Raw genomic sequence first — 288,358 nt, forward strand, 5'->3', positions numbered from 1 at the left:
GCTTATCTCTTAGGTCTTCCTGTATCAGTTTTGGTCGTCCCACTCTCTTCCCAAGGTCAGCTGTAAAATATCAGGTAAAATGGCTCATCTCTCCCTGGGGCTTCAGCTGTTTGAAGGCCCTTCTCCCTTCTGTCACGTAGTAGGATCAAAACTGACAGAACTCTCTCTTCCTGTCTGTCTGTCTGTGTCTGTTTATATCAGATCCAGCAAGTGGGTGGGGACTCAACCTGAGTCATACCCATTGACATAATCAAATCAAAATCTAAACAGGTAATCTAATCAAAGACACCTCAGCTGAATTTAATGCAATCAAAGGGTATCATACGCAGAAGAAGAGATTAGTTTATAAACATTATATTTCTCTTTTTGGGATTCATAAAATAACGTCAAACTGCCATACCCTCCCCATTCTAAAATAGAGGTTCAGTTACTAAGGAAAGAGGAAGAAATGTATACTGGATTGTAAAGAGCAGTCTGTAACATACATCCTGGCATTAGTACCTAGCCCTTAAGTAAGAAGCATCTATACTTTCTGAGGTTGTACCTTCCCTTAGAGAGGGCCAAGAGTCATTATAGGTAGACATACCCTTGGCTATTGTGATGGTTTGAAGCTGAATGGACCCCAGAAAATCATGTTCTTAAAGCTAGTCCATCATTGTGGGTATAAACTTATTGTAAGCGGGGCCTTTTGATTAGGTTACTTCAGTAAGGCATGGCTCAGGGTGGGCCTCTTACTGGAGTCCTTAAAAAGAGAATGAATTTCAGATGGAAAGAGAGAAAGCCAGGGAAGCAGGAAGCTGAAAGCAATGAAACCCAGAGGAGAAGGGAAAGCTGAGCAGATGCTGCCAAGTGCCTTGCTACATGACAGAGGAATCCAGAAGACTGGCAGCCGATCTTTAGGGAGAAAGCATTGCCCGATGATACCTTGATTTGGACATTTTTTCAGTCCTTGGAACTGTAGACTTGTAAGGCAATAAATACTCATTGTAAAGGCCAACCCATTTCTGGTATATTGTTTTTTGGCAGCCTAGCAAACTAAACCAGCTATGTGACTGTGTTACTGCTATATTACACAGGATTCCTTTTATGAAGACCATGGGGATTTTCCTTGCCTCATTACTGGTTAAAATGATGTAGCTGGTTTGTTTGGGCACTGTGTGCACTGATTCTGTCAGAACCAAGAGGTCAGAGGCTGCTCCAGTGCACTGTTCAGCACAGTATTTGTATCCTTGTTGCCTTGGTAACCAACAGACTGCTAGTCCAGGACACTCCATTATTTTCAGCAAGCAAATAAAATAGATGAAGAGATTTCTTGGAATACATGCATACATTCATGAATGGTGATCAGAGATTTTTCAAACATTCATTAGGATAATCACCATCAGGAAGCTGCACAGGTTGGTCGTTTTCCATAGACATTTTGGGCATGAATATGCAGGTCACTCTGTGAGGACTGATTTCTCCATGTAGAAACAGTGTGGCTATTTCTTGGAACTGTGAACTGGTTATACCTATTATTTTGATTGGTTAAAATCCTCACTTTGCATTTACTGTCAAAATGCCTTACTTACAATTCCTGGAAGACTTTGAGAGTTGAGTCAACACAAAAATTAAAAACAAAAATAAAAACCAATAAATGTCATAGGTGTCTGATTAACATATATGGAGGCAATGCAAATAATTTGTGAAACATAAAACTGCTAATTTAAACCAGTGTTATTCTGGTGTCTTGTTCATCCTATACTCTGTTCTGTTGAATTTGAAAATGTATGTATAGGTCAGCCTTTAGCTGGCAAAAGTTATCTGCAATCCCAGCTAGTACTCCTGACTCTGTGATCTCCAGAGTACAACAAAAGAGCTGATATAAGTGTGGCAGAAAGAATTTTAAGATGGTTCCCAAGATTCCTGTCCCCTGGTGCACACACACCCTGTTTATGCCCTTGTCGTGTGTTGGTGGGACCTGTGAATACCATGGATGCCACTCCTGTGACTAGGTTCCATTAGTTAGCAAAGGTGAAGAGATTTTGCAGATATAAATAAGGTCCCTAATCAGAATGACTTTGAGTTAATCAAAAGGAAGTAATCTTGGATGGGCCTGACCTAATCAGGCAATCTCTTAACTGAGGATTTAGGCTTTCCCTGAAATCAGAGCAATCCTGTTGGCCTTGAAGAAGCAAGCTACTGTGAGTTCCACAGCTGCAAGGAAATGAATTCTACCAAAATACAGGTGAGCTTGGGAGAAGAAACCTGAGGCTCAGATGAGACCCCAGTCCTAGCTGACTGACACCCTGATTGCAGCCTTGTGAGGCTCTGAGTATAGGACCCAGCTAAAGCTCAGCCACGCATGGCCTCATGACCCATGGAGACTCTGAGGTAATAAATGTGTGTTCTTTGAAGCTGCTACATTTGTGGTAATTTACTTTGCACAGTAGAAAAACAAAAAACAAGGAGTATCTCCAACTGCAAGTAAAGCAATTAAATCTCTCTGCCCCACAATATCTACATCCCAGAAGCAGTCAGAGCCGACATGCTCCCAAACCCCTCAAGAGTGAGAAATGAACAGAAATGGGTTGGGGGTGAGGGAATGTGACCACTGACCAAAGCATATCTATTGTTATTGTAGTTGTGAATTGAGTAACTTGCAGCATTGATACAAATAAGAAATTTTTTAAACAAAAAAACTAAGAAATGAAACTGATAAAAAATACTCATAGACAACATTCAAACATAAAAAATAAGACTTGCTTTCATGCATTAGATTGCCATCTCTTCACATGAGGAAAGTTGTATGCAGGATTCAGTCATAAAATACATCCGGGACTTCTCAGCTGTGGGCTAGCTAGCAAGAGTGCGTGGGCCATGCACGAGTCCTTCGTAGTGGCAAGCAGGCTGAGAGTCAGCTGCTGTGCACAGGTGGTGTACTGGTCATTTGCAACTGTGTCATTTCCTATTAGTTTATCATGTCTATTGAGTAGCATCCCTCACTATAGGATGATCTCTTTCTTCTTAATTTTGAGAGATTATTCAGAAGTGCCCAAACAAACCAGTTACTTAGGAGAAGTTATTATACTACTTAGATTTGAGATTTAAAATATCTCCTTATGAGTCCGTGGTTCAAACCCTGGGCCTCCTTGACCCATGTGGAGCTGGCCCATGCGCAGTGCTGATGCGCGCAAGGAGTGCCATGCCACGCAGGGGTGTCCCCCGCATAGGGGAGCCCCACGTGCAAGGAGTGTGCCCCGTAAGGAGAGTCGCCAAGCACAAAAGAAAGTGCAGCCTGCCCAGGAATGGCGCTGCGCACACGGAGAGCTGACACAACAAGATGATGCAACAAAAAGAAACACAGATTCCCGTGCCGCTGACAACAACAGAAGCAGACAAAGAAGATGCAGCAAATAGACACAGAGAACAGACGACTGGGGTGGGGGGGGTGGGAAGGGGAGAGAAATAAATAAAATAAATCTTCAAAAGAAAATAGATAAAATATCTCCTTATGGGAGCTCATATGGAAAGCACTGTTGATGTAGTAAGGAGGATAGAGTAGTTGGGCATGATTTAAACTACCATAGCATTTTATAGTATTATCAAAGCTTCACTCTCACCCATAATGATGCAAGGCCTTTCAGTTCCAACACACTACTCATGATATTAGTAATACAAACGGCGCTGGGTTTTCTTGGTGCCTGTCAGAAAGAAAGGAGAATAATGGGGAGCCCATCCCATAGAATTAAATTCTTAAAAGACTTAGAGATCACTGTGTAAGGAGGGGTTAAACCCTCTTCTTTGGATTTTTTTTTTTGTGGCCAAAGTGTGACTGTGTGTGTGTGTGTGTGTGTGTATGTTGTGTAGGTGGGGGAGGAACAACTTGTGGGAAGAAAAGGCAGGTGTGCACCATTTTAACTTCACTTTTTTTGGCTCTTTAGATTTATTTTTTTGTACCATGTCCTCCACAAAGACATTTTGAAAGCCAATTTTTACTGGAATTATAAGGGGGAGAATATTACTGGGCAGAATCTGAATGTGATGAGAAAGGGAGTTTATATTCAGAAGCTGAATTCTCCAGCTTTTGCTTCCTTGTCAATATGGATCATGCTCCCTTGCTGCTGTTCCCCAACACTCACTTTTCTACTCATTGCAGCTGAGGCCTCTGTGTTGTTGCATTTCCTTTTTCTCTTACTTTTGTGTTTTTGTTTTAATTAGTGAATGCTTCACTGCATGTGCTGCATATCATTAATTCATTCCCAAATAACTCTTACTGAAAATGTACTAGTGTCAGGCATGTGCAAGGGTGCTCAGTGGTGAACAAAAAGAATGATGGTCCCTTCCTTCATGAATCTTACAGTCTAATGAATAAAATGGATATAGGGAAAATCAATGCACATAAACATATGCTTACAAATGAAAATAACTTATATTAGTTAGGATTGTGTTAAATGCAAATAATAGAAACTCCTAAGGACAGTGGCTTAAACAGATGAGGCCTTTTTCCCATGTAGCATTGGGCAGGTAACCTCAGGTTAATGCAGAGGCTCAGCCACGTCACTGTGCACAGGCCTTTGTTTTCTTTCTGCTCTGCCATCATCAGCCAGTGTCTCTTGCTCTCACAATCCAAAGGGGGCTATTGCACTTCCAAGCATCTCTAAGCGTCGAATCTGCATTCCAGAAAAAGGAGAAGCAACCAGAAAGAAGTGGTAGCAATTATATAAAGAAAGCTACCATTTCCTGGGAAGCCTCAGCAGTCTTCTGCCTATGCCATGTGGGCCCGGACTGCCACGCAACTGCTGCCGGCTCCGTGGAAGGGTGACAAATGGAGCGTTTGGGCAGGGCTCATTGATGCCCTGATCAAAAACTGGGGCCAGTTATTAAGTAGATAGCAGTATCTTCTCCAGCAATGGGGAAAAGGACAGGGTCCCCTGAGAGAATAATAGAGGCATCCTCTGTCAGAAAAGGTGGCCACGCCTGTCTGAGCAAGTGTTAAGGTGAGACCTTCAGCAAGACACGAAGTGAGGAGAGAGGACAATCTAGCAGAGGGTAATAAATATGTTGATTTGCAATTTTAAATGTTTATTGTCACCTTGTGTGTGTTTTGTTATAGCGGAAATTGATTATCTATTATAACGTTAGATCCAAATCACATTCCAGCTAATTTAATCCCTAGGAAAGGGGAATGCTGTTCTGACATTTTGACACGAGGCTCATTGTAAACAAAGTTTTTTCTTAAAGTGGCAGATATCATTGCCCACCCAATCTTAACGTGCGCATAATTTAAACAAGAAGGTGTTCTCAGGTCTGGATGTCAAATTCTACTTTCACTTGTTTCAAGTCAGCATGTTTACAAGTATTTACTTTAGACACAGTTATCTTCTGAATTACTCTATCACTTGACTCGTCTACATATGTATGTAAAGCACAGAGTTGAACACATAAACCTATGTTATCTCCCAGCTTGCTCATCAAAAATTGTCCCAGATGCAATCTGGTATCTTAGACTGGATCCTGGAACAACAACAATAAAAGAATAATCTATACTGTGTCTTCTTGGGGGCTTGCTCCACTTCTGATTTTTTTTTTCCCATGTGCTCAATTGCCTACAGGATATCTCCACTTAGATGTCTAATAGGTGCCAGAGAAGATGTTTTCTATTTGGCCCGATAATAATAACATAACAATAGAATTTATTAAATGCACATTTTAAAATCTGGTGTCAGCCCTGTCACCAGGTATGTATGGATTACCTTTCTATGGATTACCTCATTTAATTTTCACAGCTCTTTGAGGTAGATAGTATTATTATATATTATTATTCTTATTTTATGTAGGACAAAATTGAGGTTTGAAACAGTTAAATAGTTGTTCCCCAGATCTGGAGGTAATATTGCGAGGAGTCTAACCTAAGTCTGTTTGAGGCAAAAACCCAGTTTAAATGCTACACACCACAATTAACTAAGATATGTGATACACAGACACTCAAAGACTCATCCTACTTCTGTTCTGAAGTTTAAAACTTTTTTTAAGGAAATACTTTGCACCAGGGCACACATGAGCACTTGGAATGTGGATTCCAAATTAAAGGTGCTCTAAGTACGAAATAAACCCCGCATTTTGAAGTCTTAGTATTAAAAAAAAAGTCAAATAACTATTAACTTTCAATATTGATCACATTTTGAAATGCCAACATTTTGAGTGTACTGGGTACAATAAAATACATTATTAAAATTAATTTCACTTATTTCTTTTAACCTTTGTAATGTGGCAATTAGAAAGCTTAAAATTTACACATGTGGCTCATGTTATAGTTCTATTGGACATTGCTGCTTTAGAAAACATCTTTAGCCTTGTCCCATTTGCAGCAAAGTTCTGCTTCTCACATGAATTTACTCTAAGTAAGGATTCTTAAAATTTTGAAACTTGACAAGGACGAAGGCTTTCTTCTTAACTGGCTTAAACTTCCAGCATATTTTTGGACTAGAAAGAATATTTTAAAGCTGCGACAATGGGATGTCACAAAAATTAGGGTTGATAACAGTTTTCTAATTTTTCTGAAAAGAGGAAAGATAATTTTTAAAAAATTTCGTTAATGGTTTTAATAAGCTTTTTATTCTGGAATAGTTCTAGAGTGAAAGAAAAATTGCAAAGATGGCACAGATAGTTCCTGCACACCCTTCATCCAGTTGGCCCTAACGCTATTATCTTACATCATGGTACATTTGTCATAACTAAGAAACAACATTGATACATTACTGTTAATTAAACTCAGATTTTATTTAGATTTCAACAGTTTTTTTCCATTAATATCCTTTTCGTTTTCTGCTCCAGTATCCAATCCAAGATACCACACTGCATTTAAGACAGTTAATTTTTGATGACAAGCTAGGAGATGACATAGATTTATGTGTTTAAGTCTGTGCTTTAGATATATATATGCGTAGAAGTTATCAGTTAGAGGAATTGAAATATTTTTATCTACTGTATATACTTATAAACATGCTGACTTGAATCAAGTGAAACCAGGCCTGGGAGTGCCTTCTTGTTTTAATTATGCCCACATTAGGATTGGGTGAGTGTTGCTATCTGGCACTTTAAAAAACTTTCTTTTGCTCTTTTCTTTTTCCATTGTTGTTGTCGAACATCTTTAAAAAAAAATATGAGAGGGAAGCAGATGTGGCTCAAGTGATTGAGCTTCTGCCTACCACATGGGTGGTCCCAGGTTCAGTTCCCGGTGCCTCCCAGAGAAGATAAGCAAGATGGCAAGTTGATGTGATGGGCTGGTGTGGCAGGCTGATGCAACAAGATAATGCAACAAGAGACACAAGGAGGAGAACATAATGGGAGACACAACAAAGCAAGGAGCAGAGGTGGCTCTGGTGACTGGGCACCTCCCTCACACTTGGGAAGACCTGGATTCGGTTCCTGGTGCCTCCTAATATGGAAGATGAGTACATAGCAAGTGCAAACAATGGGGGCAGGAGTGAAATAAATAAAATAAACCTTTTTAAAAATATGAGAATAGAGAAGACTGCTTTACTTAAAAAATGGAAGGAGGACAAAGAGATACTGTATTTGCATCTCTCTGGTTTAAATTAATTGGGCCTAACTGATGATGTATTGAATGTTTATGTGTGTCTGCTTCCTTTAGGCAACCATTCTACCAAGACAGCATGCTAGAGTGGAAAGAGCATGAACACTGGAGCCAGAACTTGAATACAGGCTTCTCTCCTGACTAGAATTTTACTTGGAAATCTCTCATCATCTATTCTCTCCATATACCTCTACCCCCATTATTAAGACTTTGCATTAGTGTTGTACCTTTGTTACAGTTGATGAAAGAATATTATTACAATTATGCTATTAATTATAGTCCATAGTTTACACTAGGGACCACAGTTTGTGTTGTTCAATCCTATGGTTTTTAACATTTTTATTCTAGAAGCATATATGCAACTTAAAATTTTCCCTTTTAACCATATTTAAATACATAATACAAGGTTTTTGTTTTTTTTTAAGATATACCCTTTATTTTTTTTATTTTTAAATTTTTATTTATTTATTTTTAATTTCTCTACCCTTCCCTGCCCCAGTTGTCTGTTCTGTGTCCATTTGCTGTGTGTTCTTCCTTTTTTTGTTTGCTTTTGTTGTTGTCAGCGGCACAGGAATCTGTCTCTTTTTTTCTGTTGTTGCATCATCTTGCTGCATCAGCTCTCCGTGTGTGCGGCACCATTCCTGGGCAGGCTGAACTTTCTTTCACACTGGGCAGCTCTCCTTATGGGGTACACTCTTTACACATTGGGCTCCCCTACATGGGGGACACCCCTACGTGGGGGACACCCCTGTGTGGCATGGCACTCCTTGTGTGCATCAGCACTGTGCGTGGTCCAGCACCACATGGGTCAAGGAGGCCTGGGGTTTGAACTGCAGACCTCCCATGTGGTAAACAGATGCCCTATCCACTAGGCCAAGTCCGCTTCACACAAAGTTGTTAATTACATTCACAAGGTTGTGCTATCTTCACCACCAACCATTACCAAAACTTTTCCATCATTCCAAATAAGAATCCTGTACATTTTAAGCCTCAACTTCCCATTCTCTCACCCCACTGCAGCCACTGGTAATCTGTATTCTAGTTTCTAATTCTATGAATTTGCATATTTTAATTATTTCATGTCAGTGAGATTATGCAATATTTGTATAATCTTTTGTGTCTGGTTTATTTCAGCAATGCCTTCAGGGTTCATTCATGTTTTTGCATGTATCAAAATTGTGTTCCCTTTAATGGCCACATAATATTCCATTGTATGAATATACCATAATTTACTTATCCATTTGTCTGTTGATGGACACTCAGGTTGCTTCAATCTTTTAACAATTGTGAATAATGTCGCTGTGGACATTGGTGTAGCAGTTTGGCATTGTTTATATTCCAAAAATAGATATTGGATTGTATTTGTAAACTGATCTGTTTCTCTGGGCATATTAGATTGGACTGGATTCAGAGGTTTCACTTTTACTTGGTTAAATAATGATTAGGTCTATGATGGGACCTTGTCAGTAGAACAGAGAAATGACATGGCAGAAGAGAAAGTTAGAGTTTTGATGTGGATCCTGGGGAAGTAAAGACATGGAAAAGGAGGACATAAAGGTGTTTTAATGCTGAAGCCCCAGGAAGTAAATACACAGAGAAACAGATACGTGAGAAAAAACAGAAGGCTCCATTAGTCACAGCAGAGGCCCCAGGATAGTCTATAGCTGGCCTTGTGGAGAGAGCAGAGCAGCTGAGCCTAGAGAGAAATGGGCCCTGGGAGAGAGATGAAACTTATCCCAGCCTACAGCTGATATTGGAAGAAGCTGGGACTACGGAGCCTTGAGAGGAAGAGGAAGTGTGAACCCTTGCAGCCATCAGCAGCCATCTCGCTCCAACACATGGCAACAGACTTTGGTGAGGGAAGTAACTTATGCTTTACGACCTGGCAACTGTAAGTTTCTACCCCAAACAAATACACTTTATAATTTCTGGTATTTTACATCAGCACCCCTTTGGCTGACTGATACAATTGGTGTGCAAATATCTGTTCATGTCCCTGCTTTCAATTCTTTTGGGTATATATAGAGAAGTGGGGTTTGCCAGGCCACATGGTAAGTGTATTTATCAAAAAGGAGTGCTGGATTTTGTCAAATGCCCTTTCTGCAACAATTGAAGTAGTTATCTGTGTTTCCCCCCCCCCCCCCCCCCCCCACTTCATTCTGTTAAGAAGGATATTATATTAATTTATTTTCTTATGTTAAACCACCCTTGCATACCTGGGATTCTGACTATACTATATATTTTTTCTGTGATGTAGAAAAATATTGTTCCAGAAACAACAACAACAAAAACAAAACAAAAGTCAAAATCACCATTTAAATCCATAATTCCTACTTTGGACAAGTGAGAAGACCCCAGAGAGCTCTGGGTCCTCATATCCACCTTAACTCCTGCTATACTAAGGAAAATTAGCTTATTAATAGATTAGCTAGTTGAGATCTTGGAAAGGACAAAGAGTTGGTGTGATGTGGGACAGGTATATTTAGAACAGCAGTGTAACAAATTGGTAAAGGCTCGTGTAATGCAACCTGGGTGACCAGGAGGAAGTGGAGGGAGCCTGAAGAAGTCACTACTTCTCAGGCTGACTGGGTAGGATGGACTGGGGCAGGCTCCAGTGTATGGGTCTCTCTCCTAAACTAGACTATGATTTTCCAAATTCTAAGGTCTGTATCCTACTCATCTTCATATTTCTTCCTGTGACTTTCACATAGGCAACACATACTACATGCTAGTGGGTTGAGGTCCTGAAAAAGGGAATATCCTAGAGCAGGATATGATAATAGAAGAAAAATGAGAAAGGCAAGGAAGGGGAAAAGGGTCAATATTGAAAGGAAAGGATAAGGAAAGACCTTAATAAGAAGGTGAAAGAGAGAGAGAAGTGAACTGGCAGTGACAGAATTAGAGAGGAGGAGACTGAGAGGTAGAAGAACCCATTACTAATGGATGAAGAGATAGGAAGCAAGGAAGAGTGCACCATTGTGGGTTGAGTTTGACTCTTGGTTCATACTGAGTCTGTTCCCGAAGAGTGAGTAGAGGTTAGAGGATAGAGATGGAACCATATTAAATGACCACCATTTATTGTGCTTAATCTGTTCAAACCTTTTACCTCTATTATCTAATCCATAAAATACTTCATGAGGTAGGTATTATTAGTTAGAATTTAGAAAACAGACACTCAGAGAGAATAAGTAATTTGTACCAGTTGTAGAGACATTAAACGAAGGTTAATTAGATTCCAAATCCAGTACTCTTAGCCCTGGCTATTGTTGATTATATTGTACTTCTCTCCCTTTTTTTGCTGAATAGTAATAATGACAGTATTCCATTGTTTGGCTATACCACAATTTGTTATCCATTCACCAGTTGACGGGTTATATTAGTAAAAGTTCTCCAGAGAAAAAGGACTGATATATACATAAAATAAGATTCATTACAGGAATCGACTCACACAACCATGAGAGTTGGCAAGTCTAAACTCTAAGCAGTCTGCAAGTTGGGAATGCCAAAATTAGGCCTGTCATTGTGCGTGTGTTCATTATATAAAAATATATGTGCGTGTGTATAATGTGTATGTGTGTGTCTGTACATATATATGCTTGTTTTACAGAATTTAGGTGTATATGGAGAAAAGGGGATTTTTCTGCCTTATATTTCCATATATTGAATTAAATCATAAGAACTTTGCTCTTCTTCAATGTAAAACCATAACAAAAATTATTTGAATACCAAATGACACCACCAACATACTCAAAGTTTTTACTTCCCAATATTGCTGGCGAGGACACTGATCCACCTGGTTCTCTCACTGCTGCTTTGGTTTATTTCCAAAACATTTAGCTTGGATTAGCAGTTTGTGGGTTTTAGACAAGCAAAGCTAAGTGGCATACACAGTTAGGTCCATGGCCTTGGTCTCAGGAGTAACAGTCTTGAGCCAATGCAGCTTGACCCATTATCTCACATCATTGAAGATTTTTGTGTCATTTCTAATAATGCATAACAGTTTATCTTGTGGACTAATTCACTTAGCCAATCCCCTCCCATAAAAGTATTAAGATAGGTAATAATAAACCAATTGTAGCTTTGCTCTAGGTAAAATGTTGAAAAGAATAAAGGGGCAAGCTTTGGTCTGGGGCAGCCACCGAGCTATAAATAAACACATTCAGAGCAAGGAAAGACTGACTGGGGATAGGAATATGTATAACTATAAGCAGCTAGAAATATAAGAAAGCCTTTCCTTTTGGTGCCTTTTAGTCAATGCTACTTTAATTCAGCTCTTTATCGTTAGCAATAATGACAAACATAGGCCATTCACCATTTTCCAAGACATTTTGAATGGAATAACATACTCTCACTTGATTTTTTTTTTTTACCCACTTCATTCATTTGATTTGTAAAAGAACCCTTGAGCTAAGCAGACATGGAGCTAACAGCCTCGTTTCGTAGGAACAGTAACACCTAATCTTGTACTCATTATAGGTCTAAAAACCAACATCAAGATGAAAATGGTGTATTTACAATCACAGGGAAATTATGCAGCACAAGCCAGTTTCCCAAGTATTACAAAATTTGTCTTTAGTGAAGTGAGTGAACATAAGTTTCGATTTCTATTGATTTTTACTTTGCTGAGCTTGTTAGTGGAAAACTAGCAGTGAAGAGTCATTTCTTCTTTCAGAACCTTCTGCCCTGGCAGTATGGAGGAAGCCCCAAGGATATGATCCCTTTGTAGCACAATACTGCCACTTAGTGGCAACTTCATTTAAATGACGGAAACACTGAAAAATTTGTGGATGCTAAAAACTTTTTCAGGATGCAAATGAAGAGTAGTGAAATAGAAAAGGCTCTTGATTTGGATCATGACAGAGTGAATTAAGGTTTTGCCACTGAGTAGCTGAATGAAATTTTGCAAGTTACTTTTGTAAGTAGCTGTTTCCTAATCTTCTTTTATTTTGCATTTTTATTTTGAAATATTTTCAAACTTATAGGACAGTTTGAAATATTTTCAAACTTATAGGACAGTTGTATCATTTCTGAATGATACAAAACCCATAAGGAGAACGCAAACATTCCCTATCACCTCAGATACCCAGAACCACCAATATTAACATTTTGCCACATTTGCTGTATCATTCTACCTATCTATCCATCTATCAATCCATCTAATCTATCTGTCTACATGATTGTCAATTCATTATGTGAAAACTTGAGTGTAGGTTATATACATCATGCTTCTTGTACACTTAATACTGCTAGGTACATTTCTGTTTCCTAATCTTTATAACAGTACTTACCTTTTGGGATTAAATGGGGATGAACTGTAGATAGATTAGATAAATGGGTACATAGATAGATAGATACAGATGAAATCATGTGCAAGATCTCCTTTGTGGTAGTAATCCATATAATCTAATCTCTGCTCATTCCCTCTTTCCATATCTAGCTACATTAACCAAGAGGGAAACAATTAATGACCCTGTATTACTCAGTCATAGGGGTGCTGGTGCAAAATAGTAGAAATCTGTTGGCTTTTATAAAGGGTATTTATTTGGGGTGGAAGCTTACAGTTATCAGGCCATCAAGCATAAGTTACTTCCCTCACCAAAGTCTATTGCTACGTATTGGGGCAAGATGACTGCCAACGTCTGCCTAGAGTTCAGGCTTCTCTTCCTGGGGCTCCATTTCTCTCTGGGCTCAGCTGTTGGGTTCTCTCCACAAGGCCAGCTGAGACTGTCAGACAAAAGGCTCTGTCTCTCTCCCTGGGGCTTCTGTCATGTCTAAGGAGCCATTTCTATTCCTCCGTGTTCTTCTCCTGTGTGTTCACTTCCCAGGCTCCAACTCAAAATTCCCTCCTCTGTCCTTTGCTGTGTCTTTTCTCTGTGAGTTCCCACCCACCAAAGGGCAGGGACTCAGCCCTCTACTGACATGGCCTAATTAAAGTCCTAATCATAATTTAATCAATTAAAAGTGTTACACTGACAGAACAGTTTACAAACATAATCCAGTAACTATTTTTGGAATTCATAAACGATGCTGAACTGCTACAGGCACCCTTCATTAAAAATAAAGAGATGTTTGGTGTCAGCCTTCACTCAAGTTGTTATTGGGATTTCAACACACTGAGCTTTGTAACAGCTCTCCCCATAAGCGGAGATGTGAACAGTGTTGAGAGACTAATCCCTAGGCCTCTTCTCACCTTTCTCTTGGTGAATGACCTTGCTCAAACAACTCCTTGTCAGCTGTGCACATGACCCTTGTAGTTGATCTTGCCTACTTTTTGCCCATGAAAGGAGGCTTTTCTTCAGAAAGTGTAGCTTATATATCTTAAATGCTAATGATTCAGACTCATTTAAGTTCCAAAGCATAGCAGCCCTAAACATCTCTTTTCCACCTATGCTTGCCACTGGATGGGAAAACATTCCTACAAAAAATCATATGTGTTTATGTTGCTTGAGCTCAGGCTCTGTTGCCCTGCTTTAAACTGTTCCCTTTTTGCCTGATTTCAACAGTTTTCATCACATGGCTTTTTACCTCCATTCTTGTTTTACCTTTTTATATACAGCTTGGTTGGACAATCTGCCAGACATTTGGTTTTGGTTTCCCCTAGATTCAGTCTCAGACTGTGCAAGACCTACTTTGCCCTGGCAAGATCCAGGAACTCACAGCCCAGTTCTCAGTTCAGAACTCTGCATATCCTTTGGTTTAGGATGAAGGTTTTCCTCTACTAAATAATTTAGACACAATTTCTTACACACTTGGCCAGGATGCTGATCACAGGATAACGTAGTAGGTTCTAATCAAATAACCTTTCACAGAAACTAGAAACATGTATACAAGTAAAGCCTTTTGTAGCCTCTGTAGACTTTCTTGAGGTTCAGATCTATGCAGATTAGGCCCCAATCTGCCCTAATACTATTAAAATCAGTAAACTATCATCTCTCAGAGGAGTTTGCCATCTAGTAAGGATGCAAATAATACATGGAAGCATATCCAAGGGCCATGGAAAGAAGGAAGAATTAGATTCCCATTGGAATAAAAGGGTTATGGTATGAGCAGACCTACTGGACATTCCAATCTAATAACTTAAATTGATTCTGAGAATCCTATGTGAGACTGAGGGCAGTAAAATAGATCCTATGGAAGAAATGGGTTTATTGTCCCTCAACAGTATAGTCGCGATCAATGAGTGCCAACCATGTGAATCCAAGTACCCTGACTTCCAATCTAGTGACTTTCCTGCTACTCCATATAGCTGTTTCGGCAGCACAGGACACACTCACTCTCTTCTTGGTGCATATGGCAATGTACAAGAGACATTAGGGAGAATATCTGGCCATAGAACAGAATACAGGCTACTCATTACTTTCACTTGAAGTTGTTGGTTTAACTTTAACTAACTGCTTACCAGAGTAGTATAGCATTTAAGAGTGTGGACTCGGGATTTATATAGGTTTGGGTTTAAATTCTGACTCAGGCACTTATTAATAAAGTGCCCTAATGCAAAGTAATATCTATCTCATAGGTAATTTTAAGGATTCAATAAGATAATGCAGGCAAAATGCTTAGGACAGAATTTTATATGTAACTTTCTCCATGCAGTATACCTATTATTGTTATTGCTATTAATACCACCAGTGAATGTCAACCAGATGGACCAGCCCTTCTGGGGAAACCTGTCAAAGCCACATGGAGGTACTTTCCCAAGATGCCCTAGTACTTTCTCGCTCCATTTCTTTCTCCATTACTGTGATAATGAGAAACTAAAACCAATGGGCGATTGTCCTATTCTGCAAAGCATTTTGGGGGGGGGGGGGGGGGGGAAGGTTGAGGGCCACTGATAAAGACAAAAAATGGAATTCCAAAAACTGTCATATTCTGGCATCTAAAGTTTTCTGTTTCTCCCATATACCATTGTAATACATTTAGCCAATGGGGCAGTACTGTCATAAGATGACCCTATGTTCATAACTATTTCTTAAAATATGTTAAAAGTCATATTAAGCAATGAATTCTGTTATTAAAAATAAACTCTATTGGTAAACAATATCAGTAACATAGTATAACTTATAAATATTATACAAATAACCAAAGAATAATTGCAAAAAAAATTTTAATAGCATGCAAACTTTGCTAGGAGTAGTGGAATAAGTATAGAGCCCAGTAAAACAATCTTGTCTTAGTTGTCAGGGCTGCTATAACAAAATACTGCAAACTTTTTGGCTTAAACAATGGAAATTTATTGGCTCACAGACTGAAGGCTGGAAGTCCAAAATCAAGGTTTTGGCATACCATGCCTTCTCTGAACTCTGTAGCATTGTGGAGGCTTGCTGGCAATCAATCTCTGCCTCTGTCACATGGCCATCTATCTCTTTCTGTCTCCTCCTGTGCTTGTGTGTCCATGTCCAAATTTCCTTTGTTTATAGAGACTCCTGTCTTCCTGGATTAAGGCCCATCCTGTTTCAGTTTGGCCTGACTTAATGGGATCTTTGATGATCCCATATATATACTTTTTGAATGTTTGGTGAAATTCACCGGTAATGTCATCTGGTCCTGGGCTTTTCTTTGTTGGGAGATTTTGATTACTTATTCAATTTCTTGTTGTATGTCTGTAGACGCCTTCTATTCTTGAGTCGGTTTAGGGTATTTGTGTTTCTGTGAAGTTGTACATTCATCTAACTTACTTAATCTGTTGGTGTGTAATGTTTATAGTATTCTCCCTTTTTTTTTTTTTTTATTGTGCAGTCACTTTTATTTTTTTTTTTTTAATTTTTTAATTTTTTATTGACTTTGTAATAATATTACATTAAAAATATATATGTGAGGTCCCATTCAACCCCACCCCCCCACCCCCCCTCTCCCCCCCCCCAACAACACTCGTTCCCATCATCATGACATATCCATTGGATTTGGTAAGTACATCTTTGGGCACCTCTGCACCTCATATACATTGGTTCACATCATGGCCCATACTCTCCTCTATTCCATCAAGTAGGCCCTGTGAGGATTTACAATGTCCGGTGATTACCTCTGAAGCACCATCCAGGGCAGCTCCATGTCCCGAAGACGCCTCCACCTCTCATCTCTTCCTGCCTTTCCCCATACCCTTTGTCCATTATGTCCCCTTTTCCCAATCCAATGCCACCTCTTCTATGTGGACACTGGATTGGTTGTGTCCATTGCACCTTTATGTCAAGAGGAGGCTCAGATTCCACCTGGATGCTGGATGCAATCCTCCCATTTTCAGTTGTAATCACTCTAGGCTCCATGGTGTGGTGGTTGTCCTTCTTCACCTCCATCTTAGCTGAGTGTGGTAAGTCCAATAAATCAGATTGTAGGTGCTGGAGTCTGTTGAGGCTCAGGATCTGGCTATCACATTGTCAGTCCAGAGATTCAAATCCCCTAAATATATCTTAAACCCCAACATTAACTGCACCTCCAGCACATTAGCATGGAAGTCTTATGAAGGGAGATCCCATCTGAGTCCAGATTCATCACACATAAACACCATTTCCAAAGAGGGGCCATCTGCCCTGGTAGTTAACCCCATCGGCCATGACCATAACTCCCATGGGTCTCTTTAGCCCTCAAAGGAACCAATATCTGGGGGTTGTATCTGCTTTATCTGTCTCTCTGACTCTGCTCAGTTGTGCATGAGGGCAAACCTTCTGCCAGCCTCCAGACTCTTTTTTAGAAACTCATAGCCATATAAACTCATTTCTCCTTTCCATTTCCCCCTTACTTTAGGTCAAACAGCATTTTAAAGTCATGGTATTTTATGTAGACATGGATATTCTGCTGATCCGCATTGAACCTTCCGTATAAGGTCATTTTCCAGTTGCATCATCAGTTGGTAGTTGATAGTGGTCCCTCGTTGCCAGGGAGGCTCATCCCCGGGTGTCATGTCCCACGCTGGGGGGAAGGCATTGCATTTACATGCTGAGTTTGGCTTCGAGACTGGCCACATTTGAGTAACATGAAGGCTGACAGAAGGAAATTCCCAGGCACAAAGTTGCTCTAGGCCTTGTTCTTATTTTGGGTTTATCAGCTCACAAGCATAGTCATTAGTATCAGGGGCTCATTGTTGAACCCTCACTCCCTCCCGGTCCCCACCACTGTACCTGGGAGACTGTCGCTGCTCCCCTAGGGACCACGACAGAGCACCACTGGCCAGGAACCCAGTACCCCCCCTACTGTGGTTTTTAATTGTTGCCACTATGAGTATATCCAAACATTACCATGCACCCTGGACATATGATCTGTACAGCTCCCTGTCAGTCATATATCACCTGTCATTGGTATCCCATACCAGTATCCCTCCATTGCCATTGTTGAAACACTCTGTGATCCAGAACTCCCCGAAATTTGAAGCCCAATATAATGTCATGGTCCCTTACTACGGAATGGCATATAGCGATGGGTTTAAAGGATAGATAAAGAACTTGGATAAAGTTAGATAAAGAACTTAGATAAAGAATGTTGACTTGAAAAAATTCCACATCCTATCTTTTTCTTTTCCCCCCCCCCCCCTAATTATTCAGCTTTTCTTCACAGGAGTCCTAGACCACAGCAATGTATATATATAATATACAGCACTCCCACACATCCACCAGAAAACCTTTTCCCTTCCACAGTGATACTCTTACGCCCTATTCATATCATATTTACTTAAAGTGATGTACAGAGTCTGAGACATTAGCTTTCTAACAAGGTGACATCTGTGCTTACATTATGGTGCATACTTTAGGATACACAGTTCTTTACATTTTTAGTTATCCTATGTTTTACATTATGGTTTACATTATCAGTCTGTCATCTCCTATATGTTATGGTGTAATATTACATGTTTTATATCCATCCTTGTGTACTCTCAAGAAGCTCCTCTCTTACCCCCCATTTACTTTGGTTCCACACATTTAACGTCCATTTTCCCTTCCACCTTGGTGCCCTCAGTGATAGCCAACCTCCGCTTCCTGAGGAGCCACTTCCAGAGATAGATGGAATAGTGTTCAGGGCCTAACTTGCTCAACTGCCCCAATGCCCTGGGAGCCACCCTTTCTCTCGAGGGATACAGTTCCCTCTATTGGATGGCATTAGTCCTCCCCAGGATGTGGGTCCACCCCCACTCTCACTACTTGGGTTTCTACCCCATGGTGTCACCCACTCTGGCAGAATGAGCATTTAGACATTCCCCAGGAGCCCGTCCTGCATCAGACCCTCCCCTCCGAGCATTCTAAACAGGTAACCCTCTTTATTATATTTTGATATGATTTTCTCGGCATTTTACTCTCCACCAACACCTGACCCTCTCCTGGTTCGTATGCTACCCCTCCTTCCCCCCACTTTTGGGCAACGTTACCCACCCGTCCCTCCCCAGCCACCCTCAAACCCGCAAAGCCCCAAGCAAAGGCAACCCCTTGCCCCCCTTTTATCTCTTCTTTGTGTTCATACTTACCACCATCTCGTCTTAAATTCCACCCCTGCAGACATCGGCTCATATCCTTCCTCCACCCTCCGATTTCCTGCAAGCCTATCGTTCAGTCTCTTGCTATCTAGGGCAGCTTGTTTATTTCATATCATTGAGGTCATGTAGTATTTGTCCTTCAATGTCTGGGTTGCTTCACTCAACATAAGGTTCTCAAGATTCATCCATGTTATCACATGTGTTTGTAGTGTGTTTGTTCTTACAGCCGAGTAGTATTCCATTGTGTGTATATACCACATTTTATTGATCCACTCGTCTGTTGATGGGCATTTGGGTTGATTCCAACTTTTGGCAATAGTGAACAATGCTGCTATGAACATTGGTGTACATATATTGGTTTGTGTTCTTGTTTTCAGTTCTGCTGGGTATATTCCCAGCAGTGGTATTGCTGGGTCATATGGCAAATCTATGGCTAGTTTTTTGAGAAACCGCCATACTGTTCTCCAGAATGGTTGGATCCTTCTGCATTCCCACCAGCAGTGGATGAGTGTTCCCCTTCCTTCACATCCTCTCCAGCACTTGTATTCTTCTGTTTTTTTCATAGCTGCCAATCTTATGGGTGTAAGATGGTATCTCATTGTGGTTTTGATTTGCATTTCCCTGATAGCTAGAGATTTGGAACATTTTTTCATGTGCTTTCTTGCCATTTGTATTTCTTCTTCGGAGAAGTGTCTGTTTAAGTCTTTTTCCCATTTTTTAAATGGATTGTTTGTCTTTTTATTTTCAAGATGTAGGAGTTCTTTATATATGCAAGTTATAAGTTTCTTATCAGATATATGATTGCCAAATATTTTCTCCCACTGTGTGGGCTCCCTTTTTACTTTCTTGACAAACTCCTTTGAGGTGCAGAAGGCTTTAATTTTGAGGAAGTCCCATTTATCTATTAGTTCTTTTGCTGCTCGTGCTTTTGGTGAGATATTCATAAATCCATTACCTATTACAAGGTCCTGTAGATGTTTCCCTACACTGCTTTCTAAGGTTTTTATGGTCTTGGCTCTTATATTTAGGTCTTTGATCCATCTTGAGTTGATCTTTGTATAAGGTGTGAGATGGTAATCCTCTTTCATTCTTCTACATATGGCTATCCAGTTCTCCAGACACCATTTGTTGAATAGGCCACTCTCTCCCAGTTGAGAGGGTTTGGTGGCTTTATTGAATATTATGTGGTTGTATATGTGAGGTTCTATATCAGAGCTTTCAATTCGATTCCATTGGTCTATATGTCTCTCCTTATGCCAATACCATGCTGTTTTCACCACCGTAGCTTTATAGTATGTTTTGAAGTCAGGTAGTGTGATTCCTCCAATTTCGTTTTTCTTTTTCAGTATGTCTTTGGCTATTCGGGGTCTCTTTCCTTTCCAAATAAATTTCATAGTTAGTTTTTCTAGTTCCTTAAAGAAGGCTGCATTGATTTTTATTGGGATTGCATTGAATGTGTAGATCAGTTTTGGTAGGATAGACATCTTAATAATGTTCAGTCTTCCTATCCATGAACAAGGAATAGTCTTCCATTTATTTAGGTCTTCTTTGATTTCCTTGAACAATCTTGTATAGTTCTCAGTGTATAAGTTCTTTACCTCTTTAGTTAAATTTATTCCTAAGTATTTGATTTTTTTATTTACTATTGTGAATGGTATTTGTTTCTTGATTTCCTCCTGATCTTGCTCATTATTGGTGTACAGAAATGCTACTGATTTTTGCGCATTGATCTTATAACCTGCGACTTTACTAAACTCATTTATGAGTTCTAGAATCTTTGTTGTAGATCTCTCAGGGTTTTCTATGTATAGGATCATGTCATCTGCAAATAATGAAATTTTGACTTCTTCCTTTCCAATTTGAATGCCTTTTATTTCTGGTTCTTGCCTCAGTGCTCAAGCAAGTACTTCTAAGACAATGTTAAATAGGAGCGGTGACAGTGGGCATCCTTGTCTTGTTCCTGAGTTTAGAGGGAAGGAGTCTAGGATTTCTCCATTGTAAACAATATTGGCTTTAGGTTTTTCATATATACTCTTTATCATGTTCAAAAAATTTCCTTGTATTCCAATCATTTGGAGTGTTTTTACAAAGAAAGGGTGCTATATTTTGTCAAATGCTTTTTCTGCATCAATAGATATAATCATGTGATTTTTTTCCTTCAATCTGTTTATATGGTGTATTACGTTGATTGATTTTCTTATGTTGAACCATCCTTGCATACCTGGGATGAATCCCACTTGGTCGTGGTGTATAATTCGTTTAATGTGTTGTTGAATACGATTAGCAAGTATTTTGTTAAGTATTTTTGCATCTAGGTTCATTAGAGAAATTGGTCTGTAATTTTCCTTTCTTGTGATGTCTTTGTTTGGCTTTGGTACTAGGGTAATGTTGGCATCATAGAAGGAGTTGGGTAATGTTCTTTCTGTTTCAATGGTTTGGAATAGTTTCAGCAGGATTGGTGTCAGTTCTTTCCGGAATGTTTTATAGAATTCACCTGTGAAGCCATCTGGCCCTGGGCTCTTCTTAGTTGGGAGATTTTTAATAACTGATTCTATCTCTCTGCTTGTGATTGGTTTGTTAAGATCATCAATTTCTTCTTTTGTCAATATGGGCTGTTTATGTGTTTCTAGGAATTTGTCCATTTCCTCTAGATTGTCATTTTTGTTGGAATATAGTTTTTCAAAATATCCTCTTATGATAGTCTTTATTTCTGTGGGGTCAGTGGTGATATCGCCTTTCTCATTTCTTATTTTGTGTATTTGCATCTTCTCTCTTTTTTTCTTTGTTAGTGTTGCTAAAGGTTTGTCAATTTTGTTAATCTTCTCAAAAAACCAGCTCTTGGTCTTGTTTATCTGTTCAAGTGCTTTCTTAATTTCTATTTCATTTAGTTCTGCTCTTATCTTTGTTATTTCCTTCCTTCTTCTTCCTGTTGGGTTACTTTGTTGTTGTTTTTCTAATTCCTTCAAATGTGCAGTTAGTTCTTCAATTTTTGCTCTTTCTTCTTTTTTGATATATGAATTTATGGCTATAAACTTCCCTCTCAGTACTGCTTTTGCTGCATCCCATAAATTTTGGTATGTTGTGTTATCATTATCATTTGTTTCAAGGTAGTCATTGATTTCTTTTGAGATTTCCTCTTTGACCCACTGTTTTTCTAAGAGTGTGTTGTTTAATTTCCAAATCGTGGTGTGAAATCTGGGCTTCTTTCCCTTGCAAATCTCCAGCTTGACTCCACTGTGGTCAGAGATAATGTTTTGTATGATTTCAATCTTTCTGAATTCGTTCAGCCTTTCTTTGTGGCCTAGCATATGATCTATCTTGGAGAATGATCCATGTGCGCTTGAGAAAAATGTATATCCTGCTGTGTTTGGGTGTAGCGATCTATATATGTCTATTAGATCGAGGTCCTCTAATATACTATTCAGATGTTTTGTTTCTTTGGTGATTCTCTTTTGAGATGTTCTGTCCAGAGTTGATAGTGGTGTATTAAAATCCCCCACTATAATTGTAGATGTATCTATTCTTTCACTTAGTTTTTCCAGCGTTTGCCTGACGTATTTAGAGGCACCCTTGTTAGGGGCATAGATATTTATGATTGTTCGATCTTCTTGACAGATTTTCCCTTTGACTAAAATGTAGTATCCTTCTTTGTCTCTCACAATTGTTTCACATTTAAAGTCTATTTTGTCTGATATTAATATAGCTACTCCTGCCTTTTTTTGGTTATTGTTAGCTTGTATGATTGTTTTCCAGCCTTTCACTTTCAATCTCCATGCGTCTCTGGGTCTAAGATGTGTCTCTTGTAGACAGCATATGGATGGGTCATATTTCCTTATCCAATGTCCCAGTCTGAATCTTTTGATAGGTGAGTTTAATCCGTTGACATTCAGTGTTATTACTATCAAGGAATTATTTGTGTTAGCCATACTTTGATTGGATTTGTGTTTGTCATATTTTGTTTGTATATTTTTTTTTGTCTTTTTTGTTGTTGTTGTTGGTCTTATACTCTCCTCCAACTTTGCCTTTCCTGTTTTTTCCTTTCTTCCTGCAGCACTCCCTTTAGAATTTCTTGAAGGGGAGGTTTCTTGTTGGTATACTCTTTCAGTTTCTGTTTGTCTGCAAATATTTTGAACTCTCCATCATATTTGAATGCTAGTTTAGCTGGATAAAGTATTCTTGGTTGGAAATTTCTTTCCTTTAGTACCTTGACTATATCATACCACTGTTTTCTTGCCTCCATGGTTTCAGAAGAGAAATCAGCACTTAATCTAATTGAGCTTCCCTTGTATGTGATGGTTTTCTTTTCTCTTGCTGCTTTTAGGATTTTCTCTTTGTCTTGAGCATTGGATAATTTGACAAGTATATGTCTTGGGGTGGGCCTGTTGGGGTTTATGACTTGTGGAGTGCGCTGTGCTTCTTGGATATGTACATCTGTCTCTTTCAGTAGATTTGGGAAGTTTTCAGCCATTATTTCCTGCAACACTCTTTCTGACCCCTTTCCCTTCTCTTCACCTTCTGGAATGCCTATAATACGTATGTTTGAGCGTTTTGCATTGTCATTCAGGTCCCTAAATCCTAATTGGATTTTTTCTATCTTCTTATTGACCCCTTCTACTATCTGTTTGATTTCTGATGTACTGTCTTCCACATCACTAATTCTCTGCTCTGTCTCTTCTAGTCTGCTGATATTTGCTGCCAGTGTATTTTTGATTTCTTGAACTGTGGTGTTCATTCCCATCATATCTGTTATGTTTGTCTTCATGTTGTCATGTTTGTCTTCATGTTGTTAACCTCTTTCATTACTGCATCAAATTTGTTGGTGATAAATGTTCTGAGATCTTTCATTGCTTGTGCCAAGTTTTGCTCCCCTTCGTGATTATTGGTTTGTTGATTGGATTCAGCCATGTTTTCCTGATTATTGGTTTGGTTCGTAGATTTTTGTTGCTTTCTGGTCATCTCTTTATTTTGACGAATTTAATCAGTTCCTTAGCTTCTTTGTCTGCTCTTGGAGGTTAATTAGTTGTTATTTTTGCACAGGTGTTATATCTTCTCTTTGTCACTTTTTTCTTCTTATTCTAGTTACTTGTTGTTGGTTAAGTTCACTTTAGAGGAAAGTATTAGTGTTGGGGAAAGGCAATTGTGTAAGCAAGGGATAAGTGTAAAGTTGTATTGGTGATGTATGTTAAAAAAGCAGGAATATGAGATCTGGAAGGATGGAGGTTAGATTCATGTAGATTGTATAGAGTTATAGCTGTAGGTAGAGTACCTTTTATGAAGTTGATGACTGAATTTGGGAGGAATATGGTATGAACTACACAGCTATTGTTTTCATGAGAGAGGGAAAAAGAAAAGAAAGGTAATAGTTTCAAGAGTGGATAATAGACAGAAAACAGAACAAAGGTATTAGAAATTAAGAGTTAGACACTTTGTGGATCAAAGAACGGGAGGTGGGGGGTGGAATATAGGAGAGACAGTAGATGATAGTGGATATCAAGATGCAGGGGAAGGGGGATAGTGTAGGTAGCCTAAATCAGTTCACACAGAAATGAGGCAGTGGAGGATGGGAAAACCCAGCAAATGTGAGGTGTTCCCTGTAGCACCTATTGTATACTTGAATTAAAGTAAAAATAAGTGGAAGATGAGGGACAAGAGGGAAAGAGAAAACCGAAAAAAAAAAAAAAAAAAACCTAATTATAATAAAGAAAAAAGAAAGGCAAGAAGAAAGGAAGAAAGCAAAAGAGGATGGGCAAACGGTGGGGAACGGATAGGGAGAAGAGAGATACAGGTACACACGTGTCACAATTGCAACACTATCTAAAATGACAACTTCCCCCCGCTTTGCCCTAAAACCCCCCGTCTGTCTGCCCAAATGGGTCTGCAAGCACCTCCCTTCCCACAAACCCCCAATAGGCCGCCCAGGGCCCACGAACTCCCCAGTACTGCAGATGCTCAAAAAAAAAAAAAAAAAAAAAAAATTTAAGTAAAATAAATTTAAAACAAACAAACAAACAAACAAACAAAAAAAAAAACAGAAACCCCTCCGCAGGCCCGGCTCCGCCCGCTGCGGAGGCTTGGACCGGCTCTGCCCGGCTCCTCACGTCGCCTAGGCCTGGCCTGGCTCCGCCCAGCTCCGCTCGCTACAGCGGCCCAGCCGGCTCCGGCGTCCACCTCCCGCCCCCGCGACCTGGACCGGCCCTGCCCGGCTCCGTACCCGCCGCGGCCTGACCCGGGCCCGCCCGGCTCCAAACGCTACCGCGGCCCACAGCCGGGGCCTGCACCGGCCCCGCCCGGCTCCAAGCGCTACCGCGGCCCCGCAGCCGGGGCCTGCACCGGCCCCGCCCGGCTCCAAACGCTACCGCGGCCCGCAGCCCGGGCCTGCACCGGCCCCGCCCGGCTCCAAACGCTACCGCGGCCCGGCTCGGCCTGGCTCGGCCCCGCCCGGCCCCGCTCACCGCCGGCGCAGCGCGGCCCGGCTCCGGCGTCCGCCGCTGCGGCCCGGCCTGGCTCAGCCCCACCGAGCGGGGCTAGATGCCTCGTCTCCGCCTACCCAAGGAGGGAATCCTCTACAGGTAGCTGGGATCTCCGTGTATATTTCACAGACGAATCCTCTCTGTTACCTTCCCTCCAAATCGATGTCCAGACACCTCCGGACCAGCAAAAATCCCGAAACCTATAGTATTCTCTCTTAATCCTTTAGTGAAGCTCCATTTCATTTCTGTTTTTAGTTATTTTCATCTTCTATTTCTTTGTCAGTCTAGCCGAAGCTTTGTTTGACAATTTTATTAATCATTTCAAAGAACCAACTTTTGGTTTTGTTGATTCTCTCAATTGTTTTTCTGTTCTCCATTTCTTTTATCTCTGTTTTAATCTTTATCATTTCCTTCCTTTTGCTCACGTTGGGTTTAGTTTGCCCTTCTTTTTCTAGTTTTCCCCATTACCCAGTTAGTATATTTGTCTGAGACTTTTTAAAAACACAGGCATTTACAGTTATACATTTCCCTCTCAGCACTGTCTTTGCGACCTCCTATAACTTTTGGTATGTTGCGTTTTCATTTTCACTTATCTCTATGTATTTTCTAATTTTTCTTGTGATTTTGTCTTTGACCCCATTGGTTAATTTCCATATTTGTGAATTTTCCTGTTTTTCATCGGTTATTAGTTGAGAACTTTGTTCCACTGTGATCAGAGAAGATACTTTGCATTATTTCAATATTTTCAATCTTACTGAGACTTGTTTTGTGACCTAACATTGGCTTATCCTGGGAAATGATCCGTGTACACTTGAGAAGTATAATGGTCAAGTGTTCTATATATGTCTGTTAGTTCTAGTTGGTTTATAGTATTTTTCAAGTCCTCTGCTTCCTTACTGATCTTCTGTCTAGTTGTGCTATCCATTATTGAAAGTGGTATATTAAAGTCTTCATTAGTCTTGTAGAATTGTCTTTTTTCTCCCTTTAGTTCTGTCAATGTTTGCTTCATATATTTTAGGGTTCTGTTAAGTAAATATATATTTATAATTGCTATATTTTCTTTGAGTAATTGATTCTTTGTAACAGTAAATAATGTCCTTCTCTGACCCTAGTAACAGTGTTTGACTTAAAATCTGTTTTGTCTTATAGTTAGCAGTGTCACTCCAACTCTTTTTTAGTTACTATTTGAATGGAATAATTTTTGCCATCCTTTCACTTTCAGCCTATTTGTGTCTTTGAATCTAAGATGAGTCTCTTGTATAGAGCATACAGTTAGATTTTGCTTTTTTTAAAAAAAAATCTATTCTGGTACTCTCTGGCTTTTGATTGGAGAACATACATTTACATTTAAACTAATTACTGATGAGGCAGAACTTAATTTAAAGCCTTTTTGCCATTTTTTAAAATGTATATCTTATGCCTTTTTGTTCTCCTTTCCTTCATTACCACCTTCTTTTGTGTTTAGCTGATCTTTTGTATTTAACCATTTTTATTCCATTCCCATTTTCTTTTCTGTATAAAATTTTAGATATTTTCTTTGTGATTACCATGGAGTTTAAATTTAACATCCTAAATCTACAAAAATATAGTTTACATTGATAACAACTTAACTTCAATAGTATACACAATCTCTACTCTTACATACCTCCATTTCCCTTTATGTTTTCCTATTACAAATTACATCTTAATACTTTGTGTACCCAATAACATAGATTTGTCATTATTTTTTTATGTATTTGTATTTTTGATCATGTAAGAAATGAAAAGTGGAATTACAAACTGAGAATTCAGTAATATTGACTTTTATATTTATTCATGCATTTATTGTGGGTCACTATTTCTTTTGAAATGAATTCAGGGTACTGTGTAGTGTCCTTTTCTTTCATCCTGAATCCCTTAGCGGTTTTTATTCCCTTTAGCTTTTTTTTTTTTTTTTTTAATAGAGCTGTCTAGCAGTAACAAACTCCCATAACTTTGGTTTCTCTGTCAATAACTTTATTCCTGCCTCAGTTTTTAAGGACAGATTTGTCTGTATAGAATTCTTGGATAGTTTCCTCATGTGCATGTGCTGATCAGTAATCAGCTGAATTCTTCAGGGAGACTTTTAACTATCTTGACTTCCCTGAATTTAAGCTCTGTCTCTTCCACTCAGGAAAACTACTTGTTTCCACATCCTTTCCTTCATGCCCTGGAAACTTTTTTCATTCAGTAAGTAGAAGATCATAGAGTTCATCTCATTTGTTTCCCTTTTCTCAGAGATGACGTTGTCCTTTGTTGGCTCATGTTCATTATCTTGAGAACCATTGTTTCATCTATTTTTTTCAGTATTTTATTAATAGTTATTATTAATTTGGAGGGTAAAGTCAGTCCTTGTTACTCCATCTTTGGTAAAAGCTGAAGTTCTCTGTTTTTATCTTTTTAAAGTAAGTACCAGGTTTTCTGTTTGTTTGTTTGTTTTAGGAGCAACTGCTCAACTACTTGAGCTAATCTACTCCCCTCCTTTTTATCTTTTAAGAACCAGGTCTGGAATATCTTCTCTGATCTTGAGATTAGGAAACCATTGTGTTTTCTGTTCCTTCCTATACTGGCTAAGTATTTGTAATACCACTTTATTATAATTAGTGTTTTAAGTTATCTCTGTATCCTGACTAGCATATTTGCTGTTTAAAGTGACTTCTTATTCCTCTCTGTGATGATAGAGCTTAATGAATAGTTATATTATGGAATTAGTGTATAGAAACTTGAGATAGAGCTGTCATGGCTATTCTGTGTCATTACTTAGAGGACAGTTTATACATCTTCAAAGATTTGAGCATTCAACTTTGAATCATCACAAGAAATGATGGGTGATTTCACTTATTGAGTATATGTTCTGGGTTTGCTTAATCTACTCCCTCTGCCTTGAATTATCTTCCCTCATTGTTTGCCCTGATCTTTCAAGGTATTCTTAAAGAGAAGTACTTGCATTAGATACCCTCAATTGATAACTTAGATAAGGGACAATCTCTTCCATAGCTCACCATTGTATCACTGGTTCCTGGCATAAACTAGGTGCTTTGTAAATACTTGTTACTTTAATAAATGAATAAATATTATTGAAAGAGATTCTAGAGGCCACAAATGGGCAGACTAGAAAAGGTGATTCTTACTGAATATCCTTTTTTCTGTATTTGATCATTTAATCCTATAAATTAGGAATTCTCATTCCCAGTCATGGCAACTGAGATTGAGAAAGCTTCAGTGACCTACTGCAGTCCACAAAATATATGGCTCAAACCCAACTCTTTGATGAACTTAAGATGGAAGATAGTGGATTCATGCCTTTGTTAAAAGAGAGTTAACAATGGGTGGAAACCCACAAGATAACCAAAAGAAGATTGAATTCTGGTCCTGGGGTATGCTGCTACACTCTCTAATAGAGTGGCAAGAATTCCCTGAGTACATGGGCAATGCCTAGCAAAGGAGGACAGACCATTACACCACGTCCTTCATATTGATGATTGTACCCATGAAACTTTTTTTGTGAAATTGACACTTTGCCTAGTATTACATATTACCTAAGAGTTACTCCTGAAAGCCTCATTGCTGCTCAAACATGGTCTCTTTCTAAGCTAAACTCAGCATATGGACTTACTACCTTCCTCCCATCATGGGACATGACTCCCAGGCATGAGCCTTCCTGGCACTGTGGGGTTATTACCAAGTGCCAACTAGCAATGCATGTGGAAAAAGACCATGACCCAAAGGAGTAAATATTAAATACAAATGAGTTTTTATGGCTAAGAGACTTCAATATGAGTCAGTAGGTCATTCCAGAGGTTACACTTATGCACATTTCAGGAGGATCTCATTTACTATCACAGTAAACAGTGCCTCAAACAATGGGCATCCTGGAGACTTTATAGTGACATCTAGACACTATAAGCAGAGCAGACAGTCTCAGAAATTCAGCACCCCTTTAGTGGGCCTTGGAATATATGCTCCCCAATGGAGACATTTATAATTTCCCTACCCATGGATCTTCTGCCCTTTTATTTGAACCTATAGTTAGCACTATACTTATTAATTATATGTCCCAGAGACCCAAATCTTTGGTCTCTTCATATGCCAGTTGAGCCATGAATCTCAGCAGATTTCCAACACCTACTCACCAGTTCATTGGAATCCCAGGAAAACTAACATGGAGATAATGATGGACAACACCCATTCCCCAAAATAGAGTATCTACAACTGCAAACAAGACAGTTCCATCTGTCTGCCCCATAGGATCTAAGGCCCTCTCAATCAGAAACAGAGAGGGCATTACCATCCCCAAATCTTAAAGATTGAAGAATGAATAATGGGCTAAAGCAACATTTTTATTCTATTATTATTCTATTATAGAATTATTATTATAGTAATGGAAGAACTCATATCATTGATATAAAAGTGTGGCCACAGAGGTTCTGAGGAGAGGGAGATGGAAGAATAGGTGTAACATGGGGCATTTTAGGACATTGGAATTGTCCTGCATGACATTGCAATGATGGATACAGGCCATTATATATTTTGTCATGACTTATAAAACTGTGTGGGGCAAAGTGTAAACTCTAATGTAAACTATAGTTCATGGTAAGTAGCAGTGCTTCATCAATTGTTCATCAATTGTATGTGTTCATCAATTGTAACAAATGTACTACAGTAATGAAAGATACTTCTCGTGTGGGAAAGTATGGAAGGGGAAGGGGTATATGGGAATCTCCTATATTTTTGATGTAACATTTATGTAATCTAAAGCTTATTTAAAGATAAAAATTAAAAAATTAAATAAAAGAGAAAAATTAGCCTTTGATAAACATTAAAGAGGGGAGGAATAAGAAAATGAATAAAAAAAGAGAATTTGGGAGGTATATTAGTCAGCCAAAGAGGTGCTGATGCAAAATACCAGAAATCAGTTGGTTTTTATAAAGGCTATTTATTTGGGGTAGAAGCTTACAGTTACCAGGCCATAAAGCATAAGTTATTTCCTTCACCAAAATCTATTGCCATGTGTTGGAGCAAGATGTTTACCGATGTCTGCAAGGGTTCAGGCTTCCTGGGTTCCTCTCTTCCTGGGGCTTGCTTCTCTCCAGGCTTAGCTGCTCTGCTCCTCTGTGTTCTCCTCCTTGTGTGTTTACTCCCTGGACTCCAATATCAAAACTCCTACCTCCTTTCTTTGGTTTCTCTGTGAGTCCCCACCCACTTGGTGGTCCTACTGACATGGCCCAATCAAAGCCTTCATCATTATTTAATCAAGTAGAAGTAAAATCTCTGAATCTAATACACTCTAATACACGCAGAGGAAACCAGTTTACAAACATGATCCAATATTTCTTTTTGGAGTTCATCAGTAATATAAAACTGCTACAGGAGGGTATCATGAGAAGTCTGTAATTTAGATTTACCATAGTGCTTAGTATATATTGTGTCTCTCTGGGTTCCTTAGAGGATTTTTGATGAAAGACTGTGTTATTTTCTCCAGGAAACAAATTCATCCTCTATTTTTACCTTAATGTGGAAAATATGCTCCTTGTTTGCTCTCTAAAGGCAACATCTTCAATTTAAAATGTTTTCTTAATTATTGACATCATTTTCATCATATACCTTCATTTATCTCTTACAAGATTTTGTTATTTGCTTCGCTAAGATTTGGTGGCATTTCTGCAAAAATGGCTAATAAAACCACCAGATTTACTGGTAAAGGAAAACCAATTTACCAACTCTTTTTTTTTTTTTAAGATTTATTTTATTTATTTATCCCCCATCCCTCATTGTTTGTGGTCACTGTTTGCTCTCTGTCCATTTGCTGTGTGTTCTCTATGTCTGCTTGTCTTCCCTTTAGGAGGCACTGGGAACTGAACCCAGGACCTCCCATGTGGAAGAGAGGTGCTCAATCACCTAAGCCACTTCAGCTCCCTGATTTGTTGTGTCTCTCATTGTCTTTCCTCTTTGTTTTTCTTTTGTTGTTTCATCTTGTTGGGTCAACTCCCCACGCCTGTCCACTGCACCAGCTTGCCTTCTCCAGGAGGCACTGGGAACCAATCGCAAGAAACCCCCCATTTGGTAGGCAGGAGCCCAATCACTTGAGCCACATCTTCTTCCCAGTATACCAACTCTTAAACATGAGCACAATCACTGAATACACAGTGTTAAAAAAAACTGCAATTGTCAAAATGATCCTTCTGTTCCACCAGGGAAAATCTGTCTGATGGGCTGTGAATTTATTACTGGTTATGAGCATCAGTAATTACTGCAAAGGTGAGAACTTTAATGATTGTATTTTGTTATCTGTCACAGTTTTCTGAAGGCTTGTTCATAGGCCCTTTCATTTTCTGCTTACCAGAAGTAAGTCACTCTCAGCTCTGGGATTCCTATGTAGAGTTGTTCTAGGTGGTAGTTATATAAAAAACTCAAGGCAAAAAAATAGACTATATATACAAGATGGCCTTTTTTTTCCTCGCTTATATGACTTTATTCTTTTCTTCCAGTCAAGGATGAATGATTTTACAAATTTTCACAAAATGAAAAGTATGACCAAACAAATAATGTTTTGTCAGGCTTTCTTATTGCTTGGCATATTTGCAGATATATACCTTAGTTTGTATCACTTGGATTTTTATTTGTTTTCTTGCTTGTAAAAAGTAATTCATGGCACAGGAGGACTGGAAGTAAGGATAGAGGGTGGGAAATCACCTTGTTAGGATTCTTGGAGGCATCTCATATAGTACTAGCATAAAGGTAGCATATTTTCTTAACTGTATTTTTAAAGCATGATCATTTAGAGAGCTTGTTTTAGAAGGAAAACTGGAGTATGAGTTTGCTGGTCTTCTCTTTTAATAGAAGATGAATTGCCCTCAAACACTTTACTCTGAGATATTTTTAAGTAAAGAATAGAAAAGGAAGAGAAAGCAGCTGTTCCATTTGTCCTTTGTCTCCAGAGATTTCTGCTTAAAATCTTTGCTTCAACTTTTAAGAGTTCCAAATCTATTTTGACCAGGAAAAACACCATTGCTTCTTTTTTTAAAACAAGGTACCAAGGAGTGAAGCCAGGACCTCATACGTGGGAAGCAGGCTCTCAACCACTGAGGCACACCGGTTCCCCCCCAAACCATTGCATTTTTGCTATTCGCATATCTGATGCCAATAACTTTATAAGCTTCCTATAGTACAATGGTAACAGGGCATTTTGCATACTCAGTGAACTGCTAGGAATAGGCAAGCCCCCCAAAAGTAAGACTAAAGAAGCAACTTAAGGTGCTACATCTCGAATTCTTAATAGGGAATTGCTAAGGGAACAAACAGTTCACAGTCAAAAAGTTTATTTCCTGAAAACAACCTGTTGGGGATGATTTTGCAAACTAACTGTCTTTTCTTAGAACAAATGGACCTAACAAGTTGTCTTCTTTTATACAAAGGTGAATAGGTTCAGGTTAAAATGGTATTCAGCTGCTCCTTGCTCTCTCTTTTCATTATTCTTTTATGAGTCTATATTTCTTATCTCCTTCCTTTTACTTCACATGTGAATAGGAGTAGGAGGTTTGAAGGGAATGATGTTTACTAAATGGATTGCAAGACAAATATTATATCAAAATTGGTTAACCTAATATTGATTAGAAGAGTAGTAGCTAGTATGGCCCTTTGCATAGATTTCATAGGAAATTATTAGTCCTTTATTGCTGTTTTTCATTCATGGTGACCTAATAAATATTACTGAAAGCTGAATGCCCAGTGGATGGGCATAATGGAAATTTATGCTGTTTTTCTTTGGTATAGAAACTTTCTTTTTCAAAGGTGGAAAGTTACATCTACAGCTACTGCTATTCATCTGGTCTTCAACCCAAAGAAGAAAAATTTCAAATTGTTCTTCCAGCCCTTTGGAGGAATGATAGTTTTGACAATTCTAATATTAATGTACTTATTGATTTCCTACATTCCTATAGGAAACCTTCTCCTCTGTTGTGTAGAGATTGGAAGTACTTTATATAAATTTCTTCTGTTAAGTCCATTTTCAAAGGAAACTACTACTTGAAATATTTAAAAGTTTAAAAAGAATGACTGACCAGATATATCATCTCCCTTTCCCAGCTAAAGAAGGCCCACTGTATCTTCAGATACCTTTGTCTTTTGATAATTTTGGTTAAAACCAGTTGTACATTGTGCTGTCTTTGGCCTGGGTGGAGTTGGCTTTTCTGTTATCAAGGGTTGTTAAGCAGCTCGTGCTTCTAGAATCATTGGTGTTGACATCAATGGTGACAAAATTGAGAAGGCATTCCCTCTCGATGCCACTAAATGCATCAATCCCAGGGATCCTAAGAAACCACACTAAAAGTGCTAATTGAAATTCCTGGCAACAAGGTGGTATATTTCTTTGAAATCACTGGGTGTGCTGAAACCAAGTTGTGCTCTTTAGCTTACATTTTTAAGGTGGAAGTTTTTATGGATGGGAGATCCATCTTAAATAGCGGAATGTGGCTTTTAATTACCTTTCAGAGTTGTGATGGGGACTTTTAGATGATCTAGTCCAGATTCTTTGCAGAACAGGGATACTCTATTTGATCTTGCTACATTAACACTTCCAGTGAGAGGAAATGTGTACAAGACAAGATAGACAAGATAGTCCACTGCCCTTTCAGAGGAAGGGGATAGTAGTTGTCATTTCCACTGTTTAGATACCTCTGTCCTTCTCTGGGTTTCCTCAGGTATCAGCAGTCACAAATGCAAGCTCTTTTAGTATTCCAGATAATAGATTGCTGACATTCAAAACTGCTACTTGCTTTCTTAGCACCTTTTGGCCTACATCAGGGTTCAATTATTCCTTAACAATATTTAGTCTATCTTTTATTGATCTATGAGAGTTTTCTTTACTGAATAGGTACAGGAAAAAGAAACGTTGAGTAGTTCTGCTTTCTTTATTTGTTCTTGTCTTTCTTTTTTTTCTCAATCCACATATCATTAAAAGTTTCCTGGGAAGCGGGCTTGGCCCAGTGGTTAGGGTGTCTGTCTACCACATGGGAGGTCAGAAGTTCAAACCCTGGGCCTCTTTGACCCGTGTGGAGCTGGCCCACACGCAGTGCTGATGCGCGCAAGGAGTGCCATGCCACACTGGGGTGTCCCCCGTGTAGGGAACCCCACGTGCAAGGAGTGTGCCCCATAAGGAGAGCCGTCCAGAGCGAAAGAACATGCAGCCTGCCCAAGAATGGTGCTGCACACCAGAGAGCTGACACAACAAGATGACGCAACAAAAAGAAGCACAGATTCCCATGCCACTGACAGACAACAGAAGCAGACAAAGAAGAACACGGAGCCAATAGACACAGAGAACAGACAAAAGGGGTGGGGGGAAGGGGAGAGAAATAAATAAATCTTAAAAAAAAAGAAGTTTCCTTATTTGCCCTTTGCTTTTTAAATTCTAAACAAGCTTCATGTCATTATTCAGACATTTTTTTTTCTTAACTTTTTTTTAAATTGAAGAGTTGTAAGTTTGCAGAAAAATCACCAGAAAATATAGGGTCCCTTTCTACTCCCCTCACAGTTTCCATATTAACACTGCATTAGTGTGGTTCCTTTGTTACCAATTGATGAAACAGTATTATCATAAATTATGAAATTAACTTTAGTACGCACATTACGTGGGGGTTCATTGTTTGTATGTACAGGTCTATGATTTCTTAAACTTTTATTCTAGCATCATATACACAACCAAAAACTTTCCCTTTTAACCATATTCAAATATGCAGACTTTTAGTTTTGAAACACTTTTCTTATAGCTCCTTAGACTCCTTTATTATCATGGATTGCATGACTCTCCTTTCATTTATTTTGTTCTATTTTTGTTGTAAGAGCTCTCTAGTACAGCCACTGTGGAATCATTAAATATGTATCCTCATTCTTCCTCAGAGCTTATTTTTGGAATTCTAATCCTTGTTTCCCTAAACTTTAAAAAATGTGGCCTTTCTAAAGCACAGATAAAGTCTGATTGTGCTCAGTGTTACTTCTTGAGGAGTCTCTGAAGATGGCACGGTCACTTTCCACCACATTACCAAATAATTTTTCCCTTTCGGTGAGAGTTAAGGCAAAAGAAAAAGTTCCCATATTACTCTGAATATTTTGGAAGATGCATCTTTTAGTAAAGTAAAAGCAAAATGATACTTCCAACACATAGTCAGTTCTTTTTTTAATCTAATCAGTGCTTTACATAATTTCTGCTGTATCCCTACACTTTATTTTACCTTTTGATTCTTTGTTCCAGTACTTTCCTCTACTCTTGAATTTTATTAAATTTTCATGGGATTTTTTAGACTCATAAAACATGTATTTCATTTGTAAGTAACTTTCTGACAAAGAGGGATCTTTTTTAATTGGGGAGAAAGGTACTGCTAAGCAGGAGCAAATCTGACCAGATATTTAAATGCTGTCTTAAAGTGAAAGGGTCTCTCCCATGCTCCCATCCCCAAATATCGTTTTTCTTTCTTTCTCTTTCTCTGCCTTTAAACAAGTTGACTGCCCTGAAATCCTGTAACAAGGATTATGAAAATATGTGATGGTGAAAATGGTTTCTTTAGGAACACACATTTTATTTGATCCAAGACTGCTATTTTTTGGATAAAAATGAAAAGATTCTATGTTTAGAGGTAAGGGGATAAATGGGACAGTGATTTTCAGTAAAAATGCTAACCCAGTCCTTCATAAGAGCTGTGTCTCCAAAAACCAGGTTGTTTTTCTACCAAATGATAAGGTAAATAAACCAGAATACTGAAATGTGAAGGAGAGACTTTAGTGGCTGTGAATTCTATTGATCTCCATCCCAGGCTACACTCTGCATTCAAAGAACTCACTAACTCCATCCCTCATCCCCCAACGTGCCAATGCATTTGTTTAAATATCCCTCCAATAGCATAAAACCAAAAATTAAACTGAACCAAAATAACCAATCAGCAATTAAAGGGGGAACATAAAATCAAGGCTCACAACCTTTAGGATGTCTTAAAAATCAAAGAGAAAAGCAAAGGATGACACTTTTTAACACATAGTTTCTAAATCTCTTCTAGATAGAGGTACTAGAGCACTTCATTTTCTTTCAACCTGCAAAGGTTTCATAATCACTTTTCCATATGCAAGATAGATGCAGCAAGTTCCTACAAATTGGAGAGAAAAGATCCTGTAAAATAAAAGGTTTTCTTACATATAATACATACCTATGGGAAAAGATCTGGAAGACAATTCTTCAAAATGTTAAAAACTGTTCTTTTGCATATAGGAATTAAAGGTAGTTTTGATTTCTTCTTCTTCTTTACATTCTAAACTTTCCTTAGTGAGTGTAGGAGGTTTGAAAAATTTCTTTTCAAGTTGAACAGCATAACCTGGTGTATTAGTCAGCCAAAGGGGTGCTGATGCAAATACCAGAAATCTGTTGGCTTTTATAAAGGGTATTTATGTGGGGTAGAAGCTTACAGTTACCAGGCCATCAAGCATAAATTACTTCCTTCACCAAAGTCTGTTGCCACGTGTTGGAACAAGATGGCTGCCAAAGTCTTCAAGGGTTTAATCTTCCTCTTCCTCTTAGGGTTCCATAGCCCCAGCTTCTTCCAATATCAACTGTTGGCTGGGATAAGTCTCACCTCTCTCCCAGGCCTCATTTTTCTCTGGGTTCAGCTGCTCTGTTCGCTCCACAAGGCCAACTGTAAACTACCAGGTGAATGGCTCATCTCTCTTCCCAGTGCCTCTGCCATGTCTAATGGAGCCTTCTCTCTTCTTCTGTGTTCTTCTCCTGTGTATTTACTTCCCAAGTTTCCAGCATTATACTCCAAACTCCATTCTCTGCCTTGTCTTTTCTCTGTGAATATTGGGCAGGGATGCAATGTCCTACTGACATGGCCCCAGCAGAGCCTCAATCATTATTTAATCAAGTAAAAATGAAACCTCTGGATCCAATGTAATCTAATATGCCCAGAGGAACAGACCTGTTTACAAACAATTGAATATCTATTTTTGGAATTCATAAACTATGTCAAATTGACACACCTGGGTTTTGCTTTCTTTCTTTATTAGAGAAATTGTGGGCTTACAAAACAATCAGGTATAATGTACAAAATTCCTATATATCACTTCACAAACAACTTGCATTGTTGTGGAATATTTGTTACAAATTATGAAAGAACATCATCAGCATCAGTCCATCGCTTATATTTGGTGTATTTTTCCCATAAACCAACAATGTCTTGTACAATCCATCCAAAGTGTACACTCAGTGGCTCTCACATAACATGTTTTCCTTAATCTGCTTTTTAAAAACAATTACTGAAGTATACCACTTATACATAAACACACATAAACAATAAGTGTATAATAATAGTTGTGAACTTACAAAACAAACATTTATAACATCATACAGGACTTTCATACCTCACCCTACCACCAATACCATGCATTATTGTGAAATCTTTTTAATGAATAATTAAAGAGCATTCTCAAAATATTACTACTAACCAAAGTATCTTATTATACATTATTATTATTATATCATTTATACATAACATGGTTTTGATTCTACAGTTTATGATTTTTTAAATTCATCTTAATGATATAAGTTATATAAGAATACATTATTACTGTCAAAAAATTCAAGGAATGTGGATATAAAGAATATAAAAAGTATAGTGGTATACTGTCCAGTATTGTAACCACGAGCAACATGTGGCTATTGAACACTTGAAATATGGCTAGTTCAAATAAGATGTTCTGTAAATGCAATGTAAAATATCTGATTAATACTTTTTTGTATCAATGACATCTTGAAATGATAATATTCTTGGATATATTTGGTTGACTCAAATACAGTATTGAAACTAATTACACCTGTTTCTTTTTACTTTTAATGTGGCTACTAGAAAATTAAAAGTTGTATATATGGTTTGCCATTTGTGGCTCTCATATATCTGTTGAATGGTGTCAGCATAGAGAGTACTCTCCTGGCATCCACTTTTTTCTATGCATTTGACCCTTTTACACATTTACAAAAAGAAAGCTCTTTTCCTATAAATTGGGATCATATTATCCGTACTGTTATACAGTGTGCTTTTTGCACTTAATATCAGGTACGACAGATATTATGCCATATACCACAGATACTATGCAATATACCACCCTAATACTTAGTGATTTAAAAGAAGAACAAGAAATCATTTTTCATGATTCTGTGGGCTGCCTGGGTGTCTTCTACTACTCTCACTCATGCCGCTGTTTTTGGGTAGAGGCAGGCTGAGCGGGAAGGTCTAAGAGGACCTCACACTTCTTTCTGGGCCCTTGTTGCTGGCTGCGGCCTGGAGTACCATGGTTCTCTGTCACAGGGCTTCTCATCCTGCGGTAGGCTGAAACAGCTTCTTATGTGGCTGGTTGGACCAATGTTCCAAGAGAACAAAAGTGTAATCTTTCACTCAAAGGCTTAGGCTTGGACGTTATATAATGTCACTGCTACAGCATTTTATTTCTCAAAGGAAGTCACAGTGTCAGCCCAGATTCAAGGGGAGAAGACAATACCCTCACTTCTTAGTGATGAATAGCAACGTCATCTTGCAAATGGATGTGGGTGGCAGCGTTGTGTCTGTCCTTCCAAACAGGCTAGCACACCAGGTTAACACATAAAGTTCTACCTCATTCTATTTAGCTGACATCTAATGTGTTCTTCCATGGATGTACTACAAAATATTAAATGTTTTTCCTTTTTATAAATTTTTAATTTGTCCTCAGTTCCCCCCCATTCTAAGTAATGCTAAATGAACAAATTGTGAATGTATATACAAATTTTTCTTCAGAATTAGGTATCTAGATATGGAATTGTAGTGTTAAACGATATGTGAAATTAAAGTTTATTTGTTACGTAAATTGGTAATGTCTGACATGGCAGAAAATTCAAATTGTACAAAGATTATAGGGTGAAAAGTAAATTCCTCCCCTGTCCTCCTGTATTCTAGTTCTGTTACCAAGGCAATCATTGTGACAAATTTCTTGTATTTCCTTTCAAAAGGAGTCTATGTAGAATATGTCCATTTGAATTTTTAAAGAGTTCTTTTAAATAATCTCCCACAAAGATTGTACCAGTTTATCTTCCTCCAACAGTATCTGAGAGAATAATTTCTACTTTACTCACTAATGATGGAAAATGTTTTTCTTTGAGGACCAAAAAGAAACCTTCTTTTTAAAATATGGAGTTTCCTAATTATGCATGAAGAGGGCCTCTTTCCCTGTTTATATTGGTCATTTGTATTTCCTCTTCTGTCAATTGCTCAGTCATTCAGTTTGCCCATTTCTTTTCCCCTTTGGTTGTACATCTTTTTTTTTTTTTTTTTTTTAAAGATTTATTTATTTTATTTATTTAATTTCCCCCCCTCCCCTGGTTGTCTGTTCTTGGTGTCTATTTGCTGCGTCTTGTTTCTTTGTCCACTTCTGTTGTCGTCAGCGGCACGGGAAGTGTGGGCGGCGCCATTCCTGGGCAGGCTGCTCTTTCTTTTCACGCTGGGCGGCTTTCCTCACGGGCGCACTCCTTGCGCGTGGGGCTCCCCCACGCGGGGGACACCCTTGCGTGGCACGGCACTCCTTGCACGCATCAGCGCTGCGCATGGCCAGCTCCACACGGGTCAAGGAGGCCCGGGGTTTGAACCGCGGACCTCCCATATGGTAGACGGACGCCCTAACCACTGGGCCAAAGTCCGTTTCCCCATCTTTTTCTTTTTTATATGGTAGAGGTTTTTTAAAATTTATATCTTAATTAGTCATCTTTTGTTATTTATGTTTCAAATAAATTCTTCAAGTCTATTACTTGACTTTCAACATTGGTAGGGAAGTGGTTAAGTGCATAGATTCTACATCAAGAAAGGCTGGGTGTGAATCTGGACTCTTCCACTTACTTGCTCGATGATCCTGAGTAGGTTCCTTAACATTATCCTGTCCCAGTTTCTTTATCTGTAACACTTGCACAATAATAGCATGTAACTAATGGTATTGTTGTAAGGGTAAAATTGTTAATTCATGAAAAATGTTTAAAATAGTGCCCTGTATAGAGTAAACACTCAATGTAAGTCAGGTCTTACTACTTTTCTCCTACTGTTAACTTCATGTCTTTGCTATATTATTATCAAATAAAACCACAATATAATTCATTGAAAAATTTGGAGATCTTTATATATTCTTCTTTTCTTAATATTTATTTATCCCCCCTCCCCCCATTGTCTGCTCTCTGTGTCCATTCACTGTGTGTTCTTCTGTGTCTGCTTGTATTCTCACTAGGTGGCTCCAGGATCCGATACTGGGACCTTCCGGAGTGGGAGAGAGGCAATCACTCTCTTGTGCCACCTCAGCTCCCTGATCTGCTGTGTCTCTTACTGTTTCTCCTCTGTGTTTCTCTTTGTTGCGTTATCTTGCTGTGCCATCTCTCTGTGTGGGCCAGCATTCCTGCATGGGGCAACACTCCTGTGTGGGGCAGTATTCTGCATAGGCCAGCACTCTGTGCAGGCCAGCACTCCACGTGGGCCAGCTCGCCAATTGGGACAGCTTGTCTTCACCAGGAGGCCCTGGACATCAAAACTTGGATCTCCTATATAGTAGATGGGAGCGCAATTGCTTGAACCACATCTGCTTCCTTTATATATTTTTGATATAAGTACTTTTTAGGGTACATGTTTTGCAGATATTTTCTCCCAGTCTGTGGCTTGCCTTTCCAGTTTTCTAAATAGTATCATTTGAAGAGAAAAAGTTTATTTTTTCTAAAAAATGTTTATTCTTTTATATTTCTTTCTTTTTGTATCCTATTTAAGAGATTTTTGCTTAACTCTAACTCTTACAATTCAGTAATAATGAGACCAAAAACCCAATTAAAAACTGGCAAAAAATTTGACATACACCTCCCCAAAGAAGATTTACATGTAGTATATGAACACATCAAAAGATAAGTTGTTAGTAAAATGCAAATTAAAACTATGAGATATCACTAAACACCAGGTTGGCTAAAATTAAAGCTACTAACAATACCAAGTAGTGGTGAGAATGTGGAGCAAAGGAAGCTCTCTATATTGATCACATTTTCTCGCTTCAGTAAACTGATGCTTTAACATCTGAAGGCATCTCCAGGTGGCCTACCCTTATCTATACATCTATTACTCCTAATAATTCTGACTCCAGTTGTGGGGACACCACTTTCAAATATAGTCAGCCCCTCTCACATTGACATGTCATTGTCCCATTCTTGCATTATTCCCACTGAAATTACAAATAAAAACACTTTCTCAGTCCCACTTGCTCTCACTGGCTAGTAGTACACCCTGGCTATTTTCCCATGTGGCTCTGCAGGGCATGCTGCCCTCATGCCAGAAACTTTCAAACTCTTCTGGTCTCTCTCTCTTGATCTGCATCTGGCCTTACCACATCTCACATGAGGGTATATAAAAGATACACTCTTGAACATTGCTTGTTTAAATGTAAAATGGTACAGCATTTCCAAAAGCCAAACTTTTGGAAAAGTTTGGAAGTTTCTTATAAAACTAAGAGTACACATACCCCACACTAGTGTTCCTCCCCTGCCATAGTTGAACCTCTCTGTGGTCCAAAACTTCTTAAAAAAATGAAGCCTAATATATTGCCAATTTCCATTAATAGTAAAATGGAATATAGTAATGGGTGTAAAGGTTAGATATAGAATACATACTAATTTAGAAATTAAATAAAGAAAAAATAAACTGGGGTATCAAAAAATGAAAAAATGAAAAAGCTTTGTTTTTGATGTTTTGCCTTTCATCACTACAATAGGTGTTGCCCTGTATGTATAGTGGCAAGGCAATTTCTTTCATTTCTTCCTCAGTGTCTTCATCCTTTCTTTTTTTTTTCTTTCTTATTATCAAGTTTGTCTTCACAAAAGTTTTAGATCACAGTAATTCACATATACAATACATGGTACTCCCACATATCCAACATCAAACACTTTGTCCCTTGCCCAGCAATGATCTTTTTACATGTTCATATTATCTTTGTTACAGCTGATTTATAGATATTGAAACAGAACTTTCAAACATGGTTCCGTTTTGGTTTTCATTATGGTTTATATTTTAGACTACACAATTTTCTAAATTTTTAGTGATCTTGGATTTACCTTATGGTTTACTTTTTAGCCTATAGGCTTTTATACATTTTTGGTGTAATTTAACATATCCTATATCCATCATTGCATGATCTTGTGGAACACTTCCATTTTCCCACAGTTACACTGATTCCAACTATTCAACACTTTTCCCCTCCCCCCCTCAGGTCCCACAGTAACAATCAATCGCCATTACTTGAAGGACCATATTCAGAGATACTTGCAACAACGTTGAGGGCTTGATGTACTCGACTGCCCTAACCCATTGGAAGAGACCAATTCTCTCAAGAGATACAATTCCCTCTGTTTGAGAACATCAGTCCTCCCCAGGATGTGGGTATGCCTTCATTTTCATTGTATGGGTCTCCACCTAATGATATAACCCACTATGACAAAATGAGCACTCACACTCCTTAGAAGCCTGCCTTGTGTCAGATGCCCCCCCCCCTCCTTAAGCATCTTAAACAGGTAACCTTAGAAACACTGGTGTGGGGTATTGTTGATGGGGGGCACATGGTTAGGAGGGAGTTCTCCAGTGCATGTATACAAGGTACATAAAAATGTTTGGATATTTTCACAGTAACTGTTAAAAATGACAACTGAGGGAGTGCTGAGTTCCTAGTCAGAGGAGCTCTATCACATTCCCCAATGGAACAGCAACAATTCCCCAAGTGCAATGGCAAAGATCAATAAAGAAGGATGGTCCAACAATGAGCCCTTGATACTAATGACTATACTTATGAACCTGTGCACCTGAAATATGAACTAGGCCTAGAGCTGCAGGGTGCCTAAGAGTTACCTCCTGAGAGCCTCCATGTTGCTCAAATGTGGCCACTCTCTAAGTCAAACTCAGCATGTAAATGCATTACCTTCCCCCCAGGGTGGGACATGTCTCCCAGGGATGAGCCCCTCTGGCACCGAGGGGTTACAATCAAGCACTAGCTGCTGATGTAACTAGAAAAAGACCTTGAATAAAAGGGTCAACTCAGATCAGCAGAATATCTCAGCCTACATTTAGTATCAGGTGTTAAAAACTGCTTTTTGACCTTGAATGGAAAGGACAAATGAGTTTATATGGCTTTGAGTCTCCAAAAAAGAGTTGGGAGGTCATCAGAGGGGTCACGCTTAAGCACATCTCAGCAGAGTCCCAGAGAAAGCCCAAGTAGATACAACCCCAGGTATTGTTTCTCCTGAGGGCTGCAGAGACACACAGGTTCTATGGTTGTGGCAGATGGCTCTGGAGTTCTGTGTCATGTCATTTGGCCCTACTTTGGAACTTGTGTTCCTGAGTGTGACGGAGTTGGACTCGGATGTAACCTTTCTACACATGCCTCTTCCGTCACTTTTACTGGACCTGTGGTTGGCACTTGGTTTGGTATATACTCAGGAGACCTGAATCTTTGGACTGTCCGTGTGACAGCCAGGCCCTGAGCCTCAGCAGACTTGCAACTCCTACCCTCTGGTTATTGGACGTACCCCAGCCTGCTAACAGGGAGGTAAAGAAGGTCAGTCACCACACAGGGAGCCAAGAGTGCCTACAACTGCAAGTAGGAGAATTGCATCCACCATCCATGTGGAAACTAAGCCCCCTCTCAATATAGAGGTGGAGTGGACATACCCATCCCAGGGTCCACAGGATGGAGAATTAGAGTATGGATTAGCATGGACTTACTGATATTCTACTATGGAACTATTGTGATTAGTAATGGAAGAAATTGTAGCATTGATGTGGAGAAAGTGGCCATGGTACCTGCTGAGGGTAGGGAGAGAGAAGAAGAGATATGATGTGGGGGCATTTTCAGGACTTGGAGTTGTCTTGTCTGGGTGGTACTGCAGGGATAGATGCTGGACATTGTATGTCCTGCCATGGCCCACTGGGTGGACTGGGGGAGAGTGTAAACTACAATGTAAACCATTATCCATGTGATGTAGCAGTGCTCCAAAATGTATTCACCAAATGCAATAAATGTTCCACAATGATGAAAGAGGTTGTTGATGTGGGAGGAGTAGGGTGAGGGGGTGGGATCTCTTATATTTTTTGAATGTAAAAATTAAAAAAAAAAAAAGAGAAGAAATGAAGTAAAAAAAAAAATACACATACCTTATGATCCAGACATCCCACTCTTAGGTATTTTTTTTAAAAGATTTATTTATTTATTTATTTCTCTCCGCTCCCCCCGCCCACCCTGGTTGTCTGTTCTCTGTGTCTATTTGCTGCATCCGCTTCTGTTGTTGTCAACGGCACGGGAATCTGTGTTTCTTTTCGTTGCATCATCTTGTTGTGTCAGCTCTCCATGTGTGCGGTGCCATTCTTGGGCAGGCTGCACTTTCTTTCCCACTGGGTGGCTCTCCTTATGGGGTGCACTCCTTGTGGGTGCGGCTCCCCTACGCTGGGGACACCCCTGTGTGGCAGGGCACTCTGCGTGCATCAGCACTGTGCATGGGCCAGCTCCACACAGGTCAAGGAAGCCCGGGGTTTGAACCACAGACCTCCCATGTGGTAGATGAACGCCCTAACCACTGGGCCAAGTCTGCCGCCCACTCTTAGGTATTTACCCCAGGGAAATGAAGACATGTCCACACAAAGACTTGTATTAAAATATTCATAGGAATTTTATTCATAATTATTCAGTACCAAACTGTAAACATCCCAAATATCCATCAAATCAAGAAAGGCTAAGCAAATTGTATAATTTCCATATAATGAAATACAATGCCCCAATGAAAGAAAACAAACTACTGGATAGGTGTAACCTCATGGATGAATTTCAGAAAGTATTTTGCTAAATTTAAATAAAAAAGCATAAAATATTACATACTGTTTGATTAAATTTGTACGAATTTCTGGAAAATCAAACTGTGATAAAAAGCAGATCAGTTTTTCCAGGGCCTGAATGGAAAGGTTGACTGCAAAGGAAGCCATGGAATCTTTTGGGATGATGGAAATGCCCAATCTCTTTATTGTGGTTATGGTTATGTGAATGTACAGTGTGTCAAAATTCATCAAATTATATCCTTCAAATCAATGAATTTTATTGTACACAAATTATACTTCAATAAAGATAACCAAAGGAAGTTTAGAGAGAATGGTTCAATATGTTACATTACAAATAAGCTTTCACTGTTTTAATCTGCTTATTTGGTATATACTTTTAGATTCTTTGTAAACTTATATGCCTTTTTATATTGATTTATCTTGTCTAACAAACTAGATTGTAAATTTATTAAGGAAGGAGGCTTTGTAGACCAAGAAGCACTTAGTATAGTGCCTTGACATAATAGACTTTAAATTAATAGTTTGCTGATTGATCAATTTTCAAGAGTACACATTAAAGAAAAAGACGGATAGTATCAAGTATTTATGAGGATGTGGAGTAGATGTATCTCTTATAATCTGTTGGTGGGAACGCAAATCGGTATAGTCAATACCAATTTTATGATAAGATTTACCAAAGGTAAATCCATATCCCCCACATAAATGTATTCATGTATTTACCAAGAGATATGAATAAGAATATCCATAGCAGCACTATTTGTAATAGCCAAAATTGAAAATAGCCCAAATGCCCAATAAAAAGAAAAGGGATAAATAAAACACAATGGGCTGGTGCAATGAGCTGATTCAACAAGACGATGCAAAGAGATGATGCAATGAGGAAACACAATGAGAGACACAAGAAGCAGGGAGTGGATGTGGCTCAAGTGATTGGGCACCTACCTCCTACATGGAGGTCCAGGGTTTGGTTTCAGTTCCCCCTTGAAAAAAAGAAGGAAGACGAGCAGATATATAGATCACACAATGAACAGGCACAGAGAGCGGACAGTGAGTGCAAACAACTGGGGGTGCGAGTGAGAAACAAATAAAATAAATATTTTAAAAAAACACACAATGGAAATACTGTATGGCATGAGAATGAATGATCTATGACCACCCACAAATATATGATGAATCTCACAAACATAATGTTGAGAGAAAGAAGTCAGAATCGAAAGAGTATAAGCTGTATGCTTCTTCCATTTACATAATAAACAGATATAGACAAAACTAATCTAGCAGTTTCTAAATCTCATTTTGAATTAGAAATGAGAATATGAGTTATCCTTGTGGAGGGGGAATTACTGGAAAGGAGCACAAGAAGCTTCTGGATACTGGTTAAATCCTGTTTTTGAACTGGGTGCTTATTACATTTGTAGGTTCAAGTTGTGAAAATTCATTGAGCTATACACTAATGCGATGGATGGTTATATGTGTGCATATTATGCTTCAATTAGAAGTTTTAAGAATTAATGTTTCCACAGGCTTAGTGAAAATTTGGGGGACCAGAGCCAGGAATTTGCATTTTAGAAAGGATCCCTGCCTACCCTCCCAACTAGACACATACACCTACAGAGATTTTTATGCCTACTAATATTTAGGGATCTTTTAAACAAAGGCAAAAATGTGATTAAAATTATTTTTCTAACCTATAAGTATTTATAAAACTAAAAAACAAAAAATAAAATAAAGCCTTCTTTACAGCCTAATTGTATTTAATCCTCCTGAGCAACATAAAAATATAACCCAATACAAAATCCCACCTTCTGGCATATGTTCATTTTGATTTTGTTTGTTTGTTTAGGTTTGAAGAGCTAAGAAGATGCCTGCAAACTTGTTTCTGATTTTATGGCTAAAAAGATTAATCTAGATCAATTGATAACTCACATGTTGCACTTTGAACAAATTGAAGAAATAATTGACAGGTATCATTCAAGAAAGATGTGTGTGTGTGTTTAATATATTGCTGTTCATTAAAAAAAGAAAAAAGTGGAGGGGACATTTGAAGTAGAATTGAAATACCAATATATATTTATCACAGTAATCAGGCTTATTTATCACAATAATCAATCATATTTATATCTGAATGAAATCTTTTTCTATTTGCCCCAGATTTATCTATTTCTAATATAGAATGTTCAAGTTAAGTGGTTCTAAGCCTAATAAGTCTTCAGGTGAATATATTTCTATTTTTCACAGCCACCATGAAATTATATAAGCAATGAATAGATACAACCCAAATTCTTCAGTGCCTTGAGAAGGTCTCTTTATCTTTCCCTTATGATCCTAGAGAAAAACAGAAACAAGTCTGGAATGCAGGGAAGTCTTCATTTCCAGTCAAACCATCTTTAAACTTAATGGAAGAATTGAAGGTCAAAAAGGTATAAAAGTTAAGAATACAAAGTATCAAAATGGCAAATGAAAGTCCTGCATTATCAGTAGATACTTTAAATGTGAATGGATTAAACTCTTCAGTTATAAGACAGAGATCAGCAGAATGGATATGAAAAAGCATGACTTAATTATATGCTGTTTACAAGAAACTCACCTTAAATTCAGAGACACAAGTAGGATGAAAATAAAAGAATGGGGAAAAAAATAACACCATGCAAACTGGAACCAAAGAAAGGGCTGTAATATTTATACTATTGTCAGAAAAAAATAGTATTTTAGTCAAAACTGTTATGAGAGACAGAGAAGATCATTATACAATGATAAAGGGGTCAGTTAAACAAGAAAACATAATGATTATAAATAAATATGCAACTAACAACAGAATGCCAAAATATAGAACTAAATTTGACAGATCTGAAGGGAGAAATAGATAATTCTACATTAATAGTAGGAAAATTCAATAAACCACTTCCAATAATGGATAGACCATTTCAGCAAATCAATAAAGAAATGCAAGACTTGAATGATACTATAAATAAAGTAGACCTAACAGAAGACTTCACCCAACAGCAGCAGAATATACATTCTTCTCTAGTGCACGTGGACCAAATTCCAGGATAGGCCGTATGTTAGGTCACAAAACAATTCTCAATAAATTAAAAAATATTGGAATCACCCAATATATTTTCTCTGCTCTCAATGGAAGGAAGCAAAAAATCAGTAACAGAGGGAGAACTGGAAAATTCATTAATATGAGGAAAGAACCAATGGGTCAAAGAGGAAAGCACAAGGGAAATTAGGAAATACTTTGAGACAAATGAAAATAAAAACAGAAGATTCCAAAACTTATGTGATGCAGCAAAGGCAGTGCTGCAAAAGAAATTTATAGATTTAAGTGCTTACATTGAAAAAGACAGTTCTCAAATCATAGACCCAACTTCACAACTGGAGGATCTAGAAAAAGAAGAGCAAACTAAACCCAAAGCAAACAGAAGGAAACAACAAAGATTAGAGCAGAGACCAATGAAAAAGAGAATAAAAAACCAGTAGTGAGAACAAAAAAAATCAAAAGTTGGTTCTTTAAAAGAATAAACAAAATTAAAAAAAAATTTTTTTAACTAGACTGACAAAGAAAAAAAGAGGACAAAAATAATTAACATCAGAAAGGAAAGGTGATGAATTACGAACCCCACATAAATAGAAAGGATTGTAAGAAGATATTATGAACAACTTTATGCCAAAACAAGTTAGGTATGCTATATGAACATATTGCTAGAAATACACAAGCTACGTATGCCATCTCAAGGAGAAACAGAAAATCTTGACAGACTGATAACTAGTAAAGAGATTGAATCAGTCATCAAGAGCCTCCAACAACAACAAAAAAGCCCAGGACCAAATGGCTTCACAGGTGAATTAACAAGAAGAATTAACAGCAATCCTGCTCAAACTTTCCCTCAAAAATTGAAGAAGGAGTACTCCCTCATTCTGTGAAGTCAGCATCACCTAATACCAAAGCCAGATAAAAAATATGACAAGAGAAGAAAACTACAGACCAATATCTCTTATGAATACAAGTATAAATGTGTAGCTGCTTTGGAAGACAGTTTATTGTTTCCTAGAAAGCCTAATATAGAATTGCCACATGATCAGGTAATCCTAATTCTAGATACATACCCAACAGAATTGAAAGCAAGGATTCAATCAGACGTTTGCACACCAATGTTCAAAGAACACTACTCACAATTGCCAAAAGATGGAAGCAACCCAACTGTCCATTATCAGAGGAATGGATAAGCAAAGTGTGGAGATAGATACAATGAAGTATTATTGAGCCATAAAAAGGAATGAAGTTCTGATATGTGTGACTGCGTGGATGATCTTGAAGACAACATGTTGAGTGAAATAAGCCAGACATAGAAGTACAAATATTGTATGATCTCACTTATAGGAAATCAGAATAAGTTAACTCATAGAGTCAGAAGCTAGATTACAGGATGTCAGGGACCAGAGTGCGGGTACGGAATGAGGAGGTAATGCTTAAATTGTACAGAGATTCTATTTAGGATGACGAAAAAGTTTTGGTAATGGATGGTGGTGATGGTAGCACAACATTGTGAACATAATTAACAGCACTGAATTATAGACTTGAACGTGGTTGAAAGGGGTCATTTTAGGTTGTATATATGTTACTATAACAAATAATTAAAAATCCATAGGATTGTACAACACAAACAGGGAACCCTAATGTAAGCCATGGACTATAGTTAATAGTACAATTATAACAATATTCTTTCATTAATTGTAACAAATGTAGCATACTAATGATAGAGGTTAATAATATGGTAGTATATGGTATCTCTGCCTTTTCCACAAAGTTTTTCTACACAAATACAACTTCTCTAATAAAAAAAATTAAAAGATGCTCAAATTCATTAGTAACTAGTACATGCAAATTAAAACCACAAAGAGATATAATTTCATATTCCATGTGTTGGAAAAAATTAAGGAGTCTGACTATATCAAGCACTGGGGACTATGTGGATCAGAGAGAACTTAAATACACTATTGCCAGCATCATAAATAGATATAAACACTTTGAAAAATAATTTCACTTTCTAGTAAGTTTGAAACCCTGCAATTCCACACCTTAGTTCCAACTCTCATACCTGTACACAAGAACATCCATATAAGAAAATTCATACTATCAGTTCTTTTATAATATACGTATATACCTCAGCATATTCGTACAATGGAGTACCTCATAGAGTGAAGTGCAAAAATAGCAGTTACATATATATCATGAATAAATTTGGAAAACATATGTGAAAAGTATGCTGAAAATGAGTTTATAAGAATTTCAAAAAGAAACACCACTAAATAATATGGTATTTAGGGACAAATATATATCAAAGTTATAAAGAAAAGCAAATTAAACATTAATATGAAATTCAGGAAAATGATTCCTTGGAAGAAGAGAGAGAGAAGCATTGGGGGGAAAGTGGGGCACATGAGGCTTCCACAGTAATCTGAATTTATTTCTAAATAAGGAGTATGAAAAATAATTAAAAAGAACCTCAGTAATCTATAACCAGAAATACTAGTCTCATAGCTTTTGCCATTAAGTTATTTTCATAGAAGAACATAGGCATAGAAAGATTTTTGAAGTATTCACAGGAGATTTGAACCTGATGTTTTTATCCAAATCAGAAGCAGCTTGAGGAAATAAAGAGTAGGTGTGTATTAGTTTCTACTTATATTCTTTTTCTTTCAAAAGAGATTTTTACTCCTCACAGTTTAAGTCCCTTTTCACCACTAGGTGGTGGCAATGGACTACACAGAAGCTTCACTGCAGCCCACTTAGCTTGAGCTGAGAGGAGACATAAAGGAAATTTCTGGAGCAGGGAATACTGTGACCATCAGGTTCTTTAAACTAAGAAACCCCTTTGAAGATAAAAATTAATGAAGGCTTATGTATAACCCTGTAAGTAAGGTACTCCTGATAAACTGGAACATTCTGCAACAGATTGCTGAGCCTAGTAAAACTGACATCGTGGTATAGTCATTTACTACTAACCTCAATGATCTTCAGGCTTCTCTTCACTAAGGGGAGGCTATAAATGCTGTGTCCCAGGATAACCACGGTGAAAAAATAAAATAATTCCTACAAAAATGTCTCGGAACTCAAAAGTGCTAGACAAATATGGGCCACCATTGACTCTTAAGTTATTATTCCAGAATGATACTTCAGAGAATAGTTCTCAATCCTGGGTGTGCCAAATAATCATTTAGGGAATTTAAAGAATGAAGATTCCCAGGTTCATACCTTGAAATTCCTATTAAATTGGTCTAATTTGAGACTGGGTGCCTCAAAAATTTAAAAAAGCATTCTAGAAAATCCACATATGCAGCCAGAGTTGAGAAGCATTGATTTTCTTGAAGGAAGGGTCCGCAGGCAGGCAAAAATATGGCTGGCACAAGTAGCTGAAACCAGGGTCTGAGGTGGATACGCGCCTCCCCTGCAGGCATCAAGTATGAGGCAGATAATCCGCCTCCTTGAAAGCCCGCTACAAAGTACCAGCCATGTTGCCAGGTGCCGGGCCCTTGGCTTCAGGCCCTCATTTACCCTGACAGCCGCCCATTAGTACCCGCCCTCAGATTTCAAACCTCCCTAGCAACCGCCTATGGTAGCCAATCAGAGGCTTCTAGTGGCTGAGCCAATGAGCGTCTTACACGTCACCCTGTGCCCTATAAAAGTGTGTGCACTTCCGCAATAAAGCAGACCTGCGCCATCAGCCAGTCTCCGTGAGTATCCCTTGCGTCGGTCTTACCTGCTGCGAGGCCCTGCCTGCAGTGAGGCCCGCCGGCTCTCGCCTTCATTTTCTCCTTTTAAATTTTATTGTAGTACCATATATAACCTATAATTAGTCATTTTAACCATTTTTAGGTGTAGAATTTAGGGGCATTACTTAACATTTACAATACTGTGCTACTATTACCACCTTCTATTACCAAAAATTTTTCATTACACAAAACAAAAACTATGTACTCATTAAGCAACAGCTCCCCATTTCACCCTCTCCCCAGCCCTAATCTACTTTCTGTGAATTTACTTATTCTAGATGTTTCATAGAATTGGAGTTATGCCATATTTGTCCTTTGGTGTCTGCATATTTCACTTTGCATGATTTCAAGGTTCATACAGGCTGTAGCATGTATTATAATTTCATTCTTTTCTATGACTGAATAATAGTCCAGAAATAGGTGGAATTCACTCTTGTGGTAGCTCAATAACTATTTACAGATTGAATAAATTAATGCATACATGGAACAAGACTGGAGGAGGTGATAATAAAGGGCACTGCATTAAAGACAATTTTTTTTCTAGTAGAGAGAGCATAGAGAAGGTACTTGCAGTGGTATGCATTGTGCTTTCAAAACAATTTGGGTAACTGCAATAACCATGAAGCACCTGGATATTAAGACCTATAGCTAGGTGTAGCAGTTACCAGTTTGAGAGATTCCCTCAGAAAATGGTAGATATGTGAATATCTTGTGCTAGGACTTTATGCCAGCTTAACAAGCTGGTCCTATTTCTTGTCTATGGGTGGTAGCCCTGGCTGAAAGGTGAAAATTAGTATTCCAATCCTAGGATTTCCTAATTATTTGCTTTCTTTGAAGGCTGATATGATTAGTTTGTGCTTGGCTATGGTTCAGAAGAGGGCTATAGAACTATGTATGGATCTTATTGGGATTCTGATTCAAACAAATAAATTAAAAAAAGATCTATAGGCCAATCAAGGACTGATAAACACTGGATATTAGATGATAATAATTCTTTGTCTGTGGCTAAGAGTTGTTTCAGATAAGGGTAAAAATGGGGAGGTGCCCACAGCTATCCTTGGGAATGATTGCTACTAAGACAATTCCAATTTCCTGGTTTTCTTCATTTGCTTAAGATCCATTTAATTTTTTTCCTAGAGTCTATTCACTGGAAGCACTGCTTCCTTTGCCACAGTCCAAAGCTGTACTCTGAGCTACCACTTTGCCAGGTCTTTGTTCCTTTGGTTATCTAGCTCTAGGGGGGAAAAGTTCTTGTAGAAGGTAGTAAATGGAAATGGAAAAAAACAGCTGTTTAGGAAATTTTTTCAGTGTGTTTATTATTCCTTCTTTAATTATTTGCTGGGTTGGAAGAAAGTAAAGTATCTACTTTCCTTTCAAGCAAAAGTATATGCAATTGCATCTCCTAAGAGTTATAGTCCGCAGAGGATTTGGAGTCCACATATGTGATTATTAATATAATAGAAGTGAAGGCTAGATTCAATTGTTCACAAAATTTCTTTAGCCATGAATCATCTCCCACTCTCTCATTTTGCTACAGTTCCTAAGAGGACTCAATAAAGAGCACTCTAAATCTCTTATTTGAGATATTTGAAAAAGGTAAAACTCCAGACACAGTGCAAGTTTATGGGATAGTTGACTATTCTACTGGAAGAGATATTACAGAATATACTGATACTGTTGTAGAGAAATTGGGCGTGCATGGTATTGAAGGCCAGGACACGAGAACACCGAGAAGGAAGTTGGTTTATTTCGACTGGCCGGGCTCGGCGGACTCTTTACCTAATAAAAAACTGAGCCCCGAATAGCCTTTTTCGGACCCTTTTATACAGAGGAAATAGGGTGAGGGAGACAAACGGTGGTTGTATGCAAACGGCCTTTTGGTTAGTTACTTCAGTGTTTTATCTGAGTATCAGATCGGTTATTTCCTCCAGGTAAATTTGATTTAACACATATTCTCCACATTCCAAGCCAGCTTTGATTTAGCCTATCTACCACATTCTGTCTGGATGCAACCTTGAATACACATTCAGTCTTACATCCTTTCTGAACATTCAAAGACTGTAGGGCCTATATTACTTACTTGAACTTTAACGAACTAGGTACACTTGGAAACAACTTTGAATTTATGCACAGGCTATATCAATACTATAGTAGTGGGGGTTGATTGATGAATGGTTAGGACTATTGATCTAGAGGAAGTTTGGATTCAAATCTACTGCTTCCTGTCTGTGTGACATTGACCCAGTTACTTACCTTATCAACATCTCAGTTTACTCATCTATATGCCATGATAATATTACTTACTTCATAAAATTATTTTGCAAAAATAAAATGAAATATTGCATGTAAAATACTTAGCACAGTAATCTGGCATATAATAACCAGGCAAATATTAGATAATGCTTTATAATTATATCTATGGGCACCATGAATTTCTTTTCATCACACTCAGAGCAGGAAACATATTGCCCAATTTAACTTCAATCTATTATTTATTTATTTATTTTTATTTCTCTCCCCTTCTCCCCGCTCCCTCCCCCCAGTTGTCTGCTCTCTGTGTCCACTTGCTGTGTGTTCTTCTGTGACTGCTTCTATCCTTATCAACAGCACCGGGAATCTGTGTTTTTTTGTTGAGTCATCTTGCTGTGTCAGCTCTCCATGTGTGCAGCACCATTCTTGGGCAGGCTGCACTTTCTTTCACACTGGGTGGCTCTCCGTATGGGGCGCACTCCTTGCCCGTGGGGCTCCCCTACGCAAGGGACACCCCTGTGTGGCATTGATGTGGGCTATGGGTGGGAGGCTCTTTGTCTCTTCAGAGATAACCTAAGTTGTTTGACTTGTGGGTGTGGAAGGGTAAGAGGCTGCAGTCCTGCCCTTAGTGACAATGGCAACGACTCCAGTCCCAGGAAACAGTTTAACAATTCAAGGTCTATAAACTTTAAGTATTTAAGGGAAATGCAAACAAAATATGCTAAAAGCTTATCTAGAATGTCTGGAGTCCATGCTAAAAGCTTACCTAAGATGTGGAAGATATATATGCTAATTCAAGCTTATTGAGAACTGAAACAAAGGGACCATTTGGCCTTTCCTCTCTGTATAAAAGAAATTTGAAAACCTTGTTCGGGGTTCGGGATTCAAACAGAAAGCTCCCGAGTCTGGCCGGCTGTCAATAAACCATTTTTCCTTCTCAAAATCATTCCTGAGTCCTGGCCTCTCTATACGCAAATAATTGAACCTCTCTCAAATTCTACAACAGCATAGCACTCCTTGTGTGCATAAGCATTGCGCATGGGCCAGCTTGACAAGGGGCAAGGAGGCCTGGGGTTTGAATCACAGTGCTCCCACGTGGTAGGTGGACCCCTATCCATTGGGCCAAGTCCACCTCCCTCAATCTATTATTGATGCTTTTCAGTCTGAGACCATCAAGAACACATCTGCAATCAAACAAATTTGGATTTATTTGCATGTTGCAATAAGAGACAGCACACCCAAAAGACAGTATACCGTCAAGGAATATAAATTATCTCCATAAGAGAGTGTTAAAAAGAACTTATTGTAAGATTTATGCTTGTTTTAGGTGTGTCTGGGAGGCTTAAGGAAATGAGGCTTTGGTCTGGATTAGATACTATGAGAAAGCAGGGGCAATTTTAGGATTGGCCATTTTAACTCTGATCAAGGAGACAGGAGGAATAAATAGTTGTCTTTGCTGTGTAAAAAAATATCTTCAAATGTAGCAGCTTAATATAACACTTATTTGTAATCTCCCCCTGTTTCTGATGGTCAGGAATTCAGGAAAGGCTTAACTGGGTGGTTCTGGATCAGGGTCTCTCATGAGGGCTCAGTCACTCTGTTAGCAGGGGCTGCAGTTCCTGAACACTTAACTGGGGCTGATGCTCAGCTTCTAACCTCACTCCCGTAGCTGTTCACAGGATGTGACAGTTCTTCTCCAGAGGACTGCTCACAAAACGGCTTCCCCCAGTGTGACTGAGCCAGGAGAGGGAAAGAACATGAGGAACAAACTGTGAATTGAGTCACAGAGTCCAGTCCACTCAAGGGGAGGAGACACTCTACCTCCTGAAAGAAGGAAAGCAAATAATTTGTGGACATGTTTTTTAAACAAACACACTAGGAAAGTAGGATGCTATGTCATTTTTACAATTTGGTTAATGTTCTTGGGTTTTCTTTGTGTTTCTGTGTGTGCAGCATGATTAAGGAGTGGCCATATTTTGTCCCAGTCCATCTGTAATAAGGAATTGTCTAATAATGGCTTTCTTATTTAAGTGAGGTAGGACATCACAGCCTGGCTGTGAGTTTAGCAGCTCTTAGCAACACCAAGGTTGGCAGTGAGTGCCAGATCAATTTCCAGCTATCAGGGACTATACTATTCCTTTGTACTATGCAGAATAATTTAAATATTTAGGATTGTGGCAGACACTGATATATTGCTACCCAAAGCCTGTTCCCACCTAATTATCTTACATCAGTGGCAGCCATCTTGCTTGCAAGAGAGGGAGGAGAAAAGTCAAGCAAAAGCCCTGGTGTCATTGAGGCCCTAGGACAAAGACAGCAATTATCAACCACAACGCTCCTTACCATGCATGAGTTAAAGCAAAAGATAAAAATTATTTTAGAGTAGTCTGTGCCCCAAATGAAAATGAATTCCTAATTACTGTAAGAGATTACCCTGAGGTAAAATTGAGTTGTTAACTTCAGGAAATGTATAGAACAATACAATAGAATAAAAGCTGTTTTTGTCCAGGTGTTATTCTTTGTCAGGTACAGTGTAACATTTCTCAGAGTGGCAAATTTGTTTGTATTGAGTTAAGTGCTCCATATATTCTCATTGCATTCTTACAGAATCCCTGTGTGGTAATTAAAACCTTCCCTTTTTGAAAAGCTTTAAACTAAAACTCAGACTCAGTAACTGGCTATGGTGAGCTGCTAAGTTTCAAAGGCAGAATTTTCACCTATGTCTGTTAGACTCCAAACCCCAACTTGTTTATCTTAACACCAGCTCAATTTAAAGAGTCACATGACTCAAATCAAAGTCCAGCTGTTTTTCTGCTAAATGACATTGCAAAGTACTTCCTCTAGAGTGGAAATTAAGGAAATCTGAGACTATCAAAACTGAAGGAGGGAGATCCAAGATGGTAGAGTAGGGAGTGGCAGGGCTCACTCAGCCTCCACAAACCGCAAGGAGATGGGCAGTGGAGCTTGGATAAAGCAGGCCTTCTGCCCTGTTGTTCAGGAAGAGAGCTGCCACTCCAGTCTTCAGAGAGGAAGGGACATATTCCACAGGGATTGTGGAGAGGCTGGCTGCCGCACCAGTGTATAAGAAGGTAGATTCTTCACCCCAGTCTTCAGGAGGGCATGGCAGCTGTAGAAGCACTGGGAAAGGGTGGGGCTGCTGTCCCATCAGGCCCAGAGGACAAATCAGCTTTCCACAGATGATACTCAGACCTTGAAACCTAAAGGAGTATGCCCTGCAGGGTTTCAGAATTGTTTGCAAACGGTGATGTTTTCCAATTATCCTATGCCTGTCCCTCCTTTGTATATTGAAAGTAGATAACTTGTTCTCTAGGTTTCACAGGTCCAGGACAGACCATAACTAAAAGTGATTTTGATGAGATTTTGTTCTTAACATTACTTTTGAAATGGCGTAAGGCTTTCGGGATATTGTAGTGGAGTTAATGTATTTGTTTACGGAAAGAACATCTTTTTGGGATCTAGAGGGTGAAGTGTAGTGGTTTGAAGCTTTGTGTACCCCAGAAAAACATGTATTTAAATTTAATCCATTCCTGTGGTGTAAACACCTTGTAAGTAGGATCTTGAGATGCAGCTACTTCAGTTAAGGTTTGACCCACTCATTCAGCAAGGGTCTTAATCCTCTTGCCGGACTCCTTTATAAATGGAATGAATACAGAGAGGGAAAAAAAGCCAGAGAAGTAAGAAGCTGCAATCAACAAAACCTGAAAGAGAAGGGAGATACCAGCAGATGCCACCATATGCCTTGCCATGTGGCAGAAAAACCAAGGATCACCAGCAGCTGGTCTTCAGGGAGAAAGTATTGCTTTGGTGATGCCTTGATTTGGACATTTTCATGGCCTTAAACTGTAAGCTAATAAATTTCAATTGTTATAGCCAAAAAAAAAAAAAAAAAGAATATGGGCAGGTTTGTTGGTGCTGGGAAAGCAGCAGGGCACAGGGGAAGTGATGCGGATAGCCTACTAGGGAGGCCTTGCCAAGTGCAGGGGAAGTGAAGCAGAAGGCTCATGAAGGAGGCCATGCCAGGTATGGGCGGAAGTGGCATGGATGGCTTGCCCCACCACTGCTCTGAGGGGGTTGGGCCTGTAAGTCAGAGATTAGGGAGAATATTGCCATGGCTCCACTCTACTAAGGGGATTGAGACTGTTCCCCAGAGATTGGGGAAAATGTGGCTGTCACCCCAATGTTTTGAAGGGTGAGATCTGGAGCTCAGTCATCAACCCAAATGTTTCATGAGGGTGGAACCAAGAAAATGAGCATTGGGTAAGCCTGTGAAAAGGGTGGGCCCCCATGAGACCCTGAGGAGAAGGCATTTTTCTAGAGATGACACTAGGACTTTGAAATCTATTGGAGTATGCCCTGCAGATTTTTGGAACTGTCTGGGACCCATGATGCCTGTTTCCCTCCCAATTTCTCCCTTCTATAATGTGAATGTTTATCCAATGTCAGTTCTTCCTTTGTATATTGGAAACAGATAACTTGTGTTCTGTTTCACACTTCTATAGCCAGAGGAATATGTTGCCCCAAGACCAACTGTATGCCTATAACTGATTTACATGAGATTTTGTACTTAATATTGCTGCTGAAATGATTTAAGGCTTTGAAATATTGTGATGTAATGATCATATTTTGCACTTGGAAAAACATGTCTTTTTGGAATTCAGTGGATGAAGTATGGCAGTTTGAAGTTCTTTTGTGAATCTCAAAAGAAAAAGATAATATGTTGAACTAATCCATTCCTGTGGGTGTGAAATCTTTCTATTGGACTATGTCAGTGTGACTTCACTCAAGTTGAGTGTCCACCCTCTTGCTGGGTCTGATATAAATGAAGATAGAGAGAGACAGGAAAAGAGAGCTCTGCCATAGTTGATCCTGCATGTGAGAGAAAGAGCTTCAGGTTTTCCCACAGCTGAGCTCAAAGAGAGAACTTCTCAGAGGCTCAAAGTGCTGAGGCCCAGGAAAGCCGAGCCATATGCCTGATAGCTTGCAGCTGAATTCAGGAAGAAAGCAGAGCAGCTGAGACTGATAGAGGAGGCCCAAAAGAGAGAGGCCCTATGGCTGGTTCCCCACAGCTGGGCTCTGGGAGATTGTAGATTCTGAAGGGGAAGGCAGAGACCTCAGCAGAGGTCAGAGACCACAGATCAGATGACAGGATCAATGGTAGCTGACTTTGTTAAGAAAGCACCTCTGATGATGCCTTGATTTGGACATTTCATGGCCCTGGAACTCTAAGATTTTAACTCTAACAAATCCCTTTTATAAAAGCCAACCCATTTCTGGTTTAGACTGGCAGCTCTATGCTTTCATCTTTTGACAAATGCCACTAATGCCTCTATGAACATCACTGCAGTATTGGCCCCTATGAACATCACTGTGCAAATATCTGTTTCAAGCCCTGCTTTCAATTCTTTCGGGAATACACCTGGTTGTGGGCTTGTTGAGTCAAATAGTAGCACTGTACTAAGCTTTCTGAAGAGCTGCCAAACTCTCTTTCACAGCAGCTGCATCATTTTACATTGCCATCAGCAATGAACATTTCTATTTCTCCATATCCTCTCCAACATGTCTTATTTTCAAAACAAACAAAAACAAAAACGGCCATTCTAATGTGTGTGAAATGGTATCTCATGGTGGTTTTGTTCTGCATTTCCATGATGGCTAGTGATGTTGATCCTCTTTTTATGAGCTTTGTGGCCATTTGTAAATATTCTTTGGAGAGATGTCTGTTCAAATATTTTGCCCATTTTTAAAATTGGGTTGTTTGTCTTTTTGTTATTTAGTTAAATAATACTGGGTATTAAGCCCTTGTTAGGTTTACAGTTTCCAAATATTTTCTCCCATTTTGTATGTTGTCTTTTTACTTTCATGATAAACGTCTTTGAAGAAAATTAAAAAAAAAAAAATAAAATTTTATTTTGAGGAGGTCCTGCTTATTTTTTCTTTTCTTGCTTTTACATTGGGTGTAAAGTCTAAGAAACTGTTGACTTACACAAGATCCTGAAGATGCTTCCCTATACTTCCCTACATTTTTTAGGTGTTTAATAATTCTAGCTCTTATATCTAAGACTTTGATCCAATTTGAGTTGATTTTTGTTTACAGTGTGAGGTAAGGATCCTCCTTTTTTCTTTTTTTCCCAAAATGAAGATCCAGTTTTCCCAGCACCATCTTTTGAGGAACTAGTCTTTCCAAATTAGGTTGTCTTTGCCATATTGGCAAAAAGCAGTTAGTGCTTTCAGCCTCTGCTGCCACCCTGGTGCCCATGAAAAAACTTGTGGTGAAGGGGGACAAAAAAAGAAAAAACAGCAGGTTCTGAGGCTCACTCTTGACTGCACCCATGGAATCATGCATGCTGCCAATTTTAAGCAGTTTCTACAAGAAAGAATCAAAGTTAATGGAAAAGTTGGTATTCTCAGTGGAGGGATCGTAACCATTGAAAGGAGCAAGAGCAAGATTACTGTAACCTCAGAGGTGCCCTTTCCCAAAAGATAGTTGAAATATCTCACCAAAAAATATTTGAAGAAGAATAATCTACCTGATTGGTTGCACATAGTTGGTAACAGCAAAGAAAGCTATGAATTACTTTACTTCCAGATCCAGGACGAAGAAGGGGAGGTTGATGAGGATTAAAGCTCACTTATCCTGGAATATTTTGTGTGAGTTGTTGAATAAAACTTGGGAAACCAAATGGTGGTGATCCTTGTATCTCTGCCCTGTGGATTGAACAGAAAATTGGAAATCATAGTAAAAGGGCTTCACTTGGGCTGCCACTCACTTAATTGTAGTAAGATTTTTTTTTCCTGCCTGAAAATTTCTGTTTGTTTTGTATTACCAAAACAGAAAGGCTAGTTTAAGGGACCTGGTGATGGCCTACCATGGGGTGGGTGGATGGAGGGGGCTGAGCAGTCACTTTTCTAAAAGCGTGACAGTTTAATTGGTGCTTTTCTGAAAGAGCAAGTTCAAGAATACAAATAGACAGATTCCTATTTAGACATGTGACTTCTGAAGTTCTGGTCTCCTGAGAAAATGGCAGTGTCAATGAAGAATGCAGGTTTTGGGGCATTTGGCTTTTTCTGAATTACAAATCACTCTTGGTACTATTATGTATGTTAATACTTTTCCTTACTTTAGAAATAAAATGCCCCTCAGAATTGCTACATATTCTACTACTCTACAGAAAAGGGTTTGGAGAGTGAATGTAAAATTAAGTGAATCTGTTTTAATTAAGTGAATCTGTACAAAAATGAATTTGTAAAAAATCGTTTCTGCAACTCTTGGCTTTGTAACAAACGGTCACTTTGGCCTCCATCAGTGGGAGCTGGAGCTGAGCACTAGATGACCTCCAAGCGTGGATCCCTGTGTGTTGTAAAATGTGGATTTTTTTGATGTAGAGAGGTCGGCAGTCTTCTCATTGAGGGTGGGGCACAAAGAACAAGTGCTGAGGATGTTCAAAAGAAATTTGAGATTCCAGGAAGTAGTTGTTTCCATGCCGTTTAGGCTATCTGATTTGAGTGTCAAAAATTATACTTCAAATTAACATAAATAGCCAAACTGTGAAAGTGTGTTCCTGCAAGATAATGGGGGAAAAGCCATGTCTCATCTTGGGATTTTGTTGCCATGTGTGCAGAGGCTGGAGAACTGAATGGTTATTAAAGAGGCTGTAAAGATGTAATTGTTACCAAGTAAAAAGCAAGAGTATTTGAGGGTGGATCTGTAAAGAAACCCTGATGCCTTGTGGTGCCCATCTAAAATCTAAACAATTCTGCCAAATACCTTGTTTTATAATTACAATGTATAAAATTCATGTTTCTAGAGAGCTTGCCTACAGCTAATTTCCACACCTGAGCATCTTGTGATCTGGTTGCATAGTCAGAAATTAAAGTGTGCATGTCCAATGTGGGCTCAATTTAACATTTGGTTCTCCTTGGATTGAATTGAATATGTTGCGGCTTTGCAATTTCATTTGTAGTAAAAGCTTTACTATGCTTATTTCTATGCATATTTCTTGAAGCAGAATTGTTTGCCCATTTCTTCTCTACCCTTGCAGAACGCAGGATTTTGAAACTTCCCCGAGGCATCAGTTGCTCTTGGCATTGTCATTACTGTCCTTGTGGTGACTATTAACTTGATGAGTAAATTGTGACATGGGTTTGCAAATTTTACTTGTTTGATTTATGTTCTCATGTAGCAATCCTTAGTTTGGTTGTAAAAATTAACCCTGAGCTGGAATTAGCATATAAGGCTATTATTATTGTTTTTAAACTAAACTTGCCCCAGATTTAAGAACTTGTAATAAAATTGAGGCTCATTGGTTTTTCTATATCTCTTTGAACTCTTGTAATTGAGGATTTTAATTACAGTTTATATTAAAGTGACTGACATGGCTACAAAAAAAATAAGCAGTTGGCCATTAATGTTGTAGTGGAAGCTGAGAGGACTCATTGCTTGCATATTGAAGGTTAGGACTCAGGAATCTCTGAGAAGGGAGATTTATTATGATCAGCCAGGCCTGGTGGATTCCTGTCCAAAAATCTGAGCCCTAAGTAGGGGTTTTAGGTTATTTTTATACAGGAGACACATGGGATGGAGCCAGAAGAGGTTTAGGTATTTGTTTGAATACCAGCTAAACTTAAATTAACATATTGCCACATTCCAGGTAAGCCTGAATTAACGTATTGCCCACATTCCGTTTGGATGTAACTTTGAACACACATTCAGTCTATATTCTTTCTTAATATTTAAAGCCTATAGGGCCTATATCACTTAATTGGCTTTCTAGAAACTAGGCACACTTGAACAGAATTAGATAAGTTTGAATTCATGCACAGGCTATATTATATCCCCCCTTTTATACCTTGATTACGTTTGTTAAGCTTTGGCATCATTATTTTCAGTGTTATGAGATGGGCTGCTGTCTGTGTTCTTACTGCATTATTTATTGAAGTGTGTACTTTAGTTATAATTAAGGGGAGGAAGCTTGGAAGTATGATGAGAGCATGGGAGGAGTTTCAGCTGTTTACTATTTTGACTGCTCATATTTTCAGTAATGTTTTCAGGAGGGCTTAATGATAGAATCTCTGGGAACATCTACAGCTTTTCTTGGCTTTTGGAGGAAGTCTTCTTCCAAGTGGTGGAATCTTGGGGAGATTTTCTGCTAGATTCCAGATCTGTCTACCAATTTCCTATCTTACTAGCCTGTTCTATTTTTTCTCTTTTAGAGAGTTTATACCTTTAATCTTAAAGAGAGTGCTGAAGGGAGATGATCTTTTTTCTGTAGCTATTTCCTGCTGGTCAGGGGCAGTTGACCCTACCTGTCAAGGGGTGAAACTCTTGCTATTTTTTCTTGGTTGGAGGAATATGGATGTGGCCTGCTGGATAAAGCTGGATGAAGTTTTCATATGGCTAACAAGATGCTGATTCTGGAAGAAATAAACTTAATTAGAATTTTGAGAATATATGGTCCCACTAAGAGGGCACTGGATCAAAGAGTAGAAAAGGTCAGGTGCCTGCAAAGGTGGCATTTTCCTAAAGTTGGTGGGAAATAGTATGTATGTGTGTGTGTGTATGTATGTGTGTGTGTATATATATATATATATATATATATATATATATATAAAATTTTAAAGTTACTTTATGCTGTTGGTTAACTTCAGAGAAAAATTGCAATAGACAACGGGGTTGGGTATAAATTGTTAATCCCAGTTTCTGTGATAGAGGAGAGGAATGAGAAGAGGGATTTCTCTTTTCAGTTAAGCTAAAAGAGATGAAAAGAGGCAAGGTTTTTAAAGGGAAGTCTGGTTTGCCTTTTTTTTCCTAGCAATAAGCATTTGGGCTAGAGTTAGAGGAAACAGTTGATTTTGACATAGACACTACTTAGCTTTGTCTTTTGAAGAGGTATTTCAGGCTGTTCAATGACTGGCACTCGTATGTTCCATCAGGTGCTTCTGGTGAACTGGCACTCTTGGGCAGCTGACTTTATTTAGGATTAGTGCACCAACCTGGACATTCTTTTAGCTTTAATTGCTGTGGGAGTTACAGAGTAAAAGGAGTTACAGAGTAAGAGCTACAGAGTAAAATTTTTATATTTTGGCTCTAATTGAATGACTCCTGATAATTTCTTTGACTGTTTTTACCAGGCTTTGTCTTTTGAAAACCCATTTGGCTAAGCTGGTTAGGGCATTTCTCTCCAAATGAGTGCCTTGGTGAAGTTCATGAAGGACTTTCCACTGCATTGCTCCTGACAGGTAGACTTGAGCATTTCCAACAAGCCACCCCTCAGTTTCCAGGGTGAACCCCAAGCTAGCTGCCCTGGTTTGTTCATCCTGGGTATACTGTGGAAATTCAAGTACTGGTACAGGTGCTGGAATAAGGGGTAGGAGGGAAACCTGGGTTTGTGCTGCTGCTTTAGTAGCTGTGTTAGCTTGAGCATTTCTTTTTGCTATAGCAGTGTTTGTTGTTTGATGCCCTGGATAATGCATTACTGTAATTTCCTGAGGTAACATTATGACTAAGTAAATCTAGGATTTTTGCCTTTGTTTAATAGTTGACCCACTACTGGTAAGCAAGCCTTGCTCTCATTACACAGCAGAGTGAGTGTGTAGGACAAGGAAAGCATACTTAGAGTCTGTGTATATATTAGCCCATTTCCCAGCTGCTGGCTGTAAACTTGGGGTAAGGGCAACCAGCTCTCCTCTCAGGGCTGAAGTTTCAGGGGGAAGAACTCCTGCCTCTATGGTTTTAAATTGAGGAATGACTGCACAGCCTGCCCCCTTAACTCCTCTTTCAATAAAATTGCTTTTATTTGTGAACCATTTAATGTTTGGGTTCACAAGAGGCTTATCCTTTAGATCTGGCCTGCTTGAGTAGTTTTGGTAAAGAGTCTCAGGCAGCAATAGAAAAGGCGTTCTTCAGGATCTGACTTGGCCCTCTACTAGTAGTAGGGTGGCTGGGGTGAAAGTTTGACATGCCCTTATCTGCGCCTCAGGGGTTTTTAGTAATTGAACCTGGTGTTAATTAACAGGCTACTTGTAAGCTACTGGTGGCCCAGGGCTCAAGCACATCCTTCACCTAGTGTGGAGTAAAGGTTGTGAGAGGTTGCCCCCAAGTTAATTTTTTGTTTTTTTCAATTAAAAGGGCTATTAGCCCCACTGCTCTCAGGCAAGGTGGCCATTCCTTTATCTTACAGACATGTTCATTAACTACTCAGAAAATGAAGTTGATCAGGACTTTTAGCATGTTCAATGCCCTTCTGCATATGATTTACTGGAAGTATTACCATAATCAGACATATATCTAGAATAAGATATAGGTACAGTACTTAATTCTAATTAATGTACTACTCAATGAGTAAGTATCTCCTTGAGCTACAATTAATAGCTTTAAGTTTCAGGTTTGCAATACCATACAGCTTATTTATCCATGGGTTCAAGCTATAGTGCCATTTGTGCTTAAGTTCTACTCACAGTACTCTGGAATTCATTACTCTACTTCATATGTTTTTCACAGAAGCTGAAGCACCGTTGACCCTAGAGAGAAACTAGGAAAGTAGATTCCAGTATTTTACCGACTTGGTGCCTAGTGCTCTTTGGCATGAAACAGTGCCAGTTTGGAGATGATATCCATTGTACATTTGGCTGTACTGAGGCATTGTTGGCTGCTGCAGGAGTTTGAAACTGCAAAGTAGTTTCCATCCACTTCAGGAGCACAACCAGAGATGTAGTAGATACTTTTATTGTTTTAGGGGTCAGAGACCAACCTAGCCAAAAACTCCTATGGAGCAGTACCCTGCAGTGTATTGGATGCCTGGTTTGAATGCATAATTTGACAATGCTGAAGTTTATCTCTTGATTTTCATATAATTTTAGAATATTTTTAATGCAATTTGTTATATATTAAATGAACTTTTAGTACTTTGCTTTTTACTTCTACACTTTTACCATGAAGATGTAAATTACACAGGTATTTGACTTTAGCAGTAAACGAAAAACTGCTTTTTCTATTTTTAAAATGAAAACTGAAGATCCCCAGTGGAATCAAGGTAACTTTTCATTATCACTATTTGAATATGTACATTGAGGTGACTTCCAGACAGGTTTTATTGTTATGAAGCTATTTTTTGCCATTAACAGTAATTTAGATTTTTAATTAATAATGGTTTTTTAGAAGTATCTATTCAAATGCTTTAATTAGGAAGATGCTCTTACAAACTTTTTATACATAAGCACAACTACATAGACTGGTTAATTTATCTTAGATTACAATTAGCAACTGATGGATTTTACTTTATGCATTTAGAAGAGGGCAGATCTACATTTAACTTAATTTCATTAAACATGAACTTACAGCCTTTGTCATTTTAAAGATTTAGTCCATATAATGTTAATTTATAAACTTGGTATTTTATAAACCAAAGAGATAACACCCAAGCTAAATAAATTGAAACTGTTATTGCTTATACAAAGAATTTTTTTTTCTTTTCTTTACAGGGGCCTAAAACTTCTTGTCTTTGATAAAATACTAAAACAGTGAATAATCTTAAAAGCATACTGACTTCTAGGCTCTGGAATATATTATAATTATTTAATTTGCTTTAATTATAATTTAGTAAGGATTTTTTTCATAGCTTTTACGACTTTTCCTTTTCTACCGATATTTGGTAATAAGATTAGTAATTATCATTATTTAAGGTAAAAGGTTTAAAATGGGCAACTATAGGAAAATCTGACTTCTGTCCCCAGCCTAGATGACAGAGTTTCAATTCAACAAACCTGGCACCCCTTCAGAGCTCTAAGAGCTTTTCCAATAGTTTTTTTTCCTTTTCCAATTGTTTTTATATTCACATTTCTATATGACTTTTCATACTGTTTAGCCTAATTTGGGTTCTAAGAATATTTATTACATATATAACTGCATATTTATTTTTTTAACAATTTGAACATTTTAAAGAATTATTTATTAGTTTGATATTATTATTCTGATATATGTAGATATACACTGAGCAAATAGGCAGACCAAATAGGTTGACACAGAAACACAATTTAGTTACTTAAAACTTTCCTTTTATTTTCTTTTTTTACAAAACAAGTTCAACTGTAAAACAACACTTGAAAGATCTCCCTGAAGGCTTTCCTTTGATGGCTTCTCCAGACAAGGGGTTCATGGTTTCCCCCATTTGTGGCTTTCTTAACTAATGGCTTATAACCAAAATGTTTCCAATGTTTCCAATACAATTTTTATTTGCTTCAGAATCATAAGCAGAGGGAAGGGATGGGGCCAGGCTTGCAGAAACTGTAAATAAAGGCAAACTCAGTTTATAATTACCATCACAATAGTTGAAGTCGAGGGGCTAGGTGAGGATAGTTATAAAATAACCATAATTAAAGATAAGCTTGGGCAACAGACTTGGCCCAGTGGTTAGGGCGTCTGTCTACCACATGGGAGGTCTGCGGTTCAAACCCTGGACCTCCTTGACCCATGTGGAGCTGGCCCATGCACAGTGCTGATGCACGCAAGGAGTGCCGTGCCATGCAGGGGTGTCCCCTGCGTAGGAGAGCCCCATGTGCAAGTAGTGCGCCCTGTAAGGAGAGCCGCCCAGCGCAAAAGAAAGTGCAGCCTGTCTAAGAATGGCGCTGCCCACATGGAGAGCTGACACAACAAGATGCAGCAAAAAGAAACACAGATTCCCGTGCCGCTGACAACAACAGAAGCAGACAAAGAAGAAAAGATGCAGCAAATAGACACAGAGAAGAGACAACTGGGGTGGGGAGGGGAGGGGAGAGAAATAAGTAAATAAATCTTAAAAAAAAAATAAAGGTAAGCTTAAGTTATAATTGCAATTACTATAGTAAGCACTAGATAGACTTGAAGTAGCCGTAAACAAATGTAAATTAGTTTAAGATTACCATTGCAATATCTGAAATTTAGGTTACATCTACTCTGCTGTAATAATTTCAGTTATTAATTTTTTTTAATTTTATATATGAAAGTATTTATACAATGATTTCAGCTCTTAGTTTTTAGAAAGTTTTTACTTAAAATCAACTTGGACACCTTTATTTATTAACTAAGCAATTAAAACAATTTTATTAGTAACAACTTTGTGTAGTTTTTCTGCTTTTCCAGCAATTAAATAAATTTCAGTGATCTATGCATTAAATCCACTAGTAAGACAGTATTGGCATTTAAAATTCATTTTTAGGTTACCTTTCACCGTTATCCAACTTGTAATGGGTGAATTCCAAATCTGATTTCCTAGGCACAAGCAAACTGACAAAGTTAAATACAGATTTCAAAGTTGAACACAAGGTTATGCATAGATTAAAACAGAAGAATTTCATATCTTTAGCATTTCTAGGAATTCTTTGACCTTAATTGATGGCACATGAGGTTTCTTTATTTTGATCAATATTGACACCTCTTATAGGCACAACCAAGTTTACATTAATGGAAGTTTGAGGTTTATTTCCTTAAGGAGACACAATATGAGGTTTCTAGGCCTCAGATCTATCTGTTCCTTTTTTACACTGGTTTATCTGGAATTCCGGGTTTTATACAGATGCTACTCTCAGCCAAACTGTGGCCATGTAGACCAGCAGTAGGCAGAATTTCCTGATTCCTGAGAAGAGGCTCCTATGGGAAGTATACTGGTGGGCTAGAGACCATGCCCTTTATTCTAGGAAGAATGAGGAGACACTCTTTTAGTTGACTGACCTGGTGTCCCAGAGGTCCAGCCTAACCAAAGTTCACCATTTCACACAATTCAATACCACCATCTAGAGGCATGAAAACATAGACTGGCATCAAATAAAAGGACAAACATTAAAAAGCCATGGCACACAGTCAGAAACACAAAGCCCATCAATTTAACTCATAATTTCCATTTCTCCAGTATGGTCATTTCTGAACTTTTTACTTTTATTTTCAGGAGGCTTTTTTGTTTAACTTTTGGGAAGTGCCATCATAGACTATGGGGGGAGGGTGCTTATCTTTCTTTAAGGCATATCAGGGGGAAATGACAAGCTCATTTGCAATCCAGCAGCAATACAAAGGCCTCTTTCTGGCCAAACCTTTCCCCCAAGCTTCATTACAAAAAGCAATCCATTTTTCTGTACCAAGATCTTCCAAATCCAGACCAATTTTCTAGGATGCATCCCAGTGGAAAGCACTGGGATACTGATTCCTCATTTCCTATGGTGGCAGAAAGAGAGAGAGAAAGAGAGAGCAGCCAAAATAAAGGCACAAGAGACAGCAGGCTTTTATTTTTTTTTTTTAGCCTGAGGTAGAGTTGGACTTAAACCCATGAGCAACTCTCCCACTGTAACCAAACCTTCACTATCCTAGTGAAGGCAAACCTGATGCCAACCCACAGTCAGCTAAAACCAATCATCAGGCCTTTTTTTTTTTTCTTTTCAGACCTGGAGAAGATGGTTTCGCCCCAAACTTTTGGGGGTACTAAGATCCTTCTTGGGAGTTGATCAGGCCCCTCTTCTAATGTTTACAGTTAGGCTTCTCTTACATTATGCCCCCGGGGCCTTACCCATCTGGTATGCGGAGCAACTTTTTCATTCTCAGGATTTCCCTTTAGACCCTTCAGTGTGTCCAGTTTTTTATCCCCAGGAGGGCTCCAGTGGAGCCTGCAACCGCTTTCTGGACTAGTAGTGTAGTGGTCCAGGGGTGCCCTGGGCTGGGCTTAGCCTTAGCCCTCCTGGCTTCCTCTGAGGTGTCCAAAAAGGGCAACAAAATGCTGCCATCTCTGGCCTTCACTGTGATCCTGGATAAGCCTCCAGGAAATGTAGTGGAAGCTGAGAGGATTCAGCGATCATGTATTGAAGGCTAGGACTCAGGAATCTCTGAGAATGAAGATTTATTATGACCAGCCAAGCCTGGTAGACTCCTGTCCAAAAAGCAGAGCCCCAAGTAGGGGTTTAGGTTATTTTTATACGAGACACATGGGGTGGGGCCAGGAGAAGTTTAGGGGTTCATTTGAATACAAGCTAAATTTGAATTAAGATATTGCCCACATTTCAGGTAAGCTTGAATTAACATATCAGCTATGTTTCCTCTGGATGTAACTTTGAATACACACTCAGTTTATGTCCTTTCTGAATATTTAAAGCTTACAGGGACTATATCACTTAATTGGCTGTCTAGAAACTAGAACACTTAGATACAGAATTAGGTAAGTTTGAATTCATGCACAAGCTATATTAATGTGAAGTTTGTTTTCTGAGTTCTTAGTTCTATCCTTTGGCCTGTTCTTATGCCAGTACCATGCTGTTTTGATTACTGTGACTCTGTAATAAGTTTTAAGATTGGGAAGTGTGAGTTCTCTAACTTAATTCTCTTTTTATCAAGATGACTTTTAGCCTTTGAGGTCCCTTACCCTTCTATAAAAATTTGATGATTGGCTTTTTGAAATCTGAAAAGAAGGTTGTTTGAATTTTTATTGGGATTGTGTAGACTTCACAAATTGCTTTGGGTAGGACTGACATCCTCTTTTTAAACTTTATTGATACACATTAATAAGGCATAAATCTATCCAAAAATGTTCAGTCAATGGTATTCGGTATAATCACATAGTTATGCACTCACCATTTCAATCATTTTTAGAGCATTTACATTATTTTAATAATAATAATAAACATACAACTCATCACCTCTTAATCTTTCTATGCTTCCTTTGCCATACATAGTTACTATTTGTTTCCATCTCTCTAGTTTATTTATATTTATATTTTATAAAAATAGTCATATATGCAATAGCACACATGTTCATATTTTACATAAGGTTTCACTATGTTATACAGTTCCATGTTACATTTTTTAGCTTTCCTTCTAGTAATACATATGACCTTAGACTTAACATTTCAACCACTGCCATACCCATATAATAGCGCTGCTGGTTACAAATGTTATGATGTGCTTTCACCATTTCTATTCATTTCCAAAGATTTACAAACAACATTTTTATCAGTTTTTCATAGATTAACCCTCAGCTTTCCATTCTCTACCCTCATTCTATTTTCTGGTGGCCCCTATTCTAATTATTAACTCCATAAATTTACACAATATATTTATTTCATAATAGTGCAATTGTACAGTATTTATCCTTTTGTGTTTTGTTTACTTCACTCAACATAATGTCCTTCAATTTTATCCATGATGTCATATGCTTCATGACTTCATTTCTTCTTACAGTTGCATAATATTCCATCATATGTATACACCACAATCTGTTTATCCACTCATCATTTGATGGACAGCTGGGCTGTTTCCATTGTTTGGCAATTGTGAATAACATCATTATGAACATCGGTGTGTAGATGTCTGTTTGCATCACTGCTGTTAGCTCTTCTTGGTATATACCTAATAATGGTATTGCTGTATTGTATGGCAAGTCTATATTCAACTTCTTTAGGAACTGCCAAACAGTCCTTCACAATGGCTGTATCTCTCTACATTCCCAACAACAGTGAATTAGCTTTCCTATCACCACACATCCTCTCCAAAACTTAGTTTTTTGACTTTTTAATAGTGGCCAGTCTAATAGGTGTGAAATATTAATCACTGTAGTTTTGGTTTGCATTTCTCTAATCACTAGTGATGTTGAACATTTTTTCATGTGTTTTTTTTCCTACATTTGTATTTCTTCTTTGAACAGTTGTCTTTTTAAATCTTTTGCCCACTCTTTAATTGGGTAGTTTGTCTTTTTAATGTTGAGTTATGGTGTCTCTTTATATATCATAGATATTAAATCTTTATTGGGTATGTAATTTCCAAATATTTTTTCCCATTGAATCAGCTGCCTTTTTACCCTTTGACAAAGGCCTTAGAGATACAAAGTGTGTAATTTTAAGGAGGTCCCTTTTATCTATTTTTTCTTTTGTTGTTTGTGCTTTGGGTGTACGTTTTAAGAAACTATACCTGCCACAAGATCTTTAAGATGTTTTCCTACATTTTCTTCTAGGAGTTTTATGCTTGTCACTCTTATATTCAGGTTCTATACCCATTTTGATTTAATTTGCATATAAGGTGTGAAATAGGGGTCCTCTTTTTTCTTTTGGATATGGCTATCTATTCTCCCAGCACTATTTGTTGAATAGACTGTTCTGACCCAGCTGGGAGGTCTTGACTGCCTTGTCAAGTATCACTTGACTGTAGGTGTGAGGGTCTATTTTTGAGTTCTCAGTTTGGTTTCATTGGTCAAAGTGTCTGTCTTTCTGCAAGTACCATGCTACTTTTACTGCTATAGCTAAGTTATTTGTTTTAAAGTCAGGAAGTGAGAGTATTCCTAGGGCTGAAATCTTAAAGATATTTAATTTTCCAATCCATGTACTGCAGGGGTTCTTAACCAAAGGTCAATGAGTTTGGATTGAAATTCAAAACCACATTATTCTTGTGGGGACATGTTGGTGCAGGTGTGATGTATTTATTAACTAAGACATAGTATAGTGTGGGTCCATGATTTTTACTTGACTGTTGCATTGCTAGTTGGTGCTTGGTAGTAACCCCTTGGTGCCAGGGAGGTTCTTCCCAGGGAGTCATGTCCCACTCTGAGGGGGGGTGGTAATGTATTTATATGCTGAGTTTGGCTTAGAGAGAGGCCACGTTTCAACAAAATGGAGGCTCTTGGGAGGTCTTTGGCACCCTGAAATACTAGGCTGTTTCAATTACAAGAGCAAAGACTCATAAGTATAGTCATCAGTACCAAGGGCCCATCAGTAAGGACCAAACTTCTTCACTAGTCATTGCCCCTGTAGTTGGGGAATTCTGCTTTTCCATTAGAGAATGTGGTAGAGTCCCCCAGGCTGGGAATGCAGTATTCTTTCACTTATTGTGTGAATCTCTACCCACTATGACAATGTCCCATGAACATTTGAACACTTTTATATACCTTATATGGTGTGCCCAGGTGAACTTCCTCCCATGTATCCCCCATCACTGACACCCCACACCAATGACCCTCCCCTGCCACAAGTGTTACCCTTTTATGATCCAAAACTTCTTCAAAAATGAAACCAAGAATATTGTCAAATATAATTAATAGGAAAATGAAATAGTGATAGGTATAAACATAATAAATAAAATACATAACAATTTAGAAAAACTAAAAATAAAATAACAAAATTGGGATATTAAAAATAATAAAAAATTTTAATTTTAAAAATATTTTGCCTTTCATCACTGTAATATCTGTTGTCCTGTATGTATAGTGTGACATTTTCTTCCATTTCTTCCCCTAGTGTCTTACTTTCTTTTCATTTTGTCTTCAAGGAAGTTTTAGGTCACAGTGAAATCATATTCAGAATATAGGGAACTCCCATATACCCAACATCCTCACCCCTTTCCCCCTTCCCATGTTAATAACCTTTTTATATGTAGATGGTACATTTGTTACAACTGATGTACAAATATTGGAACATTTCTACCTACCATAGTCAATGGTTTACATTAAGGTTTACATTTTAGACCATACATTTTTATAAAATTTTGATGATATTTAACATGGCCTGTATCCACCATTGCAAGATTATGCAGAACACTTCCATTGTCCCCTAAATATGCACTATTCCATCTATTCTATTCCTCCATCACCCTCCCCTCAGAGCCTGTGGTGACCACCAGGCTTCAATCCTTAAAGGACAAGATTCATAGTTTCTTGCAACAACACTGAGGGCTAGACACACTGGTCTGTACTCCCCTGTTAGGAACCACCCATGCTTTCAAGAGAAATCCACCCCTCTGTTTGAGAACAAATGGAGCCTCCCCAGGTGGGGAATTCAACTCCTTCCTGCTCATTATGTGGGTGTCCACCCACAGATACAATGCACAATGACAAAATGATCACTCACACATTCTCTAGAAGACTGCTTCAGGTGTGACCTGTCCCAAATGCCCCCCATCCAACCTCCTAAACTAGTAACCTTTCCTTGTCATATTGCCAGAAGTGCTTTCTCAACATTGTACTTTCAACCACCTACCCACCAATCCCCAGTCTTCACCTGCTCCCTCCCCCAACCCTCCCCCCAGTTCCATGGGCCATCCAACCCATCCTCAAATTACCTCCCTGTCAAACTTGCACTGCCCAACCCAATAGTATCCCTACACCCCTTTCACATCCCTTCACTGCACGACTGCTCACTTCCACATTATCATAGATTTCACTTGTATGTGTGTTGGCTCACAACTTTCTTTTCCCTTTCTATTTCATGTAAACCTATATTCCAGATTCTAGCTCTCTGAGTCTGCTTGATTTGCTTAATTCATATCAGTGAGATCATGTAATATTTGTCCTTCAAAACCTGGATGGCTTCACTCAACATAAGGTCCTCAACTGTATTCCTTCTTACAGTCAAATAATATTCCATTGTATGCATATATCACATTTTGCTTATCCATTCATCTGTTGATGGGCATTTGGGTTGATTCCAACTTTTGGCAATAGTGAATAATACTGCTATGGACATTGTTGTGCATATATCTGTTCATGTCCTTGTTTTCAGTCTTCTGGGTATATACCCAGCAGTGGAATTTCTGGATCATATGGCAGATCTATACTTAGTTTTTTGAGAAACCATCAAACTATCCTCCAGAATGCTGGACAATTCTACATTCTCACCAGGAGAGGATGAGGGTTCCCATACCTCCACATCCTCTCCAACACTTGCAGTTCTGTTTTTTTTTTTAATGGCCACTAATCTAATGGGTGTAAGATGGCATCTCATTGTAGTTTTGATTTGCACTTCCCTAATAGCTAGTGATGTTGAGCATCTTTTCATGTGCTTTTTAGTCATTTATATTTCTTCTTTGGAGAAGTGTCTGTTCAAATCACTTGCCCATTTTTTAAATGGATTATTTGTCTTTTTATTTTTGAGATATAGGATTTCTTTATATATGCTGGATATTAGGCTCCTATTAGATATATGGTTACCAAATGTTTTCTCCCATTGGATAGGCTGTCTTTTCACTTTCCTGGCAAACTTCTTTGAGTTGCAAAAGTTTTTTAATTTTGAGGAGGTCCCATTTATCCTTTTTTTTTCTCTCGTGCTTTGTGTATGAAGTTTATGAAACTGTTTCCTATTACACGGTCCTGTAAATGCTTTCCTACATTTTCTTCCAAGGTCTTTATGGTATTGGCTCTTATATTTAGATCTTCAAACCATATTGAGATGATCTTTGTATAAAGTGTGAGATGGTGTTCTTTTCTCATTCTTTTGGGTTTGGATATCCAGTTCTCCAAGCACATTTGTTGAAGAGGACATTCTCTCCCAGTTGAGTGGGCTTGGTGGTCATTGAATAACTGATGACTGTAGATGTCAGGATCTATATCAGAACTCTTCATTCGATTCCTTTGATTGTTATGCCTATCCTTGTGCCAATACTATTCAGTTTTGACCACTATAGCTTTGTAGTATGTTTTAAAGTCAGATAGTATGATTCCTCTAATTTCATTTTTCTTTTTCAGTATTTTTTTTTTTGCTATTCAGGGCCTCTTGCCCTTCCACAAAAATTTCATTGTTAGTATTTCCAATTTGGTAAAAAATGCTGTGTTGATTTCTATTGGAATTGAATTAAATCTGTAGATTAGTTTGGGAGGATAGACATCTTAATGATGTTTAGTCTTCCCATCCATGAACAGGGAATATTCTTCCATTTATTTAAATCTTCTTTGATTTCCTTTAATAGTGTTGTGTAGTTTTCTGTGTATAAGTAATTTACATCCTTAGTTAAATTTATTCTTATGTATTTGATTCTTTTAGTTGCAGTGTAAATGGGATTTTTTTTCTTGATTTCCTCCTCAGATTGCTCATTATTGGTGTACAGAAATGCTACTGATTTTTATCATTGATCTTATAACCTGTGGTTTTACTGAACTTATTTATAAACTCTATAAGCTCTGTTATAAATTTCTCAGGGTACTCCATGTATAGGACCATGTCATCTGCAAATAGGGAATTTTTGAATTCTTCTTTTCCAATTTGGATGCCTTTTATGTCTTTTTCTTGCCTAAGTGCTCAAGCAAGTGCTCTTAACACAATATTAAATAGGACCAGTGATAGTGGGAATCCTTGTCTTGCTCCCTAACTTAGAGGGAAATTTTTAGAATTTCATCATTGCATATGATGTTAGCTGTGGGTTTTTTTAAATTTTACTTTTTATATGAACCCCCTTGTGGCTTTTTATGTGCTGTCTGCTCTCTGTGTCCATTTGCTATATGTTCTTCGATGTCTATATTTTATTTATTTTATTTCCCCTCCCTGCTTGTGGCTTGCTTGCTGTCTGCTCTCTGTGTCTATTTGCTGTGGGCGCTTCTGTGTTCTCACTTGTCTCCCTTCTTTTTGTTGTGTCACCTTGCTGAGTTGGCTCTCCATGGCGACTGCAGGCTGGGCAGTGCTCTGCAGTACTTGCAGGCTGGGTGGGGCTCGATGGTCTGTGGGCTGGGTGGCTCTCCACAATGTGTGGGCAAACCTGCCTTCACAAGGAGGCCCTGGGACATGAACCAAGGGCCTCCCATATGGTAGATGGGAGCTCATCTGACTGAGCCACAGCTGCTTCTCAGCTGTGGGTTTTTTATATATACCCTTTATCATGTTGAGAACATTTCCTTTTATTCCTATACTTTGCAGTGTTCTTATCAGGAAAGGGTGCTGTATTTTGTCAAATGCTTTTTCTGCATCTATAGAGATGATTATGTGATTTTTTTCTTTCAATCTGTTTATGTGGTATATTATATTGATTGATTTTCTTATGTTGAACGATCCTTGGATACCAGGGATGAACCCCACTTGGTCATGGGCTATAATTAATTTGATGTGTTGTTGAATATGAGGGTTTTAGCATCTAGGTTCATTAGAGAGATTGGTCTGTAATTTTCCTTTCCTGTGGCATCTTTGTTTGGCTTTGGTATTATGGTAATGTTGGCACTATAGAATGAGTTAGGCAACGTTCCTTCTAGTTCTATTTTTTGGGTGAGTTTAAGCAGGATTGGTGTTCCTTCTTACTGAATATTTGGTAGAATTCACCTGTGAAGCCCGCTGGTCCTGGAATTTCTTAGTTGGGAGGTTTTTGATGACTAATTCAATATCATTACTTGTGATTGGTCTTTTGAGTTCATCATTTTCTTCTTTTGTCAATGTGGGCTGCCTGTGTGTTTCTAGTAACTTGTCCATTTCCTCTAAATTATCTTTCTTATTGGCATATAATTTTACAAAGTATTCTCTTATGATATTCTTTATTTCTGTGGGGTCAGTGGTGATATTCCCTTCTTCATTTCTTATTTTGTGTGTTTGCATCTTCTCTCTCTTTTTCTTATTAGTCTAGCAAAAGGTTTGTAAATTTTATTGATCTTCTTGGAGAATCAGCTTTTGGTTTTATTTTTCTAGTTTTTTTTTTTAGTTCTGCTCTAATATTTGTTATTTCCTTCTTTCTACTTCCTTTGGGTTAGTTTGTTGTTCTTTTTCTAATTCCTCTAAGTGTGCAGTTAGGTCTGATTTTAGCTCTTTCTTCTTTTTTGATGTATGAATCCATGACTATGAATTTTTCTCCAGTACATCTTTTGCTGTGTCCCATAAGTTTTGATATGTTGTGTTGTAATATTCATTAGTTTCAAGGTAGTTAATGATTTCTTTCAAGATTTCCTCCTTGACTCATTGTTTGTCTAAGAATGTGTTGCTTAACTTCCATATCTTTGTGCCTAATCTGGTTCTCTGTCCCTTGCAGATTTTCAGCTTCTTTCCACTGTGGTCAGAGAAATTATTTTGTATGATTTCAATCTCTCTGAATTCATTGAGACTTTCTCTGTAGCCTAGCATGGGGTCTATCTTAAAGAATGGTCCACGTTCCCTTAGAAGAATTTATATCCTGCTTTATTTGGGTGTAATGCTCTTTATATGTCTATTAGGTCCTGGTCCTCTAATATATTATTCAAAGCCTTTGTTTCTTTATTGATTCTCTGTTGAGATGCTCTGTCTAATGATGATAATGGTGTATTAAAGTCCCCCACTATAATTGTAGAGGAATCTATTCCTTTACTTAGTTTTTTTTTTTTTTTTTTTAAAGATTTATTTTTATTTATTTAATTCCCCTCACCTGGTTGTCTGTTTTCTGTGTCTTTTTGCTGCGTCTTGTTTTCTTTGTCCGCTTCTGTTGTCGTCAGCGGCACGGGAAGTGTGGGCGGCGCCATTCCTCGGCAGGCTGCTCCCTCCTTCGCACTGGGCGGCTCTCCTTACGGGGCGCACTCCTTGCGCGTGGGGCTCCCCTACGCGGGGGACACCCCTGTGTGGCACGGCACTCCTTGTGCGCATCAGCGCTGCGCATGGGCCAGCTCCACCAGGGTCAGGGAGGCCTGGGGCTTGAACCGCGGGCCTCCCATGTGGTAGACGGACGCCCTAACCACTGCGCCAAAGTCCATTTCCCTCCTTTACTTAGTTTTTCCAGTGTTTCCCTCATGTGTTTGGAGGTGCCCTGGCTAGGTGCATAAATGTTTATGATTGTTCTTTTTTCCTGAAAGATTACTCATCTTCCTAATATATAGTGTCCATTTTTGTCTCTTAAAATGGTTTTACATTTAAAGTCTATTTTGCCTAATATTAGTATAACTACTCTACCCTTTTTTGGTTCTTGTTTGTTTATATTATCATTTTCCAACCATTCACTTTCAGCCTTCTTGAATCCCTGGGTCTAAGGTGGGTTTCTTATAGACAGTATATATGGATCATATTTCCTTATCCATTCTGCCAAATGTGTCTCTTGATGGGTGAGTTTAATCCATTAACATTCAGTGTTATTTGCTGTCAAGGAATTACTTACATTAGCCATATTATCTTTGAGTTTATGTATGTCATATGTCATTTTTAATTCTCTTTAAAAAAATTTTTTTTTGCACTCCCCTCCATTTTTTTCTCTTGCTCTTTTCCTTAAACCTGTAGCACTCCCTTCAGTATTTCTTGAAGTGTAGGTTTCTTATTGGCATACTCTCTTAATTTCTGTTTATCTGTGAATATTTTGAATTCTCCTTCATTTTTGAATGCCAGTTTTGCTGAATAAATAACTCTTGGCTGGAAATTTTTTTTTCTTTTAGCACCTTAACTATTTCATATTACTGCTTTCTTGCCTCTGTGGTTTCACATGGGAGATTAGCACTTAATCTTATTGAGATTCCCTTGTATGTGATGGTTCTTTTTAATCTTTCTACCTTCAGTATTCCCTCTTTGTATTGAGCATTGGACAATTTAACAAGTATATGTCTCGATATTTGTTTGGACATCTCTGATTAGTTGTTCCATGTTCTGCTTCTCATCCTGGTTTTTAGTTTGTTCACTGGAATGGGCAGTGTCTTCCTGTTTCTTAGTATGGTTTATAGTTTTTTTTTTGGTGTTTAGGCATCTCTTTATCTTGATGGGTTTATTCAGTTGATTAGTTTCTCTATTCTAGGGTTTTATTTAGTTGCTGTTTTTGTGTGTGAGATAAGTTTTCTCTTTGATACTTTGTTCCTCTTATTCTATTTCCTTGCTGTTGTCTGTTTCCTTGAAAGAAAAAGATAAGAGCCAGAGAAAGGGAAAGAAGTAAGAAGAAAAAAAGGATAACAGTATTAATAATAGTAAAAGGTAGAAGAGGAACTATATAAACCTGGGAAAATGAATAAGAATCTCATGTAAGAAATGCAGAGGTTTAAGAATAAAAAAGTGGGGTACAAACAAGGAAGTGAAGAACCAAATAGAGAAAAATATTTAGAATGAATTAAAAGGCCAGAATGATAACAGAGGGAAAGACAAAAGAAACAAAAAAGCAGTAAGAAAAAAGTTAAAAAAATAAAAACAGAGAATAGAGAGAGAGAAATAAAAACAAGAAAACTAAAAAAGAGAGCTGGAGTATAAGAATAAAAACAGAAAGCAGCAGATAGGAAGATGAAGGAAGGAAAAGAAATAGCATAGGTAGACAAAATTGATAAACAAAAAAGGGGAAGTAAAGGGAGGTGGACACACAGCAAAGAAACAAGACAGCAGTACCTAATTTAAAAAAAAATAGGGGGAGAAAAAAGTGGGGGGAAAAAAACACAAAATACAAACACTCAAGCAAGCAATCAAACAAAAACTCAGGAAAAACAGCCTTCCCTCTTAGGCCCCTGAGGAGCTTCTTGGGCTGCTGGTGTTTATCCATCAATTATCCTGTCCTCTGCAGGTTTTGAGTTGCATTTTAGTGAGTAAACTAAGTTAAATTTTAAAAAAGGAACCCTTTTAATAATAAGATACCAAAGAGAAGCTAATACAAAAATAATGTCTATCTGTTCCCTGTCCTCAAGTATCAGCTGAGTGTTAGATAACCTGGTGGCTCACTGCTCTGAGGAGAGCCGTGTATTGAAAGCGGAGACTCCTCCACTGAGCTAAACTTTCTTGTTGGGTCAGTTAGCTAGAGAGCTATCCAGTCACTTCCCCTAGGTAGGTTTCACTCCTTGCAGTTGGGAAGATTACTTCTGATTAGGAGCCTGTCTGTCCCTGCCCCCTTGCTATTATTATTGCTTTCTCTCCCAGGACAGCAGGACACAATTGCCTGTGTGATTGGATACCCCCTCACCCCTCCTGGTTAGGCTGAGTTCCCTTTGGAAATTCAAAGGGGACCCTGGTATCCAAACTCACTGCAGAGAAATGACTCTCAACCCTCTTCCAGATCTCCCCCTTCTCTCAGGGAACCCTAAACAGTCCTTTGGAAGGTTATTAAATGCTTCCTACTGCCAGCCTCCCTTAGGGGCTTTGGAATTTTGATAGTTTCCAGCAAAATTACCTGACTCTGCCCTCTCCCAGTCCAAGTTCCTCTCTGCCAGGTGGGCTAAGCAAATCAGGCTTGAGGAGATTTTCCTCTTTCCTCTTCCTGGGGCCACATCTTGCCAGCTGGTATGTTCCCTCAAGTTAAAAGGGGATTCAAGTAACCAAACCCACAGAAAAGAAACCCCTCTCCTTCACCAGAACCCTCTTATTCCTGGAGAACACTCCCTCCCACTCAGTGACTGATGGGAATCAGGGCGTTCACAGCGGCCTTTGCTTTGAGGGTGGGCTTAGCCGCCCACTGTTTCCAGCCACCAGGGTTAGAAACTCACGGTTTTCCTTTGGGTTTTTAATCTCTTTGTCCAGTTCCCTCAGATCGATGCCCTGAAGTCTCCTGCTCTGTGGGTTCCCCAAACAGCTCACTCAGGCTGAGAGAGCTGGTGAGTGCCCATTTAAACTGATGCCATCTTGCTAGATCGCATTGTTTATTGGTTATTTATTATTTTAATTTGGAATAAATTAAATGTTTTGCTTTAAAACAGTGATTATATCCCCTAAGACAAATAGATGCTTCCAAAACAGTATAAACTCCTGCTTTCTGAATTAGTGAGTGTTTTCCAACACATAATTATATATAAGAGTTACCTGATGATCTTCTGATCTCTTTCATTCATAAAAAATCTAACTTATTAGTTGAACAACTACAGTAAGGGGCAAACCTCTACACTAGGTATTTTTCGCTCTTCAGTAATCTGTGTGTGTATACGTTAGTAAGTATCCACTCAGTCTTCTTGAAGTTTGTGATACTACTGTGCAGACAGTTTTCTGAAAGCTGAAACCTGAATGGATACTGAGCAAACCGATTCAAAATATATGGACCATTAATCTTGTCAAAAGAGAATTTGGCCCCAGTTACAGAATTCCCATTTTCTTTCCATTTTTGTTGTTGTTGTTGTTGTTGTTTTGGCCCACTCCTAAACAATGTGAGGTATTTGATAGGCAAATAGAATTTAAACCACTTCAATAAAATTGTTACTTATAATTTACAAAGGACAGTGAACAGAGGTATTTTGTGCAATCATCAATTGCTTATGAACCAAATGCTAGGTGTTTGGGTATGTAATTATAAAATACATATATTTACCCTCACTCTACTTCAATTTCTGTGTAATTTTTTACTGATTTTCCCAAATTGATTTTTCTTTCTAATCCTAAAGCAGTTTATGGAATTTGTAAAGTAGCAAATAGTAATACAAAGCTCCCCTGTATTTTTATTGCTTGTTTATGTACTAATGGGATTTAGTCTGTGTATCAGAGCTGTTATTTAAAATACCAATACAAAATCTTCATCTTCAATCTTTGAAAATTTCAAAAACTGAAAAATTTCTCCCCCCAGCGCAGCATTCCAAATTGGCGGCTAAGAGGGCAAACTGTACATACATTCACAGAGTTACACAGTTTTGGTGACACCATAATATATGATAATTCTTGAATGAAATAAAATTCTAAAATAAAAATAAAATTTCTGGGAGTCACTAGGACATCCTGGACTAATACATGGTTACAGGGCCAATAGATTTGAACCACTCTGGGGGTTCCCTTTTACTTTGACTTAAACTCGCCTCCTTCCCCAACAATGTTAATGACCCAAGAGAGCCATGTTTGGGTGTGAAAGTCACCTTTGCCCCCCAGCCTTCACACCACATGGAGGTCTTTGCCAGACTGTGAGAACACTGACAGTGCCCTTCTATTCCCAACCCTTCCCTACTCCCTGCAATCTGTAAAGGATTTGGGTTGGAGTTGGATGTATCCTTTGTGCAACCAGTGGAATTATATGCCAGTTTTACGGTCATGTGCATTTAGAAAACCCTCTCCTTTCTCAGGATCCCACATCATCACCACCAAAATAAAAATACTGGCGAACCCATCAACAGGCAGTGTCCCATGATTAATTTTAGGTACATTGTGAAGACTGCCATTATCCTCAATATCTCCTTCAGTGTCTTTGACAATATAATTAAATTATTCCCAGATATACATGGTTCTTCAGTTTATACAACCCTTCCACTAGCTTCATCTCCACAATCTTCCTAGAGATGTGATGGGTGGTAGAGTGGTTTTAAAAATAATGGATAAAACAGACTCATAATGGTTGAATGACCTACTGAAAGTAACATAGTAAGTAATAGATCATTTTCTCCACCTCTGGAGTTCTTTCCACAATCTTAAATAAAAAGTAGATATGGCACAAATAGCCATTCTGAAATAAATATATAACTATAAATAAACTTTTCTTGATACCTTAAAGATAAAGCTCAAAATGTACATTTTCCCCTGGAAGTGGGAAAGCAATGTCAAATAGGTGTCATAGGTTCTATGTATTTTAATTATTCACCTAATTCCAGGGATATGGAGTGATGTAAGTAATGAATGTTAATAGATTGAAAATAATCTTGTAATAATGTACATCTCTATATGTGTATATATTTCTGTGGTTTGGATGCTTGTGCCATTTCTTGATAATCCATTTACACGGTGAGTTCAACATGGCTTCATTACTATCCCTGTACTTCAAGCCACCTTATTAATTTATTTTTTACTTTAAAAAAAATTTATTGAAATATATCACTCATACATACACATAAACAATAAATGCATAATAGTTGTGAATTTACAAAACAAACATATATAACATCAAACAAACATATAACATCTCACCCTACCACTAATGACTTGCCTTGTTTTTAAAACTTTTTAACTAATGATTACAGAGAATTGTCATAATATTACTACCACACAAAGTATTTTTCCCCTAACCAATCCAATTATTATTATCTTCATATCATTTATATATGAACATGCATAAACAATTAAGTATATAGTAAAAGTTGTGAACTTACAAAGCAAACATGCATGACATCATACAGGGGTCCCATACATCAACCCTCCACCAACACCTTGCATTGCCATGAGATGTTTGTTACAAACTATGAAAGAACACTGTCAAAATCTTACTACTGATCATAGTTCTTATTTTACATTTGGCGTGTTTTCCCCCCAGCTCACCCTATCATTATTTTTTAAATATATTTTTTTATGACAGAACTTGTGAACTTATAAAACGATCATGCACATGTGCAGAATTCCCAAACAACACCCCTCTATCAACACACCACAACACACCACAATGACACACCACATTGTGGTGTGCTATTTGTTACAGGTAAAATAATAATCTGGTTATTGCCATGTCCACAGTGGACATTTGGCTCAAATTTTCCATACTGCCTCATTATCAACACATTACATCTTTTGCATAGATGCAAAAATATCATATTATTACTACTAACCACAGTCCATCAGTCAGTCCAGCTGTATTTTTCCCATGCTTCTCCATTCTCCCAACACCCTGCAGTAGTGGTATACATTTGTTCTAGCTCACAAAGGACACTCTTGCATCTGTACCATCAACCATAATTCTCATCCACCTCTTAGTTTACTGTGCTATCCAGGTCTTAGATTATTCTCAAGCATTCTGTTAACTGGCATTTACGTAACTACACTACCATTTTCAATCACATCCCCATTTATAAGCTAGCTGTTACTCACTCTGTGTTATCATCCACTCTATACATTTCCACAATTTTACAGTAAAGCTAATTAAAATGTCTGCATACATTAAACATCAGTAGTCCACTCTGTCCTTCTCTTATCTCCTTTAAGAATCCACCACCTACCACCAGGTCTTGAAGATGTTTTCCAATAATTTCTTCTAGAAGTTTTATGATTCTTGCTTTTATTTTTAGTTTCTTGATCCATTTTGAGTTAGTTTTTGGATAAGGTGTGAGATAGGGGTCCTCTTTCCTTCTTTCAGCACCATTTGTTGAATGGATTGTTCTGCCCAAACTGTGTGAGTTTAACAGGGCTAGTCAAAAATCACTTGACCATACCTGTGAGGGTCTGTTTCTGAACTATAAATTTGGTTCCATCGGTCTACTATGTCTGTCTTTAGGCCAGTACCATGTTGTTTTTTCCACTAAAGGTAGGTATTATGATTTAAAGTCTGGAGATGAGGGTTCATTTTACCTTTTTATGATGTTTCTGGCTATTAAGGATCCTTACACTTCCAAATAAATTTAATGACCATGTTTTCAATTTTTTCTTTAATGCTGGTGGAATTTTTATCAGGATTGCATTAAATCTGTATATCAGTTTGAGTAGAATTGACATCTTAATGATGTCTTCAATCCATGAGCATGGAATGTTCTTCCAGTTATTTAGGGCTTTTTAAATTTGTTTTAACATTGAGTTGCAGTTTTCTGAATACAAGTGCTTTACATCATTGGTTAAGTTTATTCCTGACTATTTGAGTTTTATCTGTCATGTTTTATTTTCACCACTCTTTTGACACTTTCAGTTACTTTTATTGATATCATCTTCATTTCTAAACTCTCTTCCAGGCCCCTCTCTCCTGTCTTTACTTTTCAGGCTCTAGCACACCCTTTAGTATTTCCTGAAATTCTAGTCTCTTTGTTAGAAATTCCCTAAGTTTCTGTTTATCTGTGAATATCCTAATTTCACCCTCATTTTTGAAAGACAGTCTTGCTGGATATAAGATTCTTGGCTAGAAGTTTTTCTCTTGTAGTATCTTAAATACATCAGACCACTGTCTTCTTGCCTCCATGGTTTCTGGTGAGAAATCAGCACTTAATCTTATTGGATATCTCTTATATGTTATGCATTGCTTTTCTTTTGCTGCTCTCAGAATTCTCTCTTTGTCTTTGGCCTTTGAAATTCTGATGTCAAAGAATGTCAAGGAACTATAAATTTGGTTCCATTGGCCTATTGTGTTTGTCTTAAGGCCAGTACCATGTTGTTTTACCACTGAAGGTAGGTATTATGATTTAAAGTCTGGATATGAGAGATGATCTATTGGATTTTTTTGGATGGGAATTCATTGTCCTTCTTGGTCAGAGATCTCTATGTCCTTCAAATGGTTGGGAAATTTTCTACCATTATTTCTTTAAATATTCCTTCTGCCCCTTTTCCCTTCTCTTCTCCTTCTGGGACACCCATGACACATATGTTTGCACACCTTTTGCTGTCATTTAGTTACCTGATGAGACCTTGTTCAATTTTTTTCATTCTTTTCTTCATCTGTTCTTTTGTATGTTCACTTGCAGAGGCCATTTCTTCAAGCTCACCAATCCTTTTTTAAAATTTCATTTATTGCACCTTTTATTCCCATAAGATCTGATATTTTTCTATGTATGCTTTCAAATTCTTCTGTATGCTCATGCAATGTCTTCTTAATATCCTTAATCTCTTTAGCCATATCATTGAATTTACAAAGGAGATTTGTTTGAACATCTATGATTAGGTGTCTCAACTCGTTTATGTCATCTGGAGGCTTATCTTGTTCCTTTAACTGGCCCATAGCTTCCTGCTTCTTGGTGTGAATTGTAATTTTTAGTTGGTGTCTTCATATCTGGCTTACTCAAGTATTTTTTCTGAGTGCAGTTTTTCTCTCTAGTTTAGGGCTTCCTGTTGTTTCTCCCTTGCTGGTTATGCAGTAGGAGCCAGGCATGTAGTTGGTGCTATAAGCTGTGGAGGCTCAAGCTGCCCTCATTGCTCCAGAAAGCAATGAAGTTTCTTCCAACTTTCTCCTCTGCCAGGGGTAGGGACAGAGTCACAGCTGTGTGGAATAATTCATGTGCAGGCCTAGACTGCAGTTGCCCAGAGAGATGGATGAGGCTTCACATCCCTTTCTACCCTACCTGGGGCAGGGATGGAGCTGCGGGTGTGGGCAGCAATCTATGCAGTGTGGGTCCTAAGATGACTGCAGTTGCCCTGGTAGACTTCTGATTTTCAGTCTATGCCAGCCAAAGTTCCCTGCAGTTATCTGTATAGGCTGGTGCAGGGCTTCTCAGCGTCTTCCCTGCCAGAGGCGGGGCTGAAGCCTAGGTGGGTTGTAGGCTGATAGGTGTGAAAGAAACTGTCAGCCCAGCTTCCCCTCAGGCTGGGGATGGAGTCAGAATGGTGGCTACTGGCCTCTTTCTGACTTGGACTGGTTCTCACCCCAGCTGTTCCCAGGGTTGTCTCTTAGCCAGCCAAGTCTCCCAATCAGTAGCTGAAATCGGCAGCCAGTCGTCTCCTTCTCCCCTGTTTCTGGGAAATGGAGCTTCCAATTCCCATCACAAAGCAGCTCCTGCAGCAGGTTGTGCTGCCAGAGTAGGACAATCACCAGCCTCCACGGCTTGGCTGGTAATTTCCCAGAGAGGCTGGCACAGGTCCCCACAGCTTCCTCTCTGCTGGAGGTGGCACTGGGGCCTAGCCTAGACCTGCAATATGATCTGGATGGGAAGAACCAATCTCCATCAGCACTGGGATTTTCAGTCTGCCCCGCTTCTTCTCATGCCAGGTGCAGAGTTAAGATGGCAGCTCCCAGCCTCTTTCTGACCTGGCATTCTCAAACCTTAGCTGTGCTCAGGATCATACTGCAGCCCACTGAATTTCCTCATCATAGCTGAAATTGGTGCCCAACCATCTCTTCCTTTCCCGTTTTGGGGAAGTGGAGCTTTCAATTCCAGTCATGGAACAGATCCTGGGGTGGCTTGTGCCTCCAGTGGAGGATGAGCGCCGGCTTCCATGGTGTGGAGTGCTCTACTTATGGGTCTTCTCTGCAGACGAGTAGTCTCCTCCTTCCACTCCCCCAAGGACATTGTAGGATGCTCTTCTGGCCTCCTGGAGCCTCCATACAGGTGCTTCAGCTAGCTCCAGAGAGCTCTGGGTGTTTGCTAACTGCCCTGTAGCAGGAGCTGACTCTAGGAGCTTCTTACTCTGCCACCATCTTGCTGGTTCTCCTCCACCTTATTAATTTTTAATCACCTTATACCTCAATTCTTGATCAATGCTAATCAGTAAGATCATTTCAATAATTAAGCATTTTAATGAGCAAAAATTACCAATATTTTGAATTGGTTCTTGGAATAGTTTAGTTTTCCCTTTAATATCTTAACCTCACTTTTTAGCTTGTAGCAGGAAACTTATTTTTATTTCAAAGGAAATCCAATATTCACTGCATGTAAACAGTATCAGTAGTAACAACCAATTTCCTTCACATTATGAAAATAGGTGGTATTTCCCTTGTGTTACTAAGAATTACCCTGAATTTAGGAGATCTGGACTTTCTCCACTTATAAAACTGATTATATATAGTCTTACGCTAAATTTTTCCCAACAACATTAAACATTTCATAAGAAGGGAAATATAGGTGGGAGGAATAGAGGTAGAAGTTGATGACTACAAGCACAAGAGCCCATCACGTGTGTGTTGGGGACACAGATGATGAAGCGCTCCCCTCACTGGGCTTCAGTGACTAGGGGAAGCAGAGGCTTAGGACTATCTTTACAAAATGGGAAAGACAGAACACATAGAAGGATCAAGAAGGAAAGTTTATCAGCCTCTGTTACCCAGGTGATGTTCATCATTTCATTTGTCTCTCCTTTGGAGTTCAAACATTAACTTGTGAAGTGATTTCAGTGAGCACAGGGCATTTTTAGGGTAGTGAAACAATTCTGCATGAAACCCTAAACCCATAGAGCTATACAAAGAGTGAATCTAAAGTAACCCATTAGTAATTTAGATAATAATAATAATTTGTAAGTATTGGTCTATCAATTTTTACAAATGTACCACACTAATACGATGATAGAAATAGAAAAAATTGCTCTAAAGGGTGGGGAAGAGCGAAAATACGGAAAGTACTTGCTGGGGAATTTTTCTATAAATCTAAAATTGCTCTATGAAAAACAATTACAAGTAAAATGTCATAAAATACTTTTCACAGTAATTTCTCTTTTTTTTGGAATGTTTGCAGTATATTTATTGATATCATCATTGAAGAGCAGATTCAGTACTGTTGCTTGACTGGTGTTTTAGGTGATAATGGCATGGAACAGTCAGAAGACAGGTGTAAGTGAAGGCGTCTGCACAGTCTCAAATTTTCAGGACAGAACGGATACTGAAACAGTACAGAAAACATATTAATTATTTTAAAGCTATATATTTGATACACTTCCTCATGAGAGTCCAAGGGGTATAAGATGTGCCTCATGGAAACTTACCTGTGTTTCAGCCACCCAGTTCCCATCCCTATACATTTAAGTACAAACAAATGAAAAGGAAGCTCATCTTTTACTGGTTCTCTCTCATGTTTTCTTAAAATTTAAGCTCACTCACTACCTTGTAATATGACCTTTAGAATTTATTCTACTTACCATCTTCAAAAATTATTTTTGAATTCCTAGTGCCTGGCATATTAATGAATATAAGACAAGAATGGCTAAAAACCATTATATATATATAATAAATTCTTGCTATCTGCCAAGCACTTTGTAGATGCTCTTCATGCTTTGTCTCACTTATACTTCAACTTAAGCAAAGATATCAAGAGACAATGACTCCGATTTGTTGACTACTATGTTTCCTATTATTTATATATATGCACATATGTAACATATATTATATATCAATATCTATATACAATCAATATATAATATTATATATGTAGCTCACTCTTTGTGTGTAAAGTTTATGAAAACATTTCCTATTACAGGATCTCATAGGTGCTTCCCTGTATTATGTTATAGGAGCTTTATGTTCTTGGATCTCATATTTACCTCTTTGATAACATCTTGACCTAGTTTTTATAAAGAGCATGAGATGGTGATCCTCTTTCATTCTTTTGGTATGGATATCCAGTTCTCCCAGCACCATTTGTTGAAGACATGTTTCTGGCTCAGCTGAGTGTGCTTGGCAGCCTTGTCAAATATCAGTTGATGATATATATATATTAGGACTCTCTGTTCAGTTCCATTGGTCACTATGTTTATTCTTGTGCCAATACCACACAGTTTTGACCACTGTAGCTTTGTACTATACTTTAAAGTTAGGTAGCATGATTCCTCCAGTTTTGTTTTACTTTTTCAAGAAGTTTTTGGCTATTTGAGACCTCTTACCCTTTCAAATATTTGATTTGGCTCTCCAAGTTCAGTAAAAAATGCTGTTGGAAAATTTTCTTGGGGTTGCATTGAATCTGTAAATCAATTTGGGTAGTATAGACATCTTAATGATATTTAGTCTTCCAATTCATGAACATGGAATATTCTTCCATTAATTTGGGTCTCCTATGATTTCCTTTAGTAATATCTTGTTGTTTTCTGTGTATATCCTTTACATCTTTGGCTAAGTTTGTTCCTAGATAGTTGATTCTTTTAGTTGCTGTTGTAAATGGAATATTTTCCTTGTATTTCCTCCTCGGATTGCTCCTTATTAGTGTACAGAAACTCTGCTAACTTTTGCATGCTGATCTTAAATCCACCCACATCACTGAACTTGCTTGTCAGCTCTAGAAGCTTTCTTGTAGCTTTTTTGGGATTTTCTAAGTATAAGGTCATGTCATCTGTAAATAGGGAAAATTTTATTTCTTCCTTTCCAATCCAGATGTCTTTTATTTCTTTTTCTTACCTAAGTGCTCAAGCAAGTACTTCTAACAAGTGTTAAATAAGACTAGTGACAGTGAGCATCTTGTATTTTTCCTTATTTTAGAGGGAAAGTTTGCAGTCTTTCTCCATTGAGTGTGATGTTAGCTGTTTTCATATATGCCTGTTATCATGTTGAAGAAATTTCTTTCTGTTCCTAGTGTTTTTATCAAAAGAGAATGCTGATTTTGTCAAATGCCTTTTCTGCATCAATGGAGGTGATCATGTGATTTTTTTCCCCCTTTGATGTGTTAAAGTGGTATATTACATTGATTTTCTTTGTTGAGCCATCCTTGCATAACTAGTATAAAACCCTCTTGATCATGGTATATAATTTGTTTGATATGTTACTGTATTTGATTAGCAATATTTTATTGAGGATTTTTTCCATCTAATTTCATTAGAGACATTGGTCTTTAGTTTTCTTTTCTTGTAGCATCTCTATATGGCTTTGGTATTAAAATGATTTGGCCATCATAAAATGATTTAGATAATGTTCCTTCCTCCTCTTCTTCTTTTTTTTTTTTTTTTTTGCTTAGTTTGAGTGGGATTGGTATTAGTTCTTTCCAGAATGATTGGTAGAATTCACCTGTGCAATCTTCTGGTCCTGGGCTTTTCTTGGTTTGGAGGTTTTTGATGACTAATCCAATCTCATGACTTGTGAATGTTCTGTTGAGTTCTTCTATTTCTTCTTTCACCAATGTAGGTTCCTTGCATGTTTCTAGAAATTCATCCAGTTCATCTAAATTGTCCATCTTGCTGTCACACAATTTTTCAAAGTACACTCTTATGATACTCTATTTCTGTGGTGACAGTGGTGATATACTCTCTCATTTCTGATTTCATTTATGTGCATCTTCTCTTTTTTCTTTGTTCGTCTAGCTAATGATTTGTTGATTTTATTAATCTTCTCAAAGAACCAGTTTTTGGTTTTATTTAACTCTTTCTAATATTTTTATTCTCAATATCATTTAATTATTTTCTGATCTTTGTTATTTCCTTCCTTCTGCTTGCTCTGCAATTAGTATTCTTCTTTGTCTAGTTCCTGTAGATGGGCAATTAGGTCTTTGATTTTAGCTCTTTCTTTTTTAATTGGGCATATAGAGCTGTACATATATAGGTGTGTCGAAGTATAAAGTTCTCTCTCAGTACTGCTTTACTTGCATCCATAATTTTTTAACTTTATTTTTAAAGAAGGTTTAGATCATAGACAAGTTACATCATAAATATAGGGGAATATCATCTACTCCCTTTCCCCTCTCACATTTTCCCCTATTAATAACATCTTTCATTAATGTGGTATATTTGTTACAACTGATGACTCTACAATTTTATAGGTTTTGACTAAATGTATAATGGCTGTATTCATCATTGTAACATCATGCCGAACAATTCATAGGGCCCTAAAAATGCCCTATGCTCCGTCTATTCATCCCCCCTCCCCTCAGAACCCGTGTTATCCACTAAGTTTCAATTTTTCAAGAATAAGATTCATAGTTACATGCTTTAATATTGAGGGCTAGACATACTAATCTGTTTTCTTATATTAGGCACTGCCTATGTACTTCTCTTGCTCCTCTTTTTGAGAATATAGCAGGACTCCTTGGGATGAGAATTTGATATTTTGTTGTTTATTGTGTGGGTCTCCATCCACTGAGATAGCACCCTATGCCAAGATGAGCACATTCATATTCCATGGAAGCATTCTCCAGGTCCACCCTTTTCCACACATCTTCCCCACCACAGACACCCTGCACCATTGACCCTCCCCTGCAATATTTGCCAAAAGAACATTCCTACTGTTGGTCTTTGATTTTGGGCCTTTGATTTTAGTTTTTTTCTTCTTTTTAAATAAATATAGACATTTATGGCTATAAATTCCCTTCTCAGCACTTCTTTAGGTGCATCCCCATACATTTTGACATGTAGTATTCTCATTTTCATTCACTTCAAGATACTGATTTCTCTGAAAATTTCCTCCTTGATCCACTTGTTTAAGCCTGTGTTCTTTAAATTCCATATATTTGTGCCTATTCTGGTTCTCTGCTCCTTATTAATTTCCATCTTCTTTCCATTGTGGTCAGATAAATTGCTTTGTAGATTTTCAATCTTTTTAAATTTGTTGAGACTTCTTCTATTACCTAGCATGTTATCTATCTTAAAGAATGATATATGAGCACTTGAGAAGACTGTATATCCTGCTGTTTTTTGGTGTAATGTTCTGTATATGAACTTTGGGTCTAGTTCCTCTAACATATTATTCAAAATCTCTATTTCTTTATTGAATCTGTATCAAAATGTTCTATCTAATGGAGAAAATTGTGTACTGAAGTCCCCCACTATGATTGTAGAGGCATCTATTTCTTCCCTTAGTTTTTCCACTATTTGCCTCATGTATTTTTGGGCACCTGGTTAAGTGCACACCTATTTATGATTGTTTTTTCTTCTTGGTATGTTACCCTATTTTATTAATGTATAGTGCTCTTCTTGGTCTCTTACAACAGTTTTGCATTTAGAGTGTATTTTGTCTGGTATATGTATAGCTACTCCTGCCTATTTTTGTTACTGTTTGTGTGGAAAATCCATTTCCATCCTTTCACTTGCAATCTTTTTGTGTCCTGGTCTAAGATGAATTTCTTGTAAACAGCATATAGATGGATCATATTTCCTTACCTATCTGCCAATCTGTGTCTTTGGATTGGAAAGTTTAATCCATTAACATTCAATGCTATTATTGTGAAGGCAGTACTTACATAAGCCATTTTTTCTTTAGGCTTATAAATGCCAAATTTTATTTTTTATTTCTCTTTTTTTTCCTTTTAGTTACTCTTACTAATACTAATAATCTTCCTTCTACTCTATCCTCCAACCTTATCCCTCCTGTTTTTTCTTTTCAATCTGCAGAACTCCCTTTAGTATTTCTTGAAGGGCAGGACTCTTGTTGACCAATTCTCTCAATTTCTATTTATCTGAGTATTTTAAACTCACCCTCATTTTTGAATGACAGTTTTGTTGGAGACAGAATTCTTCACTGACAATTTTTTTTTTCTTTCAGTCCTTAACTATGTTATACCACTACCTTCTCACCTGCCTGGTGTCAGATGAGAAATCAGCCCTTAATCTTATTGAGCTTCTCATATATGATGGACCTCTTTTCTCTTGCTACTTTCCAGAGTGTGCCTTTTTCTTTAGCTTTTCACAATCTGATAAGTATGTGCCTTCAGGTAGGTCTGTTATGATTTATTGTTCTTGGAGTATGCTGCACTTTCTGGATATGTACATCCATGTTCCTCATAAGAGTTGGGAAATTTTGAGCATCATTTGCTCAAATAATCCTTCTGCCCTTTTCCTTTCTCCTCTCCTTCTGGGATGCCCATAATGTGTATGTTTGTGTGTTTAATGTTGTCATTCAATTCCCTGAGTCTCTGCTGATTTTTTTCCATTTTTTTCTCTATCTGTTCTACTATCTGCAATTTCTGATGTGTTATCTTTGGTGTCACTATTTCTTTCCTCTGCCTGTATAAATTTGTTGTTATGTGCTTCTAGTTTATTTTTAATACCCTACATTGTACCTTTAATCACTGTAAGATGTTATCTTTTTATGTACATTTAAAAATTTTTTTCTGTATGATCCTCCAGTGTCTTCTTGATATTCTTTATCTCTTCATTTCATTGAGTTGATTAAGTGTATTTGGACATTCTTGATTAGTTCTTCCATGTTGTGCATCTCCTCTTGCTTTTTCAGTTTTTTCATTAGACTAGACCATGACTTCCTGTTTTTTAGTATGGCTTATAGTTTTTCGCAAATATTTAAGCATCTCTTTATCTTGATGAGCTTATTCAGGTCATTAGGTTCTCTTTCTAGTATAAGGTTTTATTTTTATTTTTATTTTTGTTAAGGGCCCTTTTTAACATTTGGTTTTTACTTATTCTGTAGCTTTGTAGTTGCCCGTGTTCAACAGCAAAAATATTAGAGCCACTAAAAAGGAAAGAAGAGAAAAAAGAAAAAAACTGTAAAAGGAAGGAAAAAAGAACAAAAAGAGGCAGAAAAATTAATAGGGAAAAATAGTAAAAAGGAATGACAATTTAAGAAGGTGAAAAAAAGAAACAGGAGAAAATACAATACAATACAATGTAAGACTAAATAAATGAAAAGAGAAGAAAGAAATGAAAACAAAACAGGGGAAGGCAGAAAGGAAGAAAAAAGGAGAGGAAGAGGGGAAAAAAATGAATGAACAAAATGAAAATGAAAAGAGGAAGGAAAGGGAAAAAGTACTAACTGGCCTCCATCTCAGATGATCAGTCACCATCACAGGCTGCCTGTGCCCACCAATTGATCAACCCCATGACCTGTACCTCCACAAGCACATGGAGGGGGGGGGGGGAGAGAGAGAGAGAGAGAGAGAGAGAGAGAGAGAGAAACAACATCAACATCATTGTCATCATCAACATCATCAACAACAACAACAACAACAACAACAAAACCTCTGCCTTGGTTCCCCATTGCGAGTCAACTTACCCTGTGGCTCTCCCTCCCCTCCATCCCAGTGGAAATTGACTGGGTGCATGTCAGCCAGCCTAATCTCTTCCTCCTCCCCATTCCTTGGAGCTGGTTAGGTGCCTCCCCAAATTCTTCTCTCCCCCAGAGCTGGCTGAGAACCAGTCCATCAGCCCTATCACATCTCGATGGCTCCCCTCACCCCCTGATCCAGCTGGGTGCCAGCCAGCACTCCTGGTATCTCATTGCTCCCCTAACCTTGAAAACTGGCTGGATGCCAGCAGCACACTGATGGCTCTTCTCTCCCCAGGGCAGACTGGATGCTGGTTCATCTGCTGATTGTCCTCCCCTCCCTCTGAGACAGCTGGGTGCTAACCCCCCTACCTGATTGCCCCATGGCATCCCTCTTCTCAAGAGCCTGGGGGGCACCAGCATGCACACCAGGTCATCTGGTGACTCTCCTCACTCTCAGAACCAGCTGTGCAATGGTCTGCCAGTCTCATCAACTCTCTGGGTTCCTCTTCCCAGAGCCAACTGGGACCCCTCTCTGCCACTCCCTCCTATAGCCCTTGCAGTCCCATGGGCTTCCCTTATGACAGGCAAGGCTGCTTACCTTCTTACAGTTTCTGGAGGAGGAGTACAGCCTGCCATTCCCTACTCCACCATCTTGGATCTGCTGCTTTGCTTTGATTTCTTTATTTCATATTAGACAGCTTGAATCTCTCCAAATTTGTGTGCTTTTTTATTTTTTTCTTTTGGGTAATTGGGCAGTGACAAGCGTTTTTGGAAGGTCTGAATACATGTGAAATTAGTTGGCAGTGGGAATTAAAGTCTATGATCAGGTGAGCTTTATTGATGGGAAATCTCCAAGGTCCTTACGTTTTGGTCATTTTTCCTGGGTTGGCAAGATTTTTCAGAGGATTTTCTGATTTCCTCAGAGCAGAATAAATATTCAGCTGTCAGTGTTCTGGAGTTGAAAAGACACTTGAAGATACGAATATTAGCCATCTTAATTTATCATTCAATTGGTATTTGGCCATTGAGCTTTTTTTTTTTTGAAATAATGAAAATAAGAATAGCTTTAAGCTGTTCCATAATTATCTATGAATATTTGCCATATAAATCTTTTTTGATTTAGTTATAATTTCTTTATAATTTAAGAAAGTAATAAAATAATAAAGCTGATTAAAAGCTCATTGTCAGTGACACAAAACGGTTTTAGATAAAAAGTTAATACTGATTCTTGGATTCCCATTAGCTCCAGGAGCCTGAAATATACTGGCCTGTTTTGTGCATTCTTATGCCTTTCTCCATGCTCATACAAATTATTTCCATATAAACTGGAATTTAAATTTATTTTCATCTTTTACAAATATTGGATCACACAGTACACATTATTCTGAAACTTGCTTATCATAAGTAAGGATATATAATATTCATCATATTCATTCCTCTTTAAAGATATAATCTGCTCTTTTAAAGAATCACTGAATATTCCAAAATAGTGATGCAATATATATATTTTTTTAAAGTAGTGGGGCCAGGGATTGAACCCAGGACCTTGTATGTGGGAAGCTGGAACTCAACCACTGAACTATACTGGCTCCCCATGATGTAAGATCTTTTATTCAAAAGGTATTTGTCAGTCAATTAGACTGTTTAAAGCTTTTTTTTTTTTTTCTTCTCCAAACAGGACTTTATAAATGGCCTTGTCTTTATTTCTTTTGTTTCTAATGTACAGATTTCCAAGGGTGGTATTATGGGGGAAAAGGAAATGTTTATATTAAAATTATAACAAATATTTCCAATTGCTTTTCAGAAACATATAACAAAATTGGCATTTCCACTAGGAGTGTAAACTAGTAGGTGAGTAGTGACATCTCATTTTGTTTTATTTTCTTTCACTGACTACTAACAAAGAGACTTGGCACTTTTTCATATGCTTGCTGGCCATTTATATTTCCTCTGCTATGAATTTCCATTATTGTCCATTTTCCTATTCAGTTTTCTTTTTCTTATCAAGATATTAATTTTTGGTCAACCATGTGTGGCCAATAGTTTTCAACATTCTTTCATGAAATTGTTAAAGTCAATCTACATATTCATTTGAATTTACATTTCCCATGAGAATTTAAAGAATGAACATGGTATGTTTTCATATACCTTGCACATTTCCTACTCTGTCCTCTTCACCCATGACTCTGCTATCCCAATAATGCTTTTTGAAATTCTCATAACATTTGACCAGCTCTGCCCTGTGTCTGTGGTAATAATTGCTTGCAGATCTATCTCATAATTTTGTGAGAGAATATATTTATATGTAAATACATGTAATTAACTATTTAAACAATTTGCCCCATGGTAAAAATTGTTTTATCCAAAATATCAGTATTTGGATAAAGCAATAAATAAAAAGAAATATATTTCAAACACTTGATTTAAACAATTTGGGGGCTGGCAAGTTCAAAAAACATAGGGTAGACTGACAAATTGGAAACTCTTAGCAGGAGCCAACATTGCAATCAGGAGGCAGAATTTCATCTTACTTAGGGAAACCAGTTTTGTTCTTAAGATGAGATCTACCTACATCATGGTATATTCTTCTTTATTTAAAGTCAACTAATTGTGGATGTTAACCATCTCCACAATATGCATTCACAGCAACACCTAGATTTGAGTTTAATTGCAAAACTTGATGCTACAGCTTAGACACTTTGACCCATAAATCTTACCCTCACATCCAATTTTCTTGAAACTCTTGACGAAAGTCACTGCTACATAAATTGCTATAGCTCTCATTCTTAAAAAATTACAATAGTTAAGTATCAAGACTGTCCTGGTATGCACTCTACAGTCATGATGTGCTAGGCAAAATACCAAGAGTTCTCCTAAGAGCCCACTATCTTGTGCTTGCACCTGGTACAGTCCCCTACACTTTAATGTGGTTGGAGCCTGTGACTATGATGGGATAGACATTTCTTTAATAGTTTTCTTAATATAGTCATTTGTGATGGTAGAGACACTGTCCTGATTATATTTCCTCATATAAGGCTCTGTATTAGTATTGGAAGATTATTAGAAGTCACAAGATTAGAAATGTGAGAGGGCTTTGTCGTAAGGGTGGTCCACATAACAAGGAACTGTGAGCAGTCTCTAGGAACTGAGAGTAACCCTTTGCCGTAAAGTCAACAAAAGATGGGGCCTTAGTCCTATTATTTCAAAGATGTGAATTTTGCCAAAAACCACATGTGCTTGAAAGAGAATTCCAAGCTACAGATAAGAAATATAGATCAGTTGTCACCTTGATCATTGATTGAGTAGATAAATCAGTCATGCCTGGACTCCACTTGAATATCCTAGAGGCATTACAAACTTGTCAAATTCATTGCCCAATGTAACATCTTCACCCCAAAACATGATGCTGTTCTTAGAAGTTAAGAGGATGAATGGGTATAACGTCCACTCCCAGGGGGCAGAACAAACACTTTGCATCAGGGTCAGTTATTCCCCTTTTACCCTGCACTCCACGCTCTTTTTGCCAAGTCACTTATAAGTTCTAAGCATGTCTCATTGATCTGATGCTCTACTTCCCCATCAACATTGCTCTAATTAAGTTTCAACTATCCCTTGCCTTTACATAGGTAAAACCTCATCAGTCTCCTACCTTTCCTCACCTCTATTGCATCTAACCTAGTGCAGGAAGAATGTTTTCCATGTGGCAATCCTGTCACCAATCTTTTAAAAAAAATTTAATAGTACTGCCACTGCTCAGGGGATAAAATCTGGAGCTCCTGCATGGTATTTAGGAATCAGTGGTTACCAGGCCAAGACATTTCCCATTGTTAGTTTATGGGGCAACAATACTAAATACTTCTACTTTTCTAAACACAATCTGCCCCTCCTTTAGGAACCCTCTGCTTAGGATGTCCACCAATATTCTTTCTGTCAGACTTATCCTCAACCTATATATTTTTGTGTAAATATCTGGTCTAGCTAGAAAGCAACATAATCACAGAATTTTAGGTAAAGCACTTCTGATTTGTTAGTTGTTAGTTTTGAATATAATTTTAATTCCCTCCCCTACCTCCTCATTCTCTTTTTTATATCCTTAAGGCTATTAGAGAGATGGAGACTCAGCCAGCTCAGGGAGACTCCCATCTCTCTCAAGCTCACAAGTCAAACAACATTTCAAGGTTCTCCTTTTTTGAACGTCTTAAAGAAAGAAGCAAATGTAAAATAAATGGTCAATAATTCCTCCAAGTACTTTTGCTAGTCATTATTATTTGAAGATTTTGGAATTTATTATCAAGTGCTTTCATATTTACTCTTATTAATATAATAATTTGCTTCATTCCTGTTTTTCTTTGCTATCTTATTCCCAGAATCTGAATTCTGAAATATTTAGTCCTGAAGTCAGTTGCCACCCTTCCCTTCCACTCACACAGCAACATGGTGTCATTAGGGAATAAGTATTATTTTATAGACAAATAAATATATTTTAAAATTTTAGACTATAATAATTTCTCTTAAAATGTGGATATCTCCATAAACACAGTAAATTACTGTTTTCAGGGTGAGTGGTAGTCATTAAATATCACACTTAAGTAAGAATTATCTGCTGATCTGTCTAATATGCCTTCATTCATAATCAATCTCCTGAATTATTTGTTGACATGTCATATACTTCAAAGAGCAAGTTTAGACAAGGACACCAGATATTTTTAGCTCATTAGTTATTTTTGCATGTGAGTCAGTAGGCAGCTTCCGGGTTTTTCAATGTTTCTTATAGCACCATGCAAAAGTCCCCTGGACCCTGAGAACCAAGTGAATTCATTGAGCAAACCAAGTTCACAGATATGACCATTAAATCTCACTAAAAGAGTGGTTGGCCCAATCTATAGGGCTTATTCTATTTATAGTTTATTATTGTTCAAATAAACCAATTTTAGTTTCTCTTCTTATGCAATGGCCCATTTCTTACATATTGTGAGGTATTTTATGGATAAAGAATTTAACATATTTCAATAAAATTCTCATTTTTAAAATTTCAGAGAATAATCAGATGTCATCTGTGCTAGAATCATTTGCTAAAACTAAATATTAGATATCTTGCTTATAATTGTCAACTACATCTTTTCTCTTGCTTTCAATCTCAGCAATATTTTAATGATTCTGTCAAATCAATATTCTTTCTGATCCTAGAGCAGTTTATATGATATATATAAATAGCAGGTGAAGAATACAAAGTTCCCCCATTTTTCTAATTTTTTTTTTTTTTAGTTTATGTACTATTGCCAAATTAGCTAATTCAGTTAACTAACATCTGAACTATTACTTTGACCATCAACATGAATTTCTTTCTTTCAGGCTTTCCAAATTGTCTCTTTCTGGCTAATAGAAACCAATATCCTTTCTTTATAAAAATGAATGACATTTCCTGTTCATTAGTAAGAAATTCACTGCATTTAGGAAGTCTGGATATTCTCCACTTATGAACTGTGGCTACACTGTTCTATTCTGCAATTTTTACTCTAGTACTTTGGTATGTTTCATAAGCAGGGGAATACAGACAGTGGAACTAAAGGAAGTGGTTGATAACTTCAAACACAGTAGTCTATCCTGTGTGTGTAAGGTGCACAAATAATGACGGCCTTCCCTCTCTTGTGGACTTCAGTGACTTAATGTAAAGCAAAGAAACAAAAAGTACATGAAGTCACAAGAAACACCTTTGCTCAGTCCAAAGAAAACACCCATAGATTAATGAAGAAGGAAAGTATATGAACCTTGATTATCCACCTATTTCTCAACATTTTGTCTTTCTCTCACTGAATAGTAAACACTTGCTGGCAAAATGATTTCATGGATTACAGAGCATTTCTTGAGTAGTGAAACTACTTTGTATGATACTCTAATAGTAGATACATGACCATTTGACAATTATGCCTTTCTTAAAACCCATGGAAACTGTGCAACACAAACAGCAAATCTTAAAGTAAAAAATGGACTTGAATTAATAACAATGTATCATTACACCAATTTTAACAAATGTGTCACATTAATGCAATATCTTTATTAATAGATAAAATTCTGTGAGAGGTGGAGACAGATCCAACGAATTGTCTGGTACTTTTTGCATGGTTTTCTGTATACATAAAACTGTTCTAAATATATTTATTTTTTAAAATTCACAATAGTGATTACATACCAATTTTGTTTCTTAGGAATGCTTCAGTATGTATTTATTGATAGCATCTTTGAAGAGCAGAGTCAATGTTGTTGTTTGGTTGGTGTTCTTGATGATGAAGTGCAGAGTGAGTTGCTATATGATGCACCATGGAAACAGAAGCTCAGGCACAGTAGAAACTTCAGCCAAACTTTCTTCCTAAGGAGCAGAGGAAGAGACCCCATCATGGCTGGTCTCCTGGGAGATCAACTTTTCTGATCATGGTCAGCAGTTGGCAGCTCTGTATTCTAGACTTTGAGCAATAAAGAGACATGCCTGTACTTCTCGAATGTAGGTATTTTTACCACAGTGGGAGAGGGACTTAGACTGTACAAAGACCATGTATGAAGCAACATTTTTGTAGAGTCCTACCTGATTAGCAACTATGATTGCTTGTTTCAGGTTTTTGGTTCAAGTAGTATCATGTTATCCATTCTATTAGACCTAAGGTCTCTCCTGGGCTGTGAAGTGGAAACATAGACATTCTACTGTGCACAGTAGAAAAGGAGGCAAAGGGAAGGGAGGTGCTAGAGATGACCAGTAGGTGTGCCCCTGACTTCCCCAGCATGAATGAATGAAGTCTGAAGGTGGCTACAATTGTAGCTTCTACATGATCTCAAAATGTCAAGATTGCATGGATACTAAAATACAAATAAAGATATAATTGTTTAAGCACAAGATAATCAGCACTAAACACTCTTCCACTTGTGTATCCAAGGAACTTTCGCTGTGACTTGTTGGAACCTATTTGTATTGCCCCAGTCACTCTATACCCATTCCTAAGCATACCTGTAAAGTCAAATAATGTGGAAGTCAATTTTTCCTGTTTCCCTTTCATATTTTCTTCAAGCTTAAGCTCACTCACCAGACCCTAATTATGACTTCTGTTTAGACTTCATTCTGTGTTACCAAGGTGGTTTGAGGTTGTTTTTATCCCAGAATAACATGTTCTAAAGTCTAATTCATTCCTGGGGGTGTAAACTCATATCAAGTAGGACTTTTGATGAGATTACTTCAGTTAAGGGCTGGCCCAGCCAATCAAGACGTGTGTTAAATCCTATTACAGGAATATTTTATAAGTAGAATGACAGATATAAAGAGAGAATGCCTTTCTAGGCAATAGCAGGTACTTTCGGCCAACACGACCTGGACTGGTGGGTACTTGTGGATCTACCCTCACCTCCCAATAGAATAGAAAGGAGCTGGTGTTTCCTCCACCCTTCTGGGCAATGGTAGCTACTTTAGGCTCACATGGACTGAACTGTTGGACATCTGTGGTTCCATTTCCACCCCCTAAAAAGCAGATGGGACAAATGCAGGTGCATTCAGCTCATACACATTAGGTTGTTGGACACTCCAGAAGGTCCATCCCCACCCCTGGCAAGGAGGGGGGACAATACTACATCAGTCTATCTGGGCAACTGTGGTTGGACCTACTCAGCATAGATTGCTGTCCACACTTCCAGCTCCATCCCTGCTGCAGGCAGGGAAGAAAGGGGTATGAACTTTCATCAGTCTCTCTGGGCAACTACAGGCAGTCTTGGCAGGCATGACTGGGGTTATTCTACATGGCTGTGGCTCTGGCCCTATCTATGGTAAGGAAGAATAGTGGGAGAAGCTTCACTGGTCCCTGGGCAATATGGGCAGGTTGAGCCTCCACAATTTACAGCACCAACTACATCCTTGGCTCCTACTATACATCCAGCAAGGGAGAAATGTCAAGAAAGCCCTAAACTAAAGAGAGAGAAACTGTACCTGGTAAAAATACACCTAGTAAGCCAGATGGCAAGACAGAAACAAAAAATTAAAATCCATACCAAGAAACAAGAAAATATAGCCCAGTTAAAGAAGAAGATGAGCCTCCAGATGACATAAAGGAGCTAAGACAACTAATCATAAATATTCAAATAAATCCCCTTAATAAATTAAATGATTTGGCTAAAGAGATTAAGGATATTAAGAAGACACTGTAAGCACAAAGAAGAATTAGAAAGCATACAAAGAAAAACAGCAGCAATTTGCAGCAAGATGGTCGCTGAGTGAACTTGCCTTTGCGGTAGGTCCCAGGAAGAGACGGTTGGGCGCAGCTACAGGCTATCCAAGGCCGGGCTTTTTCGGGATTTTTGCAGGGCAGAAGTGCCTGGACATCGATTGGGTGGAAAGGTAACGGAGAGGATTGGTCTAGTAGATATAATTTGGGTTCTATTGCCCGTAGGTGAGACCCGCGCACGGGCTCCTCCCTATTGGGGGTGGGGGGAACCGCGGTACAGCCCGGCGGCACCGCTTTTAGACGGCTCTGAGCTGTTAAGGAGTTCGCGAGTTCTGGGTGAGCTGTGGGCGGGTTGATGCGACGGGTTGCCTTTGCGGATCGATTTGGGAAGATAGATGGTGTTTTGTTGTGAAGCGGGAGAAACTTGTGATTGCGAACATAAACAATAGCGCTTCCGCCTGAAGCCCCGCCCCCAAAAGCCCGGCAGCCGGTCTCCGACCCAAATAGGCTGTAGGCAATAAAGAGACGTAATCGGAAAGTTGTTTTAGGCTGCGGCAAGGGAGGGGGACACGTCTGGAAGCCGATTAGGGAATATTTTGCGAAGCTTGGGAATTCCGGTTTTCGGATCTGTTTTCGGCGTCACAGGCTGGGCTTCAGATCTGTACCAGCAGAGTGGCTGCGGTGTAGAGGCGCCCTCTAGTGGCAGTGGTTTGGAATCACAGGACGGGAGCTGTCCAAAAGCTGAAGAGAGATATACTAATGAGCCCAGCTAAGTAAATGAATTGCAGGGTTCAGTCATAATATAGAGTTTGCAGATCTGACTTCCCCCATAAGGCTGGCACCCAGCTGTGGGGGATCCCTGAGGGCTGTGTTACACTGTGGGGCTCCAGGCTTCCTGTAGACCAGATTGGAGGTTGCCAGGTCTGAATTCCCTAAAATCTGGTGGCCCACACCACAGAGACTCACATCTCTTGAGTCCTCAATATCTCAGACTTTCCATCCCTGAATCCATCATGCACTGAGGTCCATCTGAGGTCCTTAAATGCCCTAGCCTTCAACGTTGGCTTTTTTCTATATCGTTTCATTTTGTTTTGTTTTTATTTTCATTTTGACATATTCTTTACTTTTTTCAATTTCCTGATTGCTAACACCGCATTATCCCCTAGTCTTCTCTCACAGCTTATCCCCCAAAGTCTTTCTTTTACTCAGTTATTTAAGGCTTTTTTTTTTGTGGTAGGTGCTGTGTAGTGGGTGTTTTAATTCTGGGTCGTGCATATCTGTTTTTTTTTTCTTTCCCCTACCTGTTCCCCAACCTTTTCCCACCCCCTTTTACTTTCTTCCTCTCGTCCCTTCCCCCACTTTCTTTTTTTTTTCTTTCTTTTTTTCTGTTGTCTCTCTTCCTCTTGTCCCTCATATTCTACTTAGTTTATTTTAACTCAATTATACAATAGGTGCGGCAGGAAACACCTCACATTCGCTGGGTTTTCTCATCCTCCACTGTCTCATTTCTGTGTGAACTGATTTAGGCTACCTACACTATCCTCTTTCCCCTACATCTTGATATCCGCCACCATCTACTGGCTCTCCTGTATTCCACCTCCCACCTCCCTTTCTTCGATCCACGAAGGGTCTAAGTCTTAATTTCTAATACCTATGTTTTGTTTTCTGTCTGTTATCCACTCTTGAAACTATTACCTTTCTTTTCTCTTTCCCTCTCTCACGAAATCAATAGCTTTTTAGCTCATACCATATTCCTCCCATATTCAATCATCTACCTCATAATAGGTACTCTACCTACTGCTATAACTCTACACAATTTACATGAATCTAACCTCCATCCTCGCAGATCTCATATTCTTGCTTTATTAACATATATCACCAGTACTACTTTACACTTTTCCCTTGCTTACACAATTGCCTTTCCCCAACACTAATACTTTCCTTTAAAGTGAACTTAACCAACAACAAGAAACTAGAATAAGAAGAAAAAAGTGACAAAGAGAAGATATAACACCTATGCAAAAATAACAGCTAATTAACCTCCAAGAGCAGACAAAGAAGCTAAGGAACTGATTAAATCCGTCAAGATAAAGAGATGACCAGAAAGCAACAAAAATCTACAAACCAAACCAGTAATCAGGAAAACATGGCTGAATCCAATCAACAAACCAATAATCACGAAGGGGAGCAAAACTTGGCACAAGCAATGAAAGATCTCAGAACATTTATCACCGACAAATTTGACGAAGTAATGAAAGAGGTTAACAACATGAAGACATCACTTGGAGGGGAAATTGCAGACATACGCAAAAACATAACAGATATCATGGGAATGAACACCACAGTTCAAGAAATCAAAAATACACTTGCAGCAAATATCAGCAGACTAGAAGAGACAGAGCAGAGAATTAGTGATGTGGAAGACAGTACATCAGAAATCAAACAGATAGTAGAAGGGGTCAGTAAGAAGATAGAAAAAATCCAATTAGGACTTAGGGACCTGAATGACAATGCAAAACGCTCAAACATATGTATTATAGGCATTCCAGAAGGTGAAGAGAAGGGAAAGGGGTCAGAAGGAGTGTTGCAGGAAATAATGGCTGAAAACTTCCCAAATCTACTGAAAGAGACAGATGTACATATCCAAGAAGCACAGCGCACTCCACTAGTCATAAACCCCAACAGGCCCACCCCAAGACATATACTTGTCAAATTATCCAATGCTCAAGACAAAGAGAAAATCCTAAAAGCAGCAAGAGAAAAGTAAACCATCACATACAAGGGAAGCTCAATTAGATTAAGTGCTGATTTCTCTTCTGAAACCATGGAGACAAGAAGGCAGTGGTATGATATAGTCAAGGTACTAAAGGAAAAAAATTTCCAACCAAGAATACTCTATCCAGCTAAACTAGCATTCAAACATGATGGAGAGTTCAAAATATTCGCAGACAAACAGAAACTGAAAGAGTATACCAACAAGAAACCTCCCCTTCAAGAAATTCTAAAGGGAGTTCTGCAGGAAGAAAGGAAAAAACAGGAAAGGCAGAGTTGGAGGAGAGTATAAGACCACCAACAACAACAAAAAAGACAAAAAAGAAATATATACAAACAAAATATGACAAACACAAATCCAATCAAAATATGGCTAACACAAATAATTCCTTGATAGTAATAACCCTGAATGTCAACGGATTAAACTCACCTATCAAAAGATTCAGACTGGGACATTGGATAAGGAAATATGACCCATCCGTATGCTGTCTACAAGAGACACATCTTAGACCCAGAGACGCATGGAGATTGAAAGTGAATGGCTGGAAAACAATCATACAAGCTAACAATAACCAAAAAAAGGCAGGAGTAGCTATAGTAATATCAGACAAAATAGACTTTAAATGTGAAACAATTGTGAGAGACAAAGAAGGATACTACATTTTAGTGAAAGGGAAAATCTGTCAAGAAGATCGAACAATCATAAATATTTATGCCCCTAACAAGGGTGCCTCTAAATACATCAGGCAAACGCTGGAAAAACTAAGTGAAACAATAGATACATCTACAATTACAGTGGGGGATTTTAATACACCACTATCAACTCTGGACAGAACATCTCAAAAGAGAATCACCAAAGAAACAAAACATCTGAATAGTATATTAGAGGAGCTGGATCTAATAGACATATATAGATCGCTACACCCAAACACAGCAGGATATACATTTTTCTCAAGCGCACATGGATCATTCTCCAAGATAGATCATATGCTAGGCCACAAAGAAAGGCTGAACGAATTCAGAAAGATTGAAATCATACAAAACATTATCTCTGACCACAGTGGAATTAAGCTGGAGATTTGCAAGGGACAGAAGCCCAGATTTCACACCACGAATTGGAAATTAAACAGCACACTCTTAGAAAAACAGTGGGTCAAAGAGGAAATCTCAAAAGAAATCAATGACTACCTTGAAACAAATGATAATGATAACACAACATACCAAAATTTATGGGATGCAGCAAAAGCAGTACTGAGAGGGAAGTTTATAGCCATAAATTCATATATCAAAAAAGAAGAAAGAGCAAAAATTGAAGAACTAACTGCACATTTGAAGGAATTAGAAAAACAACAACAAAGTAACCCAACAGGAAGAAGGAAGGAAATAACAAAGATAAGAGCAGAACTAAATGAAATAGAAAATAAGAAAGCACTTGAACAGATAAACAAGACCAAGAGCTGGTTTTTTGAGAAGATTAACAAAATTGACAAACCTTTAGCGACACTAACAAAGAAAAAAAGAGAGAAGATGCAAATACACAAAATAAGAAATGAGAAAGGCGATGTCACCACTGACCCCACAGAAATAAAGACTATCATAAGAGGATATTTTGAAAAACTATATTCCAACAAAAATGACAATCTAGAGGAAATGGACAAATTCCTAGAAACACATAAGCAGCCCATATTGACAAAAGAAGAAATTGATGATCTTAACAAACCAATCACAAGCAGAGAGATAGAATCAGTTATTAAAAATCTCCCAACTAAGAAGAGCCCAGGGCCAGATGGCTTCACAGGTGAATTCTACAAAACATTCTGGAAAGAACTGACACCAATCCTGCTGAAACTATTCCAAAAAATCGAAACAGAAAGAACATTACCCAACTCCTTCTATGATGCCAACATTACCCTAGTACCAAAGCCAAACAAAGACATCACAAGAAAGGAAAATTACAGACCAATTTCTCTAATGAACCTAGACGCAAAAATACTTAACAAAATACTTGCTAATCGTATTCAACAACACATTAAACGAATTATACACCATGACCAAGTGGGATTCATCCCAGGTATGCAAGGATGGTTCAACACAAGAAAATCAATCAACGTAATACACCATATAAACAGATTGAAGGAAAAAAATCACATGATTGTATCTATTGATGCAGAAAAAGCATTTGACAAAATACAGCACCCTTTCTTGATAGAAACACTCCAAAATATTGGAATACAAGGAAATTTTTTGAACATGATAAAGAGTATATATGAAAAACCTAAAGCCAGTATTGTGTACAATGGAGAAATTCTAGACTCCTTCCCTCTAAACTCAGGAACAAGATAAGGATGCCCACTGTCTCTGCTCCTATTTAACATTGTCTTAGAAGTACTTGCTCGAGCACTGAGGCAAGAACCAGAAATAAAAGGCATTCAAATTGGAAAGGAAGAAGTCAAAATGTCATTATTTGCAGATGACATGATCCTATACATAGAAAACCCTGAGAGATCTACAACAAAGCTGCTAGAACTCATAATTGAGTTCAGCAAAGTCGCAGGTTATAAGATCAATGCGCAAAAATCAGTAGCATTTCTGTACACCAATAATGAGCAAGATCAGGAGGAAATCAAGAAACAAATACCATTCACAGTAGTAAATAAAAAAATCAAATACCTAGGAATAAATTTAACTAAAGAGGTAAAAAACTTATACACCGAGAACTATACAAGACTGTTCAAGGAAATCAAAGAAGACCTAAATAAATGGAAGAATATTCCTTGTTCATGGATAGGAAGACTGAATATTATTAAGATGTCTATCCTACCGAAACTGATCTACACATTCAATGCAATCCCAATAAAAATCAACACAGCCTTCTTTAAGGAACTAGAAAAACTAACTATGAAATTTATTTGGAAAGGAAAGAGACCCCGAATAGCCAAAGACATACTGAAAAAGAAAAACGAAATTGGAGGAATCACACTACCTGACTTCAAAACATACTACAAAGCTACGGTGGTGAAAACAGCATGGTATTGGCATAAGGAGAGACACATAGACCAATGGAATCGAATTGAAAGCTCTGATATAGAACCTCACATATATAGCCACATCATATTCAATAAAGCTACCAAAACCCTCTCAACTGGGAGAGAGTGGCCTATTCAACAAATGGTGTCTGGAGAACTGGATAGCCATATGTAGAAGAATGAAAGAGGATTACCATCTCACACCTTATACAAAGATTAACTCAAGATGGATCAAAGACCTAAATATAAGAGCCAAGACCATAAAAACCTTAGAAAGCAGTGTAGGGAAACATTTACAGGAACTTGTAATAGGAAATGGATTTATGAATATCTCACCAAAAGCACGAGCAGCAAAAGAACTAATAGATAAATGGGACTTCCTCAAAATTAAAGCCTTTTGCACTTCAAAGGAGTTTGTCAAGAAAGTAAAAAGGGAGCCCACACAGTGGGAGAAAATATTTGGCAACCATATATCTGATAAGAAACTTATAACTTGCATATATAAAGAACTCCTATATCTTGAAAATAAAAAGATAAACAACCCATTTAAAAAATGGGAAAAAGACTTAAACAGACACTTCTCCAAAGAAGAAATACAAATGGCAAAAAAGCACATGAAAAAGTGTTCCAAATCTCTAGCTATCAGGGAAATGCAAATCAAAACTACAATGAGATACCATCTTACACCCATAAGATTGGCAGCTATGAAAAAAACAGAAGAATACAAGTGCTGGAGAGGATGTGAAGAAAGGGGAACACTCATCCCCTGTGGTGGGAATGCAGAAGGATCCAACCATTCTGGAGGACAGTATGGCGGTTTCTCAAAAAACTAGCCATAGATTTGCCATATGACCCAGCAATACCACTGCTGGGTATATACCCAGCAGAACTGAAAACAAGGACGCAAACCGATATATGTACACCAATGTTCATAGCAGCATTGTTCACTATCGCCAAAAGTTGGAATCAACCCAAATGCCCATCAACAGATGAGTGGATCAATAAAATGTGGTATATACACACAATGGAATACTACTCGGCTGTAAGAACAAACACACTACAAACACATGTGATAACATGGATGAATCTTGAGAACCTTATGTTGAGTGAAGCAACGCAGACATTAAAGGACAAATACTACATGACCTCAATGATTTGAAATAACCAAGCTGCCCTAGATAGCAAGAGACTGAATGATAGGCTTACAGGAAATCGGAGGGTGGAAGAAGGATGTGAGCCGATGTCTGCAGAGGTGGAATTTAAGACGAGATGGTGTTAAGTATGAACACAAAGAAGAGATCAAAGGGGGGCAAGGGGTTGCCTTTGGTTGGGGCTTTGCGGGTTTGAGGGAGGCTGGGGATGGGCGGATGGGTAACATTGCCCAAAAGTGGGGGGAGGGAGGGATAGCATACGAACACAGGAGAGGGTCAGGTGTTGGTGGAGAGTAAAATGCCAAGAAAATCATATCAAAATATAATAAAGAGGGTTACCTGTTTAGAATACTAGGAGGGGAGGGTCTGATGCAGGACGGGCTCCTGGGGAATGTCTAAATGCTCATTCTGCCAGAGTGGGTGACACCATGGGATAGAAACCCAAGTAGTGAGAGTGGGGGTGGACCCACATCCTGGGGAGGACTAATGCCATCAAATAGAGGGAACTGTATCCCTCGAGAGAAAGGGTGGCTCCCAGGGCATTGGGGCAGTTGAGCAAGTTAGACCCTGAACACTATTCCATCTATATCTGGAAGTGGCTCCTCGGGAAATGGAGGTTGGCTGTCACTGTGGGCACCAAGGTGGAAGGGAAAATGGACATTAAATGTGTGTAACCAAGGTAAATGGGGGGTAAGAGAGGAGTTTCGTGAGGGTACACAAGGATGGATATAAAACATGTAATATTACACCATAACATATAGGAGATGACAGACTGATAATGTAAACCATAATGTAAAACATAGGATAACTAAGAATGTAAAAAACTGTGTATCCTAAAGTATGCACCACAATGTAAGCACAGATGTCACCTTGTTTGAAAGCTATTGTCTCAGACTCTGTACATTACGTTAAGTAAATATGATGTGAATAGGGTGTAAGAATATCGCTGTGGAAGGGAAAAGGTTTTGTGGTGGATGTATGGGAGTGCTGTATACTATATATATGCATTGCTGTGGTCTAGGGCTCCTGTGAAGAGAAGCTCAATAATTGGGGGGGGGGGGAAGATAGGATGTAGAACTTTTTCCAAGTCAACACGTATTCTTTATCTAACCTTTAAACCCATCGCTATATGCCATTTCCTAGTAAGGGACCCTGACATTATATTGGGCTTCAAATTTCAGGGAGTTCTGGATCACAGAGTGGTTCAACAAAGGCAATGGAGGAATACTGGTATGGGATACCATTGACAGGGGATATATGGCTGACAGGGAGCTGTACAGAACATATGTCCAGGGTGCATGGCAATGTTTGGATATACTCATAGTGGCAACAATTAAAAACCACAGCAGGGGGGTTAGTGGGTTCCTGGCCAGTGGTGCTCTGTCATCCCTAGGGGAGCAGCGACAGTCTCCCAGGTGCAGCGGCGGGGACCAGGAGGGAGTGAGGGTTCAACAGTGAGCCCCTGATGCTAATGACTATGCTTGTGAGCTGATAAGCCTAAAATAAGAACAAGGCCTAGAGCAGCATTGTGCCTGGGAATTTCCTCCTGTCAGCCTTCGTGTTACTCAAATGTGGCCAGTTTTGAAGCCAAACTCAGCATGTAAATGCAATGCCTTCCCCCCAGCGTGTGACATGACACCCAGGGATGAGCCTCCCTGGCACCGAGGGACCACTATCAACTACCAACTGATGATGCAACTGGAAAATGACCTTATATGGAAGGTTCAACGTGGATCAGTGGAATATCCCTGTCTACATAAAATAACATGACTTTAAAATGCTGTTTGACCTAATGTAAGGGGGAAATGGAAAGGAGAAATGAGTTTATATGGCTACGAGTCTCTAAAAAAGAGTCTGGAGGCTGTCAGAAGGATTGCCCTTATGCACAACTGAGCAGAGTCTGAGAGACAGATAAAGCAGATACAACCCCCAGATAACGGTTCCTTTGAGGGCTAAAGAGACCCATGGGAGTTATGGTCATGGCAGATGGGGTTTACTACCAGGTCAGATGGCCCCTCTTTGGAACTGGTGTTTATGTGTGATGAATCTGGACTCAGATGGGATCTCTCTTCATAAGACTTTCATGCTAATGTGCTGGAGGTGCAGTTAGTGTTGGGGTTTAAGATATATTTAGGGGATTTGAATCTCTGGACTGACAATGTGATAGCCAGGTCCTGAGCCTCAACAGACTCCAGCACCTACAATCTGACTTATTGGGCTCACCACACTCAGCTAAGATGGAGTTGAAGAAGGACAACCACCACACCATGGAGCCTAGAGTGATTACAACTGAAAGTGGGAGGATTGCATCCAGCATCCATGTGGAATCTGAGCCTCCTCTTGACATAGAGGTGCAATGGACACAACCAATCCAATGTCCACATAGAAAAGTGGCATTGGATTGGGAAAAGTGGACATGGTGGCTGATGGGTATGGGGAAAGGCAGGAAGAGATGAGAGGTGGAGGCGTCTTTGGGACATGAAGCTGTCCTGGATGGTGCTTCAGGGGCAATCACTGGACATTGTAAATCCTCACAGGGCCCACTGGATGGAATGGGGGAGAGTATGGGCCATGATGTGGACCATTGACCATGAGGTGCAGAGGTGCCCAAAGATGTACTTGCCAAATGCAATGGATGTGTCATGATGATGGGAAGGAGTGTTGCTGGGGGGGGGGGGGGGGGAGAGGTGGGGTGGGGCTGGTAGGGTTCAATGGGACCTCATATATATATATTTTTTAATGTAATATTATTACAAAGTCAATAAAAAAATAGTTAATGTAAAAAAAAAAGAAAAAGAAAAATAGCAGATCTTATAGGAATGAAAGGTGCAATAAATGAAATTAAAAACACACTTGAGGCATATAATAATAGATTGAGGAGCCAGAAAAAAGGATTTGTTAGCTTAAAGACATGGCCTCCAAAAGTGAACATACAAAAGAACAGATGAAGAAAAAAATGGAACAACTTCAACAGGGACTCAGAGAATTAAATAGCAGCAAGAGATATGCAAACCTATGTGTCTTGGGTATCTCAGAAGGATAAGAGAAGGCAAAAGGGACAAAAGGAATATTTGAAGAAATAATGGTAGAAAATTTCCCAACCCTATTGTAGGACATAGATATCCATGTCCAAGAAGAACAACATACTCCCATCTGAATAGATTTGAATTGACCAACTCTGAGACACATACTAATGAGAATGTCAAATACCAAAGACAGAGAATTCTGAGAGTAGCAAGAGAAAAGTTATGCATAACATATAAGGGATACCAAATAAGATTAAGTGCCAATTTCTCATCAGAAACTGTGGAGGCAAGAAGGCAGTGGTATGATATATTTAAGATACTGAAGAGAAAAATTGCCAGCTAAGAATCTTATATCCAGCAAGATCGTCTTTCAAAAATAAGGGCCAAAATTCACAACAAAGTTACTGGAACTAATAAATGAGTTCAGCAAAGTGTAGGTCTACAAGACTAATATGCAAAATCAAAAGGGTTTCTATACGCTACGATGTGTAATTTAAGAAGGAAACCAGAAAAAAATTCCATTTATAATAGCAACAAAAATGATGAAATATTTAGGAATAAACTTAACAAAGGACATAAAAGACCTGTATTCAGTAAACTGAAAAATAATGCTAAAATAAACGAAGAAGACTTAAATAAATGGAAGGAAATTCCATGAACATGCATTGGGATACTAAATATCATTAAATGTCAATTCTACCCAAACTGATTTACAGATTAAATGAAATCCCAATAAAAATCTCAACACCCTTTTTTAACAGAAGTGGAAAAACCAATGATCAAATTTATTTGGAAGGGTAAGGAGCAGCAAACAGCCAAATATATCTTAAGAAAGGAAGAATGAAGTTGAATGACTCACTTCTGTACTTAAAAGCATATTACTTAGCTACAGTGGTAAAAATAGTACTGGCATAAAGACAGATACATTGATCAATGGAACTGAATCGAGAGCTCAGACACAGACCCTCACATCTACAGTCAAGTGATTTTTGACAAGGCAGTCAAGCCCTCCCAGCTGGGTCAGAATAGTCTATGCAACAGATGGTCCTGGGAGAACTGGATATCAATATCCAAAAAAAAAGAACGAAGACCCCTATCCCACACTTTACACAAAAATTAGCTCAAATTTAATCAGGGGTTAAATACGAAAGCCAAAACCAGAAAACTCCTAAATGAAAATGTAGGAAAAGATCTTTAAGATCTTGTGGTAGGCAGTAGTTTCTTAAACCTTACACCCAAAGCACAAGCAACAAAAGGAAAAAGAAAAGATAAATGGAACCTCCTCAAAATTAAACACTTTTGCACCCCAAAGGACTTTGTCAAAACGGTGAAAAGACAGCCGATTCAATGGGAGAAAATGTTTAGCAGCCACATATCTAATAAGGGTTAAATAAATATCCATTATATACAAAGAGATCATACAACTCAACAATAGAAAGACAAACTACCCAATGGAAAAATGGACAAAAGAATTGAAAAGATGATTGTCCAAAGAAGAACTACAAATTGTGAAGAAACACATGAAAAAATATTAAACATCACTAGTCATTAGGGAAATGCAAGTCAAAGCTGCAAGGAGATATTGTTTCACACCTGTTAGACCGGCCACTATTAAAAAGTCAGAAAACTGTAAATGTCGGAGAGGATGTGAAGAGATAGGGATGCTTATTTACTGTTGATGTGAATGTAGAATGGCATAGCCACTGTGGAGGATGTTTGGCAATTCCTAAGGAAGTTGAATATAGACTTGCCATGTGATCAGGTAATACCATTACTAGGTATATATCTAGAAGAACTGATAGCTGTGACATGAATAAACATCTGCCCACCAATGTTCATAGCAGCATTATTCATGATTACCAAAAGTTGAAAACAACCAAGGTGTCCATCAACTGATGAATGGATAAACACTTTGTGGTATATACCTATGATGGAATATTATGCAGTGATAAGAAGAAATGAAATTGTGAAGCATATAACAACATGGATGAACCTGGAGGACATTATGTTGCATGAAGCAAGCCAGACACAACAGGACAAATATTGTATTATTGTGCTATTATGAACTAAATATATTATGTAAACTCATGGAGTTTATAATTAGAATATAGGTCACCAGCAAACAGAAGAAGGATAGTGAATGGGGAGCTGAGTGCTCATCTGTGCAGAACTGTTAGAAAGGTTATTGATAATACTTGGAAATGAATAGAAATGGTTAAAGCATATCATGGTGTTTGTTACTAGCAGTGTTATTGTACGGGTATGATAGTTGTTGAAAGGGAAAGTCTAAGGTCATGTATATTACTAGAAAGAAAGATAAAAACTATAACAGGGACTGTATAAGATAGTAAAACCTCATGCAAAACACAACTCTGGGTGATATTATATGTATAAGACTGTTTTTTACAAAATATAAATACAAATATATAAGATAGAAGGAAAAAGAATAGCAGATATGTACAGAAGGGGAAGCATAGAAAGATTAAGAGTTGATGAAATTTTTTTTGTTTTTTGTTTATTATTATTGGAATAATGAAGGTACTCTAGGAATGACTCATTGGACTGGTGAATGCACAAATATGTGATTATACTAAATACTATTGATTGTACACTTTGGACAGCTTTATACTTTATTAATATGTATCAATAAAATTGAACCATTAGAAAAAATGAGGGTGAATTTAGAATATTCACAAATAACAGAAACTATAAGAGTTTAAAACAAAGAGACCAGCTTTGTAGAAATACTAAAGGAAGTGTATAGCCTACAAAGAAAAGACAGGAGAGAAAGGCTTGGAAGAGAGTCTAGAAATGAAGATCATATCAATAAAAGTAACTAAAAGTGTCAAAGGAGTGGTAAAAATAAAATATGACAGACAAAACCTAAAGGTCAGAATGGATGAAATAAGAACTGCCTTTACACCAATAACATTGAGTACTAATGGATTAAACTCCACAATCAAAAGACACAGACTGGAACAATGGATAAGAAAATATGAGCCATCTATATGTTGTCTACAAAAGACTCACCTTAGCCCCATGGATACTAATAGATTGAAAGTGAATGATTGGAAAAAGATATTCCATGGATGCAGCAACCAAAAAAATAAAAGCTGGAGTAGCTATACTTATTTCAGATGAAATAGACTTTAAAAGCAAAACTGTTATTAAAGACAAGGAAGGACATTATATATAGATGAGGGGCAATTCATCAGGAGGAGATAACAATCATAAATGTATATTCAGTTAACCAGGATGCCCCAAGATACATAAGGCAAACACTGGCAGGACTGAGGGGAGAGATAACTATCTCTACAATAATAGTTGGAGACTTCAATACACCACTCTCAGCATTGGATAGGACATCTGGGCATAGGATCAAAAAGAAAACAGAATGTTGAATAATATTATAAATGGAACCGATAGACATATATGGAACATTGCTTCCCCCCAAAAAGCAGTATATACATTCTTCCTGATTGCTCATGGATCTTTCTCCAGGATGGACCATATGTTGGGTGACAAAGCAGATCTCAATAAATTCAGCAAGATTAAAGTTATATAAAGTCCTTTCTCTGATCATAATGGAATAAAGTTGGAAATCAGCAAGAGGCAGAAAAAGTTCACAAATATGTGGATATTGGACAGCATGCTCTTGAATAATCAGTGGGTCAAAGAGGAAATTTCAGGAGAAATCAAATACCTCAAGACAAATGAAAACAACAACACAACATATCAGAACATATGGAATGCTGTAAGGGCACTGCTGAGAAGGAAATTTATAGCCCTCAATGCTTACAATAAAAAAGAAGAAAGAGCTAAAATCAAATACCTAATTACACAGTTGGAGGAACTAGAGAAAGAACAAAAGCTGGCCCCAAAGCAAATTGAGGGAATGAAATAAAAAATATCACAGCAGAAATAAATGAAATTGAGAACAAAAAAATAAAGTAGAGTTAGCAAAACCAAGGGTTGGTTTTTGAGAAGATTAACAAGGTTGACAAACCCTTAGCTAGACTGAGAAACCCTTAGCTAGACTGACAAAAAAGAGAAGATGCAAATAGAGTCCATCAACCAATGAATGGATAAACAAAATGTGGTATATACATATGATGGAATACTGTATTGAAGTAAGAAGAAATGAAATTGGGATACATATAACATGGATTAATCTTGAAGACATTATCCTGAGTGAAGTAAGCCAAACATAGAAGGACAAATATTGTGTGGTCTTCATTAATATTTAATAAATACAAAGAATAAATGTGTGGAGTTAAAACTTAGACTGTAGTGTATTAGGAGGTAAGGAGGACTGAGAAGGACTACTGATGTTTAATGTATGTAGAATTTTTAATTAACTGACTGAAAGAGTGTAGAAATGGATAGAGTTGATGGTAACACATTATAGTGAGTAGCAGCTGGTTTATAAATGGGATTGTGACTGAAAAGGGTAGTCTCAGGATATAAATGTCAATTGAAAGAAAGCTAGAGAATAATTTAGGAACTGAATAACACAGTGAACCCAGAAGTGGATGAGAATTGTGGTTGATGGTACAGATACAAAAGTGTCCTTTTGTGAGCTAGAGTGGCTGTATATCACTTTTGTGGGTTGGTGGGAATGTGGAGAAGTGTGGGAAAAACACAATTGCTGTGATCTATGGACTGTGGCTAACAGCAATATTATAATATTTTTGCATCAATGCCAAAGATGTATTGTGTTGATAATGGAGGGGGGTATGGAAAAAGTGTGCCGAATGTATGCTATGGACCACGGTTGGTGGTAATAGTCTGATATTATTTTATAATCTATAACAAATGTTCCACCATGGTGTGGTGTGTTTACTGGAAAAGGGGTGTTGCATGGGAATTCTACTCATGTGCATGATTGTTTTGTAAGTTCACATTCTCTGTAATAAAAGTATATTTCAAAAAGTCAGATGGGTTGGGGGAAAATACAACAAATATAAGATAGGGACTATAATTAGTAGTAATATTTTGAAGATATTCTTTAATAATTTGTAACAAATGTTTTACAACAATGCAAGGTATAGGTAGTGGGTGAGGTTTGGGACCCCTGCATAATGTATGCATGTTTGTTTTGTAAGTTCACAACTTTTACTATAGACTTATTGTTTATGTATGTTCATTTTGGGAAACACAAGAGATAAGACAGATAAAACACTTAGTGGAGAAGATTGTGCTCTGTGAATCTGTTTCTTCCCTTAGGATATTCGTCTGGTGAAGTATCTAGTGTAATATGTTGTGTATGTAAGTGTCTAAGGAATAATATTTAAATTAAAAACTTCATGAGAATCGTAGGATAGCAGGAAAAGCATAGACTAGAATGCGGGGATTGAATACAACTGCTTTTACTAGTTCTGCCTTATATAAATATATACAAAATTCATCTTAGCTTGTTGGAAAAGTAAAAGTTTAGACTTGGTGAATGGAATTGCTTATATTTTTAAGCTTTTTTTTTAAAATAACATTTTGTATCTTCCTTCTTACAATGTTTTATTTTTGAAAAATTCTTTCTAAACTGCAAAAGAAAACAAGTCAATTTTTGTATGAAAAAATACAAAGATCTGCACAGAAAAAATCCCAGTGCAGCTCCATCTACTTCCATAATGCAAGTTTTGAGATGCCCTGAATATGATTTAAATTTCCAGTCATTGAGGATCCTGACTTCATCAGGTCAGTTGGGAGAGGCTCCAGGGGCTGCAGAGTAGATGAATGCTTCTGACTCTGATGCTCTTTCCTTGCCAGGACAGGTGTTCTCCCATTTAGAAGTGGTTCTACTCGTTCAGATTTGTTCTAAGCAATAGAGTTCTGCATTAGCAGAAAATGAGATGCAAAAGAATTGTCCTTAGCTTCTTACAATAAGGTGTTAAATGTTCTACATGCCAAGAGTGGAAAGGGAAAACCTAGACATTTGACTGATTGTCTCATCCTTCTGTCTACCTTCTCATAGACAGATGTAATTATTGAGCAAAAGATATTTTCCTTTCTGGAAGCCAACCCTCCACCACAAAAAGAAACTTAAAATACATCTCTTCCCAGGGCAAATCAGGTCAAATCATTCATTTATTTTTCAAAAGATAAAACACGAGTTATTAATGCATTCCGTGGAAATTTGCTGGCCATAAAACCTGCCCCATGTTGGGAGACAGAATCTTTATTACTAAAGTCAGAGAAGATGAAGACACATTTTAAGTGGAGAATTGGAGAAGAAAAAGTTAAAAAAAAGTCAGGGAGTGGATGTGGCTCAAGTGGTTGTGTGCCTGTCTCCCACATGGGTGGTCCTGAGTTTGGTTCTCAGTGCCATCTGAAAAAATAAAAACAAATAACAAGCAAAACAAATAAAAAAAAAAACCCAACTCAGGGAAGCTGGTGTGGCTCAGTGACTGAATGGCGGCTTCCCTACAAGGTCCCAGATTCATTGCTCCTAGTGTAGTGGAGAAATTCGGGTATGTGCGGTATTGAAGGCCAGGACACGAGAATACCGAGAAGGAAGCTGGTTTATTTCGACCGGCCGGGCTCGGCGGACTCTTGTCCTAATAAAAACCGAGCCCCGAACAGCCTTTTCCAGACCCTTTTATACAGAGGATATAGGATTAGGAAGACTAACAGTGATGGTAAACAGACCTTTGGTGAGGTTCTTCAGATCTTAGTATCAGATAGGTTATTTCCTCCAGGTGAGTTACATATTCTCCACATCCAAGCCAGTTTGGATTAGCATATCTTCCACATCGTCTGGAGGCAGCCCTGAATACACACTCAGTCTCACATCCCTTCTGAACATTCAAAGACTGTAGGGCCTATATTACTTATTTGGCCATCTTGGAGACTAGGTACTCTTGGAAATAATTTTGATTTAATGCACAGGCTATATCACTAGTACCTCAAAAAAAAAAAAAAAAAGGAGCTTCCACATACTGCTGTACTAGAACTTGTAGAAATAGTACACCTTGATATTCATTTGCAGCAATTTTATTATTTTTTTATCCCCAAAGATTAATACTAGAGTTTTTAGTTATCTGCTCTTTCATAGAGAAATTATATTATCATTTTATGCCCAAACTCATGAAACCTATTTAACAATTGTTTAAATTTGAGAAATGTGTGTAGACAAGAACCATAGTTTGATATCCTGTGATCCTGTGTCATACAAGGTATTTATGCAATTAGTAGTATCAAAAAAGATTGCCTAAAGATCCTAATTAGTTTATAGGGACAGGGACACTATAAAGTCTTTGTTGGGACCTTCTTTCTGTGTTAGTTCTACATCTAGTTCATTTGGAGCCTAAAGATAAAGCAAGAATTTTAGTTTATTTTCAAGCACACTGTTTTTCAAAACCTGGCCTTGTCACTTGTAAAAGAGAACAAATCCTATAGTAATAAGAATTTGACCCACAAACCTAACTACATACCAACAAAAATTGTTCCGTTCCAGATGTGTCCTGTCAACAGTAAAATAGGGAGAGATTTGGGGAACCAGAAAGAACCCTTATAAGTACTCTTCATCCATATGCCTCCTGACAGCATGACAGGGCATTCACCTGAAATGGAACTAATATTCACCATTGTTAAAGTTAGCTTTCTGATCATTCCATTCATGATACACAGTTTGATTCATGTTATACTGGCTTAGTTAATTTTGAAAGCATGGAAATTAGAGATTATGTCTTTTGCTTCTTTGTTCCCCTTTGTGACTCGCTTAGTGAGTGGGGCTAAAGAATAGAGCTGGTTGCTGGTTTCAATGCATCTTCACTTACAAAAGCCAAAATCTTGGCAGCCTCTCCTTTTGTCTTCTGATGCCATGGTCTTCCTAAATGTGCAATCTGATTGCTACATTACAACCTCATTAATTCCAATCTTTTTTTTTTTTCAGTTCATTTTTCTGGTTGTGGGAGCAAAGTGTGAAATTTCCTACTCTACCTTTTTTTCATCTTCAAGACTGTGTCTTGTCCTGGGCTTGTTAGTTGTTTTGGAATTCCACTGTTTACAGGAGTTTGGTTGTCCCCTTTGTTTTCTAAGTGACAGACCTTCCTTTCCTGGGTATCTGAAACCATCAGGCCTTTGTCACAGTGTGTCCAACTCTATTTTTTTAAACTCCTTTGGTTGTCTCACACTGCTTTTGCCTGGAGGACAAATTTTGTGAGGGTCACCCCAGGGAAGACTTTACCAATTCCATCTTTTCCAGCCATAATGGGGCCTGGGACTCACAAAGGGGGTGAAGGCAGCCTCCAAAGTGCCCTGTGAAAGGGGTCAGGAAAGGTGCCAAAATCTTCTCTGAAGGCTCTCCAAAGTCGAGCTTTCCTCTTGTCCAGTAAATGCAGCCCTTCAGCTAACTTTGCTCGGCAGCCCCCAAGAAGCCCTGTGTCTTTAAATCTCCACTGTCTCTCACCCTGTTGGGTTGAAACTATGACTGCCCCTGCCTTTGTCCAGGGCATGGTTGAAACATAGCTTCTCTCAGAGCCAAGTGCCAGGCATCTGAATTTGCTAATTAGAAGCTGTGATCAATGATCAGCTGTGCATAACCCTGCATCTTGGGAAAGAGGATTTTTACATCCCTTTCTGTCACCAGTCACTAGCCAGGGACTACCTCCCTGCCATGAGAATGGGTCATGGCTGCCAGTAGCTGCCGTGTGGAGAAAACAATTTTGAGTACTTTACTGTAATATATCAGCCTCTTTATCCCACTCTTCCATGCATCCTGTACATTGTTCTTCTGGCCTCGGAGTTTCAAAATAGTTGTTTCAGAGAGTTCCTGCTTATTTAATAGTTGTTTTGGAGGGAAGACTGAGTTTTGGTACTCCCTACTCCACCATCTTCCTTGGAAGTCTCCCATCCATAAGTTTTGATATATTGTTCTCTTGTTTTCATTCATCTCAAAATATTTATTGATTTCCTTTTGTAATTTTGTCTTTGACCCATTGATTGCTTAAGAGTGTGCTATTTGACTTCCATATATTTGCGTGTTTTGCTGTTCTCTGCCTGTTATTTATTTGCAGCTTCATTTCATTGTGGCCAGAGAATATGCTTTGATATTTATTGAGACCTGTTTTGTGACCCAACAAGTGGCATATTTGGAGAATGATCAATGTACAATTCAGAAGAATGTGTATTCTGCTCTTTTGGGTTGCAATGTTCTATATCTGTTAGGCCTAATTCATTTATCACAATATTCAAGTTCTCTGGTTCCTTATTGATTTTCTCCCTAGATGTTATATCTATTGATGAAAGTGGTGTATTGAAGTCTCCCACTATTATTGTAGAGATATCTATTTTTCCTCTCAGTTTTCCCAATGTTTGCCTCATGTATTTTGGAGAACCATGGTTAAGTACAAAAATGTTTGTGATGGTTATTCTTCTTTGTGGATTGACTCTTTTATTAAGATATACTGTCTTTTTTAGTCTCTTGTTACAGCTTTTGACTTAAACCCTATTTTATCTGATAGTATTATAGCCACTCCAACTCTCTTTTGGTTAGGATTTAAATGGATTTTTTTTCCCCATCTTTTTGCATTCAATCTATTTGTGTCTTTGGGTCTAAGGTGAGTCTCTTGAAAACAATGTATAATTAGGTCATGCTTTTTATCCATTCTGCCAATCTGTCTCATTTGAGTGGGTGGTTTATTCTATTGACATTTAGTGTTATTATTTTAAGGGCAGTGCTTAATTCAGCCTTTTTGTCTTTTGCTTTTTATATGTTGTATCATTTTTTCTTTGTCTTTTCCATATTGCAGCCTCATTTTCTGTATAGTTCATCTTTTATTTTTGATATATGTAACTGATCCATTTTTCATTTCCATTTCTGTGTATTCTTAAAATACTCTACTTGTGGTAAGCCTGGGGTTTATTGTAGACAACCTATGTCTACAAGCAACTAATCTGAAAAGATACCAACTTAACTTCAACAGCCAACACATTCTCTGCTCCCATAACCCTACATTTCCCTTCTTTTTGTTTTTTTTGTCCCATATTACCTCTTTATATTTTGTGTGTCCCTTATCAGGAAATATGACTATTTCTTCTTCAGTTGTATTCTACCTCTTAGAGGAATTAAAGCGTAGAATTATATATTGAGGATCCAGTACTTTTGGATTTTGCATTTATCCATTTAGTTACCTTTCCTGAAGAGCTTCACTTCTTCACACTGCTCCAAGTCACTCTCTACTGTCTTTTCCTTTTAATCTGAAGGATTTCCTTTAGCAATTCTTGTAGGACAGGTCTTTTGGTGATACATTGTCTCAGTTTCTGTATCTGTTAGTCCTCATTTTTCAAGGACAGTTTTTCTGTGAAAAGAAAGATCGGATGGCAGTTTTTCTCTTTGAGTACCTTAAACATATCACACCACTACCTTCTCACCTCCATGGTTTCTAATGAGAAACTGATACTTAATCTTATTGAGGATACTTTGTATGTAACGAATCACTTTTCTCTTTCTGGTCTTAAAATTCTTATCTTTAGCAATTTACATTCTTATTAGTATGTGTCTTATGGTAGGTCTATTATGGTTTATTCTATTTGGAGTAGTTGGCATTCTGGACATGTATATTTATGTCTTTTAAAATATTTGGGAAATTTTCAGGTATTATTTCCTTAAGTATTATTTCTGCCCATTTTCTCTTCTTTTCTCCTTCTGGGATTCCCATGGTGATTATGCTGATATACTTTATGCTGTCACTCAAATTCCTTAGACACTGCTCAATTTTTTCTATTTGTTCTTCTGACTGTATGATTTCAATTGTCTCTTCTAATTCAATTTCTTTCTTCTGCCTGTTCACATCTGCTATTCTGTCCCTCTAGTGTACTACATATCTTCATTATTGTGCCTTTTATACCCATTATTTCTGTTATGTTTCTTTTTAAACTTTCTAATTCTTCTTCATGCTCACATTTTGACTTCTTAATATCCTTTATTTCCATTTCACCATTAGTTTATTTCTATCCATATTTTCCTTCATCTCCTTGAATTGATTTAGGAGATTTGTTTGAAATTCTTTGATTACTTTTCCCAAAGTCTGTGTCTCCTCTGAAGTTTTAACTTGTTCACTTGACTGACCCATCTTTTCCTGTTCCTCAGTCTTGTTAGTAAATTTTTGCTGATGTCTGGACATCTGGTTATTTTGATGTGCTAACTTCGAAGGGCAGTTTGTCCTGCTTGTCTAGGGTTTAATTGTAGATTGACCATATGTTAAGTCTTTTCTTTGATGCTTGGTCCAATTTATAATTCTAGAGTAACTGGTGTTTTTCAGATTTTCTCAGGTCTTTTGCATCTGATTTTTGCCCTAGATATGTGGCACGATTTTTCAGTTTGTCCTTTTATATGCAATTATTTCACCTCCAGGAAAAAACTTCCTTTCCTTTCTTCTTTCCCTGAGAATTCTGATATATTCTGTTGGTTTGTTTTGTGAGTGTGTTAGTATGTGTGCAGAATTTTCTCCCCAGTTTCTATGATTTGTTTACCTTCTCTCCCTCCCTATGTCCCCTCAATCTTTTAAAAATCATTCTTTCCATTTCTAGGAACCATCCTGTCTTATAGAAATTCAGTTTCCCTCCCCTTTTTCTTCTGTGAAGGTTTTCTTCCTCTAGCTCCTTCCCCTTTAGGGTATCCTGCCATAGGGAGTCATACTGGGTCAGTTCAAAAAGGTCCACTTTTTCATTTACGTGATTCAGCAATCAGAGACTGGGCTGAGAATGTACACCTCTTGTAAACAGTTCTGCTATGGTCTCTTATTCCTGGGGGACTTTCTGTATGTACACACTAGTCAGTCACTTTTGCTCCACCCTGAGTCTTTACAGATTTAGGTCCCTGTTCTTGGATGTGCATGGGGTTCTGACTCACTGCTGTGAATGACTTTATGATCTGAATTCTTGGCAAGAGGTCCCTGGACCTTGTGTGGGACAGGGTGAGGAGAAGGGGTCTGGACTGGTGGGTCCACATAAGGAATCTTCTAACCTTTTGTTTTTTTCCTTTCTTTCTTTTTTTTTTTTTTCTGATTCAGCATTTAAAGAGTCCTCCTCCAGTCTCTGTCATCCTCCAGAAAGAAAGTGGGATTTGTTATTTTATTGTTTGTTTCTGAGGACAGACTTTTCCAAGGGATGTCTTACATTCCTCATATTGATGATGTCACTAAGAGCCCTAGTTTCTTGAATGCCTTCCTAAAAATGTTATTGGAAGTTTTAATAAAATAACCCATATAAATTGATCTATTAGTGTCAGACAATTTTGGGAGTACTCATGGAGAACTCAAGTATTTAGTCTTGTCCCAATTTCCAGTGCTGACATCAGTATGTTCAGAAATGTCAAACCACTTGGCATCTATTCTAATTGGTTGTGGATTCATTCTGATTAATTGGTGCCCATGCCACTTTAGGTTGATAAATATTTCAACTATCACAACCATCCATCATGTTCCTTATGCAGAATCATGAATTATTCATGTTGTACATGAATAAATTATCTATTAAAATTTGACTTCTTGTATATAAATCTTTTATGAATATCACTCATATGAATTGGCCTTCAGAATCTAATTAAACTTAATCACACTAATGAAATCAAGTTCTTGAACTTGCAAAGCTAAACGTTTCTAGAACTGAGATAATCTCATCATACTACAGAACTCCACAGAGATGAGATCCAACATTATCCTGGATCTACTCTTTAAGACTCTTAAAGATTATATGAAACCCAAAGAGAATCTAGGTGGAGTAGCAAAAGAAAAATAGCTGATTCACTATGAGAGCAGCATTCTCATTGTACTTGGAGAGGCTGGGACAGTGATGAACCTTTCAGCAGCTCACTTAGAAAGACTGAAGGAAGTAGTTAAGAAGTTGAGAAGTTTTGTGGTTCTTATTTTTGTGTGTGTGTGTGCCTCTTTTTCCTCTCCCTCACTTGTCCATTCTTATAAACACTCCCCAATTTCTCATATATTGATAAACATTTTAAGGTTAATGTTATATAATCATTTTTGAAAACTTACCTCCCAAGGAATCTCTAATTTCCCTGCTGGGACATTTTGATTCAAGTTTGGCTTTCATCTCTAGCAGTCAAAAATATCAGTGTACTAAGGTGAATGAAAGAAGTCATAATTACCTTGTGTTTTTGAGCCAAGTTATGTGCTACTTTGATACTCCTTTCTTTCATTTCTAATTATGTTTAATTTCCTAGATAGTATTGTTATCTAGTCTAACTTATCCAACAATGCAACAGAGTTTGCTCTGTATTGTTACTTGCAGATGGTTCTGTCCTTTTAATGATAAGCAGCTCAAAAACTTTTATAAGATAACACATATAATACTGGAAATTTATTATTAATACTGAGACCAAGTTAGTCTAAAGAAACTCACTCATGTCCCTGCTTCTAATACTTAGAAGCCCAGAGGAGTCTCCTCTTTTTCTCAAACAAAGGCTTGCCAATATAAAACAGGTAAAGAAAAATCATTAGAATTAAAGTAAGGTTGGGGTTGATGAGCCTACTCTCGTGGCTGCCCCATTATGTTCAGCACCACTGCAGAGATACTTCTGAGAGTTCCCTCTGAATATGGTATGGACCTCTGGCATGGAGAGTGTCTACAGCTACTTGTGGTGCTGACATTCTGGATTCAACTGTATATTGGACTGAGATAAAACCTGAATGGAGCTCTGGAAGTAGATATAAAAGAGAACACATCGCTGAACTTCACTTAATGACATGCAATGCTTCCCAGAGCCATGTCTTTCTTCTTCCCAAGAACATGTCCTCTGCCTTCTAGTTCTTAAGCACATTCCATTTTTAATTGCTAAATTGTTCTGTTGCCATCCTTCTTTGTAAGAAACAATCCCTAGTTTCATTATCTGCAGAGAAGAATCGTAGGCTTTGGTGCCTTGGGTGTATTTTCAACATGTCCACATCTAGGTGTATGGCAAAAAACGATCAGTCTGTGGAATTTTTAATGAAGATCATGAGGGTGGAAATACTGGATTCCGCACCACCACCCCACCCCCACCAATTCCTGCCTTCCCTGAATTGAAATTCTCATCAGTTAGCACAATCAGTTGGTGAGATGAGTAAAATGGAGAGTTTTCGTAGAGCAGATATGAAGACCTTGCTTATTATGGAAAATTTGCTTTGGATTGTTTTTTTTGGGCAGAGTTTGCATGCAAAAGAAAATCTTCTGAAACTGACCAGCATAATCTCACGCAGTTTTTCAGAAAGCTGCCTGAGCAAGGATTAGCAAAAACTTTACCCGTCAGGGCAGAACTACAGAAGTCCCATCTCAGCACAATTAAGCTCGGTTGATGGTACAAAAGAATGAGATTCAGCTTCCTTCCAGCTATATGACTCACCTTCCAGCATTGGAGAAAGAAAATTTTAGGAACAAAGGTCACAATGAAACTTTACCCTCCAGTTTTGGTGTTTGCTAAATCACAGCGACTATTGTTTTAGTAATTGCAATTGCATACCTCTTTCTGCTGTTAAGAATGATTCAGCAATAAATTGAGATCCATTTCAATGGGCACACAGGGACTCTTTTCATATCTTTTGTTTTTGAAATATCACTTCTTGCAACTTTCAACAGTTGAATAAGCATTTCCACACATGTACCTCCCTTGTGCTTCAACAGTTGAATAAGCATTTCCACACACATACCTCCCCTGTGCTTCAAAAGGAGCCCTGAGGCAGATATTATTTCCTCTGCTTTTTGAAGTTCAGAGTACTTAGTGTTTTGCCATAAGACCAATTATTCTTTAGTTTAAACTTAAACATAGATCTTCTGACCTCTTTTGACTCCAGCCCCTCTTTTTGTTGTAGAATTTGAGAGAAGTTTAATTATTTGAGTATAGAGAGGCCAGGACTCAGGAATGATTTTGAGAAGGAAAAATGGTTTATTGACGGCTGGCCGGACTCAGGAGCTTTTTGTTTGAATCCCGAGCCCTGAACAAGATTTTTAAATGTCTTTTATACAGAGAGGAAAGGCCAAATGATTCCTTTGTTTCAGTTTTCAATAGGCTTCAATTAGCATATATATCTTCCACATCTTAGGTAAGCTTTTAGCATGGACTCCAGATATTCTAGATAAGCTTTTAGCATATTTGGTTTTTGCATTTCCCCTAAATACTAAAAGTTTATAGCCCTTGCATTGTTAAACTGTTTCCTGGGACTGGAGCCATTGCCATTGTCCCTAAGGGCAGGACTGCAGCCTCTTACTGTTCCACACCCACAAGTCAAACAGCTTAGGTTTTCTCTGAAGAGACAAAGAGCCTTCCACCCATAGCCCACATCATTCCCCCCTTTTGCCAAAGTTTAACTTGCTAAGCTTTGGCATAATTATTGTTGGAGCTATGAGGTAGATGGCTGTTTGTTGTTTTGATTGATTATTTATCAGTTTTTAGTACAGCATCCAGGACTGTTTTTAGAAGTTTAGAACTTTTTATTTTGGACAACAGAATCTTGGGCAGGGGCTTTCTGCAGTTATTCTGCTGCCACTGGCACTCACGTGGATTTCTAGTTAGGTTTTAGATCCATCTATTACTTTTCTTTTACTTAGAGTTTACACTTTTAATTTAAAAGGGGTGCTGAAGGGAGATGATTTCTTTTCTGTAACTGCTTCCTGCTGGCCATGGGCTGTAGTCATTGCCTAATAAGGTGTAAAACTCTTATTAATTTATTTTAACTGGAGGAAGATGGATCTGGCATTCTGTACGAAGTTGGATGAAGTTTTCATATGGTTAATAAGATGTTTACTCTGAAAGAAACAAACTTAATTAAAAATTTGGAATACTCCTTTTTAAAAGAGGACATTGGATTACAGAGGTAGACAAGGTTAGGTACCTATAAAGATGGCACTCCTTCTTAAAAGCTGGTGGGAACAGCATATATATTCTTTTTTTTTTTTTTAAATTATTTATCTTCAGAGAAAAATTGCAACAGATACTTAGCTTTGTCTGAAGACACATTCTAAGCTGTTTAATGATTGGTACTCATTCGCTCTGTTAGATGCTCCTGGTGAACTGGCACTCCTTGGGCAACTGGCTTCACTCAGGATTAGAACACTAAGTTGGAAATTTTCTTGGTTTTCACCTGTGGAGTGATTAGAGCTACAGAATAAAGGTTTTTTTTAACACCTTGGTTTTAATTGTATAATTTCTAGCAATTTTGACTTGTTCAATAGGTGACTCAACATCAGCAAGCAAGCCTCACCTTTGCTACACAGCAGAGCACAGTAGAATATAGAAGTTGACTGAGACTGGCTGAGACTGCCACCTTATTCTATAGACATGTTATTAACTGTTTAGAAAATGATTTTACCAGGAATTTAACATGTCTAATATACTTCTGCACTTGATTCAAAATAGAAAAGATAACATTACAATTATTAGGCATGTATTTAGTACAGGATAAAAGTACAGCACTTAATATTAACTAATGTATTGTTAGTGCATAAGGATTCAGAGTTGCAATTATTAGTTTTGAGTTTCAGGTTTGTAATACCTTACATGTTATCTCTCCATGAGAGCAGGCCATAATGCCAATTGTGTTTAAGTTTCACTTACAGTATCCTGGTATCATGGCTCCACTTAGCATGTTCTTCAACGCAGTGAGCAAGTTGCAGCATCCTTTATCTTAGAGAGATTTTCCAGTATTCTACTAGCCTGGTGCATAGTGCTCTCTGGCACCATGGAACAGTGCCAGTCTGGAGGTGATATCCATTGTACACTTGGCTGTACCGAGTCATTATTGGCTGCTGCAGGAGCTTGAAACTGCAGTATAGTTTCTATCGACTTTAGGAGCAGAACCAGAGACTGATATAGCACATATTTTAATTGAGGGGTCAGTGACTAGCCTAGCCAATAACTCACATGGAGAGGCCACCTGTAATGTATTCAAGGCCTGGGTTTGAATGCACAAGAGTTTGACAATGTTAAAGTTTATTCCTTGTTTTTATATATATTTTAAACAACTTAATGCAACACATATATCAAATGACTGTTTACTTACACAATTTTACTATGAAGATAACAGTAGGTACTTTACTTTAGTAATAGAGGAAAAATATTATTTTTCATTGTTAAAATGAAAACAGAATATTTCCAATAGAATCAAGACAACTTTTTATTACCATTTACTTAAATGTGTACTTTGCAGTGGCCTTTAGACAGGTTTTATTATTACGAAGTTATTTCTGCTACCAATACCAATCTAAGTTTTTTAGTTAACAATGACATCTACAACTAGAACTATTTAAACATTTTTAGTTTGGAAGATGTTTTACAAACTCTTTGTAATTGACTATAACCACATTGACTAGCCACCTCACGTTTAAATAAACTTACTAAATTACAGTTACTAATGAAAGAAATTTACTCTTTATTTAAGAGAGCATATTTACAATCTTTTTCCTTTAGCCTAATTTCACTAATGTGAACTTACAATTTTCATTACTGTAAAGATTTTGTACATATAATGTTAATTTAGTTTATAAATTAACTATGGGAGATTACACTCAAGTTAAATAAAATTGAAACCATAATAGTTTATGCAAGGAATGTTCTCTTTTTCCCTTACAGGAAGCTAAAAACTTCTTTTTTTTTGTTTAAGTTATGAAAATTAATAATTTAAAAGCATACTGACTACTAGGTTTTAAAACACATTACATAATTATTTAATTTTTTTTTTAAAATCATAACCCAGGAAAGATTTTTCCATAGTTTTTATGGACTTTACTTACTGAAATTTGTTAATAGAGCCACTAATTACTTTTATTTTGTTGGAAAGAAATCTTCTGAAAGAAAATAAGGCTCACCAGATTGTGGAGAAGAATTTATTCTCAATCTTGCAAGAAGGTGCACAGAGCCAGATATGGCTGGTGCCCCGAACAAAGAAGAATGACACAATTTATACCCCTAAGCCTAGCATGCAAGCTCTTCCTCTGTTTTTCTATAGATTGGATACTTCAGAAGTTACAGCTTATTTGAGATCTAACCTTCCCACACAAAAGTTTGTGATTTAACTGCTTCCTCTATTACATTCCAACCATTTTAGTTTTTACCTGCTCCCCTTTGTTAAATAAGGAATAGAATTTAGTGCTGAAATGGCATTGACTTAGTCCTTCTTGCGCATCCTTTCACTGCCCATAGGACTGGCCTAAACTGGTCTCCTCCACTGCTGTCCAACCCGGGAGTGGGAGACTGAGGCAGTGGGCCGCCAGGTTACACTAATCAACAATTTTTTCCTTATGTGAAAATTAACCTAATCTTTGTTTTTTGTTTTTTGTTTTTTTTTTTTATTTTATGGCTGACAAAAGGTTTAAACTGGGAAATTACAGGGTAAACTGATTCTTAATTCCCTAGCCTAGTAGATAGGTTTAATTTGCCACACCTAGTCTTACCTTTAAAGCTCTTGCAAAGAGGAGGCCCTTTCCCAATTGTTTCTATAATCAGATTTCTATGACTTTTTCATTCTGCTTAGTTTAATTTGGGCTTTAAGAATATTTACAAATATAACTGCATATTTAATTTTTAACAATTTGAATAGAGCTCTTTTAACAATTTTTATTTGTTAATTTGATATTATCCTGATGTATGAAGACATACATGAGCATTTTTTTTTAAATGGGCAGACACAAAGAGTTAGATACAAACACAACTCATTGATATTACTTATAATTTGCATTATTTTATATACTGTTTAGCTTAATTAATTAGGGGTCCAGAAATACATATTACTTATATAACTGCATATTTAACCTCAACAATTTGAGCAAATAGGCAGATATAAATAGTTTGAGACAAAAACATAACTTTAATTACTTTAAACTTCTAATCTTTACAAAACAAATGTGACTGCAAACATTTCAAAGACTCCTGAAACTTTCCTTTATTTGCACTATGACCATGCAGTTTACCACAAGAATCTTCTTTCTTAATGAATTGTAATAATCAAAATGTTCTCAATGCTTTAGCACCATTTTGTTTTAGAACTTTATATTTTACTTTGAAATTAGCAGAATTTTGGATAAACAACAAGATTAATCTTATATATTTACTGAGGCTATTTGAAGACTCAGGGAGACAGACGTTTCTCTCATGAATTGCCACTCTTAGGGACACTGACTGTCCAGGCAGGAGACTTCTCTCCCTCCACCCCTCTTTTGATTTTGGAGATAATAAAACTCCAGTGGTCATTTAACCTTATTCCATCAGGCAGCAATTTATTTAGTTTACACTTGAATTCATGAGAGAAAGGGTTACTAATACCAGGACAGGAGACAGTGATGTCCCAGCTCTTCTCTGGCCTATAGGGGCAGAAGCTATTATGAAATAACCATAGGCAAAGGCAAGGGATGAGGTTAGCCTTGAAGTAACCATAAACTAAGGAAAGGTAAAGTTTAGAGTTTACACTTAAATAATAATTTTAGGCTAAATTCACCCAGCTATAATTTCAGTTATTACCTTTCCACTGGTTTATAATATAAATGCATTTATAAATGATTTTAACGACAAAGTCATCTTTTGTTTCCTTAACAATAAAAACACATTTCATATTTCCTACATACTAAGTTACCAGGCAAACTTCTTACAACATATAATTGCCATTAATACTAAAAAGCTTGTTAAAATAATGAACTTTTCTTCACTTTAAATACTTTAGCATGTAATACCAGAAACAGTTTCTTTGGAAGCAAGTTGGCAGGGGAGGCTGGCTGCCAAATAAATTTGTTATAAAATTACCTTTTATTATTATTATTATCAATTCAGTTTTTATTTAAAAATGACTTTCTACAATTTGCCATTTAAATACCTTAATTTAAACAATGGTTTGTAAAACCTTTATAATTATTTATACCTTTAAGACAAATTTTACCTTCACAGAACACATTCTCTTACTTAAGATACTACAATACCTTCTAAGAACCTGGGCAGAATGCAAACGTATTTTGGCTTTGACACCCTAAGGAGGGAACTTTACTGCATTTATTCTGATTTTGCTTTTCACCCCCTTCACTTCCCCCCTTCCAGGCAGTCAGGTGCACAACAAACAGGAATGCGGCTTATGAATAGAAGGGTGGACTCACTGGAAAGGGGCAAGCCGCTCTCCCCTTTTCAGCTTTCAGCCAAAATGGGCAGACAGAACCTACTCAAATTTGGCAACTCTCCCAGGGACCCAGTCACCCTGACTGGGACATCCCCAACAAACTTGGGTGTGTGGCGTGGACACAGATGGCCTCCAAGCCCCAGCAAAGGGCCAGACCAGAGACAAGACAGCAGAGCATGCACAAACACCTAGACTCCGCAAACATCCAGACTCCTCAGCTTTTGCCCCAGAATCATTTCACCCCCTTGCCAATGGCAAGGGAGGGTTCCAGCTCAGCTGTAGTTCTACTTTACATAAGGACACAATTCCAACACTAGCATTGAGCTGACATAGACAGAAGCACAAAGGTCACTAATCTGACCCACAAGTTTATATATTTATTTTCACCATGGCTGCCCCCACAGCCATCACAAACCTCAGAACACTTAACATTTGGTATAAAGCGAATTCATTCACAAATTAGCACCATAACAAAAGATTTCAGCTAGACTTTTCCACTGTTTAACTTTACACCCAGACCAAGCTCCACTAGAAAATCCAATCCATTTTTCTGTAACCAAGTTTGTTTGTTTGTTTTTTTAATCCAGACCAATTTCCAGGACGTTAGGACTTGAACCTATAAACAACCCTTCCTATTAAAATCAAGCCTCCACTCCTTTAGTGGATATAAGGCTAGTACCAGATTCTAACATGCAGTTAGACAAACCCAAAACACCAGGGTTTTTCCCCGGTTTTTCTCCTTTTCCCAAGCCTAGAGAGAACAGCTTCCCCCCAACCTTCTGGGGCTACTAGGGTTCTCTCGGGAGGTGATCAGCCTCCCCTTCCTAGCAATTAAAGCTAGGGCCTTCCAGACTGTGCTCACCCGGGGAGTCTTACCTTCTTCCATGTTCGGAGTTCTTTTTCGTTCCCAGAATCTTTCTCTTCAGACCTTCCATTGCCCTCAATTTTTGTCGGGAAGATTCTGGTGGAGCCCACATCTTTTCTGAATTAAATTTAATCCATAGGCACCCAGATTTGGGGTTCACCCGAGTCCTCCCGGCTTCCTCGGGGATTTGGAAGGGGCAGCAAAATGATACCGTCTCTGGCCTTCATTTGTTGTCTCGGCAGAGTCGCCAAAAATGTTGTAGAATTTGAGAGAAGTTCAATTATTTGAGTATAGAGAGGCCAGGACTCAGGAATGATTTTGAGAAGGAAAAATGGTTTATTGACAGCCTGCCGGACTCGGGAGCTTTTTGTTTGAATCCCGAGCCCTGAACAAGATTTTCAAACATCTATTATACAGAGAGGAAAGGCCAAATGGTCCCTTTCAGTTTTCAATAGGCTTCAATTAGCATATATATCTTCCACATCTTAGGTAAGCTTTTAGCATGGACTCCAGATACTCTAGATAAGCTTTTAGCATATTTGGTTTTTGCATTTCCCCTAAATACTGAAAGTTTATAGCCCTTGCATTGTTAAACTGTTTCCTGGGACTGGAGCTGTTGCCATTGTCCCTAAGGGCAGGACTGCAGCCTCTTACCGTTCCACACCCACAAGTCAAACAGCTTAGGTTATCTCTGAAGAGAAAGAGAGCCACCCATAGTCCACATCATTTTTACTTCCTTGCTGTCTTTGTGAGGTGATCAGAGTCCTGGATGGGGTCCATGACAGAAGGCTGCTACTAAAGGGTAGAGGAGCAGAATGCTCTGAAAGTAGGGCTGATAACCCACTAGAACCTACACACACTGGCTCTGAGGTGACTGACAGATCATGTGGTATGTGACCAACTCTTCACAGTTTCCCTGGGACTATCCTGGTTTTTGCACTGAAAATCCTGTGTTTTGAGAAAGGCAGACAAACCAAGATCACTGGTCACCCATGTATGGATCATATTTTTCAACTTTTGTTCCACTTGAATTTTTTGTAGCACCTCCTTCTTTGGAAGACTTAGCTGCAAACTTATCTAAGGCTTCTAGGACCACCTGGCTGATGTCTGCAACACAATTTCCACTGAACCTGGGTTCTAGGATATTTTGTCTCAAGTGGTTACATTTCAAATATTTAAAAATGCAATCACTTGGTCACTATGCTGGTTTGAGTCTCTTATGGACCCCAGAAAGTTATGTTCTTAAGCTAACCCATTCCTGTATGCGTGAAACCATTATATATGAGAACTTTTGGTGAGATTCAGTTAAGGGACATTTTGATTAGATCACTTCAGTTAAGGGCCTTTGATTACATTTCAGGATCCAGGGTGTGTTGTAATCCTCTAGTAGAGTCCTTTATAAATGGAGGACTAAAACCTGCAGACACAGAGAGAAGGTTGCATACTGAGGAATCCTGAGAGGCTGAGAGTGACAAGGGCCAGAGGAGTGGTGAGGGACGAGCCATATGCCTGGTTGACCACAGTTGAGCCTGGGGAGAAAGTAAGTCTGCAGGAGAAGGCAGAGACAGGCAGAGCTGCCATTAAGCCCTACCATGTTCTTGATCGCCCACAGCTGCAACTTGGTTGAGACCCCAACTCTTGATAATGCCATGATTTGGACACTTCCATGGTCTCAGAATGGTAAGCTTTTAACCAAATAAATTCCTATTGTAAAAGCCAACAGTTTTCTGGCATATTGCTCCCAGCAGCTTTTAGCAAACTAAAACAGTACCAATAGGAAACAAAGATTAGTAAATTTGCTACTGATTAGGAGCCAGGCAGTATCCTAAGTGCTTTATGATCCTCACCACCAATACTTGGGACATCCAATCAATGTGGTTATTAATTTCCCCAATTTCTGAATAAGATCATACATCCTCAAACAATGCTCTACGCCCTGAATCAGGTGTCTGATTCCAAAGCACATATTCCTGTAGCAAACTTCTCAAAGTTCTTCCAGGTTTCCCTGTATCCTGAGCCAAGCATGTTAGAGTTGCAGGGGAACCCTGTGACAAGCACACTTCCTTAAAACCTCTTGTAAATGTGGAGCAGAGCCAGGCTTACAGCAGTTAGGAGACTGAGTAACCTGAGAGCTTGAGCTTCAGATTTTCACAGAAACAACTGTATTGGGATTTATGGGATTCATTTAGTAACTTCTCCAAATCTGAAACTATAACATACCTTCTGTAATATTCAACTTGGCCAAGAACATTTTTAGTTTAACTTATTCTTTCCCTTCAAATTTCAAAGTCCAATTAATTCTCATAGTGAATGGATTAAGATTAGTAAGATCTATACAGATATTAAATCTCTTTCCATACATATTTTCTGTAAAATTTTAGTTCTTATGGTATAAGATCTTTCCAAGCCCTTAGAAGTGATTCTATCAACTGAGTATTTTGTCTTCGTGCTGGCACCCTCTATTTTGATACTCTTATGCATTTGTTCATAAGTAAACAAATTGTTGTTGCAGAGATAAAGTTTGGTTTCTTTGCTTTTCAAGTTGATACTCAGAATACCTGCCTTTGTCCACACCTGCTTAACTTTAGCAATACCTGCAAGAAGTGCTGAATTTCTTCAGCATTTACTGATAAAACAGTGCTCACGTGCTCACGTACAAGCTTGGTCCACTGGTTATGCTTTTATCTGGTTCATTTACTTTGGCTAATCAGTTCTAATCATTCATTCTGAATTAGGCATAAAGATATTTTAAATAGTACCTATGACATTTAATATATTACATTAAAAGTGATATTTATGATAAAGTTTACATAAATAAATAAAGTTTACAGTTTTTCAAAAGAAAGTTTTTTTCCCCACATATGCTGATTCAAAAATAAATTCTGGCAAATTTTTTTCAGAGTGGATAGGTGTCCAAATTCTGGATTTCATAGGCTGAACAGGTTTGTCTGAATACTTAGAAAACCTCACTGGATCACTCCACAGTAGTAAAATCTCATTTGTGCAGGCTGAGTTTACTTAGGAGTGAAAATGTGCTTGCTTGCTTATTAAACACTGTCAAAACAAAAAAATCTTCTACATCACTCTTCTGTTAATGCAGTCAGTAGATTCAGGGAATGCCTACCTCATTGCTTATTATTTTAAGCACTAGTAACCTGTAGTGATTAAAGAGCTGCTTCAGAAGAGCCTAGCCCTTGCCCATGCAAATAAAAGCCCTTTGGAATTAGAGAGCCAGTATGCAGGCAGGAGTTTGGTTTGCACAGCCGCTCTTCTGGGTACCTGTGTGTAGTTCACAAACTACACAACCGTATAAGACAACCCTGTGTTTGATGGAGAATTGGGTACAGATGGAAAGCTGTGTATGTGCAGGGGCAACAAGTTTTACACATCTTCCTATGCTCAAAGTACCTAGAAAATATAGTCATCCATATCTATGTTCTATATATCCCTAACTCTTCCCCAACCTTGACCTTCTATTCCAATTTTTTTTATATTTCCCTAGCACTACTTTTATTTTTATTTAGATACATGTTTCCACAAACTACCTCAAGTCTTTGTAGAATAAAGTAGAGCATAAAAACAAATCTACATGTACATTCCTAAAATCACCTGTGACTAGCAGAGCAGCTTGCACTTAAGCACACAATACACTTTAAAATTTTTTTATTCTTTTTTTTTACACTTTTACTAAAGAAGTTGTGAGTTTGCAGAACAATCATGCACAAAATATAGAATTTCCAAATACTACTCTATATTAATACCTTCCATTGGTTTAATACATTTATTACAATTGATGAAAGCAATTTTTATAACTACTATTAGTTATAGTCCATGATTTAACTTAGGGTTCATGGTGTTACACAGTTCTATGGATTTTAAAAATATTTTTATTCAGTCACATATACAACCTAAAATGTCCTCTTTTAACCACATTCATATATCTAATTCACTGTTGTTAATTATGTTTTCACAATACACTTTTACTGAACTGTGTTGAAGTGAGTTAAACTGACCTCTTTTTATATCCCTAAATATAAGGTGGGTAAGAATGTTTTCAGTCCTTTCAATAGGTTTGCTTATCCTGTCTGGTAATGTCTAGATATACTCATAGTGGAAACAATTAAAAACAATAGCTGGGGGGGGGGTACTGGGCCCCTGGCTGGGGGGACACTGTCGTGGACCCTAGGGGAGCAATGGCAGTCCCCCAGGTGCAACGGCAAGAACCAGGAAGGGAGGAGGGCCCAACAGTGGGCTCCTGATACTTATGGGTATGCTTTTGAGCCTATACACCTGCAATAAGAATAAGGCCTAGAGTAGCACTGTGCCTGGGAGTTTCCTCCTGACAGCCTTCATGTTACTCAAATGTGGCCACTCTCACAGCCAAACTCAGCATGTAGATGCAGTGCATTCCCCCCCAGCGTGGGACATGACACCCGGGGATGAGCCTCCCTGGCACCGAGGGATCACTACCACATATCAGCTGAAGATGCAACTAGAAAAGGACCTTGAATTAAAGGTTCAACACGGATCAGCAGAATATCCCTGTCTACATATAATAACATGACTTCAAAATGCTGTTTGACCTAATGTAAGGGGGAAATGGAAAGGAGAAATGAGAATATAAGGCTATGAGTCTCTAAAAAAGAGTCTGGAGGTTGTCAGAAGGAATGCCCTTATGCACAACTGAGCAGAGTCTGAGAGACAGATAAAGTAGATACAACCCCAGGTATTGGTTCTTTTGAGGGATAAAGAGACCCACGGGTCCTATGCTCATGGCAGATGGGGTTCACTGCCATGGCAGATGGCCCTTCTTTGGAGCTGGTGTTTCTGAGTGATGGAAGTGGACTCAGAGGGGATCTCTTTTCACAAGACTTGCATGCTACTTTAATGGAATTGTAGTTGGTGCTGGGGTTTTAGATATATTTAGGGGTTCTGAATCTCTGGACTGATAATATGACACCCAGGCCCAGAACCTCAACAGACTTCAGCTCCTACACTTTGATTTATTGGACTTACCCCACTCAGCTAACATCGAGTTGAAGGTCAACCACCACACCATGGAGCCTAGAGTGTCTACAACTGAAAGCAGGAGGAGTGCATCCAGTATCCATGTGGAATCTAAGCCCCCACTTGACATAGATGTGCAATGGACACAACCAATCCAATGTCCACAGAGACAATGTGGAATGGGTGTGGGAAGGGTAGCCATGGTGGCAGCTGGGTTTGGGGAATGGGAGGAAGAGATGAGATGTGGAGGCATTTTCGGGACGAGGAGATGTCCTGGGTGGTGCTTTACAGACAATTATGGGACATTGTAGATCCCCCCAGGGCCCACTGGATGGAACGTGGGAGAGTGTGGGCTCTGATGTGGACCATTGACTAGGGGTGCAGTGATGCTCAGAGATGTACTTACCAGGTGCAATGGATGTGTCATGATGATGGGAGAGTTGCTGTGGGGGGAGTGGGGGGTAGGGGCGGGGGCGTTGAATGGGACCTCATATTTTTTGAATGTAACTTTAAAAAAATAAATAAATTTAAAAAAAATTATGAATCTAAAAAATAAATAAATAAATAAATTATTTGGAGAGTCTGTGTTCATAGGACCTAAAATTACTACTCATTATAATTTTCAACAATTTCTTAGGTTATTAAATGCAAGGCAGTTGTGCTTTAATTAACAGAGGAGACCCTTTTCCATTGAAGAAACAGATGTTGCCCCACGAAAGCTAAAAAAGTTTGAATTAAGGTAATGATCTTTAGAGGTGTAAGTCTAAAATGTTATCAAGCCTATACTGAATATATTATTTTTATGATGTTGGATTCTTAAATAAAGAGACAATTCTCAATTTTATATGTCAATTCTTTCATTAGTTTTTTTTAAATTTTTATTTTATGTTTTGAAGTACAGGGGCTGGGGATTGAACCCAGGACTGTGCATGTGGGAAATCAGTGGTCAGCTCAACTACTGAGCCACCTCAGCAATCCTGAGCTGGCCTTCTCATTTGTTTTGCTTGTCGTTTGTTTTTGTTTGTTTGTTTTTAGGAGACACTGGGAACCAAACTCAGGACCTTCCATGTGAGAAGCAGGCACTCAACTGCTTGAGCCACATCTGCTTCCCCTTTCACTACTTTTTAATTATTTCTAAGAATCTGCATCTGAAATTAATGACTTAATTATCCATTAAAAAACAACAGTGCCAATCTGCATCACACCTTTCATTTGTTGAATTTTTATAGATGCAGAGTCGATAAAAATGGTCAGAAATCATTATTAATGACATTTTTTTCTTCTGGGGATCAGACAGTATTGAGATTACTTTTCATAAAGAATGAGGAACTCATTTGTGCCTGGAGAATGACGACTTCCCCATCCCCTACCCCCACTTCCCAGATTCCATTTGACAGAGCCTAACCCTTGGTTTGGACACCAGGTTGCTGCATAGGTGTTGCTGCTGTTCTTTCCTTGACCTTTTCCTATTACCTGAGCAACATAGTAAACAGTAAGATTTTGCCCTTTACTTTTCTTGTATGCAGTTCCCTCTACTTTTCCTTAGGAGAGTCCTAGGAAGGCCTAGAGGTGAAAATCTACATTTATGCCTGTCACATGGCAGAACATCTGTGTCCGTTTCCCTCACAAGAGCACCATCTTACTAGAGAAAGCCACCAACTTCTATAGTAGGGTCAGAAGTAGCAATATTGTAAGCCGGTTGAAGAGATGGATCTTATTTTACAGGTTATAATAGTCTTAGAATTTTCAGAGTCAACACTGTTATACCAGGTGTAACAGTTTGATATTATTTATGAATTCCAAAAAATATATTGATTATGTTTGTAAACTGTTCTGTTCCTCTGAGTGTGATACCCTTTGATTGTATTAAATTCAGAGGTTTTATGTTTACCTGATTAAATCAAGATTAGGGCTTTGATTTGACCACATCAGTAGGGAGTGACTCAGGGTTGAGTCCCTGCCCCCTTGGTGATAGAAATAAGCACACACAGAAGAAGACATGGAAAAGGAGAGAACTTGGATATTTCAGTCCTGCCATATGCAGAAAGGAGAAGGCTCAAACAGCTAAAACCCTGGGAGGAGACCTGAGCCATTTGCCTGATAGTTTGCAGCTGAAGAGACCTGAGCCCTGTGCAGCTGAGAAGGCCCGGAAAGAAACAAGCCCTCCAGCCTACAGCTGAGATTGGAAGAAGCTGGGCCCACGGAGCCTTATGAGGAAGGCTGAACCCTGGTAGAGATCAGCAGCCATCTTGTGTTAACACATGGCAACGGACATTTGGTGAGAAAGTACCTCTTATGGTACCTTGAGTTGGACTCTATTTAGAGACTTGTAACTATAAGATTTTGCCCAAATAAATATCCTTTGTAAAAGCCAACAGATTTCTGGTACTTTTCATCAGCACCCGTTTGCTGGCAATCTTATCAAATGAACAATTATAAATTCTTCAAAAGTGAGTTAAATATCCTTCCAACTGTAAAAATGACCAGTTTACTGGTTGGTCCAATATTCTTATTATTAAATACAGATTTTGGCAACAGGAAACAGTCATACAGATCATCATGTTATAAATGGAGCAATGGTGTCTAAAAGCTGTGGGGTTGTGGAGGGCTTTGGTGAAGGAATCCCTAATGGGAAACCAGGTGAGCAGATGTTGATTAAGTCATAAATTTGAAATAAGCAGAGTTTTGATTGTCCTAGCAAAGGAAATAGCACACACTAGGTAATCTAGAGAGATTTAACAAAGTTTAGAGAATTATAATAAAAGAATACAAGGAGAATGGATTGTACAGAGTGAAGTTTAGTTTGTCAAAATCTCAACCTTTAACATATAAACTTTATGGTGCTTATAAACAGAACATTTTAAGGAAAATCTTACATTTAGTATAGCTCAATTCACATTTGTTTATTTCCTATTTTATTGTTAATGAATAACATTTTATATTAGCATCTTTTTTTTTTTCTCTAGGTGATGAAGTCATCCCTCTCTTTCTGCCACAGTGCAGAGAATACAATACTTCCTGCAACCCAAATGGCAACCTTTGTATTGGGGCTGAGGACGTAGCAGTCATTTTTACTGAAATGCCATGTATTTATTTATAGTGTTAATAAACATATTGGGCTTTCTTTAAAAATTAAGGAAGTTGTACATTTACAGAAAAATCATTCATAAATACAGAGTTCCCATATACCACCCTATTATTAACAGCTTGAATTAGTGTGGTATATTTGTTTCAATTGATGAAAGAACATTTTTATAATTATGCTGCTAAATACAGACCGTGGTTTACATTAGGGTTCATGTCGTTTCTTTCGTCCAGTCCTATGTTTTTTTTTCTTTATTTTCAAAGGTGCTTTAGATTACATGAATGTTACATAAAAAATACAAGGGATTTCCATATAACCTAACCCCTCCCACACTTTTCCCCATTAACATTTTCATTAGTGTGGTACATTTGTTATAATTGATGACCACATATTGAAGCTTTGCTACTAAGTATGGACTATAGTTTACATTGTGTTTTACACTTTGCACTGCACAATTTTATAGGTTTTGACAAAATGTATAATGGCCTGTATCTGTCATTGCAATCATGCAGAAAAATCCCAGTGTCCCCAATATGCCCCATGTTACACTGATTCTTCCCTCTCCCTCTTCTCAGAACCTTTGGTGACCACTGTCTTTTTATCAATGTTACAAGTTCTTCCATTACTATAATAATAATAAATCTACTTTAGTCCATAGTTGCATTCCCCCCTTGTTTGTTCATTTCTCTCTTTTGATGATTTGGGGATGGTGATGCTTACTCTGCTTCCAATTGAGAGGGGACTTAGATCCCATGGGGCAAATGGGTGATAATGTCTTCCTTGAAAGTTGTAGATACTCTGTTTTTTGGGCAGGGCATTGTCTGTCACCACCCTTTTGTTAGTGTCCTGGGTGAGTCCAGTGAACTGGAAAGTAGGTATTGGCTGCAACTCTGCTGAGAACAGCCAGAATATTTAAGTCTCTGGGACTTATATTTAATGGGTACAGTGCTAACTATAGGTTCAAATTAATGGGCATAAGAGCCATATGTAGGAAAATTATAAATGAATCTAACTCTGATATATTGGGAAAGATGGGTTATCATATATTCCAAGTAAGGTCCACCAATGGGGTACTGATTTCCTGGGTTTTTTTTACCCTGCCTACAGTGTCTAGATATCTCTAGAGCCCTCAGGAGGACCCCTACTTGAGGCATGTTTACTGTGGTAGTCAGTGAGATTGTCTTGAGGCATGCATAAAGGTAACCTCTGGAATGTCCTCCCGACCCACTTTAAAATCTCTTAGCCATAAAAACTCTTTTGTATTTAATATTTCATCCTTTTGGTCTAGGCCTTTTTCCTAGACCAAGTAACAAGCAATGTTATTTGGTTCTTTATAATAATCCCTTGGTGCCAGGGAGGCTTATCCCAGGGATCGTGTCCCATGTTGGGGGGAAGGTAGTATATTTAAATACTGAGTTTGGCTTAGAAAGAGACCACATTTGAGCAACAAGGAAGTTTTCAGGAGGTAACTCTTAGGCTATATATTTTACTAGGCTAAGTTTTATTTTTTTCACTTTATTTTCTGAGAAGCTTTAGGTTACAGAAAGTCACATAGAAAATATAGGGGGTTCATATATAACTCACTCCCTCTCCCCACATCCTTCTCTACCAATAACATCTTGTATGAGTATGGTACATTTGTTTTAATTGATGGAACAAATATTGAAGCATTGCTCTTAACCATGGTTAATGGTTTACATTATGGTTTACCTTTTGTACCATGTATTAGTCAGCCAAAGGGGTGCTAATGCAAAGTACCAGAACTCTGTTGGCTTTTATTTTATTTTGGGTAGAAGCTTACAGTCAGAAGGCCATAAAGCATAAGTTATTTCCCTCACCAAAGTCTGTTGCCATGTGTTGGGGCAAGATGGTTGCTTGTCTCTGCAAGAGTTCAGACTTCCTCTTCCTCGTAAGGCTCCATGGTTCCAGCTTCTTCCAGTCTCAGCTGTAGACCAGCATAAGGCTTGTTTCTTTTCTGGCCTCAGCTGTTCTGCTTTCTCCACAAGGTCAGCTGTAAACTAACAGGTGAATGGCTCAGCTCTCTCCCGAGGGCTCCAGTGTCAAAAACCAAACTCTCTCCTCTGCTTTGTTGTTTTCTGTGTGAGTGTCTGCCCACCAACAGGGCAGGGACTCAACATCCTACAGACATGGCCAAATCAAAGCCCTAAACTTAATTTAATCAAGTTAAAGTGAAACCTCTGAATTTAATACAATCAAAGGGTATCCTGCCCAGGCAAAAAGACCAGTTTACAAACATAATTAATATCAAGCTGCCACATACTGAATACTTTAATAGGTTCTAACAAAAAGCATAAAGGCCTGTATTGGTCATTGCAAGTTCTTGCAAAAACACTTCCAGTGCCCCAAAGATGCCCTATGTTTCACCCATTCTTTTACCTTCCCCTCAGAGCCTATGGCAACCAGTAAGTTTCAGTTTTTGAAGAGTAAGTTTCATGGTTACATGCAGTAATACTAAGGGCTTGATGTACTGGTCTGTTTTCTTTTCTTAGGTGCTACCTATGTCCTCAAGATATTTTTACCCTCCATTTGAGATTGTAGCAGGACTTTCCAGGATGGAAGTTTAATATTTTCTTATTTATTGTGTGTGTCTCCACCCACTTAGCTAATACCCTATGCCAAAATGAACACATTCATATTCCACAGAAGCATGCCCTAGGTATACCCTTTCCCACATATCCTCCCCCCACCAATATGCTGCACCTGTGGCCCTCCCCTGCCATATTTCACACACAAAAAAACCCATTCCCATTTTAGTTTTAACCACACACCTACAGGTCCCCAGAGTTCATTGATTTCTTCCTCCAGTCCTCCCCTCAGTTCCCTGGATAGTCCATCCCAATATCCAACCCCCCTACTCACCTTTGCACTCCAGCACTGTCAACCCCATTTATGTCTCTGCACTACCATCACCCCCTCCACTGCCAAACCACCTTTCTACTTTATCATGGGTTTTGCCCATATTAAGCATTGTCTCACCCCACTCTACTCCATTTTTGTCTCCTGATAACCTAACTTACAGACTCTACCTCTTTGAGTCTGCTGAATAGGCTTAAATCATATCAGTGATGTCATGTAATATTTGTCCTTTTGTGTTTGGCTTACTTCAGTCAATATAAGGTCTTCAAGATTCATCCATTTTGTCATGTGTGCCAATACTTCATTCCTTTGTACAGCTGAGCAATATTCTATTGTATGTATATAACACATTTTGCTTATCCATTCATCTGTTGATGGACATTTGGGTTGCTTCCAACTTTTGGCAATAGTGTGAATAATGCTGCTTTGAACATTGGTGTGCATGTATCTATTTGTGTCCCTGCTTTCAATTCTTCTGAGTATATTCCTAGTAGTGGGACTGCTGGGTCATATGGCAATTCTATACTTTGCTTCCTGAAGAACCTCTAAATCATCCTTCACAATGGTTGCACCATTCTCCATTCCCATCAGCAGTGGAGGAGGGTTCTCATTTGTCCTCATCCTCTTCAACACTTGTAGTTCTCTGCTTTTTAAATAGCTGCCAGACTAATAGGTGTAAAGTGATATCTTACTGTGGTTTTGATTTGTATTTCCCTAATAGCTAGTGATGTTTGGCATCTTTTCATGTGCTTTTTAGCCATTTATATTTCCTCTTTGGAAAAGTGTTTCTTCAAATCTCTTGCCCGTTTTTAAAATGGGTTCTTTGTCTTCTTATTTCCAAGATACATGATTTCTTTATATATACTGGATATTAGGACCTTATTGGATAAGTGCTTCCCAAATATTTTCTCCCATTGAGTAGGCTGCTCTTTCACTTTATTGACAAACTCCTTGAGATGCAAAGGTTTTTAGTTTTGATGAGGCTCCATTTATCTATTTTTCTTTTGCTGCTCATGCTCTAGGTGTAGTTTATGAAACCATTTCCTACTACAAGATCTCATAGATTGTTTTCTACATTATCTTCTAGGAGTTTTATGATCTTGGCTCTTATGTTTACGTTTTGATCCATCTTGAGTTAATTTTTGGATAGGGCAAAAAATGGTGATCCTCTCTCATTCTTTTGGCTATGGATATCCACTTCTCCCAGCACCATTTTTTGAAGAAGCTGTTCTGTCCCATTTGTGTGGGTTCGTCAAATATCAGATGACCATATATGCCAGGATCTATATCGGAATTCTCAATTCAGTTCCATTGTTCAGTATGGCTATCCTTTTGCTAATACCATGCTGTTTTGAGCAGTGTAGCTTTTTTAGTGTGCTTTAAAGTTAGGCAGTATGATTTTTCCAATTGTTTTTTTCTTTTTCAATATGTTTTTTGGCTATTCGGGGTCTCTTGTCCTTCCAAATAAATTTCATAATTGACTTCAAATACCATTTAAATTGTTCCATACTAATTTTTGAATTGAATCGACTAATAAGTGTTTTTGACACATCAAATAATCTTACTGATCCTGGAGTGCTGGCTGACAGCACTACCAGGTTTACATGCAAGGGCAAACCAGTTTATCACTTCTTCAACACCAGTACGTTTACTGAGTACACAGTGGTGGATGAGTCCTTTTTGTAAAGATTGATGATGCTCCTCCTGAGAAAGTCTATTTAATTGACTGTGGATTTTCCAGTGGATATGGGGTTTCTATCAAAACTGTCAAGGTAAGAAGCAGGATGGGCTAGGTTCATTCTTTCCTTCCTCCCTTACTCCCTCCCTCTCTCTCTTGCTTTCTTTCATTTTCTTGGAATTCAAATATTTTTAAAAACAAATTTAAAAAGTTTTGACAACACATCTCATAATCAAGATGTTTCTTGACAATGCCAAATCAACTTGAAGAAAAATGAAAAATTCAGAATAGAAATTTATTTTTAAATAAGTAGAAATGAAATTTCTGGAACCAAGGTATGTTTCCTCCATGTTTCCTTCAGTCTTAATTCATAAAATTAATATATTTTCCCTAAAATAAATATTGCTGGTATATAATATGAAAGCATGACTGAGTTTTTAAAGTGAGTAATTATTTGGACATAATCTTTGCTATCCATGTGGAATCAAAGGAGTAAGTTAAATAACATAATTCACATAGCTAGTCTCCCAAGTACTCCAAGCAATCCTCATGTTGTGGAGGTCTTATTCAATACCAAAGACTTAAATTATTGTCCATATGTTAGTTGATTAAAGCTCAAGCTCTCTGAGCCCCAAATTCTTTTAAACATCTCCCTACCTGATATCTACATTTGGATGTCTCACTTGCAACTCAAATGTTATAATATAATACACAAAGTCCCTTTGACTTACCTCCAAAGCATATCTTATCTCTGTATTTGTCTTCTTTGTGCTACCATCATCACATCTTGACTGGACTAATGCAGTGGCCCATTTACTGTTTTCCTCATTACTATTCTTGACCATCTCCAGTAATTCTCCATTTAAAAGTCACGTTGTCTTTATAAAACACAAGTTGTGTCACATTATTTTTTTGTTTAAAATCCTTCAGTAGTTTCCCATTATATCTGGAACAACCTCATCTCCCTATTATCCAGCTACACTTGCCTCCTTTGAGATCCTTGATTCTGCCGAGTTCTTTTCTGCATGAAGGTATTTACAAATACTATTCTGATTGTCTGAAATACCTTTATGTGGCTGGATCCTTAAGCATAACTCTCAGTTTAAAACCACCTACTTCCTCAGAGGTTTTTTTTTTTCTGTCTATCCTATCTAAGTATCAACCCCTTCCCATTATTCAAGGAGCCATGTTTGCTTCTTTAGTAGTGTGTATCCCATATCTCAAACCCTCTTTATCTTTTAGTTTCCTCCATTAGACTACATGGACTTTATTTACTATAGAGCTTAGCAAGGATTTGACCATAGTAATAATTCATGATAAATATGAGTTGAAAAAATAATGGGATGTATGAAGGAAAAGGAAAGGGAAGTCTAAATATGTGGAATAGGAAAAAGGTGAAGGGGGTCTGTGGAAAACACACATACAGGTGTTGAGGTAGAATTATTTTTCCCAAACATTGGCTTAAGATAAGTTTGAAGTCTATGAATATATAACATTAGCATGCCTGCACAAACCAATGGCATATGTTACTCACCACTTACTTCTAGATTTCTTGGCAAAATCCTTTCCAGGTTGTTTTTGATGTTTCCATTAAGAATTTTCAGTCAGGACAGAGGTAAAAGAAGGGACACTGGATATAGCTTTGCATTATTATCTGCAATATTTAATTGCATTTGATGTATTGACACCTTATTAGTACTTGGCTAATATAATATTAACCAAGATATTCTGCACATTCAGATATAGTTTTTTCCTGGAAGCTATAACTTAAAGCAAATCACTTGAATTAACATGCATACTTGCTTTTGTATCTTTGAAAATAGGCAAAACTTACTTTGAATATACCAGTATATTGAGGGTCTCCCAAACTCCCACAGTGTGATGATTTGCCAGAAGTATTCACAGAACTCAGAGAAGCTGTTAAATAGTTATTGTTTATTACAAGGAAGGGTTCAGGTTAAAATAAGCAAAAGAAAACGATACATAGGACAGAGTCTAGAATAGACCAGCCACAAACGTCTAATTGTCCACTCTCAGTGGAGTCTCATGAACAGCACTTTTTTCTCCCAGTAACTATGTGTGACAACACATGAGAAGTGTTGCCAACCAGGGAGGCTCACCCAAACCTTGAGACCCAGGGTTTTCATCGGAGATCAGGCATGTGGTCATGATCAGAGGTCAAACTGATGTAGTGTGACTTAAAGCCTTGGGCATACAAAAACAGTCATTTACCATGTCACATTGTAAGCATAAACTATGTGGTATGGCCCATGGTAAGGCACTCTTCAGACATGACATTCCAAGGGCTCAAAGATTATCTTCAGGGGCTTGTCAAGGTTCAATCTTGAAGACTTTAAATTGGTGAAATAATAATTTTTATTAAGGAACAACAAGGGATCAGAGCAGTGAAATAAAACAATAGTAAGAAGTGGGACTTTACTATATTTTAAATTTGCAAAATAATTTAAAATGTTCTATAATAGACACTTATTTCAGTTTAATGTTTTCTTCTATAATAATGATGTGGATTATTCATTATTGTTATTAATCTTCAGTTCCCATTCCTTGAGATAGGAAGGTTGGGAAAAGGTGGGAAGTTTTTTGGGGTATGGGGTGGGGCACAGAGAAACATCTGATGTTAACAGAGACTAGGACCATTGTCTAACTAAAGGTTTAGAGACCGGGTGACTGGAGGATCAAGAAATTCTATCACTTTACAGATAAGTCACTGAGACCTAGGAGATGTCTTTAGTGATTCTGTTTCCTAGTTGTTAGGACTACCTTTCAGGGCCACCATGATTGAAGCCTTACTGGAAATGAAAGTAAAGAAATCTGAATGAGGTCCCAGAGGACAGATCTAGGATCATATGATTTAAACCTAAATTCAGAGCCTAAAATTTAATCATCAACAAAACTTCCATTTCGAACCCAGAAGATAAAACTAACAGGTAAAGTTGGAAAAAAGGCAGGGAATAATCAGTTCAGTTTCTGGCATAAGGCACTGACCACTAAAGAAAATATCAAAAACCTTTGTTGAATGGGTGAATGAATGATTACATGATACTTGAGAGAATCACTGTATTGACTCCAAAGCTCAAATGGATGTCATAGCTGAAATTAACACTTATGGAGGGTGGGTGCAACACATCTTTACATAGCAGTTGTGAACATTTCAAAACATACATATCTTTACATAGCAGTTGTGAACATTTCAAAACATACACATACAGCTATTTTTTTTTCAGGTAATTCCTGCAAGAGAGGGTACAGACAGAAAACAAGGAGGTCTTAAAACAGGTCCTCATCAACCATAAGGCTTTGCATACACACTCACACACACACACACACAGAGGAATGAAACAATCACAAAGAGCACCATACCTATTGCGTAGGTCTCTCAGTGTTCAGCTCTGTCTGCTATCTGACATGAAATTGGATCAGGCCTCTTCTTGCAAGAAAATGATTTTCAGCTAGAACCCTCTTTAATGTAGCATGGTTTAGGGTAAAAAGTCCCCAAAGTGACTTAATTACATTTACTTCCTGGAATTACACATGGATCATCTAATTGCAATATGAATGTTTGACTCTGTTGAAAATACTAGCTTCTTTACAAATGGCTCAGAGTTATGGTTTTTAAGAAAATGCTTGTCAGAACAAACTTAAAGCAGATTTAGTATGACTTTGTGGAGAAGAGTTGACAGATTTTTAGCACTCATTTAATCTTGTTAGAAGGAGAGTTAGATGAGGTTTTAGGTGGTACCAGCAAGGTTGCAAAGGTCTGATGTGTCCTTTATAAAGGGTTTTCATTTGTCTGAAAAATACTGTTTTTCTTCCTTTTTTGTTCTCAAGCCTGATTTTTCTAGTTCTCTTTATGGCAGGCTTCACTTTTTGACCATACCTCCATTTACTTGAACTTTTCTCTCCACAGGTCACCCCTGGTTGCACTTATGTTGTCTTTGGCTTGGGAGGAGTTGGCCTTTTGGTTCTTTTGGTTTTCATGGGCTTTAAGTCAGCTGGTGCATACAGGATCATTACAAGTGACCTTAACAAAGACAAAATTGAGAAGGCCAAGGCTGTAGGAGCCACTGACTGCATCAGCCCCAAGGACTACACGTAGCCTATCAATGAGGTGCCTTCAGAAATGACAGGCAACAATGTGGGGTACACTTTTGAAATTATCGGATGTTTTGAAACAATAGTAAGAGCCAAGATTAAGGAAACCACAAAATGTCCAATCTGTTTGATAGGCACGGGGTAGTGTGGGGGATTCATGTCCCATAGCTTTATTAACAATCAACTATGGAAATAACTGTTATCTGGGCAAAAATGGTTATAAAGCATTTCTGCCTGAAAACGCAAAAGTTTAGAGCAGGTGTCCATGACCAAAAGCAGTTTCTCACCTTTCAATTTCCAAGCTGGTCAGCAGATCAATCTTTCCCCATCAGTGAGTCTTTCCACTGGGTTTTTTCTTTCAACCTCTCCTTTATCCTGTTTCTGGTCTCGCCAGAGCCGTGATTCAGAGCAGGCTCAGCTGGCTAAATTCACTGAAGAGAAGCCCTCCAATATACCCTCCTGCTTCCCTTGTAACAGCTGACAGGGAGGAAGATGTCTGTTCCCCTCTCAGCAGGCTGCAGTGAGCCAGGGGTTTTATCCAGGCCCAAAGTTTTGAGGATGGGGGATAGGATCCCTTCCCCACCAACTCAGGTATTTAGTAACCCAGGTTTTTTGTTTTGGGTTCTTCTTATCTCTGTCTTTTGCCTTCCTGGAAGTTGTGCAGCAGTGTCTTGGTCTGCTGGCCCCCAAAGCAGGTCCCTCAGACAGCTTTTGGCCATTTCTCCATTGCTTTTGTGAAAGAGTTGAGCCTTGTTTACCTACTCTGAGGCCATCTTCCCGGAACTTCCTCTGTCTCCTTCACTTTGAACTCAGATGGATTCCCTTGTATCCTGCCATGTGAACCATGGTACCAACCTGGTAATAAGCACTCCTCCATCCACCCAGATGCTCACCTATGACCCGATGCTGCTCCTCACTGGACACACATGGAAAGGATGTGATTTTGGAGGTATGGTGGACAGAGCCTCTGGCCTGGGGAGTGGTGGCTTTAACTCTGACCATGCTTTGGCAAGTGAGATAAACCTATTGTCCATCACATCTCCCTTTAAAATCTTTCTTCCAAGGATGGATATGATGTAATCTAATATCTATGACCAGGAAAATAAAAGCCAATTACTTACCCTCACCTTGATTTAAGGCTGATATTATTGGACACATTTTTAATATTAGCTCCTGCAACTGAAATTCCCCAAAGTCTTAATTCTGCCTGAATTAGAGGTAGCAGAAATTTTGTCCTGAGATTATTTTATATGACAGGAATTTAATCTGTTACTTTTCTCAAGAAACACAAGAACATGTATGAAAAACTGAATTTATCCTATTCACAAAAGCACCAGCAAAATTTCTGGATTGAAAGCCAGAACAAAAAATAAAAAGATACTGTCATGTTTTATAGGAATAGTACAGATTTAGAGTCGAATGAGGATCTAAGGAGTAAAGATGGAGTCATTTGTGGAGAGTGCACGGGAAGAAGCCCCTCTCCTTGTGGCAGGTGACACAGTAAATCCTTATTTGTCCTGCACGAGGTCTTGTTTTCTAATGTACTAGGCATTTTGGAGGTATTTCCAAAATTTGAGCCTGCCTTGTGACACTAAGAGAATATAAGACATCTAAATGCTTATTATGAATATTAAAAGGAGAAGAATATGATTTTGTCATTTTAGAGAAGTATCCAAGTGAGTGGAGAATGAAAATATATATATATACACAAGAAAGAAGCAATTTTAAAATAAATGTAAACCATAAATAGAAAAAAATTATATGAGAAGAGGTGGAACTAAATGTGTTAGTTTATTTTATTTTTCAAAGTAACCATGTAACATAGGTATGTATGACTGATAGCACTGGGACTTGGAAATCTTAAGTACTCTTCCCCCACAGTTGTGGCTTAAACTATTTCCATATGAAGTCAAATCCTTGTTCTCTTTCTACATCATTACCTGGGTCACAAAACAAGTCTGGTTGGTATGGTTGAGCTCAATTAGAGAAGGCTCCTTGGAGGATGCAAGACTTGAATTGAGGAACAAAGCAGTATAAGATATAAGCTGAACCTCCTTCCTTTGGCTATTTGTGTGATGTGGGGAGATTACAGGATTATTTAGGGATATCAAAAGTAAAATTCAGCAAGTATTTATTGATTGTAGTACTTCAAAGGGTAGGAAATAGAGCTGAAGCAAAACAGACCAAATCCCTTCTCTTTAGAAGAATGAGAACTTTAGCATTTCAGTGTGGAGTGACTGACAATAAAGAAACAAGTAAAAGCAGAGTACATCATGCCATGACAAGTAAGACAGAGAGAAATAAGGCAGACGAAGGCAGATAGATCTATAGCACCAGGTAAATGGGTGTGTATATGTGGTAGGGATGTGATTTTACAAAATTCAGAGATGGCATCCTTGATAAGGTGACATTTGATCAAATATTGGAAGGAAATTGACTATGCAGAAATCTTGGAAAAGAGTATTCCAGGAAAATCATTGTAAATGAAAAGGTTTTAAGGTGCAGTGCTTGGTACAGCTAGAAGACCAGTGTGGCTACAGCACAGCGAGAACAGGAGAGTAGCAGCTGGGATCAGAGAGGGAGCAAGACACTGTGGGGCCCTTGTCAACCACCATAAGGTTTTTGGTTTCTATTCTGAGTGCAGAAGGAAGCCATCAGAGGGTTGGAGAGAGGTTTGGCCTGACCTGACTTCCGTTTTCACAGTTTCACTCTGTCTGTGCAGAGTATTCTATGTAGGGGGAGGGGCAAAAGCAGGGAGACCATTTAGGAAGCTCTTGTCATATGTATGCAGGAAGGAGATGGCATTGGCTTGGACTGGTGGTGGTAGTGGTGAGAAGTGGTCAGATCCTGCATATATTTTAAACACAGAATCAACAGGATTTGCTGAAATACTGATTGTATGAGGAGAAAGAGTGGAAGCCAAGTTTCAGGGCCTGAGTAAGAGAAATGATGGAGCTGTCATTGAGATGGGAAGACTGTGGGAAGAACAGGTTGGGGGGACAGGGGAGGAGGTGGAAATCAGAAATGGCTTGGGGCAGGTTAAGTTTGGAATATCTATCAGATATCTGAATGGAGATGTCAGGTAGGTGATTGGAGATGAGCATCTATAGTTTCAGTTGAGGTCTGAACTCCAGCTATAAATTTAAGCGTTGTAAGCAGAGGATATTTAAAGCCTTGAGACCAGAGGAAATCACTGCACAAGCTTAAAGAAAAGAAGAAGTCTGAGGACCAAGCCCTAGGACACACCAAAATTAGTGGTCTGGTAGATGTGGAGGATCCAGCGAAGATCCCTAGAGCTAGGAGGAGAGCAGCAACAACAACCAAGTCATATCTAAAAACCAAATGAGGGAGGCAGATTCAGCTCAACTGATAGAGCATCTGGCTACCTTGTAGGAGGTCCAGGGTTCAAACCCAGGGTCTCCTGACCTGTGTGGTGAGCTGGCCTACATGCAGTTCTGATGCATGCAAGGAGTGCCGTGTCATGCAGGGGTGTCCCCTGCGTAGAGGAGCTCCATGCACAAGGAGTGCACCTCACATGGAGAGTTGCCCTGCGTGAGAAAAGCGCACAGGAGTGGCACAGCACACATGGAGAGCTGATGCAGGAAGACGATGCAACAAAAAGAGACACAGATTCCCAGTGCCACTGAAAAGAAAGCAGGCTGACACAGAAGAACACACAGTGAATGGACACAGAGAGCAAGACAATGTGGGGGTGGTGGGGTTGGAAGGGGAGAGAAATAAATAAAAAATAAAAAAAAAAAACCCAAAAAAACAAAACAATAAAAGCCAAATGAACAAAGTGGTTTAGAAAAAAGGAGCCACCAGCTGTTTCAAATTCTGCTGATAGTTCATGTAGGAACAGGACTGAGAATTGACCATTCTGTGCCAAAATGAAGGTCACAGCTGACCTTGAGGTGATCAGCTGCTGTAGCAAAAAGCCCAACAAGAGTGGGCTCAAGAGAGGAGGGGAAAGGGACCTGGCCAGTCAGTGAAGTGGAGACAATTCTTTCTGTAAAGAGGTTTTATTGTAAAAGAAGCAGAGGTATTAGACAGCTGGGAGAAGATGAGTGTGTGTGGGAGGGTAGGAAGACGGTCAAGAAAGTTTTTTTTTTTTTTTTTACTTTTGTTTCATAAGATGGGAGAAATTCAGCTTACTAGCATGTTGCTGAGAATGAACCAATAAGGGGAAAATGTAGCAATGTAGAAGAAAGAAGAGGCAAATACAAGATAATATAAAGATTATTTAGTTAAGTTTAAAGATAACGTGTATACTTATTTATAGGTTGGAAAAGCAGTGTTGATGTCCCCAAACTAGTAACTGATTTCCTGGCAAGGAAATTTGACCTGGATGGTTGATAACCCACATTTTACCATTTAAAAAAAGTCAATGAAGGGCCAAACTGACTTCTAGATAGGAATGCCAATTTATGTTCCACAAACTGCATCTGAAAATTTCTCTGTCCCCACATTTTCACCACACAGGTTTTGCTCATCTTTTAAGTTTTACCTTTTTTTTTCCGTATTTTTAAAAAATTTTAAAGCCACTTTAGCTTACATAAATGTTACATCAAAAAATATAGGGGATTCCCATAAACCCCATCCCTTCCCTCTCCCGTACTTTCCCCCATTAACAACATCTTTCGTTAGTGTGGCACTTTTGTTAAAAGCGATTAACATATTGAAGCACTGCTACTAAGCATGACCTACAATTTACATTACAGTTTACATTTTGCACTGCTCCATTCCATAGGTTTTGACAAAATGCGTAACGGCCTGTATCTGTCATTGTCATGCAGAACAATTCCAGTGTCCCAGAAAGCCCCTATATTTCATCTATTCTTCCCTCCCCTCCCCTCAGAACCTCTGGAGACCACTGCCTTTATATCAATGATACAGGTTCTTCCATTGCTAGAATAATAAGTCTACTTTAGTCCATAGTTACAGTCCCACCTTATGTTTGTTTATTCCTATCTTGAGGATTTTGGGATGGTAATGCCCACTGTTTCTGTAACTGCTGGTTCCTTGCTTTTTATCTATATAATTATTAGTATAGGGGTTATTAACATGTATGGTATTTTACCTGTATAATTATCTGTCATTTAATTTTGCGGCTATTAATAAAAGTTCTATTTCATTATTTGCAGAAAACAAAGCAAAAGAAAAAACCTCTGTGAAAACAGTACAGAAATCTTGACATTTTCTTCTTAAAAAAAAAAAAATTCAGGAGAGCAGATGTAGCTTAGTGGTTGAGTACCTGCTTCCCGTGTATGAGGTCCTGGGTTCAATCCCCCACGCCTCCTAAAATAAAAAAAATAAAAAAATCAATGAGGGATTTGAACTATTCTATTCAGGCCAAAGGTATCTATTTTTTATGGTAATCATGCCTACTCCCCACAGGCTTCTTTTTATAGCATTTATAAATTTATAAATGTGCCTGCTGTTGCTTAAACTAGATTTGTTTCATCCTGGCTATTTTTTTCTTTCTTTCTCTCTCTCTCTTTTATTTTTTTTCACCATAAAGCTGCTTCTTCAAGCAATGTCGCAAAATTTCCTTACTTTACAGATTTCAAAGTACTTTTTCAAGTGTTCTTTCTTCTACTCCTTCTAGGTCAGGCATGATTATTACCATTTTCAGTTGAAGAAACTATGGTTGTGAGAGGCACATAACAAAACCTGAGAGGCAAGCAATACAAATTCTGTATTCTTTTCACCACACCCCAAACTCCCCTGACATGGCTTGGCAAACTGAGTAAATGAGGATTTTCATCTCACTTCTCTTGTTGCTGCTGAGGGCTGTGAAAGGACTATGAAAAACCATACAAATTTCAACTTAAAACAACGGACTCAGGGATGTCTGCAACAATAATCGGAGATCCTCCTGCAAGATGAAATAGGATGTCATTCATTTGGTCAACAAACACTTATTGAACACCCACTATGTGCCAAGGATTGGCTTTCATCAGCAAAAGGACATGTATATCAGTCTAAAGGTCCAAGTTTTCATTAATGTTTCCTCTGAGCACTTTTTCAGTACTATATCCTGTCTCTATATCTGACTTAAACTACGAGAGTATTGTATTATGAACATAGATTTAAATTATTTTTAAGTAACAAAACAATGTGGTAAGCTGTCAGAACCACCCAATACTCATTTACTCAGTTAAACAAAAACAAAGAACTTAACATAGTTTGAAAAACAGTTACTAGTTGATTCCCAAGGAAACATATATTCACTTATGCATCAATGTCTCCCAAAGTAATGCTTTCACCTGTATATCTTATCTCAGCAAATAATGTCACTTTTTCTGCCTTTATAGACTAGAAGCCATAGCATTATATTTGACTTCTCTTTTACTCTCACTTACGAAAGCCAAATTGCTGCTAATGCCTGACTAAGCAGTTTCTCCTCTAGCATCCCTCCCTCTCATTGCCAACAATCATTGCCTTAGTTTGGCCTTTAACCGTCTCTGGATATGTTAACACAGTAGTTTGGTACACAGGTCTCCTACCTTCTGTATTTTACAGTGCCAGTCAAGCCTCTTTGCTGCCAAATTTCAGCACAGTAGCATAGTCGTAAAAGCCTTTACTATTGGACCACAACCTATTTTCATTTATTAATTTATTTAGCAATTCAACAACTAATAATTTAACCCCACTATACTGCAGCCTTTTTGCTAGGCTCTGAGGATAAAGCAGGGGAAGCAGAGTCACATGTACTTTTACAGCCTCCTAGGCATCAAGAATGCTAACCAGTTACCTTCATAGTCACACTTTCCTGGCCTTATTTATGCTTTCCCTTCAGCCTGAAAACCACTTTTCCTCCCCTCTTCTGAGCCTATTCAAATAATAGTGGTGCTTCAAGAATCAGCTCAGACACCTTTCCAGAGATCCAAGAGAAAGAAAATTCACTGGTGTGGACCTCAAACCCCAAACAGTTCCCAATAGCAGAATGTACTTGAAGTTTCCTGTAACAGATAGGATATTCAAAATGTTGTAGAAGACGAGAGAGGTTCAATTATTTGCGTATAGAAAGGGCAGGACTCAGGACTGATTTTGAGAGGGAAAAAATGATTTATTGATGGCCGGTGGGACTCTGGAACTTTCTGTTTCAAACCTGAGCCCTGAACAAGAATTTTGAGTCCCTTTTATACAGAGAGGAAGGGCCAAATGGTTCTTTGTTTCAGTGCTCAATAGGCTTGAATTAGCATATATCTTCCACATCCTAGGTAAGTTTTTAGCATGGAGTCCATACATTCTAGATAAGCTTTTAGCACATTTGGTTTGCATTTTCCCTGAATATTTAAAGTTTCTAGAGTTTGCATTGCTAAACTGTTTCTCTGGGACTGGAGTTGTTGCCATGGTCACCAAGGACAGGGTGCAGCCTCTCACTGTCCCACACCCACAGCTCAGGACACAGCTTAGGTTATCTATGAAGAGATGAACAACCTCCACCCATAGCCCACATCAAACTATTCTTGTTGGGAAGATATAGAAACAAATCATTAAAAAACTGTTCTTTTACCTTTCAGCATTGGAACTGTCCTGACGTTTTGAGATCCTAAGGGCAAGAGGTCTGTCCTGTGTGGTGGTCAGCTGGAGCTTCCCTTTTCAATTGCATCCTCTGACATCATGGATCTGTTCCAGAAATATGTAGCAGAGGCAGAAGATTTGGTAAAATTATATTATCTTTATGAAATAAACACTTTGAGTCTTAAGACCATTTAAGAATTAGCAGGGAACTTTGGTTCAACAATATTAAAATTTAAAGGTTGTAATTTCTAGTGCTGTAATTATTTATTTCAAAACAACTGTTGTAGAAGCTGAAAGAGGTTCAATTATTTGCATATAGAAAGGCCAGGACTCAGGAATGAGTTTGAGAAGGAAAAATGATTTATTGGGAGACAACGGTGACCACAGCCAGTCATGGAACCCAGGTTGGTCAAGTCTCCTGGTCAAGATTTCGAAGTAGAGCGTCTCAAAAGCCGCTACGGACTAGGGAGCAGTTGCTCCGCCGAGTATGATTTTGATCAGGCTAAATGTAAGAAAAGATCTCTCACCTACTCAGGTCTTCTTATGCTTTTGAGCCTATACACCTGCAATAAGAATAAGGCCTAGAGTAGCACTGTGCCTGGGAGTTTCCTCCTAACAGCCTTCATGTTACTCAAATGTGGCCACTCTCACAGCCAAACTCAGCATGTAGATGCCGTGCATTCCCCCCAGCGTGGGATATGACACCTGGGGATGAGCCTCCCTGGCACCGAGGGATCACTACCACATACCAGCTGAAGATGCAACTAGAAAATGACCTTGAATTAAAGGTTCAATACGGATCAGCAGAATATCCCTGTCTACATATAATAACATGACTTCAAAATGCTGTTTGACCTAATGTAAGGGGGAAATGGAAAGGAGAAATGAGAATATAAGGCTATGAGTCCCTAAAAAAGAGTCTGGAGGTTGTCAGAAGGAATGCCCTTATGCACAACTGAGCAGAGTTTAAGAGATAGATAAAGTAGGTACAACCCCAGGTATTGGTTCTTTTGAGGAATAAAGAGACCCACGGGTCCTATGCTCATGGCAGATGGGGTTCACTGCCATGGCAGATGGCCCTTCTTTGGAGCTGGTGTTTCTGCGTGATGGAATTGGACTCAGAGGGGATCTCTTTTCACAAGACTTGCATGCTACTTTATTGGAATTGTAGTTGGTGCTGGGGTTTTAGATATAGTTAGGGGATTTGAATCTCTGGACTGATATTATGACACCCAGGCCCAGAGCCTCAACAGACTTCAGCTCCTACACTTTGATTTATTGGACTTACCCCACTCAGCTAACATCGAGTTGAAGAAGGTCATCCACCACACCATGGAGCCTAGAGTGTCTACAACTGAAAGCAGGAGGAGTGCATCCAGTATCCATGTGGAATCTAAGCCCCCACTTGACATAGATGTGCAATGGACACAACCAATCCAATGTCTACAGGGACAATGTGGAATGGGTGTGGGAAGGGTAGCCATGGTGGCTGCTGGGTTTGGGGAATGGGAGGAAGAGATGAGATGTGGAGGCGTTTTCAGGACATGGAGCTGTCCTGGGTGGTGCTTCACGGACAATTATGGGACATTGTAGATCCCCCCAGGGCCCACTGGATGGGACGTGGGAGAGTGTGGGCTATGATGTGGACCATTGACTATGGGGTGCAGTGATGCTCAGAGATGTACTTACCAGGTGCAATGGATGTGTCACGATGATGGGAGAGAGTGTTGCTGTGGGGAGAGTGGGGGGTGGGGGCGGTGGGGTTGAATGGGACCTCATATTTTTTTAATGTAATTTTTAAAAATAAATAAAAAAAAAAGAAAAGAAAAGAAAAATGATTTATTGATGGCTGGCCGGACTTGGGAGCTTTCTGTTTCAAACTCCAGCCCTAAACAAGATTTTCAAGTTCCTTTTATACAGGGTGGGGAGTCAAATGGTGCTTTTATTTAAAAAAAAAACAAAAACGACTTTCTTTGTTAGTTTATTGTTTGCATGAGTACCAGGTAGGTTTTTAATTAACATATGGCCCACATTTCAGGTGAGCTTGAAATTAGCATCTTGCCCACATTCCATCTGGATGCAACCTTGAATATACATTCAGTCTTACATCCTTTCTGAACATTCAAAGCCCATAGGGCCTAGATCACCTAACTGGATTTCTAGAGACTAGGCACACTTGGATACAGAATTAGATGATTTTGAATTTATGCACAGGTTATATTATATTTCCCATTCAAGGCCAAGTCCAAGTTTCTTTAAGCTTCGGCATCACCACCATCAGAGTTTCCCTGGAAACTATATGTATATACTACTGGTATGTATATAGAGTTTGCATTGCTAAATGGCCTCCCAGGACTGGAGTCGCTGCCATAGTCACCAAGGGCAGGACTGCAGCCTCTTACCGTCCCACACCCACAAGTCAGGACACAGACTGCTTAGGTTATTTACAAAGAGATGAACAGCCTCCCACCCGAAGCCCACATCACAACAACAACATGTACTTGGATTTTTATGTGAGCAGAGCAGAGAGATTTTTTTTAAAAATGTTTTGACCAGCTGCCTCCATTTAAAGCAGCCATGAGGTATAAAGATGTGATAAATGTAATATTCTTTTTCAGATGGTCTTTAATACATTGTAACTACTTTTTAAAATTCAAGATTAACTTTAAGAATCATTATATAACTTACTGAAACTGAAAAAAACACACTACAAGGGTACAAGTGTATGCCAGCATATATTGATATTTCCTAAAATATTTTTTATTTAAATTGAAAAGTGCAGCCAGAATCACACTGTAAAATATATCATAATATTCACTTTGATAAAATACAATTTACAAGTTCCTAAGTCACTGTTTACTTAATAATGACTCCATTTAATCAAAAAGGCAAGAACTAGAGAAATGTTGAAAGATGTATAAAGCTTCTTATGCAAAGAAGAATCTAGAATTTTACCACATAGAACACAGGTGAAGAGTATTACTTCATTATTCATTCACTTGACATTTTTTTCCCCCACTTCAGCCATTTGCCAAGAACTCGGCTAGTTATTTGGTATGAAGTATTGAATAAAACAGATACAGTCTCTATTCTCATGGAATGTATAATTTAGTAGGAGAATCATTCAATAAGAAAGTAAGTAAACATATAAATACATCATTTAAATTTTTGGTATGTGACCAAGGTACTGTGCTAGAGAATAAAAAAGGAGGGGGGAGGGAATTGTCAACATTCAATAGAATATATTTGAAGGCTTCTCTGAAAAGGTCTCTGAAGGATGAACAGTAGTTAGCCCTGTGAGAATGGTGCAAAATATTCCAAGTCAAGGGAACAACATACCAAAAGACCCTTAATTTGGAAAATGTTTATCATCTACGGGGAACATAAGAAGTATAGCTGCTGTTTGCCTAAAAAAAAAAAAGTTTTTATTTGAACCTATAATTAGTGCTATACTTGTAAAATATATGTCCCAGAGACTTATATCTTTGGTCTATTAATGTGCTGGTTGAACCCTGAATCTCAGCAGAGCTGCAACACCTACTTTAGTTCACAGGACTCACCCAGATAGCAAGGAGATGATGATGGACAACACCCATACCAAGGAACAGAGAGTGTCTGCAATTGCAAGTAAGATAGTTCCATCCATCTGCACCATGGGCTCTAAGCCCCCTCTTTATCAGAAATAGAGTGGGCATCACCATCCCCAATTCCTCAAGATTGGGGAATGAACAATGGACTAAAGTAGACTTACTATTATTCTATTATAGGATTATTTTTATTCTAGCAGTGGAAGAACTTTTATCATTGATATAAAGGTAGTGGCCACCAAAGGTTCTGAGGGGAGGGAGAGGGAAAAATAGTTACAACACAGGGGAATTTTTGGAATATTGGAATTGTCCTGCATGACATTGCAATGATGGACACAGGCCATTACACATTTTGTCATAACCATAAAATTGTCTGGGGCAGAGTGAAAACTACAATGAAAAATATAGTCCATGATTAGTAGCAATGCTTCAGTATATATTCTTCAGTTGTAATAAATATACCACACTAAAGAAAGATGTTGATGTGGGAAAGTGTGGGATGGAGAGGGTTTGAGGCATATGGGAATCCCCTACATTTTTTATGTAATATTTATGTAATCTAAAACTTCCTTAAAAAAAAAGTTAATGATATTGTTTTGGCTCATTAAGTTGGAAAATGCCAATTCCCTATGGAGATTTTTGTACATTTATTTATCTCAATAGTCAGCTTCCCTATGTATTTGTCCAGAAGAGAATGTGCTTTAGTTGTTATCAAGCTTGGTATGAAATCATTTTAACTTAGGAAAAGAAAAAGGCTATATAGCTTTTCCGGGAGTCTTCTCCCCTTTGACTTCAACTCCAGGCTCTGCAAAAATTCCTTTCACTAACATTTACTTTCTAGTTTCTCACTCTTTTCATATCTAAAATTGCTTGTGTTTCTATGTAATAAATAATTAGTAACCAAGGCCTCATAAACTGGCTTATAGTATTTTTTCCCTCACACATGTGTATTTGTCCATCTTTTTGTTCTTCCTTCCTTTTTAGAGTTGGATTTCCTTTAGGGGAGTGAACATTTCTGTTATCCAGGCAATCACCATTAGGTTCCAGTAGTTCTTTCTACCACTGTTTTGATTTTGCCTATCACCCTACAGGCTGCAGAGAAGTGACTGATGCCTTCCCTGAGAGTTCAGCCTATTATACATATAAAGTTTCGATGATGGGAACCATGATCCAAGTTCTTTCTTAAAACAGTACTGGGTAGAACATTCTGTGCCTAAAAATCCCTATGCAAATATTCTTAGGTGATTCAATACTTGAATTGAAAGTATTATATATTTATGACTGTATCAAGGGTACAACTCACTAAATATATCATCATGTTAACCAAAGAATTGAATGAAGTTGCAAGACACATTCTTGGCAACTGCTCTTTGAGGTACTCAAATGTTTAATTTCAAATTTGAATTTATGTATCACTGCTATGAATGAACAAGACAATCATTAAGTAGGTTCAAGCCAGCATTTTAATTAATAATAATGTTTACCTGAATTTGCAATTGCACATTTGAAAACTATATATACAGTGTTTTAACTTTGCTAACATTTAAGAACTATCAATGAAGTTTTGGCTAAGAACCATATATGTAGTACTCTTTATTCAGCAGGGCTTTTTGTAAAACAAACTTTTCTATAAGGAAAGTGTAGATACTGTACTCTGGTTGTGTATTATAATTTCAGGCAAAGCATGATATGGTAACCTGATTAAGAAAGCTGGAATTTTACTTTTAATTTTGTAGTAGAGTGGGAGTATAAATTAGTACAACATTTCTGAAGAGCAGTAATTTTCCAAAGTCTTTAAACTTTGTAGTTTTTTCTTTCTATTGTTTTTTCATTTTATTTTGTTAGAGAAGTTGAACATTTATAGAAATATCATGCATAGAATATATAACATACAGAGTTTCCATATAACACACCTTGCAATAGTAAGGTGCCTTTGTTATAATTCATGAAAGACATTTTTATAATTTTACTATTAACTATAGTCATCATTTACAATAGGGTTCATTATTGTACAGTCCTATGTTTTTTCTTTTAATTTTATTCTAGTAACATATATACAACCTAAAATTTCCCCTTTTAACCACATTCAGATATATATTTCAGTTCTGTTAATTATATTAACAATGTTGTGCCACCATCACCACAATACATTAGCCAAACATTTCTTTCATTCCAAAAAGGAACCCTGTACATTTTAAGACTCAACTTCCCATTTCTTACTCCTTCTTGTTCCTTGGTAACCCATATTCTATATTCTGACTCTCTGAGTTTGCTTATTCCAATTATTTCAAATCAGCAGCATCATATAATATTGGTCCTTTTGTGTATGGCTTATTTCACTCAACAAGATATTCTCAATGTTCATTCATGTTATAGCATGAATCAGAACTTGATTCCTTTTTAATGCTGAATAATATTCCATTGTAAGCACATACCTCATTGTGTTTATTCAATCATCATTTGATGAACACTAGGGTTGTTTCCCATCTTTTGCCATGTTAATAATGCTGCTATGAGCATCTTTGTGAAAATATCTGTACAAGCTTTAGCTTTCAGTTCTTTTGGGTATATTCCTAGTAATGGGATTCCAGGGTCATTTGGTAATTCTACACTTAGTTTTCTGAGGAATTGCCAAGCTCTAGAAGGTGAGGGTTTTAATCTCATCTTCATCCTTAACTAAAAGTCTTAGCATCTGTTTCTTGAGGTCTCATGCAGTTCTCTCTAAGGTTCAAAGTAGAAATAAGCCTTTTACAAGCAGTGAACCCTAATGTAAATCATGGACTGTAGTCAATAGCACAATTATTAAAATATTATTTCATCAGTTGTCACAAACATACCACACTAAGTAAGACAAGGTGTTAATATTAAGTTGGTATATGGAAACACTGTATTTTATTTCATACATGATTTTTCAGTAAACCTACAACTCTTCTAATTAAAAAATCATTTAAAAAGAATGAGGAAGGATTGTGGGAAGATAGCAAAGGACTAACAGACAAAGCTGAATGCTCTCACAAAAACAATGGAGAAAGAACCAAAATAGCCCCAGGGACCTGCTTTGGGATCAGCAGTCTAGGACAATGCTACACAACTCCCAGGAGAATGAAGGACAGAGACAGGAGAAAGACAAATGTGAGTTACTCCCATGGCAGCCAGGAGGGGCTCTCCTTCCCCACCCTGGAGATAATAAACTGGGATAAAACCCCTGGCTCACTGTAGCTGACTGAGAGGGGAACAGACATCTTCCTCCTTGTGAGCTATTTCAAGGGAAAAAGGAGGGAACTTGGGGTACTTTTCTTCAGTGACTTTGGCCAGCAAAGCCTACTTTGAAACTCCACTCTGGGGATTCAACACAGGAACACAGGAAAGCAGAGACTGAAACACCTCCATGGAAAAGTGTGCTGATTAGTGCCATCTGCTGGCTGATCTGGAAACTGCATGGACAAAAACTTCATGCTCTGCATCCAACTCCTTGGAGAAAATCTGCACCCCACTAATGAGTCCCTGGCCCAATATTGAAAACTAAAGCTAGGCAATTTTAAAGACTGTGAATAAGTTGAACCAAATATCATAGAACTGTGGAGGGAAAAACAACAATAGGCAAGAGAGAGAAATTAGCCATCAGAGTAAATACATCAACATATTCAGATGCCTAGACATCAGTGAAAAATTACAAGCCATACAAACAGGAAGAGATGGCCCAACTGAAAGAACAAACAAAATATCCTGAAGAGATATGGGATTCAATACAATTAATCAGTGATAATCACACAATTCTCCTAAATCACTTCAAGGAATTTAAAGAAAATATGACTAAAGAAATAAAGCATATTAAAAAGACACTGGGGGAGCATAAAGAATAATTTGAAATCCTGCAAAGAAGAGTAACAGACCTCATGGCAATGGAAAACATGATGGGCAAGATAAGAATTACATTAAAGACACATAAGAGCAGATTAGAATTGCTTGACACAACTAGTGAGTTTGAGGACAGAACATCTGAACTGGAAAAGACAAGACAACAGAAAGAGAAGACAATGGAAAAAATGGAATGGAGTCTCAGGGAATTGAACAACAATACAAAATGCACAAACATTCACATTATTGGTGTCCCACAAGGAGAAGAGAATGGAAAAGGGGCAGAAAGACTATTTGAGGAAATAATGACCAAAAACTTCCCAACCCTTGTGAAGGACATGGATACTAATAACCATGGACAACATACCCCAAACAGAATAAATCTGAATAGACCTACCTAAGACAGCTACTATTCAGAATGACAAATATGAGATAAAGAGAGGATTCTAAAGTAGCAAGAGAAAGCAAAGCATCATATTCAAGGGAAACCTGGTAAGATTAAATGCCAACCTCTCATCAGAAACTACGGAGGTGAGAAGAAAGTGGTTTGATGTATTTAGGGTACTGAAAGAGAATAACTACCAGTCATGTATTCTGTGTCCAGCAAAGCTGTCCTTCAAAAGTGGGGGTGAGTTCAAAGCCTTCATAGACAAACAAAAACTGATAGAATATGTTATACCAGATTTTCAAGAGATACTAAAGGGGAGCTGCAGCCTGCAAGGAAAGAAAAGGGTAAGAGATTTGGAGAAGAGTTTAGAAATGAAGATTTTTAGGAAGGGTAAACTAAAGGATAAGAAGACAGACAATAGAACAAACAACAGAGCCAAAGGACAAAATGAACGAAGGAATTTGAAGTTTTTAAGTAGCCCTTCATGTCTATCCAATGAATGCTGAAATTTGGAAAGAAAACCTTACTTGGGCAAGAATACTCCAAGAGCAGTGGAAAGTGGCAGAGAGGATTTAAAAGAATGAATCATCAGCAGAAGTAACAGATTTTCTCACCAAAGTCAATTCCTGACTATGATTTTGAAAGTGATGAGATTGTTGCTGTTTGTGCAGCTATTGCTGAGAAACAGAAGACAGCTTCAACAAATAAACATAGTTATTGTGTCCACTTCTGGGATTGTAGAGACTAAGTGAGAAGGAAGATGGTGCTCTAAAAGTAGATGGTTCTGTTTTTATCAAAACCTGATGAAGGAAAATGCATAGCATTAATTATTTGAATCTGTCTTTTTTGATTATCATTTAAAGTTTTAGACAGGGACATTTATTCTGGAGAAACAGGGCAAAACTACTGTTTGTAAGTTAAGTTTTTCAGATAATGCATATAAATTTAAACAGTAGCATTACTGTATATTGTTTGTGCTATGCTTCGGCAAGTTATGGTTTATACACAAGATTAGAATTCTGAGTCAAATTTTTTATGTATAAATTTAATTTAATCCACATAAATGGATGGAAACATTTTGAAGACACAACATGAAAAGCAAATTCTTCAATAATAAATAATTTGGTCAGTGTTATTAAAATGTTGACTCATTGATGTTTGTTTTATGATAAAGAAATAAGTGATTGCTTTCTATCCTAGACCTATACTGCTGCTACTATTCACTCTGTTTTCCTTGCTTCTGTAGAGTAAGTTTGTCACAAGGTTTAAATACTTTTAATATTCATTTTGATTCAAAGTTGTGGTTTTGTTATATGTGGAATCTTTGACTGTTCAGCCAAAAATGCATGCAAATGTGAACATTTTGAAGTTTCTCTTAATTCTGATTTGTGTTTAAATTTTTGGCTTTAAAGAAGTTATAACAATGGTAGTTGCCGCCTGTGGCAGTATGATATTGTTTATAAATTCCAAAAATAGATATTGGATTGTGTTTGTGTTTTTAAGTTACAGAGAATGTAGCAAGATCGACTCCTGATGTTATATGGAAGGCAAAATTTGAAAATGGTGAGCCTGGACATTAAGCTGAAGAACTTTCCAAAGTAAATTCAGAGACTGTAGCTTGGTTTCTCCTTACAGCTTATAGAGAAGTGCTAGATGACAGAGACAATCTTAGAACTGAATTATTGGGCACAAAGAAACCAGAAACGGACTCTGGAAATTCCAAGCCACTGGAAATCAAGTCCACAAATGATAGTACACCATTTGAGGCGTTAACTAAACTTGGAACTTGTAAGTCAGGATTCAAAATGCAGTAATCCAGGAAGAACTTGTGGAAAGTCTTACTGTCTGATGGCTTGGACCCTTGTTTCTTGCATGCTAAACCAACGAGCTTTTTGAGAAAGCTGTTGTTAGCCTGGACTAAAAGGGATGCGGAGGGGAACACGGAAGTGAAATCAGCTCTAAGAAGAAAACCATGGAAGCTGAGATCTGGAATTAAGACATCTCCTTAGGTCAAGAGAGGAACCCCACCCATGTGTACAGCGAGGGTGAGTTTGCCCCAGCAGTTGAAGAAGGTGGATGTTCCAGCTCACTATTCAGGGAGAGTTTTGCTGTCCTAGGCTACAGAGAGGGTGGGAGCACAATCCCCAAGCTTTAGGGCAGGTAAAGTCAAAACTCCTAGATCTAAGAATGGTGGACCTGTCCCCATGGATTAGGGAAGTCTAGGTCACCAACTTGTTGCTCTGAGAGGGTTAGGGCAGTATGTTGAAGATTAGGGAGGATGTTGCCTTCACCTCACCGTACTTGAGGGGTTAAAACTCTATCCCAGGGAAGTGGACTTGGCCCAGTGGTTAGGGCATCCATCTACCACATGGGAGGTCTGCAGTTCAAACCCTGGGCCTCCTTGACCCATGTGGAGCTGGCCTACGTGCATTGCTGATGCATGCAAGGAGTGCCCTGCCATGTGGGGATGTCCCCCACATAGGGGAGCCCCACACGTAAGGAGTGCTCCCCATAAGGAGAGCCACCCAGCGTGAAAGAAAGTTCAGCCTGCCCAGGAATGGCACCACACACACGGAGAGCTGAGACAAGATGACGCAACAAAAAGAAACACAGATTCCCATGCCGCTGACAACAACAGAAGCAGACAAAGAAAAACACGCAGCAAATAGACAGAGAGAACAGACAACTGGGGTGGGAGGGAGGGGAGAGAAACAAACAAACAAATAAATAAATAAATCTTTAATTAAAAAAAAAGACTCTACCCCAGTGACCAGGGATGGTGTGGCCATCACCCCAATCTTCTTGGAGGGTGAGGTCTGGAGCAGTCACCACCCAGATGCTTGATGAGAATGGAACTAAGAAAATGGCAATTGGGCAAGTCTGTGGAAAGGGTGAGTCCCCATCAGGCCCCAGGGAGAAGAAACCATCATCTTAAGAATGACTCTTAGACTTTCAAATCTAAGGAGGTATGTCCTGTATATTTATAGAACTGTAGGGGACCCATGACTCATGTTTCCCTCCCAGTTTCTCCTTATGTAATGCAAATGTTTATCCTTTTTCTGTCCCTTTGTATATTGAAAGCAAATAAATAGTTTTGTAAATTTCAGAGGTCTAGAGCCAGATGGGACTTTGCCCCAAGACAAATTGTATTTTCCTTTTTATTTTATTAACTTTTTTTAAAAAAAGAAACACAAATCACACAAAATGTTGCATTAAAAAATATAAGAGATTCCCATATACCCCACTCCCCACAACCCCCACTCCTCCCACATGAACAACTTCTTTCATTAGTATGGCACATTCATTGCATTTGATGAGGACATTTTGGAGCATTGCTACACAGTATGGATTATGGTTTATGTTGTAGTTTACACTCTTTCCCAATCCATTCAGTGGGTTATGGCAGAGTGTATAATGTCTTGCATCTGTCCCTGCAACATCATTGAGGACAACTCCAAGTCCTGAAAATGCCTATTATCGCACCTTTTTCCCTCTCCCTGCCTTCAGCAACTCCTGTGGTCACTGTTTTCACATCAGTGACACAGTTTCTGCCATTGCTAGAGTCACGATAATTCTATAGTAGAATACCAGTGAGTTCACTCTAATCCATATTTTATTCATCCATCCTGAGGACCCTGGGATGGCAATGTCCACTCTACCTCTAAATCAAGAGGGGGCTTAGATTTTACATATCTGATGGATGGAATTCTCCTGCTTGTAGCTGTAGACTCTTTTGGTTCCCTGGTGTGGTGGTTAACCATCCTCCCCTCACTGTTTGCTGACCTGAGTAAGTCCAACGAACCAGAGAGTAGGTGTTGCAACTCTGCTGAGGCTCAGGACCCAGCTGGCACATGGACAGTCCAGAGATTCAAGTCTCCTGAGCACACACCAACCCCAGCTCCAACCACAGGTTCAGTAAAAGTGAAAGAAGAGGCATGCATAGAGAGGTCACATCTAAGTCCAACGCCATCACACTCAGGAGCAAACTGTATTTGTTTAAACTGATTGTGATGTGGTTTTGTACTTAGCATGGTTACTGATTTAAGGTTTTTAAAAAATTTAATGTATTTTTGGAATTCAGAGGGTGGAATGTGGCATTTTGTTTATGAATTCCAAAACTAGGTATTGGATTGTGTTTTCAAACTGGTCTGTTCCTCTGGGTGTATGAGATTGTATTAGATTCAGAGGTTTCACTTTTACTTTATTAAATCAAGATTAGGGCTTTTATTTCACCATGGCATTAGGTGACTCTGTTTGCATTCCTGACCATTCTCCCTCCCCTTGTGGGCTACATAAATGGATGGTCAATAAAAGACAGGGAAGTAAATACATGGAGAAGGAGAACACAGAGTGTGTAATCTGAGCACTGGAGCCCCAGGGAGGGAGCTGAGCCATTCGCCATAGTTTTCAGCTGAAGAGACAAGAGTCCTAAATAGCTGAGAAAGTCCAAAAGAAATGTGCCCCAGGAAGAGAGATGAGCCTTATTGTAGCCTACAGCTGAGATAGGAAGAATCTGATACCTTGGAGCCTTAGGAAGAAGAGGAAGGCTGAATCCTTGCAGACATCACACCACCTTGCTTCAACATATGGCAGCAGAATTTGAGTGAGGAATTATCTCTAATGGTACATTGAGTTGGACTCTTTAGATGTAAGCTTTTACCCCAAATAAATAATTTTATAAAAACCAACAGATTTCTGGTGTTTTGCATCAGCACTCCTTTGACTGACAAATACACTTTCTTTAGTATTTTTTAGATGTGTGAAGTACTGATAAATGTTACAGTGATGGTTTTATTTTTTAGATTATTACTGTGGTAGGTTAGTCCTTACCACAAGTGAGTAATTTTTAAAATGTGCATCTTTTAAACAAGTGGCTTTTACAGATACATCATATAAATTGTACTGCTACATTACAAAAAAAAGGGGGGGATGATGTGGCAGAGGGAAGGGGGTACATGTTAATTGCTCATACTTTTGATCTAACTTCTGTAATCTAAAACCTCTTAAAATAATTTTTATTATATTAAAAAAAGAATGAGGGCTCTTGATATAAAACTGGATTTCTCTTTATTATGGGAGTAAAGACCAAGGGGTGTCCAATTAGGAATAAAAGGTACTAAAGGACTTTCTATTTATTACTTCAAAATAGTTGGCCTGATGTTGATGTTTTAGTTCTGGCAAATGAATGAGATCATAGAAGTAGACTCTACCCATGAAGCCACCATTCCTATCTTCTTCTAGGGGCTTGGTATGACAGAATCCTAATCCTAATTTGGGTTGTTCTCCCTTTGTAATGTTAGAAAGTATAAACCATTTGTAATATCTGTCATTTTTATTTCCAAGTTGGCTTATTAAATTGTTAATATATAGGGAATATTTCTCATGGTACCTGAATTATTTGCTGTAAATGTAGTAAGGTTAAAATGAAGACACTGAGCCTACTTCCAGGCACTTGATCTCTATTTCAGATGCTCTGTTAGGCCCACTGACTTCCAGAATAACCACTTCCATAAAGGAGGCTAGGTATTTTCCTATAGTGTTGGTGCATTAAGCAATGTTTATAGGAGTAGTAAATGTCCCTAAAAGGGAAATGGCTCATTATACCCTGAAGTCAATCCACCCCATGTAGAAGACCTGGAATATGAGATCTCTCTACCTTTTAACTAAGAATCTCTTTCTCTTTTAAAGATTTACAGAATAGAAATATCCCCAAGGGTCCATACATAATGCTTTGCCCTAAGAATAGCTTGGCATTTTGACTTTTCCCATGTGGCTAACTCTAAGTACTGGACATAATCACCTGGGTGGGTAATTCAAACAATCATGACAAAACTGAAATCTTTATCTCCCTCAAAGCTGTTCTACATCCTGGATTCCCCACCTTAGTTTGTGGACCTACCATCTACTCCCTTGCTCAAACTGGAAACTTGGCATCATGCTAGATTCCTCCCTTTGCAAGAGTTTCCACATCTGATGAATTAGTAAGGCTTCCTGGCTTTATCTACTAAATATGAATCCATCAATTCCTTATTCCTCTTCCCTGCTAGCATATTTCTCTGACTGGTTCTCTCATGTCTCAACCACCTTACTGCAATAACCATCTAACTTATGTCCCTGCTTATTGCAGAATGGCTTTGAACTAGCTTTTTCAAATCTTCCACACCTTCCACGGGAATGTCCAAATCAATCACTCTCATTTTATGTGCACTTTAAATATAAAAATAAAATTTTTGAAAGCAAAGGAGGAAGCAACACCAATTGCCTTATACAAAATTCTTTCCTCTTAGGCCTCAGAGCAGGATACCTTATAGCATAGATAGGATGTGTAGGGTGGAGAGCAGATGCCTCTCATTGTGGACTAGCTGTGCTTGGTCCTTGATAATTCCTATCCAGGTGGGAGAGGAATAGGTCACCACATGGAAAGTATGAACATAATGCCAAGCACAGGTGCATTCTCTGGGCAGGGCTCAGATCATATATATACCTCTTTCTCTCTTACATCAGAACAGGAACCCTTTCTTACTGGTCACTTTACCTCGAGAAGATGGACTCTTATCTTTCATTAGCTTATTTCCTCTTAAAATCAAGACAGAAAATTCAAGGTCTAAATACAATGGACTTAACTGTTTTATCTTTCATGGTAGACAAGTGTGCTGGTTTCAGCCTTTTGTGAGCCTTTTGTTATCTTCTTAAGCTAACCCATTCCTATGCATGTAAACCTATTGTATATGGGTTCTTTTTATAGATTCAATTAAAGGATCTTTTAATTAGCTCACTTTTGACTAGATTGCAAGTCCCAGGGTGGGTCTGAATCCTATTACTGGAATCCTTCATAATCTGAGGAGAAAAGCAACACACATGGAAAAAAAAGTAGAAGCAACATTGAAGAACTCAGAAGCTACAATCGGTGGAACACAGAGGCTGAGAGGAAGCCACTTGAGTCAGAAGGTGAAAGAGTTGAGAACTGGAGGTAAAGGGAGAGATGAGTCATGTGCCTGATCACCCACAGCTGAGCTCAGGGTTAGTGAGCCTGGTGGAAAAAGCAGAGACCAGCTGCCATTTTGTCTTGCCATGTGACAGGAGTCCAGGATCACAAGCAGCCAACATTTGGTGAGACAGCATCTCTGATGATGCTTCAGTTTGGACACTTTTACTTCCTCAGAACTGTAAACTTTAATCAAATAAATACCCATTACACAAGCCAACCCAGGATTTCCAGGAAGATGAAGTAGGCAGGCAGGGCTCAACTACTTCACAAAAACAACAAAGAAAGGGATAAATGCTATCTGAGGGACCTGCTTTGGGAGTTAGCGGACCAGGACAGTGCTGCACAAGCCCCAGGAGGGAGAGGGACAGAGAGACAAAGAACTGAAATGATAATCATGATACACAAACCCCCACAGAGATGGGAATGGCACACACCCCCCACCCTCAAGGCACATGGCCTCAAGCCATGTGGCTTACTGCAGCCAACTGAGGTTGAAACAGGTGTCTTCCTCCCTGGGAACAGGAAGAGTGTGGTAGAGGGCAGAGTATGGTTTATCTTCGGTGAATTTGGTCAGTAGAGTCCACTTTGAATCTTGTCTCCAGCCAGACCTGAAGCATGGGTGTATTAATCAGTCAAAGGGGTGCTGATGCAAAATACCAGAAATTTTCTGGCCTTTATAAAGGGTATTTATTTGGGGGTAGGAGCTTACAGATTCCAGGCCATAAAGCATAGGTTACTTCCTTCACCAAAGTCTATTTCCACATGTTGGAGCAAATGACTGCTGATGTCTGCCAGGGTTCAGGATTCCTGGGTTCCTCTCTTCCCAGTTCTTGCTTCTTTCCAGACTCTGGGTTTCTCTCTTCCTGGGGCTTACTTCTCTTTTGTCTGTGTGCTTACTTCCCAGGCTCCAGCTTAAGACTTCAGCATCAAACTCCAGCATCAAAACTCTAACCTTAGGGAAACAGATGTGACTGAACCAATTGGGTTCCCATCTGCCATAAAAGAGGTCAAGGATTTGATGCCCAGGGCCTCCTGGTGAGGGCAAGCTGTCCTACACTGCAAATTGCCCATGTGGAGTGCCAGCCCACGTGGGAATGCTGCCCCATGCAGGAGTGCCACCCTGCATGGGAATGCTGCCCTATGCAGGAAAGCTGCCCTGTGCAGGAGTGCCAGCTGATGCAGAGAGCTGGAGCAGCAATATGATGGAACAAGAGACACAGAAGAGTGAAAATAAGAAGTAGCAGAACAGGGAGTTGAGGTGGCTCAAGAGAGTAAGTGCCTTTCTCCCACTCTGGAAGGTTCCAGGATTGGTTCCTGGAGTGGCCTAATGAGAATACAAGCAGACACAGAAGAATACACAGCTAGTGGGCACAAAGAGCAGACAATGGAGGGAATGGGGGTGGAGGAGAAATAAATAAAATAACTCTTTAAAAAAAACTTCAACATTAAAAAAGCTCCAACTCTCTCCTTTTCCATATCTTTTATCTTTGAATCCCCACCCAGCAAAGGGTGAGGACTCAACACTCTACTGATGTGGACCAATCAAAGCCCTAATCATAATTTAACTATGCCCAGGTACAGACCCATTTACAAACATAATCCAACATCTATTTTTTTTTATTTGTAACTATATCAACTGCTACAATGGGCAAGCAGAGATTGAAAGAAACAACATCATGGAAAGATTCATTGATGAGTGCTGTGCCATCTGCTGGCCCACCAGGAAACTACTAGGAGAAAAACTACTTTTAGGTATCTCTTGTCCTAAACACCTGAGAGAACATCTGTGGCCCATTAGTAAGTCCCTTTCCTGATTTTGATAACCTAAGCTGGGCAATTTTAAAGACTCAGAGCCATGAAAAAAATATTAGGCAAGAGACAGAGAAATTGACTATCATAGTAAATTTGCCAACATATTCAGATGCCTAGACACCAGCAAAAATTACAAATCATACTAAGAAACACAAAGAGATGTCTCAGCTAAAGGAAAAAAAAAACAACAAAAACTCTGAGGAGATACAGGATTTAAGACAACTGAAAAAATGATAATTACACAAATCTCCTAAATCAATTCAAAGAGTTGAAGGAAAATATGACTAAAGAGAAAAAGGATATTAAAAATACACTGACGGTTCATAAAGAAGAATTGAAAAATCTGCAAAGAAAAGTAACAGAGCTTATGGGAATGAAAGACACAAATAGATGAGATTAAAAATATATTGGAGGCATATAACAGAAGATATGAATTGATTAAAGACAGAATTAATGATATTGTGAACAGAACATCTGGCCTTAAAAATACAGGAGAACAGAAACAGAAAGGAATGGAAAAAATGGAACAGTTTCTCAGGGAATTGAATGACAACACAAAACTCACAAATATATGCATTATTGGTGCCTGTCTCAGAATGAGAAGAGAATGGAAATGGGACAGAAAGCATGTTTGAGGAAATAATTACCAAAAACATCCCAACCCTTATGAAAGACATCAATATCCAAGAGTGACAAGGTGTCCCAAACAGAATAAATCTGAATAGGCCTATTCCAAGACAACTACTATTCAGAAAGACAAATATCAGAGATAAAGAGAGGATTCTGAAAGCAGCAAGAGAAAAACAAAGGATCACTTACAAGGGAATCTCAATAAGATTAAATGCTGACCTCTCAACAGAAACCATGGAAAAGAGAAGAGAGTGGTATGATGTATTTAAGTACTGGAAATCAAAAATTGCCTGCCAAGAAGTCTTTATCCAGCAAAACTGTCTTTTAAAAATGAGTATTTCAAAGACAAACAAAAACAGAGAGTGTGTTACCAAAAGACCAGGAATATAAGAGATACTAAAGGGAGTGCTGCAGACTGAAAAGAAAAGACAAGGGTAAGAGACTTGGAGAAGAGTGTAGAAATGAAGATTATTAGTAAGGGTAACTGAAGGACAAAAAGACAGACAATAGTAAGGTAAACAATGGAAAACTAAAGGATACAATGGATGAAGTAAGTAATGCATTTAGAGTAGTAATATTGAATGTTAATGAACTGAAATCCCCAATCAAAAGACATAGATTGACAAAATGGATAAAAAATAAGAACTATATATATGTTGTCTATAAGAGACTCACCTCAGACATAAGGACACAATCAAGTTGAAAGTGAAAGGTTGGAAAAAGATATTCCAAACAAATGGTAACCAAAAAAAGAGCTAGTATGGGACAAAATAGATTTTAAATGCAAAACTATTATAAGGGATGAAGAAAATAATATATATTTATAAAAGGGTAAATTCACCAAGAAGAAACAACTATAATAAATATTCATGCACCCAACCTATGTGCCCCAAGATACATGAGGCATCCAATGGCACAACTGAGGTAAGAAACAGATATCTCTACAGTAATAGTTGGACACTTCAATACAACACTCTCAGCATTGGATAAAACATCTGGATAGAAGATTTATAAACAGGGAACTTGAATAATATAAATGATATAGAATTAACAGAAATTTATAGAATCTTACATCCCAAAACAGGATATACATTCTTTTCAAGTGTTCATGAATCCTTCTCCAGAAAAGACCATATTTTTGGGTCACAAGACAGTCTCAATAAATTTAAAAAGATTGGAATTATACAGAACATTTTTTATGATCATATGGAGTCATATGGAAGCTGGAAACAATAATGGACAAATATATGGAGATTAAACAACACATTCTTAAATAATCAGGGGATCAAAGAAGAAACTGCAAGGGAATTTAATAAATATATTGAGACAAATGAAAATGAGAACACAGCCTATCAAAACCTGTGGGAAACAGCAAAGTCAAAGCTGAGAGGGAAATTTATAGCCCTCCATACTTACATTAAAAAAGTGGAAAGATCTAAAATTGAAGACCTAACTGTACATCTTGAGGAACTAGAAAAAGAACAGCAAATTAATCCCAAACCAAGCCCAAGGAAAGAAATAATAAAGATCAGTCCAAAATAAATGAAATTGAGACCAAAAAACACAGTAGAGAGAATCAACAAAACCAAAAGTTGGTTCGTCAAGATCAACAAAATTGACAAACCCTTTGTAGACAGATAAAGAAAAAAAAGGGAGAAGATGCACATAAATAAAATCAGAAATATGAGGGGGGCTATTACCACTGACCCCATAGAAATAAGATAGATCATAAAAGCATACTATAAACAACTGTACACCAAAAACTAGACAATGTAGATTAAGTGGACAAATTCCTAGAAATATATGAACAACCTATATTGATCCTAGAAGAAATAGAAGACCTCAACAAACCAATCTCAGGTAAAGAGATTGAAATTGTCATAAAAAACCTTCCAAGGATGAAAAGCCCAGGACTACATGGCTTAACAGATGAATTCTGCCAATCATCCAAAGATGATCTAATACATTTTTGCTCAAGCTCTTCCAAAAAGTTGAAAAAGAAAGACTGCAACCAAATTCATTCTATGAAGCCAGCATCACCCTAATACCAAAAACCAGATAAAGGTACTATGAAAAATGATAATTACAGACCAATGTCTCTAATGAATATAGATCCAAAAATCCTCAACAAAATACTTGCAAACTAAATCCAAAAGCACATTAAAAGAATTATATACCATGATCAAGTGGATTTTATCCCAGTTGTATAAGTTTTTTTCAAACAAAAATTCAATTAGTGCAATAAACTACATTAATAAATTGAAGAAGAAAAACCACATAATCCTCTTGATTGATGCCAAAAGGCACTTGACAAAGTAATACATTCTTTCTTGATAAAAACACTCCAAAAGATAGAAATAGAAGGAAACTTTCTCAACATGGTAAAGTGCATATATGAAAAACCCACAGCTAGCATTGTACTCAGTGATGAATGACTAAAAGCTTTCCTGCTGAGATCAGGAACAAGACAGGGATGTCCACTGTCCCCACTGTTACTTGATATTTTGCTAGAAGTTCTAGAAGGAGCAGAACTTTACTAACTCTAGGAGTTAGTGAAGAAGTAAAAGGCACCCAAATAAGAAAGGAAGAAGTAAAACTTTTGCTATTTCCTGATATGATCCTATGTCTAGAAAATCCTGAAAAGTCCACAGCAAAACAACTAGAGCTCCATGAAGAGTTCAGCAAAGTGGTGGGATACAAAATAAATACACAAAAGTCAATAGTGTTTCTATACACTACTCATGAGCAATCTGAGGAGCAAACCAGAAAAAAAATCCATTTATAGTAGTGACTAAAAGAATCAAATATTTAGGAATAAACTTAACCAAGGACATAAAGGGCCTGTATTAAAAAAAAAAACCTGTACAACATTGCTAAAGCAAACGAAAGAAGACTTAAATAAATGAAAGGGCATTCCATGTTCATGGAATGAAAGACCGTGTTGATTCTACACAAAGTGCTTTACAGATTCAACACAATCCCAATAAGAATCCCAACAGCCTTTTTTTCTCCCCCAGAAATGGAAAAGCCAATTATCAAATTAATTTGAAGGTTAAGGAGTCCTAAATAGGCAAAAACATCTTAAGAATGAAGTTGGATGATTTTTATTTCCTGACTTTAAAACATATTACTTCATTACAGTGGTAAAATACAGCATTGTACTAGCATAGAGAGAGACAGATTGGTCAATGGAACCAAACCAAGAACTCAGAAATTGATGCTCACATCTGTGGTCAAGTGATTTTTTGACAAGTCGGTCAAGTCCACCCAGCTGGGCCAAAACAGTCTATCCAACAAATGGTGCTGGAAGAACTGTATATCCATATCCAAAATAAATAAAGAAAGAAAGACCCTTATTCTCACACCTTATACAAAAATTAACTCAAAATGAATCAAGATCCTAAGTATAAAAGACGTAATGAAAAAACTTGTAGAAGAAAAAGTAAGGAAACATCTTCAAGATCTTGTGGTAGGTGCTAGTTTCTTAAACTTTACACTCAAAGCACAAGCAATGAAAGAAAAAAATAGTAAATGGAATATCTTCAAAACTAAACACTTCTATACCTCAAAGAACTTTGTTAAAAGGGTTAAAAGGCAGCCTACTCAATGGAGAAAATATTTTGAAACCACAATCCAATAAGAATTTGATATCCATTTATACAAAGAAATCGTACAACTCAACACTCAAAAAACAAGCAACCCAATTTAAAAAAGGACAAAAGACTTGAATGGACATTTCTCCAAAAAGGAAATACAAATGGCCAAAAAGCACATGAAAAGATGTTCAATATTACTAGCTATTAGGGAAATGCCACTCAAAGCTACAGGAAGATAGCATTTCATACCTTATAGAATGGCCATTATTTAAAAAACAGAAAACTACAAGTGCTGGAAAGGATATGCCGAAATGGAAATGCTTATTCCCTGTTGTTGGTAAGGTAGAATGGTTCAGTTTGGTAGTACCTCAGTACAATGAATATAGAACTGTTATATGATCCAGCAATACTGTTACTATGAATATATTAGGAGAACTGAAAGCAAGGACACAAACTAGCATTTGCATACCAGTGTTCATAGCAACATTATTCACAATTGCCAAAAGATGGAAACAGCCCAAGTGTCCATCGACCAATGAATGTATAAACAAAATGTGGCATTACATATAATATGTATATATTAATAAAGTATAATAAAGTATAATAAAATACTTTTCAGCTGTAAGAGAAATCAGTACAGGATGCATTCAAAAACATGGATGAACTAGAGGATAATATGTTTGGTGAAATAAGCCAGACACAAAAGAACAAATATTGTATGATCTCACTAGTATGAACTAAATACAATGAGTAAACTCACAGAGTTAAAGTGTAGATTATAGGTTACTAGGAAATAGAAAGTGGGTTGAGAAAGGGAGCTGATGCTTAATACATAAAGCATTATTAATAAGATTAATTGTAAAGGAAAGGAATATAATAGTGATGCATTATAGTGAGTATAACTAACACTGCTGATTTATAAATGCGATTGTGGCTGAAAGGGGTAGTCTGTGGATGTAAATATCAATTAAAAGGAAAGTAGAGGATAATCTAGGGAGTGTATAACAATGGTTTCTGTGATGGATGAAGAGTGTAGTTAATATAAATATAAGAATGCTCTTCTTTTACAAAATGCTAAGAATATGGTGATATGGAGGAAAATTAAAACTAATGTAATTTATGGACAATAGTTAACAGTAATATTGCCATATTTTGCAGCAATAACAAGAAATATATTTCAATTTTAAGAGCTAACAATGGGACGTATAAGGGGATATGGGAATTTTCCTTTTGGTGTAATGGAAAATTTTAAAATTGAGGTGATAACAGCACAACCGATGAAAATGAGATCCACTGAGTGTACACTTTGAATTGTACAAAGCATGGGACTGTCTAAAACAAGGAATCATGGTCTGTAGTTTATATTATAGCTTGCACTTTGCACCACACAATTTATAGGTTTTGACAAAATGTAAATGGTCTGTATCTGTCATTGCAATTGCATGCATGACAATTCCAATATCCTAAAAATGCCCCCATGTTACACCTATTCTTCCCTCTCCCTTCCCTCAGTACCTCTGGAGGCCATTGCTTTTGTATCAATGATACAAATTCTTCCATTGTGGGAATAATAAGTCTATACTTTAGTTCATAGCTGCCTTCTGCCCTTATGTTTGTTCATTAATCAATCTTAAGGATTTGGAATGATGTTGAATAGACTGTTTCTGATTGAGTGGGGACATAGATCCCATGGGGCAGATGTATGGAACTGTCTTGCTTGTAGTTGTAGATTTCTGCACACATTGTGATAGTGGGTCAAGTTCTAAATGTGACATGAATGTCTTGATGTATGGTTGGGATGGGGCCCATGGAATCCTCAAATTCTAATGGTGTGTTAGGGTGAATAACATCTTTCAGAGTCCCTATCCTAGTTCTACCTGTGAGGTATTCCTAGTCTCATCCTACAAGTCTCAGACTACATGACCTCAAGGATATGTACTGCAAAAAAGAAACTTTTTAGTGTATGAGGGGATCCATTCCATTTTCACATAACTTCTCTCTGTTTGAAGTTCAGGGAGTCAGAACTTCCAGAAACACAAAAATCCATACTAAGAGATTTCATAATATACTTTCCTTGGCTACTATCCCTATTGAGTAACCCACTGCCTCCTCATTGGACATCTTGGAGGTACCCTTTCTGCTGAGCAAAGACCTGTGATCTAATAGAATTCTTGAACCGAGGGAAAGTCAGAGTCATTATCTTCCTTAAGAGGGACATTCAGTTTCCTGTCTGTAAAATAGGATGGTCCCACAGCCATCGCCTTGCTGGGGTAATGTTGAGAAGCAGTAAAATTAAGGAGGTTAATTAGGCTTTCAGAGGCATTAGTGAACGCTTAGATTCTTTAACCTGAAAGTTAGAGCCAGTCAATAGTTTTACTAAGAGGCTGAAGAGAGACACAGAGAAGTCGTGAGAAGGCTGTGTGGCCAAGAAGGAGCTTTAAAACAGAGGGCACTTCTGTTTTAATCTCCCCACAGTCAGAGATTTGTGAATTTTGTAATACCTCCAATAAAATTGTTCCCTCGTTTGGATCACGGGCTCAACTTCAGGTTGAGTCATTGAAGGCTGAAGCGGTTTTCATACACATCCTGTGAACTCAATCAAAACTTCTCACATACTATGCAAGGAGAGGGAAACAAGAAATCTATGAGATTGACATGAATATTTAATTCACTGAGTCCATCCTCACACTTGGTTTAGACAAGAAACTCTCTGAACTCAATTTATCTGAAAAAAAAATTTTTTTTTGTAACACTCTTGCTATCATTTTTACAACCCCTGATACTCTCAAGTCACGTTCTACTGGCCCTGAGGCTCCTCTGTGGTATCATTTACATGCAAAATATTAAACTACCCACCTTTTACATGACAAGTCTGAAAGTAAACCAAACACAAAAAACTGGAATGCACAGACTTTTATAAAAAGCAAACTGAACTTTGGTAAGCAGAATCTAGACTTCTGCTTTAAAAAATTATATAATTATAAGATGTGAGAGCTGGAAATAACCTTAAATATTTTCAATTTTAACCTCTTATTTGATATGTAAAGAGGATGGAAAATAAAGTCATAAGCTGGTTGGTTCAGAGAAGGAATAGGAACCCATGGTCTCTTAATGTAGTGGGGTGCTTCATTTTCTAGCAGCATATGTATCTTCTCATTGAGTTTCAAAATGTAAGGAACTGATCTCTGCTGCTTTCTGTGAAAAGGTCAGTGTACAGTGTTTGTCTTTCACTAGCCAGATGATTCTAATCTCTGGGTTGTAAGGGCTTTAGAAGCCATATGGCGTGACAATCCCTCCCATCTGGTGTTGACTTTTCTTCATTGTGGTTTGTCAAGGAATTATGTCATCTCTCCTATGACATCTCCAAGCCTGGGAAATTCTCACTGTGAGAACAAATGTGCTTTATTACAGAACTGCTGCTGGACAAGGGAACCTGTTTATCTTGTCAGGCTGATCTCTGCCTCCTTCTAACTCCTAGGGTACCTTGTATGCCCCAAAGTACAGATCTGACCATTTATCCTCCTTCCAGCACGTCTTCAGATAGCTGGTGATGGCTGCTAGCTGTCTTTGTTCATGTCCATTCCAAGCCCCTCTCTCTCCAGGGAAAATAACCCAGTTTCTTCATGAATTCTTGACCCTACTTAGAGACAGCAGGACACAAAGACCACAAAACAACCCAGCACTGCCTTTGGATGTCTAGCAAGACTATATCTTGTGAGGCCTCCTCAGTCTGAAATGAAAAATTCATCTAGAAATGAGCAGAATGTCCAGGAATTTGAGTTTAAAATATTTACATTAGGTTTAAAAGTTTTGATCATCACACATTATAATGTTTTTCTACTGTTAAGAGGAATTTTGTCTTCACATTTTCTATTTTCTTCATTAAAAACTTAACCTTATGTTTAGTCTTAAATTCTTCCTCTGTAAAATAGAGGTGATAGTAACGAATTGTGGGTCTGTTAGGCAGTATATCTGTGAAGTGGTTTGCAGAGAGCTTGATTCAGAGCAAGAACTTTATGTATGGTAGTAAAGATGATAATCTGCAGAAATGTTATTTGTGCTCCCCTTCACCTCCCCTGGCTCCTCTTATCTCTACCACCTTCCCTTTCTCTCTGTAGAGCCAGAGCTCACTCTTTCTTAAAGTCCCTCTAGCTTTCTATCCAAAGATTGCAGCAAGTATCTACCACTCCTATTTGAGTTTCCACCATGGAGTTAGCATCAGAATTGTCATGGTCTCAAATTGTTTCATATTTTAAAATTTATTAAAAAAATTTGCTTCAACTCTTGCCTGTCCACCATCCCCAAACACACACACATAGTCTTCTCTCACTAAACATTTGAATAATCCTGTTAAAATATGTTAGATCCTTCCCCTGATCAAAACCTTCTTGTAGCTTTCTATCTCACTTAGAATAAAAGTTGAAATCTTCTCAATAGCAGCACTCAAATAACCTTATTTGGCATTACTTCTCTGACTTTGTCTGCTTTCAATATTCCCTCTTCACTGTGCCCCACCCACACTGGTCTTCTTGCTAACCCTCGAGCCTGTCAGGCAGTCTCCTACACTTTGCTATACACTTCGCCTGGACTCATCTATGGCTCTATGTCTCATTTTCTCAACTCCATCAAGTCCATGTTGAAACAGCATATTCTAAGTGAGGCCTTCCTTGATGACCCTCTTTGAAATTACATATACATCCTCTCCCAGGAAACTGTGCTCCTTCCCCGTTTTACTTTCCTTCTTAGAATTTATCATGGATTGGCTTACCATGTAATTTACTTATTTATTTTGTTTAGAATGTAATTACACAAATGCAGGAATTTTTCCTAGAACAATGCCCAGTACCTATTACATACACTATTTGTTCATCTAGAATGAACTTACTATGGGAAACAAAGTATAAGGTGGGAAGACTGTGAGTTTGGGCATTCAAATTGCTATTCTATCACTAATTGTGTTATTTTGCCAAACTGCTATGACAAATACTACACAATGGGTTGGGTTAATAACAGGAATTTTTGGTGTATAGTTTCAGAGGCTAGGAATCCACAATTAAGGTGTTGGCAAGACAGTGCTTTCTTCCTGAAGTCTGCAGCATTCCGATGTGGCTTGCTGCAATCCTCTGAGTTCTTTGGCTTGCATCTCTGCCCTTTGCCACATAGAAATCTCATTCTTTGTGTCTATTCTTCTGGTTTCCACTGACATCTTGCTTCTTTGTTTTATTATGCCCAAATTTCATCTACTTATAAAAGATTCCATTAACATCTACCAAGGCCCACCCCAATTCATTTGAATCAAGGGGCTATACCTAACTAAAAATAACATTTTCTAAATGCACTATTTACACATGAGTTTACACCTACAGGAATGAGCAGGAATGAGAATTAAGATAAAAAAACATGTCTTTGTTGGGATACATAATTCAGCCTATCACAACAATTTTTGGAAGAGTTACTTAATGTCTCTCAGCTTCAGTTCCTTCTGTGTAGTAAAACAGCATAGTAATAACTACTTTGTAGCATTTTTGTGGTAATCTATTGAGATAGTGAGGTCTCCCCAGTTGCGAGTGAAAATCCATTCTCAGGCTCTGTTTACCAAATCTCCATGAATTGTTGGCATACCCTCACACTGCAGACCCTTGTTTCCTGTGCAGTTGGGGGTTGGGATATACACTGCTCAAGACTCATGTCATCAGAACACAGCAGTCCCAAAGGAAAGAGAACTTCCCTTTCTAAGAAGCTTTGTTTAAAAATCAAAGAGGAACTCAAGCAACCTTGTCTTGGGTCATGTGTCTATTTCTTGAGCAGATATCTTTGGCTGGAAGGATGTGATTGATGACTGGCCAGGTCTGAGTCATAGGCTCAAGCCCATGCCCAGGATGTTGCAGAGGCAGCTCCATTAGAAAACATGGCATCAGGGAAGAGTAATTTCCCAAATGAAGGCTGTTTAATTTAAAAAGAAGGAATAATGGAAGTCTCCAGATTCAATAATAACAGACTTATGACAAATTGTGACTTTAACTTAGTGAATGCAAGGAAGGACAAACAACCTAACAATGAACAGACTAGGAAGGCACTTGAACCTCAGCAACAGATGAAGCCAGGAACTGACCTTAGACTCAGAGCAGTCTCCCTGTTTATTGTTTCTATCTGCTTCTTTGTGTGAATGGGCTTGTTTTTCCTTCACAGGGCACTGGCTTCCTCCATAAGTCATGAGGAATAGTGGGGGTTAATACCATTCCCACCAATGATCCACACCCTCCTCATAAATGGCACCGTAACTACTATAATGCTTCATGTGTTGCCTTGGCATCCATCTTACTTTGGCTAAGCCATTTGCCTCAACTCTGAAAAGAGGGCCAGTTAATAAGCAGCTTTCCAGCCTTGGGGCATAAACTCTTCCAGAGCCCAATCCCACATTTGTGGACACCACACACATCACTTACACACGTCACCCAAATCACACAGCTGGCCCCGAATAGTAAGATAACCAGCACTACTACCCTTGGACATGGGTCCCTTTCTCTATTCGCATGTGCTTGCTTTAAACTAACCAGCCCTTGAATCCAGTGGGATATCTATTAACCTCCACCCTTAGACCACAATAAAGGAAAAAGGCCATGGGTCCCTCTGACTTTGCTTATGTGCTCCATCTGCTGGTTGAGCCATCGGAGCTGAACATGGCATGACTCTTTCTCTGGGACTTTTAAGTAATTATTTTTCCTCATGTATTGTGGCCTTGGTTTCCCATTGTGTTATACCTAACTTCCATCTGGACCCAAATTTATAACCCAACTTAACTAATGGATACAAAAGCAGGGGATTTAGGTGACTCTAAGATGCAGAAGACTTTGACGTGTGTGATTTCCATCTGCTCCTTCTGCCTCTTTTCTCCATCTCTTGAGTTGCCCATTTCCTATGTCTTAGCCTGCCTAGGTAGGTGCCTATATAATCTGTTGTCCACACTGATACAAATTTAAAAATGAAAAACAGCATTATTAATAATTATGTTGAGACAAAAGTTCAAAGCTACTAGCATGCTTAGAAATTGAGAACATATAAGATTTTCCCTCTCTCAATTCCATCTATTTAAGAGCTGCTCTTAGAATGTGTCTTATATTAGTCATGTATGTCTCTGCACTAATCAAACTGCTTTCTCTCCCAGAGAAGTTTTAAACATTAGCTTATTTGGAAAAAGAAATGAATTCCTTTCTTTTGTAACAGAGGTAGGGAAGATTGATTTTGTTATGTTTAATTTTATGATATTTTAAAAGAACACTTTATGATTCAATGTATTTAATCAAATTCGTCCTTTACTGCAGCCTGGACATTTTAAGTTTGCTCTGTTATAGGACTGTGAATATAGTTGACTACAGGAAGATAAAGTTAATCTGGTGACCGTAAGAGAAGTAACCAAGTAAGATTTCCCTGGATTAACCTCACAAGGTGTATGTTGGCTTTTTTCCCCCCTTCCCCACCCCCACCCTTGCCCTGCTATTTTTGCTGTCTGTGTCCATTTGCTGTGTGATCTTCTGTATCTATTTCTCTTTTTATCTTCTTGTCTTTCTCCTCTAGGATTCAGAGGGATTTGATCCTGGGGGCCTCTAATGTGGAGAGATGTTCCCTGACAATTGGTCTCAGCTGCGCTTTACTTAGACTCTCCTTTTTGTCACTTTTGTTGCATCATCATCATGTTGCATGACTCACTTACATGGGCACCTGCTCACCACATAGGCACTCATGTGGGCACTTGGCTCACCTTGTGCACACTGGCTCACTGCGCAGGAACGCAGCTTTGTCATCTTCTTTTTTCACCAGTAGGTCCTAGGGGTAGAACCTATGTCCTCCCATATGGTAGGTAGAGGCCTTATCACTTGAGCCACATCCACTTCCCTGTATGCAGGCTTTTTGAAAAGTTTTCTGGATTAAAATGTTCATAAAATGAAATACACATATTTAAAGTATACAATTAGATAAGTTTTGACATACATACTTTATAATCAAGAATATAAATATATCCATTACCTCCATAAGATTTCCTTGTGCCCTTTAATAATCCTCCTTTCCCCACCTTGTTTTTTGCACCCCAACATAACCACTGGTCTTGTTTTTGTCACTACAGTTTCCTTTTACTTCATGTGGTTCCTTTATTATTTTCTTATACTATGAGCCTGATGGCGCTGAAGTTTTCCAGTCTTTTTATGCTGAAAATAGTCTTTATTTTGCTGATGTTTTGAAAGATGTTCTCACTGGTTATAGAATTCTAGATTGACAGGTTTTTTTTTTTCAGTGCTTATCACTACTATTGAATAATGTGCTTATGATGTGCCCTGGGTATAATATTCTCCATGTTTCTTGTGCTTTGGGCTCACTGAGCTTCTTGGATCGATGGGTTAGCAGTTTTCATTAAATATGGAAAACTTTCAGTCATTATTTCCATTGTTTCTTCAAATATATTTTCTTTACATTCCCCTGTTATTTCCAACACATTTATCATGCCTCTTGAAGTTGTCCACTGCTTACCAATGATTTCTCTAATTTTTGTGTGTTTAATTTTGCATACTTTCTATTGTTTTAAGTTCACCAATATTTTCAGGTCTTATACTTCTTTTCCTTGAACTCAACTCATCATACTCTGTATGATATTTATGTAGTCATCCTGATTTTTGCCCAAAAAAGAGGCCTAAAACATAAATTGAATGAATGAATAATATTGTCATCACCTATTCTTTTATTTTTAAGCTTCATTTTGTTTCAGCAGTGTCTGGGGTTTTGTTAACTCACTTTCAGATCTCTTGAGAAGTGTCTCAATTTTGTCTTCTATATTTTAGGTGTTTTGTAGTTTTTCTTTTTTTCAGTATTGTACCTATAATTTATTTATATAAATTTCCCCTTTACTTGGGTTCACTTGGATCTTAGCCTTCACCTTAGCTACTGGATTAAAGTATCCATTTCATGTAGGACATATCATTAATGCCTTTGGTTAAGACCAATTACAGCATTACTTTCTAAAATTTTAATGTGTTTCTTAATTAAAGTTATTCTGTCTTATATTTAGGGGCATTGTTCTCTTCTCTTATGCTGAAGTATCATTTTAAAATCCCAATTTCAGTTTTTCTTTGTTTACTTTTTCTTAAATGACATCTATCCAGATGTCATTTGTCAAAAATAGGACGAGAGGAACAGCCCTTCTTTCACATTCTATATACTGAGAAGTTCCTCTTGCAGTTAAAGCTGAAGATTAATTTATATGCACAGCTTAAACTTTTTATTTTGAAATATTCAAACTTATAGGAAGATTGCAAAAATAGTACAGACCTCATACAGAGAACTCCAACATATCCCCCTCCCAGATACATGAATCCATCAATTTTAAGTTTGCTACATTTGCTGTGTCATTCTATCCACCTATCTATCCATCTAGCTAGTTACCTAGAGAGCTGTCATATAGCTGGAAAACTGGCAATTTTCCAAACATTTGAGAGTAGATTGTGCATATCATGTTAGTTGAACACATAGTATTTTCATGTGTATTTCCTAAGAACAAGAATATTCATCTTGTGACCACTTTAAGTACAGTTATTAAGATCAAGAACTTGAACTTTGATATAAATATGGCAGTCTATATTCTAATTTTTCATAGGTTCCAATAATGTCCCTTTGAGCATTTTCTCTTCCACTACTATATTTACACCAGGATCATGTATTGCATTTAATTATGACTGTTTCTTTACTTCCTCTTTCTTTTTTTAATTATAGAAACATATGTAGAACATAAACTTTGCCATCTCAATCTCTGTCAAGCATACATTCCAGCAGGATTAATCACATACTCTGTGTTGGGCTACCCTCATCACCATGGGTAATAGTCAGGGTATTCTAGGGAAATAGAACCAATAGGAGATACCAGTCTATAGAATGAGATTTTTATAAGAATCATCTCACTTGACTGTGGGGATGGAAAAGTCCAAATTCAATAGGGCACGCCCCAATCTAGGAACTCTGATGAAAATTTTTAATGAATTTTCCAGGAAAATGTGACTGGCTGAAGAAGAAGACAGAAATTCTATCTTCTTATGGCTGAAATAATTACTTTTCCTTTTACAACCTTCAACTGATTGGAGGAAATTTCTCTTCTTGTTGAAGTTAATCCCCTCAGTTGATTGTTGATGTAATCAGTCATAGATGCAATCAACTTACTGATTATTTAAGTCCATTGAATATCCTCACTTAACAATCAAGACAGGCTTGCTTGACTGATAACCAGACACCAAAACGTGGCCTAGTAGACACATGAACTTAATCTTTGAAGTCCACCCCTTGTCAACTTGGCATCCACACATATCTCAAACCATACTTAATCTCTAAATAAAAATAAGTTATATTTTCACCTAACAATACTCAACTGTCCTGCATACAACTGGAAATGCACTAATTCTCTGCGGAACAGGGTGAAAGTACTTGGGTAAAATTCACTCTTAAACTTGATATCTTATAACTTAAATACTATGATATGAAGCTAATACAACTTATGCCATATAAGAGGATAAGACAAGGAAGAAAACAAAGATATTTTCTCTATGTACATATACAAGTATACTAATAACAAAACAAGGGAGAAATACTCATAGCCATTATAGTTCTCCTTTCTGTAACTGGTCACATGGTTGTACTTCATATTCCATTACCCATTCCACATTACCTTTATTTTGAGCAAGTGTCTCAGTTGGCTCATTTATTCTTTGCCTGGTGGGTTGACCCAAACTTTCATCCTTAAAGTTTCTGGACCACTGGTAGTCCTGCCTGGATTGGATTGTTGCAGTTTTCCATTGACTTTAGTCATAGGGCATGGTAGTACTAAGAGATGCCCTAGAGGATCTCCAATATTCCAGGCAAACTCTTCTTTATCCCCATTGGGTAATTGCAGTCTTATTTCTTCTTGACAGTCAAGCTCAATCAACCCAGACAGTATAGTCATTCTCTTCTTTGTCTGTCGATTCAGAGGCATAAGGAGCCAAGTGGTCAGGCAGCAGTCTTAAATTCAAGTTCAATGGAATCACTGCTGTGTCTCCTGTTGGAAACACTCATCCATTTAGAATTAAGACTTATGGACAAGCAGAGCTTAAGGTTGCAGGGATAGGAAGCAAAAATTTTTCTAGTGGACCACTAAAGGTAATAGTGAGTGGTGCCACTTCCATTTCCACCCCTTTATTCCTGTACTCATGAATCCTAACTATTGGAGAAACAGCACCATAGAATGGATGCTGATTTAGAGCATACACAGCCTCCTGGAGAACATTGCCCCAACCCTGCAAGGTATTGATACCTAATCGGCATTGTAATTGAGTATTCAAAAGATTATTCCACACTTCTACCAATTCAGCTGCTTCAGGATGATTGTGAACATATTTAGGCCAGTGAATTCTATGAGTATATGCCAATTCCTATCCTTCATTTGCTGTAAAGTGGGTTCACTTATCAGAAGCAATACTGTATGGAATTCCATAATGGTGGAAAAAGCATTCTGTGAGTCCATGAATGATAGTTTTGCCAGAATCATTGTATGCAGAAAAGGCAAACTCATATCCAGAATATGTGTCTATTCCAATTAGAACAAAATACTGCCCCTTCCATGATGGAAGTGGTCCAATGTAATCAAACTGCCACTAGGGAGCAGGCTGATCACTTTGGGGAATGGTGCCATATCAGGGTCTGAGTGTTGGTCTATGCTGCTAGCAGACTGGGCACTCACTCAGCAGTGGTTGTAGGCAGTTCAGCCTTGGTGAGTGGAAGTCCATGTTACTAAGATTATGCTTAACCTCCATAACTACCACTATGGCCACTTTGTACATGAGCCCATTGGGCAATGTTAGGAATGGCTGGGGAAGAGGCTGACTGCTATCCAAGAATGAATCATCCTATCCACTTAATTATTAAGATATTCCTCTTCTGAAATCACCCTCTGGTGAGCACTCATATGGAACACAATTATTGTCATGTTATTTGCCCACTCGATTTTTATATTTTCTTTGGTGAAAGAATATTGAAATGTGTTGCTCATATTTTAATTGGGTTGCCCTTTGTTTTCAATCATAGGAGATCTTTATATATTACTGATATTAGGCACTTAACAGACATGGTTTCTGAATATTTTATCCTATTCTGTAGGTTTTTGCACTTTCTTGATAATGCCCTTAGCGGGCATTTATTATGATAAAGTGGCTCATACATTTTGTGTAAATTCTAAGAATCCACTGCCTTACATGAGGTCGTGCATAATTTACCTATGTTTTCCTCAAATAATTTAATAATTTTAGCTCTTACATTTAAGTTGTTGAACCTTTTTTAGTATATGGTGTGAGGTAGGGGTACACTTTCACTCTTTTGCATGTGGCTATCCAGTTTCCCTAGAACCATTTGTTGAAGAGTCTATTCTTTCCCAATTGCGTGATCTTGGCAGTCTTGTCAAAAGTCAATTGGCTATGGGTATGAGGATTTATTTTGCATTCTCAATCCTATTGTGTTGGTCTATATGACTATGTGCCAGTATTGCACTGTTCTGAATATTGTAGATTTGTGGTAAGTTTTGTCATCAGGAGGTATGAGCCCTTCAAATTTATTCTTCTTTTCTTGATATTTTTTGCTGAATAGAGTCCAAGTACATTTTGCATTGGTTAGTATTACATTTATTATGCAGTGTGCATTTCTTACTTGATATGTGTGTGTGTGTGTGTGTATTTCACATGGGACTAGACCTTTTCATCAACTGTCCCAAAACTCTAACTGTATCCATCATTGCAACCCTTTTCCTTAAGTTTCTAAGCATCTCAGGATTTTCATCATACCCCATTTGCACCACATATTAAATTCTAAGATAAACCTAGGTAGAGGAAAGGAGTCATTTATGTTGCAGTATCTGATTGGTGAGAGTAGAATAATTCCAGTGGACAAAGACAGTAATTCATAGACAGTTCAAGACTGGCCAAATTTCTCAATGGTTTTTAGAACCCAGACCTGAAAAAGGCACAGAAGAGAAATAAAATAAAATATTTCCATACTTTCTTGGCCTTATCATGTTCCAGTCTGGTCAAAAGCTGAAGTACATTGTATGACTAAAAGAATGTGTTTCTAGTACAGATGGAAAAATCTATTCTAATTCTGACCTATCAATTTGTACTGTAAAGTCAACATTTTTCAGTCATTGTTTGTTTTTTTGGGTCAGGGTGTAGCAGGCATAGCTAGTCTCTTATTAGGTTAATCCCGTAATTGGCAATAAGGATGCAGTAACCTACAGAAATAAGAAACCCACGATCAGGCTCCCATATTAATGAAATATACTGGAATATGTAGTTTTCATTCCAGTTCTTTCACTAACTGTATGACCTGAAAAAACTGTGTAATCTCAGAGGACTCTGTTTTTAGCATATGAAAAATGAAGAACTTACAGTTTCATCCAAGAGCAGAATTTTTGTAACAAAATCTAGAGTGCAATAGGACTGTGTTTATTTTTTTCTATTAAATTTTCAAGTACAAAAGGACTTATAGAACAGAGATTCTCAAATTTCAGAAGGCAAAACACTTAGAATTCATGATATTCCTTGTAGAATATCATGTAATGCTGACAATAAATTCAGAATAACTAATTATATATTCTGATCTTACAGAATATGCATGAGAAAGCTAGTGTCAAACCTTTAAGTTAAATTTATGGTAGAATGAAAAAATTTTTTGATTAATTTTTTTCCTAATATTACTTTCATGTTCTATACAATAAGCTTATACATGTATTCTTTTCTTTTTTTTTTTCTCTCCCTCCCTCCCTGCCTTGCTGTTTTTGCTGTCTGTCTCCATTCTCTGTGTGATCCTCTGTGTGTATTTCTCTTTTTGTTTTCTCCTCTAGGATTCACTGGGATTCAATCCTGGGGACCTCCAATGTGGAGAGAGTTTCCTTGTCACTTGCACCACCTCAGTTCCTGGTTTCTGTTGCATCTCACTTTGACTCTCCCCTTTGTCTCTCTTTTGTTGCATCATCATCTTGCTATATGTCTTGCTGTGTGGGCACTGGCTTGCTGCACAGGCACACTTTTACCAGGAGGCCTTAGGGATTGAAGCTGGGTCCCCCCATATGATAGACTGAAGCCTGATCCCTTAAGCCACATCTGCTTCCCATATTCATACTGATTTTATGACTAAATTTTACTGATTTTTTTTTCATATTTTTGAGGAAATTGTTTTATATGAAGTTAAAAAACATACTCTGATTTTAAATTTTGCTGATTATTCCAACCAGGTAAAAATATGAATGTGAAGAAAGAAGTAAGTTCTGATTAAATGGCTTGGTTACTGTGTGATCCCAAGCCACTTTTCATTCACTACATGGTGTTACAAGTAGTTTTTAATTCCATGAACGCAAGATCAAGTATTTTTCTTTTCTCTTCTTTTCCTTCCTTCCTTCCTTCCCTCCTTCCTTCCTCCCTTCCTTCCCTCCTTCCTTCCTCCCTTCCTCACTTCCTTCCTCCCTTCCTTCCTCACTTCTTCTGTCTTTCTCTCTCACTCTCTCTTTTGCAAGAAATTTTGAAATGAAGTTCAAATTTGCAGTGTCATTCCACTTGGAACACAGCCACATGGAATGAGTAGTAATTTTTTCTTTTCTTTGGCCATCAGTGGAAACAAGGTGAACATGCAGGGGAAGTCACCAATGGTTTTGTGCTTTTATTCATGTATATACATGTCTACAAGAGCTTGTCTACTAAGGACCAGGAGTTTTTCATTTATTTTTCACATGGAAATCCTGCATTTATGTCATCACTGGCAATCATTCAGTAAAGAATCTGATGTTCATATAGCATGATGTATTCCAAAGTGACGATGCATGTCCAGAAGAAGGATAACCTGATATTTCCATTCAATAACCATGCTCTTCAGCTCTGCCAAAAAAAAAAAAAAAAAGGAGTTTTGACAGACATTGGAGTTTTCCACCTTCTACCCAGTTCCAATGCTGGTCTTTCCATATGACTAGTGGCCATTGAAATACAAATTAGGATTGTTTTTATTCATTCCTGATATTTAAAATGGATTTTCAAGTAAAGTAATAAACTTAAAAGTCATGCTTTGCAGGGAAGAGAATTTTTTAAGTTCCTTTAGTTTCATTTTTAAAATCTTGGACGTGACTCAGATTTCTCACACAATGGTCAATTCTGTACCCCTTCTGCCCATGACACAATGGATTTTTGCTCCATGACAATAGGAGGTATATGTTAGCTCCTGTGGTACTAGGGAATTGTGAGAAGGAATATGGAAAGGGAGAATTAGAAGGAAAAATCAGTCAGATCTAGGTATCCTGACTTCTCTCTGGGCTTCTGCTCATGATGTAGTGTTAGGAAAGAGAGAACATACTTTGAGAAAAAGGGTGTTCTGCACTTTTTAATTCTCTGCAAAGAGTTCAACCAGAGGCTTCCTTTCCCAACTTGGATCAGAACCACATCAGAGTTTAATTTGGCAACAGAGTGACACAGATCACCCTTGATTATTTGGTTTTCAGGCCAGTCTTCTGTTTCCACTAAGCTGTTATAGAGGCTAACTATTCTTTTATTTCTTTGTTGTGGCATGGGATAGAAGGGGCTCATTTAATCAGGTGACTTGAGAGCCAGTTGGCAGGCCTGACTTAAGGTTTGGTGAATTGTGAAGGGATTCCCAGACTTGGTTTGAGATGGCCCATTAAAATAGGAGGCCAGGAGGACATAAGGTTTGTTGTAAGAGAAAAGAGGTAAGATAAGCTGCGTAATCAATCAGGCAAGTGACCTGAGCTCTAATCAACCAAAATCAACCAGACCACAAGTCTTACCAGGTAACGCTCTCAGCTGCTAATGCATTAGGCCAGTAGCACTCAGGAAGACAGTGGCATAATCCTGAAGCCTGGAGAAACAGAAAGTATTCTGAAGAGGTGAGGAGCTCATATAATTCCATGTCAGGAGGTCTTACAATCTTCTTTTCCCAAGATGTACTGGGAATACATTGGGGAGAAAGGTAGATTTGGGGAGAAACTGAGTATTTCTTTTCTCCTAAAGATAAAGAGAACAACTGAAAGAGTTATTTAAGTGATTGCAATGGTCTGACTTAGACTCTAAATAAGATTAGAAGTACTTTTTTCCTTTACTTGATAGAGAGTGGTCATGGAACAGATGAAGATTTTTGAAACAGTTTAAAAAACATGTTTTGACTGCACAATCTTGATGTAGTGTGCATATATTTTCAACCTCCTTAAAAATGGTTATTGAGTAAATGAATGAATGAATTAATGAATGAACCAAATAAGACAGAAGAAACAATATAAACAAGATGCTTGAAGTGAATTATCTCTTTCCTAGCAGGGGAAATACTAAAACCTGGCCATTAATCTAGTACTAAGTTTTGGTTTCTCCTGAAGCACTAGTTCCAATAAGGATAAGCCTGAGTAAAAAGTGTAGAGTAGATGAAATTAGTTCTCCCAGGACTCGGCATTCTACTAAGCTACCTGATTAATTCTGTTTTTAAACCATAAGAAATACTTTGTTCTCAGAAAAAGTCTGATACTAAAAATAATTTAAGGTGCATTTAATAAGAAAATTCCTCTCATAAGCTGAATTAGAATGCATAAAATCAATATATGAAAACCACCTAATATTTAAATATTAATTTTATTAGGAATTATTATTATAAAACCCGAATTAAGTATGCCTTGAAAATTTTAGCAGTGTGATTGTGCTGAAGTACTTCCAGTTTTATTTGTATATAATTTTCTGTGCAATACTCTATTAAAGCTATTGCTTTAATCAAATTAGTGTTTGTTGAGATTAATGATTACATATGTTGTGGTGGTTTGAAGCTGTGTGCATCCCAGAAAAGTACATTCTTAAAGTTAATCCATTCCTGTGGGTGTGGACCCATCCTAAGTATCTTTTGTTGAGTAGGATCTTAACTTAAGATGTGACTCACCTCATTTAGGGATGGTCTTAATCCTCTTACTGGAAGGTTGTTTTTTTTTTAATAACAGAATGTAATTCAGACAAATACAGAGAAACCCAGGGAAACAAGAGGCTGAAAACAATGAAACCTGGAAGCAAAGGGAAATACCACCATATGTCACCATGTGCCTTGCCCTGTGACAAAGAAGTACAGAATTGTCAGCAGCCAGCCTTCAGGAAGAAAGCATCTCTTTGGTAATGCCTTGATTTGGATAATTTTATGACCTCAAAACCCCAAGCCTATACGCTAATAAATTGTCATTTTAAAAGTCTACCCATTTTGTGGTATCTATTTTCAGCACAAGGCAAACTAAAACATATGTGGACTTGTTTATTTGGACTCAGGATCCAGAAGACATTCAGTATGCTGTAAATAGAGTAATAAAAAAACCACAAATTTTTTATTTTCCCAAATGCATGCTAAGTAGAAATTTAAAATCATTGTTTCCAGAGTTGTGTAAACAGCCCAGGCAATCTCTTTTTTACTATGTCAAAAAATATCTAAGAAGTGATTTTTAATCAAAGAAACCAAGAAATACATGACATACTTATTCAAGAAAATATGAGGTCAAACTTATGTGAACATTATGTTGAAGGTCTACCACTCACCTAGAAATCCAGGAATTGAGATTATCATGGCAGTGTCCAATTGCCTTAAAATGGATCACTACAGTATCAAAACAAAATTAATATTAGTTTACTCTAATGTCAAAAATACATATCATCTTGTGATTCCTTGTCTGGGATCTGAGCTGCAAGGACGATAAGGGGAGAGATGGTAGAAAATGTACTATTCAAGGTTCTACAGATACAGAACTGACAAGATATATGTAGAGATATATATATCTCCTGTATATGTATCCTTCATACACACACACATATATATTTACAGACACACACACACACACATATATATATATACACACACACATATATGTAAATGCTAAGAGATTTATTACAGGAATTGGCTCACACAACCATAGTGATTGGCAAGTCCAGATTTCATATGACAGGTCATGATTGGAAACTCGATGAAGATGAAGCTGAATTCCCTGAGAGAACTAGGCAGGTTGAAGTTCTTCTTTCTGACTGTTGACATCATCAGTTTTTGATTTTGAGCCTCCTACTCATTGGATTTAGAGATTGCTGTCATTGCTTAAGTCAATCTTTTTGTTGATTATAGATGTAATTAGCCATAGATGCAATCAATCGACTAATGTATTAAATGTATGCAATGTCTTCACAATAACAATCAGGCCAGTGCTTACTTGAGCACCAAAACCCAGACAAATCAACACATGATATTAACTATCACAGAAAATAACATCAAGAATAAGTATTTCTCCTGAAACTAAATCTGGGCCTCAGGAAAGCAAAATCTAAAAAAAAGCTGGAGTGAAGCATATTCCTTTATCTATGGAAGAGACTCTAAAGGCATGCCTCCTCTGTCCCCACCAACCCCACCCTGTACCACCACCACTACCAGTTCAAAATAAATGGCAGAAAGCATTAGTAATAGTCATGGGCTATTTACCTGACATGTTACCTTCGTTTCAGTTTGCTAAAAGCTGCTGGAGCAATATACCAGAAAAGAATTGGGATTTATTAACTTATAAGCTTACAGTTCTGAGTCTGGCAAAAATGTCCAAATCAAGGCATCAGATGACGCTTTGTCCCTGAAGGTTGGCTGCAGGCCATCCTGGACTCATGCCATGTGGCAAGGCACAACAGTGGCTCTACCCGTCTCTGCCTTTTCCTCTAGGCTCACTTTCTTCCTGAGCTCAGCTATGGTCAATCAGGCACATGGTGGTGTCCCCTTGTCTCTCCATTCTCCTCTGGCCTCATTGCTTCAGCATATGGCTGCTCTTTCTGTGGCTTATCTTTTGCTCAGATTCTTTGATTTCAACTTTTGGAGACTTCTCTTGTCTCTGTTGCTTTTTTCTGTATCTGTGGCTTTTTACTCCTTTTATAAAGGGCTCCACTAAGAGAATTAAGACCCAGTCTTAGTCACACAATCTAATCAAAGGCCCCTAAATGAGGCAATTTAATTAAAAGGTCCCACTTACAATGTTTTTAAATCCACAGGAATGGATTCGCTTTAAAGACACGGTATTCTGGAGTCTACTCTGCTTCAAATTGTCATACCTTCCTTTATTACTGTACAATTTCTTAAGACCCAGTCTTAGTCACACAATCTAATCAAAGGACCCACCTACAATATTTTTAAATCCACAGGAATGGATTCGCTCTAAAGATATGGTATTCTGGAGTCTACTCTACTTCAGATTGTCATACCTTCCTCTATACAATTTCAAGACATTGACAGCTCAAACAGTATTTTCCATGTCTGAGAAGCTCTGTCCTTTTTTTTTTTAAGGAGATACTAGGGATTAAACCTGGGTCCTCATACACCCACTCCCCATCTATCCCTTTTTGAACTATCATTTTATTCTAATTTAATTTTTTGCATTCAAAAAATATTTATTTAGACTATTATTTAACATGTACTGTGCTATGTCATTTTGTTTTTATATCAACTTAATTATAATCAAATTTTGATACAAAAATCCATCCATTTTAAGTGTATAACTTGATTACTTTTAACCAATTCGTATACCCTTTGTTTTAGTCTGCTAAGGTTGCTGGGAGCCAAATACCGGAAATGGGTTGGCTTTTATAAAGGAAATTTTTTAAGGTAAAAGATTACAGATCCAAAACTGTGAAATGACCACATCAAGGCATCATCAAGATGCTTTCTCACTGAAGGTTGGCTTCTGGCAGATCCTGGACTCCTGCCATGTGGCAAAGCAAAATGAAGGCCAGTCTCTGTCAAGGTCCTGCCTTCTGCTCTAGGCTCACTTTTTCCTTGAGCTCAGTTGTGGGTGATCAGGCACATAATTTGTCTCTCCGTTCTCTCTTTGGGCTTTTCCACTGATTCCAGCCTTCTGCATCTCTTTCCCAATCTCTCAGGGGTTCTCTCTCTTTCCACAGCTTTAGGCAATCAGGAGTCCTTTCTCACATGGCAGGGTAAAAATGGCAGCTCTCTTTCTCTGTGTGTTTCTGCTTTCAGTTCCCCACCTATATAAACCTCTACCAAGAGGTTGGGGACCCAACCTGGGTGAAGCCTCACTAAAGTAGTCTAATCAAAGACTGCACAGGAATAGATCAGTTTAAGAACATAATTTTCTGCAGTTTACAAAAGACTTAACCTGGAACACCCTTATAACTGCTATTACAATCAAGTTATGAAATACTTCCTCAAATGTTCCCTTTTGCCTTTTTGTGTCCAATCCATACACACAGTATATTTATTTAATTCATAAATAGAATCACACCAGTGTGAAGTCTTTTGTGTTTAGCTTCCTTCCTAAAAGTAAAGTATTTGAGATCTATGCATGTTATTATTTTTATCAGTGGGTATTCCCTTTTAATGCTGAAAGTACTCTGTTATACGGGTTTGACACACTTTATCTATTCCCCAAAGGTTGAACTTTTGGCTAGTCTGACAACAGCTAGTCTAAACACTCATGGACAAGTCTTTTTGTGAACATATGCTTTTTTTTCCCTCTGTTTTTTAAAAATGTTACATTTAAAAAATGGAAGAGGTTCCCATATACCCTCCATCCCCCTCACCCCACTTCTCCAACATCAAACCTCTTTCATCATCATGGCACATTCATTGCATTTGATGAATATGTTTTGGAGCACTTCTTCAGACTAACTGTCTAGGAGGAGAATTGCTGTGTCATATGGTAGATAGATTTTGAACATTATAAAAAAAAATGGCCAAAGTTTTCCAGAGTGGTTGTACCATTTTGCATTGTCACTAGCCAAGCATGTGAAATCTAGTCATATCCATGCCACTTGGTATATGATATTCCTTTTTTTAATACTACTGAAAAGATGCTAGCTTCTTTATTTAACATTAGCCTCTTTAACATATTTTTAAATTAGAGAAGTTGAAGGTTTATAGAAAAATCATGTACAAAGTACAGCATTACCATATATCCCCTATTATTAACAATTTGCATTAGTGTAGTATCTTTCTTATAATTGATGAAATACTATTATAATTTTACTAATAACAATAATCCATAGTTTACATTATGGTGTATTTTCCCCCACATACCACCTTATTATTAACACCTTGCATTAGTGTGGTAAATTTGTTATAATTCATGAAAGAACAATTCTATAATTGCACTATTAACTGTATTCCATTGTTTAAATAGATTTCACTGTGTTTAGTCATGTTTTATCTTTTAATTTTTATTCTAGTAACATATATACAACATATTTATTTTTACTAGAAAATAAAATTTCACCTTTTAACCACCCTGGTATATAATTTTTTGCTGTTGATTATATTCACAATGATTTGCTACCATCACCACCATCCATTCCATTTCCAAATATTTACAGTTAATCTAAATGGAAATTCTGTACAAATTAAGCAGTTAACTTCCCATTCCCTACCCCCAACCCAGATACTGGTAACCTGTATTCTAGATTTTAACACTGTGAATTTGCTTATTCTAATTATTTCATATCAGTGAGATCCTACAACATTTTCCCTTTTTTGTCTGGTTTATTTCACTAAGCATAATTTCTTCATGGTTCATCCATGCTGTTGCATAAACCAGAATCTCATTCCTTTTTAATGCTGAATAACATTCCATTGTATGAATATGACATATTTTGTTTATTCATACAATGATTGATGGCTTGCTTCTATCCTTTAGTAATTGTGAATGATTCTGCTGTGAACATCAGTGTGCAAATATTTGTTTGAATCCCTGCTTTCAATTTTTTTGGTATATACCTAGTAGAGGGAATGTCTCGTCATATGATGATTCTATATGTAGCTTTCTGAGGAACTACTAAACTGTGTTTCACCTGGTTGCACCATTTTGCATTGCCACCATCTATGAATGTATGAATGACTGTTCCTATTTCTCCAAATCCTCTCCAACATTTAAAATTTTGTTTTTTTAAAAATAGTAGCCAGTCTAGTGGGTGTGAAATGGTATCTCATTGTGGTTTTGATTTGCATTTCCATAATAGCTAATGATTTTGAACATCTTTTCATGTGCTTTTTAGTCATGTGTATATCCTCTTTGGAGAAACATTAATTCAAGTTTTTTCCCCATTTTTAAATTGGGTTGCTTATCTTTTTGTTTTTGAGTTGTAGGATTTCTTTATATATTCTGGATATTAAACCCTTATTGGTTATATGGTTTACAAATTTTTTTCTCCCACTGATTAAAGTTCTGTTTTCACTTTGTGATAAAGGCCTTTGATACACAAAAGTTTTTAATTTTGAGGGAGTCTCATTTATCTATTTTTTTTTTCCTTTTGTTGCTTATGCTTTGGGTGCAAAGTCTTAGAAACCATTGCCTAACCCAGGATCCTGAAGATGCTTCCCTACATTTCCTTCTAGGACTTTTGTAGCCCTGGTTCTTATATTTAGGTCTGTCATCCATTATGAGTTAATTTTTGATATGATGTAAGGTAGGGATTTTTCTTTATTCTTTTGCATATGTAAATCTAGTTCTCCCAGCACCATTCGTTGAAGATACTAATCCTTCCCAATTGAGTGGATTTGGCACCCTCCTTAAAAATTTATTGCCCGTAGGTGTGAAGGTCTATTTCTGAATTCTTAGTTCAGTTCCCTTTTATCTGTGTGCCTATGTATCTGTGTGCCAGTACCATGCTGCTTTGGCCATTGTAGCTTTGTAGTATGCTTTAAAGTCAGGAAATGTGAATCCTCCAATTTTATTTCTCTTATTCAAGATGGGCTTGACTATTCAGGACCAAATTTGGACTGGTAAGACCTTTCCAAATAAATTTGATAACCAGCTTTACCATTTCTACAAAGTAGGCTGCTGTAATTTTACTTGGAATTGCATTGAATTTGTAAATCATTTTTCATAGAAGTGAAATCTTGATTTTTAGATTTGAATCTATGGCATGTCCTTCCATTTATTTAAATCTTCCTTGGTTTCTTTTAGAGATGTTTTATAGTTTTCCATCTATAAGTCCTTTATATTCCTGGTAAGTTTATTTTCAGATATTTGATCCTTTTAGTTGCTATTGTAAATGGAATTTTTTTCTATATTTCCTCCTCAGATTGCTCATTACTAGTGTAGAAGAACATTACTAATTTTTGCCTTTTGAAATTATACCCTGGCATGTTGCTGAATTCTTTATTATTAGTAGTAGTTTGCTGCAGATTTTTTGGGACTTTCTATATATAGGATCATGTGTCATCTGCACACAGGGACAGTTTTACATCTCCCTTTCTTTTTTCAGGAGGTACTGGGGAGATTGAACCCAGGACCTTGTACATACATGGAAGCAGGCACTCAACTACTTAAACTACATCTGCTCCCATCTTCCTTTCCTTTTAGTTTATTTTTTTGCCTTATTGCTCTGGCTAGAAATTCCTGTAAAATGTTGAATAGCAGTGATGACAGTAGGTATCATTATTTTTTTCCAGATCTTAGAGGAAAAGCTTTCAGTCTTTCATCATTAAGATGTTAGCTGTGCATTTTCATAGATACCCTTTGTCATGTTGAGGAAGATTCCTTCTATTCCTATTTTTCTAAGTACATTTATCGGGAGAGCATGCTAGATTTTGTCAAATGTCTTTTCTGCATTAATTGAGATAATCATGTGTTTTTTTCTCCTCTTTTTATTAATGTGGTGTATTACATTAATTGAATTTATCTTAAACCATGAGATTCCTGTGTATCTGGGACAAAACTCAGTCATGGTGTAAAATTCTTTTAATGTCTTGTTGGGTTGGATTTGGAAGTATTCTATTGAGGATTTTTGTATCTGTGTTCCCAAGAAAAATCGGTTATGTAATTTTCTCTTCTTATAGTATCTTTCTCTAGATTTGTTATTAGGGTAGTGATGGCATCATAGAACGAGTGAGGTTGTGTTCCCTCCTATTCAATTTTTTGGAAGAGTTTGAGCAGGATTGGTATTAATTCTTCTTGGAAGATTTGGTAGAATTCACCTTTAATGCCATCTAGTCCTGCACTTTTCTTTGTTGAGAGGTTTTTGATTACTGATTTTTTTTCTTTACTTGTCAGTGGTCTGTCAAAATTTTCTCTTTCTTCTCAGGCCATTTACGTGTTTTCATGTTTTTATAGGAATTTGTCTCTTTCATCTAGGCTGTCTAATTTGTTGGCATACAGTTGTTCATAGTATCTTCTTATGATCCTTTGCTTTCTGTGGGATCAGTAGTAATGTTTCCCTATCATTCCTTATTTTATATATGTTTCCCCTCTTTTTTTTATTTCTTAGTGTAGCTAAGAATTTGTCAGTTATATTGATCTGTTTAATGGACCATCATTTGGTTTTGTCAATGCTGTCTATTTATTTTTCTATTTCTTTTTTATTTTATTTTTTTCTGTTCTTATCTTTGTTATTGCTTTCCTTCTTCTTGTTTTGGTTTAAGTTTGCTGTTCTTTTTTCTATTGCTAAGTGTGCTGTTAGGTCTTTGATTTTAGCTCTTTCTTCTTAATGTTAGCATTTAGGGCTAAAAATTTCTCTCTCAGTACTGGTTTTGCTGCTATATGCCATGACCGTAGGACCTGGGTGTCCCCAGGGACACCACTACCTGGAGTTGTATCTACTTTGGCTGTCTCTGGGATCCTGCTGAGATGTGCATAAGCATGACTCCTCTGATGACCTCCTGACTCATTTTGAAGTCTCTTAGCCATATAAACTCATTTGTCTTTATCATTTACCCCTTTTATTCAAGGTCTTTTTCTAGTTGCATCACCAGCTGGTTCTTGGTAGTAATTCCTTGGCACCAGGGAGGCTCATCCCTGGGAGTCATGTTCCAGGCTGGGGGGAAGGTAATGACTTTGAGAGTGGCCACATTTGAGCAACATGGAGGCTCTCAGGAAGTAACTCTTAGGCCCCCTGCAGCTCTAGGCCTAGTTGAAATTTCAAGCCCACAGGCTCACGAGCATAGTCATAGCATAGTCATCAGTACCAAAGGGACATCATTGAACCCATCCTTCTTCACTGGTCTTTGCCCTTGCACTTGGGGGATTTTTGCTGTTCCATTGGGGAATGCAACAGTACTCCCCCAGATGAGAACTCAGCACTCCCTCAGTTGTTGTGTGTAACTCTACCTACTATAACAATAGCCAACAAATATCCAAGCGTATTTATATACCCTATACACATGCCCTGGAGAACTCCCTCCCACCCATGCATCCCCTATCAATGACACCCCACACCAGTGCTCCTCCCTGGCCATAGTTGAACTCCTCTGTGATCCAAAACTTTTTCAAAAATGAAGCCTAATATATTGCCAAATTCAATTATTAGGACAATGAAATAGTAATGATGGGTTTAAAGATTAGAAATAGAATACATAATAATTTAGAAAAACCAAAATAAAGTAAAAAATAAATTGGAATTAAAAAATGAAAAATATCATAAAACTTTGTTTTTGATGTGTTGCCTTTCATGATTGTAATAGGTGTTGCCCTATACCCTTCCTTGCTTAGTGTCCGCATCTTTTTTAAAGAAAAATTTTTATTATGTCTTTGAAAAAGTTTTAGATCACAGTAAAGTCTGATATATAATATAGGGGACTCCCATATACCCAACATCAAACCCTTTTCCCCCTTACCAAGCAATGATCTTTTTACATGTGGATGTTGTGTTTGCTAGAGCTGATGTACAAATATTGAAATATAGCTACTAACTATGGTTCCATTATGGTTTATATTATGCTTTATATTTTAGATTATACACTTTTCTAAATTTTTGGTTACATTCTGGTTTACACTATGGTTTACACTATGGTTTACATTTTAGAATATACACTTCTATAAATTTTTGATGAAATTTAACATGGCCTATATCCATCGTTGTATGATCTTGTGGAACACTTCCATTGCCCCCCAGTTAACTCCTCTTCCATCTATTCTATTCCTCTATCCCCCTCCCCCTGAGGCCCACAGTGCAACCAAGTTTCACTGCTTGAAGGACAAGATTCATAAATACTTACAACAATGCTGAGGACTTGACACATTAGTTTGTCCTCCTCCACTGGAGCCACCCATGCTCTCAAGAGACATCTTCTCCTCTGTTTGAGAACATAAGGCCCTCCCAGGATGAAGGCACAACACTTTCCCACTCATTGTATTGGTCTCCATCCACTGATACAACACACTATGACAAGATCAGCACTCACACACTCCTTAGAAGCCTACCCCAGGTGCATCCTGTGCCAGATGCCCCCTGTCAAACCCCTTAAACAAGTAACCCTTCCTTATGATATTTTCTAAAGAGTTTTCTCACCATTATAATTTCAACCACATACCTGCCAATCTTTACATTTTGATGTAGTATGCACTGACCTTTCTAAATTTACTTCTTAATCATATGAGCTTTTTGGTAAATTCCTCAGGATGTCCTATATACATGATTATATAAACTGTTAGTTAATGAAGGCAGTTTTAATTCTTCCTTTCCAATATTGATACCTTTCATTTGTTCTTTATGACTTTAATTAATTGTTGGTTTGAATTTCCAATATGATGGTGAACAGATAGAAGTGGAATTACTTGCCTTTATCCCAAATTGAGACTTTCAGTCTTTTAACATATATTATCTTTAGTTCTTTTTCTTTCCGTAATTTAGATTTTCACCATGCATGGGTGTTGGCTTTTGTCAAAGGTTTTCTTGTATTAATTGAGATGTTTATATGATTATTCTCCTTCACTCTGTTAATGCGGTAAATTCCATTGACTGACATTTGAATGTTGAACCAGCTTTGCATTCTTGATCCTTCTTGGTCATAATGTATTATTATTTTTATATATTTTTGAGTTCGACTTGCTAATATTATGTTAAGGATTTTCTTCTGTTTATGAAACTGTAATTTTTCTTGTATTTTTCTGGGTTAGGTATCAATGTAATGCTGTGATAAGATGAGTATCCCAATTATCCCACTCTTCTATTTTCTGTGGTTATTTGAAAAATTGGTATTATTTCCTCCCTAAATATTTATAGAATTTACCAGTGGAGCCTTCCATGACTGAAATTTACTATATTTGTAGATTCTGAATTAGGAATTTAATTTTAAAAATAGATAAGGTGTTCTTCATAATTTCTAATTTTCCCTTAACTAGTTGGTAAATTGTAGCTGTCAAGGAATTTGCCCATTTAATCTAAATTGTCAAATTTATTTGCAGAAACTTAGCCTGAATAATTGTGAGCCATAAATTGCCATTGTTTAAGTAAACCAATGTGTGGTATTTGTCATGGCAGCTCTGGTAAATTAACACACCAGTTTTCACACCATCGTGTGCCCGAACATATTAAAAAAAATACCTACCTCAAGACTTCTAGTTACATTAAAACTATTATTCTTCATTTACTTAATTTATTATTAATAAGGTTTCTGAAATCTAACCTTGACTGTATCTTTAACTAAAACTCTCTACCCTCCGTAGTCCCATTGCTTCACTAAAATCTATGCATCACTTACCCAACCTAGGTCTCCCTGGTATGGGGGCTACAAATATAAAATCACAGTGAATACTTTCTGCCTCAGTATAGGATCCAACATGTAATAAGTGCTTGCTAAATGCTAGCTATTGCAATTGCTGGTGTTATCCTTTGATAACAGAAAATGGAAACTAAGGAAAACTGAGCTTCTAAAATTTATAGCTACAGACACCAACACTCTGTGATTAAGGCAATAAGTGCATGGCAGTGAGAATAGAGCTCATGAGAAATGCCTGGAGAGACTTCTCTCTCCTCCAAATACCTAGAAGACTTAGAGTTTATACAGTTGAATACCACTACATTGTGTTTGGTTTTATCTTTGAAATGTATTGTTGTAAATGCCTAGAACCTCAGCATTTTCATATTTGACATTCAAAAGCTTAAGACTTTTGAAATCCATATATACAGTATTTTGAGTTTTACTCAAGAATGAAACTTAGTTATGAGCATAGTAAGTCCATTGGGCTGTAATGTGGGTATGAATGTTAAAACTTTGAGCTGTGAGATTTCTTGCAAGGCTATGCATGGAATGAAGAGAAGGCAAATGCTATGTTTTGAAGAACCACTCTATCAGATTTGAGGCTACATGCATTTCACTTGGTATATCATAGAGATCAAATATAATGGGGTTCTGAGGCTGACAAGTTAAGGACCAAGGATCCCTGGCAGCTAGACTACAAATACCAGTTTCATGAAGAAACTATCACCTTGATGATGCCTTGATTTGAACTTCTTTTAATCTCAAAACCATGAGCAAATAAATTCCCCTTATTTAACCTGACCCATTTCATAGTATTAGGTTGAGTAGCCAAGGAAAATAAAACAAGTATAAAGATCTCCAGTGACCAAATTCTCTCTGCCCATCTTTTTTCCTTAGTGTTCTCTTCTTTCAAGACTCTGCCTTATATAAATTTTCATATAATTCTCAGGTTGCTCTTCATCTCTTCACTTCATACAATTTTCTTGAAAATTGCTCTTCTCTATTCATTAAAGAAGACTTCTCTTACTAATTGAAAGCAATGGCTGTTCATACTATTAAAATCTCTTTCTAACTAACATTTCCCTCGCTGCTACTTAAATGGTGCATCTAAATTCGTAAAGTTTTAATGAGAATACAAAAGCAGGTTTTCCTTGTATAACAAAATAATTCCTCACAGGGCACCTCATATCAAGCATTTATAATGTGATAGACAACAATTTCAGTTCATGTTCTTTTCAAGAGTGTCAAGTATTTAGATAAAGTATGTTATTCCTAGAAAGAAAATAATGTCCATGCATTTTCATGACATGTATGCCTTGCATTTTAAAGTTAATTTATTCATATAAGATATATGCTATAGCATACCACTCTTTGGCTGGGTCTGCTCAAGGCATTTCCCACAGTGACAGGCAGAGCTTGGAGATGTTGTGAGTGTTGACGATGGGAGAAGAGGAGTAAGAGACAGAAATGGAGGGACAGTAGGGAAATGTGTGTTACATACAACAAAATACTGCCTTGACTCTAGCTTCTTATGAGAATCAATGGGCTGGAAGAACAAAAAAAGTAAAGGGGTTAGCAGACATAAGACCTCAGAGAAAGGGCCCCACGAGATTGGAGTGAGTCAACCTAGTGGTTGCTCAGAGGGCAAAGCTGGTACTTATACTGTCAAGAAAGCTGCTGCTGGTACTTCTGAGGTGGTGAAGCAAGGCTGGTCCCAGGAGAGAGTAAGGCAGTGTGAGGAGGATGGAGCCTATGCTATGTGACCCTGGGATGACACTGATGGGAACTGGAAAGAAAGTCCCTTTTTCCTTCCTTATTGGCAGACCTAACAAGAAGCCAGAGGAAAAGAAGTCTGGGAAACTGAGTTTGGAGAGTCAGTCCCAGCATCATGCAGCAAACTGTAAGAGAATAGTTTGAAGATATGAGGCAAATATGATATAGTAAATAAATTGCATAGCATTGTTATTTATTGACCTGAGTACTTCTTTTGCTAACCTATGTATATCCCTGTTCCCTCCAATTGCCAAGGACAGGGCATCACACCTTTACCTGATCTTCTCGGGTATGAGAAAAATTTTTCAATGAGCACTCCCTTCTCCAGCATCATCATTAGCTCCATTCTCACTAAACCTTTCCCTTCTACCTCAGCTCTTGCACAGATCTCTAACCATTATGAAAGCTATTCTCACTTTCTTAATGTGTGATTTGAAGCTTCCTCTCCTTCTTTCTGCTTTCCCCAGATTTCTGGGTGCTGACCATTCCTTCTAAGGTCTTTAAAGATCTCCAGTGACCAAATTCTGTGTCTCCCCATCTTTTTTCCTTAGTGTTCTCTTCTTTCAAGACTCTGCGTTATATAAATTTTCACATAATTTTCTGGTTGTTCTTCATCTCTTCACTTCATACAATTTTCTTGAAAATTTCTCTTCTCCCTAAAATTTTTCTCTAAAGAAACTCCTTCATATTGAAAGTTAAAAATATCACCTTACTTTTTATAAATCTGAAATCCACATATTGAATCATTTTATATTGTATGTAACATTCCCATTTGTCTCAACACTCAACAGGCACTACAGACATGCAAAATAGTCAGTTTCTGAGTTTCCAGTTGTTCAGGACCTGTTGTAGCTTTGCCATCATCCACTTGTCATCTTTTGATGCTTATGTGATTGCCTGTTATATTCATACAATAAATCTCTTATCAACACAAGTCAGTGTACATGTCGGTTCTTGAAATCAGCTTCTCTAAGAATGGACATTTCTGGACCGATAATTTTGAGGTTCTCTTACCTCAGTGTAATATAATAATAATAATACCTTCCTCACAGCGTTGGTGCATGATAATGTATGAAAAACCCTGCTAGCATTCCTGAAAGTAAAGGGCAGCAGTGAAAAGGAAGGGAATTAATCTCTTGCCAGAGTTCTGGTTAGTATGAAGGAGACTTAATTGTTTTAATCAATAGGAAAGTCTTATTGGATTATTGTGTTGATAGAGTGATGGAGGCACATGGTAGATAAGTAATAATTTACATTCATAATAAATTGATGGCTTGTTTAAGAGGTACAAATTTGCAGAATGCTAATGGCCACAATTTAATGAGCCCCTATTATATTTCCAGAATTCTAGTATGATCTCATTATTATGAGCTAAGTATAATGAACAAACTCATGGAGTTAATATCTAGAATATAGGTTATCAGGAGATAGAATGAAGGTAGAAAATGGAGGTTGAAGCCTGAGATGTGCATGCTTTCTAATTAGGTCGATTGTAAATATTTGGAAATGGATAGAAGTGATGGTAGCATATTGTCATGAGTATAAATAACAATACTGAATTGTATGTGTGATTGTGATTGAAAGGTGAAGTTTGGGGTTGTATGTGTCACTAGAAGGAAAGCTAGAGGATGAAACATGGTACTGTATGACAGTGAACCCTGTTGTAGATGAAGAACGTGGTTAACAATATAAATATAAGAATGATCTTACATGAACTAGAATAAATGTATGCTACTATTACATGGTGTTAGTAATTGGGTGCTATATGGGAAAAATACACCTAATGCAAACTACAGAATATAGTTAATAGTAATATTTTCATATTCTTTCATCAGTTGTCACAAAGGTACCTCCTTATCAATGCTAAGTGGCAATAATACTGGGGTACATGGAGTAGGGGATTTTCTTGTTGGAGCAATGGAAATATTCGGAAATTGATTTGGGAGATGAATCCACACCTCTGTGATTATACTGAGAACCATTTATTGTATACTTTGGATGGATATGTGTGAATAAAAAAAATACAGATTAGAATTAATGAGGTGGTAACCTGGGAATCAGATGGGCATTAGGATAACCATGGAGTTCAAGACAAAGAGAGAGGCTGCACACACAACTTCAAACCACCACAGTATAGAAAATGAAATCCAAAGGGAAGTCATATTTAGGATCTGCTGAGTGAGCTTAAGTTTGAAGAAAACATGAGAGAGAACCCAGAAACAATGAACTCCATGGTATTTGACTTAACTTGTATGCACAGGAATGGAGGAATGGGAATGGAGTGGTTGGGAACACAAATAGGTTCCAATGAGACACAGCGACTGCTTCTTGGATACCCACATGGAAAAGTATTGATTTTCTAGTGTTAAAGTGTTAAAGCAATGAATATGTCTGTTTGTATTTCTATATCCATACCATCCTGATATATATATATATTTTTTCAAGATTTTTATTTTATTTATTTAATTCCCCTCCCCTCCCCCGGTTGTCTGTTTTCTGTGTCTTTTTGCTGCATCTTGTTTCTTTGTCTGCTTCTGTTGTCGTCAGCGGCACAGGAAGTGTGGGCGGCGCCATTCCTGGGCAGGCTGCACTTTCTTTCGCGCTGGGCGACTCTCCTTAGGGGTGCACTCCTTGCACGTGGGGCTCCCCTACAGCGGCGGACACCCCTGCGTGGCGCGGCACTCCTTGCGTGCATCAGCACTGCGCATGGGCCAGCTCCACACGGGTCAAGGAGGCCTGGGGTTTGAACTGTGGACCTCCCATGTGGTAGACGGATGCCCTAACCACTGGGCCAAAGTCCGTTTCCCATCCTGATATTTTGAGATCATGCAGAGACCTTCCATTTATAGCTTCCTTTAGACTTCTCTGTACAGTCATGCTCGGGAAGTCAGGGACACACCTAATGGTTATCTCTAACACCTCCTGACCCTGTGTCTCCTTTTCTACTGTGTTTCTATATGTTTCCATTTCTCAGCCCAGGAGAGACCTTAGGTCTAATAGAATGAATGGCATGAGACTACTTGAACCAAAAACCTGGAATAAGCAGCCACATCTGCTAATCAAAGCAGGAAATCTGCACAAAGGTTGCTTGAGACATGCTTTTTGGGCAGGGGTACTCTCTCCCTTTATGTGATAAATAACCACTCAAGTAATATAGGCATCTCCCTTCACTGCTCAAAGTATGGTATGCAGAGCTGTCATCCATTGACCATGAAAAGAGCAGTTGGCCTCCCTGACAAACCAGCCATGATGTGATCTCTTCCTCCTCTCTTTTGGACCCTTTCTTCTGTTTAAAGAAATCTGTGCTGAAAGTTTCTGCTGTGCCTGAGCCTGTTTCCATGATGTACCATATATAAATGTGCTTTATACTTCATCAAGAATACAAGCCAAACATTAACATTGACCCTGCTCTTCAGAGTTGCTATCCATAAATACATATTGGAGCATTCATAAGAAACAAAGCTGATATGAAATCACTATTGTGAATTTTAATAAATTAAATATATTTTTTAGAACAGTATTAGGTTTACAGAAGAGTTATGCAGAAAATACCAGACCTTTAATTGGATCTGTCTCTCCATTTCTCATACAGTTTTACCTATGAATAAAATACTGATTTAATGTGACACATTTGTTAAAATTGGTGTAATGATATTTTAACTCTAGTTCATTATTCTCCTTAAGGTTGCTGTTCGTGTTGTACAGTTCCATAGGATTTTAGAAATACCTAATTGTCAAATTGTCATGTTGCTACTATTAGGGTATTATACAGAATAGTTTCCTTAACAAAGAAATGTTCTATATTCCATGAAATAATTTTGCCAGCAGATGTTTAATATCCAGTGAGAGCTATATGAAATGCTGAGTATTAGGTGGGTAACTGAGGCCTGTAAACTTTCCTTTGTAATCATTCTATGCGTGTTTACTTCGGATTAAGCAAAGGTTTTTCTTGTGACTTCATGCGCTTTTTATTTCTTTACTTTTACATTAAGTCACTGAAAACTGTAGAGGGGACCCTCATTATTTGAGCCACAGCACACACAGGATGGTCTACTGTGCTTGAAGCCATCAACCACTTCCCTTAATTCTACTGTCTGTATTTCCATGCTTATGAAATGTACCAAAATACTAGAGTAAATGCTAAAGCATGAGACACTAGAGACACAATTTTATAAGTGAAGAGTTTCCAGACCTCCTAAATCCAAGGAATTTCTTAGTAACTCAAGGGAAATATCACTATTTTTGTAAAGTAAGGGAATTGGTTTTTATTAGTCAACATCTAAAGCCTAGGCAGAATGAAGACAATCTGTTTTGTTTAAAGGGAAGAATTTCATGTCAATGGTTAAAGCAATAGCTCTGATATTAGTTAACTGAATTAGCTAATTCAGGAATATTAAATAAACTAAAAAAATTAAGAATATGGAGTAACTTCGTATTAATTATTTGCAACTTTATCATGTTAACTGCTCTAGGATCAAAGGGATATTGATTTGACAGAACAGTAAAGAGTTATGGAAAATCAGAGCAAGGAAACAAATGTAGTTGATAATTATATGCAAAGCACCTGATATTTAGTTCATTAGCAAATGATATTTGTACAAATGATGTGTTCTCTGAAATTTTTAAAATGAGCATTTTATTGGAGTATGTTAAATTATTTGTCTATAAAATACCTCACAATATGTAGGAAGTAGGCCATTGTATAAGAAGAGAACTAAAATTGGTTTACTGGAACAATAATAAACCATAAATAGAATAAGCTCTATAACTTGGGCCAACCACTCTTTTGGTAAGATTAATGATTATATCTGTGAACACGGTTTGCTCAGTTAATTCACTTTGTTCTCAGGGTCCAGGAGACCTCCTGCATGGTGCCATAACAAATATCGAGAAACTCGGAAGCTGCCTACTGACTCATATGCAAAAATAACTAATGAGCTAAAAATATCTAGTGTCCTTATATGGGCTTGGTCTTTGAGGTATTTGGCATGTCAACAGATAATTCAGAAGACTGATTAGGAATGAAAGCAGATTAGACAGATCAAATAATAAGATAATTCAAATAATAAGATAATTCTTATTTAAATATAATGTTTAATGTCTACTCACCCTGAAAAGAGTAGTTTACAGCATTTATAGAGGTATCCACATTAAGGCAACAATACTACAGTCTTAAACAACAACAACAAAAAATTATTTCTCAATAAAATAATACATATGCCTTAACTACACTATGTTGCAGTGAGGGTGGAAGGGAAAGTTGGAAAATGACTTCAGGACTAAATATTTCAGAATTCAGATTCTGGGAACTAGATGTTAAAGGAAAACAGCAATGAAGTAAATTCCTTTATTAATGGGAGTAAATATGAAAGCATTTGGTTACAACATTTCAAAACCTTCAAATAATAATTAGTAGTAAAAGTGTTCAGAGAAATTGTTGACCATTTATTTTACATTTGCTCTCTTCTTTCTTTAAGACATTAAAAAATGGAGGACTGTAATAAAATGCTGTTTGACTTATGAAGCCGGGAGAGATAGGAGTCTCCCTGAGCTGGCTGAGTCTCCATCTCTCTAACAGTCTTAAGGAAAAAGAAGAGGAAGAGGAGGGAGAGGAGGGAATTGCAATTATATTAAAAACTAACAACAGAAATAAAAAATGTTTTACCTAAAATTTTGTGGTTATGTTGCTTTCTATCTAGAGGAAAATAATTACACAAAAATGTATGGGTTGAGGATGAGTCTGACAGAAAGCAAATTGGTGGAGGGCTGTGCAGGCAGAGGGCTCCTCAAGGAGGGGCAGATTGTGTTTAGAAAAGTAGAAGTATTTAGTATTGCTGCCCCGTAAACTCACAATGGGAAATGTCTGTGCCTGGTAACCACTGATTCCTGAATACCATGTAGGAGCTTTAGATTTTCCTCCTGAGCAGTGGCAACACTACTAAATATTTTTGTAATAGATTGCTGTATGGAAAACACATTCTTGCAGCATTGTGGTGGGTTCAATAGAGGTGAGGAAGGAGAAGACTGATGAGGTTTTACCTATGTAAAGACAAGAGATAGTTGAGCCTTAATTAAAGCAATGTTGATGGAAAAGTAGAGCATCAGATCAACTGATAGGACTTGGCAAAAAGACTGCAGGGTGAAAGGGGAACAGCTGACTCTGATCCACAGTGTTCTGACGACTGGGAGTGGATGTTATGCCTATCACCTCTTAGCTTCTAAGAACAGCATCATGTTCTGTAATGAAAATGTTAAGTTGGGCAATGACAAATTTGTATACCTCTAGGATATTCAAGTGGTATCTTGACTGAACAGGTTTATCTACTCAATCAAGGTTGAAACAAGTTGGCAAATGAGCTACATTCTTTTCTGTAGTTTGGGATTATCTTTCAAACATATATAGATGTTGGCAGAATTCATGTTGTTGAAATAATAGGACTAAGACCCTAACATTTTGCTGAAATTCTGTGAGGGGTTACTCTCAGCTCCTAGAGGGTACTCACAGTTCCTTTTCGTGTGGCCCACCTACCACAAAGTCCTCTTACATTTTGAATTTCTGACTTTTAATAATCCTCCAATGCTAATATAGAGTCTTATATGATGAAATTTAATCAGCAGAATGATTCTCCCATTACAAATGGATATATTAAGAAAAATATTATAGGAATATCTATCCTATCATCATCACAGATTCCATCCACATTACCATGTAGGGGATCATACTGGGTGCAAACACCAGGGAGTGGTATTTGTGTGAAACCTCTTAATATCTTGCAGAACTTGTCATTTCAATAGGATGCATACCAGGACACGCTTGATACTAAACTATTGTAATTATTTAAGAATGGGAGTGACAGCAATTCAATTGCATGATTCTCTTCAAGAGTTTCAAGAAAATTGGGTGCCATGGTAAGTTTTAAGGGCCAACTTAGCTCAGCTATATCAAGTTCTGCAATCAAACACAAATTGAAGTGTTGTCATGCAGGAATATGGTAGAAGTGGATAATAACTGCAGATGATTTTCTTTAAGTAAAGGTGTATACACCCATAATATAGGTGGGTCTCATGAAGACCTGAAGAGCAAAGCAGGTTTCCCTGAGTAAGAAGAATGTCTCTCTAGTGACTACAATGTTGGCTCCTGCTAAGGGTTTCCAGCCTGGTGGATTGCCCAGTGAATTTTATACTTGCCAGCACCCACAATTTTTTAAGCCAAGTCCTTGAAAGAAATCTTATTTTGTATATTGCTTCATCCATACATCCATAGGCTGACATATTTGATAAAGCATTTTTACCATTGAGCAAATTGTTTAAATACTTAAATATATAAATTTACATATAAAGATATTATGGCATAAAATTACTGCTAGGTCAGTAAATAGTTATTTCCACAGAAACCAGACAGAGGTAGGCAGATGTCATGAGTGTTGCACAGAACATTATAGGAGGAACAGAGACAATGGTGAAAAGGACAGAGGAGAAAATGTGCAAAATATGTGAATATATATTGTTTTGATTCTTTAAATTCTCATGGGACATGTAAATTCAAATAAAGAGGAAGATTGTCTTTAACGATTTCATGAAAGAATTTTTATAATTATTGACCACACGTGGTTGTCCAAGAATTAGTGTCTTGATAAGTAAAAGAAAACTTAATAGAAACTGGACAATAATGGAAATTTAGAGTAGGTAAAAGAAAAATGACCTGCAAGCAATGAGAAGGTGCTGAATTTTTTTCTTAGTAGCCAATGAAAGAAAATAAATCATTTCCTTTTAGAAATGTGAATTTTTGTATGTTTCTGAAAAGCAATTAGAAATATTTATTAAAAATTTAACATAAACATTTTCTTTTCCCCAGTAATACCACCCTTGGCAATCTGTATATTAGAAACAAAAGTATATATGTATAAGAAATAAAGACAATTTGCAACAGTCCTATTTGGAGAAGAAAATAAAAGTTTCAATAGCCTAAATGATAGACATCCATTTGAATAAAAGATCATCACTATTTCGGAATATTCAGTGGATATTTTAAAAAGCAGATTATATATATAAAGGAGAGTGAATATGATATATCATTAGGTGTGAAAAGCAGGGTTCAAAGTGTGTTGTGTGAGCCAATGTTTGTAAAAAAGAAAAACATTTAAATGACTATTTCAAAATAAACTTGTATGAGCATGGAAAAAGGTATAAAAATGTGCAGAACAGTCTGGTTATTTCAGGCCCCTGGGACTGATGGGAATTGAAGAATCAATACTAACTTTTCAGCTAAAATTGTTTTATGTCACTTACAATGAACTTTATAATTAGCATTATTGTTTTATTGCTTTCTGAAATTATAAAGAAATTGTAAAGACATGAAATAAAGATTTGCATTGTCATCATTCAAATGTAATTGTGGAATAACTTAAAGGTAGATATTCTTGTTTTCATGATTTCACACACAGAAAAGCTTTTTGGACAAATACCAAATAAATGAAATTCAAGAGAAAATAAATAACTTCAACAGTCTCTATAACCTTGATAATATTTCCAATCCTCTTCTCCTATCTTAAACATTAGAGTTTTAGATATGTTTATGTTACTAATGGATCATCTAAGAACCTGAGGTTATCAAGAAAACTATGTAAGCCTGGATATATGAAAATTTTCACAAGACTTGAAACATTTTGAGGTATTAGCATTAGATTATTATAACTCTAATAGATTTTTGGTTTATATTCTTTTTTTAAGATTTATTCATTTATTTCTCCCCCCTCCCTCCATTGTCTGCTCTCTGTGTCCATTTGCTGTGTGTTCTTCTGTGTCTGCTAGTATTCTCATTAGGTGGCTTTGGGAACCGATTCTGGGACCATCCGGAGTAGAAAAGAGGTGATCATTCTCTTGAGTCACCTCAGCTCCCTGGTTTGCTAAGTCTTTTGTTGTCTCTCCTCTGTGTCTCTTTTTGTTGCATCATCTTGCTGCATCAGCTCTCTGCTTTGGCCAACACTCTTTGGGGGCCAGCTTGCTACATGGACCAGCTTGCCTTCACCAGGGGGCCCTGGGTATTGAACCCTGGATCTCCTATATGGTAGACAGAAGACCAATTACTTGAGCCACTTCTGCCTCTTGTATATTCTTGGGACTTTAATGGGAAGGATGTTCTGGAGTTACATGAATAGTTCTGGATTCTGTCATTTTCTCCCAAGTGGATCTTTGGATCTTCAAGTGCCCTTCCAATTCAGAATACTGACAGCCAAATATCCTGCACACAGGAAACTTGGAAAATTCTCTGAAAAAAATATCACCTACACAAGAGAAATTGCCAACATTTAATGACCTTGCAGATGACCCAACAATAAAGCCCACCTCATCATTCCCTATAAAAAGTGCATTATTGATTTTCTCATTGATTCACCAGTACTATGAAGTAGGTACTATTATTCATCCTCATCTTAGAGATAAGGAAACAAAGACACAAACCAGATAAACGGTGTGTCCTTGTTTACAAAGCTTCTAAGTAAGAGTCTGAACAGACCCAAAGACATGAACACAGCCACTACCCCAGACTGCCTCTGCCTCTGGGTAGCATCACTCTGTTATTTGTCTTTGCTGTCCCCATGGTTCCTGGAATTACTGCCTTGACATAGGGAGGCCACCAGACTAGGCTGACTAGTATTGACTGAAGCAGAAATACCAAAACAAAGAACCCCTTTGCTGTGACCTTCTGGGTTTAAAACTTCTCTGCTCTGAAGAGGAGGCTGCTGAATCCAGCACCTTCCTCAGCTTGCTGGCTCTCTCTGCCCTGCCTCAATTGTCCTGCTTTTCACCTCCCTGTCTACCTGCAACAAATGGATTGGAAATTGGAGTTTAATGCAGACAAAGAGAAACCAAAACTCTGAAGTACCTTTGTCGGATCGGGGAGGTAGAAAGTTGCAGCACAATGAAGAGAGTGATTAAAATTTATATCTGTGGAAATATTTAACCTAATGAAATCAAGATGCTGTATCTTAATTTGGCATACTGCAAACCAAGTTCAGATTTGAATAAAGGTGCATTGCCCTTTCATAAATGATTCAACTTAGCCTGAGAATAGGCTGGTGGGTGTGCCTTAAAAAACCCTAGATCACACGTGCAGAATTAGGCGTTGCTCTTGCAAAGAAAGTATTTGGCAATATATCTGCTTTGTGTCTTAGAAAAGGGAGGAAATCTACGTGAATTAATCAGTCTCCTGACCTGCAGAGAAGACAGAAACAACATGAGCACAGCAGGAAAAGTAAGCAATAAAAAAATTTTCTTAAATTTATTTTCTCTTTTACATAAAAAATGTAAAGTTTTTTTTATTGTATAATAAATATATCAATGTAGTTTTTTATTGTGTAATTTTAAATTGCATTTCTAAACTAGAAACAATAAATAGTGAAATACAAGATACAATTGTATACATTATAGAATGCAACTTAAACTTGTAGATATGACTATTACCATTTATCTTTACCAGAATATATATCATCTATATCCATTAATATTTTTCTCCTTCCTTTAAAGAAATGTACTTTAGAAAGACAATTTATCCTAGTGTATCATGACTAATTTGTAAAACTAAATTAGAAATGCTTTAATAAAAACATCTCCATATTCAGAAAACATAATTGAAATGAATTATGTGGTAATGAAAAGATAAAGAAGGATGCATCTTAATTCTTGTGATAACCAGATTTTTGAATTTTGGAAAACTATTATACTCAGTCAATTTAAGCCTTAATATTTGTATCTGTAAAATAAGGCCAGGGTTGAAAAATTCCATCCTGGCAGCGTACCTGTGAGAGTTAAAGATCAAGCATGCAAAGCATGGAAAGTCCCTGCATCAGGCCACATCTTGTTACCTAGAGGCACTGACCACTCAGGATCTACTGCCATCAGTATACATTTCACAAGGCTGTCCTATTTATTGGATATGCCCATAAAGAAGAGCCTTAAAGTTGCAAAGACTTGAAAGATAAAACAATTAAAATGACGTTCAAAGGTATTAATTTCTACAGAATTGTTTTTATCATTGTACATGTATATCAATTTTCTACTGATAAAGCACTCTTTACAAACTTTGCCATTTTGAAAATAGGTTTTAGGACCTTCTCAAACTTTGAAAATATGTGATTAATTCTTATTTTGAAGAACTACTATTGTTAAAGTATCTGAGCTACAAATTCCAACACAAGCACAATTCATGTGGGAGTGTGTGCTTGTATTTTTCATTCTCCAGCTTTAACCTGTGCATTTTAGTTCAAATGTGTTCTGGAAAGAGATGCTACACACATATCAGACAATAAAATAGATATACAGAAACAGTGTTCCAAATGAGTAATGCAAACAGAAGCACACAGAAGTGGTTGGAAGGGAAAAATCAAAGTAAGATGTAAGCAACAAAATAGTGAAACAATGAAAATTTTTCCTAGGCAGGAGGCAAATAGTACCTGTTAACATATATACATGGGAAAAAATTGAAATGTAAAGCTCATCTAGAAAATTATATTCAATTTTATCTCAATATCTCATTATGTCTAATTCTGTTTTTATTTCTATATATTATTGCTTTACATGCGTCTTCATTTTAAAAAGGGTTTTTATTATTTTCCTAAGACCTTGTTCATTTCAATACAGTAGTTGTTTGTACTAGACATGGGGCCAAATATTGCAATACAAAGATTAAAAGACAAAATCCCTTATCTCAAGATTGGAAGAACAATTATTATCCCGTGTTTCATTTTTCCAGGCAATAAAATGCAAAGCAGCTGTGCTTTGGGAGCTAAATAAACCCTTTTCCATTGAGGAAATAGAGGTTGCACCCCCAAAGGCCTATGAAGTTCGTATCAAGGTAAAATTTTTTCTGCCTCTATTGAAATTTGGTTTTGAAACAAAGAATATTAAAAAATAGAACCAAAAACCCATTAAGAGAAGTTTTTTACATAAACTATGGTAAGCAGCATAATTGCATGACATTGGTTGTTAGGTAAAGATTTAAATGGTTTTTATTGTTATTTATTTAAAATGATCAAAATAATCTCAGTAAAGAAGTATTGCATATAAAATATAAAATGAATTCATGTTTGGCACAGAAATACAGTGTAAAAGGATATATATCAAGATTTCAAAATTACTTAGCAGTTGATGTTAGAATATTTAGTTCTACTGTTGCTAAAACACAATTTCTACTTAGAGAGTATGCATTATTGTATATTATATAAAACTTAAATAATACAGAAATATTTTGAAGATTATTCTAGATTGTCTAATGCAAGAAAGGAAGTAGAGGATGATTTTAGACTGAATAAGCTCAAGGGTAAACTGAATTTTTTATTTGGGAAGAGTGGGGAATTGGTGGAATTCCTGAAAACTCGTTAGATGCCCAACTTTAGGGAACTGGATGAATTAATTCTATCGGCAGGACTTAAATTTTTCTGAATCTAATTATTTTCTTATTCCACAACAGTTGTTGGCCACAGGGATCTGTGGCTCAGATGACCATGTGTTTAGGGGCCACATTTTCACACCACTTCCTGTGATCTTAGGCCACGAGGGAGCCGGCATCGTGGAGAGCATTGGCGAGGGGGTGACTGAAGTTAAACCAGGTACAGGACTCACACTCAGGGAATGTGTCTCAGTTCAGGACCCCCAAGGTCATCCAGCCTAGGTGAAGAAACTGAGGCAGGGAGAGATGAAAGACCTGCCCAAGGTCCCAGCAGAAGCAACTGGCAGAGCTGAGACCAGGCAGGGACGTCCATGTTCCTCTCCCTGCCTGACGTGCTTCCTGTGTCCAGGCACATCTGCAGACCTGACCTCCTGATTCTCTCCTTAAACGTGGCTTGTGGAGTTCCCACTAGATGTCAGGCTCCAGGGTAGATCCTGAGGATACTGGAGCAAAGGAGACAGAGTAACTGCCTCCTGGGGTTCACACTCTGCCATCCTAGTATTCCTAAGCACTGTCTACCTTTAGAGTCCAAAACAGAACCACAAGTGAGACAACAAAAATCTACACGAGACATGAGGACAAAGATGTCAATATATGGGTTAGTGTATGGTAATTGTGATTTGCTGAGTTCATAGGATGGGGCTGTGAGGCTCTGGTGAAATCATAATGGTTTCTTTTATGTCCAGCAGTGGAGCCTGTCCACTGACTCCTCTTCCTATGTGGTCTCCCTTCTTGAACATGGAACAAATGAAACAGACCAGAGGGAGGAGACTTGGTAGAAAGAATCCTCCAGAAGAGTGTCTCTTTTATCACCTTTAACCAGAGCTAAAAATGTCTGATTATGAATTATTGACTAAATATTTTATTTTTTAGTGTTCAATTTATCCTAATTGTATTGTGTATTAATATAGAAGAATAGTTTAGAGTGAAGGGGTGAAATCAATAGAAGCTCTCAATTCCACATAAAATTATCTATTAAATGTAATGGTCCAATCATTATTTTGATTCTATTACATAGGACGCATGAATAATCAAAACTAAAAATTATGTCTAATTATACAAAATCTTTTTAACCAGTGGATGCAACTGTCCTTTACCAAATATTTAACTGATGCATAAACAGAAAAAAATGTTGTCTGGTTTGAGTTTGTACTTTTAGTATATCACTTTTATAAAATATAAACCATAAAATGACATCCTACTTTACTCCCTACTCTTTACACCATTGAGGAAAAATAAATAACTTAAAAATTAACTCCTAAATTCATTTAAGTAAGGATTTCTTATTCTGAAAGAAAGTTCCTGCCTTAGGAATGATTGAGGTATTCAGAAAAATTTCTCGAATTTCTCTTCATCATATTCTTTTACTTTCCTTAAAATAATTAAATTAAAAAAATTCACTACATAGTTAAGCTAAACACAGATTGTGTAAATCATGATCAAAATGATCAGTATTAATGTAATCCAAACTATCACAAAATATCAGATCTTTATGATGCTTACAGTAAGAATACTTTAGATATTATTTTTAACCAAGGATTAAATGAGACCAAAGGTCTTCTGCTCTATTAGAAATCTAGATGTAACAAAAAGAAATTATTAACAAAGTAGAAGTAATACAAAACGTGTTGTTTCCCACATTTGCATTTCTTCTTTGGGAGTTCTCAGGTCCATAAAAATAACAAACTGTTAAACATTGCTGGCAGGTAATCATCAACAACATAGTGGTGATTGTACAATCTTTCTTGGGAGACTTTTCAAAACATATGCTTCTTATATATTTACCTATGCTGTAAGTTCTTGGTCTTTTAATTCTTGGGAGAAATTTAAAAATAATTGCTTTATCCTCTTCCAGGTGATACAGTCATCCCACTGTGTGTTCCCCAGTGTGGAAAATGTGTTGTTTGTAAAAACCCAGAAGCCAGCTTCTGCATGAAAAATGAGTAGGTTTCTGATACTTTGCATGTAGAGTCTATGAGTTTGCACATCAGATAAGCTCCTGTCTCATGTCCTTCTGCTCCTGTCTCTGTGTCACACTGACCAGTATGATCAATCATCGGGGGACCCTGCAGGATGGCACCACCAGGTTTACCTGCAGAGGGAAGCCCATCTACCACTTCTTTGGCACCAGCACCTTCTCTGAGTACACAGTGGTGGATGAGATCTCAGTCGTCAAGATCGATGCAGCTGCCCCACTGGAGAAAGTCTGCCTCATTGGTTGTGGATTTCCTACTGGTTATGGATCTGCACTCAACATTGCCAAAGTAGGAATGGCAGCAAACCATACCTCCAGATATTCTCAGACTGTCAGAATCATTTTTCCCCTGGAATCATGGATCATTCCTCTAAATTAAGTAGCAGTTTTCCTCCTGCTACCATAAAAGCACTGTTATACTCTCTAGAATTAGGGGTGTGAATAATGGGAAAAATTTGGCCCCAGAGGCATTGAGAACATGTCCTAAAGTAATTCACCTGCTTTTCAGATATGAACAAGCTGTTGATACTTAATCAGGTTGAATAGAAGATACCAAGCAATTCCAGATATTGGTCAATGGTTCGCAATTTACTCAACTTAGACTGGTGAAAAAAGTTATTACTTAATACATTCTTGTTCTTTCTGAAAATACAGGTCACTCCAGGCTCCACTTGTGTTGTGATTGGCCTTGGAGGAGTCGGCTTGTCTACTGTTATCGGCTGTAAGGCAGCTGGAGCGGCCAGGATCATTGGGGTGGATATCAACAAAAGCAAATTTGCAACAGCCAAAGAGCTGGGGGCCACTGAGTGCTTCAACCCTCAGGACTTCAAGAAACCCATCCATGAGGTGCTGAAGGAAATGAACTGTGAAGTTGTGGACTTCTCATTTGACGCTGCTGGTCTGATCGACACTGTGGTATGTATTATGACATTCCTTGATAATGCTTCCTTAATCTTCAGTATGATTTTAAGCAACAGAATAGAAATACTATCTGTAAGTATTATTTTTAAAATTATCAATTGTAATATTTTATCTCCCATTTCTTACCTATGAAATTTTATTCATTATTGTAAGGAATCTTTCATTCTATCACCTAACCAAACATGTCTTAAGTCAGTTTCCCTTTAGAAGTTGTTGTATATTAAACCATTATAAATTTATTGCATTAAATTTCAGTAAAAAAATTCAAAATGACAGAATATAAATAGCACAAATTCTATTCTCAAACTGAGAAAATCTGCTATTTCTTACATTCCAAAAAGTGTTGCTATAATTTTTTTCTGTATTTACTAGATTCAGAGATCTTTTTCATATGTTATACTTTGGCAAAATGAATAATGATCAATATTAGGCCACACATTCATTTTATTATTATAAACATGCCCTAAAGAGCATTACTATTTTAATGCATCACTAAATATCACCACAGCAGACAGCACAATGACTGACAGTTAATAGGAACCTAATATCCATGTGTGGGATTAAAACCTATAAAGGATTGACAGATTTTAGTAATGAGCTAATTTCAGGCAATGTATCTCATAACATTATATACATGTAAAGTAGCATCAAAGAGCATACCTATTCATAATATTACAAACGTATTATATGCATGTAAAATACTAGTGCCAACTGGCTAGTGATAAGCTCTCAATGAATTCCAGCAAGTGGTATATTAAAAAACTATTTCTACTCTTGAAGTGCTTATATCACCTTTGGAATGCCCATGATGTTACTTCCAAATAAATATAAATTATGATCAATTGTGATGGTTAATATCTTTCCCGCTACATTCCACCTAACCAGAATTCTCTACAACAGTACTGAAAACATCCTCAGATCAATCAATCCCCGTTTCTGAGATTCCCCAGTAAGCTCAATAAGCATTCAATCTGTGAAGCAGCACCTTGAGAGTAATGATCTTTGCAGCCTTGATCTTGGACAATATCCAACAGACAACTGAATTTCAAAGGGAATTCAACTATATTGCAAGATGGCAGTTTTTCTGTTTTTCTCCTTGTATTATTTTTGTATTTTGTGTCTCCTGTTTTCTCCAGTACACTGATTGTTACTTTTGTTGATCATCACCAGAGTCTGCTAGCACAGGTTGTATGGATATCTGGTCTTTCAAAGCATACAACAAACACAAAGAATTAATAATTATATAATCCTGGGGATTGCAAAACCATTTGCTCCATACAGAATGTATTAGAAAGGCTGACTGAAGGATGAGGCCTAAAAACAAGACTGTTTTTAGAGATTCCAGAATATAGGTGTTGTTTAAAGTAAAACCGATACCCTTCTGGGGAGATAAAAATAACGTTTACTACATGTACAATTTAGAAATTGGCAATAAGATAGAGATCTTTTTAAATGGATTGTATCAAGAGGATAAGAGACAATTTCTGATGATGTATTGCTAGTCTAAGTACGAGGTTCAAGTACTTATGACTTAAAAAAAATGAGAATCATTCACCAACATATAAATTGCTTAAGATTAATGTGCTGATGAAGCATTACCATCTTTTTTTAAAAATTATTTATTTATTTTTAAAAATTACATTAAAAAAATATGAGGTCCCATTCAACCCCACCGTCCCCACCCCCACTCCCCCCACAGCAACACTCTCTCCCATCATCATGACACATCCATTGCACCTGGTATGTACATCTCTGAGCATCACTGCACCCCATAGTCAATGGTCCACATCATAGCCCACACTCTCCCACGTTCCATCCAGTGGGCCCTGGGGGGGATCTACAATGTCCCGTAATTGCCCATGAAGCACCACCCAGGACAGCTCCATGTCCCGAAAACGCCTCCACATCTCATCTTTTCCTCCCATTCCCCAAACCCAGCAGCCACCATGGCTACCCTTCCCACACCCATTCCACATTTTCTCTGTGGACATTGGATTGGTTGTGTCCATTGCACATCTATGTCAAGTGGGGGCTTAGGTTCCACATGGATACTGGATGCACTCCTCCTGCTTTCAGTTGTAGACACTCTAGGCTCCATGGTGTGGTGGTTGACCTTCTTCAACTCGATGTTAGCTGAGTGGGGTAAGTCCAATAAATCAAAGTGTAGGACTGAAGTCTGTTGAGGCTCTGGGCCTGGGTGTCATATTATCAGTCCAGAGATTCAAATCCCCTAAATATATCTAAAACCCCAGCACCAACTACAATTCCAATAAAGTAGCATGCAAGTCTTGTGAAAAGAGATCCCCTCTGAGTCCAATTCCATCACGCAGAAACACCAGCTCCAAAGAAGGGCCATCTGCCATGGCAGTGAACCCCATCTGCCATGACCATAGAACCCGTGGGTCTCTTTATCCCTCAAAAGAACCAATACCTGGATTGTATCTACTTTATCTGTCTCTTAGACTCTGCTCAGTTGTGCATAAGGGCATTCCTTCTGACAACCTCCAGACTCTTTTTAAGAGACTCATAGCCTTATATTCTCATTTCTCCTTTCCATTTCCCCCTTACATTAGGTCAAACAGCATTTTGAAGTCATGTTATTATATGTAGACAGGGATATTCTGCTGATCCGTATTGAACCTTTAATTCAAGGTCATTTTCAGTACCATCTTTTGAAGAGCTAACTTTATGCTTCTAATGATATTTCCCAATTTAATAGTTTATAAGAAAAAAATATGAGTCCAAAAATACATTCATCCATTCCCTCACCCAAAAATATGTCCTGCCTATTTCCAAATACCACAGCACTATTGTATGCACAAAGAAGAAAGAAACAAAAGATGAAGTCTCTACCCTCCACGTACAATCTAAGCTGATATTACATGAACTCTTACTATGTATCATGGGAGGGACCTATCAGAGAACATATTTTTGCAATGTTAAATATTAATTTCATTCCAGGTTGAGGCTCTATTATGCTGTCATGAAGCATTTGGTGTAAGTGTAATTATTGGGGTGCCTCCACGTTCTGAAAACCTTTCTGTGAGCCCCATGTTGCTGTTGACTGGACGCACCTGGAAAGGGGCAGTTTTGGGAGGTATGTAATTGAGCTGAAGGACCAAGGAAGGAACAGAATTTGTTCCATTTTACAACTGACAAAACCAGGTGTTGCAAAGGAATGTGGTCAAAGATAAGTTAAAAGTCCTGTTGTACATTTAGGCTCCATCTCTACTAGATGTAGAAAGTGCAGACTGAAGCTCCCAAGACATACTTGCTGATGTCCTAGTAAACTTGTTGGGGCTAATAGCAAAATCTCTTTCAGTACTGGTGACTGGATAAGGCACTGGAATACCCAGTAGGACCCTGGCAATCCATAGTAATTGTTCACATTTGCCCTCCTTGCCCAAATATAGATAACAATTGGATTAATTCCATGAGTTTGGGCATAACCTTCTATAATATAATTTCTCTATAAGAGAACTGATAATGGAGGGTCATGGCTTACCGTGGAGTAAACAACAATGCAGAAAAGTCAAACTGCTGTAAAAGGATATTAAAGTATGCTATCTCTTATTAATCCCAGTTATAGCAGTCTCTGGAATGCAGCTAGTTTTATACTCTTGGATTTGCATTCTGTTTGAAAAGTATCCTCTCCAGTTATCCTACTTATCACTGCCTGAATCTATCAATGGTGTCTTCTTTTTAGGCTTTAAGACTAAAGATTCTATCCCCAAACTTGTAACTGATTTTATGGCCAACAAATTTCCACTGGATCCCTTAATAACCCATGTTTTACCTTTTGAAAATATAAATGAGGGATTCGACCTGCTTCATACTGGAAAGAGGTAGGTTTTTGTTTCTTTTTATGGTGGGTGGTAGGCCAATAGTGAAAAAAAATTGCCCAGAGATTTGACATATCTTTGAGAAGGTGAAAGGGTGAGAAAATCAATGGAGTGCTTGTGTTTCCCTTACCAGTTCATTTGCATGTAAAATATTTTACATCTTATTATGAGAACCCAAGAACAGTTGTTTTGCATTTCAGTTCTGCCAAAGCCAAATTTTGTAATTTTCTCCAAATCTGAAATCATCTGAACAATCAGTCTTTTGACCATAGGATACTTCTCCCTGGAATGCCAAAGCATCTGACTCACCCAGGCATCCTCAGACCATGGAGCCCCTGCAGCCTCTGCCTGGCCCCTAATGCAGGCTGGCCTTCAATGCATGGAGGTTTAGATTATAAGTACACCCCCAACTTTTGCCATAGGAGTAGGTGGAAATACATTTGGATTGTTGTCTCTACAACAAGTTTTTTAAGAATTTGTTGAACTGATTATTATGGAATTGTTTTTTATAATTTCAAAGAATTTTTCACAAAAGTTATTGTAAATGGATAGGGTCCTAAATGCCATTTTAAAAAATGCTTTAGGAATATGTGCCAATTTCAACTTCTAACATTTGACTTTTTCCATTACCTAATAAGACGAATTTTGTTACCTGCATTGATATGAGCACAATTAATAGTGAGCAATTTTATTCAAACCCCAATTACCTCCACAGTCCATGCTTTTTCTGCAACGTCACTCTTCTCAGGAGGTTTTCAATTGAAATGGAAGATCTTTAGTAACCACATGCATATGCTATTATATTAAACACTATATATGTCAATAAATATACATTTGCATGTTCTTGAGAAAGGGAAGAAACTAGTATCCACAGAGTACCAATTATTAGACAAATTGTCTTGCCTGCATAACTATATATGATTCTAAATGAATGCTGTTATCTGGCCTTCATTTCCTTTTTTAAGAATGGAGAAAATGAGAATCAGAGAGGACATACTGTTAGTAAGGAGGGAAGCTAGAATTCCAAGTTAGACCTCTTTGTTAGCAAAGCCAATTTATTTTCTACTCTACCGTACTGACTCACAAGTGCTCATATATTCATATATACATACATATATACCTAAATGTACATATATATGCATATACATAAGTAATATGGAATACAGTAGTCAATTATCTTAGTCATTGTCTCGTGACATTTTTGTTTAGGTTGAGGTTTAAATGAGATATAACATGAAGAGCATCTGCAAAGTGCTTGGCAGATAGCAAAAATCTATTATATGTTATGAAGCATTGTTATTTTATATTCATTAATATGCCAGACACTAGTAATTTCAAAAATGATTTTTTAAAGATGCTAAAATAGAATGAATTCTAATGGGGTGTCATATTACAAGGCTATGAGCGAGCTTAAATTTGAAGAAAGCATTATGAGAACCAGTAAAAGATAAGCTTCTTTTTTACTTGTTTGCAATTGAATGTATAGAGATGGGGATTAAGAGGCAAGAAACACAGCCAGGTTTCTGCTGAGACACATCAAATCCTCCTTGGTGTCTCAGGAGGAAGTGTATCAGATATCTAGTGTTGAAACAATTAATATGTTTTCTTTACTGTTTCAGTATCCGGACTGTCATGAAAATTTGAGACTGTGCAGACGCCTTCACTTATGTCCATCTTCTGACTGGTCTGTGCCATCATCACCTAAAACACCAAACAACAGCACTGAATCTGCCCTTCACAGATGCCTTAATAAATAAACATGGGACCATTCCAAAAGAACCAGAAATTACTGTGAAAACTTTTTATGACTATTTTAAATGTAATTTATTTCATAGAGTAATTTTAGTTTTACAGAAAAATAGACCAGCAAAATAGACCAGTAAATAATATATATACTTATTTTCCCCACCCCTCTGGGCAATTTCTCCTGTTCTTATTATCTTGCATTAGTATGGTACAATTCTAATAAATCATAACCCATTATTTATACATTATAATAATTATTATTAAGCAAATTCCATGGGTTACTTTAGGTTCACTCTTTTTGTTCCACAGTCCTTTGGGTTTTTTTGAATGCATAATCTCATGTATTCATCACTGCAGTATCATACAGAATAGTTTCACTGACCTAAAAATGCCCTGTACTCTCTGAAATCACTCTACCAGCAAATGTCTAAAATCAGGTGAGAGAAAGGTGAAACACTGAAGATCAGCTTGTTAATGGAGGCCAATGAATTTTCCTTCTTGATCATTCTATAGTTGATGTCTTTCCCATTAAGTAAATATATTTCTAGTGACTTCATACCCCTTCTACTCCTTTGCTTCCTTTAGTCATTGAGACCCAGTTATGGGAGCGCTCATCATTGGTGCCCTCAACACACAAATGATAGGCTACAGACATTGGCTTCTACCTGTGGTCATCCTGCCTCTATTTCTCTTCTTATGAAATGTTCAAAGTTCTACAGAATAATTACAGCATTAGTCTATATGGAGTTAGAGTTATAAGTGGAGATGATCCAGATCTTCTAAATCCAGTGTAATTCTTAGTAATTCAAGGGAAATGCCACCCATTTTCATAAAGTAAAGCAAATTGTTTTTTACTGTTTATGTTGTTAATTTTCAGTGAGCATATGGATTTCCTTAGAAATAAAAGCAGATTTTATGTTACATGTTACAAAGTGAGATTAAGATATTAAAGGGAAAACTAAACTATTCGTAGAATCATACTCAAAATATTAGTAATTTTTACTCATTTAGGTGCTTAAATGTTGAAATGATTTTACTGATAAGAACTGATTAATAATTGAGGCATAAAATTAGCAAAATTAGCAAATGTTCCCAAAGGAGGAAAAGGGAGGAAAAGAATTAATTAATTCCTATTAAAAAGGAATTTACTTTATTCCAGCTTTCCTTTCGTATCCAATACCATGAAACTTGAATTCAGAAATGCTTTGTTCTGAAGGCTCTTTATCACCTCTTTCTCTCTGTAGTGTAACAAGACCCCAATAGTTAAATGGCCTAAATGGCTGGATAGTTCTTCGCTATATCTGGGATGCAATGACACAGCATAACTGCACTCAGCTTCCAGGGAATGAACTTGATCCCAACTGACCCATACCCCAGCTAATCAGTATATGTAATGTGATAGGTATGCCACTGTAAGAGCTAATCATGTATTCTGATAGCAGTAACATAAAAGCAGCTCCCATGTAAAAAGAGGAGCAGAGAGGACAAAGGAAGCTTAAAGGAACAGGAGTAGAGACAGAGCAGAGAAAGGGAAAGAGCATGGAATAAACTCAATATGCATAAACTCCCCGTGACTCTGCATGCCTTCTTCTCTGCAATTTGGCCCTGACTCCCCCACTCTGGCAAAGAAGCTCGGACCCAACATCTCCCAACTGCTGTGCAATATGGTGTCACTTAGGGGTTATTCATTATTTTAATTGGGAATAAACTAAATATTTTTGTTTTGAAACTATGATATATCCCTTAGGGTCATTGGATACTGCTTTCTGAATGAGTGGTAGTGTTCAAACATCATAATTAGATAAGAGTTACTTGGTGATCTTCTGATTCTCTTTCATTCATAAAAAATCTACTAAATTTTTAATTGACTGGCTACATAGTTCAAAGGGCAAGCCTGGACAAAGACACTAGATTTTTTTTTCTCGCTCCAGTAATCTGGGAAGAGTGGGAGGAAAGGATGATAAATCACAGTAAAGAACAGTAAATTGCTCCCTCTATGCTGTGGCTCTATGCAGTACTTAATTTTTTTAAAAAGATACTTAGATTACATGAATGTTACATAGAAAATACAGGGATTCCCAAAAGCCCCACTCCTTATCCCTCTCACATTTTCCTACATTAATGACATCCTTCATTAGTGTGGTACATTTATTACAATTGATGAACACATATTGAAGCATTGCCACTAAGTGTGATTATAGTTTAAATTCTCTCCTGCACAATTTTGTAAGTTATAACAAGATATATAATGGCTTTTATCTGTCAGTGCAACATCATTCAGGACAATTCCAATATACTGAAAATGTCCCCATATTACATCTAATTTTCCCCTCTCCTTCCCCTAAGAACCTCCGTGGGCACTGCCTCCACATCAATAATAAAACTTCTTTCATTGCTAGAAAAACAATAAATCTATAGTAGAATAGCAGTAAGTCTACTCTAATCCATTGTTAATTCCCCAATCTTGAGGATTATGGGATGATGATGCCCACTCTGCCTCTAATTGAGAAGAGGCTTAGATCCCATGAGGCAGAGGGATAGGACCTTTTTTTTTAAAGATTTATTTATTTATTTATTTGTTTATTTCTCTCCCCTACCTGCCCCCCCCCCCGTAGTCTGTTCTCTGTGTCTATTTGCTGCATCTTCTTTGTCCGCTTGTGTTGTTGTCAGCAGCATGGGAATCTGTGTTTCTTTTTGTTGCTTCATCTTGCTGTGTCAGCTCTCCCTGTGTGCGGCACCATTCCTGAGCAGGCTGCACTTTCCTTTGCACTGGGCGGCTCTCCTTACAGGGCACACGCCCCACGCGTGGGGCTCCCCTACGCGGGAGACACCCCTGCGTGGCATGGCACTCCCTGCGCGCATCAGCACTGCGTGTGGGCCAGTTCCACACGGGTCAAGGAGGCCCATGGCCTGAATCGTGGACCTCCCATGTGGCAGACAGACAACCTAACCACTGGGCCAAGTCTGCTGCCGGATGGGACTATTTTGATTGCCGTTGTACCCTCTCTTTGTTACTTGGGATAGTCATTGTCCATCATCATTTCCTTGTTAGTTGTCCTGGGTGAGTCTAATGAACTGGCAAATAGGTGTTGCAACTCTTTTGAGATTGAGGGCCCAATTGATACATGGAAAGCCCAAAGATTTAAGTCTCTTGGACATTCATCTATCAACTCTAGTACTAACTATGGGTTCAAATAGGAGGGGCAGAAGAGTCATGTGTAGGGAAACCACAACTGAGTTCAACTCTGTCACACTGGGGAGCATAAATTTCAAAGTAGGGCCCACAGTCAGAGCACCAAACTCCTGAGCTGTCAAACCTACCTATAATGTCTGGGTGTCTCCAGAGTCCTCAGGAGCCCCAATATTTGAGGCAATATTTACTGTGGCAGTCAATGAGATCCTGCTGAGACAAGTTTAAGGTTAACCCCTGGAATGACCTCCCAACTCACTTTGAAATCTCTTAGCCTTATAAACTCTTTTCTTTACACTTTCCCCTTTTAGGTCAAGGTCTTTCCCAATTATATTGCTAGTTGGTGCTTGGTAGTAGTCCCTTACTACCAGGAAGGATCATCCTCAGGAGTCATGTCCCATGCTGGAGGGAAGGTAATGCATTTAATATGCTCAATTTGGCTTAGAGAGAGGCCACATTTGAGCAACAAGGAGGCTCTCAGGAGGTACAACTCCCACTTTTGTGGCAGGCTGCCAGGGAGGCCAGCCATGTCTAGGTCACTGGTGACAGAAAGGGACATAAAATTATCTCCCCAAAGACCAGGGATGGGTATGGCTTTTTATTAGCAACTTCAGATCACTGGGGGCATGGTTTTGAGGACTGACATTGATTCAACCTTCTCCAGGCAAAGGGTGTGACAGAGGAAACTTAAAGATGCTTGCTTCCTTAGGGCTGTATGGGAATTAATTGAAAGGTTGCATTTTCTGGGCAGGCCACAAAATCTCAGTTTTGGCGAGCCATGGAAGAAACTCTTTGCACACTTTCTGATCCCCTCTCAGAGAAACTTAGAGCTGGTCTGTGCCACCATGTTTTGTGCCCCCCTTCATGGGTCCCTGACCCTGTGTTGGGATGGAAAGACTAATTTGTTAATGTCTTCCCTGGTATGCCTCAACTCCCAGAATTTGCTATCCAAGCAAAAGGAACTTGTGACAGAAAATGGATTGTAAGAACTATAGAGGTGGACAATATAGCTTCAAACACTCAGGAGAGGGTGCTGTGCTTCTTTGGAGATGGAAGAAACAACCACATTTCCATAAATAAGGGAATTCTAAAACAACTAATAAGCAAAAGCCAGGAAAAAACAAAGTGACAGAAAGACAGGAAAACCTTTCACACTGCTTCACCATGGGCAGACCTTCCTGATAGAAGGGCTGAAGCTCAGGAAAATCTCTGTCATATTACCAGCTGGTTGCTAAATCAAAAGACAGACATCTCAGGGAACAAATCCCACTGTTAATATTTAAAATTATTAAAATTTACAAACAAGACAAACAAAGAAACAGGAAATTATGGTCCATCCAAAAGGGTAGATTAAAAATCCATAAAACACCAATGAAGAACATCAGAATGTGGACATACTGAACAAAGCCTTGAACAATATGGGAATCTTAGTAAAGAGATAGAAATTTTAAAAAAGGAGCCAAACAGAACTATTGGAGTTGAAAATCACAATAACTGAAATGAAAACTTCCCAGGAGGTTTCAAGAGCAGATTAGTACTGAGAGAAGAAAGAATCAGTGAATTCAAAGATGAGACATGCAAAATGGATCTAGCAGAAAAGCAGAAAAAAGAAGAATTATATAAAGTGGAAATAGACTAAAATTCCATTGGGACACCATCAAGCATACCAATATAAGCATTATGAGAGTCTCAGAAGGAAAAGAAAGAGAGAAAGGAACAGAAGGAATATTCAGAGAAATAAAAACAGATAACTTTATTATACAAACTTAGTATAAGACATCAATATGTATGTCCAAGAAGCCTAGTAACAATAGTATAAACAAGAAGAAAAATATACTCCGACATATATTTATCACACTATCAAATGCAAAGAATAAGGAAAAATTTCTGAAGCCTGCAAGAAAAAAGCAACGTATTATCTAATCTAATGGAGTCCCAATTAGATTGAGTGAAATTTCTCATTAGAAACCATGGAGTCAAGTAGGCAGTAGTTTGAAATACTTAAAGTGCTAAAAGAAAACAACTGCCAACCAAAAAGTTTGTATCTGGTGAGATTTTCTTTCAAAATGAGAGAGAGATTAAGACATTTCTATATGAACTGAACTAAAACTTAGGAAATTCATCACTATTAGACCTGCATCGCAAGCAATACTAAAGGGAATTCTTCAGCCTGAAAGGAAAGGACACTAGACAGAGCTTCAAAGCAGCATAAAGAAATAAAGACCTGTGGTAAACATAATCATTTGGTTAATTATAAATGTCATTATTACTGTTGTGTTTTGTTTCATATGTATTTCCATTTCTTCCTAAAGTTGCTAAAATGAAAATGCCTAAAAAGTAATGATAAATCTATGTCTTTGGACATAAAATGTGTAAATATATAAGTGGCAACAAGAACAAAGAAAGGTAGGGTACTGATGGGCATAGGAAATGTATATTTATATGCTACTGAAGTTAATTTGCTATCATACCAAATATGATATATATTTAGGATGCTAAATTTTAACCTCATGGTAACCACAAGGAAAATAGATGAAAAGTTTCTGCAGACAAAAAAGAGAAATCACTCAATATGGTACAACAGAAAAATCACATAAATATAAAAGTAGACATTAGCAGAAGGTTTGAGGGACAGAAAATACATGAGATATATGATATCTGAAGTCCAGAATGGCAGGTGGAAGTCCTGCTTTACCAGTAGTGACTTTAAATGTAAATTGATTAAATGGAAGACCTCAAGTCAGAAACCTTTCATCAAAACTGGAAGAGCTACTGAAAGAAGAGCAAACTAAACCAAAAGTGGACAGAAGGAAGGAAATAACAAAGAATAAAGTAGAGGTAAAAGAAAAAATAAAAGGAAAAAAAAAAGCAGAGATTGGGAGAATGGGTAAAAAGTCTGAACCAACTATATGCAGTCTGCAAGACACTTGCCTTAAATTCAAAGATGAAAAGTAGGTTGAAAGTGAAAGGATGAAAAAAGAAATTCCAAGGAATTTGTAACCAAATGAGAGGTGGGGTAACTATACTAATATCAGATAAAATAGCATTTAAGTCAAGAAGAATTTCAAGGGAAAAGAATAGTCATTACACACTAATAAAGAAGATAATTCACCAAGAAGATAGACACAACTACAAATATATGCACTTAACAGCAGAGACTCAATATATGAAGCAAATACTGACAGATTTGAATGGAGAAACTGATGATCCTACATTAATAGCAGGAAACTTTAACACACTACTCTCAGAGCAGAGGTAAAGGAGAAAAAATAGAAAAAAATGAGAAAGAATCAATAAAACCAAAAGTTGGTTTTTTGAAAAGATCAAAATAAACAACAAATCTTTAGTTAGACTAACAAAGAAAAAAAAAAAAAGATACAAATAATGAAAAACCAGAAATGAAAAGGTGCATATATATACTACTGACACCACTGAAATAAAAGGACTATGAAAGTATACTATGAACAACTGTATGCCAATAAATTAGATAACCTAGATGAAAAGGGCAAATTCTTAAAAACATACAAACTACCTACACGGACCCAATAATAAATTTAAGATCTCAAGAAAGCAATTACTAGTAAAGAGATTGAATCAGTCATCAAAAACCTCCCAATAAAGAAAATCCCAGAACCAGATGACTTCATAGGTGAATTCTACCAACCATTCCAAGAAGACTTAACTCCAATTCTGCTCAAACTCTTCCAAAAAATTGAAGAGGGAACATTCCTTATTCATTCTATGAGGCCAACATCACCCTCATAGCAAAGCCAGGTAAAGATTCCACAAGAGAAATAGACTACCAACCAATATCTCTTATGATTATAGATGCAAAAATCCTAACAAAATATCTGCAAACCAAATCGAATAGCGTGTTAAATGAATAACCATGTGGAATTTATCCCTGATATGCATGAGAAAATCAAGTATTGTAACACTCTATGTTAACACTAAAGGAAAAAAAAATACACAATCGTCTGATTTAATGCAGAAAAGGCATTGTATCAAATTCAGCATACCTCCTTCATAAAAATATTTAGATCACTAGGATTAGAAGGAAACTTTCTCAACATGGTAAAAGGCTCTTATGAAAAGACTACAGCTAACATCCTACTCAATGGTGAAAGACTGAAATTTTTCTTTATATGATCGGGAACAAGAAGAGGACATTTGGTGTCATCATTTTTGCTTAACACTGTATTGAAAGTTCTTGCCAGAACAATTAGGCAAGATAAAGAAATAAAAGGCATCCATATTGCAAAAGAAGCAAAACTTTGCATATTTGCAAATGACATCATTCCATATTCAAAACATCCTCAAAAATCCATAACAAAGCTCGACTCATTAATATATGAATTTAGCAGAGTTGTGAGGGAAGAGATCAACATCCAAAAATCAGTAGTGTTTATATACATAAGCAACGAACAGCAGAACTAAAAATAAGCAGAAAAATTAATTCACAATAGCAACATAAAGAATCAATTACCTAGAAAGAAATCTAATCAAACATGCAAGGGACTCATACATAGAAAACTACAAAACATTGCTAAAAGAAATAAAAGAAGACCTAAGTAAGTGGAAGGATGTTCTATGTACATGGTTGGAAGACTATTTTTTAAGATGTCAACCCTACCCAAAGAAATTTATTGAGTCCACACAATCCCAATAAAAAATTGAACAAATTTCCTCATGAAAATAGATAGCTAAACATCAAATTTATATGGAAAGGAAACAGAACTGAATAGCCAAAGTCATCTTGGAAAAGAAGAACGAAGTTGGAGGACTCACACTTCCTGATTTTAAAAGTCATTACAAAGTCACAGCAATCAAATCAGCATAGTATTGGCACAAGGACAGGAATATAAACCAATGGAATTGAACTGAGATCATAGAAATTAACCTTCCCATTTACGGTCAACTGAGTTCTTTTTTTTTAAGAAATCAATTTTATTGATACATATTAATAATTAATACATAACCTGAGACTTTCCCTTTCAACCACTGTCATACCCATACAACAATACTGCTAGTTACAGACATCATAATAAGTTTAAACCATTTCTCTTCATTTTCAAAGATTTACAAACAACCTTTTTACGAATTTGCACAGATTAACCCTTACCTTTCCATTCTCTATCCTCCTATTTTCTGGACCTATATTCTAATTATTGGCTAACTGATTTTTGGCAAGGGGGCAAAGACCACTCAATTGGAAAAAATAGTTTCTTCAACAAATGCTGCTAGGAAAACTGTATCTCCATTTGTGAAAAAAAAAAAATTGAGGGTCCTACCAAACATTTTACAAAAAAACAATTCAAATTGATCAGACACCTAAATATAAGAAACAGAGCACTCAAATTCCTAAAAGGGAAGCATCTTCAAGACCTCATGTTTGGCAAAGGTTTCTTAAACTTTACACCAAAACACAAGCAATAAAAGAAAAAGTAGATAAATGGGACCTCAACAAATTTGAAAACTTTTGCACTTCAAAGGACTTTATTATGAAATTAAAATAAAAACCTGCATAAAGGGAGAAAATACTTGGAATCCACCTATCCAATAAAGGCTCAATGTCCAGAATACATAAAGAAATACTTCAGCTTAACAACAAAGAGGCAAACAACCCAATTAAAAAATGGGATAAAAAAGACTTGAATAGACATCATTCTAAAGAAAACAAACAGATAGCCATAAAGCATATGTATATCTGTTCACTATCATTAGCCATCTGAGAAATACAAATCAAAACCACATGAGACACGTTTCATACACATTAGAAGGGCTGTGAAAAATACGGAAAATAACACATGTTTGAGAGGATGTGGAGAAGAAGAAACACCCTTTTATTGCTAGGGGTTATGTAAGATGGTGCAGGCTTAGTGGAAGACAGTTTTGCACTAAACTTAAGGGACAACCCAGAACTAAATCCCAGAGTTAACACTTAAAATTATTAAAAAGTACAGTGTGCCACAGAAGGTTACAAAACAAACAAAGAAACGGGCCTTGATGGCTCATCCTAAGGAATGACATAAAAATCCAGAATCCATCAACAGAAAAGACCAGACTGGAGATGATACAGAGAAACAGGGACATTCATTTACTTTTGGTGGGTATATGAAAGAGTACAGTTGCTATGGAAGACAGTTTCGTAGTTCCTTATAAAGTTAAGTATAGAACTACCATATGAACTGATAATCACACTTCTAGATACATACCCAAAAGATTTGAAAGCAGGTACTCCAACAGATATTTGCATACTATTCATAGTGTCATTATTCACAATTGTCCAAAAGTGGAAGCAACCCAAGTGCCCATCAACCAATGGATAGACAAATAAAATGTTTTATATACATAAAATGAAATATTATCTAGCTGTAAAAAGGAATCAAGTTCTGATACATATGATAATATGGATGAACCTTGAAGACATTATGTAGAGTGAAATAACCTAGACACAAAAGGACAACTGTTATATTATCTCACTGATTTGAAATAATTAGGGTAAGTAAATTCATAGAGTCAGAATCTAGAATATAGGTCACCAGGGGACAGGATGGGGGTAGGGAATGAGGAGTTAATGACTGCTGTACAGAATTTATATTGTGTTGATTGTAAATTTTGGTAATCAGTGGTGGTGATGACAGCATAACATTGTGAATATAATTAACAGCCCTGGATTATATATTCGATGGGATTAAAAGGGGGAAATTTTAGGTTGTATGTATAATATCAATAAAACTTCAAAAAAACATAAGACTAGACAACACGGTAAATCCTATTGTAAACAATGGACTACAGTTAATATTACAATTTATAAAAAATGTTCTTTCATCAATTGTAAAATAGGGTGATATGTGGAAACACTATTTTATGCATGATTTTCCTATAAAAGTACAACTTCTCTAAAAATAAAAAAAAAGATAAGTAAAACAAAACAAAAATGCAATTTCACTTTAAGCTTGGAAATGATTTGAGTCTCCCTAAGGTATCTGTGTTGCCATCTCTATTTTTTTTAGGAAAAAGAAAGGAATGAAGGGGTAGGGGAGGGATTAACATTTATACCCAAATCTAATGAAAAAAGGGGAAAACAGAAATACTCTACCTGGAATTCTTTGATTATGTTGATTGCTACTTAGAGAGATTTATGTCTAAATTTATAGGTTGAGGATGAGTCTGATAGAAGGAAAATTGGGGCAGAGCATCCCAGGAAGACAGTATTCAAGGAGGGGCAGATTGTGTTCAGAAAATTGTAAGTATTTAATATTGGTGTCCCATAAACTTTCTGATGGGAAATATCTAGGCTCAGATACAGTGATTCCTGAATTCCATGCACATATTTTAAATTTTATCCTCTGGGCAATGGGAGCTCTGTTAAATTTTGAGCAAATTTGTGATAGGATAAGATTGGCACATTGTAATATGCATCCTTGCATCACTGGGGATTGTGTTCTAGAGGTGAGGAAAAGAATAGAGAGAGTGACGAGGTTTTAGCACTGGAAGATAGTATAGATTGAGCTGAATTAGAACAATGTTGATAGGGAAGAAGACCATTATACCATTAAACAAAATATGATTTAGCATCAAGATTGTATGATTGGCATGCACAATGTGGAGATGGGGGAACTGAGTCTGATCCAGTATGTTTTTCCTGACGACTGGGTATGGATGATAGGGCCGCTGATCAACTCGAGCTCTGAACACCAGCACGTTCCCATGGTGGATGTGTTAATTTTGGCATTGAAATGGACAAGTTTGAAATGACTCCAGGATGTTAAAATGAGTTTTTTATATGAAGTATAAAGCCAATCAATATGTTTTGAGAAAATATATAGGTTTTGGTTCAAGTCTGATATTGATACTTGTGCACAGTGTAAATCCTCTTTTCATAATCTTCAATTAAAAATAAAGAAGACTGCCAGGTGTGTAAGTGTGATTTAAGTTTTGCCAATAAAATACATTCATGAAAGACCACGATCCAGAACTGCTTTTGCCAGGAAGAGGCTGCAGATAGAGCATTCTTTCTGCTGTGATAGGTACTATCAGGATGGTCCACTGATCAATGCAGAGATCCAACTCCCTTGGCAAACTAGGTGCTGACTTTTATTCATGAAAGTGTTTTCTCAGCCCTCTCAAAGATTCTGTGAGCTGCATATATCCCTCAGAAAATCCCTTTTGGGCAAACCAGCTTGGATGAATCTGTTTTCTAAAGTGATGAACTTCAACCACTACTGGTGCTCACCAAATCCCTTTGCATTTAGAAAACTGCCCTAAGAGAGAGCATAGGATTTCAGGGGAAGGATTCAGAAGATAGGTCCCTGAGGGACAGTAATTATTATAGGACATGCTATAAATAATAGAAGCTACAAAATAGACCAATGAAATATAAATGATTTGAAAAGTAAGAAGAGAACCAAGAGAGATTACTGTCAAGGAAAAATATCTTTTGATATGGAACTACACTCTCCAGGACAAGCACTGAAAAGAAGAAAGATGAGGACAAAAAAGCAACCTCAGAGTTTGGCAACCAGGTGTTATTGTTGACTTTAGCAAGAACAATATTCATGGAGTTTTGAGTTTACCTTCTAGATGGAAGCATTTTGAAACTATTAACAATATTTTTATTTGAAAGGATTTTACTCTATCATTAAATAGTCTAAGATGATGATGAGAATGCCACAATAGCAAGAAATTATGTTCAATTATCCTATGTCTCACATGAAGAACTTTTGAAATAAGATTATTTTCTACCATTTTTCCTCACAGCCTTTTAACTTCATGGTCATTGATAAGTATTTATTGAATATCTATATATACAGAAATAATTTCACATCTCTGAGGAATAAATAGATTTATCACAAGGTTCCTGCTTTCAAGGAGTTTACAATCTATTGGGAAATCAGTCAACCAAGGCTTGTATCAGTAGTAAGGCAAGTGGGAGAAAAATGACTGTGTGGTCTGAAGGGACTGTATGGAGAAAACATGTGTTTGGGCCTTGAAGGAAAATTAGACTATAGATAAAGGAGAATCAGAAGAGGCATTTCAGTCAGACAGACAGAAACACCTAAGGGTCAAAGGAAAAAGAGTTCACACTGTTATCTGTGAAGCCTTGAGTAAGTTAGTTGGTTGAGATATACAAGAAAAGATTGGACAGGGAGAGTTGTCAGACTTGGAGACCCTCTGTTCAAGATTTTGTTTTCCTGCACATAATAGTCACCAAAATTGTAGCACATGTGCCAATCCAGATAATTAATATACCAGCAGTTGTAGATAGATTTAGCCTGGGTAAGGAGACAAACTAGAAGACCAGTTAGAGAGATGACACAGATAAGACCACAAGAGATGGATACAAAAAAAAAAAAATCATCAGATAAGAATGACCAGGATTGGTGTCTGTCGTGTGAGAAGAGTCAAAGATGAGCATAGCTCTGTAGGTCAAGACAGAGGTAAAATAGATACATGGTACATGCAGAACATCAAATAGAAAAGTTTTTTAGAAAACTAAAGAAGTGGGCCATGTCTCAGAAACATGGGTTTTTAACATGACAGGGTCATTCAAAATGTCTACAGCAAGCAGCCATGGTACTTCAGGTCAGAGATGTCACAGGAGATGTGGTTGACAGTTCAGGCAGAGGCAACAGTAGAATGTTTAAAAATATAAAATACAGCTTTCAGGACCTGAATATGACAACATATTTGGAGTAAAAGAAAGAAAAATTTCTTTCAAGAATGCCCTTGAATACTATTTAAGTTAAACTCTCTCTAACATTTAGTCTTTCTAATTCCCTTGACAAATTTGATCTTGAGTACATTTGAGCCTAATCTTTCCTGATATGAGCTCTCCCAACAAGTGCCACCCAGTTTTCCCACCAAAGCACACTGCCTTCACATAGTAAGCAAGTGATAAATATTAGCTGCTATTTTACTGTCCATTTGTTTACTTCGTACTTTCATGCGTGAAGTAAACAAACTTATAAAACCAAATGAACTACTAAAATATTTTTTTGAGAGACAACAAAGCTGCTTTATTGTGACAACTGCTGCTTCATAATGAGAGCATGGCATCACAAGACACAGGAATGTGGCAAGATTCTTCTCTCTGTGCCCAGCAGTTTAGAGTTTGCATGGCAGCTGTTTGTGTGTTGTCTTGCACACCTCTAATGTACTGAGCTCTTACTCCTAGATAACATTTGAAGGACTTGTGTATTGCCACTGCAAAAACCGTGTTTTTGTATATATCCAATTCCCCCAGTACCTAATGTAGCACAATACATACTTGCAGGAAGCAGCAAATTTTGATTTTTTATTTAATATTTTTCCAGTTTAACACTGCAATTGGCAATAAATCACGTTCATGGGCAAAGGTGAAATTTTATTTTGTCTATCACACTAAGCTAAAGTTTTAATAGGAAAACTGGACCAAAATTAGTAGATATACTCATCAATCAGGCTGTCCTCAGTTTGAGTAATAGGAATTAATGCAAAGAACTAGAGTTATAATGGAGGTGGCTCAGCAAATAGAAATCTAACAGAGACGGTTGAATCAGTATTCTCCATACTTATCAAAGAGATAGAAATTAAAAAAGAAATGATCCTGCATTTGCATATTAGTTCCCCCAAAATTGTATATGTAAATATATAATGTCCAAAAGTGATCAAGTTACGTATGCCCTAGATCCTTGACATTAGCATATTTAATACCTTAAGTTCTGGTTATTAAAGAAACCTGTGATGATTGATGACATGTAGTATTTTCAATGTAGCTGAGGCATGAATGTGAATAATGAGTTATAAGAACAAGTTGCAGAGACAAGTTACTCAGGGTTTAAGTGAGCCTCATTGCTCTGCATCCTTATTTCCAGTCAATTCTGTTGCTGTCTATATATTATTTAAAAATTATCATTCCTGTGAAATAGCCATAAATTTTTATTCCCTGTATGTTAGTTTGCAAAAACACAATTACATTTCTTTTTTGTTTGGTAAGTGATGAAAAAATAAAAATGTCTAATTAATTAGTTCACAAATAAAAGTTTGTTTTATACAGAGACTGTAAAGTAACAATGAAAGTGATTTTATTGTGTGTTATTAACTAGTTCATCTTCTGTACAGTTGAAAAACAGGAGAAAATGATTCATTAAATATTTTTCTAGTCAATGCCAAAATTAAATCTTAAATGAGAAGTAAATCCTGAAGAGTCTGAAAGAACTCACTTAATATTTTCAGTTGTTTTCCTACAGTTTGGGAGGGGGGAAATTTATATCAGACCTACCATAATTGCAGATTTGTAACAACCTGACTGTACAACGCTTGCAGAAGTATGAGTCTATGCAGCTCATGGGAGAGTGAGAGTCTTAGAGCTTCATGAACTCTCTGGGAAAGAAAGAGAAGGGGAGTGAAGAGTTACAACACTGCACATGGGACAAAAACTAATAACTCCAACAATTCTCCCTTGACCCTACCCAATTTTCTAGATATATTAAGGGAATAGGAGTGTCAGATGGCCTAGTACTTTGTAGGGCAAACCCCTGGTCTCACTTTGATAACAGAGTTCTTAGAGTCTCTTTGTTACATTTTTGTGACTGTAAAATAGTTGTTTGATCCTTTACTTAGAACTCCTATATATAAATATCTCTAGGAAAAGTAAATCATTTTAGCATTTACTCAGTATATAGGACTTCTTAAATTGTGTTAGAATTTGTTTCTACTCTTTTCCTTGTATCATAATATTTTCTTCTTCAAACTAAATTTTGTTTTTTACATTTCTTAGCATGTAGTGTTGTATTATCAGTTTCTTCTATGCCCTCCTGGAAGACAAAATCTTATCCAAGGTTCTTTCTTGCCTTTACTCAGTAGCCTCATCACTTTACTCAGAGAGCTCCAAAAATTCACTCTCTTCCTTGAAGCATAACCTTATTAACATGAAATGATCACTTCCTAAATATAATTTCCTTTGTTTATACACAAAATTTTGTTCTAAATTTGTAAAAATATATTAAAAGAAACAGTACGTGTGATTAATAAAATTCTTAAACATTTCTTCACACATGTATTAGTTTTCTATTGCTGCATATGAATTATTACAAAATTAGCATTTTAAAACAATACCCATTTATTATTTCACAGTTTCTGCAAGTCAGAATTCTGGCATGGTTGAACTTGTTGCACAAGGCTGAAAGCAAGGTGACAATAGTTCTGTATTTCTCTGGAGCTTGGCATTCTTTATCAAGACCATGGGGTTGTTGGTGGAATTGAGTTCTCTGAATTTAGAACTGGAGGTTGATCTTTTGCTGACTGTTGTTGAGGGATTACTCTCAGGGTCTTGTTATGTGGCCCACTCGTTAAACCCTCTTATGCTTTGAATCTCCTGACTTCTAATTACCCTTCAATGCTATATAGGCTCTTATATAAGAAAAAATGAGAGTGATTCTCAATTACCATTTATTTGCCATATACTAGAACCTATCACGGGTGTGAACATCACATTATATTCTCAGGGTTCATCAACACTGAATTGTAGGGGATACAAGGCATGCACACCAGGGTGTGGGAAGTTTGGGAGTCCTCTTAGAATTCTGTCTCTCTCACCATGACAGTGCAATTCATACCTTACCAGCTATGAATGGATTACCATCCATTATGCCAATATATTATAATTTGTTGTAGTGTGAGAGTGACAGCATTTGATCATCTTGACTGTCTTCAAGACCTTCAGGAATATCTGGTGTGACAGTTTTATGTGTCAACCAGACTATAGTCCTCAGATATGCAACCAAACACACATGCAGGTATCGGTATGAAGGTATTTTTGTAGATATGGTTAACATACGCAATCAGATGTCTTTAAGAATAGGAGATTACATCAGGAAATTGTGTAGCCATTATTCAGTCAGTTGCAAAGCCTTATAAGCAAACTTGAGCTTTCTTCGAGGAAGAAGAAATTCTGCCTGCACACCATAACTGTGGTTCTGGTCCCAAAATTCTAGTCTGTTGGCCTACCAATATGAAATTTGAACCTCCTAGCCCCACAATTGTATAAGCCAATTCCTTGAAATAAATCTATATTATTACTTTACCCAAAGACTTTGGTATATTTGGCAAAGCAATTTTTACTATGGGGCAAATTGTTTAAATATTTATGTATATATACTCATATGTAAAGCTCTTTCAGCGCAAAAAAAATTTGGCTAGGTCTGTAACCAGTGATTTCTACAGCCAAAGGGCAGGTTTAGGCAGAGGACGTGAGTGTTAAAGAGAGGATTTCAAGTAAGAGAGACAAAGGTGATGAGACAGGTGAGAAAATGTGCATGTTTGTGAAAATATTTTGCTTTGATTCTTTCACTTCTTGTGAGACAAATGCATTCAAGAAAAAAGGGAGATTGAATTTGATAATTTCATGAAAGTACTTTTAAATATTGACAACATTTTGACTGGCAAAGAATTACTATCTTGATATGAAAACCACAAATAAGAAAATGGTCCATAATGTGAATTCACAGCAGAGGGAATAAATATGGCCAACAAACATATGAAAAGGTGTTGAGCCTCTTTGATAGTTGTCAGTGACATAAAAAGTAAAACACACTCATCTACTAGCTTTCTTTCTTGATGGAAATGTAAATTATTATAGGTTTCTGAAAAGCATTATCAATATTTATTTTAAAAATTTATAAAAAGAAATACTTGTGCTAGAGAGGAAATTCAGACTCTCCTTCTATGAGTCAGTAGAAGGATGTGACACTTGAGGTCTATCCTTTGTAAAGCCTGATGTTGCAAGATTCATGAATTCCCAAGCCTGACTCAGGCCTTGGGTAACTGTGGGATACTTAGTACAGCTCTTGATTAAATATATTTCTCTGTTCAGTTGAAGTAACACACTTTTCCTCCCTCAAGAATCATAGACGTTCAGGGATGGTGGGGACTTCAGAAATGTCTAGTACCACCAGGCAACCTGAGAAGAGAGGGAGCAGCAGATGGACATTTGGCATTACAGATGCAGCTGTTTAATATAAGTCACTTCAGGAAGAACTAAATGAACCAGAGGGATTAGGCAGAACTGAAATGTTCATATTTTCAAACTTCTATGTGCCATATTCTTAGGACACTAAAGTCCATAGAAATTCTGGCAAGGGTATATATTGAAGGATTTACCTCACTGTCTTAAAATTTCTTATAAAAGTAAGTAAATAAATAAATATATATTTATTAACTTAAAAACATGCAAATTTTTCCCCCATAATACTTCACTTGGTTATCAGTTCTTTAGAAAAAAATATTTGTGTAAGATACAAAGGCAAGCCGTTTAGCTGTCATCTAGTATGGAAAGGCAAAAACAAACAAACAAACAAAACAATTTTAAACTGCCTGGATGATTGACAGATGGTTGATTTAATTAAAAATCTGACATTCTTATTTTGGAATATTAAACAAATCTATAAAACAGCAGATTATATCTACAAAGAGGGATGTTTACGATGTATAACTAAGTATAAAAAGCAAGGTGCAGAATAATGTGCAATATGTATTCCAATTTTTGTAATAGACAAAACAAACGAACTAGGATTCCCCTTTACTCATATGTAGCTTTGCATAAAGGGGAAGAAAGGTAGAGAAATGTACAAAACAGGATATTTACCTTAGGCTCATGGAACTGAAGGTAGCTGCAGAACTAACATTAATTTATTAACTACAACTGTTTTGTTTCACTTGTCAAAAGGAACTTTAGGTTTATTATTTTATTACTTTGTTACCTTATAAACAGTAAAGAAATGAAATAAAGATTTAAGTTACTAATATCCTTATGCAATTGTAAAATAACTTGAAGGTATTATGATTGTCTCAAATAATTGTCAAAATAAGAAAAAATATCAATCAGCTGCCTCTAAAATCCCAACAAGATTTTCAAATCCTTTGTCCATTTTGCATATTACTTACAGAGAAATAGATGCTAATTTTCTTATTAGATCATTTAAGAACCTGAGCTTGCCTTAGACAGATTTTTAAAAAATGTATTGAAGTATATCACTCATACATGAACATACCTAAACAATAAGTGTATAGTAATAGTTGTGAACTTAGAAAACAAACATATATAACATCATACAGGGCTCTCCTACCTTACCCTACCACCAATATCTTGCATTGCTGTTAAACATTTTTAACTAATGGTTAAAGAGCATCCTCAAAATTTACTACTAACCAAAGTTTTTCTCCCTCAACCCACTCTATTATTATTATTATTTTTATATCATTTATACATGAATATACATGAACAATAAGTATATAGTAAAAGTTGCAAACTTGCAAAGCAAACATGCATAACAATATACAGGGGTCCCATACATCAACTCTCTACCAACACCTTTCATTTTTTGTGAGACATTTGTTACATGAAAGAATATTGTAAAAATCTTACTACCAATTATAGTCCTTATATTACATTTGGTGTGTTTTTCTCCCAACCCACCCTATTTATTATTATTTTTTAAAATATATTTTTATGTCAGAAGTTGTAAACTTACAAAACAATCCTGCACATATTCAGAATACCCAAACAACACCCCTGTATCAACATACCACACTGTGGTAGAACATTCGTTACAGATTGTGAGATAATATCATGTGATTTATTATGAGGTCCATAGTGTACATTTGGCACACGTTTTTGAAGCTCCCCCATTATCAACACAGTACATTTTTTTTGGCATAGATGCAAGAATATTATACTCCATTGGTCACTCCAGTTATATTTTCCCCATGCTTTTCCACATTCCCACCACCCTGCAATAGTGATGTACATTTGCTCTAGCTCACAAAGGGCACTCTTCCATCTGTACCATCAACCACAATTCTCATCCATTTCTGGGTTTACTGTGCTTTTCAGTCCCTAGATTATTCTCTAGCATTCTGTCAGTTGGTATATACATCCTTAGACTACCATTCTCAGCCACATTCCCATTTAGAAACCTGTTGTTACTCACTATAAGATGTTACCATCAACTCTGTACATGTCCTCACTTTTACAATAAAGCTAATTAAAACTTCTACATACATTGAACATCAGTAGTCCATCTCAATCATCCTTTTACCTCCTTTAAGAATCCACCGGGGGGAGGAGACAAGATGGTCGCTGAGTGAACTTGCCTTTGTGGTCTGTCCCGGGAAGAGACGGCTGGGCGCGGCGGCAGGTTCTCCAAGGCGAGGCTTTTTCAGGATTTTTGCAGGGCAGAAGTGCCGAGACATTGATTGGGTGGAAAGGTAACGGAGAGGATTGGTCTAGTAGATATAATTTGGGTTCTATTGCCCGCAGGTGAGACCCGCGCACGGGCTCCTCCCAGTTGGGGGTGGGGGGAACCGCGGTCCTGTCCTGGGGTTCTGCTTTTGGATGGCTCTGAAGGACTAAGGAGATCGCGAGCTCAGGGCGAGCTGTTGACAGGTTGATGTGACAGATCACCTTTGTGGATCGATTTGGGAAGATAGACGGTGTTTTGTTGTGAAGCGGGAGAAACTTTTGAGTGCGAATATAAACAATAGCGCTTCTGCCTGAAGCCCCGCCCCCAAAAGCCCGGCAACCGTTCTCCAACCCAAATAGGCTGTAGGCAATAAAGAGAAGTAATTGGAAAATTGTTCTAGGCTGCGGCAAGGGGGGGGGGGACACGTCTGGAAGCCGATTAGGGAATATTCTGCGAAGTTTGAGAATTCCAGTATTGGAATCTGTTTTCGGCGTCACAGGCCGGGCTTCGGATCTGTACTAATAAAGTGGCTGCGGTGTAGAGGTGCCCTCTAGTGGCAGTGGTTTGGAATCACAGGATGGGAGCTGTCCAAAAGCTGAAGTGAAAGATAACGTACTAATGAGCCCAGCAAAGTAAGTGAATTGCAGGGTTCAGTCACAATATAGAGTTTGCGGATCTGAATTCCCCCATAGGGTTGGCACCCAGCTGTGGGGATCCCTGAGGGCTGTGTTACACTGCGGGGCTCCCAGGCTTCCTGTTGACCAGATTGGAGGCTGCCAGGTCTGAATTCCCTAAATTCTGGTGGCCCATACTACAGAGACTCACACCTCTTGAGTCCTCAATATCTCAGACTTTCCATCCCTGAATCCATCACGCACTGAGGTCTATCTGAGGTCCTTAAATGCCCTAGCCTTCAATGCTGGCGTTTTTTCTTTATCATTTCATTTTGTTTTGTTTTTATTTTCATTTTGACTTATTCTTTACTTTTTTCAATTTCCTGATTGCTAACACTGCATTATCCCCTAGTCTTCTCTCACAGCGTATCCCCCAAAGTCTTTTTTTACTCAGTTATTTAAGGTTTTTTTTTTTTTTTTGTGGTAGGTGCTGTGTAGTGGGTGTTTTAATTCTGGTTCATGTATATCTGTTTTGTTTTTTTTTTCTTTCCCCTACCTGTTCCCCACCCCTTGCCCACCCTCTTTTCCTTTCTTCCTCTCGTCCCTTCCTCCTCCCCTTTTTTTTTCCCCTTTTTTTCTGTTGTCTCTCTCCCTCTTGTCCCTCATATTATACTTAGTTTATTTTAACTCAATTATACAATAGGTGCGGCAGGAAACACCTCACATTCGCTGGGTTTTCTCATCCTTCACTGCCTCATTTCTGTGTGAACTGATTTAGGCTACCTACACTATCCTCTTTCCCCTACATCTTGATATCCGCCACCATCTACTGGCTCTCCTATATTCCACCTCCCACCTCCCTTTCTTCGATCCACGAAGGGTCTAAGTCTTAATTTCTAATACCTATGTTTTGTTTTCTGTCTGTTATCCACTCTTGAAACTATTACCTTTCTTTTCTCTTTCCCTCTCTCACGAAATCAATAGCTTTTTAGCTCATACCATATTCCTCCCATATTCAATCATCTACCTCATAATAGGTACTCTACCTACTGCTATAACTCTACACAATTTACATGAATCTAACCTCCATCCTCCCAGATATCATATTCTTGCTTTGTTAACATATATCACCAATACTACTTTACACTTTTCCCTTGCTTACACAATTGCCTTTCCCCAACACTAATACTTTCCTTTAAAGTGAACTTAACCAACAACAAGAAACTAGAATAAGAAGAAAAAAGTGACAAAGAGAAGATATAACACCTATGCAAAAATAACAGCTAATTAACCACCAAGAGCAGACAAAGAAGCTAAGGAACTGATTAAATCCATCAAGATAAAGAGATGACCAGAAAGCAACAAAAATCTACAAACCAAACCAGTAATCAGGAAAACATGGCTGAATCCAATCAACAAACCAATAATCATGAAGGGGAGCAAAACTTGGCACAAGCAATGAGAGATCTCAGAACATTTATTACCGACAAATTTGACGAAGTAATGAAAGAGGTTAACAACATGAAGACATCACTTGGAGGGGAAATTGCAGACATACGCAAAAACATAAGAGATATCATGGGAATGAACACCACAGTTCAAGAAATCAAAAATACACTTTCAGCAAATATCAGCAGACTAGAAGAGACAGAGCAGAGAATTAGTGATGTGGAAGACAGTACATCAGAAATCAAACAGATAGCAGAAGGAGTCAATAAGAAGATAGAAAAAATCCAATTAGGACTTAGGGACCTGAATGACAATGCAAAACGCTCAAACATACGTATTATAGGCATTCCAGAAGGTGAAGAGAAGGGAAAGGGGTCAGAAGGAGTGTTGCAGGAAATAATGGCTGAAAACTTCCCAAATCTACTGAAAGAGACAGATGTACATATCCAAGAAGCACAGCACACTCCACTAGTCATAAACCCCAACAGGCCCACCCCAAGACATATACTTTTCAAATTATCCAATGCTCAAGACAAAGAGAAAATCCTAAAAGCAGCAAGAGAAAAGAAAACCATCACATACAAGGGAAGCTCAATTAGATTAAGTGCTGATTTCTCTTCTGAAACCATGGAGGTAAGAAGACAGTGGTATGATATAGTCAAGGTACTAAAGGAAAAAGATTTCCAACCAAGAATACTCTATCCAGCTAAACTAGCATTCAAACATGATGGACAGTTCAAAATATTCGCAGACAAACAGAAACTGAAAGAGTATACCAACAGGAAACCTCCCCTTCAAGAAATTCTAAAGGGAGTTCTGCAGGAAGAAAGGAAAAAACAGGAAAGGCAGAGTTGGAGGAGAGTATAAGACCAACAACAACAACAAAAAAGACAAAAAAAATATACAAACAAAATATGACAAACACAAATCCAATCAAAATATGGCTAACACAAATAATTCCTTGATAGTAATAACACTGAATGTCAACGGATTAAACTCACCTATCAAAAGATTCAGACTGGGACATTGGATAAGGAAATATGACCCATCCATATGCTGTCTACAAGAGACACAACTTAGACCCAGAGACGCATGGAGATTGAAAGTGAATGGCTGGAAAACAATCATACAAGCTAACAATAACCAAAAAAAGGCAGGAGTAGCTATATTAATATCAGACAAAATAGACTTTAAATGTGAAACAATTGTGAGAGACAAAGAAGGATACTACATTTTAGTGAAAGGGAAAATCTGTCAAGAAGATCGAACAATCATAAATATTTATGCCCCTAACAAGGGTGCCTCTAAATACGTTAGGCAAACGCTGGAAAAACTAAGTGAAAGAATAGATACATCTACAATTATAGTGGGGGATTTTAATACAACACTATCAACTCTGGACAGAACATCTCAAAAGAGAATCACCAAAGAAACAAAACATGTGAATAGTGTATTAGAGGAGCTGGATCTAATAGACATATATAGATCGCTACACCCAAACACAGCAGGATATACATTTTTCTCAAGCACACATGGATCATTCTCCAAGATAGATCATATGCTAGGCCACAAAGAAAGGCTGAACGAATTCAGAAAGATTGAAATCATACAAAACATTATCTCTGACCACAGTGGAGTCAAGCTGGAGATTTGCAAGGGACAGAAGCCCAGATTTCACACCACGATTTGGAAATTAAACAGCACACTCTTAGAAAAACAGTAGGTCAAAGAGGAAATCTCAAAAGAAATCAATGACTACCTTGAAACAAATGATAATGATAACACAACATACCAAAATTTATGGGATGCAGCAAAAGCAGTACTGAGAGGGAAGTTTATAGCCATAAATTCATATATCAAAAAAGAAGAAAGAGCAAAAATTGAAGAACTAACTGCACATTTGGAGGAATTAGAAAAACAACAACAAAGTAACCCAACAGGAAGAAGAAGGAAGGAAATAACAAAGATAAGAGCAGAACTAAATGAAATAGAAAATAAGAAAGCACTTGAACAGATAAACAAGACCAAGAGCTGGTTTTTTGAGAAGATTAACAAAATTGACAAACCTTTAGCGACACTAACAAAGAAAAAAAGAGAGAAGATGCAAATACACAAAATAAGAAATGAGAAAGGCAATATCACTACTGACCCCACAGAAATAAAGACTATCATAAGAGGATATTTTGAAAAACTATATTCCAACAAAAATGACAATCTAGAGGAAACGGAAACACATAAGCAGCCCATATTGACAAATGAAGAAATTGATGATCTTAACAAACCAATCACAAGCAGAGAGATAGAAACAGTTATTAAAAATCTCCCAAATAAGAAGAGCCCAGGGCCAGATGGCTTCACAGGTGAATTCTACAAAACATTCTGGAAAGAACTGACACCAATCCTGCTGAAACTATTCCAAAACATCGAAACAGATGGAACATTGCCGAACTCCTTCTATGACACCAACATTACCCTAGTACCAAAGCCAAACAAAGACATCACAAGAAAGGAAAATTACAGACCAATTTCTCTAATGAACCTAGACGCAAAAATACTTAACAAAATACGTGCTAATCGTATTCAACAACACATTAAACGTATTATACACCACGACCAAGTGGGATTCATCCCAGGTATGCAAGGATGGTTCAACATAAGAAAATCAATGAACGTAATACACCATATAAACAGATTGAAGGAAAAAATCACATGATTATATCTATTGATGCAGAAAAAGCATTTGACAAAATACAGCACCCTTTCTTGATAAAAACACTCCAAAAGATTGGAATACAAGGAAATTTTTTGAACATGATAAAGAGTATATATGAAAAACCTAAAGCCAATATTGTTTACAATGGAGAAATCCTAGACTCCTTCCCTCTAAACTCAGGAACAAGACAATGATGCCCACTGTCTCTGCTCCTATTTAACATTGTCTTAGAAGTACTTGCTCAAGCACTGAGGCAAGAACCAGAAATAAAAGGCATTCAAATGGGAAAGGAAGAAGTCAAAATGTCATTATTTGCAGATGACATGATCCTATACATAGAAAACCCTGAGAGATCTACAATGAAGATTCTAGAACTCATAAATGAGTTTAGTAAAGTCGCAGGTTATAAGATCAATGCGCAAAAATCAGTAGCATTTCTGTACACCAATAATGAGCAAGATCAGGAGGAAATCAAGAAACAAATACCATTCACAATAGTAAATAAAAAAATCAAATACTTAGGAATTAATTTAACTAAAGAGGTAAAGAACTTATACACCAAGAACCATACAAGATTGTTCAAGGAAATCAAAGAAGACCTGAATAAATGGAAGACTATTCCTTGTTCATGGATAGGAAGACTGAACTTTATTAAGATGTCTATCCTACCAAAACTGATCTACACATTCAATGCAATCCCAATAAAAATCAACACAGCCTTCTTTAAGGAACTAGAAAAACTAACTATGAAATTTATTTGGAAAGGAAAGAGACCCCGAATAGCCAAAGACATACTGAAAAAGAAAAACGAAATTGGAGGAATCACACTACCTGACTTCAAAACATACTACAAAGCTATGGTGGTGAAAACAGCATGGTATTGGCATAAGGAGAGACACATAGACCAATGGAATTGAATTGAAAGCTCTGATATAGAACCTCACATATACAGCCACATAATATTCGATAAAGCCACCAAACCCTCTCAACTGGGAGAGAGTGGCCTATTCAACAAATGGTGTCTGGAGAACTGGATATCCATATGTAGAAGAATGAAAGAGGATTACCATCTCACACCTTATACAAAGATCAACTCAAGATGGATCAAAGACCTAAATATAAGAGCCAAGACCATAAAAACCTTAGAAAGCAGTGTAGGGAAACATCTACAGGACCTTGTAATAGGAAATGGATTTATGAATATCTCACCAAAAGCACGAGCAGCAAAAGAACTAATAGATAAATGGGACTTCCTCAAAATTAAAGCCTTCTGCACCTCAAAGGAGTTTGTCAAGAAAGTAAAAAGGGAGCCTACACAGTGGGAGAAAATATTTGGCAATCATATATCTGATAAGAAACTTATAACTTGCATATATAAAGAACTCCTATATCTTGAAAATAAAAAGATAAACAACCCATTTAAAAAATGGGAAAAAGACTTAAACAGACACTTCTCCGAAGATGAAATACAAATGGCAAAAAAGCACATGAAAAAATGTTCCAAATCTCTAGCTATCAGGGAAATGCAAATCAAAATTACAATGAGATACCATCTTACACCCATAAGATTGGCAGCTATGAAAAAAACAGAAGAATACAAGTGCTGGAGAGGATGTGAAGGAAGGGGAACACTCATCCACTGCTGGTGGGAATGCAGAAGGATCCAACCATTCTGGAGGACAGTATGGCGGTTTCTCAAAAAACTAGCCATAGATTTGCCATATGACCCAGCAATACCACTGCTGGGTATATACCCAGCAGAACTGAAAACAAGGACACAAACAGATATATGTACACCAATGTTCATAGCAGCATTGTTCACTATTGCCAAAAGTTGGAATCAACCCAAATGCCCATCAACAGATGAGTGGATCAATAAAATGTGGTATATACACACAATGGAATACTACTCGGCTGTAAGAACAAACACACTACAAACACATGTGATAACATGGATGAATCTTGAGAACCTTATGTTGAGTGAAGCAACCCAGACATTGAAGGACAAATACTACATGACCTCAATGATATGAAATAACCAAGCTGCCCTAGATAGCAAGAGACTGAACGATAGGCTTACAGGAAATCGGAGGGTGGAGGAAGGATGTGAGCCGATGTCTCCAGGGGTGGAATTTAAGATGAGATGGTGGTAAGTATGAACACAAAGAAGAGATAAAAGGGGGGCAAGGGGTTGCCTTTGGTTGGGGCTTTGCGGGTTTGAGGGTGGCTGGGGAGGGACGGATGGGTAACATTGCCCAAAAGTGGGGGGAGGGAGGGGTAGCATACGAACACAGGAGAGGGTCAGGTGTTGGTGGAGAGTAAAATGCCGAGAAAATCATATCAAAATATAATAAAGAGGGTTACCTGTTTAGAATGCTCGGAGGGGAGGGTCTAATGCAGGACGGGCTCCTGGGGAATGTCTAAATGCTCATTCTGCCAGAGTGGGTGACACCATGGGGTAGAAACCCAAGTAGTGAGAGTGGGGGTGGACCCACATCCTGGGGAGGACTAATGCCATCAAATAGAGGGAACTGTATCCCTCGAGAGAAAGGGTGGCTCCCAGGGCATTGGGGCAGTTGAGCAAGTTAGGCCCTGAACACTATTCCATCTATATCTGGAAGTGGCTCCTCGGGAAATGGAGGTTGGCTGTCACTGTGGGCACCAAGGTGGAAGGGAAAATGGACGTTAAATGTATGGAACCAAGGTAAATGGGGGGTAAGAGAGGAGTTTCGTGAGAGTACACAAGGATGGATATAAAACATGTAATATTACACCATAACATATAGGAGATGACAGACTGATAATGTAAACCATAATGTAAAACATAGGATAACTAAGAATGTAAAAAACTGTGTATCCTAAAGTATGCACCATAATGTAAGCACAGATGTCACCTTGTTTGAAAGCTATTGTCTCAGACTCTGTACATTACGTTAAGTAAATATGATGTGAATAGGGTGTAAGAATATCGCTGTGGAAGGGAAAAGGTTTTGTGGTGGATGTATGGGAGTGCTGTATACTATATATATGCATTGCTGTGGTCTAGAGCTCCTGTGAAGAGAAGCTCAATAATTAGGGGGGGGGGAAAGATAGGATGTAGAACTTTTTCCAAGTCAACACGCATTCTTTATCTAACCTTTAATCCCATCGCTATATGCCATTCCCTAGTAAGGGACCCTGACATTATATTGGGTCAAATTTCGGGGAGTTCTGGATCACAGAGTGTTTCAACAATGGCAATGGAGGGATACTGGTATGGGATGCCATTGACAGGTGATATATGGCTGACAGGGAGCTGTACAGAACATATGTCCAGGGGTGCATGGTAATGTTTGGATATACTCATAGTGGCAACAATTAAAAACCACAGCAGGGGGGTACTGGGTTCCTGGCCAGTGGTGCTCTGTTGTGGTCCCTAGGGGAGCAGCGACAGTCTCCCAGGTGCAGCGGCGGGGACCGGGAGGGAGTGAGGGTTCAACAGTGAGCCCCTGATGCTAATGACTATGCTTGTGAGCTGATAAGCCTAAAATAAGAACAAGGCCTAGAGCAACATTGTGCCTGGGAATTTCCTCCTGTCAGCCTTTGTGTTACTCAAATGTGGCCAGTCTCGAAGCCAGACTCAGCATGTAAATGCAATGCCTTCCCCCCAGCGTGGGACATGACACCCGGGGATGAGCCTCCCTGGCACCGAGGGACCACTATCAACTACCAACTGATGATGCAACTGGAAAATGACCTTATACGGAAGGTTCAATGCGGATCAGCAGAATATCCCTGTCTACATAAAATAACATGACTTTAAAATGCTGTTTGACCTAAAGTAAGGGGGAAATGGAAAGGAGAAATGAGTTTATATGGCTACGAGTCTCTAAAAAAGAGTCTGGAGGCTGGCAGAAGGATTGCCCTTATGCACAACTGAGTAGAGTCAGAGAGACAGATAAAGCAGATACAACCCCCAGATATTGGTTCCTTTGAGGGCTAAAGAGACCCATGGGAGTTATGGTCATGGCCGATGGGGTTAACTACCAGGGCAGATGGCCCCTCTTTGGAAATGGTGTTTATGTGTGATGAATCTGGACTCAGATGGGATCTCCCTTCATAAGACTTTCATGCTAATGTGCTGAAGGTGCAGTTAATGTTGAGGTTTAAGATATATTTAGGGGATTTGAATCTCTGGACTGACAATGTGATGGCCAGGTCCTGAGCCTCAACAGTCTCCAGCACCTACAATCTGATTTATTGGACTTACCACACTCAGCTAAGATGGAGTTGAAGAAGGACAACCACCACACCATGGAGCCTAGAGTGATTACAACTGAAAGTGGGAGGATTGCATCCAGCATCCAGGTGGAATCTGAGCCTCCTCTTGACATAGAAGTGCAATGGACACAACCAATCCAATGTCCACATAGAAAAGGTGGCATTGGATTGGGAAAGTGGACATGGTGGCTGATGGGTATGGGGAAAGGCAGGAAGAGATGAGAGGTGGAGGCGTCTTTGGGACATGGAGCTGCCCTGGATGGTGCTTCAGAGGCAATCACCGGACATTGTAAATCCTCACAGGGCCCACTGGATGGAATGGGGGAGAGTATGGGCCATGATGTGGACCATTGACTATGAGGTGCAGAGGTGCCCAAAGATGTACTTACCAAATCCAATGGATGTGTCATGATGATGGGAACGAGTGTTGCTGGGGGGGGAGGGAGAGGTGGGGTGGGGGGGGGGTTGAATGGGTCCTCACATATATATTTTTAATGTAATATTATTACAAAGTCAATAAAAAAAAAGGAAAAAAAAAAAAAAAAGAATCCACCACACACCACCAGGTCTTGAAGATATTTTCCTACATTTTCTTTTAAAAGTATTGTGGTTCTTGCTTTTATACTTATGTTTTTTATTCATTTTGAGTTAACTTTTTTATAAGATGTGAGATAGGGGTCCTCTTTCCTTCTGTTGACTATGGATATCCCAGCACCATTTGTTGAATGGACTGTTCTGCCCAAGCTGGGTGGGTTAGACAGGTTAGTCAAAAATACTTGACCATGCATGTGAGAGTCTGCGTCTGAACCATCAATTTAGTGCCATTGGTCTATGTGTCTATCTTTATGCCAGTACCATGCTGTTTTTACACCTACAGCTAGGTAATATGATTTTAAAGTCTGGAAATGAGAGTCCTCTAACTTTGCCTTTCCTTTTTAAGAGGTTTTTAAGAGGTTTAGGATACCTTACCCTTCCAAATAAATTTGATAATCATGTTTTCCATTTATTTAAAAAATGCTGGTGGAATTTTTATCGGGATTGCATTGAATCTGTATACCAATTTGAGCAGAATTGACATCTTAATGACATTTAGTCTTCCAATCCATGAGCATGGAAAGTTCTTCCCAATTTTAGGCCTTTTTTAAATTTCTTTTAACAATGAATTGTAGTTTTCTGAATACAAGTGCTTTCCATCGTTGGTTAAGTTGATTCTTGAATATTTGGGCTTTATCTGTCATATTTTATTTTCACCACTCTTTTGACACTTTCAGTTACTTTTATTGATGTAATCTTCATTTCTAGACTCTCTCCCAGGCCTCTCTCCTGTCTTTTCAGGCTCTAGCACACCCACACCCTTTAGTATTTGCTGCAAAGCTGGTCTCTTGGTTACAAACTCTCTCAGGTTCTGTTTATCTGTGAATATTCTAAACTTGCCCTCATTTTTGAAAGACAACCTTGCCAGCTATAAGATTCTTGGTTGGAAGTTTTTCTCTTGCAGTATCTTAAATATATCATACCATGGTCTTCTTGCCTCCATGGTTTCTGATGAGAAATTGACACTTAATCTTATTGGGTATCCCTATGTGTTATGCATTGCTTTTCTCTTTCTGCTCTCAGAATTCTCTCTTTGTCTTTTGCATTTAACATTCTGATTAGTATGTGTCTTGAAGTTGGTCTATTTGGGTTTATTTGGATGGGAGTACATTGTGCTCCTTAAACATGGATATCTATGTCCTAAAATAGGGTTAGGAAATTTTCTACCATTATTTCTTCAAATATTCCTTCTGCCACTTTTCCCTTCTCCTCTCCTTCTGGGACACCCATGACAAATATGTTTGCTGCTGTCTAGTTCCCTGATAACCTGTTCAATTTTTTTCCAATATTTTCTTCATCTCTTCTTTTGTATGTTCACTTTCAGAGGTCATTTCTTCAAGATCACCAATCCTGACTTCTCCCTCCTCAAATCTTCTATTATATGATTCCAGAGTACTTTTAATTTCATTGATCATGCCTTCATTCTCTTAAGATATGCTATTTTTCTATGTATGCTTTCAAATTATTCTTTGTGCTCATCCAATGTCTTCTTAACATCCTTAATCTTTTTAGCCATCTCCTTGAATTTATTAAGATTTGTTTGAACAGCTATGATCAGTTGTTGCAACTCTGTATGTCATCTGGAAGTTTATCTTGTCCCTTTAACTGGGCCATATAATCTTGTTTCTTGGTGTGGACTGTAATTTTTTGCTAGTGTTTTGGTATCTGGTTTACTACAGTATTTATTCTGGGTGCAGTTTTTCTTTAGTTTAGGGCTTCCTACCCTTTCTCCCTTGCTGCTTGTGTAGTAGGAGCCAAGGATGTAGTTGGTGCTATAAACTGTGGAGGCTTAAGCTGCCCTCATTGTTATACAGACCAATGAAGCTTCTCCCAACTTTCTCCTTTGCCAGTGGTAGTGAAAGAGACACAGCTGTGTGGCATAATCCAAGTTGTGCAGGCCTAGGTTGTAGTTGCCCAGAGAGATGCCTCTATATCCCCTGTTTGGGGTGGAGATGGAGCTGCAGGTGTGGGCAGCAATCTATGAAGTGTGAGTCCAAGATGACTGCAGTTGCCCTGGTAGATTTCTGATTTTTCTGTCTGTGCCAGCAAAATGTACCTGTAGTTACCTGGATAGGCTGGTGCAGGACCCATCAGCTTCCTCCCTGCTACAGGTGTTACTGAAGCCTAGGCTAGGGCTGCAGGTCAATCTGGGTGAAAGAAATCTGTCCCTATCATCATTGTGATTTTCAGTTAGCCCAACTTCCCCACATGCTGGGGGTGGAGTCAAAATGGTAGCTATTGACCTATTTCTGACTTGAACAGGTTCAAACTTTAGCTGTTCTTAGAGCTGTACTTTAGCCAGCCAAATGTACTAATCAGTAGCTCAAGTTGATGACCTACTATATCTTCCTTTCCTGTTTTTGGGAAATGAAGCTTCCAACTCCAGCCTCAGAATAGCTCCTGACTGAAGTAGCTTGATCCACCAGAGTAGGATGACCACCAGCCTCCACAGCATGGTGTGTGTTTTCCTAGAGAGGCTGGTACAGGTACCCCCAGCTTCCTCCCTGCCAGAGGTGGGCACGGGGCTTATGCTAGAGCTGCAGTCTTATCTGGATGGAAAGAAGCCAGCCCATACAGTGCTGAGATTTTCAGTAAACCCCACTTCCCTGAGTGCCAGATGAGGAGTTAAGATGGTGGCTACTGGCCTCTTTCCCACTTGGACAGGTTCAAACTTTTGCTATTCTTATTATTATACTTTAACCTGTTGAATGTACTAATCACTACCTGAAGTTGGTGCTGAACCATCTCTTTCTGCCCCATTTTTGGGAAGTGGAGATTCCAATTCCAGCTGCAGAATAGCTCCCAAGGCTGCATGCACTTCTGGTGGAGGATGGGCATCAGCCTCCAATGCATGGAGTGCTCTACTTATGAATCTTCTCTGAAGAAGAACCACCTTCTGCTGCCATGCTTTCAAGGATGTTGCAGGATGCTCTTCTGGTCTCCTGGAGCCTCCAAACAGGTGCTTTAGATAGCTTTGGGTGATTACTAACTGCCCTGAAACAGGAGCTGACTCTAGGAGCTTCAGTCTTCTGCCATCTTGCTGGTTGTCCCTTAGACAGATTTTTGAGGCAAGATACATGAAGCATTTCACAGATCTTAAAAGAAAACTTTTAGCACTATTAAACATAAGATTATTAAATGTCCTTCTATATTTGGTTAATGGTCTTAAGAGATTAATAGAACAAATTTTCTGGATCTACCTGCATAGTTATCGATTCTGCCTTTTTCTCACAGATGACATAAATTTGAATCTCCAAGAAACCCTGTGGTTGCTGGTACTTGTATCCCATTCCTGAGGAAGAAATCTCTAAATCTTTGGAGTTTTCTGTGAAAAGGGTCTTTTTTTCTTCAAGGGGGGCCAAGAAGAACATAGAGAGTTACAGGGTGGGGCCAGCCAAACCTACAGTCTTGTGGTAGGTCTGTTCTGGCCATGCCAGAAAGACCAACCATGTGATTAGGTGCTTGGGGCTTAGAGACAGGTTGTATCAGCCCACAGCCCACAGCTGCAGATTGAGTGCAAACATGTGGGTGGTCATTGATTTTATCAATCATGCCTACCAGATGAAACCCCCATAAACTGAGGATAGTAGGAACCTACAAGAGGATAGGGTACATCTCTGTGCTGAGAAGTTGATGTGGTCTGACCCCAGTGTGGAGGACTCAGAAGCTTGCATTTGAGATCTCCTCAGTGCTCTCCTTATGTGTGTTTTTATTGGTTTCTTCACATTTGTATCTATCATTTTATTATAATAAAACTAATATCATTGTAATTTTAAGTATAGAGCTTTCAGTAAGTTCTGCGAGTCATCCTAGAGAATTTTCAGACATCATGGGATATTGGAAACACTGACTGGTCATCAGTGGGTCAGAAGTGTGGGTGATCTGGGCCACAGTACTTATGATTGATACTTGAAAGGTATATTGTAGATAATTGTTCTTTTTCGTTTTAAAGATTCATTTATTTATTTATTTCCCCTCCCCCACCTCCACCCTGGTTGTCTGTTCTCTTTGTCTATTTGCTGTGTCTTCTTTGTCCGCTTCTATTGTTGTCAGCGTCACGGGAATCTGTTTCTTTTTGTTGCATCATGTTGTTGTGTCAGCTCTTCGTGTGCACCATTCCTGGGCAGGCTACACTTTCTCTTGTGCTAGGCGGCTCTCCTTATGGGGCACACTCCTTGTGCGTGGGGCTCCCCTACGCGGGGACACCCCTGTGTGGCACAGCACTCCTTGCACGCATTAGCACTGTACATGGGCCAGCTCCACACAGGTCAAGGAAGCCCGGGGTTTGAACCGTGGACCTCCCATGTGGTAGACGGACACCTCCCATGTGGTAGACGGACACCCTAACCACTGGGCCAAGTCTGTCACTGACAATTGTTCTTGAATGCTCCTCACCCCTCTTGCACTGCTTGTATGCTTCCCACTTGCTCGTTGAGTCGCCTTAGCTGTGATCTGTAAATAACAAACCAGCTTTTCTTATGCATTATGGCCTTGGTTTCTTATCATGTGGCATCTAAACTGCACCTGGACCCAAATTCAAAATTCAGTTTAATTAATTCAGAACTGATGGGTTGATATGGAGAAAGGAAGTCATTTATGTTGCAGGGTCTGGTTAGAGAGAGCAGAATAATTTTGATGGGCAAAGACAGTAGTTGATAGTCAATTTAAGACTGGCCAAATTTCCTAATGACCTTTAGAGCCAGGATGCTGAAAAAGGCATAGAGAAGAGAAATAAAACACTTCCATGCCTAGACTTGACCTCATTATATCTCATTTTGGTTCAAAGCCTAAAGTATGTGTTATAACTGAAAGAATGTGTTGCTAGTATAGAAGGAAAATCTATTCTATGTCCTTCTGAATTTTCTGTAGATATCAAATTTTGTAGTCATTGTTGGTTTTTGTTGGTTCAAAATGTAGCAGGTATGCCTCCTAGTCACCTATCAGTTTAACCCAGTGTTTGGACACAAAGATGCAATAACTTAAAGAACTAAGAAACCTGTGATCAGATTCCTGTATTAGTGATATATATTGGAAAATGCAGAGTTTCCATTCCAGATCTTTCACTAACTGTGTGTTCCCTAAGAAGTTTCTATAATATTAGAGCAGCTCTCATTTTGGCATAAAATGAAGAATTTGGATTAAACTATCACATCCAATTGTAAAATGCTTATAACAAAGCCTCTGAACACAATAGGACTGTTTATATTTATCCTACTGAATTTTAGAGTCAGAAGGACTTATAGAGCAGAGATTCTCAAATTTCAAAAGGCAGAGCACTTAAAATTCATATTTCATAAGTAATGTTGCCATTAAATTCAGAGTAAATAGCTACGTAATTCTGATATTACAGAATAAATGTGTGGAAACAAGTGACTAAAGTTTAAATAAATTCATGGTAGAAAGAAGAAAATTAATGTTTTTGCTGAATTATTTTCCTAATATTACCTTCATGCTCTATACAACAAGCCTACACACATATTCTTTTCAATTATCTATTTGTTTTGGAAGAGTTTTGCAAACTGACTTCATTAATAAATTTTACCGAAAATTTTTCATACTTTTGAAGAAATTGTTTTATATGAAATTTAAAAACATACTCTCATTTAAAATTTTTCTGATTATTCTAACAGTACAAAAACATGAGTATGAAAAAACAACAAATAACTTCAATTTAAATGTCTTAGATAGTCTATGTGGTCCTAAGCCAATTTTCATTCACTGCATGGCTTTCCACATAGTTATCTATTTATTTTTAAATTTTTAACCTGATAAGGGGAAGCTCCTTCCTTCGTTCCTTCCTTCCTTCCTCCCTTCCTCCCTTCCTCTCTCTCTTTTTCTCTCTCTCTCTCTCTTTCTTTCTTTCTTTCTCTCTGCCAGAGACTTTGAAAAAATGTTGAAATGTGCAGTGTAATTCCACTTCGAACATGACCACACGGAATGAGAATTTTTTTTCTTTTCTTTGGGCAGCAGTGGAGATATGGTGAACATACAGGGGAAGTCAATGGTTGTGTGCTTTAATTCATGTATGTACATGTCTATGAGGCCTAGTCTCCTAAGGGCCAGTGTTGAGATTAGTTTAATAAAGGAATGATTTGAATGTGAGGTGTTGTAGAATTTAAGAAAGAGACACAAAAATTAGTGAAAGATGGGAATAGGGGACTTAGAGTCTCAAGGACTAAGAGACTCAACCCAAGCTTCCACATCGTATTTATTGAATATCTCAGGGATGGGAGTATAGTTACTTTTTTATTCTTTAGATAATATTATACCAGAGCAATCATGTCCATACTTTTCCCATGTATGCCGTGCAAGATTTAACTGTTTCTTTCTGTAAACAGTTATGGGTTGTTCAGGACAGTGATCTGTCTGAAAGGACCTGATGTTTTAAGGTCCATACCCTCATTTGCGTTATGGAAACATTTTAACCTCTGGCCTTTTCTCCACAGGCCAGGAGCTTTTCATTTATTTTTCACATAGAAATCTTGGAGATATGTGATCACTGAAAATCCTTCACTGAGGACATGATGGAGTTCAGATAGCATGAGGTCTTCCAAAAGTGAAAATGCAGCCCAGGATGAGGATAATCCAATATTTCCATTCAACAACCATTCCTTTCAGCTTTGCCAAAAAAGGAGTTTTGAAAAACTATAGGGATTTTCCAACCCTATAGAAAAGTTCCAGTGCTGGTATCTTCATTGGAATTCTTACTGCTTAAGGGCACTGTGTCCTCCAAGACCCTCTCAATTGACCTGAAACTTCCATATGACTGCTCCAGAGAAATATGAATTGAGAATGTTTTTATTCAACTCCTGATATTTAAAAATGGGATTTCGAAGTAAGACAATAAGCTTAAATGTCATGCTTTGTAGGGGAGAGAATTTTCTAAATTTATTTATCTTCCATTTTTTAAGCCTGGATAGTACTTAAACTTCTCGCACAATGATCAGTCCAATACCCCTTCAGTTCATGACAGCAGGCTTTTGCAACATGACAACAGGAAGGGGATGTGATGCAGAGGAAAGCAGCCCCTGTGGTACTACAGAATTGTAAGGAGGAAAAAGAAGAGGGAGAATTAGAAGGAAAATCAGTCAAACTTAGTGAACTTAGTGTTAGGAAAGAAAGGAGATACTGTGAGAAGGGTGACGTTGGGTCTTCTATGGTTCTCTGCAAAAAGCCCAACCAGAGGCTACCTTTCTCAACCTGGATCTCGGCAACATCAGAGTTTAATTTGGCAATGAAGAGCACCACAGATCTGCCTTAAAGTTTACTTTTCAGGGCAGTCTTCAGTTACAACTGCTGTGATCGGCTCACAATAGGTCTGCCCAAAGGGAAGGCAATGTATAACTTAAAGAACTAAAGGACAGAGAGAGAAAGACACAAGAGAGGAGGTAAAGATGGGACCAGGGGACTCACAGCTTCTGTAACTGAGAGCCTCAACCCTAGTTTCCACATCCTATTTATTTGGAAACTAACGAGCAGCTGTTTGCTATCAGAACTGCAATGTCATCTACAATTACAGGAAGTAATTGCAACATCTACAATAACAGGAAGCAACTGAAACATTTACAGTAAGGTAACATACAATAACAGGAAGCAATTGCAACATCATCTACAATAACAGGAACCAACAAAAAAGTAAGCCAGTTTCCCACAACAACTACAAGGCAAGGGATGGAAGCAACTCAAGCATGAGTTGATTTGAAAACCAGATGGCAGTTCTGCCTATAAGGTTTGGTGAGCTGTGGAGGGATCCCCAAGCTTGGTTTGAGAGGGCTCATGAAGGCATGGGGTTTGCTACATGAGAGAGAGGTAAGGTGAACTGAGGACTCAGGAAAGTGAATGGGCTCTACCCAACGAAGATTTAACTAGACCACACATCTTACCAGGTGAAGACCTCAGCTGCAAGTGCAGACCTTGGCATCATCTTAAGCCTGGAGGAACAGAAAGCATCCTGAAGCACAGAGGAGCTCATATACTTCTAATGATAGCAGGCAATATAGTCTGCCTTCCTCCAGAAGCTCTGGGAGAAAATTGGGGGGACAGGGAGATTTCATGGGAAAACTGAGCATTTCTTGGCACCAAATATAAAGAGATCAACTTACAGAGATTATTAAATGATTGCAATAGTTTACATTTAGCACTAAATAAGATTGCAAGTTACTTTTTCCCCTTTACTAGATAGATGGGTGGACTTCAGATAGATTAGGACTTTAAAATCAATTTGTAAAACACATTTTCACTGAACATCTGAGATGTAGAATGTGTGAATTTTCAACCTTCTTACAAATGTTTATTGAATAAATTAACGAATGAATTAAGAATTGAACTAAATAAAATGAAGAACCAAAATAAACAAGATGCTTAAAACGAATTATCTCATTCAGCAGTATTGTTCCATAACAAGTGAAATACAAAATCCTAGGTCATTGCTTTTGTATTAAGTTTATGGTTTCTTTCAAATTCATAGTTTTAGTAAGGATAAACCTGAGAAAAAGTTGTGAAGTAGATAAAATTAGTTTCCGTTTTTCCCAAGACTCAATATTCTACTAAGTTACCTGATTAATTCTTCATATAACCATGAAAATTACCTTGCTCTCAGGAAAAAGTCATATTAATTATGATTCTCAAGGTGAATTTATTAATTTTATATTTCTCTGATTGTGTAACAAAAAGTACGGTTCATTTAAAGATGTTTCAGATATAACTAAATATAGTTGTCATGTTAACTTGCTATTTTTACTGCAGAAAAGACATAGGAATTAAAGTTAAAGATCTACCACATGCATACTGTGAGAACTTGAGCAAGTCACTTAACCTCACTGACACTTCTTTATTCAATTTTGAAATAATGAAGAACTAAACATTGTTCAGCCAACCCTGTTAGTTCCTTGAAGATTAAATGAGAGTCCCTTCATAAGTATAGCTATAATTACATGTCAAAGATAACAAAAGAGATATTTAAGAATTAAGAATTCCCCTGAGACAGCATTGTAGGCAGAGCTCTTTGATGCTCTGATTTTAATGCTACTGACTATGTGCAATCTTGAGAAAGTGAGAGGTGTAATGTCACGTAGAAGTACTGGGGTGGTAAAAGGCTCAGTGACTTCCTTCATCTCCAAACCCCTCCAGAAATGAAGTTATGGGGAGATCTGGGCACAGATTGAATAGACAGGGTTTACAGAGCAAGGTAGAATCCTCTAAGGGGTTGAGAGATACCTTCAAGCCCAGCACTGGCACTTAAATTTTGTTGACAGTGGTGAGGCAGGAGGTGGGTTAAATCCAAAGCCTACAGATGGGTCTGCAACAGTGCCCAAGGTCAGGTTGTCCTATGGAGTCCAGAATTAAACATTTGATTCAAATCAAGTTCTTCCATTTTTACTACTTTGCCCAGATTGTCGTGTGAATTTCCAAACCATATATTCATGGTAGTATGGGTCTTGAATTTTTGCTTAGCATGTCAGTTATTCCTCTAACAAATTATGAATAATATTTATGTGATGTTAAGTTTATGGACCACAAAACTCCTGTGCTACAGTTTGAATGGTTACAGTTGAGTGACATCTTGGTTTGCTGAGGACAATTATTGCTGTCCCAGAGTAATTATTAATAGCTCATGGGAAGCAGACTTGGCCCAATGAATAGGTCCTCTGCCTACCACATGGGAGGTCCGCAGTTCAAACCCCGGGCCTCCTTGACCCGTGTGGAGCTGGCCCATGCGCAGTGCTGATGCGCCATGCCACGCAGGGGTGTCCTCCGTGTAGGGGAGCCCCATGGGCAAGGAGCGTGCCCCGTAAGTAGAGTCGCCCAGCGTGAAAGAAAGTGCAGCCTGCCCAAGAATGTTGCCACACACACAGAGAGCTGACACAACATGATGATGCAACAAAAAGAAACACAGATTCCCGGTACCACTGATAGGGATAGAAGTGGTCACAGAAGAACACACGGTGAATGGACACAGAGAGCAGACAACTGGGGGTGGGGGGAAGGGGAGAGAAATAAATAAATAAATAATGAATCTTAAAAAAATAGCTCACCTACCACTCTCCATAGGGGTCCAGTCCACATGATTAATTATATAGTCTCACTAGTTATAACTACATATGAACAAGAACTGGGATACATTCCTGGAATGAAGGGTGTATCCTTCATTTTGGAGAGTTTTCAAGAGTTGCAACTTTATGGTAAATGTTTAACCAACAACTCTGAGCATGTTGACTGTTTTTAGCAATGTTGTATCAATTAAAAGAGTAATTTTGGGAAGCGGACTTGGCCCAGTGGTTAGAGTGTCCATCTACCACATAGGAGATCCGTGGTTCAAACCCCGGGCCTACTTGACCCGTGTGGCACTGGCCCATGCTCAGTGCTGATGCACGCAAGGAGTGACCTGCCACGCAGAGGTGTCCCCGTGCTGGGGAGCCCCACGCGCAAGGAGTGCGCCCCGTAAGGAAAGCCACCCAGTGCGAAAGAAAGTGCAGCCTGCCCAGGAATGGCGCCGCGCACACAGAGCGCTGACACAAGATGATGCAACAAAAAGAAACACAGATTCCCTTACCACTGATAACAACAGAAGTGGTCAAAGAACACTGAGCAAATAGACACAGAGAACAGACAACTGGGGCGGAGGGAGGGGAGAGAAATAAATAAATAAATCTTAAAAAAAAGAGTAATTTTTAATTACTTAACCTTTGTTACTTTATTAATTACACAAGATAGTCTAGAAAAAGAGCTGATAACAGGGTAATGGAAACATTTTGTAGATCATAAGAAAATTAGTCTCAAACTGAATTAAAGTAAACACATGTCCATATTTAATAACTATATAAATAGTTAATTTTGTTAGGAAAGTGATTAATGCAAAACCTGCATTAATTGTACCCTGAACATTTTTAAAGTGTGATTGTATTGAAATACTTCAAATTTTATTTGTATAGTTTTCCCTTAAATAATCTATATGTGGGCCATTGAATAAAAAGAGATAAAATCATTGAGATGAGAATGAGTAGAAAATATAATTGTAGTTCTATAGCTTTAATCAAACTAGTGTTTGATGAGATTAATGGTCATATATGTGGACTTGGACTTATTGCTTTCGGACTCAGGATCTTGGAGACAGTCTGCTGCTAACAAAAACCTCAAATTAAAACCAGAACTTGTTTATCATTCCAAAACGTATGCTAAGTAGAAATAAAATATCCTTGTTTCCAGAACTGCATAAAGAGTCCAGGCAATCTTTTTGAGGTAATTACTAAGTCACCAAAATCTAAGAAGTTTTCTTATTAATGAAAACAAATATCAGAAAATGCTCAGTCATACTTATGTAAGCATTGTGCTTATTGTCTACCACTTACCTAGAAATCCAAGAATTGAAATAACCTCAGCCATGTCCAAGGATCTCTATAGTCTCAAAAAAAATTTTTATATTAATTTACTCTAATGTCAAAACTAAATATCATCCTGTGATGCCTTGTCTGGGATCTGAGTTGCAAGAGGGGGAAATGCAGGATTTTAGAAAATGTACTATTCAGGGTTCTCCAAAGAGAACTGACAGCATATATATAAATGTGTGTGTGTATATGAGTATGAGTATATTTGTGTATACACACACATACATAAGTATGAACATATATGTAAATATTATGAGATTTATTATAGGAATTGGGACATACAATCATGGGGATTGGTGAGTCCAAATTTTGTACAGCAGCTACAAGTTAGAAATTTCATGAAGGTGATGTTGAATTCCCCAGGAGAAGCTACAAGTTGGAGACTCTGGTGAGGGTGACAAATTTCCAGGGAAGCCGGCTGGCTGAAGCAGATGCAGAAATTCTTCTTGCTGACTGCTAAAATCCTCAGTTCTTGTTTTAAAGCTTCCAGAACATTGGATGATCATTGGATGAGTATCCTCTCACTGCTGAAAGCAATCTCGTTTGTTGATTGTAGATGCAATTAGACATAGATACATCAACTGACTAATGATTTAAATCCATATAATAGCTGCACAATAACAACCAGGCCAGTCCTTGTTTCATCAAATAGGTGGGCACCAGGTTGCATAATGGACATTTTGTATGTTATGTCATTGCGTGTCTAGATTTCTTATTTTACTTAAAAGACCCATCAAATTTGTTTTTTCTAGGAGTCTGTTATTTTGGTGAATCTACTTGATTCTCCAGTGTATTGTTTTTAAGCTTTGTTTGGGCAGGTCTAACAAAGAGCTGCATGGAATTGTGTGAAGAATTTAGTGTTCTGTGGAAGACTTGAACAGATTCCTATTCAGTTTTCCAGAGCTCATTCTCAGAATTTCTTCCTTCTTTCTAACACTCTGCTCAGCTTCTCTCTTTACCATCATCTGTTATCTTTCTCTTTAACTCCCGAAGACTGCTGCATTCTTCTTGTGTTCTCCCTCCCTCCCCCATAGTTTAGAAGAAAAAAGAAAGCTGGAATCATGGTAAGATTCACTTCAGTGGCTTCCCTTTTCTCAGAGATTACAGTGCTGCTTTGCCCATTGTCTTGTGTCTGAAGACAGTTGTTTTGCATATTTTCTCCAGTTCTAATTGTTTGTAGTAGAAGACAAGTCCAGTACTTGTATGTCCAAAAGTATAATTCCTCCCTTGTACCTTTTGAGAGAGAAAAGGTAACAAAAGGGGAGGAGCATGGGCAACTGTGGGGAGCCGCCCGGAGCTACGTGCATTTGCGGTCTCCAGCAACATGGCGGTTTTCATAACTACGCCTACTCCACCCCTGTGCTTCCGCCCTCTTCTTCCCCTTTCCCCAGTTTCCCGGGCAAAAAGTGTCGCGCCTGTGCAACAAGATGTTGAAGCCATAACCAGCATTGAAGACTCACAACCTAGAGCAAGTGGTGTAACAGCATTTTATTGCCTTATATGGAAGAGCCGCTTCATCAGCCTATCACCCCCTGCTAATACCCTCCCCTTAGTATATATTCTGATGCTCTACTCTCAATAAACGGAGACTTGATCAGAATCCTGTCTTGTCTCCGTTTCTCTCGACTCTTCTCCCCCAATTCCCACTCCCTCTTTCAGGTGCCGGTTCGTTTGACCTGCGGGCCAGGTCAGGCAACAATTATACTTAAAACAAAAACCCTGGATAAAATAACAAGTGGTATACTTTGAAATAAACATTCTATTTTTCTATTGAGTTTTATTTCTCTCTTTAACAAAACAAAAATTGTGTTGTGTTACACTTTGGCTCATCACTAATAAAATTTCATTCTTAGCAGTAAAGTAACCTTAAATGAATTTGGAACCAGGAAGAATCATTTTACACTTTGAAGGTGTAAGATATTGTAAGATATAGGGCTAAACTGAAATGCACTTCTCTTCTTTTAGATGAAAATAAATCGTGGAAAGAGAAGAAGCAGATTTATGCCTTCTCTACCCCCTTTCACTTTGGATTCATTTATTATATGTAATGGTTAGGCTAATGTGTCAACTCAGGCAGGCAATGGTTGCCAGTTGTTTGGTCAACAAGCACTGGGCTAATTGTAATACAAGGGCATTTCATGGACTTTAATCATCAGTGAGTTGATTGCATAGATGGCTGGTTACATCTATAATCAACTAAGGAGATTGCAGCTAGCTATGAGTGATGTTTCATGCACTTAGTTGAAGGTCTTAAAAGGAGAAGTGATAACAGCATTTAGGCAGAAAATTCCATTTCTACGTCGGAGTGTCTGGCTTGCACCCTGCCCTGTGCAATTAGGACTTGTGCATCCCCATTGTTACATGAGACAATTTTATAAAATCTCATGCTATTTACAGTTACCTGCTGTCCATTCTGTTTCCCTAGAGAATTCTGATTAATACATTATATAATTCAATAATGAAGCTGTATTTACTTTAGGACCTGTGATGGATGCTTGAGACACACAGTGAAAAGACTTGGTCTCTGAGCCATGAATGTGCACAACTTAATAGGGATATAGACGTGCAAATAAGAAATGGAAATGCAGTATGGACAGTGCAGGAGTACTTAAACCTGCCTATGAGAGTCAGAGGAAGCTTCCTGATAAGGTAGACTTTTAAACTGAGATTTGAAGGAAGATGAATGATTTTCTAGATGCAAAATCTGATGAGGGCATTGCAATCATTGGAAACATTAGTAAAAATGCTATTATTGTTTAGGGGAATGTACAAATAATGTAATGTTACTTGCATATACACTTCATGAGTCTGATGGCTGGTGTCCCCAAACAATAAGCATTGAATCAACTTGCAAATATTACCTCTGAGAAATGAGGGAACTATTAAAGAATTTTGAGCATAATGTGATGTGGCCAGACTTTCCCATGAGAAAAATTAATCTGGCCACATTGCAGAGGATGGATTAGAAGTGGGAGTGAACGGTACCTTTCCATGGTACAGGCAAGAAAGGTTAGAACTTAAAGCAATTGAGAAGGGAATGGAGGTGAGTGGATGGAGGAGACATGCTTAAGAGAAGTAAGTAACTTGGTGACATGGTGGAAGGGATGTGGGGACAAGGCACATCCCTTCTGGAGGGAGCAACACTCTGAATCTTGGAATTATTTTCATATACATTATGTGATTACAACATCAGATTTGTGCTGAAGAAGTGAAGTTTGGTATTGTGCTTCAGAAGTTTGAAATGTCTTTAAAACACTCAAGAGTACTCCATTAAGAAATCTGGAATTAAGAGAGTTCTGAATACATTTTGATATATCAACATAAAGGTCATTCATATATTCACCCCCATTCTTTGAGTACTGTTAAATCCATTTTATATTTCATTACAAGTTAAATCCTACATTCCCAATGTAGAATCTGAAAAACTACATTCCCCAGCCCCCTTTACATAAAGGGTGCAGGCTTGTAGTTTAGGTTCAACTGGTCTGATGCATCCTCATGAGACTTTGATTCTTACTGGCATTTATTGGGGAAAAGCAGAGTATGGATCATTCATTTCCTAATGCAGATCTCAGCAAAAGTAGTATTGCTTTGGAATCAATAGCTGTGGTGTTTTGGAAGCTTCCTGATCATGGCATGGGTAACTGTTCTCTTGGCAGACAAGATTCTAAAAGTTGTTCCTGTAAACTCAGTCTATAATCTGTTTATCATTCATCTCAATGACTCTGTGAACTCCCTACATCCGTCAACAAATTCCTTTCCAACTAAACCATCTAGAGTTGATTCTATTTTCTATGAACCTTGAACAAAACAAAGTGGTATCTGAATTCAAGGACAAAGACAAGACTGATTTTAGGAGTCATCCTATCAGTGGAGTTCTGAGGATGGGTTCTAGAGGAAAGAAGGCTGAAGTGTCACATTCTCTTAGTAGATTGTATTTTTTCACTAAATTTTGTGGCATATGATGCTTAAATACTAACCATTCTACCGATGTGTTGAACCCGCAACATGTCTGAATTAGAGAAGTGTGAAAAAATATCATTTTTTCTCAAAGCTTCAGAACTTCCTGCTTTCAAGGAGTTGTAGAGGTAACCAATGCGTGTACATGCTTATGACAGTGTATGTTGGTGTAATTTAATTTACATGCTACCACGAACACACACACAGACTCAGAGAGACATAGAAAGAGAGAAATCTAAGCTACTGTATTTCAAATGCTTAGCCAGTGGTAAAGATCTCAAAATTAGAGATAATCAGAGGTAGTTAACTTAAAAATTTCCACATGGAGCCAGGGAGGCTTGAAGAAAGGGTAACACATAGATAACAGAGAAAGGAAGGAGAGATGAAGGGAGGGAATAAGAAGGAAGGCAAAAGGCAAGGCAAAGGCAGAGCAAAAGGCAAGGCAATTTCCTCAGCCTGCAGCACTCTCTTCCCCTGTGAAAAAGAATCTTTACAAAATGGTCCTTTGTATGTTGGGCTCTTCTTAGAATCATCATGATTAAAGTCACAGGTCAGTCGCATGGGATATCTGAGTGATATAAAAAAGGAATTTTAGTAAATAAACCACTAAAACCATACGTTTAAAATTAACAAAATCTCAAATGTTTTTTCAATTCCATTCACTGGTCTATTTACTTCCTTAGTATTTAGCTACGTTTCATGTATTAGGGAGTTACTGCTCAATTTCTAGGATAAGAGCAAAGAAATTGGATGGTTTTGGTATCATTACAGATGACTTTTTGCTGATAAAACTCTCAATTATAGCCCATGTTAATATGCTACAAATTTAAAATGTAAGTCCAGAGTCGCAGATCAGAGAAGACATGGGTGAGGCGGGGCAGCCATTGTGAAGGAAGAGTGGTATGTAGCTTTTGGGTTTGAGATGAAGCAGAGATAAGCAGGAGTACATGGGGATTCCAACTATAACATTGTAATACAGCCCGCTGGCTACTTGAAGCCCCAAGAGAATTTTCCTTGTGGAATCATAGACTTCACAAATTTTATGAAAAACAGGAATGTAATGAAATGCCCCAGTTCCCGAACCAGGATTCTTGTAAACTCTGATTTATACAACACATGCATATGATGAAAGTACTAGGCTTTCAAGGAATGTAGGTTAGAAAACATGTGTGTTCAAAGAACATTGTGCCACTACCAGCTCACTCATCTTAATGATGCTATTTATATGGTTGCTCTCAGTTAATATGCAAATTTAGGAGTATCATATAAAGACATTTTCCCATACACTGTTAGGCACTGAAACAGGTTTCCTCAGAAAATGATCCATGACTAAAAACAAAAACAAACAACTAAAACAAAAACTCAAGTCCTATGAAGACAACTCATGTCCATTTTGGCTTGCCTCTTTTCAAAATTGAAAACGCAAAATAACCTTTTTCCCAACTTCAGAGTTCACTGCCCCGAGACTGATTTTTTTCCTTGCTGACACGGCAAGCCCTCAAGGCTATTGGTGATAAACAATCCATTCAGTTTCTATATAGGGAAAATATGTAGATATTGGTGTCACTGCCCCAGCATTGAGTGTTCAGTTTTCATTTTGCTCATGCCTGGTTCTACCTAGAGCTGCTGCCTGAGCATACCAAGAACAACCACACTATTGATAAGGGATTTGGTTCTCTCCCAAGGAGGTGATGTTACTCTCTGACACTGAGATTTTTTAAAAAGTTGCCTAAATATATATTCAACTGGCAATTGCAAACATAATACAATAATATTATCTTAAGAAGGCAGTATAATTCTTCTAATTATGATCAAGATATTTTAGGAATCCCAACTGAAAAATATATTAAAAGCCTGAGGTATTTTATCTTTTTCTGTCTTAATAATAATAATGATTAGGAGACTGGGCTCTAGACCTGCTTATGAATTCCAGCTCAAATATTCATTTGATGTGTGATCTTGAATTAAGCTTGTAAAATTCTCTAAATCATCTGAAAAGTATGGAAAATAAAGGCACCTGTTACTTATGGTTCTTGTAAGGATTAAATATGATACTTAATGTGAAATCCACATTCTCCATCCCCCAACAGGGTTTGTCTTTTTGCAAATATTGATCATTCATTAATCCAACAGTCATACCCAATATTTTTCTCCCAAATAAAAAACCTGAAATAACTAAATATTTTATTTTTACCAGCTTCCTCCAAGCCAAGAATAACCATGTAACATAATTCTGGCAAGAAGAGGTGAAGAGAATTAGCAGAATTATAACAACGAGGTTTTGATTTTCTGTGTGTGTGTTAAAGAGATAGATGTGACCGACACTGCTCTACTTTCATCTCTTCCCACTGCGCCTTGTCACGAACACAACTGCAATTCCTGGAACTGGGACAGGCATCCTGATACTGATGGCAAGCATTCAGGAGAGGTTAAAAGAATTTCATAGACACCAGTTGTTGAAGATTGAATTATGTCCTCCATAAAGACATGTTTAAGTCCTAATCCCAGTCTTGTGGGTATCAACCCTTTTGTAAATATGACCATTGAAGTTATTATTAGTTAAGGTAAAAACTCATTTGTGAATAGGATCTTTGGAGATCCTATTAGATGAAGCCGAACTGAGTCAGAGAAGGCATTAATGGAGTAGGCATTAGACTGGAGTCCTCAAAAGCAGAGGAAATTCAGATGTAGTCAGTCAGCAGATCCCAGAATTCAGTAGAAACCAGAAGTAGGAGAATCTAGAAAGATCACCATGTGATGGAGGCCTCTCATCACCTGTGTGCTACTGACTCCAGGAGAAGGCATGGTTCCAACAACATTTCAATATTGCACTTGTAGCCTGCAAAATTGTAAGCCATTAAATTCCTATGGCTTAAACCAATGAGTTATGGTATTTGTCATAGCAGCCTTGAAAAACTAAGGCATGAGTCTTGACATTATCCTCTAAAGGTTTCTGCTCTTTTTAATGAACCAACTGTTGGTTTTCTTAATTCTCTCTATTGTTTCCTTGTTTTCTATTTCCTTTATCTCTGCTCCGATTTTGTTATTTCCTTCCTCTGCTTGCTTTCATTTAGTTTGCCCTTCTTTTCCTAGTTCTTCCAGTGAAGTGAGGTTTCTGATGTGAAGTCATCATTTTTAATGTAAACATTTAGAGTTATAAGTTTCCCCCTCAGCACTCATTGTCTACGTGCCATAAGTTGTATTTTCAACTTCATTCACTTCAAGATATTTCCTAATTTCACTTGTTATTACGTCCCTAATCCATTAGCTGTTTGAGAATATGTTGTTTAATTTCTACATAATTGTGAATTTTTCATTTTCCCCTGTTATTGATTTCTAGGTTCAGTCAGTTGTGATCAAGAACATACATTGCATGATTTCAATATTTTTGAAATTATTGAGACTTGTTTTGTGATCTAACATACTGTGTATCCTGGAGAATGATCCACGTGAAAACAGAAGAATGTTTATTCTCTTTATGTTAAGAAATTGTTCTCTATATGTCTAATAGTCCTAGTTGGTTTAAGGATCATTTAAGTCTTGCACTTCCTTTTTTTTTAAAAAGATTTATTTATTTATTTATTTCTCTTCCCTTCCCCCCCATCCCAGTTGTCTGTCCTCTGTGTCTATTTTGCTGCATGTTTTTCTTTGTCCACTTCTGTTGCTGTCAGCGGCATGGGAATCTGCGTTTCTTTCTGTTGCATCTCGTGTCAGCTCTCCACGTGTGCGGCACCATTCCTGGGCAGGCTGCACTTTCTTTTGTGCTGGGTGGCTCTCCTTGCAGGGTGCAGTCCTTGCACATGGGGTTCCCCTATGCAGGGGACACCCCTGAGTGGCAGGGCACTCCTTGCACGCATCAGCACTGCACATGGGCCAGCTCCACACGGGTCAAGGAGGCCCAGGGTTTGAACAATGGACCTCCCATGTGGTAGATGGATGCGCTAACCACTGGGCCAAGTCCACTTCCCTGCACTTCCTTTTTGATTCTCTGACTAGATGTTCTATCCATTTTAGAAAGTGGTATATTAATGCCTTCTACCCTTGATGTATAACCATCAGTTTCAACTTTCTAATTGACAATATTTTGTTCATATATTTTGGGGATCTGCTGTTAGGTGTGGATATATATATACACACACACATATATACACACATACATATAATTGTTACATCTTCTTGTTTAATTCTCCTCTTTATCAGTGTATGATGACTGTCTTTGTTCTTTGTTACTTATTTTTCACTTAATTTCTTTTTGAGTCTTACCCTGCCTCTCATTTGGTTGCTACTTCCGTGATATATTTTTTCCATCCTTTCATGTTCAACTGATGTGTATATTTGAATGTAAGGCGAGTACCTTGGAGACATTATATAGTTGGGTCATTCTTTTTAAATCCATTTTGTCAATGTCTATCTTTTGACTTGAGTGTTTAATACATTTACATTTAAAGTCTCTATTGATAGCAGGATTTTCTTCTGCTATTTTTTTCAGTTTTGCCTTGGTATTTATTATGACTTTTTTGTTCCTCAATTCTTCTGTTAATGCCTACTTACATGTTTATTTGATTTTTTTGTTATACCATATTGAGTGCATTCTTGTTCCAATTTAGGTATTCAGCCCTTTTTCCTGTTGGTTACCATGGGGCTAAAATTTAGCATCCTAAATATGTAACAATCATATTTGGTTTGATACCACCTTAACGTCAATAACATACACATTTATTTTTCTAATACTCCTCTGTTCCTCCTTATTTTGTACATGTTACCATTTACATCTTGTCCATTGTATGTCCCATACCAGAGATTTACCATTATTTTTTATACTTTTGCATTATAACACCTGTAAGAAGAAGCGAATTTACATACCAAACAAAACACTACAATAAATACTGGCATTTTAAATTACCCATAAGTTTACCTGTACTGCAAGTCTTTATCTCTTTATGCTGCTCTGAACTACTGTCTGGTGTCCTTTCTTTCCATCTGAAGAACTCCCTTTGGCATATCTAAGAGTCCTCCACCACAGTCTTTGTCCAGGGTGGGTTGAAACAATGAATGATCTCTAAGAAAGGTTCCCAGTCATCCAAAGTCACGAATCAAGATCTGTGATCAGTGTCAGCCACACACACCTCTTGTTTTGGGGAAGAGGATTTTTATGTCCTCTGCTGTCACCAGTGACCTAGCCAGGGGTCTGCTGCTAGAGAAGAAAATGGGCATCAGCAAATGCCACGTGCAGAAGCAGTTTATTGCAATTTATTAGCCTCTTCCACTCTTCCTTGGATGCTGTAGAGGGCTCCTCTGACCTCTCAAATTTCAAAATAGTTGTTTCATTCAGTTCCTGTCATTTTAATGGCTGTTTTGGTGGAAGGATTAATTCCTGGAGATCCCTAATTTGCCATTTTCCCACAACCCTCTCTGCTTGTTTTTAACAAACTACAGTTTTCAGTCTCTCTATTTCTTCTCCTGCTACTTCAATCAAATATGCTGGTGACCACTGCAGATGTCCCCAATGGCAAACTTTAATCTTAATCTTTCATGAAGGAAAATTTACAGGTTTCTTATTTTCTAGGGAGTTAAGAACTGTGTTGATGAGAAATAATCTGGCTGTTGTCGGGATTGCCACAATTTTTTCTTCACTAAAAACATCTACCTTCATTGTGACTGTGAACTTTAAATGAAATAACATATATAAATATATTCTACATTGCTTCAACAGCAGTGACATTCACTAAATGGGAGTGTAAAAGTTGCTCTAATTAGTTTAAAATCTAGGGTGAGAATAATGCATGCTTTTTAATGACTAATATAGTAAATTTCAACAAGTTGTTAATTCATTTTTCTAGTTTTAAATTTGAGGGTTGAAATGGTCTTTACCTCACTGCTAAATTATTATTCCAGAACTGTACTTAAGTCCTGTAAACTTATAAATATCAATATTTGAAATAGAAGTGAATAACTATGGTATATAGCCAATATATATAATTCTAATTTATATTACACCTTGTTTCTGTTCTATTGTTCAGAATAGATTGTTTGCTACTTTGAATTGATTTTCTGTTTCTTCTTATGGCAGGACCACCATGTCCTCAAAGGTCTTTAAAGACTTCTAAAAACTAAACTCTCTATTTTCCTCCATCTTTTTTTCCTTAGGATCAGGCAGAGATAACAGAGTGGTGCTATTCTTTAGAAGTGATGTCACCCCATGATTATAAAACCACAATATGGCAACGGAAAACCTTTCTCATCTCTCTTCCTGGGTAGGTATAGAGCAGTCTGGCATGACTCTCTACACCTACATAATTAAAGCTTGAAACAAATAGCAGTGTTCTTTCCTTGATGATTCTAAAATATGTGCCCTTTATGTTAACATATCCACCTTTACAGTTTCCATTTAATTGAATATTTTAATATACGGTGCATTATTCAGACCCCATGTATTGAAAGATATCTTAAGATTCATTAAACACTAAGCTACTATTCTCTGTCTCATATTTGTGACAATCTACTTTCCAAAATTATCTTTATTGAGTTTCCATCTCAAATATCTGCTCCTCTACAAATCCTACTCGGAGTCATTCAACAAGAACACTGTCCCTCAGATACGGCACAGCCAAGATAGGTTGGCTTGGTTGCCTGTGTGTGTCTACCCCTCATAAATTGTGAGCTTCCTTTGAAATAATGAAGTATGCACCCAATATTAGCTGAGGATTTTCCTGTGTGCCAGGCTCTGTATGTGCTTTACATGGATTATCTCATTTAAACAGCAAGCAGCCTTTGAGGTGGGTACTGTTACTCATCCTTGCCTAACAGATAAGGAAATTAAGGCAAAGAACAGTTAAAGAACATGCCCAAGTTCCCACAGCTGCTAAGAGACAGTGTCTGCCTGGATCCACAGCCCCAGACTGCTCTAGGTCTGGGTAGAATCAACCTCTCACTCTTCTTCACATCCCCACAGTACCTGGATTCCTGCCTGGCAAAGGGAGGTGCACAGTCAAGGCTGACTGGTGCTGAATGGAACAGACATACTAGGGAGAGTGCGCAGGTTTTCTGTGACTATTGGGTGTCTGACTTCTCTGATTTGAAGGGAGTGTTCTGAATCAACTGCCTTCTTCTGCCTCCTAGCACTCTGTCCTACCGCTTTATTCCTCTTCCCCATCTGCAACAAATGAATAAGAAATTAGAGGCTACACAACAATGAAAATACAGGACTCTGTAACACCTTTGTAAGACTGAGGAAAAGGAAACATAAAATCCAAGAAAAAGAGAGATTAAAATGTATAGGTAGGGAAATATTTCATCTTATGAGATAAGGTCATTATCTGAATTGGGCATATTACAAAGACCTGAATTTTGAATATTGGTTCAGTGTCTTTTTAGTATTGATTAACTTGGTCTGAGATTAATCAGGTGGGTGTGGCTTAAAGACCTCCTATCATTTGCATAACTAGACATTACTCAAGAAAATGAATTATTGCTTTGTGTACTTGGGCAGAGAAGGAGTCCCAGACAATTCACCAGTCCCCTGGCCTGCAGAGATGTCAGAACTAACATGAGTATGGCAGGAGAAATAAGCAAGAAAATCTACTTTCAGAAGTATATTTACATTAATATAATAATAAGTGGATTACAGTATTTATTGAATAATTTAAAATTCATATCTAAATTATAAACAATATAAACTAAAATAATATATGCTATGTTCTGCAATATACAATGTATTCTCATAAACAATATACACAGTACAAAATATATACAATGCATGGTAAATACACAGAAATAGGCTATTCTCGTTCATCTTTTATAAGATTGTATAACATCCACCATGGCAAGAAAAGGGCATCAAAGTCACACAGTCATCGTTATACTCTGCAGCACCTGGAACCTCTGCCTGGCCACCTAATGAAGATGGATCCCTATCGGCTGAAAACTTAAATCATATTCAGAGTATCTCAAATTTCCATATGGGAGTAGATGGAGTTGCATTGGGATTTGTTTTCTGCACAAATCTTGATATTTTTCCACACAAAAGCTGACTTGTTTCTTTTTACAGTTTAGAAAGAATTTTTCAAAAGTAAAACTTATTTTGAAACTCCTCTTTATTCGACTTTACTAGTATGCTAATGAATGGGAATGGAGAGGCTGGAAATACAGATGGTTTCCACTGAGACACATCAAATACTCCTGGGATGTGCACATGAAAGAGTGTTGATTATCTAGTGTTAAAACAATTAAAATTTCTCAGTTCCTTGGTTTGGTGGTTGACCATCCTCAACTCCTTGTGGGCAACGCCATCCCAGGGTCCTCAGGATGGAGGAATGAAGTGAGGATTAGTGTGGATTTACTGGAATTCTCCTATAGAATTATTGTGACTCTAACAATGGAATAAATAATATCATTGATGTGGAGACAGTGGCCGTTGGAGTTGCTGAAAGCAGGGAGAGGGAAGAAGAGATGTAATGGCATTTTCAGGATTTGAAGTTGTCCTGAATGATATTGCAGGGGCAGATATAGGACATTATAAATCCTGTTATAACCCACTGAATGGACTGGGAGAGATTGCAAAGTACAACATAAACTATAATCCATGCTGTTTAGCAGGGTTCCAAAATGTATTCATCAAATGCAATGAATGTGCCACACTAATGAAAGCAGTTGTTGATGTGGGAGGAGTGAGGGGTGTGGGGAGTGGGGTATGTGGGAACCTCTTATATTTTTCAATGCAACATTTTGTGTGACTTATGTTTCTTTTTAAAAAAGATAATAAAAAATTTTAATTAAAAAAATTAAAATCTTTTATTTCTTATTTCAGTTTTCATACCATTCTGATATTTTATGACCCTGCATATGCCTTCATTTTTAACTGCCTTCAGACTTCCCCATGCCTTCATGCTGCAGAAGTCAAATTTACACCTCTTGGACATCACCAGCACCTCGCCTAACCTTGCCTCTTTTTCTCTTGTGGACAAATATTTCAATATGTTCTATGGCACAGGCCAGGAGAGACTTTAGGCCTAATAAAAGGGCATGAGCACACCTTGAACTCAAAACCAGGAACAAGCATCCATAGCTGCTTATCAGGGCAGGAACTGTGCACAGAGATTGCTTAGTACGTGCTTTTTGATCAGTAGCAGGGCCCCCTACCACTGGGGTATCCACACGCACTCTAGGGCAGTACAGGCATCTCTCTTCTCTGCTGTAAATTGTGGCTTGTAGAGCTACTATTCACAAGACTGAGCAGTTGGAGTCCCTGGGAAACTAGCCATGATGGGATCTCTTCCTCTGTACTTTTGGAAACTTTGTGCTGTATAAGGAATAAAGCCCTCATTTGCTAATCAAAACACCAACCAAATATCAATATTGACCCTGCCCTTCAGAAATGCTATAAATAAATACATGAGACCATTCCTAAGAAGTAAAATTGATATGAAATCACTATTGTAAATTTTAATAAAATATTTTAATAAAATATATTTTAGAGAAGTTTTAATTTTACAGAAAAATTATGCAGGAAGTATCAAACTTTTCATAGGACCTGTCTCCCCAGATATGACACAATTTCTTCTACTCATAAGATATTGCATTAATGTGATACCATTGTTAAAATTGGTATACTGTACATTATTAACTAAAGTCCACTTTTTACATTAATATCTGCAGTTTGTTTTGCACAGTCCTATGGGTTCTAAGACCTGCCTAATTGTCATGTAGCCACCTTTAAAGTGTCATAGAGAAAAGTTATTCAGCCTATAGAAACTGCTGAAGTTAGTTATTTTAATTTCTCATTTATTTGGTGTTTGACCATTTGGTTTTAAAAATATGAAAATGAGTTTTCACTAACTTTCAGTTATTTCACAATTACATATGAGTGTGGGAATGTAAATCTTTATTTCTTTAACATTTCTTTATAAGAAAAGTAAAATAATAATGCTAATTATAAAGCTAATCAATGTGATACAAACCAGTACTAGCTGAAAATTAAAATTGATTATTCAATTTCCTGTGCTCTATAAAATCATTTTGCAGCAAATTTTTAAAATCCACTGGGAGCTAGATGAAATGTTCAACATCAGTTGGGTAACAGAGGCCAGGAAATTTCTTCTTTTTAACCATTCTATGCGTGCTTTCTTTCCATTAAGTGAAGGTATTTTTTTGTGACTTCATATATTTTTTGAATCTCTGTTGTTACTCCAAACCACTGAAGACCAATAGTAGGGACCCTCATTTTTTGTGCACCCTTAACACTCATGATGTTGTATTGTGCTTGAAATTATTAATTCCTACCTGTATTTCCATTGTCAGTATTTCCCCACTTATGAAATGTACTAAGAAAACTCTATAGCATCCAGGAAAGAGTGGAAGGAAGAGGCTGGAAAATTGAGGTAAACACAAGTAAATTTCTTTCTCCATCTGGTGGTTACTTGTCCCCATCCCCGACTCTTATGGCAGGCTACTATGGTGACAAAAAGAGACATAAAAACCCAAATATTTCCCAAGACCAGGGTTGGGCATGTCCTATCACTGACCATGGCTTTTGTTTCTTGACTTCATATTGCTGGGCAACTGGCTGTGAGGGTGGTCATTGTTTCAATCTGCCCTGGGAAAGGTAATGGTTGCTATTGTTTCAACTCATACTGGACAAAGTCTGTGGCAAAAAAATGTTTAAAGACACTGTGCTTTTTCATGGCTGTAGTGAACATTTAGTTGAAGGGCTGCATCTGCTGGGCAAGCCAAGAAACCTGTTTTGGAGGGCAATGGAAGGAGTTGTCAGTGCCCTTCAGTGTCCTCTCTTCAGGGCATTTTGGAGTAGGTCAGTGCCTGATTCATGGGTCCTGGGTCATGTTTCAGCTGGGAAAGATTACTTGAGAAAGTCCTCTCTGGAGTGTTCCTCTTCCCAGAATTTTCCCTCCAGGCAAAGGCAGCTTGAGACAATAAAAGGAGTATAAGAAACTATAGAGTCAGACAAAGATTTGTCAGTTTCAAACAACTGGAAGAGGAAGATCTGTCTCCATGAAACAGAGAGGCCAACCAAACTCTTGTAAACAGTGGAACTCTAAAACAACTAACAAGCAAAAGCCCAGGTCAAGTCACAGTCCCAGTAAGACAGGGAAAACCTTGCACATAGGATTTGCCTTGGAAGACTTTTCAGATAGGAAGACTTAAGTGCAATAAATTCTCTTCTTAGCACCATCTGGTTACAAAATCAAGAAACAGACATCCCAGGGAAGTAAATTCAAGAATAATATTATAAAATATTAAAATACACAATGTGACAAAAGTACAAGATAAAGGAACAAGAAATGGTGACCCATCCAAGAAAGAGTATAAAAACCACTGTAAGAGTAGAAAACAAATGAAGAAGACCAGAATGTGGATGTAATGAAAAATGCTTAAGAAGATAATGGCAAATACAGGGAAAAACTAAAGGATATCAGGAAAAAAATGAATGAGCATATGAGAAACTTAGTAAAGAAAATGCTATTTAAAAAGGGAACCAAACAGAACTACTGGATTTGAAGAAAACAGTAATTGAAATGACATTTTCCTGGAGGTTTTAGGAGCAGATTAGAGCTGGGCAAAGAATGAATTAGTTAACTAGAGGACAGGACAATTGAATAGAGTCATACAGAAGAGCAGAAATAAAAAGCAATTATATCAAGATGGTGGTTGAGTGAGTGCACCTGGTGGTCTCTCCTGCAGAGAAGTGGCTGGGCAGCATTGGAGATTCTTCAGGACCAGGCTGTTTTGGGATTTTGCAGGGCAGGATGTGTCTGGACATTGAATTCATGGGAAGGTGCTGCAGGGAACACCTCACATTTGCTGGGTTTCCTCACCCTCCGTTGCCTCATTTCTGTGTGAATTGATTTTGGCTACCTACACTATCCCCTTTTCCTCACATCTTGATATCCTCCATCATCTACTGTCTCTCCTATATTCCACCTCCCTTTCTTTGATCCCCAAATTGTCTCTTAATTTTTAATACCTTTGCTTTGTTTTCTGTCTTCTATCCACTCTTGAAACTATTGCCTTTCTTTTCTCTTTCCCTCTCTCATGAAAACACTAGCCTTTTAATTCATACCATATTTCTCCCATATTCAGTCGACTACCTCATTATAGGTACTGTACTTACTGCTATAACTCTACACAACTTACATGAATCTAATATCCATCCTCCCAGATCTCATATTGTTGCTCTGTTAACATTTATTACCAATACTACTTTGCACATTTTCCTTTCTTACACAATTGCCTTTCCCTGGCCCTAATATTTTCCTTCAAAGTGAACTCAGCCAGCAATAAAAAATTAGAAAATGAAGAACAAAGTGACAAATAGAAGATATAACACTTATGCAAAAACAACAGCTAATTAATCCCCAAGACTAAACAAAGAAGCTAAGGAACTGATTAAACCCATCAAGATAAAATGATGACCAGACAGCAACAAAAATCTACAAACCAAACCAGTAATCAGGAAAACATGACTGAATCCAATGAACAAACCAAAAACCAGGAAGAGGAGCAGAACTTTGCACAAGTAATTAAAGATCTCAGAACATATATCACAGACAAATTTAATGAAGTAAAGGAAGAGATTAACAATATGAAGACAACATTTGGAGGGGAAATTGCAGACATACGCAAAAAGATAACAGATATGATGGGAATGAACACCACAGTTCAAGAAATCAAAAATACACTCGCAGCAAATAGCAGCAGATTAGAAGAGGCAGAGCAGGGAATTAGCGATGTGGAAGACAGTACATCGGAAATCAAACAGATAGTAGAATTGATCGATAAAAAGATAGAAAAAATCCACCTAGGACTTAGGGACATGAATGACAATGCAAAACCCACAAACATATGTATTATAAGCATCTCAGAAGGAGAAGAGAAGGGAAAGGGGTCAGAAGGAGTGTTGCAGGAAATAATGGCTGAAAACTTCCCAAATCTACTGAAAGAGACAGATGTACATATCCAAGAAGCACAGCACACCCGAAACATCATAAACCTCAACAGGCCAACCCCAAGACATATACTTGTCAAATTATCCAATGCTCAAGACAAAGAGAAAATTCTAAAAGCAGCAAGAGAAAAGAAAACCATCACATACAAGGGAAGCTCCATAAGATTAAGTGCTGATTTCTCATCTGAAACCATGGAGGCAAGAAGGCAGTGGTATGATATAGTCAAGGTATTAAAAGAAAAAAATTTCCAACCAAGAATACTCTATCCAGCTAAACTAGCATTCAAAAATGATGGAGAGTTCAAAATATTCACATATAAACCGAAATTGAAAGAGTATGCCAACAAGAAATCTCCCCACCAATTAATTCTAAAGGGAGTTCTTCAGGAAGAAAGGAAAAAACAGGACAGGCAGAGTTGGAGGAGAGTGTAAGAGCAACAAAAAGACAAAAAGAGAAGAAACAAACAAACAAACAAACAAAATATGACAAACACAAGTCCAATCAAAATATGGCTAACATAAATAATTCCTTGAAAGTAATAACACTGAATGTCAATGGATTAAACTCACCTATCAAAAGATTCAGACTGGAACATTGGATAAGGAAATATGACCCACCTATATCTGTCTACAAGAGACACATCTTAGACCCAGAGATTCATGGAGGCTGAAATTGAATGGTTGGAAACAATCTTACAAGCAAACAATAACCAAAAAAAGGCAGGAGTAGCTATATTAATATCAGACAAAATAGACTTTAAATGCGAAACAATTGTGAGAGACAAATATGTAATACTACATATTAGTGAACGGGACAATCTGTCAAGAAGAACGAATGATCATAAATATTTATGATCCTAACAAGGGCGCCTCTAAATACATGAGGCAACCCTGGAAAAACTAAGTGAAAGAATAGATGCATGCATCTACAATTATAGTGGGGATTTTAATACACCACTATCAACTCTGGACAGAACATCTCAAAAGAGAATCACTAAAGAAACAAAATATTAAAACAGTATATTAGAGGAGCTGGATCTAATAGACATATACAGATCATTACACCCAAACACAGCAGGATATACATTTTTCTCAAGTTCACATGTATCATTCTCCAAGATAGACCATAGGCTAGGCCACAAAGAAAGGCTTAATGAATTCAGAAAGTTTGAAGTTACACAAAATAATATCTCTGACCACAGTGGGGTGAAGCTGGAAATCTGCAAGG

General features: G+C 37.7%; 1 protein-coding gene across 1 annotated transcript; it reads left to right on the plus strand.

Annotated features, from left to right (window-relative positions):
• The first annotated feature begins 52,145 nt into the window (after positions 1-52,145).
• LOC101426418 (all-trans-retinol dehydrogenase [NAD(+)] ADH1B-like) lies at positions 52,146-229,815 on the plus strand. The gene is made up of 12 exons (XM_058294955.1): positions 52,146-52,161; positions 97,083-97,129; positions 158,693-158,834; positions 219,026-219,105; positions 220,603-220,704; positions 221,320-221,458; positions 223,154-223,241; positions 223,343-223,562; positions 223,928-224,188; positions 227,156-227,291; positions 227,901-228,039; positions 229,656-229,815. Exons 4-12 carry the CDS (start codon positions 219,088-219,090, stop codon positions 229,678-229,680), a joined length of 1,128 nt encoding a protein of 375 aa, XP_058150938.1. The 5' UTR covers positions 52,146-52,161; positions 97,083-97,129; positions 158,693-158,834; positions 219,026-219,087; the 3' UTR covers positions 229,681-229,815.
• Positions 229,816-288,358: the final 58,543 nt, after the last annotated feature.

Source organism: Dasypus novemcinctus, chromosome 1, assembly GCF_030445035.2.
Source record: "Dasypus novemcinctus isolate mDasNov1 chromosome 1, mDasNov1.1.hap2, whole genome shotgun sequence".
Classification (NCBI taxonomy): Eukaryota; Metazoa; Chordata; class Mammalia; order Cingulata; family Dasypodidae; genus Dasypus; species Dasypus novemcinctus.

What these genes read in the sequence shown, in the direction of transcription:
- LOC101426418 (XM_058294955.1), top strand. An exon ending in GAAAGGGGCAGTTTTGGGAG is followed by an intron (nt 227,292 to 227,900) that starts GTATGTAATTGA and finishes TCTTCTTTTTAG; the next exon opens with GCTTTAAGACTAAAGATTCT. An exon ending in CTGCTTCATACTGGAAAGAG is followed by an intron (nt 228,040 to 229,655) that starts GTAGGTTTTTGT and finishes TTACTGTTTCAG; the next exon opens with TATCCGGACTGTCATGAAAA.